This window comes from Phyllostomus hastatus, unplaced genomic scaffold (genome assembly GCF_019186645.2).
Source record: "Phyllostomus hastatus isolate PE091 unplaced genomic scaffold, TTU_PhHast_1.1 phas_scaffold_345, whole genome shotgun sequence".
Lineage (NCBI taxonomy): Eukaryota > Metazoa > Chordata > Mammalia > Chiroptera > Phyllostomidae > Phyllostomus > Phyllostomus hastatus.
Window position 1 is genome coordinate 7,178,307 of NW_025334024.1, and position 288,358 is coordinate 7,466,664.

A 288,358-nucleotide genomic window follows, 5' to 3' on the forward strand; every position below is an offset into this window, starting at 1 on the left:
GGGAATGGTGAAGTTCACAGTGCCTACATGTGAGCAGAAGCCGAGTAGGGCTGCAGGGAAAAAGCCAAACCATCTGCCCCTCCGGGGTATTCATGCACTGTCGTTGGAGATTCCTTCCCGTCCTCTGCCAGGCACCAGGCACCCCCGAGACTGCAAAGCTGAGACTCGGATGTCCATGGGGCTCCCAGTATTCACAGGGGGGCCCTGCGTGGCTTGCTCCTTGTTTCCTCCATCCCCACCGCCACGCTCCCTCCCTTCTGCCCCAAATGCTTGACAGCCCATTCATCTTGGAGAACCTTCTTTCCTGTAGAGACATGGGTGTGGCTCTGCTGCCCTGGTTCTCAGCATCAGGCAAGACCTCCTCGTGTGAGCCGGGCCTGGTATTCAATCCTGCATTCTAGCTGCTCGGCCATGGCCAGTTGAGGCGGTGTCCAGACCCTTAACCCCCTCCTGTAAAAGGTGGATTCCCACCCCCACCTGTCGAACCTTTGGTTGTACAATGAGCCATCTAGCTTGCTAAAACCATCTAGCTCTGTCGCTGTATTTTATTGCCTTAGAAGCACTTCAGAGGAAGGAAGCCATGTAAAAATAAAATAAGGTTGGAACAGACTTTCAAGTTTTTATTATTTTATATCACGTCATGCGTTGCATGGAATGACCACAAAGGGCTGGCCACATAATTCACTAACAGGGCATGGCTGAGAAAGCCAGAGCTCCCAGGTGCACAGTCCAGTCCACTGGGAAGAACGGAGAGAGGGAAGAGAGCGATGAATATGTGACAACGTAAGTTCTGATTCACGATCGTCGTCTTTACAGGAAAAAGTCTTTCCCAGAAGTGCTAGAGCCGATTAATAATACTTGATCAACTTTCCAACAAGAGTTACGGGAGGGATCACACCTGTGTTCTGCGGGAGCCTTGCCGGCGGGGCCGTCCAAGCCTGTCAGGTCTGTGAGGCCACGCGGGGCTCTGAGGCCTGGTCCTGGGCTTCCTGGGGAGGGGCCCATTTGCTCAGGTCCAAGTCTGCGTCTGGGATGAATAACCCGTGGAGATCCAGGTGCATGTCTACATCTACATATGCGCGAGCCAGTTCCGTAAAACTTTTGGCATCCAGAACAAGCAGAAAAGGTGGCTTTTGGGGATCAGAAGAGATGATGGCTGATAAGATAATTCCTTTGGGGAAACAAAAGGAGACACTTTGTAAAAGTGCAGCCTTGAACTTCCTCCAGGTGGAACGATACATTTCTCAGCTGTGTCTCCCTGTGCTCGTTAGACCGTCAGTATCTAATCCAAACAGAAGGGAAGTGAATTTGATATTCTGTGAGAGCAGCAGAGAAAGGCCAGGGAACTGGAAATCAGCAGACCTGCTTCCAGCCCTGGCTGCGCCAGACACTTCACCTCTCTGAACCTCAGTCTCTTCTTTTGTAGAATGGGGATAATGTTCTCTACCCTCTTAGGCTTGCTGAGAGGATCTCTTGCATGGTGAATTACAAAAGCACTTTGTAAATGACTGTGTGCACTGAAGAATGGCTGTTTCCCTACAACTTAGAAACTCTGATGATAGAGGATCAGTTTCGATGATGCATTTAGGCTAATACACATCACTCAACTAAACTCAGACTGGATGAGCATAATTCACCGCATGCACATGCAGCACATAGGCAGCCTCAGCTTTCCCTTCTGTGAAATGGAAACATTCTAAGCACTCACTCTCAAGGAATAGAGTTACAAGAAATAATGCACATAAACTTCCAGCCAACATTCGTGCTTCTTCCCAAGGCCTCCTGGGTGTCAGAGTGGCTGAGTGTAATTGAAGTCAGATCGGCTTGGACTCACGCCCTACCTCTGTGGGCACTGGGCGTGTGACCTTGGGCAAGTTACTTCATTCTTTGAGCCTCTCCTTTGGTGAAACGAACACAGTGCTCCTCCCTGCCCATGGAGAGAATGCACGGGATACGCTCAAGCAGCCCAGTGGGAGGCCAGCCTCAGCAGGTGGGGGTACCAACAACCCCCAGCTTCAGAAATGACCGTGACACGGGGTCCCCTGCCTGGCGCCAAGTCACGAATAATCAGTAGGTAGAAAACCACTCCCTTCTCACCTGAGGGAAGCAGCTGGCAGGCTTGGCAGGGCAGCCCCACCCATGGCTCTTGTTACCCTCCTTAGCACCCTCATGGGTGTAGGCAGGGCATTTCTGGGTCAAAGGCAGAATCAAAGAAGGAAAGGGCCATTTGTCACGTGGAAACCCAGAAAAGCCAGGTGGGCCTCAAATACACATTTCTAGTTGCTCCGAAGAAAGGTACATGCTTAAATAATGAAGAACTCTGACTCAGCCATGAAAATGAATTCTAAAACCAAGACGCCACACTCTGGGAAAGGGCAGTGTTGCTCAGGGGAAAGGAAGTGGGCTTCTGTGGAAGTGAAGGAAACAAGGAAGTAAACAATTTAATCCCCTTCGAGGGAGATCTGACCTTTGCTGCTAGGTGGTGACTTCTACCTGGGGCCAGTCAGACAACCTGTCCTCGCCAAGTGACTTAGATGGGAACTTTAAGCCACACAGTGGTCAGCTTGACCTCCAGAGGGGCTGAAGACTGAAGGTCAACCACGACTACAAGCCCCGACCCAGGCTCCGATGTGTAGGCCGAGGGGAGTTTCCAGGGTTGGCCACACTCCACGGATGCCAGTGTTGGGAGCAGGGAGTGTCCATGACTTCCCCGGGCGCGGGGAGGTTGGGGGGTGCTGGGGACAACTGGGAGCTCCAGCAAGCTTGCAGATAATGTCAGGGGTATGTGTGGTCTTGGGGCCTCCCTAGCCCTGTAGCTTTGAATTCATACAGGCCTGGGTTTCAGAGCATGACTCTACCAGCTGTGGCTGTGGGCAGGGCCACTGCCCCGCAGTGAGGTCTCTGTGTGAGAACGAGATCGCAAGCTGAGTGCAGTGGGTGGGCTCTCCTTCCCGGAGACCTACCGTCATCCTCGTCTTTGGTGCCCGGCGTGGGCACAAACAGGGGTTCCGCCGGCCAGTAGTGCTCCTCTTCCCATTTTAGGAATGACTTTGTGAGAATGTCATATTTGATCATCTGTACATGCAAAGAGGAGAAACATGGGGATGATGTGTTGGAAAGCAGGCTTATTTCCTGTGAGTAGGAAGGCACCAAGGCCCACAGAGAAAGCGGATTAAGCCCCTCAAGTGAAGACTCCGGAATGGCACGCCCTCTGGTAAGGACAGTGACTGAATGAAAGCAGCCAGCTTCCCCCTTCAACTCGGAGCAAAGGTCCTCCTGCCACCTCAGAGCTTACACTACGCACTGAATTCTTTTCAAAACAGAAACCCTGGAATTACCTAGTATTTGGCCCTACAGTGCAACTTGTTGATAGTTAAATAAACTAATATATTCAATGCAGATATTTAAAGTATAATACAATTCCTTTGTTGTTTTAAAAGTATAGATCACTGGACTTCTGTTAATCACCAAGAGTCCTGTTTCCCCTTAGGGTGTGGGAGTGTCTTGTGGTGTGTGAATGTGTGTGGGAAAAACTCAATTTTCTTACTTTCTTACTTCGTACTTTCTGTACTGCACATTAAAAAAAAAAGACTTTCTATTGTATTGTTAAAAATGAAGATATTAAGGGAAAGTAGTGTCTGTACAGCATTTAGCATAGTTCCTGGGGTAAGTATTCCACAAATAGTAGTTTAAAAAACAAAATAAATCTTTCAAGCTTCAGCTGTCCCCTCCCTGCTGGAGAGGGTGAGGCAGGGACTGGAACCCCCTGGACACTTCCTTGTCCTCCCTGCCTGCCGCCTTAGCGCTCCGAAAACACGTGTGGAATAAGGAACTCAACCAAACTCTAGAGTTTGGCTCTAGAGTTCGGCTACCCTCCTGAGCTTCAGCCCAGGAGGCGCAGCTCTCTCTCCAGGCTCATCACTGTTTCGAATGTATTTTGTCCCAAACTGACCTACTCTCTAACCTACCTCCAGTCCCCCAGGGAACCTCCCTCTTGCCCTCCCTTTTCTAATCAAGGTCACCCAGTCGGAGAATCTGAGAAGTCAGCTTTGTAGACAGGACTGTTGTAGGCCACGCACCTAGGGATCAGTACCTTGTTTGGGATGGGACTCCTTTGAATTTCAGCAGCAAAGACATACCGGTATCGCTTCCCGTTGTGAGCATAATTGATCTGAGGCAGTTCTAAGCCTAGAGAGAATGATACAGCTGATGAAGCTTCATCACCAAGGGCTGAGGGCATCCACCCTTTGTGCCTGGCCGGGTACCCTTTCTACAAATGCTGCTCCCAGGCCAGGACCCCTGAACCTGATTCAGGCACTGGACTGGATCAGGGTAGTCATAGGGCAGGGGGGAGGAAACTCTGACAATTATCCTGGCTCTATTAGAAGGTTCAGGAGCAAGGTTTTAAGTATATAAAAATCTTTAATTATCCAAGATAGAAATCAAAAGTAATTGCATGATTAAAATCAGAGGCTATTGCAATTTTTAAAAGCTCTTTTAAAAAAAGTCTCGTGTGCACACACGTGTGTGTGGGAGTGAAGAGAAACTTCTGACTCTGTGGAAGGACTGTCAATGGGAAATAGTTAAAATAAGTCTGGTGAATTCATATATAATAACACTATGTTAAAGTAATATTTACAAAGGATTTTAATAATGTGGGAAAATATCCTTATCATAAGGTCCACATAAAAGGATGACTATAGAATTATCTCCATTCTGTTAAAAATGAAGAGGAAAATTCTGAGAAGCATTGCTGGGGTGATAACCTCTCTATATTCAATGGTTTATATTTTGTATTGTACATCCTAAGTTTTTTATTGTATGAAATTTTCATTATACTTATTACTTTTGTAATCCAAAAAACCTTAACGTTTTGTCCAGGTAAATGCATATATATTTATATGTTCCTGTTGTGTCAAATTGAATGTCTAAGTCTGAGTACCAGAATGAAGGTCCTCCCCGTATGAACTAGGACCGGCAGAGGAGCTGGGTGCCGGGGACGATACAATGTCCGAGCAGAGAGGACGCGGGGACAGGCACATCTGCCACATCAAGGCCTCCGGAGAAGGGCCCGAGGCGTGCACGGTTATCGGGCTCAGCGAGGGGTGAAGGGGAGTGGGTTACTGAGATGGGAAGGTGTATCATCTCACAGGTGAGCAATCATGAACTTCCGAGAGCCAGGGCAGGATGAACAAGAGGAAGAGAGGCCACCCACATACTTCAATCAGAAAAAGATGCCCACGATCGGCCCTAACATAGGCCTGAGACTTCCTATGGTGCTCCTGGGCCCCTCAGACCTGGTTGGGGACCCACTACCCCACACTGTAAATGGCCGACCATAGGCACTTGATTTATAAAGTGTGATTCACCCCAGCAAATTCTGCATGACTATTAAGCCATGTTCTTCAAGAATCTTCAGATGTGGGAAAATTCTCAGACCACATTCATTAGGTGGAAGGAGCCACTTCAGAGTATTCTATGTGGTATGGAACAGATTCATCAAAGTATAAATGCAGAGGTTGAGGGGTTTTGCGTCAGAGAAACCTGGGTGCGGGTCCTGGCTTTGCTGCCTGTCTTTAGCCAAGTCGCCCTATTATTCTCAGCTTTTCTGTCCTCAGTTCTAAAAGAAGAATATTATGTGCCAACCCAGAGTTAGGTTGCCTGTTAGAGCTGCCTGTTAGAGTTGTTCTAATAATAATGGCTCCTTTTGGTGGGACTCTCAGTACGGGCCAGGCCCTGAGCTCAGTACATTGTGTTATGTGAATGATAACACGATGACGGTGCCGGGGTGAGAGGAGAGGATGTCTGAGCAGCTCCCAGCAGTGGGCCTGGCATGTGCCAAGCAACCCGTGCACAATAGAAAAGACTGGATGGATAATTCCAAAGGTTGTCCTGGGTGGAGGGACTATGAGGGATTTATCTCTTGCTATACTTTCCAGTATTGCCCAAGATTGCTGCAATAAACAGGAATTCTCTTCTCAGAAACAAGAAGACTGTAATGTTTTAAGCCTCCATCTGCCCACACTGCATGGCGTGGCGGGTCAGAGGACATGGAAGTTGATGCCTTAAGAATTAGAAACAAGATCTGTATTTACACTTTTAAAACCCCAAGAGTCTGGGTGCCGCACAGAACTGGTTATTGGATCCACGGGACGCTGTTTACAGAAATGGTCCTGGTGGGCAAATCTGAGGTCATCCTAGGAGAGTCCCCAGGATGGCACCCTTCCAGATGCCTGAACCTGGCATGGGGCAGCCAGCGTGGGGAGCAAGCTTTGAGTTTAGAGCCATGCCCTGCCATTCTCTGAGTATCCTGGGCAAGCCGGTTCACTATGAATTGAAGTGTTGAACTCAGGTCTAGCTAAGCTGGACTTTTGTACATGTTGGTGACAACACTGAATGCAAAAACATGGCCCTGTCCCACAGAGTTATTATATTCTAGGGCTGTGGTTCTCAGTCAGGGCGATGGTGCCCCCCGGGACATTGGAAATGTGTGGACATGTTTCTGGTTGTTCCAGTCCAGGGTGGGGGTGCTATTGGCATCTGGTAGGTTGAGGCTCAGGATGCTGCTCAACACCCTGCAATGCCCAGGACGGCCCCACCGCAGAGAATGACCAGCCCCAGGCATCAGTAGTGCCAGGCTGAGAAGCACTGCTCTAGTAGGCGTGACTTCTAGTCAAGGGGGTTTACATTGTGTGTGTAGCTCAAACTTTCTGAGGCCCAGTTACCTCCTCCGTGAAATGGGGCGGACAGCGCCTGCTGTGCAGGAAATTGTGGATGTGGAGAGGTGGAGACCCAAACACTCTGTGCCCACAGGTCGGCAGCGCAGCATTTGCAGAGTGCAGCCGTGCCAGTCCCTGGGGCCAGTGACCATCCCAGTGCCTTCCTGGGAGGTGTTGGAAGATGTACCAGACACAACTGTCTCCAAATGCTCTTCACTGGGATGTCCCAGAGAGCCCTCCTCTTTGTCCCTTGTCCGTGCATAGCATCTCTGAATTGGAAGGAGGTACTACGTGAAGGGGCCTGGGGGTCTTCATGAAGTCCCACCCTTCCCTAGCCACAGGGAGAGAGGATGTATTTACCTTCACAGAGCAACTCCGGCTGGCAGTAGACTTGGTCATCTTTCTCCTTCAGGGCTCTTGCTGTTGTAGATGCCAGTTTGATTAAATCTGAGCCTACTTCTGCATTCTGGAAGAATCAGTTTTGCAAAAAAAATAAAATAAAAATAAAAAGTTGTTATCAAGAGAAAACATTTGCTTTACTGTATACATTTTAAAAAAAATGCTTTTGCGTATGTCATCTTGCTGTGGCCTCTCATTACTCACAGGAAGCAGCTGTTACGTTATTGGCATTATCGGTTAAAAACGAGGGTTGGCGATATGAAGAGGTTCCCCCGAGGTTGTGTAGCTGGTCGGTGGTAGGACGGGGGCCCCTAAAACCATGGCTCTTTTTTTCTACTCTGGGCTGCCTTATCCCTCGCAGGTGAAATTAATGTACTTTTTAAGTACTGGATGATTCACCTGTAAAAGGCTGCATCAGTCATTAAAAGAATGTTTATAAAGAGTTCATAATAACATGGGAAATGCTCATGATAGAATGCTGAGTGAAAAGGCGGCAGAATACATTGCATGTGCAGTCTGAGCTCAGCCAGCTAAAAAGCTTACACTGGAAAGAGCCTGGGAAAAATATACCAAACGGTAACAATATGGTGGGCAGTGGCATTATGGGGACTTTAATTTCTTTTTCTATTCTTATCTGTATTTTCAGTATTTTCTCCTATGAAAATGTATCACTGCTGAAAAGAAAATAAACATGCAATAAAAATTACTTGGGAGAAATATACCTATCAAGGATGTTCCCTGGCCTCAAGTTATAAGCAGACCCTGCTCTGGTCAGTACCTTACGGCCATCATTGTAACCCAAGAGAGGGATTTAACACAATTGGTTAAGTATTTATCGAGTATTTAGTACTCCCTGTTTCTCCACATACTAGTTATAGGACCTTGAGTAAATTACTTTGCATCTCTGAAGTTCAATGTTTTCATCTGTATAATGAGGTACAGTATATGCATTGTATAAATGGTATATGTGTCTCTGAACTATTGTTCAGATTACATAAGACAATCCATGCAAATGATTTAAAGAGGGCCCGGTTAGCAGAAAGTGCTAGATAAATGCTAGCTGCTGTCGATGATACCACTGTAGGGTCACCACTATTACTCCTTCTACTATCACATTGCTGCCACATCACTGGGGGCGAGTTGAAGGCAGGCACTGGAAGAGAATGTGAAACAAGACCACGAGTCCCTGACTTCACAGTTTGCGGAGGAAAATGTTGTTATGGCTGACTTCTTATTCAAACTTTTATCTACCTTCCAGATCTTCCAAACTGGGCTTTTATAATTAAAACAAACCTATTTGACCAATAGCTGCTTTTTATTGGGAAGGGAAGAAAATTTACTGCATCCTACCTATTGAACTGCAGGGCCCCCCCAATGCTTTTTTAGCATTCAATCCCTCAATTTATAGAAGACAAAACTGAGGCCCAGAAAAGGAAAGTGGCTTGTCCAAGGTCACAAAGAGAGAAGAAGCAGAGACTGGGCCCAGACCTTCATGTGGCAATTCTTCTACTCAGCAGCAAGAACACTGCAGGCAGACGACAAAGCAGGTGCAAAGGCCCAGAGGCTCGCCTGCTCCCATCCTGCAGGCCTCAACTTGAACATCCCCTTCCCTAACAACTCAGTACGCAGTGTCTGTGAGGTATCTGTGCCACGCTGCAATTATTTCCTTTATGGAGCTGCTTCCTTCTTTTATGCTGTCTTTCCCTATGAACACAGCAACCAGATTTTATTCAGTGCGTGGCACACAGCTCCCAGGGAGTAATTGCTGAACAAATGAGTAAATGCGTGACTCAGTAAGCTTTTCCTTGATCTGTCCAGGGGCAAAACATGTGCTTTGCAGAGTGGTTATAAGAATTAAATGAGATGAAGTGCATTAAAAAGTCACCTAGTGCCCAGCACACATGTGTTTTCTTATAAACAAAAGCTCTGGATGCCTCCACTTGCGCAGCACACAGACTGGTGGGAGGCCCCTCCAGGTGACTTGCTAGTCACATGACAGCAACAGGCCTCTTGCACACGTCCTGGGCTGGATTCTCAGGGAGTCAGTGGATCTGCAGCCTGAAACTGGTCGGACTGGTTGAGGGATAAACTGAATTTTCCACACACAACAGTAAAGAACATGACTCTGCTGCTCTCAGCAGCCATCATACTCAGCTTTGGGAAGAGACTGCTTTCCAGCCAGAATTCAACAGCACTCTGTGGGCTTACTTTGAAATCCCTAAACTCAAGGGGGAGAAGAAGTAATCTCAGTAATTCCCGGAAACACTCACTGGCTTTGGAGTTCAGTAGCCCTGGGTGTGAAATCTGATTGACAGCTTTCTGTGAGCTTGCTCAGCCCTGCTGAGCCCACTTTCTTGTTTGTAAAATAGCGGGTAAATTCGTAACTTTTGGATGGGTAGTGAGTGTAAGTGAGCTTCCTTTGACCAGTGTTTGAGGATAATGGTTAGGATTAAGTTAATAATAGCTATGAAAACACCTGATCCAGGACCAGACCCATTATAATTAGTAACCTGAAGCCAGGCAGACATGGATTCAAATCCCAACTCAAATCCCACTGATAATTCTGCAATGTGGGTAGGCGACGTTTTCTCTCATTTGTATCCAGGGGATAATAAATCACTCAGAGGACTGCCATAGAGACTAGGTGAGAAGCATGCAAAACATGCTTTAACCATCCCTAAAACTGCAGGGCCCAGGATGAGAGTGAGCCCCATCAACCCTAGGTCTAAACACATCAAATTGCCAAGTAAAAGACCATTCTCTCCCCTACCTAGGCACACAGACCTCCATAATGTGGAATGGTGTTAATGCGGCAACCAGTAGCCACATGTGGCTATTTAAATTTAATTTTTAATTAAAATTAAGTAAAATTTAAAATTCCGTTTCTCAGCTGCAATGGCTACATTTCAACTGCACATGTGGCTAGTGGCTCCTGTATTGGATGGACAGACAGATACTGTTCTTTCATCGCACCAGGTTCTATTGCATAGTGCTGATCTGGAGGGACAAGTGTGAATTGAGAAGTCTAGGACCCCCTCATGTCTGGATCTGGACCAGGATAGCAGGGTGAGGGCCAGCCTCTCGGCCTGAGCTCTCTGTCCCTGCCCCTTTTCTTCCCATGGCAAGGGTGGCCCAGCCAGCACACCCAAGCCAACAGCTAGCTCTGGCAGCCTCATGGGCCCTGAGGAGGACAGAGGCAGGTGCTGCAAGCAGGCCTGCGCTGTTTGAGCAGGAAATTCTGGGATCCTGGGTAGCCAGTTCATGGTTGGGGTGGAGGAGGGTGTCCCTCTGGGTGGGCCTGACCCTGTAGCCCTTTGAACTCCTCACCCTGGGGAGAAGGGACACCGCTGGGGTATGGCCAGATCAGGGCCTCCAAAGTGCCGGAGCAGGGGCCCCTCTAGCTGGGGTCTGAAGCAGAAAAGGCATTTTAACACAGGGACTGGCATACAGACAGCTCTCATGGTGGCTGCTCTTATAACATTGGGTCATTTTTGCATTGGAGAAAAGACAACAACCAAATCTACTGAGCTAGGAGTTGAAGCCACCGCTTCCAAGTCCAAGACGCTTACGCTCCTCCCACCCCTTGCCCATGACGGCCCCTTATGTATGGATGGCTGTCAGGAGGGAAGTCTGTGCTTATGAACCCACCTGCAGGACAAGGGCAGGGTGCCGTCAGGGACTGCCTGCGCACACCCACATCCCTCCCAGCCCTGCTCTGCCTTCAACAACCCCCCTGACACCCTACATGAACAGGCTGAGGGTGCCAAGAGGCCCCTCCTTCCTTTGACCCCAGCGAGCCTGGACAGCAGAGAATCTGGGGCAGCTGGGAGGTCCCAGACTTTTGAATAGACTCCCCCATTGCCCATTCTACACGGAAAACACTTTCCACTTGGGAAATGTCCCACATGCTAAAGACCCTGTGCCCTTTTGGAGACCTTGCCTCATGTTTTCCATTCATTCATTCATTCATTCATTCATTCATCATTTGTTTATTTAAAATACTCCAGAACTTAATGAGAACCTGCGGAGTGCCAGACGCTGCGATGGGTGCAGGGGATAAATGCTGACAAGACAGAGTCAGGCCCTCTCAGAGCTTCATTCCACAGGAAGCGGTGACGGAGCAAGCTCATTATACTTGAGACAAATGTCGAGTAGAGAGCTGCAGGTGCCATTAGAGTGCACAAATTCATTTGAGGGGAGTAAAGACCCTGACACGTTCAGGAGGACCGGGGATTTGCTTCCTGGCTGTAAATTAGAATCCACTGGGGGCCCTGAGACCATGCCCACACCTGGTCCCCACCCCTGGGGGTTCTGCCTTCACTGTCCTGGGCCGAGTCCCAGCAGGAAGCCCCAGGTAAGTCTGACCTGCAGCCAGGACTGGAGTGGAGGTCTGGTGGGAAGAGAGTAGGGTTGCAGGCAGAGAGACAGGGATGTGCAGATGCCCCAGACTGAAGGGCATTTGACAAAGAGTGGAATCTCCTGTGGTTCTCCTCTAATAAGCCTTTTGGATAGAATGAAATTAGAGCTGCCGATCTGGGCATATAGGCCATGTCCTCCTGCCTGACTTTCTGATTTCAATATGCAGGCGGGGCAACTTGAAAGTGAAGCGAGAAGACATTTTTAAGGGACAATAAATAGCAATTAGAAAGCGTGGCCAGAGCTACCCTTCCCAGGGCTCACTCTTCTTTGCTAGTTTCAAAGCAACAGATGGCTCACACGGCGCCTTTTAAAAATATACATGCTACACTTCTTAGCTTGGTTCCAAGGAAGCAAATCATTTTCAAGCGTGATAAAAGGTTATGAAATCCCATGGTGTGTGGGCAGCAGGAGGGAGTCTTTCCTCTCTGTGTATCATCCCTGGGCTGAGAGCGACGTGTGGGGGCTGGGCCCTGGGATTTTGCCGCCTGCGTGCCCTGTGACACCCCCACTGCTTCCTGGAGCCAGGGGAGGTGGTCCGAGGGCCTGCACGGAGGCCCTGCGCAGAGCGCAGAGCGAGGGCCACAGAGGGCGGTGGCTCAGGGGATGATTATGTGGGACAGGGGCCATTCATTCAACAGCCCTGAATCACCTGAGGAGAAAGTTAATTCCTTTTATTCTTCCAAGCTTTCTGACAGGGTCAAAGGGCAAGTCTCAGCTAGGTGCCACTGTGTCTTTAACAGCTATATACATTTTAGAATTTTCTTATTAACAAAGAGATTAAGTCTTGGCAAGCAACAGTATCTGGCGAGACCTTAAGACCTTTGCTTTATTTCCATTTTTCTAATGCTCATGCTTGCCTTTTATTTGCAGCAAGAAAAGCTGGCTTTCCGCTGGGTAGTGATAGGTTTCCTTTCAACAATGAGTTGATTTAAACAAAATGTGATTTTATAAGTGTTAAATAGAAGTGATGGGAAATGTGGTAAAAATCATGGCAGAGATACACAGGTGACCTCGGATGGGGAGATGCTGGAGAGACGGGGACAACAAACAGACCTGGGGTTTAAAGGCAGGCCCTCTCACTGGCCGGGAGGCGCTGGAACCCCAGCACTGAGGAGCCCAGCAGTGACGGTGGGAGAAGGCTTCCTGGACACTGTGGGATGCCCTCTACTCCGCAGGCTAGCAGAGCCCTGAGAGCTCTTTCCAGGAGTTAGGGCACTGGGGAGAACAGCACACTTACACCTCTTAAAGCTCCAAGGATGGGTTTAGAGACAGGCTGGTGCAGATAACAACCTTGGCTCTGCAGTTCTGGGCTGTGTGACCTTGGGCACATTCTCTAACCTCTCTGAGTCTCAGCTTCTTCATCTGTGAAATGAGTCTAATATAGGAACCTCTCCCACAAGTTGCTTGCATTGTTAAGTGAAGTAAGGAAAATAAAACGCTTAGCAAAGTACCTGGCACGTAGAGTGCATTTAGTAAATACGAGCCATCAAAATTGAATTGAATTAAATTTGGTTTCATTTAAATTAATTAAGACATGAAGTCAGTGAGTTCTGGAGCCAGAAGCCGCCGTGGCCTCCAAAACCAAGCCCAGAGCCTTGGCAGCATCACCCTAATTGAGGATAACATCTGACCTAGTGGTCATTTTTAATGCAAGAACAGGACTATTCAACAACAGGGTGTTGGGTAAGCAAGTGGGGCTGAATCTCTGCCACGGGCTGTCAGGAAAATATTGTAGCAAAATGGTGTTGTAGAAGAACATGTAACATCTTGGAAAGATGTGTGGGTATACCAATAGGTGAAAAAAAAAAGCAGTACACAAAAGAGTATGCACACATTCAGCCACGAAAAGGAATGAAGTACTGATGTACCTTGCAGCACAGATGAACCCTGAACTCGTGACGATGACTGAAAGGAGCCAGGCACAAACTGCCGCACATGCACGACCCGTTTGCATGAAATGCCCAGCGAAGGCAAATCCTCAGGGACAGAGCGAAGTGACGGTTGCCTAGGACTGGGGGTCGGGGGTGCGGGTTAAAAGGTGTGAGATTTCTTTTGAGGGTAATGATAATGTTTTAAAATTGATTGTGGAGATAGTTGTACAAGTTTGTGAATATACTAAAAGCCATTGAATTATACAGTTTAAATGAGTGAAAATGGGTAAATTATATGGCATGTGAATTATATCTCAATAAAACAGTTAAAAATTATGCACAGTGTGATCTGGAAAAGCAAATCACATTGTATGTAATTTTAACCACTTTACTGAGATATATATCAATATGTATATTGGAATATATAACATAGTATATACTATATGCACATATCAATTATGTGCATGTATATATATATCAGTGTGTCTATCTTGCTAGCTAGTTATCTATGAAGAGGGAGAGAGAGACTTGGAGGGTAATACAAATACATCTATGATGGGTTTATGGGGGATTTCCTTCCTTTTTACTTAATCTATATTTTCTAAAGTTTCTACTATGACTATCTACTACTTTTGGGGAAATAATGAAAATGTTTTCTCTCTTTTTTTAAGAACAGCTCATTTTGGATTTCAAAGTCAATCAGATCAGGGCCACAGCCATTTTCTACCTGGGCTCACGTGTCCGCAGGAATAAAATGGGCTTTCCTTCGAGCCATTACCTTGTCCACGCAGAGGGGCACAGCGAACCTCTTGAGGGCGGATACACAGATGACCACAGAATTCTCTTCAGAGTTGTTCTTTAAGTGGGCCAAGTAGAAACACTGGTAGAGGCTGCTGTCCTCGTAGGCAATGACATCGAACAGGAGGCAGCCGTCCTCTTCGTAGGCATTGACGTGGTGGAAGACCACCATGGGGTCCGTGTAAAACTTGGTGGACACGGGCTTTCCAGTCCTTCGGTCGACGATGTGAATGTGAGTCTGAAAGAAGATGCGCATCCCGTGGTCAGCTGTCCCTCTGCTGGCCCAGTGCTGCGGCATCAGGTACGGGACAAGACCCACCCCTGCCGTGCACTGGCTCATGGCCTTGCAGCATCCCCTGCCTGTTCCGACCCTCGGTGCCCCTCCTCCAGAGTGCCAGACGCACAGAAGGACTGAGCGGGGGGCTGTCAGTTGTTGTGTGTCCAAGTGCATCTCTCTCTGATGGAGAGGAAGTTTGTGGGCCAGGGCTGCTGTGTCACCAAGAGCGCAGTGTTTGGGGGAGGCCCCGGAGGGTGCGCTGTTTCCCCTCCTTTACCTGATTATGATTCTGGGTGGGCAGCAACATGCCAGCTCCCTGGAAATGGCCAAGCTGGAGAGAACTGGCCAGGTGCCAGAACTCTAGGCCGCCCCAGGCTCCATCCAGCTCCCAGCCAGAGAGTGTGCATAGCTAGAGCCCCTAAACCCAAACACCACACTTGCCCTTTTGGGTCCCCCTCTCCGACCTCCAGCACAGAGCTTGCTACAGGGACGCAGTCGTCACAGCAACACCCCTGCCCTGGAGGGCTGAGTGACCTGGTTCTACTTAAGGAGCCCACATGGGTATCAGCTCCTGAGGCTGCTGCACCACTCTGGGTGTCATGAGGCGGTATCACTCTGGGTGGTAATTAGCCCTATCTGTAGCCCCAGTTGCCTAATCCAAAGGGAGGGAGTTGTTTCTATCTGTTGGTAGCTCTGGCCCAACCACCCTCCTCCCTGCTTGTTTGTTTCTTTCTCACCTTCCCCAGAATCAACCTGTGAATATTAAGCAGGGTGCAGAGGAGGAGAGCTCTGATAGCATGGCGGTGGGAGTCATTCTGGGAGGTGAGCACAGGGGTAATTATTTTAGGCCTTTCCTTCCTCAGGATTCCAATCCCTGGGTCAGCCACAGGGACTTGCAGAGAGTTCCCTCTGAAATGCATTTCCACGCCCCATCCCAGGGCTCACTGCCCTGCCCTCCAGACCCAGGAGCCTCAGATTGGAGGCCAGAGGGCCAGGGAGCTCCTGCCACTGGGATGCTCCTCCGCGTGCGTGGGGAATTCGGCTGTGGGGCAACCCCAACTTCCGCTGACTTCCCAGCTGCTGTCTTGCCCCCACTCATTCATTCCGCAAATATTTGTAGAAGGCCTACGACACATCAGACACTTTTTCAGGAACTAGAGAGACAAAATAAAGCCAAGCCTCTGGATAATGGGCCCTGGAGCTTATATTCCGGAGCGGGTGAGTCCAACAGCCAATGATCAGACATACAATATGTCCAGGATGATGAGCACTACTGAGGAAAATGAAGCGGGACAGGGGTGGAGGAAGCCTGGGGAGGGGTCTGTAATAGATGGGTCCATCAGGGAAGGCCTCAGGGTCCGGGGGCTTGAGCTGAGACCTAGAGTAACTGAGGTAGGAAGCCGTGTGGGGCAGGACATTCCAGGGGACAGAACGTGCAAAGGCCCTGAGGCAGGGATGTGTGGGGCTGGTTGGAGGAGGTACAGGGGGAGGTGGAGTGAGCAGGAAGCCAGTGGTTGGGATGAGGGCACGTGGGGATTTACAGGCTAATGAGTGGGGCCTTTGGATCTTATTCCAAGGAAGATGGGAAACACCTGGAAGGTCTTAGCAGAGGCGGGGCCACACCTAACCTCTTTGTTCCCTCAAACACTTCACTCTCCTCCCTGAGAAGAGAGGATACGCCTTAACGAGGTGGTGGGACACAAATTTGTATATGCACATAAAGAAGTACATGGTGCATAGAAAGAGGAGTAGAAGAACGTCAAGTGGATAGTGGGAGCTCTCCCTGGATGGGGCAGTGGATGAGAAGGAGGGAGGAGAGAGGACGGGACATGGAAGGGGACTTGATATGTCACTTTCTATACTTGTGTATTTGAGACTTACTTGATGTATTTCACAAGTAACAGCAGCAAATACACACACACACATACGCACATGTGAAGACATAGATCCAGATATCGTATGTACCTGGACACACATGTACATACTCTATGCTCCCAGGTGCACCTACACTGAAGGCGTCTCTGTCCTACCAGCTGGTGGAACACTCTGTCATCGTGTCTGAGTAAACTCGGGCCCCGTCCCCGGCGTGACACAGTGGCCGCAGGGGTGCCGAAAGGCCTTGTCGATGGACAGTGGAGGCTGGGGGAGCCCAGACATTGGTTAGGACTGAGGTGAGTGGGGACTGCCTTGGTTGGTGAGGCTACCTTGTCCAAGGTCACACACCCTTTCGGGACAGTCTTCTCCACTGACTTACTGCTGGGGGGCATAAAGGCCCGGCACCCGTGCCCTAACTCGGGACCACTCTGAAGGACCATCCCAACTTCAGAGCCCTCTGGGAGGTTGGCTGACACCTCTGGGGAGACCATATGGTAGTTTACTTCCTCCTTTCCTAAGAAACCTCCTCCAGGCTGACCTCCGTCTCAGTGTCCGCTGCCCGGGACACCTGGCTCTGGCTGTCCACTGTTGTGGTTCCTCAGGCACAGCAGGTCGGAGACCTCAGCCAGAGCTTACCTTCTCCTCCTTGTGGAAAGTTAGGCAGGAAGCCCAGTTCACTCCCCGGATGTACGCAGTTGCCAGCTTGAGAATATCCAACTTGAAGGGCTGCTCAAGAAAAACGACGTAGTTCTCGGTGATCCCGAAGCTGTGGTAGTAGCTCGGGTTGAGAAGGGAGCGGGAGTGGATGGAGCAGAGCACCTCCGTGTGACTCAGGGGGCTCTTCCCCTTCGTCCTGTCTAGAAAAAAGCAAGCCTCAGGCACAGTGCAGGTCCTGGCCACCCCAGGCCGACTGTACCACCACCACCTGCAGCTGAGCCTCTCAAACTGACCTGGTCACTAAGGATAACCTTTGAATAAGAGCTGACACGTAAAGTAGAGAAGGAGTTGCTGCCTAGCTGACTCGGGGGCAGAGGCTCAGAGCCCTCCCTGCTCAGGCTCACCCCCCTGAGACCTGGTTCTGCAATCTGAGAACACTGAACCCCACAGTCAGGTCTCTGGGCCTGGGGTCCACAACCACAGCCCCAGAGCTAACTCAGCCTCCCACTGCTTTTGGGCAAGGGTGTATTTGAAACACAGCTGAGCTCCCGCCTTTTATGCAGGGTCTATATCTGCTTTTGCCTTCGAGCTACAATAGCCCTGTTGAGTAGCTGTGACAGAGACCACATGTCTGCAAAGCCTCAGATATTGACTCTCAGATCCTTTACAGAAAGTCTGTCGACCCCTGCTCTGAAGCAATGCTTCTCAAATTTGACCGTGCATGCGGAGCCTCTGGGCACCATGACAAAACGTGGAGTTGGACTCAGCATGCGGGCTGGGGCCTGAGGTTCTGTCAAGCTGGCCCAAGCTTATGCTTTGACAGGTTGCTTAGGACCATCATCTGATATTGTGAGTTAATAGAAAAAATATCAGTATATATTGGCCTCTGCCTCGGTTCCTGCCACAAAACTCCTAAAACCTATGTGATTTCATAAGTGATAAGAGCCCTAGGAACAACTCTTATTCTAATATTGACCCCATCCCTGACACTGGCTCCTAAAACCTTTGTAAATTCCTAAGTGATAAGAGCTCTAGGAGCATCTTTTGTTCTAACGAGGTGACTCCAGATGGCTCCTGTATGGGGGCTGTCACCAGAAAGACCAAGCCACGATTACGAGCTTGGGATTTTTCAGCCCCACCTGCTGTCCGCCAGATGAGAGAAGGGCTGGAAATGGAGTTAATAATTGATCATGCTTACGTAAGAAAGCCTCCTTAGAATCCCAACAGTATGGGGTTCAGAGAGCTTATCGGTGGCGAACACATCCACACTGGGAGGGTGATGCACCCCAGCTCCATGGGGGCAGAAGCCCCCGGGCGCCAGAACCTCCCAGCCCCTGCCCTCTGCCTCACTTCATCTGGCTGCTCATCTGCATCCTTGATCATGTCCTTTCATAAACTGGTGAGCGTGTTTCCCTGAGTTCTGTGGGCTGCTCTAGCAAATTAATCGAGACTGAGGAAGGGGTGGTGGGAACCCCCGATGCAAAGCCCGGTCTGACCAAAGTGGGGAGTAACCTGGGGACCTACTACTCTTGACTGGCATCTGAAGTGGGGTAGTGGGGGCTGAGCCCTTAACCTGTGGGTTTTGACACTACCCAGTGGACCGACAGCCAAACAACTGAGGTTAGTTTTCGGACACCAGCAGCTGTCACAGAGAATTGCTTGGTGGGGGAAAGCGTCTCCCCATCTAGTGTCAGAAGTGTTGAGAGTGTCAAGGAGACACTCAGGAGGGAAAACTGGAGTTTTTTTAATGTAGACCTGAATTTCAGAGGGTCTCCATGAATTCTCCTGGCATTGCCCCTTCTGGAACACCTGAGAGTGAGACTTATGTACCCGCGATGATGACGGGCTGTTACACAGACTGTGACCATCAAGGCAGGCAGAGTGAAATAATGGAGCAGTCCAACTGCCTCACCCAGTGCCCAAACACGGAAGGTGCTCAGGACGGGTTCGGTTTTCTTAGTCCTCTGCAAGGGTGACTCATCCGCAGGCCACAAGGCTTCCCCTCCCAGGCCTGGGGCTGATGTCTGACCAGTTGTCTGCAAGTATCTCTGCCTTCCTTGTGGCCACCTGTGCACATTGTGAACAGCTGGCCAGTGGGAGGGAGGCTGTGGGTTACTTCTTTTTCATAAAACAAATGCAGCACAAAGCAAACTGAAGTGCAAAGCACCCTAGTCTGGCAGGCAGGAGACGGGCCTAATCCCAGGGGAGCCACCAGCACGGAGCAGGCGCTCAGAGGGTAGGTAGCTGCTTGCATGATGTTGGCAGCTCCTGTAAGCTGTGTGACCTTGGGCATGTCACCTGATGCCCTGGGCCTCCCAGTTCTCTGTAATATGAAGTGGTAAACTAAAATGCCTAGATTATCCCCAGGTCTGACATTCTAGAATCCTAAGCTAGACCCTATGTCCCTTTATTGACTTTAATGAAAATACTCAGTGCACCTTCTGACGTCAGGGGCTTGCTCATATTTGCCAGCAGAGCTGGGTAATTTGCTCAGGAGGTTCTATAGGACGGTGGGGGAGGGGGAGAGGCAGGGATCACAGATGGAAACCAGTTTTCCCAAACTAGGAGGTCAGGTCAAGCACCCCTTATACTGGTGCCCTGTCTCCAGCCACCATCACAGGCCTGGTCTCCTGGGTATGCTTTCAACGAGGGGCCTGGACAAAGGCTAGGAGTCCCACCTTCCTTCCCCACAAATTAGCCTGGGCTTCCCTCCAGGATCTCAGTGCTGAGTGGAGAAGGTCCAGAAGGCCTGGAGAACAGGGTGGGGATCTGGAGTTGATCCCAGCAGGGCTGGGCTCCCGGAACAACCCTGGGAACCTGGCTTCCGGGGGCTGGGATGCAAGTGGGAGGCACAGCCCTGACATGCAAAGGTTTGTCTGGAGACTGGAAGAATGACAAGAAGGAGGGAAGGCAGGAAGGAAGGCAGGAAGGAAGGAAGGGGATGATAAATGAATGGATGGATAGATGATGAACAATGGATAAATAATGAATAAATTAATGAATTAATGAACTGTAAGGTCCAGGAAAGGAGGTTAGAAGAGTAAAAAGGGCTTTGCTGCTTCCAAAAGGAAACCCAGCAACATCTCTTTTCTCGTAAAGAAGAAAAATGGATTCAGGGTCACCTGATTCATCTGGGAGGGAAAGCATCAGATTGAGCCAGTGGCATCAAGGACAGTCAGAACTCTCCAGAGGGAGCCACCCTTGGCGTTTGTGCCTCATTACGTCCGCAGAGTGACCTACCCGGTACTGCGGCAGGGATCTTAAAGATCACGTATTTCGTCTTCCCTTTGTCCACAATGGAGGTGCCCATGTTGAGAACATTTCCAGCTGAATCGTAATGAGGATGCGCTGTTGCCAGATTTATAGCCACATATTTTCGATAATCAATCTGCAAAATATAACAGGCACCTGGTTTTAAAAAGGGGAGAAGTTGAAGTTGAAATCTTGTTCAAAACTGATTGATTCTAGGTTTAGAGAAATGATGGCTATTTTTGCACATTTTCTGATCTGAAAGTGAGACAGACTTCACCTTTAATGAGAATGTTCACTCTTGAGACCTGGTCTAACCTCACGGGGGACCTCCTACTGCAAATAGGTGGCAGGGAGGTTAGTGAGCCGCGTGTGTTTTCTGTGGCAGGTTTTTGGAGCCTGCAGCCTGGCGCTGCCGGGGGCCCTCAGAGTGGAGACAGGACACCTCCCCTCAGAGAGCTCTAAGCAGTGGCCTGTGCAAAGAGGCAGCCATAGTGCTAATCTTGGCCACTGCTCTGTGTCATTCTGCTTCAGTCATTTAAATCTTCCCTTTTTGCATTCCACATAGGCAGAATTCTCCAGGCCTCTCTCATAGGATTATTCTGGGAATGGAGAGGTTACAAAAACATTTGGTCAAAGTAAAATTCAACTAGCAAGCTCAATAATGACCCCACTCTGAACAAGCCACAACTGGAGAATAATGGGGTGGCTTGGGAACCAGCTGTCTGCCCTTCCTCCCCCAGAATAGCACAACCTCCAGCCAAAAGTCGACAGATACTCCATTCCCTCCTAGTGTTTCCTCCCTGCAACTCTGTGGAATGCGTACATCAGTTGGACCTATGCTGCCTAGCTTAAAAGGAGCTGTACATAATTTCACAGCTAAGAGAAGCACTCCTTTTAGCAGATCGTTAAAATGTATTACAAAGACACTGAGACTTGGAACAGCCAGCTGGAGAAAACTGAAAGTGGGTCTACTGATGTTCACAAAAATGTTGACTTAATTCTGCCCAGGAAAGGTATGTGTTTGGGCGTTTATTTCTGTGCTCTTGCTCTCTGCCTCATGCCTCCCTCTTCAGGTCAATACAAGGTAAGGCCACTGGGAGTCCTAGGCGGTCCAGCACAGCCATCCAGACTCTCACTGAGCTGCCACTCAGAGCCGAGGACTGAGGATACTGTTGTGGATTATAGTGTGTCTTCTAAAGAGATATGTTGAAGTCTTAACTCCTGGTACCTGTATGTGGATTTAGGGTCTTTGTAGATGTAATTAAATTAGAATAAAGTCATGCTAGATTAGGGCGGGCCTTAATCCAATGATTTACATCCTTAGAAGAGACTAGAGTGTTGTATCCAAAGAACACCAAGGATTGCTGGCAACCACCAGAAGGTGGAAGAGGCAGGGAATGTTCCTCCACTAGAAATCACTGTCCTCCTTCAGAGAGAGCACGGCCTTCCTGACACCTTGATTTGAGACTTTCAGCCCCCAGAACTGCGAGAATAAACTTCTGTTGTTTTAAGCCACCTAGTTTATGGTTCTTGTTATGGTAGCTAGGAGTGAATATAGACACAAAGATGAAAAGACAGTCCCAGCCCTCAGGGAGCTGAGACGCTAGTGTGAGTGCTATGCTGGGGAAGCACAGAGTCAGTGGCGCTGGGGGGGGGGGCGGCTCCTGCAGGCCTCATGGCCTCACCCAGGGGGGTCCTGTCTTGAGTCAAAAACTGACGCTAGGTGTAGATTTGCTGATACCTTTTCCAGAGTTTCCAGAGTCTGTGGGTCAATTTTCCTGATGTAATTGGTCTCTGTGGTTGCATAGAAGTCTCGTCCACACTTTATGATGTTAATCAGGCAGTTGTCTGTGAAATCTGGGATGGTGTGGGACAGGTAGGAGAAAGCTCTGGGGAAGAAAGCAAACCAATGGCTGTGTCTACGCGACTGGGAAATTCTGTTTAAGGTGCTTTTAATTTTCCTACCACTTAAGATGCTCTCCTTCAACTTAAGGAAGAAAAAGTACTGGGTCCCAATGGGTTACCTGAGGACTCAGATAGCAAGTGTTCAAAGGTGCCACCATATTGAATCAACTAAGGAGTGACAATCAGCTGGGACAACATGACCACCAAAGTCTCTCCTGGCCTCTCAAAAATCCAAAGTCTCCTGCACCAAAGCCAGAAAGAGCTGGGGGATTGTTCTGAAGAATTTTAAGAAGCTCTACAGAAATCACACATCTATCCATTATGGCCCCCCAAAACTAGCAAAACAACAAATCCTTGCTTTTGGCAGGAATGTGAGTCCACACTGGTTACCTCAAATTTGTCCAGGAAATGAGTTTTTTAAAAGAGAAAAGCAAACTAATTTTGAGCTAAGAACCTATAACTAATTTGATGAGAAGGCAAACTCAAATCAGGGGGGAAAAAATCCTGGATCTGTGTATTGGTTGGTGTTCCCCTTACTGGCAAGTGATGTAACAGCAACAATGCCTCAAAGGTTACGGTTTTAAATTCACTCCCTCCCCTTCCCTTTTCCTCCCTGGCTCTTCCTCAATCTGCAAATGTGAGTTCTGAGCAGTTCCTGGAAAAGCAGAAGCAATCTTCCCTCTCTGGGCTCGTCCGCCCCTAACACATTTCATAACTCCTCTATACCTAAAGAGAATCAGAAAGGAGATACTGAAGGCAGGCCCGATTCCATGGCCAGCCATTTAATTTGTCAGATATGTAATAGTCACACGCGTCATAACCCAGACGACTGTAAATGAATACAACTACAAATCTTCCCCGGTCCTTTCTCCCATTTGTCAGTTTCCCACCTCCTTTAGGACCCCTTCCAGAGTTTTTTATGAACATACATGCAAAAATAAATCCAGATTTCCTCCTGCCTTTTTACACCAAATATAGCACATTATTTGCTCTTTTTATACCTTGATTTTTTTAACTTAATATATCTTGGAAATTCTTCCATTTGGTACATAGAAAACATCCTCTTTCCTTTTTACTTCTGCCAGGTATTTTCCCATGTAGTTTCACTGTTACTGATCTAACTGCTCCTCTGTGGATGAACATCGGGTTATTTCCAGTTCCTCATGATAAGAAATCATGCCACCACAAACAACCTTGTACATTCGTCATTTCAGCATAAACAAGTATACCTCTAGGCTGAGGGGAATGAACGTTTGTAATTTTGATAGATAATTCCAAATTATCCATCAAAATTGCTCCCACCAGCCATGTGGGAGAATACCTAACAATCTGTCAGATGTTCTTTGTCTCTCCTGCTACTGGTGATCAAGATATGCATAGGGTATACAGGCAAAGGCCAGTCACACAGACTTTCCATCCACCCTGAAGATGGCTGTCAGAGAAGCACACACTGGTTGTTCTGACCATCGAGGATATCAAAAAGCATGACTGGATTCAAAATAGATCATTACTTGGAAAATATGTTTTTGCAGGGGTCTGGATAGGCCATTGTTCCAAACTCTGACACCACAATCCTGTTTGCCTCGATATTGGCGTTGTAGGTGTCACTCCTCAGGTATTTGCTCCTGTAATAGACTTCACCTGAAAGAGAAGAAGCAGAGTTACCCCAGGCTGACACCTTTACAGGCCTGAGTGTCGATTTCAGCCATTCCAGGGCTAGTACTAGGGGATATCAGGGTGAGCACGACAGGCATGAGCTGTCCTGGTGAGGAGATTCAAGTTTCCATGTGGATATGAATCCTTGCTCCATCATCTACCAGCCATGCACTTGACCTTGTGTCACATGCAGGATCAGTCCCCTCCACTGTGATGTCAGGATCATGATACCTTTCTTACAGAGTTGCTGTGGCATTCAAGGCCTGCAAAACACTTTGTGCATAGTAGATGCTCAATAAAAACTACATCTGCTATTGAGATGCAGGAGAGAGTGGGCAAGGCTTTGGGCCATTGTCACATATTGATAACTGATGGCTGCTGCAATTCTGGATTGTCCAACAAAATCCTGGAGGCAGGAAGGATCATGCAGGTATTGGCGGGGCTAAACACACTGGCCTTCACACACAGAACCTGCTCTAGGAAAACCCTGGTCTCCCCGTGAGCTGGCACGTCCTTTGCAGCCACTCTCTCTGAGAGTCACCACCCACAGGCACTGGCTAAGGTGCTTTCGACCCTGTGATGGTTTACTTAAAATGTTGAATTTGTTCACTTGAAATGTAAACCCCCAGCCAGGCTGGTTGTAGACAGGTGGCCCATTTCCTATAAACAACCCGCCCCAGAGCATGGAGCACTTGGGCCCACAGCAAAATGTGTCTCTGGAATTGCTCAAGGCTGACACTTCACTCTGAAGCTAAGATTAAAGAAGGAGCCACTCTGCATTCCCTGCCACCCTGCTCCTGGGAGAGTCCGATTAGCCACATTCCTTATAAAGGAACACAAGTAAACAGACTCCTGCCTGGAATCTTCCAGAACTGGGTCTGGTTTGGGGGGATGGGGATGGATATACACACACACACACACATACACATATATAGAATATATGTATATATACACACACAAACACACATATACTTATGTATATACAAATATATATGTATATGTGCCACTTACACACATTTTTAAAGCTAACATTCCAAAAGGTCACTTTGGAGCTGTACCAATTGAAAAAGCTTTGGGAGGGCTAAATTCTCAGGAGCTTTTTTTTCTGTAAATCTTGGCAACTCTGGTTCTTGGAATTTACATGTTCAAATCCTCATGGGACAACAACTTGTCCTTTTATTAGAAAATTATTGAATATATTTCTGAGGTTCATGCACTTCTAGGCCTACTTTATAAAAAATGTTTTATTTTGAAATCATGTTTGACTTACAGAAAAGAGCTCTTCTGTATACCCTTCTCCCAGCTTCCCTGGCTACACTCTGCCTCTTTTATTCAAATCTTTGTTAGTTTTTTAAAGCATCAGTTTTCTGGCCCCAGCTGAAGACCACCAGCCTTTTTTCTGTCTTTTTGCTTTCTTGCTCCAAAGTCTTACCGGTTCAGCACTACCTAGGTTCCCTGTGCTGCCCGTATACTCCAGCTGCCTGGTGCTTTTATTACAGAGGCTTGAGCCCCATCTCGCAGCCCTAATATGCTCGGTCTCGGGTGGGACGGGGCAGCCAGGCTGGAGGTCCTCCGTGGGGGTTTTTTCAGACCTCGTGTGCTCAGGGTCAGATTGGAACCATGCTAGAAACTTAGATGCTCTGTCTTTATTTTTCAGGATTATGATTCATTCAAGCCCTGTGTGTGTGTGCATGTGTGCATGGATTTGCAGCTTTAATTAGCATTTCAGGGGATTCCAGTTCAGGAGGCTCACAAACCACCTTTTGGGAAATACTTTGTGTTCTCTGCAAATCCAAGAACCCTGCTTGCCCTGTGCATGCCCCCTTAGTTCATATATAGTCGCACTTAACACGTTTGGTTTCTGTTGTTAGACAATGGGAAGCCACTGAGCCTTCTAGAGAACAGATGGGGCCAGGCTGTGCACACCAACATCAATGACCTGGCGGCCTCCAGAGGACTGGGCTGGGGAGATGCGGGCAGATGGTAGCTGGCAGGATGGGGTAATGGGGGCAGAAGTGCATAATGACTAAGACTTGGGATTCTGGATTTGGAGAGTATTGGGTTTATACACGACCTCCACCACTTCTTAGCTGTGGGCATTTGGACAAATACCTTGGCCTCTCTGGGCCTTAGACTCTCATCTGTAAAATCAAAATAGTGACAGTGGTACCTACTTCAGGAACTATAGTGAGGGCTGAGGTGGGAATGGGCACGGAGCCAATGGCCAGCAAACATTTCCTGTAGTGAGTATTGAAGACATGGGCTGGGAGGGTATTGCTTCCTGCTACCAAAATAATCTTTACTTTGTCCGCGTCATTTCAGGTCCATAAAGAGTTTCAGAGCGCCCCTCTGCGCCAGGCCCCATGCTGATTGATGAAGATACAACACTTTGAACAGGAGCTCTAAACTCTGGGGCCTCCCACCCCATGCTGCAGAATGGCAAACTGATCACTGCAAAGCAGGGTAGGGCTTGCACCCTCAACACATGACCAAAGTCAAGAGTAGGAGAGGGGAAGGGGAGATAATTGGGTGTACTCTCCACATCTTCCCTTTTCCAGCCAGTTCCAGATTATGAGTAGAACTGAGTTTTTCATGCTACTTACTGCATTGTATGTATGTGTATGTGTGTATATTATATATATTATATAATTATATATATTTATATATATGAACTATATATATAAATTTTCTGTGTTTTAGGGAATATTCTTTTGCTTTAACTATCCCAGGGCTAGGTGCCAGGCAACTAAAGACCACCACTATCACCCAAAGACCACTGAAATTATTCACATAAGCCATTCCTAAGCAATTCACCCTGCCCTGTCTTGCTTTCCCTTGAAACCTCAATAAAGGCCATGGCCTAAGCATTTCCCCTGATCCTGACTTCTGCCTCCTGACCGCCCTGGTGTTTTCCCATGCAGCCCTGCATGACGTGCTGAGCCTCCCATCCCTAGGAACCTCTAAGTACAATACCCTTTGTTCTCCTGAGCCTCTCTGTGCCTCCTCTTGTGGTCACACCTGTCTGACCACCTCATAAAAGGATACACAATAGCTATTTATCTTTGACAATGAATTTTTAGTTTGAAAACTTATGAGATGCTTTTGGAAATTCTGAACAGCACATGATAGCTTTGGTCATTTGCCTATCTATCCCATGCTTCCATAAGACAGCCATGGCTCAGTCATTTTCTGCTGGTTCCCTTGTCCCTGAGGTTCTCTATGGAAGGACACCAGAGCCACTGCTTGGTAAGCTGTGGTGACAGGGGGGTCACTTCAGCAACATAGTATTTCTCAGGCAGTGGTGTGTGTGTATGTGTGTATGTATGTATGTATGTATGTATGTGTGTATGTGTGTGCTACAGTGAGGATGGGGGCGACAGCTGCAAACTTACACTCCAGACCACAGATTGAGATCTTAGCCCTACCTTGATGATCTTGGATAAGCCACTCAACCTCTCTAATGTTTCCATTCCTGCCTCTGCAAAGAGGGGACTGGAACACCTCTCCCACAGCATTCGCACGAGCACCAGAAATGGCCGCAAAGAACCCGGCAGCCTGGTGAAGCAGGGCCTCACAGAAAGGAAGCTGCCTCTCATGCACTTCATCCAGAACAACATTTGTTTTCCCCAGAATCGTGGGTAACATCTGCCTAGAAAAGGAGATGATTGAGACTTAGAGCTGTCAGGGAATTATGGAACCACCAACTTAGTAGGTGAGTCTCAGGAAAATCTGTAAGTTTTTAAAATCATGGTATCTCCATTCCTGAAATGTTTGAGCAAGTTGCTAGCATAGAGTCTGCACTCAAAAAATAATTGCTGACTGGCTTGAAAGAAATAATAGTTATGCAAAAAAAAAAAACAGTTAATGCTTACTGAGCACATAATAGTTAATGCCAGACATTATACAAGGCTACTTACACATACTAATTCCCTTAATTTCCACAGCAACTCTATGAGATGTGCTACTAATATATCTCCAATTTGAGGATGGGAGACTGAGACATGGAGAGGGTCAGTAACTTGGCCAAGGTCACATAGCTTAGATTAGCTGGTATTCAAACCTAGCAACAACCATGGTGTTTTTTAATCCACTAGCATCTCCCAGGGGTCAAGCCCTGGCTAGATATCCATTCTTCTAGTCATCACAACAGTTCTCCAGGGAGGATGATTAAGCTCTTTTTACTGATGAGGCCAAGGGAAGTGAAGTGACCACAGATTTCCCATGCTAGAATACGGGAATTAAAGAAAAATTTCACCAAGCTCAAGTTCTTGGTTATGAATTTGCCTGCTTTGTGCCCCTGAGCCCGCTCAAGCCTCATGCAACCCACCCTGGACCTCTTTGAGAATTCAGCTCATGCTGTGTGACATTACCCAGCCCAATGGGCAACAGCAAAGAGTTTACAATCCACTTATTGAGCCACTACCATGCACTCAGAATTTTGCTTTATTTGTGGCACTTCTTACTTTCTGCTCTATATTCAGTGTCCACTCAGGGAGAGCTACTGAACATATTGCATGCGTGACATGGTTCTCCTCTGCCTGGTGAGTAATACATTCAGCTTTGTTCTTTTCAGTTTTGTATTCACTGTTTTGATGTGGTGTGTGTTTGATTCCAAAGCCTGTAACCTTCTGCCTGCTGTTGCCCACCTTATTGAAAATATATAATATTTTGTAAGTTGGACTCTTTGAAAAAGAGTCACCTTGGCCACCTTTCCAGGGAGGTTTGTGCTTATAGTGGGCTGAATGACCAACTCCCCAAGGTGTCCCTGTCCTAATCCCTGGGACCTGTGAATATTACCTGACAGGGCAAAAGAGACTTTATGGGTATGATTAAGATAATGAATCTTGAGAAGGAAGATTATTCTGGATTATCTGGGTGGGCCCAATGTAATCACAAAGGTCCTTATAAAAGGAAGATAGGAAGGTTAGAATCACAGAAAAAGATGTTGTGATTATAGAAGCAGAAGGAGGGGGAGAGAGAGAGAGAGAGAGAGAGAGAGCGAGCGCGAGTGCGAGAGCTGGCTTTGAAGATGGAGATGGGGACACAACCCAAGGAATGCAAGCAGCTTCTAGAAGCCAGCTAAGGCAAGAACGTGGATGATCTCCCAGAGCCCTCAGAGGAAGAGCAGCCCTGCCAACACCTCGACTTCAGTTCAGTGAAACGCATTTTAGACTCCTGATTTCCAGAACTGTAAAAAAAATTAATTTCTACTGTTTTAATTTCACGTGTATCTTTTTATTTTTATGAATGTGGCTGAGTAAATTTAAAATTGCACATGTGGCACACGTTAGATTTCTATTGGCCCTTGGACAGAACAGCAATAGCAAACTAATAGAGTGCTTTTACCATCTCTGATGGTGAAGCTGTGGAGCAAAGCCAGGCCGTCAAACCAATGGTTGTAGCTGGTCTCCCCCACTGTGTGCATCCCAGGCCCGTTGCGCAGCAGGATTCCCTGAAGCCATGTTGGAATCTTGCCTGTTAAGAGAAAGAATGTTCAGTTTCCAGTTTCCGTGTCTAAACAAAAAGCTACAAGAAATGGCCATGGAAAGGAACTGAGGCCATAGCCCCAACACCACTCGCTACAGTCATCCATTTACCTGGCAGTCATTTCCAGAAAGCGTACCGTATACCTGGTATTGGGCTGGCACTGAGGATACCAAGATAAGTAGGCATCGTCTGTGTCTTTCCGTTGCTTACCATCCATGGAGAGACAGAGACAGAAGAATCAACAGACACTCAGAATAATCTGTGGTAAAGGCAGTGCAGTAGACTCAGCCAAAGGGACTGTGTGCAACAACCTCATCCTGAGGTGAGGGGACTACAGGAGGGTAAAGACTGCTTCCTGGAGGAAGTGACTTGGATGAGTCTTGAGGGAGAGTAGGCACTCGCCTCACAAAGGAATAAGGAAAGAACATTCTAGAGCTGTGCTGTCCAATATGGTAGCCACCAGCCCCATATAACAATTAAACGTGGCTAGTCCAAAGTGAGTTGTGTTATAAATATAAAATACACACCAGATTTCAAAGACTATGAAAAAAGTGTAAAGTATTTCATTAGCAATTTAAAAATATTGATTACATGTGTGGACAGGAAGAAGAGCCAGGACGGTAAGAAACTTGGAGGACATAGAACTGCTAAGACTCAGAGTTGGACTACATATGGGGGGAAGAGGAGGGGAGTATTCAAAACAGTAAATTCCATCCAAGTCTCTTGCCTTGGGCAAGTAAGTGAACGGGAGGATTATTCATAGACACCCAAAACACAGGAGAAGGAGCAGGCGAGGCAGGGCAGGGAGAGGTGAACAAGAGCGTAGAGTTGATGCCATAGATACACACTAAGAACATTTATTGAGCACTATGCAACTTCCAAGGCAATTTCGAATCTGAAAAAGCTCCAATCTGACTTTCCTCACAAAGAACGCTCACCGTTGTCCTCTCCTTTTGAAAACATCCAGTCTGTCTCTCCAAAGCTGAACTTGCCTGTGAATCTGAGCTGACCCACTTGCTGTTCTCAGAACACTGAGCAAGTGCCAAGCCGAGGACCCGAGAGTTCAGACCCAGTCATTGCCCTGTAGACTCTAAACAAGATGGTGCCAGAAAGTCAAGTTGCAACTCAGAAGAGGAGAAAGCCAGACAAAGAAATGAGACACAAAGCCCGCTGGAGGAATGTTCCTGCTGAGGCTCCTGCTGTGGGGCTCTTTCACTGGCTCTGCAGATACTCACATGCCCACGTGACCCCCGTGGTACCTGCAAGGAAATCACAGCTGGTTCTTCCTACCCTCCAGTGAGCACTTGCAGGAGTGTGAACTCACCCCCACTTCTCGTGCCATTTTGAAATTAATTCAGTATGCACATATTTGCATAAACACAGCGGGAAGGGGCCACATTTTGCAGAATAACCCCATTGTATATATGCCAAACGCAGAATTCCCAGGACTTTTCTCCTGGAAATAGTGAGAATGACTCTCCCTCCTTGGAAACTGACTTATAATATATGAAAGCACACCTAGATTTTCACAGAGAATGTGTCTGGATTATGAATCATTTTCTCCCAGATAATGTTTTCCAGATTTTCCAAAAACGATTTATAACAAGCAGAAAAAAAGGGCATACATCTAGACATGAAAGAAAAGCCAATTGTTTATGCAAAACGCTCACCTCTCACTTTGGCCCTCACAGGCTCCAGTTGTTCTTTCTTATTTCTGCCAAATATTACGTCCATCACACGGGCGCTGCGAGGGAGTGCTGTGACAGTGAACAGACCGGCTTCTGTCTTCAAGTCTTCAAGGCAACTGCTCCTCAGCTCCTCCTTTCCTCTCCTTCATGCTCTCCCGCTCCCTCCTGGTGCCACTCTGCTTTCCCCCATCTGAGGGCCTGGTATTTCTTCACGTTCCAAGGGGAAGCTGCACCGGGATTAATTATGTTTGGTCAAAGGTCAATTTCCCAGCCGCGTGTTCTTGTTAAACTTTAATCCTCTTATTGTCTCTCCCTTTCCAATGTCACTTTTGGTTTAACCAAGAAAAGCTTCGTAGTCTCCTGCTGGGCTGAGGTTGGGGAGAGATTTAGCGGTGCATTCTGCTTTGGCGGGCTGTCAGGAAAAATCCAACCAGGAGGTGGAAGTGGTTTGTAATCAGAAGACAGACTGTCAGGGCCATCAAAGACACCTGAAGTCAATGAGGAGTGCTCATATTGCCTTGAAGGAAAAAAAAAAAAAGACACTGGAATTAGGGCTGCCAAGAGCACGTTGATGGTGTGAATTCCTGCTGCACATCACGGGGAGTTCTTCTGCAGAGACGGGAAAGTTTTGTTTTGTTTTGCTTTGTTTTAAATAAAGTTCCCTGAGCCTCCTACCACCCCCACCCCCCAAATCATACATACAAAGCAACTTAATTCTTAGTTCTCTTTTGAAGAAGTAAACAAAATATTTCATGTACCCATTTAAACAATGAATGTGGGCTCAACGTCCTGGCCCATCAAGAGGGAGAAACAATGCCTGAATTTGCTTTTAGGATCTCCCTGTATTTGTGCATCTTGATGCGATGCCATTGCCTGAAATCCATATTCAGTTGCTATGAATGTTGAGTGACGCATTCATGAACTCATCTTAACTCATGCTGCTCAAAGAAAGAACCAGTTATTCCCTCTGGGTAGAGCAAGGAAAGTGGGTGGTGCTGCCGCTGGGTGCAGTTATTGTCAGGCCTGGGCCGAGACTGTGTTCCCGTAGCTCAGGGCTCGGTCCCAACAGCAGCTGGCTTGCATCCTGGCTGCACATTCCTTCACCTGGTTGGGCCACACTCCAGACTCACTGATTCAGAATCCCTGAAGGTGGAGCCCAGCCATGTACCGTCCTTAAAGTGTCTCTAGATCATTCTCTGTGTGCAGCAGACACTGACAGAGAAGCGCAGGCCCAGCGGAAGATGTCACACATTTGGGTTGATACCAGAATCACATCCCTCCCCTTTCTGTGTGTCTTATCCTCTTTGAGCCTCTATTTCCTTGTAAAATGGGGCAAAACTTCAACATTATTATAGATCAAGGGTCTAGCAAAAGCACCTGGCCCCGAACAGTTATCAACCAATGTTATTGCCCTATTCTTCCCCATTCTCTCAGAAGGCACTTCTCTCTGAACTCCACTTCCCACTAAGTCCCATAATAACTTGCCAGTTTATTCAGCTATCTGGTCTAAACATGTGTATCCATGTCAGGGTTATGACTTACTCCTAGGTTGTGAAAGCTGTGTCCTTGTGAGGATTAAGTGAGAATGCCTGGCATACGCTGAAGGCTCAGGAAAATATCGCACCACCAGGGGCAGCAGCTCTGATGCAGAAAACCAAGCTCAGGGCTTAGAGATCAGAAAACCTGGGCTGGGATCTCAGCCCTTCGATTTAAAAACTCTGCGACCATTGTCACATGTCACATGATTCCTCTGATAGTCACCTTAATCTGCAAAACAGGATGGCAAGGACTATGTCACAGGGTTTGTTGGGAGGATTATATTGGAATTATAAGTGAAACCATGACCATGTTCTCCCTTCTGGTCCATTTTGGGTAGTATTCAGAAAAGCAACAGCCCCCAACTTTTGAGCTCACTCTCTGAGTCAAGTGCTTTGCAAAGCGCTCTGCATGTACCAGCTTGCTCTGGCCTTATGTAATCCTATGATATGGGTATCCTTAGGATTATTCTAGAGGTGAGAAAACTTGGGGAAGGTAACCTACTTGCCTTAGGATACACAACTAAGAGGTCGAATTAGGGAGCTGAGCCAGGCAGCCCGATTTCAAAGTGTACACTCTGTGACAGTTTCAATGCAGCATGGATCTTGGCTAGATTTTTACTGAATGAAGAATCAGGTGGTTGTACTGATGGGTGGAGGGCCCTCAGAGCCAGTCTGGGGTTGGCGTTGCCTCGTTATATAATACTGAGGAACCAAGCAAGCTTGCTTCATTTAGGTCCCACATGCACCCTGGGGACAATTATATGGTGAGATAAGGATGTTTTGATAATGGTGATAAAATATTAATCACAACGATAGATATCTGTCTCAGTTTTGTAAGGCTTCCATAGCAAAGTACAATAATACAGGCTGGGTGGCTTAAACAACAGAAATTTATTTACTTACCTTTCTAGAGGCTGGAAGTCCAAGTTCAAGGTATTGGCAGGGCTGGTTTCTTCTGAGGTCTTTCTCCTTGATGGGCAGATGGCTGTCTCTTCACTGTACACGGTCTTCCCTCTGGGGGCACGCATCCCTGGTGTAACTGCGTGTGTGTCCAGATTTCCTCTTCTTATTCGGGACACCAGTCAGATTGGATTAGGGCCCACCCTAATGGACTCAAGTTTGACTCAGTCACATCCTTAAGAGTGCTATCCATCACATTCTGAGGGTCTAGGGGTAGGGATTCAACATATGAATTTTGAGGGGACACAATTCAGCCCATAACAATATCATGAAGGCTCAACAAGATAACAGAAGACGCTTTGGCTGGAAGTAACCGAGTATCTGCTGAAACCCTCAAGAGATGCATTTACCTTGGACATTGAGTCATCTGGGGGTCCTGGGTAGCTCAGAAGCTCATCTGAGTCATCTCACCAGGCTCACCAGGCTCACCATCTACTGCATCGCCATCTTCGGAGGGCTGGCTTTCATCCTTGGGCTTGTTCAGTTCTGTTTATGAATGGCTCCCTTCATTCCAGGAATCGTCCCGGTAAAAGTAGGGACATATGATGGGGACAAAGGAGGTGTTTTCTTTTCACGTCTCTCTCCTTTTAAGCTGGAGGAAAATCTTCCCCGGAATCCAATTTTTTCTTAGTTTTCTTGGCTGAACTGTGTCACAGGCACATCCCAGACCAATTCCTGGAAAGTAGGAACAAGAGAACCCTGATTCTTAAATCACGAGACTCTTCCGGGGGCAGCGTGTTGTCCCTTGAATCATATCAGGATTCCATTATCAAGAAAAAAGGAGAGGATGGTTTGGGGTAGGCAACGTAGAGGCAGCACAGCACTCATGCATTCTCACAATGGTTCACTCATCAACATACATTTACTGAGTATCTGTTGCATGCTGGAAATATAGCCGTGAACAATACAAGAAAATAATTCTGTGACTTCTTAGAATTCGTACCGATGACATGCCAAGTTCTGAGGATATAGAGGTGATTAATAAGACTCAGTCTCTGCCTCCTTGGGCCTCCTATGTTCTTTTTGTTTGGGAGCCAAGTCTGCATATCCCAAAGGACATGAATTTCCCAAAGGTGTCGGGGGCCCTGCAGTGGTTCATGGGACCTCCACCCCCCCCTTTTGTAAACAGAGATAACAAGCAGCAGCTGCTCTTCCCCAAGAAGCTCTGGCATTGCTCTGAACCCACAGAAGCCTGACCGCTGCTTTCTAGGTCTTCACTAACACAGGAAGAGTGAGACAAAGGACTTGTCACCAATAGGAGCTATCTCCTGACCCATCCTCTAGCTTCTGATAAATACCATTCGCTGGGCACTTGACCTGTGCCAAGTACCTGCTAAGGGTCTCATGAGCAATCTCTCATTTAATCCCTATACATCCCTCCAAGGGAACCATTAGCAATCTTCTTTTTATAGACTCAGAGACGTACAAGGACTTGACCAAGGTCAACAGCTATTCAGTGCGTACTCTACCTCACTACGCAGTAATGCCTCCCACCTTTTGAAGTTTCTGGTTAAACAGACATGAGAGCAAAAGTGGGCGTTCCGCAGATAATTTCTATAATGCATGTGCTGCCTTAAAATGGACAAAAACCATCCAGTGCATGAGAGAAGCAGGCAATGGGAACGTGAAGGGAAGGCGTCTTATACAGAGTCTCAGTCTGCCTCCGGAGGGTCTGAGGTGCTCGCAGGGTGAGCAGGAAGGCTGCGTCTCCTCCCTTCAGGAGGGAGGAGGAAGGGCGTTCACGGATGGGTGGCTCCTGCTCTGGACTGGCACACACCACATCTCCTGATCCTGGCACAGATCTGATAGGCACTGAATTTGCCCCCTTTTATTGAGGGAGCAACTGGAGTTTTGGTGAGGTCGTGCCCCTGGGCCAGAGGTCCTATAACGAGTGGCAGGGGTGGAAGATTTGATCTGCGGGGTCCTCTTCATAATTTCGGGGGAGGATTCAGGAAGAGGAGGCTACCCTCCCCTGGGGCCGCTTATTCCTTGAAATGTGTTGCATCCTTAAAATAGTCAGGAAGTGAAGAAGTATTATAAAAGAGGAATTCAAAAAGAAACATTCTGTGCTGTAAGAAAAACAGCCTTATTTTGCAACTCTGTATCTTCTATTACAAAGGTATTGAGTAAAGTAAGTTAATATTTCCCTTTCAGAGATATTGTTATCATATCTAAATTATTGTGGAATTTTCCAATTAAGTTAGCTTCTAAATGATACCTTTAATTAGCCAGGGAGATAAGCTGAGCAGATAATGTGGAAATCTTGTATAGCAAGGTCCAAGGTGACAGGTAAAGTCCCAGCAAAGGTGGCAGCTACCTCCCTGACAGGGAAACCTTGGCTAGCGAGCTCCAGAAAACCTGTGCTCTCCACAGGCCTGTTCTGGAAGCAGGATGTGGGCAGGGGTGGGAGAGCCACCCGAGGCCTCCTGGAGTGAGAGCTCCACCACTAAACGAAAGATCATACATTAGGCAATTCACACTTAAGAACATTCATTAATTCTGCAAAGTGCTACTGGACAGCAGAGGCTAGTGTCATGCTGGGAACTGGAGACAAAAAACATGGAAAATCATAGCCCCTGACCTCAATGAGCTCAGAGACTAACAACGGAGAAAGGAATGCAAATAATAACAGTAGTAGTTGCGGTAGTAATAGTAATAGTGGCAGTAGTAGTAATAATGATTAATAATAAGCCACACTTGGGAGGCAGAATGGGTGAGATTGAAATACTATGGGCACTACTGTTAGAAAAGGAAGTGCCTTTGTGGTGAATGAGCTGGAAGACCTCAACCTTCCACCATGTACTCAGGGCCCCATTGGTGAGGCTGGACAAAACCTTCAATTTAAATAATAACTATACTAGGTTATAGCCTGGACGGTAGTCCTCACATTTCTACTTCCTAAATAATCTGTCAGACTCTTCCTCTCTCCTCCAGCCCCCAGCCACTGTCCCCACTACTGAGTACCTCTTGGGAGCAGGCTCATGGGCCCCAATCCCTCCAATCTACCTCCCTGCTGCGACCAGGTGACCCGGCTGAAATTCAAACTTGATCCTGTCACTCTCCTGTTTAAAACACAGTTGAGCACAGTGCCTGGCACATGGCCTCATTGTGCTACATCATCCTGTGAGTTTCCTGCCATGACAAAGAACCCCAAACTCAGTGGGAGCAGAACTGTCTAAGCTTGGGCTCTCCCCAGAAGCAGACCCCAAGACAAGGATTCAAATGCAAGTGGTTTGTTTGGGAAATGAACCCAGGAAAGGCCAGCAGCACAGTGGGGAAGTAAAACAGGGAGGGAAGACATCAGGCATCATCGTCATCACAGGCAGCTGAGGCCAGCCGGCTGGGGGACTCCGGAGACGATGTGGACGTGCAGTGGGGTTATTTTGAGGGAGCTGGGGGACCAGCCCAGCAACGCTGGTCTGGTCGGTCAAGGGTGAGAGTTTCTCCTGAGAGGGGCGTTAACTCCCAGGCAGTCCCAGCCTGTCCCTTGCATGCAGAGGGAGGCAAAGAGCCACAGGCGCTCGCATTTAGAAGCCTTACCTGGCAAGCGTGACAGGTTAAGGTGGGACCTCGATAGAGTCTATGACAACCCTCGGGAGATGACTCAGCCCAGTCTGAAGGGTAAGTGCAAGGAGATATTCAGTGTCGACTAGAATAGCAAAACTGAACACATGACAAACAATTGATGAAAACCACACAAAACATCTGGCGAAGGGGGGTGGTTTAGTAATGTCCATTTATAGAGAGGAGGCACAGCTACCACCATGCCAATTTCAAAGCCCTTGAGCAACACAGAAAAGGTTTACCATTGAATGTTAAGTGGCAAAAGGAAGGATGCAATAGTTGATTATACATATACTCTGGTTGTGCCTGGGTGAACATCTCTCTTCAAGGCAAGAAGCATTCGAAGGAATCACAAAGAAATGGAAATATATTAGGGTGATAGGACCATGAGAATTCTTTTGCTATGTTGTCTTTTCAATCAAATGGGGGGCAAAGATTTACTATGACCTATTAAAAACATTAGTTCATATGAAGCGATGGACTCCCCCTGCCCCCACCACTGTTTCCTGCATCCCTTCCCAAATAAAATGTTGGCTCGGGAGTCACGTCTCAGTTAGCTTTGGGAGAGAAACAGGCTAAAATGGTCTACTCTCAGGACTGGGATGTCTGGGCCACAGGGCGTGTCCATCTTTACGGTTCTTTTCATGGTTCTATTTCAGCCAAACTCCTCTCTTTCTGTTTTCATTTGCTGATCCTGAAAACTGGGATTTGGCGGCTCAGACAGCTGCACTGGATCATTGGAAACACATTCGCATGTGTCCAGCCATCCCCGCTTCCTTCCTTTGTGTACACAGAGGTTAGGGCACTTTGGGAGTTGACATCATCAAGGCAGATTCAGTGCCCAGAGTCTGCAATTTATCAAAATGTAAAGGATGTGAAAATGGAATTTAGCCTGCAGATTTGAGTTCCTTATCAAATGCCTCCAAGCATGTTCCGTGAGTGACATAAATTAAGCCTTTATCCACAAGATACGCTATCTCTGTGTAGGGCCTTCCACATTGTTTTCTGATGGAAGTCATTAGAAGCTTGGGTCCCACAGATAAGAGACCAGTTCTGCCCCATCTATGAGTCAGCAAGGACATCGAAGCCTGCCCCGGGCTCTCTCTGGCGGGACTGTGCCAGAGGGCTTGGGAGGGCTTCTGGGAAAGAAAAAAGGGGCAAGAGTCAGCCCCAGGGACCTGGGCAATGGGGCCATGCTGGCAAATGTTCATTGAGTCCTACTATGTGCCAGCCACGGGATAGAGATTTTGAGACATTATTTCTTCCCCTTAGGAAACTCAGAACAATATAACCCAAATGCCCATCGATGGGTGAATGGAGGAATGAAATGTAGTTTATCCATAGCTTACAATGGGGTATCATCCAGCCATAAAAAGGAATGAAGTGCTGATATGTGTTCCAACACATGTGAACCTTGAAAATATTACACTGAGTGAGAGAAACTAGAAACAAAATCACATAATTGTCTGATTCCATTTGTGTGAGATAATGTATAAAACAGGTAAAACCACTAAGACAGAGAGGAGTGATTGCAGGGACTGCGGGGAGATAAGGGTGGAAGCAAAAAAAAAAAAAAAAGATTTATCTTAGACCTAAGTAACAACTTAAAATCAAATATTAGACAACAGTGTTCTCTAAACCCTGTGGTCACCCTGCCATAAGAAACTGCTTACCTGACACCTTTTTTTGAAGGTTCCAGGGTTCCACCACATTGTAAAGCTCCCGTCTCCAACCTCAAATTATTAATTTCTTATGTAAGAAACATAAGAAATACTTTAAACATAAAACACTTAGATTTTTCATCAAGTGTTGTTTTTGTTTTTATAGTATAAACTATGACCCTGGTGTCTCCCCTGTCCCGACTCCAGCGGCCTGTGTGGGTGTTTCCTAAGGAGAAGGCATCCAGAAGAACAATGGTACTAGTAGTTAAAGCAATGTTCCCACCACTAAAGTAACATGGTAATTTTGGCAACTTTAATTAATTTTGAAAGTCACCATGAACAATGAACATTATTCAGGAAGGCAAACAAAGATGGAGAATTATTAATTCTGGAAATGTCTGCATTTAATTATTACCGTATAAACATTTATTGAGTGCCAAAAAAGAAAAAGGAAAAGGAATGACTCACTCCCTGATATGTGCTATAAGACGGATGAACTTTAAAGACACTATGCTAAAGTGCCCTGGCTAGTATGGCTCAGTGGATTGAGGGCCAGCTGGCAAATAAATTTTTTAAAAACTGTAAAAAAAAATAAAGACACTGTGCTAAAGTGAAAGGGGAGTGTCACAAAAAAGTCATCATCATATTGTATGATTCCGTTTACATGAGGTGTCTGGAACAGGCAAACCCATAGAGACAGAAGGTAGGTCAGTGGCTGTCAGGTGCTGGGGGAGGAGGAAATTGGGTGTGAGTGTAATTGTACACAGATCTGGCTGCCGGCTGCTACAAACACTGAACTCGAGAGACAGGTGCTGATGTAAGGGAAAGTGGTTTATTTTCAGGTGCTGGCCCCCTGGAAGATGGGACTCATGTCTCAAAGCCCATCTTCACATCGCAGTGCAGGCAGAGGTTTTTATAAGGAGGGAGTGGGGAAGCAGAACAAAGAGATCAAGGGAGGGGCTTGAAAAGTTCTCGACATGCAGAGGAGCACAGCCCATTCTGACTGTCCGGTGATGGTCTGGTGGGTGCACCATCCGGGCTCTGTGGTTGGAGGTCAGCAAATTTTCCAAAGCTGGGGTGCCTGAAGGTCGAAATCTGTATCTTTTGAAGTTAGTTCCTAGGATTCTTATACAGTTATGCTGTTTATCTACAAGCTACATATTAGAGTCAGCATTTACAGAAACAATGTCAAAAGAATGATGGGGTGGGTTACAATTTCCCGCTGTTATGTGAATGCTAATGAATTTTCTTTTGGTGTGATGAAAATCCTCTAAAATTGATCATCGTGATGGTTATACAACCTCATGAGTATACTAAAAGGCATTGATTTGTGTACTTTAAATGGGTGAACTGTATGGCATGTGAATTATATCTTAGTAAAGCTCTTATTAAAAAATAAAAACAAAATTCAGAGGGGATAAGCATATTATACGAGGCAAGTTCTACAAAGCTCACAAGAGAAGTGAGATTTGAGCTGAATCTTGAGGGTGGTCAGGGAAGGACTAGGGAGAAAGTGGCCCCTGGCACAGGGGACAACACAGGAGCACAGAGACGAGTAAGGAAAGGTCAGCAGCAATTCGTTAAGAGAGTTAGGAAGAGCAGTGACTTTGAGCTTGACAGGGGAAGGGGATGATAGGCCCACGATACTTTAAAAAAATAATTTATAATTTTTGAACAGGTTATACATTCACGCACATGGCACAAAATAGAAAGGCTTTAGAAACGCGGCCAATAAAACAAAAGTTTATTCCCTTCTCTGTCTCCCACTGACCTCATCCCCACACCCAGGCACTCACTGTTGCCAGTGTCTGTATATCTGTTACAAGATATACACATACAAATAAGTCTCCATGTGTGTTTTCATGTAAAAGCCATTACATCACTAATAATGTCTCATACTTTGCTTGTAATATGAGCAAAAATCTTAGAGATCCTTCCAAATTTGTATACAGAGAATTCGCTCATTTTGTATTGGGAATGTAGGACGTACCACAGTTCGTTAACCAATTTCCTGTCACTGGACATGCAGGTTGTTCCCAATTTTTCCTTCCCACAAAATTCTGCAATAAATAACCTCATACATGTGACCTTTCACATACGTATGAATTTACCTGTAGGTGAAATTCCTAGAAGTGGAATTGCTAATTACAGAGCTTGTGCTTAGAATTTTTTTTCTCAGAATTCAGCTTTTATGGAACGTGTTCAAAAAAAGAGGGTTAGTCCAAAAGACTCAAACCTGTGTCATCACCAGACTCCTTAGACTCTTCTTCCTTGGCTTTCACTTTCTCCTCCCCAGCTGGGGCAGCAGCAGGGAAGCCTACACTGCCGACGAGGCTACCATGTCGACACTGGCCCAGCCTTCGCAGCAGGCCTGGCCGGCAAGATTCAACATTTATACCCTTTAATGAGGGTGCTGATCTCATCCTCCATGACTGTCACCTTGTCGCTGTGCAGGATGAGGCCTGAGAAGATGCAGGCGAGCTCTGAGACAGGCGGAGGCCGTGGTGTGGGTGGGCGCTGGGCCCGTGCTGCCGGGCACAATGCTTGTCAACAGATGAAGTGAGGGCCTCGCACCCCCTGTGGCCCTAGCTTCCTAGTTAGGAATCAGCCCCTTACTAGTAGCTGGGGAGAGGGGCGCACATTTTGACAGATACTGTCATGCTGCCCGCAGTAGAGGTTGTGCCAATTTATTCTATTGGGAAAGAGAGCCCGATTCCCCACATTTTGAGATGAGTGTTTGGAAATGTTGTCTGGGGCCAGTTCACACAGGGAATTGTAGGCAAAGCTAAGAAACTTGAACTTGATCTGTCGTGCACCAACACCCACTGGAGGGTTTAGACACTGGATGAGGATGGTCAGGTTTGAAGTTTTTAGAGCTTATTTCCATCATAATTTCAAATAAATTTTGTAGAAAACATCATTCTCTAACAGGCATGAGTGGTAATGTGATGGACCAGAGAGGGGAAAAAGCCTCCTCTGGGATTCAAGCTGTGCTGGACAGAATGTGATTATCACGTAGGCACAGCAGCCATTCTAGACAATAACATTGGATATGAGTGCAACCTGTTTGGTTTTTTTTTTTTTACAATCCCATAACTCTAACTGTCTTGTCATTTTTCTTTTATCATACTCTTCCCACATGCAGATGGCTTCTAACGAAGCGTTTGGCCTTCAAGGGAAATGATATAAAACTGACAGCCAGGAATTTTTATCAGAAGCTAACAGTTGACCAGATGACAAGAAGATAGGTGATATAGCAGCTTCAGCTTGCTCTGGAAGACCATTCTGCAAATAATTGTATTTGGAACCGGCATTAAACAAAGAGCTGGGGGAAGCAAAACTGCAGACACATTTATCCCGAGTCTTTGTTTCTCAAACAAGAGGTGGTCGCTGTTATTTGATGCAAAGAGAGAGGGAGAGATGGATGGCAGGTGGTTGCGAAGACAACAGCATATGAGGGACTGAGAGCCAGCTCCATCCAGAGTCTCCAGCAGTGGTTCAAGGATGAGCTCAGCAGGCCTGGGCCTCCTGGGGCTTGCTCTCAGGTTTATGGCCGCTATTGCTAAGCCAGAGGAGGGCAGCGTTTGCTCTAAGAGCCAAGTGGCTTTCAGAGACTCTTGCTATGAATTTGTGCCTTTGGGCCGCTCCTTCTGTGATGCCCAGAACTGGTGTGAGAGGTGAGTAGGCCATTTGGTCTTCATCCGTGATGAAGGCACCCAGCGGTTTCTACAAAAGCACATCTCTCAAGACAGGGAATGGTGGATCGGGCTCACAGGGAACTCGGCTCCGAACGGAACCACAGAAGGTAGGTGGTGCTGGGATAACTGTTTCACGGTAGCCTATGGCTGCAGTTCTCACCACTGCACCCTACCCAAAGCTCCATAGAACAAATGAACATGCCCCATTCTCATGGCAAAGAAACCCTCCTCTTCGGTTGTTTGGTGGATCAAATAAAACAATTCATGCCCAGTATTTAGCACAGAACCTGGCACATAGCTGACACCCTAGAAACTTGCACTTCTTTGCACATGCCTAATCATAATATTAGCTATGAAATATTTGTTTCTTGCTAAAATAATGTACAGCACTATCCTGAGTGCTTCATGTCCATTGTCACATGGAATCCTCATGATTACTGGTAATAAAATTATCAGCTGTCTCTATTTTACAGGTGAGAAAACTGAGTCTCAGGAAATAATTACTAAGCTATTTTCAAAGCACTTCCACACCCCCACCCGCACCCCCACCCCTATGAGGCTGAAGCAGGTCGAGTGCTTTGCACGGCCCCATTTATATTAGATAGTCCCATTTTAATGGTTCTGGGAGCTCTCACTTACCTTTTACTCCGGGAGAGCTCCTTGCCCCAACCCCAGCACAGCCAGGGGAGCCCTTCTCTAAGCACCTGCAGGACCTGTCCACACCTCTATAAGCATCCCTTTGTCATGACTTTAGTTATGCAGGTGTCTTCCTCCCAGACAACAAGCTCTTCAAGGGAAGGAACCATATCCTAGCCAAAATCCCCCTGCCCCCCACCCCGTGCATGTACATATCAAAGCGCGGACAAATAAACCTTGGTGTTTAATCCTCACACCTGCCCCATGAGGTAGGCATTGTGACTCTTACGTTGTGGGTGAGGAAGATGAAGCCCAGAAACAGGGACAGCCTTGCCTAAGATGACACATCTGGGCAAGGGAAGCATCCTGCCATCTCATACTGCTCAGTGGAAACTGCAGGGTTTTACAAACAAGAAACTTGGTCTGGGCTAAGCACCTAGAGAACTAACTATACCAGAGTGGATGGAAAGTGCTTTAATAAAGGAGCAGATGGGCAAGCTCATTTTGGGATACTCACAGCCAATAGATGCAAATTTTCTGCAACGTGTCTCCAGGCAATCTCTCTTGAATGGTTTCTTGTTCTGTTGATGCAGCCATATGTGGGTTTCTGCATTTTGAACGTCCATTCATATGCACTTAAAGGACTTGGGTCTATTTAAAATCTACAGGGGACAGATCTGAGCAGGCTGATGTGTAACAACCTTCAACAGGCAATGTTATTTAAGAAGCGAGGGACAGGATGCTGTGTGCAATATGATGGCATTCGAGTAAACAGATCTCAGGCACTCCTGGGTGCCGACATGTGGATAAAATTCAGCCTGGATCAACTCACAAGAAATGTAACAATAATGGGAGCAGTACAGAGGTTGGGAAAGGGAAGATGCTTTCATTTTATGCCCTTTTCACACTTAAAAAAAATTTAACCATTTGTATGAATTTCTTTAAAAAATTAATACATATATCTTGAATCTTTACATTAAATGTTTTACATCTGGCGTTCTCTAGATCTCTAGTGTCCTTGAAATGCCTCTGTATCTTTCTCTCTCTCTCTCTCTCACACACACACACACACACACACACGGCGCTTCTTGGAGGAACATCATTGGATTCAAGGCTCTGAAGGGTCCTCAAGCAAGGAAAACTGCTTCCATGTTAACTCGGCAGTGCCCAGATACATTTGACAAAGGCCCCTTTTCTGTGTGAAATACCCTTTAGCACCAAGGCTGAAAGCATCATTTATTCAGTTAAACCACCTTGTACAGGCTCTCCAACTTGGGGTCCCAGTGTGCAGGTTGAGTTCTTACGTTTGAGTGTTGGGGGATAATGCCTAGGAAATGCCCCCTCACTGGCACGGGAGAGGCCTTCAGCCTGTCAGCACTAATTAAGCACCAACTGCACGAAAGAGTTGAGCTGGGACAAGTCTTCTACATAAAAAGGATCAGGAGAACATTCCTGAGTCCTGGTGCTCATGTTCCCACCCCAGGGCCAGGGATCTGGCTGGACACCTCCCACGTGAACTACAGCCACTGGCACGCAGCGCAGGCCTCCCCTGCTCCCCACACCTGCGGCTACATCGGAAGAGGCCCTTCTTCCCGGTGGGCTGCCTCAGACGACTGCACACAGTCGTTCGCCTTCGTCTGCGAGTTCGGTGAGCTGGCCTCTGTGGTGGAGTCTATGTCCTTCACCCTGTCTCCTTCTGTCTCTGTCTCTTTGTCTCTCTCTGCTTCTATCTCTGCCTCTCTGTCTCTCTACATGCCCACCTGTCCCTGCGTGGTCATCTGAGTCTGTCTCTCTCCATGTGTCTCTGTCTCTCAGTCTCTATGTCTCTTTGCTTCTATTGCTCTCTGTTTCTCTGTGTGTCTCTCCAAAGGCCCACATCTCTCTGTCTGTGTGATACTCTCTGTTTCTCCATCTGTCTCTGTCTGTCTCTCTCTAAATGCCTGTCTATGTAATGATCAGTCTCTCTGTGTCTCACTCCATCTCTTTACTCATATCGTCTCTCCCTGTCTACTTATCTGCCTACTAGTCTTGCTCATCTCTCTGTCTTTCTTCCTCATACACCTATGCCTACGGGGAAATGCTCATTCACCCTTGACTCCTGTTCCCTGGTCAGCCTGGGTCTGAGCCCCCCTGACCACATCTCACCAACTCCCCACTTCTCTTCTCTTGTGCCTTTTCTAGCTGTTGCCCATGCCTGACTCCCAGTGTAGACCCTGGGGACTGTGATAAGAGGCCTGCAGGAGTGGGCTGTGGCCGACTGTGGCAGAACCTGTGACACCAGGTTCTGCCCACCAGGTGGTCACTGCAGTGGGGCCTGGTCTTGGAGCTGAGCCTCCTTCTGATCCTCTGACCCACAAGCCAGGCTTGATAGAAGCTCCTGGGCTTCCTGGGTCCAGCCCCATCCATGGTTCTAAGCTCCTGGGTCCTAGGCCCTGCCCTGGGTTTAGACACTCACAGGCACCCCTGCTCCATCCTTCCCTCCCCCAGCTTTAATTAAGTGCACACAGGCTTAACTCCCTCTGTTGACTAGCTCTGAAAACACGGAAGCGTCTATGAAGCCCTCCCTGGTCACGCAGCTGGGAAGTGACAGAGATGAGATCTGACTAGGTTTGCCTATGGTCAGAGACAGAGAGAGAGACTGGAAGGTGCTACAATGCTGGCTTTGAAGATGGAGGAAGGGGCCACAGTCCAAGGGATGCAGGTGGCCTCTAGAAGCTGGACAAGGCAGGCAACAGATTCTCTCCTGTAGACTCCAGAAGGAATGCCCACACCTTATAGTCCAGTGAGGCCCATTTCTGGACTTTGGACCTCCACAACTGTAAGACGGTAAATTTGTGATGTGTTAAGCCACTAAGTTTGTAGTAATTTGTTATAGCAGCCACAGAAAATGAACACAGATTTTGGTCTCAACTCCTACTCTGGCATTCCCACAGACAGGTCTGAGTTTGAATTCTGGTTGTTCACATCTGAGCCAGGTCATTCTTTTTCAACAAATGTTTACTGAGCATGGGCAGGTGCCAGGAGCAAGGCTGGGGTGGGGTCTTTGCACAGTGACCCCACTGAGCCCCATGTTCCTAATGGGGAGAATAATTGTTCAGCTCATACGATGGGTATGAAGACTCACTGAAATCACTCGTTGATTCAACAAATGCTTGTTTAGTATCTATCATATACTAGGCATTGTTTTCAGATAAGGCTCGAAGAAGGCACTTGAAATAGGTGGAACAACAGTCACTACTTTAATAGCCCATACTCTAAATGTACAAACTCATTTAATTCTCTTAAAGTCCCTGTGGAGTATGGTAGAGACTCCCCCCTACACAGGGGAAGCAGAGAGAAGCTAAATAACTTGCAGAGGGTCACACAGCCCCTGGGTGACTGGGCTGGAGCTGCCCCTGGGCAGTCTGGCTCCAGAGCCACACTCTCACCCATGCTGAGGCAGCTTCCACTGTGTCCTTGCCTCTCACAGTCCTGACCCCTGAGACTCTTCCACTTCCCCCCAACCAGGAGCTTGCCCATCCATGACCATAATCTTCAGGTAAGTGTCACCTTACCTCTTACAGGTGTTGGCGAGAGTCTGGCCTGTGAGGGCCTCAATGCCATCATGCACTGTGGCTCAGGGGAGGTCATCCAGATCCAGGATGCCTTCTACGGGCGCCGGACTCCCCATTATTGCTCCCAGGAGGCTGGGCACCCCTTGGACCTGGAGGAGGAATGCAGCTGGCTCAGCGTCAAGGACGAGGTGGCAGGTAGGGCCCAAGGGCTTCACAGCTCTGGCTGTGAGCTCAGGGCAGTTCCTGGTGTCCTGCGCCCAGCAAAGGGTTTTGGAAGGCTCAAACAATCCTCATATATGACCTTGAGCCTCCAACATTGAAAAAAACTAGCCCGTCTCTGCCCACAGCACCGAGCTGGTAAGTGAGGGAGCCACAACTCATCCTTCCACTGGACGCCCAGTGGGTCAGGTGGGCATTTTGCTCCCCACCCAACTTGGGTGCAAGCAACATCACTTTCTTTTTAATTGAATATTTAAAAATTTTTGAAATACTTGATATATATAGATAAGAATAAAAAATATTTCAATGAACTCCCATAGACCCACTGCACCCAACTTCATCAAATCTTAACATTACACCATATCTGTTTAAGATTCCCTCATTAAAGAAACAAACACAACAGTGGATACACAGCCGATGCTCCTTCGAAGCCCTGGTCTGCTCCTGTCATGAAGTCCATGTGTATTAATCACATGTGCGGTTTGGTCATTGCTGCCTTCTACGTGTGCAGCCCTGAACATTATCTAGTATCACTTTGCAGGTTTTTAACGTTTATAAGAGTGGTATCATATTGTATGTCATTCTGCAACGTGCTTTTTTCTCTTTTCCTTCTTTATCTTATTTTTCTGCTCAAAGTGCTATCCATCTTGATCCATGTCGTGCGAATTTATCCGTTTCGCCTGTTGTGTGACTGTGCCACAGTCGGTCCCTTCCTCTGCTGAGAGCTGTGTGAGCGGGTCTCAATCCTTGCCCTCGTGAATAGTGCTGAACAAATGCTCCTGGTGGCATCTCCTGTTCACGTGGGCGAATTTCCCTAAGACCTGTTTTTCTTAGATTAAATCTGCCTCTGAGCTGCCTTTGCCCCATGGCGATGATTCACTTTCAGGGAATGGGGGGCTCTCTGCATCCTCCTGAGGGCTGCAAAGGCCTCAGAAACTTCTGTCATCTGGGACAGAGGGGAGCCCTCTCCTCTCTGCTGCAGTGACTGCTATCGGGCCTGCAGGGCCCCGTGAGAGCAGGTGGCCTGCTATAAGCCAAGGAGGAAATCAGGGCCATGGTACCTGCCTGTCTCTTTCCCAGGCATCTCCATAAGTATTTAACTCGCCTGCATAAGCAGGAGGGAGAGGTACCAGTGTCGGCAGGACCCTAAAGTTCTGGCCCGGGCTCTCTATAGTCCTCCCTCCTACAGGCACCTGGTGTTCTGGTAACCACAGGTTTCCTAAACCTGTCCACTCTTTGACAGTTCTCAGGGTGTATACTTCAACTTGAGGCCATTTGACTAGATGCCATTGGACCAGTGGTTCTCAAAGTGAGGTCCCTAGGCCAGCAGTGTTAACATGACCCAGGAGCTTGTTAGAAAAGCAAATTCTCAAGTTGCCTCCCACATCTATTGGATCACAAGGCCTCCAGGGAATTCTGGTGCAATCTCAAGTGTGAGAACCACTGGGCTAAGCCCTGAGCTGCTTGAGGACAGGAATCCTACTTCTCTGTCCCCCAGTACCCAGAATAGTGCCTAGTCTTCAGTAGACACCAGTTGATATCCATCAGGCAGATGGTGGGTGGATAAACGAACATGAGGCCATTCATCTCTGTCTGAACCTGTCCCTTTATGTCCTTCACACTGTTCCTGCTTCTGCTGGGATGCGGGTGCTTCCCAGGACAGTGCCAGGGGCTGCAGGCATGCCAAGTGACGGCAAATGGGACCTTCTTTGGAGATCTGTGCCCCACCCAGGGCAGCTACCTGTGGGTGCAGTACGAGTGTCGAGAAGGTGAGTCCCCAGCTGGCCTGGGTGTGGGAATTCCCTCCTCATTTCCATGCTAGGTCCAGCCCCCCTCAGAGCGGACAGAGCATCCACCCATGGGGGCTGGGCTACTGTGTGCTAAGAGACTTCCTAACCTCAAACTGCCATCCTGAGCGTGGCCCAGCTTAGCCTGGGGATAAAGCATTTGAAGGTCCCATTGCAGAAATGAGCTGTTGAGCCAGAAGTTTAAAAATAATTTCTTTTTTAGCCCCAGGACCCTGCAATTTAAATCTCATGGGGTGACCCAATAAACATAACTGACAAATCCAAGCTTACTTGATTGAAAAGAGTCAAAATATCTCTCCCACATGTCATAAACATTCAACCACTGCCCCTCCCATTGGCCGCCTTTTCAGTACACACAGAGACTTTGTAAAAATACAAATCTTGAAAGCCATAAAAATAACTAACCCACATTACCACAATTTAGAAAAGTTTTATAAATCAAGAAGGAAGAATCCCTCCCTTTAGTTCTACAATCCTATTCCCCATAACCAAACCACTGTTAATGGTGTAGAATAAATTCTTTACTGCTTTTAAACATATTTTCATAGACATGGCTGTGTATGAATTTATATACGTATATTTTTATAAAAATGTAATTATGTAAAATATGTTGGCTTACAACTCATTTTCTTTTCACTTAATATATCCCAGACATCTAAGTCACTAGCTTATTTTTTTAATAACTGCATAGTATCATCATAAGATCATGTCAAAATTTATTTAACCAGTTCCCCCTTGATAAATATTTAGGTTGTGTCTGATCTTTTGTTGTGTGGCAGCAGTGCCCTCTCGTACATTCTTGTGCCTATGTCTTGACATGTGCTTGGGACTATTTTTAGAGGAGAGATCCCTAGTAGTGCAAATGCTGGGTCACAGGGTATGTGCTTTTAAATGTTAATAGATGTTGCAAAATTACCCTCCAAAATCACTGTATTGATTTATATTGCTACGGACAGTCTATGGGAGCGCCAGTTTCCCCTATGGCCGTGAAACCACATTATGCCATTTTCCAACACATTAAATCGGTCAGAACTGCAGCTTCTATTGAGGGTGTGGGTAATGGTGCAAGGAGCTCTGAAGGGAAAAGATGAGTCAGGGAACGTTAGGGTCCCCAGGGGCCATCCAGCAGAGCAGAGTATAGGAGAAGGGAGGACCACACACAAGAGAGGGCACAGGAGGGGGAGGGTGGCATGGAGGACAAGCTTTCCCAGGGATATTAATTTGTTGGGCATGCTGGGGTGGAATAAGAGTGAGCAAGGTGGCCCTGGCCGGGTGGCTCAGTTCATTGGAGTGCCATCCAGTACACTAACAGGTTGCGGGTTCAATCCCGGGTCAGGGAACATACCTAGGTTGCAGATTCGATTCCTGGTCGGGGCACATACTGGAGGCAATCAATTGATGTTTCTCTCTCTCTTCCTCTAAAATCAATAAATATATCCTCAGATAAAGATAAAAAAAAAAAGAGTGAGCAAGGTGTCTCAATTCTGTTTTCTGGGAAGAGGAGGCCACGTGTTCCGGCGGCACCTTCCATTTGGTGGTTTTGCTAATGGACAAAGTGCCCCTTGGCTCCCCGCCCGTCCCGGTGCTGCCGTCATAGGACAAACGTATAGCTTAGGGTGGGGGTGAGTCGTGTCTGGCAACTACACGGTCCGGATTCTCTGCCCCAACCTTGTTTCAAACGTTCTGTCAGCTTGTGAATCAGTGTGTTCTGATCACAATCAGGTTCTGATTTGTGAAGGGAGGGACTTTACCCAGAAGTCCCCACCCCCAACTGTGCCCAGAAGGGCCTAATTATACGTGACTTTTCCTAAGGTAGTTGACAAAAGGCCTTTTAATTTGCGTTGAGCTTCTTTTACCTTTTCCCTTCTCATTTGTGCTCAGAAAGGAAAGATCATGCTGCACCAATTAGCCCACGGCTGTGTTAGAACCCAGCAAATTCTACCCTTCACCCCACCTTCCATGCCAAATTTTGAAGCTCAATGATTTGTTAAATTTAATGTGCACTAAATAGCTTACAATGAATCATCAGCTACCTTAGCCAAGTAGATTTTCTTAAAGGTGCTTTCTTTGCCTTTTGTCTTTTTAAACACTATAAAATACATTTGGACAATCAATAAATCCTGGTTAAATAAATTATGGTACATTGTGCAACTATTAAAAAGAACAGGGCAGCTCTAACTGAATTTATATAGAACGATTTCCAAGATATATTAAGTGAAAAAAGAGGAAGGTGTCAAATAATGAATATAGAAAGAACCATGTGTATAAATAGAAAAGTATGTGCTTGTGAATATGTAGACATTTCTGGAAGGTGACCTGGGATATCGGTAACCATGGTTGCCTCTGGAGAGCAGAACTGGGGGCTTGAGTATGGCAGTGGGGGGCAGCTTATACATGTCAAAGTCTGTATTGTGGTCATGTATACCTATGAACAAAAAGTAAAATTCAAAAGACCTTTAAAAAGTAAAACTAAAGATTTAAAAAATTTAAAAGCCCTACCTAAAGATGCAGGACAGGTGGATAAAAGAGTCAGGGTGGTTTAATTAATTAATTAATTAATTTTTATTGATAAAAGAGAGAGGGAGAGACAGACAGAGAGAGAAACATCAACTTGTTTCACTTAGTTATGTATTCACTGGTTGACTCTGGTATGTGCCCTGATGGAGGATCAAACCTGCAACATTGGTGTTTCCGGACGACACTCTAATTGAGCCACCTGGCTACCTGGCCAGGGTGAGAGTTTTTTTAAAGATTTTATTTATTTATTTTTAGAGAGAGGGGAAGGGAAAGAGAAAGAGAGGGAGAGAAACATCAGTGTGTGGTTGCCTTTCTCATGCCCCCTACTGGGACCTGGCCCACAACCCAGGCATGTGCCCTGACTGGGGAATCCAACCAGTGACCTTTTGGTTCCCAGGCCAGCACTCAGTCCCCTGAGCCACACCAGCCAGGGCCAACAGAGTTGGTTCTAAACATGCGGTTTTGCTCTGCAATGGCACACAGCCTTTTGTGTTTTCTTCTGCAGGCCTGCAGCTGACGGTGTCCAATGACAGTTTCACCTTTCACAATGTCACCATCTCCCTGACGTGGCTCCTCTCTCCTTACACCGGAAATCTGTCCTGTATAGTTAGTACCGGGGATGGCCACACATTTGATCCTTACTACCCTCATAGGTAAGGGGACTCTCTGAGCCTTGAGTCAGTATGTTTCAGTCAATTTTTGCTGCATAACAAAACAACCCCAAACTTAAAATAATACTTATTACTTGTCATGTTCTTTATAGTAGCCAGGTTTTCTTGTTTGGACTAACTCAGCTGGGGGAGGATGGCCTAGAAGGGCCTCATCTGCCAGCTGACTGTCAGCTAGGTATCTCTGTTGCTCACACCCAACCAGCTGGCTGAGGCTCACTCCCGTGGCGGCAGAAGAGTTCTTGGTTGGCAGTGAGTGAGAGCAAGGTCCAATGTGCAAACATATTTCAAATCTCTACTTGGGTCACATCTTTTTATCCTCACCCAAGGACATGCTTATTGATTTTAGAGAGTGGGGAAAGGTGGGAGAGAGAGGGAGAGAAACATTGACATGAGAAACATCAATCAGTTGCCTCTAGCATGTGCCCTGACCAGGAACCAAACCCACAATCTAGGCATGTGCCCTGACCAGGGATCGAACCCATGACCCTTCTGTCTATGGGATGGCACTCCAACCAACTGAGCCGCACTGGCCAGGGCTACTTGTGTCACATTTTTTAATGGCCCATTGGCCAAAGCAAGTTTCATTGCCAAGCACAGACTCAACAGGTAGAGAAACAGACTACACTTACTGATGGAAGAAACGGCAGAGCTCAGAATAAAGGCGTATGCACACGGGAATGGGAGAAACTGGTGCTCACCGGTTCCTCATTAGGGAGGCCGCCTGAACAGTCCTGGGGAGCTGGGTCCTTTCGTCTTGGCTCTGTGTAGTCTCCTGGGTCACTGTCCGAGGAGTCGGTAATAGGGTAAAGAAGACGCTCACCTGGGTATGGGAGTGTTTTTTATTAGAAAGGATAATAAAAATCATAGTAGCAACATTAATAACAGCCCAGCCAAGCAGTTTTCACACACAGCCTCAGTGGAGCTGTGTTCATATAACCACTTGCCACGTGAGCCACCGAGCACTTGGTACGGAGCTGTTCTCGGTTGAGATGAGCTGTAAATGTAAAATGCACAAGGGATTGTCAATGCTTAGTTCTCCCTCCCCCCAAAAAGAATGTAAAATACCTCACTAATAACTTTTATATTGATTATACATTGAAATGGTAGTACCTTGAATATATCAAGTTAAAGAAAACAAATTATTAAAATAATTTAATAATTATTATTAATCATTATTAATAATTAATATTTTAACCTGTTTCTTACTTTTCCAGTGTGGCTTTTAGAAAACTTAAAGTTGCACATGTGGCTCATACTATTTGCATAGGATGGTGCTGAACTAAATAATCATTACCTTGTTTTTACAAAGGAACAGTGGTGTTGCCCAAGCTGTGTAGCTAGTGAACGGCAGTGCTGTGCTCTTGTACAAGCAGGACAGTCCGGCCTTGCGCGGAGCTCAAGCTCTGAGGCCCTGCAGGATTATATAGCACACAGCATTGGGGCCTGAGGGCACTGCCTTCCTCCCCCCCACGTCCTCCGGGAGACAGTTTCCTCCTCAACCTGTAGTAGCCAAACCCAATTCCTAACATTTCCAAGTCCTACCTGGCCTGTGTAAGCTCCGGTCAGCCCTGCTGGGGGTGCCCCAGCAGGAGGGGTGCCCCAGACTACTTCAGAAAATCCAGATCCTCTTTGGATTCTGGGACTCCTTCCAGGGACCCCCCAGTTCAATATGGATCCCCTGAGAAGTCGTGGAGACCTATAAGCCTTTCTTCGAACCCCCATGCATCTCCATTTCTACTCTGTGGGACCCAGAGGTTCTAGCTGCATGGGTGCTGGCATTCCCGAAAGCACTAGGTGGGGTGAGGCAAACAGGGGGCCAGCCCTGTCCACAGCCCAAGTCTGCTCCAGTGAGTGTGTCTCAGATTCAGCCACGCTCTGACATCTCTGGCATTGTGCCAAACAAAACGGTATCTAGAAGCTGGGGTTCTAGTCCCAGGCACTGCTAGTATATTGGGCCTGGAAATTACCCCAGGTCTTGGGTTCCTGTCTCCTTCACTGTCACATCTATATTGATGGTTGCCTTGATTGGAGTAAAATGAGAAATTACATGTGAAGGTGCTTTGGGAAGTAAATGTTTAAGTAATACAAATACCTATAGCATCATTCTGCAGGTTTCTTCCCATTTGCCACCATTTCATTAATAAAACAACAAATTCTAAGTTACATAATCCTTAACCCCCGAATTTTATAGAACTAGAATTTGGCATAAAATAAAATTCACTGTCTGTAGCCCTGCTAAGAATTTCAGTTACCCAAGGACTTATTTTTAATTTTTTAAAAATTTACTTATTGCCCTAGCTGGTGTGGCTTACTGGATTGAGTGCCGGCCTACGAACCAGAGGGTCATCAGTTCAATTCCCAGTCAGGGCACATGCCTGGGTTGTGCCAGGTCCCCAGTAGGGAGTGCACAAGATGCAACCACACATTGATGTTTCTCTCACTCTCTTTCTCCCTCTCTTCCCTTCTCCAATAATTAATTAATTAATTAATTAATCTTTTAAAAATTATTAATTGATTTGAGAGAGAGGCATTGATTTGTTGTTCCACTTATTTATGCATTCATTGTATGTGCCCTGACCAAGGACTGAACCCACAGCCTTGATATATTGGGATGACACTCTAACCAACTGAGTTACCTGGCCAGGGATCCACAAGGACTTTATAGTAAATAAACAAACAGTAGTTAAAACCTGGAGCAAACAGAACAAAATGGAAATATTTGTCAACTCTGGGTGGTGAGTCCAAGGGTGTTTGCATATTACTCTCTGGAATTCACTGCATGATTAAACTTTTTCATAATCTAAGACAAACAATAGTAAGCAGTACTTTGCATTTGCAGTCCCTCTGGGCATTAGTTCGAAGTGAAAGTGACTGGCATTGTTTTTCTTTTTCAAAACACATAGATGGCAATACCCTCCACCATCACCCCGCCTACATAGTCCATTTCCCCTCCTTTAAAGACTTGTTAGACCTTGAAACTACCCACCACCTTCTCCTATCATTTTTATTAATATTAGGAAATATATTTCTGACACTTTCTAATCAGCACTAGCAGCCTCTGCACTCAATTTACAGTATGAAAAATGGTATGAGTTTTAAGTATACAGAAGTCCCATAGTTTGTGTGGATGTCACTGGGCCCTTCTTTTATGTGTGTGTACAGACCCCTACTTCTGCTGAACTCCTCCTTAGGCTAAGACTTAAACTGGATGCTCTATGTCCACTGTAGATAAATAACATGAGCTGTTAGGGAGAATCCAATCTCCAATAGAAACGGTGTAATAAAAGTCAAACAATTGCCCCTTTAAAGCTCCTTCTTGCCTTGCATTCCCCATGTCTTGAGTTCATTTGCATGGCAGGTTGTTTTGTTTCTACAGTTCTGAAATTGTATTACGTGCTTTACAGAATACTTTGCATAAGGCGAACTGTGCCCATGTCCAACGTTAGGTAATTCAGCGCCACCTACTGACAGATCCGGGGATTGCCATTATTCTTCAGTCCATTCAGTCACCTCTGCACACAGCCACGTATGACGCGGCGCGGTGGTGGTGGTGGGGGACTTCGTAAAAACCCATCATTCACAAGCCAACATAAGCCTAGAAAAGAACATAGAGTGACTTAGATGTACACAGGCTGTTGGGAGGCGCAGAAGAGAGAACTCTGTGGGAGATGATGATCAGAAAGGACTGCAGAGCTGAAGTCCTTGGGGGACCAGAAGTAGGAGGCAGGAGCAGAGGGTGCAGAGAAAGCAAAGCCACGGATGTGGAGGAGCACGGCCTCCCTGGGTAACTGTGAGCACCTCACCTGTACCCGCAGTTCAGGGGTATGTGGGAAAAATGAAAGATGGTGCTGGAAAACCCAAAACAGTCTGGTGATGGAGCCTTGATACCTGCCGGTTTAAAGAGATTGTTTTTTTAGGAGTGTATGCAGGTCAAGCACCAGCAAACAAGCCCTGATTTGGGGTGCAGGAGGTTTCCTGGGGGTACTAAGATGGGGCAGGGGGAGAAGTGGGACTGAGATGCAGTGGCAGCACAGGCATCACCGACACTGGATGGAGGACAGGCCTGGGGAGGGGCTGTCACCTTGGGAGGGGCTGTCACCTTGAGCTCCCTGTGGCTAAGGAGAATTCCTGGAGATGTTTCAGGTGTGAGCCCTCAGCGTCTGTCACACCAGGGTGCTTGGGATGGGGGTGTTGGGGGGTGCAGTATGTGCAGGCTTTGGTCTTAAAGGGCGGACTCAGGGTGACATGCCACCATATTCACCACAAAAGATATTTAAGAATCTTTAGGCCACAGTTACATGATCTGTGATGATTAGTATTGCCAGTGTTAACTAATACTCACCGAGTAATTTTAAAAAGTGAATAGGACTACAAAGAATAACTGATACAGAGTTAATTCTAGCAAATGGGTAATTGTTACTGTTATATTAATATTACATAAAAGTATATAATACTTTTAATAGGCTAAGTGCATAAATGGCATCCTGTTATATAAAAAGCTACAGTATTTGAGTCTATAACATGCCAGATACCTATCCGGCCATGGCATCGTTTAAATCTTACAGCCTAGCCAGGAATAGCACTCAAGGCATTCTATCAACAAAAGCACTGAGGCTCACTCAGAGAGGGTAATTGAGTTGTTAGGTTATCCAGGCAAACCTAGGAGTCTTGGAGATCTCATTTCCAGTTTCCTACCCTTTCCACTCCATCACACTGCCCAGTTTGGTCAGATGGCTTCATCCACCAAGCTGGCTGGCAATTTGGGAGCAACAAACAAAATGGTGTTCTTAACGATGGACATTATGAGCAAAGACTGTGAGCTTTCATCTCATCTTTCCTTTTAAGTTGCATCCCATTAACATCGAGTATCAAAGCAGGGTATACAAGTCAGTGAGTGACAGAGTCTTGAACCAATTTTTAAACATTTTATTTAAGCATAATACACATACAGGAAAGTACGCAAAAAGATGCAGATTAATGAATTTTTACACAATGAACACACCCAAGTAACCAGCACCTAGATGAAGAAACAAAACATGAGTTGTCTCCCAGAAACCCCCCTGTACACTCCAAGGATTCTAACATCATCACACAGTGTGACCTGTATTTGAAACTTATGGAAATGAAACTGCATAAAGAATATACTCTTCGTGTCTGATTTCAGTCCAATAGTGCGTTTTTTAAATTTTTATTTACTGATTTTAGAGAGAGGAAGAGAGAGAGGAAGAGAGAGAGAAAGGGTGGGGAAGAGAGAGAGAAACATTGATTGTTGCCCCACTTATTTATGCATTCACTGGTTGATTCTTATATGTGTCCCGACTGGGAATCACACCTGCCAGTATTGGCTTATCGGAATGATGCTATAACCGACTGAGTTACCTGGCCAGGGCCAATAGTGTGTTTTTGAGATTTATCCATACTGTTGCATAAAATCGTGATTTATTTTTTCCTCTCCGAGATGTATGACATCTCATTGTGTGAACATACCTGAATTTACCTATCCATTCTAGCATTGGTAGGCATTTGGAATGGTTTACGATTTGAGGTATTATGAATAGTGAATCCATAAATAGTGTAGTGCATGCCTTTTGGTGCACATATGTACACATTTCTGTTGTGTTTCTATCTAGGACTGGGATTGCGCAAATCCGTTGGGTCATAGCACAGATTTTTAAGTTGTTGTCTTCTTCTCTTTGTACTCCGAGCGTATCTTCCCTTTGCTGGCAGCAGTTTCTAAAACCACTCTGTAGTCTTCTCCCTTGGGTGAGCTCACTGGGAGAGAAAGCAGAAAAACAAATCCATTTCTCTGCTCTTTAGTCCTGGGCAATTTCAGCTGGCACCAGAGTTTAAAGAACATAACAAATTGCTTTTCCCAGACATATTACTGAAAAAACAGGCTGGGTTTTGCAATTCAAAACCATCATTCGCAAATCCAGAGAGTTGGCATTTTCTTGTTCTAAAATCTACATAATTTGATATTCATAACGGCCACTCCAGAATTCTTCTATTTAGTGTTGGTTGGTAGATCTTTCTTCTATCCTTTTACTTTTAACCTACCTACACCATTATATTAAGGGGGTTTCTGGCAGACAGTACATGCTTGAGTCTTGTTTTTTCAGTATCCCTATGGCATAATAATTGGTGTGTTTAGAGCATTTACAGTGAATGTAATCATTGATATGGTTAAACTTAGATCTATCATTTTGTTGTTTTCTATTGGCCTTCTCTGTTTATCCCCGGCCCCTGGTTCCTTTCCTTTCTTGACTTTTTTTTCCCCCGATTACTAAATATTTTTAATATTCCATTTTAACTTAGTCACTGGCTTTTTTGTTTTTGGTTTATCTCTTTGTATTACTTTTTAGTAGTTTCTTTGGGAATTTCAATATACATGTCTAATCTTTCACAGTCTACTTAGAGTTACTGTTATACCATTTCAAGTAAATGTTGAAGCCTTACTACCTTGGAGTCCCTTTTGCCTGCCTACCTTTACATTGTAAGTGTCAAATGTGGGACATCTACATACATTGAAACCCCTTTCAACAATCATGTTTTAAAGAACTGAAGAGGAACAAAAGTCTATATAGTCACCAAGATATTTACCATTCCTTGTGCTCTCCCTTCATTCCCAAAGTTCCAAGTTCCTCCCCGTATCATAACTTCCCTTCAAAGGGGAAAACTTCCTTCAGCATTTCTTTTAGAGTCAATTTTCTGGCAATAAATTATCTTACAGAATTTCTTTATTCCTGAGAAAGTCTTTATTTTGCTTTAATTCCTAGTAGATTTTTTTGCTGGATATAGAATTATGTGTTGACAATTATTTTCTTTTAACATTTGAACGGTGCTATTCACTGTCTTCTGACTTCTGTGGTTTCCGAGGAGAAATCTATAGTCATGCAAATCACAATTTTCCCTATATGTAATGTGTCATTTTTTCAGGTTGATTTCAAGATTATTTATCTTTGATTTTTCAGCAGTTTGATTATTATATGTGTGGGTATGGTTTTCTTTAAACTTTTTTCCTCTCCATGGGGGTTCATAACGCTTCTCAAATCTTTATGTGTTTTGCCAAATTTTGGCAGTTTTCAGTTCTTATCTCTTCAAATACATTTTTCTACAGCAACCTCTTTCTTCTCACTGGTGCTCTAATGACACAAATATTTTCCACTTTGATATTATTACACAGATTGCTGATGCTCTGCTCATTTTTAAAAATTTAATATTTTTTCTCTCTGTTCTTCAGATTGGATCATTTCTCTTGCTCTATCTTTAAGTTCATGGACTTTTTTTTCTTTATTCTGCTATTGTACTCATCCAGTGAATTTTTAAATTTCAGATACTGTTTTTCATTTCTAAGATTTGCCTTTGATTCTTTGTTATAGTTTTTGCTTCTCTGCTGAGCACACCCATCTCCCCACTCATTCGAACAGTGTCTACTTTTGCCTCACAGAGCATGGTCACAGCAAATAGCCGGCTGAAAGTCTTTGTGTGATAGTTCCTACATCCGAGTCATCGCAGAACTGACATCTGTCTATTGATCATGTTTGCCCTTGAAATCTGATCTTACGTTCCTGATAAAGATAAAGGATGGGTGATTCTTAAAGTTGGACTTTCCTCCCCAGTCTGCTTTGTTTCCCCACCCCTTCTACGTCCTCAGGTAGTTTCTTTGTAATCAACGGAAGAAATAGGCTATGGTAGGGTTACTCCAATTTGGCTGGCACCAGGAATTGGGTTACTGTTTTCTAAGCTTTTTCACAAATATGTTCATTTGTCAACTATTTCTCAAGCACAAACTATGTGCGAGGCTCTGTGCTAGGTGCCAGGCATAGAAGAGAACTAGACAGACTCTGGGCTAACAGCCCAGCAGGGAAGAACAACAGAGAATAAGCAAGCACGCAAGGGATGAGTGCTGCCTAGGAGAGGCAGCAAAGCTACGGCAGTAAAGGGAACCTAAGGAAGGCTTCCCAGAGAAAGTGGTGTTTAAGCTGAGAACCCAAGGAGGGGCGTGAATATGAGCAAAGACATAGTCAAGAGCCTTCCCAGCAAAGATCAGTGCATCTGCAGGCCTTGAGGTGAACCAGAGGTGGCATGTTCTAGGACCAGAAGAGGAGGTCTCAGTGAACAGACAGTCAGAGGAGTGTGTCAAAGACAGGGAGGAGGTCAGGAGGGAAAGTCATGTGTATTTTTGCAGACGATTGTAGAAATTTTGAATTAGTCCTCTTGGGAAAATGAGAAGTAAAACAAACCCATAATTTTGACATGTTTGGAATCTGATCCATTTTATAGATGGGGAAAATGAGGCTCAGAAAGGCAGGCTGGGCCATAGTATTTTACAGATGAGGTGAGAAAACCCAGAGAAGGGGTTTACATGAGTCAGAGGGAATAAATGGTAGAACATGGACCTGCAGCCAAACATTCAACACCCGGTTGGTCAGTGCTATTGCTTCCACTCTTACCTGCTCCAGGATGTTCCATTATCATCTTTGCAAACAATGAGAGCTCGGTTTGCAGCATCTTTTTCTTCTTTTTTTAATCTCTGAAGAGCAGAAAAGGTGTGAGGTGGGTGACTGCATTTGTGCACACATGTGTAAATACACGTGTCCATGTTCCCAACACTGGTAACATTTCTGTTTCCGGCAGTTTGTCCAGCAACTTGACTTACCAGTTCACAACACCTGGGAAATTCACGATGCTTGCTGAGTGCACAACTAGTGAGTGGCATGTGACGGCTCAGAAGCAAGTGACAATTCGAGACAAGAGGGAGACACTCAGTGTGACTGGGTGTTCTGGCCTGTCCAGGTCAGGAGCCAGCCCTCTCTGCCAGGCTGTCTTTGGGGACCCTATGTGGATTCAGGTGGAGTTTGATGGAAGTGAGTCTGCAGAAAGGTCAAGGTCAAAGCAGCCTTGATCTCCCCCAGATTTATCCATTCAACTGCCAGGCCTTAATAAACACCAGCAGCAATCATGTATTGAGTTATTTTTTTAGCTGTTCATTTGTTTAGCACTTTGCTTGTGCCAAGAAGTGATCTAAGTGCTTTACATACACTAGCCCACCCAGCATGCACTATTAGTATCTCCATTTTACAAAGAAATTGAGGAAGGGTTCAGAGTCAAAGGTTCAAAGTCACAGACTACTAAGCCAGTGAGAGCTACCTGACCTCCAAAGGCCCTTCTTTGCATGCCCATATAGTCACATCTCAAGAACTGAACTTGTAAGACACTCCTCGTTGGGGAAGGGGGATTTGAATAGGATGGGGCATGCTACCAGCTGGGTGCAGCCAGCATGGACCAACTTGGCACAATTGTGTTGCCCCAAGTTAGGGCTGATACTCAGCTGCGCACACTGCTACATCCATAGCAGATATTATGGCTGGTGTCCATTCTCATTGGACTCAGTCTCTTTTCTGATTGGTCACAGAGGCCATTGTAATTGCTCATCATGTCCATTTGATTAGTCAAAGTGTCCATTCTGATTGGTCATAGTAACATTTCTTATTGGTCACAATGTCCATTCTGATTGGTCTCAGTATCCATTCTGACGGGTCACAGCATTCATTCTGATTGGTCACAGTGTCCATTCTGATTGGTCACAGCATCTATTCTGATTTATCAGAACATCCATTCTAATTAGTTGGTGTCCATGCAGTTACAGTTGTTAAATATTTTGAATTCCACCCCTCCTTTCAGTAGAGACCCTCCCAACTAAGACCCGTCGTCACCCAGTGCAGCATCTGTCCTCAAGGCACAGGTTCAGCTTGAGATCTAGAGAGAGGCTTGTTAACGTAAACTGTGTGGCACAGAGCTGCAGAGGTGAGGGCATGACCTCACATGACCTCACACCACCTGAAGCCTCATTCAGAGCAGTGACTTGTAGGAGCTCTAACTGGGCCTTGAATACAGTACTTGGGGCTCCTGTCCGTCTGGTGTGCTTGTGGGCTGACGATGGTGGCTGCACGTTCCTGGAGAAGCTTAATATAATCCTTCATGTATTCAGTTATTCTATAAATGCAATATATCGAGTGCACACTGTTTGCCAGGTGTGGGAAAGGCAGCAGTAAACCTGAAAGTCAGGATTCCTGCTCTCTCTCAGGCTCATGTTATCATCCTCACCATTGTGTTTATCATCCTCATCATCACTCAGACAAGAAACATACTAGCTTAATTTCTATTGGAAAGAATCCTAATTTGTTGGTTTACATCATAGTTTAAGGGTCAACCACAACATTTAGCATTCAGTTAGGGCAACTAACCCCAACCTGTAAGAGCACCATCGTGACGTGAACAGACGGAGTTCTGCTGGGCAGGGTTTCGGGCAGGCAGCTGTGGAAGTAGCAGGAAACAGAGTCGAGTCTTGTTCCTGCTTGAAACAAGACTTGAGGCTCATTCCCATGCATCATGCATAAACATCAGCCATACCCTTAAGAGATGTTCCCTTTTTAGGCTTCCTCCCCACAAAAATATCTCTGTCAATGAAATGTTCTAATATTTTTATTACAAACTTTTAAGTTTATGGGTAACACATGCATAGTATAATTAGCATATTCAAATGAGCAGAGAGGACCCAAAACTCATGAACCCAATACTCAGAGGTAATCACCATTAATATTCAGGGTCAGGGTGTATCCTAACTTAGGTCTTCGTAGCTGTATCTATATCCATGTCTGTATCCAGGATCTCACTTCAGAGCTTGGGTCTGAACTATCTCTGTATAATCAGCTACATGGTTATTATCAACATTCTTAAATGTTTCTTACCCCACCTAGAAACAGGGGTGACTTACACTGTGCTGTCAGATAACACCACCCTGGCTGAGTCCACTGCACAGAGGGGCCTGCTCCCCTACAATCTGACCCTAGACAGAGGAGCCCAGCAACGGATGGGCTCAGGGGTGCACCACCTGGAGATCCAAGCCACCAGCAACACCACCATCTCTGCACCTTCCACACACGTCACAGTCTACTTCCTGGAGCCTCTGTCAGGGCTGAGGGCCTCCTGGGCTTCTGATCGCTTGGAGCTTGGACAGGACCTACTGGTCAACGTCTCAGTGGCTCATGGCATCCCAGAAGAGTTGACCTTTGAGGTAACAGGACTCAATGCGTCCTTTTCCCATAAGGAAGATAGCCTTGGACAGCCATCTGGGATTTACCATGTGACAGTTCCTCTTGAAGGTACTTGGGATTGGTGGCTCCTGTTCCAAACCTTCCTTCTCTTCCCTTCTCAACTTAGACCCCAGGGTCCTGACAGCCAGTTTTCAGGGTGTCCTGGACACAAACAGGGTTAAGAGCATCCAATCCGAGTCACAAAATAAGGCAGAGACAGATACTGTCTGCCTTCGTGGATCTTGTTGTCACTGGGGTTCTCAACTCTGGCAAGTCCAACCTTTGGGACTGGACTATTCTTTGTTGTGGGGCTACACTGTGTATTATGGGATGCTTAGCAGCATCTCTGGCTTCTACCCTTTAGATCCCAGTAGCACTAGCCTCCTAAGTCATGACAACCAAAAATGTCTCCAGACAATGCCAACTGTCCCCTGGGAAGCAGAACCACCCAACTGAGAACCACTGAAGGAGGGTAGGGGTATTCAGACTTCTGCCATCATTTCTAGTTTGGGAAACTGCAGTCTATGCCCTTGGGAGAGACACAGGTAAACACTGAGGAGTGGAAAGAGAAGAGGGTGGGACAAGAGATTCTGTCAGGATCCTGGCTGGAATGGAGATAAGGCAACTGACTGGCTTGGGGACAGACTGGCTGGCGCCAGCCAGGGGAGGAAAACACAGCACACATTTGCATTTAATCTGAAAAGAACAGAGTCCCTGAGGGCAGTGTGGTGAGGTCAGCAGGCAGGAATGTGAAGAGGGTCCAAGTCTCCAGTCCACCCAGGATCCAGCCTCCCGGATCCCATGCCCTGGATCTCAGAGGTGTGCAAGAAAGATGGTAATACTATGCAGGTGTGGGGCTACCATGCCCTCAGCAAGGGATCCAGCAAAAGAGATGGCAGAAAGGATGATAGGTTTATGAAGGAAAACAGTGGAACTTTGCCAGATGCCAAAGGTCCAGTTTGGAACAGGAAGAAGCCAGAATGAAATGAAATGACAGTGGAAAATATACATAATACATATGCTATAGCTCAAATGCAAAATAATTTTTGTCTCCTGCAAAAATGACTCAGTAGGGGAAAATAGATAAAATTTCAGCATACCGTATGACTTTATGGTTTGCTCTTAAAAGGTAAGCAGTCTTTTTGCCCCCACAAGAAAACAGATTTGGATGAGTCCTATGATGAAGGGGGCAAGGAGAAGGCTAAGGAACCAGGTAGGACAGGAAGGCTCTCCCTGGCTGGTGCTGGCCCAGCCATGGCTGACCTAGCTCTCAGGGCCCAGAACATATTTGCAGCTGCCTCTGTGCTTTCAAGGGCCCCTGCTGGGTCCCTGGGCTCCAGGGCTGGGTGTTACCTGTCCTTCAGCTGGTCACACCCTCCCTGCTGCTGCTGCTTCTAGACCACCAACAAGGTCATTCCCTGTTCTCCTCATTCTCACTACCTTCTTCAGTGCCCTCTCTCCCCAAGGGAAACATTTGGTCCATAGAAAATTCTTCCCTATTCCTTGGCCTGCTACCAGCCGATCACGTTATTTCCCAAATGCAGAAATGCAGCCCTTAACTCCCTCCCTCTCTCCCTCTTGTTCTACCCCGTGTCACAGGCCACTCCTGCAAGGGCCTGAGTAAGGAGCAAGCCCTTGGGGGTTCCTAACCTCAAAGAACACATATTCAGTTTTTCAAGGGTCCCCTCTGGTAACCTCTCTGGGCTTGAGAAGAAGGTAGCACCTACCATCCTTCTCCCTAAGGGAGGGTGGTTGGGATATACATGTGTTAGTGCTCTCTACAAATAAATCTTAAAAATCCTCTCTCCCCTCTCCACCCTCTCAATACTTTCTAAAATCCTGTCAGGTCTTTTGCTCAGCTACACTCTTCTCTCCAATCTCATTGATGAGAACTACTCCTCCTTTGAACGCCCCCGCCCCATCCCATATTTCTTTGTGCCCTGAGGTTAAAGTGACCACCCACCCACACTGTGCATACAACACCCACACGCTGATTCCTACCAGGGCTTGGCGCTGTCTTGCGAGTCTATTAATCCATAAGGCCCTGAGGACAAGAACCATGTTTCATTCATTTCTGTGTCCCCAGAGCCTTGCGCCATGCCTGGCATAAAACAGGGGTTCGTTAAATGCTCAGATGATGAAAGATTTGGATGCTACCATCAGGGGAGTGGAGAAGCACAAGCTGGGGGAGCTGTGTCAGTGTGAATTAATCATCTTATTACAATCTTCATAATTTTTCACCTTTTGCATTGCAGGCACCTTTCGGGTCACCATGCTGGTGAGGAATGCCTTCTCAAACTTGAGTTTGGACATTGGAAGCATCACTGTTGCAGGCAAGGGCTTTCTGCAAGAGGGTATAAAACTTGTGACCAGGAGTCCAGGGCATTGTACTTGCTTGGGATCTAGTGAGGAGCTCTTCAAAACAGGACTTGCTCTTCAGACATTAAGAATTCTCTGGGTACTCTAAAGAGGCAACAATGTATGCAGTAAAATATTCAGCCGTTGATACAGAATTCTAAAATATCTGAGTTTATATTAGTTGTGATGCTTTAGGCTGCAAGTAGCAGAAAGCCCAACCTCAGTGGCTTCAAGTTTAAGGCTTTATTATCTAATATACAAAAAAGTTAGGAGGTAAGTTGGGTTAGTTCAGTGTCAGCAGCAAGGACCCAGGATCAGTTTATTGTTCTGCTCTACCATCCTCAGAGATTTTGCTTCATCCTTAGGCTTGCTTCTCCTGCAATCAGGAGGGCTGCTGCTACAGTTTCAGACATCACATGTCAACCCAGCTTTATCCAGCAGCACAGAACCATTACCTCCTGTGCGCCTGTTTTCATCAGTGAAAAATCTTTCCTGCTAGTCCTCAGCAATCTTCTCCTTAGATAACATTGACCAGGGTAGGGTCATGTGCCCCAGCTGTAAGGGATGCTGGGAAGCAGACATTCAGCTTTTTCAGCTCTGTGGGAGAAGGTAGATTCTGGCAGCCAAGAAGCAGGGATGGGTAATGTTTGTGGCGTAGACAGCCAACAGAGCTTGAAGGTCACCCTGAATGTGTGTGCCAGGACTCTTTGAGTAGCAAGGGACTCAACCAGTTCAAATGGGCTCAAGTCAAAAGGAAATTTTTGTCAACTTAGGAAGTGAAAAGTCCAGGGTTTAGATGCAGGTGGATCCAGCCATTCAGAAATCTGCCTCTATCTCTTGGTTCTATGTCACCTCATCCATGATTCCCTCTTCCCAAGCAGTAGCAAGATGGCCCCAGGCTTCAGTCCTTCAGCCCAGAGGAGAGCAAGCACCTCTTAGACATTTCCAGCAGAAGTCCTGAGGCTGTCTCTCACTGGTCCAAGCTTGGTTCATGTTCCCCTGTGGACACACTGATGAGACCGGGGGCAGTGGCACTCAGTTTGGGCAGACAAGGACCACACATCCACCCTGGGACATGATGTAGGGATGGCTTCACCCAAATTAAGGACTGAAAGTAGGAGGGGGAATGGTTCCCCAGAGAAAATATCACCCGTAGGTGCTGTTACCAAAAGAAGGGGGTATGGCTAGGGGAAAAGTCATCAGATATCTTTTTCTACATATGGAACTTGAGGCCTAGAGAAGTGAATTGACTTTGCAAAAGTCACTCAGCTAATTCATGGCAAGATCAGAGATAACAACAGTTTTTCTTGATTTCCTCATTCAGGATTATTGGACCATCTTCTTACTTAAGGTTAAGAAGGTCCTCCGTGTTTCATATCTTAATTTGGTTTGTATAATTTTACAAACCTTTGAAGCTATAGTTGTCTGAATGAGATTTCACTGGGAAAGAATTTTCCAAAGATCAGTAGTACCCAGCTCTTAAAAGATCCAAGTCACTGGAGCCTAGAGAATCACATGGAATAACCCTAAGTTCCTGTCTTAATCTATGCTTTCATTGACATTAATCATATTCACATTTCAGTATCTTCCCAGCATATCAATTAAATGTACCCTTTTCCATTTTTTTAAACTTAACACACTAACACTCTTTGAAGATGTAGAGATTACAAAGCAATAGTATATATAGCACAGCATTCAGTCCTTCCGGAGCCTTGAGAAACAGGGATTGCTTTCAGCGTTTTTTATGGAGGAGGAAGCTAAGACTCAGAAAGAATCACTAACCTGCCCAGGTTCACACAGCCAGTAAGAGGCCAATAAGGGATCTGGAGACACACCACGGGGTGCCGAGGCCAGGTGCTATCAGCTTGCCAGACAGAGCTGGTTATGCCCATCTCTTCTCAGGCTACATTCAGTGATGTCAGCTTGGTAGCTTTTGTGGGAATACAGATGTGGGCAAAAGTAGGTTTACAGTTGTTCGTATGGAAAAAGACGTGGGTTGTGATTATTACAATGGCTTTATTAACTCTGTTTGCATACTCACAATTGTAAACCTACTTTTGCCCAGTCCTGAACACCATAGAAATTAGCAAACACTACAAATACAAATCAGGGCTCCCCACCCCAACCTCCTCGACTGGTAGTTAAACATTCAGAGCACACAGCTGCCTGTCTGACTCTAAATCTTGTGTGTTATCTGCGTTGGCAGCTGCATGCCTCTTTCTTTACTACTGAACAGATGTCTCTAACCCAGTGGTGAACTCAGTGGTTTTGCTTTTGACCATTTCCCTGTGACCTGAATGTTTGCTATGTCCCCCTAAACCATTTCCAAAGACAGGCAGGTCCCCTGGGGCCCTTCAGCATACCTTCCGACCCTGTCCTTTGGCAGCTTGACGAACACCACCAAAGTCTGACATCCATTCCCACTGTGTCCACAGCTCGTTCTGGTCTCCAAGAACCATCCGGAACAAGTGCTGAGGAAAAGAACGTGAGTATTTTATTAAAACACAACCTCATAAGAAAAAGATTTCCAAGCACACTCTTACTTTTTGGGTCTGGTTTTTCAGTGTACTAGGAATCACCAATATTTCTTCTTCTGGAAAAGACACCCAGATGGCTTGAAATTAAACAAAGCATGTTCTCTACATTAAAAATCAACAATAAGATATCTAGGATGTGAACATATCTTTTAGCCATCTTGGAAATTAAACAGCACACTTCTAAAAAATACCAATGGGTAAAAGAAAAAAATCACAAGGGAAATTTAAAAATATTTCTGCTCTGGCCAAGTAGCTCAGTTGGTTGGAGTGTCATCCCATACACCAAAAGGTTGCGGGTTCAATCCCCAGTTGGGACACGTACAGGAGGCAACCAATTGATGTTTCCCTCTCACATCAATGTCTCTGTCTCTCCCCTTCCTCTCCTTCTAAAATCAATAATAAAAAAATAAAAATAAAAATATTTTTAAGTGATAATGACAATACAACCTATCTAAATTTGTGGGATACAGCTAAGGCAGTGCTCAGAGGGAGATTTATTTCTTTTAATACTTATGATAGAAAATAGGCCCAGGTCCTTTAGTTTTTATAGCAAGACTGTCTTCAACTCTTTGCTGTTGACATTGCTCATGCATGCACTTATTCCATCACAAACACTTACTGTGCATTTACAGTGTTCAAGACTTGTATCAGGGGCTGGGGATACAGAGGTGAATAAACAGACATGATCCCTACTTTCAGTGAAATTTACTGGGTGAGATTAACAAACAAATGAGCATATAATTAAGATTTCTGATGTGTCTAACTAGAACCAATAGGGTTCAATGACAGCAACTAACATAGGGTGCTCTAGCAAATGTGATCAAAGAACTCTAAAGAGGAGACATTTAAGTGGGGACCTGAAGATAAAACAATCAGCCATGCTGGAAAGCAACACAACGGCTTTCTTGGTGCATGGCGTAGAGGGCTCTGAGGCCTGTGTGAGGAGAGGGAGGATGTAGGAGATTAAGAGAGATGGACAGAAGACAGACCACATGGGGTCGGGGTCTAACGTGCCAAGGCAAGAGGACTTTTTATTCGCAGGCCATGGGAGACCACTGGGGGTTGAATGCTGCTTCAGCCTCATGTTATTCCAGGTCAAGCCCCCTGGGTATGGGCTGATTGACAGGCCCTACCAGAACTGACTCCAGGAGCACACTGTATGCTGGCTGGTCCCTCTTCCTAGAATCCACATGGTCTTCATTGTTGCCCTGCTCACTGTCACTCCTCCAATTTCACAACAGCTCTGGGGTCCTGTCCTCTGGGGGAGATTGCCCTCATGCCAGCTCTCTGCTTTGTAGATGTTACAACTTGGCGCCCTCCTAGCACTAGACACAAGAGGAAATACATCACTAGTTTCTCTCATTTGATCCACAGCAATCCCAGGAGTCAGATGTTATCAGACCCTCGGAGGAGCAGAGGCTCTGTGAGGCTTAGATACTGGCCAGAGGCCCCAGGGCCAATGGTCCAGTTTGCAATCTGGCTGGCCCCAAGGCCTACATTCTTAACCTGTTGCCCCCTCTCCTACATTCTCATAATCTCCTGGGCCCTCTCTCCTGTAGCAGTTAGCACTCTGTGGTTGGTTTTTTTTTAATTTTTAATTTTAATTTTAATTTGAGATAGAGAGAGAGAAACATCAGTTAGTTATTCCACTTACAACCAAATGCAGATCCAACTGCCTACTGCTTTGAAAGCCAATACTCGAGAGACAAGTACTGATGTAAAAGGGAGGTGGTTTATTTATTCAGATGCTGGCCATCTAGGAGATGGGAGACTCATATCTCAAAGACCATCTCCACCTCTCAGTGCAGGCAGAGATTTCTATAAGGAGGGAGAGGGGAAGCAGAACAAAGAGATCAAGGGAGCGGGTTGGAAAGTTCTCTACGTGTAGACGAGCAGACGAGCACAGTCCGTTCTGATCAGGCCAGTGATGGTCCGGCGTGCGTCATCCTGGTTTAGTCATCCCGGCTCCATGTCATCCTCGCTCCATGGCTGAAGGCCAGTAAATCTTCCAGAGCTGGAATGCCTGCCTGAAGGCTGGAGTTTGTATCTTTTGAAGTTAGTTCCTAGGATTCTTACGTAAACATGCTGCTTATCTACAAGCAGCAAAGTAGTCAAGCCAGCATTTACAGAAACAATGTCAAAAGAATGGTGGGGTGGGTTACAATTCCCCACTGTTACGCATCTATTTATGTATTCATTGGTTGTCTCCTGTATGTTCCCTGACCAGAAATCAAGTCCACAAACTTGGCGCATCAGGAAACACTCTAACCAACTGAGCTCCCCAGCCAGGCAGCACTCTGTGCTTTAATCACTGGTTTTCTTGCCTATCTTACCTCCTGTTGGGCTGGCCAAAAGTCTGTAGGGTATTTTTTCCTTAAAATAAAAGACACGTTTTTCATTTTTATGAATAACTTTATTGATTTGGGTATTTTGAGTATGCCGGCTATCTCCTCTACAGGTATAATGTTGATTGTTCTCAAATTAAAGTCTCAATTTGCTCACTACCAACTTCCACTGGTCTACCCAACTGTGGAGCATCATCCAGAGAGAAATCTCCAGCTTAAAATTTCACAAACCACTTTTTACATTTTTGATCATTCACAGCACCTTCTCTATGCACTGCACAAATCTTTGTGACATTTCAGTTGCATTTTTAACTTTCTTGAAATAATAAATCATAATATGCTGAAAATGTTGTGCATTTTCTTCCATGTTCAATACTAAAATGGCTACACAAAAATTCACCAATTTTGATAAGTTTTTTTTAAATGCACGCTGACATGACAGCTGTCACAATACAATCCAACAAAATTGTTTCAAATGACATTAAAAACAACTAAGTGCTACTAGAACCATCTTATGGAGAAAAACCAAATGAACTTTTTGGCCAAACCAATAACTCTAAGGACAGAGGCCAGGCCTACATTCGTTTGTCTAGGTATCGAGCACAGGGCCTGGCCTACAGCAGGCTTTGATAGCGCAGTTGAACACACAGCGGACCCTTAGCACTGAGCCCACATCCCAACTAACATTACTTACTCAGTGATCTGTCCTGAGGGCAGCTGGGCAGATCGGACAGGGTCTGTCTCCATTCCACACCTTGGCACAGGCAGCTCTGAGGTAGAGGGTGGGGTGCCAACTGTGGGCAGGTGTCTTACAAACCAGCTGCTTTTCCTGCAGAGGGATAGAGGGGATGTGGAGGTATACGTGGAACCTGGTCAGTACGTGGATCCTTTCACGACAGTGACTCTGGCCTGGACGGATGGTGACGAGGATTTACGCTTCCCGTGGTCATGTGGTAGGTGGCCTTCGAGTCCTGGAACTGTCCTATCTCACCACGGAGTGATGGATAGCAGACAGCTTTGCTGTTCTTTTTCCTGCCCTTTCACCGCCGCGTACTCAGCCCGACATTTTGTGTACCTTGTATGTACCAGAGACTGCACATTGCAATGGAAATGGGAGGCAGCTGTGACACATCAAGGTGGGGGTGGCCCTGAAGGCAGGCAACTGGGAAATGACTCGTCTGTAGAGAATTTAAGAACTATAAAAACCCTGAAGTCAGTTTGCTTTTTGTATTATCACTACAAACAAGGTCAGAGAGAAAATACTCCTCCTCTCTTAGGGGGACCCCTCTTTTCACCCCCATGCCTTTGTTTTTCCACTGGGAAGAGCCTAGGATGAGAGAGTGACGAGGCCTTTTCTGACAAACCAAAATCGTAGCATCAGTGCTCATTTTTAAGCAACGGTTGTCCTCCTTTTCAAAAGGGCATATCCTAGCTACACACACATTCTTTTAGAAAGAAAATGAATGTCATTCATACTGTACATATTGCTTTTGCTACCTTTTTTTTATTGAACAATATATCCTGCATTTTTTTAATGCCCTGGTATCTTTTTCTCCATCCTGATATTCCCAGTAACTGCATAATAGACTGTCAGGTTGATGCATGATCATTTACTTCTCATTGGCCTCTTTTTGGACATTTTGGTCATTTCAAATTATTTGCCTTTATAAACATTGTAATGAACACTTTTGTAGTTCAATCTTTATTTGAACCTGTGGTTACTTTCATAAATAAATTCTTAGAAATGGAATAGCTGGGTCAGAATCATACAAAATTTGAAGGCTTTGATATTAATTGCTAAGTGGCCAGAACATCGTTCTGAATATTAGTTCTTGTTATCTGAATTAGTAAAGGAGACAAATACAGAGTTCAGGTGACTGAGCCAATGATCTGACCCCTGGACATGTCCTGGGAATGACTATCATTTTGAGAGCAGTGGATAAACATCAATTGACAGAGTTGAAGGGCAAAGGATATAGAGACTTACCAAGCTGGTTTCATGAAGCTGGAGATGACACTGCAGCCTCCCAGATGAAGGGACAGCTCCCCAGGGCCCCCAGGTACCTCACAGGGACATTCAGTTGAGGACAATCACTTCCACGTGGAGTGAGAATGACACCAGTGACAAGAAGCTCCCCTGGACATTCTCCCAGGCAGGCACCTCTCCTGTTATATGCCTGCCTGCTCATCCGTGCAAGTCACTGGTGCAAAACAAGTTGACGTGTCCTGCAGGTTTGCTCAGAGTCTGGGTGAAGCATGGGTCCTTTTCCCAGAACTCTCCTTTTGCAGCACCATTCCTGCAACCTGCAAGTGAATTGTTTTTGAAGAATCAAAATCTGTTTGAAGCCCATTTTCTTATCCATGACACTTTACTTCTAAGAACTGCAAACCAGATGATAGCCACAGGTGTAAAGTTCAGAATTCCTGGATGGATAGCATTTGCCTGTCTCTTTTTCAGGCTGTTGCTGGGCTCAGTGGAGCGACTGTGTTGAGAGGAAGCTGCTCCACAAAGACCAGAGAGAGTTGGTGGTTCTGCCATCCTGCCTGCCACCGCCTGGTTCTGCAGTCACCCTGTACCTGGCCGTCTGGAGGGGCCAGGAGCTGGAGAACCAGGAAGAGCAGTGCCTCTATGTGTCCGCCCCCCTGGAACTCAGGCCTCAAGTCAAGTGGGGCCTCTCTCCTCTCACCCCCAAACTCCAGCCAATGCTTCCCATTGGGTGATGCAGTCTATAGAGACCAGTCTCCCAGTGCAGAGCAGTAGAAGTTGATGGAGACTGGGCTGTAGGGAAAATGGAGAATGTCTGGCCACATGTACTAGGATAGACATGAAGACAGGAATAGGGAAGATTCAAGAACTATTATCAAGTTAAAACAGAAAGGACCTGGGAATGGGTCAAACATACAGCAAGTGCCAAAGTGATCTCTGATTGGGTCAAGGGAGGGGCATTATAGAGAAGGCCCAGGATTCAGATCAAGTTGTGTTGGTTCATGTTCCATCCCCTTACTTAGGAGTGTATCAATGAGACAAATCATATAAGCTCCCTGACCCTGCCTGGTTCGCTGGTCTGTGATATGAGGATCGTAATATGTCACTCATAGGGTTGTGGTAAGCATTAGATAAGCTAATAACAATGGAAGTCATGTATAAGTGGGCATTCATGCTATAAAACCACAGCATTTGTTCATTATTGTTAGAACTAGGGAGAGTCACAGAAACCTCCTGCTCTGATCCTTTCACAAGGAAACTGAGGCTCAGAAAATTTAGGTGACTCATGTAAGGGGACCATTCATAAGTGGCAGGCACAGAATTTGAGCTCAGGGTCCTGTCTCAGCCTTATGCACTTCCCATGTCCTTACCCTGAGCAGTGAGTGAAATGGGAATTCAGTCAGGCACGAATAACCCCATCTTCATGGTCAAAGCTATTTCCCAGTTTTGGCTGGGGAGGAGGTTGCTTTCATTCCACTTTTCACTTGAAAGAAGGTTGTTTCTCACCTTCTCAAAGGACTTGAGAAGAGCTGGACCAAAGACTGGGCAGGTGAGTGGCGACAATGCCTGAGTGAGCTTCCTCGCTCTGTTCTCTGCCTCCCTTTCAGCTGTGAGAGGAACTGTGGGCCAGTGAATGCCAGCGAAGACGTTATGCTGAGGGTCACCATGGGTGACGAAGCCCCAGTGGCCACGTTCAGCTGGTATTTAGATGTCACCCCTCTAGAGAAGGTGAGGACGCTGGCAACCCTCAAAGATGGAAAAGTCTTCCCACTTTGACTTCTCAATGCCCAGGACTGAGCTGGGAATGGGTCAGCTCCACTCGGAGATGGTAGAGAGGGAGCCAGGGGTTTGGGCACATTCCCCAGAGGAAAACCAGGGCACTGGTCAGAGAAATGGGTGCCTGGGAGCAAAAGCAGTGGGGAACCACCACAGCAGATGCTGTTGGCGCCCAGTCCCAGTCCACAGTGGAGTGGCCCCTGCCAATAGCTATGAAGTCTAACAGCCCAGCCCCTCTGCCTCTGAGGGAGATGTTTTCTGTGCTGCAGCTTATGTGCTCCAGAGTGCCCCGTGGGATCAGGCTGAGTCTGGATGCCGCCTGAGACCATTTCTTTGTCTAGTTTCATTTTCTACCCTATTCAGCTTCCCTCCCTCTCCTCCTGGTGTTGCCCTAAGAGCCCTCCCTTAATAAATGACCTGCACACGGATCCTCATCACAGGCTCTGTTTCTAGGGAACCTGACCTAGTAGGATAATACCCTAATCAGGATGGAAATTGGATATCTGGGATGACCTCAGGGAAGCAAGCAGTGGCTGTCACTCATCTGTCCCAGACAAATCTGAAAGGTGCCCCAGGGGTCAGAAACCAGTGCCCTGATGAGGTCCAGTGGCCTGAATGTAGCCTCTGGGCCTCTGGGCTGTGCTCTCTTTCAGACCCAGCCCCTCCCAGCAGCCTGTAGACTCCGAGGGTTTCGGCCTCGGCCTCGTTCTTTAATCCTCCTTCAGAGCAATGCCTCCACACTGCTGCTGAACAGCTCCCTCCTGCAGGCCTGGGGCCAGGCTTTCCAAATCAGAGTCACAGGTGGGAAGGCCTCCCTTGAGTCTCTTGTCATGGGTTCGGTCTGCTGCAGAAAATGAGCCAAGACAAACCCAGAAGCCCTGAAATACGGGACATCAGCATAAAGTGGGGGCCACACACAGGCTCTGGTGTGAATCCCATCACCCCCGCTTTCTAGCTGGAAGAGTAGAAATTTAATCTCTCTGTGCCTCAGTTTCCAGACAAGTAAACTAGGTGTGATAAAAACACCTGCCTCGAAATTGTATTACGCAGGGTAGATGAGCATTCTGGGGTCTTGCAGCCATGATTCAGCACTTTTTACTTTAACCCATCCCTGAACCCAGAGAAATACAGTCTCAAAAAGATAAATAATGAAGGTGAGAATTCTTTTTCAGATGGATTCCTTTGACTCAGTACTTATCAAAGTGGCTCATAGACCACCCACACTGGGGTAAGGGGAAGTGCTAGTTTAAAATGCACACTCCCGAGTTTGCCCCAAAGCTTCTGAATTAAGTCTAGGCCAAGGAATGAGTTTTAATTAAGATTGTCTTTATGCCCAGCTCTTCCAGGCAGATACTCTTTTTGAAAAACCAGGTGATTATACCAGGTGATGTGTGATGGTGGTGCAGGTCAACTGGGGTTGCGAGGGGAGCTATGCATGGTGCTGTGGGGGCCTGGCAAGAGCATGGATTCCGGTTTCCAGGTCCTGGCTGTGGCCCTACCTAACTCAGTGAGCTTAAGCAAGTCGTTTTTCCCAATATACTCCCTCCTCACCAAAGCTCTATGAAGAAGCTACTCTTATTTACCCCATTTTATAGATGAGGAACTGACTCTCAAAGAGCTTTTGTCCAAGGTCACCTGGCTAGTAAGCAGCAGAACTGGGATTCAAGTTCAGGTTTATCGGAATCTGTTTCTGTCTCTGCCCAATTTCTCAAAGTGAGATCCCAGATGCCCTGTTTCAGGGTAGTTGTTAGATTTGCAGAGTTCTGGGCTTACCCCACAGCCCCCAGTGAGGTCTGTGGCTCAGGGTCCAGAGAGGGGCCTGGGAGTCTACACGTCCAAGTTTCCAGGGGAATCTGGAAGCGAGGTGGAGTTTGTATGAGCCATACAACTCCTAAGCACTTTCTGTCTTCACTCCCCAGCAGTGACCAGGCATGCCTACGGGGAGGACACCTATGTTATCAGCGCTCTGCCTCCCCCCGAGGTGCCCACCTGCACCATTACCCTGGAGGAGGGCACCGTTCTAACAAGCTTCTCCATCTTCTGCAATGCCTCCGCTGCCCTCGGCCCCCTGGAGTACTGCTTCTGTCTGGAATCAGGTACTGGCCCAAGGCTAGGTTCCTCCTTTGGCTCCTGGGCTCCTCCTTTCCCAGAACAGGGCCTGTCTCTCTCTGGAAGCTGTGAAGAATACATTCCATGTGTGAGAGAGGTTTAGAAGATGAAGGCTCCCCTAAGTCTTAACATTCCCACCCCCGGGCACACTGGCCCACCCACACACCTCAGATGAGAGCAGATCCCATCTGTATCTCCTCCGCAACAATAGAGGCCAAAATGACCCCTGTTCTGGCACGAGGGATGTGGAGAAAGTTAAATGGATGAGTATACATAGAAGCATGACCATGTGGGGCCACTACTAGGACATTATTGCTCAGCACTCACTTGGAGTATCCATGACCCCTTGGAAATATGAGCTATTCAGGACAGAGATGGATCTGGCTCATAGAATCGTCAGCAATTTTATTGACCCCATAGCAGGGAATGGGCAATGTTGCAGATCATGCTCAGCTGAAAGGAGACATTTTTGCAAAGGTTTACAGGCATGAAGCATGCAGACCCCATCCCCATTGCACAATGCCCTGCACAGAGTCCTGTCACCACAACCCACACCCCAGGACAGCTGTAGGGCATCAGCAGGAGAGATGGGGCGAGCGGCCCACACTGCATCTGGTCTCCCAGTTTGGGGATAGTTGACCCTTGGAGGGCTCATCTGGGGTCCTCGTCTCCTCCCAGTGAGTTTTGGTATTTTGTGACCCTCACATGAGCTCTGAAAATGTTCCAGTTAGATTGAAACTTTCCTCCAAACCTAGGCATACAGGAGTGTTGCTATGGAGCTCTCCAGCATTCAGCATTGAACACTATAAAAATGTAAAGTGAATGCCTTGACTAGGAGGTGGACATAAGCTATCCTGAGACCCAACCAAGTGTGAATTTCATGGGGTATCCCATCAAATAGATGTGGAATGCAGGGATGTGAAGAGGGCTGTGACTAGGTCTCAGCCAAGAGGGAAACAATTCAAGGAGGGAAATAGATTTTCATTCCAAACCCATGTACCCCTAAATGGAGAGGCCAGGCTGGCTGCTCCAATTCTGACCGATTATTCCTCTGTAGTACCTCCCCCGGAATCTCACAGGTTAGCAAGGAGGAAGGCAAGTATGATCATATAAAAATGAGTTGTCAATTGCAGTTCAATAACTTCATGGTTGAATAGTGATTCCTGTAAGAATACAAAGGATATTCATTCATTTACTCATTCTTGCAATCAATATGTACATTCAGAGTCTGAATGTCAGACTCTGTCCTAGGTGCTAGGTATATGGCAATGGACGAAATAGAAAAGCCCCTGACCTCAAGGCATTTACAATAGTGGTGGAGACAGCTGGTAAACAATGACATCTGACAGGGGGCACTGTTTGAGGCAGGGCAGCCAGGGAAGGCCTTTGTACAGGAAGGAACATCTGAGTGAGCTTGAGTATGTTTGGAGCTAATGTTAAGACCTTTTCCTTTTCCTCCTCTTCCTCCTCCTTTTTGTAGTCTGGTTTGCAATCTTGATTTAAACAACAACAACTTCTAAATAGGGAATTTTTTCCTCAAAATTTTCATGGATTTTAGTAAAATGAATCCAAGGTCCCAGCAGCATGTGATGACTTAGGGAGAACAGTGAATCAGCATAAATGGCTGTCTTCTCCCTGAAAGTACGGAGCCCCGAGTATTTGCCTGCCTTCATGAGCTATGGCTTTTGTGTCCTTGTCATCAGGCTCTACCTTGGTGGGCCTACAGTCTCCCTGGGGCCTGGAGGTGCTCCCCTAATTGTCTAATGTCCATTTGCCAGGTTCCTGTCTACACTGTGGCCCTGAGCCTGCCCTCCCATTAGTTTATCTGCCACTTGGAAAAGAAAACAACGACTTTGTGCTGACAGTGGTCATTTCTGTTTCCAATCATGCAGGGGACAGGCGGCACACCCGTGCAGCAGTTAAGGTGGGTGGCAGCCACTGTTTCTTTACTGAGAAAACTTGACTTGTCAGAACTTCACTGAGAGGATGGCTGGCTATTGAAAGTCAGCCCTTGACACAAGGGTTTGTTAAAAAAAAAAGAAGAAAAAGAAAAAGAAAGAAATTTTAAAAAATAATAAGAGGGTGGCTGGGTTGAAAGGAGCCTAGGGCATGACCAGATGAGTCACTGATTCATTCATTGCTTCAACAAATATTTACAGAGCACCTACCTATGTGCCAGGCCCTGGCGATACAGCTGTGGACAAAACAGATTTGGTCTCTACCTTTGAAGGTCTTATGATTAGTGACCCGAATAAGCGTCAGGTCCTGGGGGCTTAGAGCAGGGGACCTGAGGTGGTTGGAGCAGAAGGACCCATGGATGAGTTAAGCCAGTGTGTTTGTGTTTGAAGTCAAGAGGAAGGAGGACCAAGATCAGCTAACAGGGCTACAAGGCAGAGGCTGGATAAAATCCCAGGTAAATGCTCAGGGTCAGAAGCCAGTGGACTGGGAAGGGATTGAGAGTACCATGCGGAGGGCAGTGAAGGGTAAAGCAGTGACTTGCCCAAGGCTTGTTTTTGTTCACCACAAGTGCCTGGTGCAAGCTGTCCAGCTGCCCTCAAAGCTTGGAAAATGCCCGAAGCCTCCACACCAGGTGCAAAGGTTTCCAGGCCTGCTCTGTACTGTCCCTCATGGAGATCTGTGACATCAGGCTCTTGTTCTTGAACAAGAACCAGCGAGTTGAGGTCTTCCCTGCACAAAGCATGTTTCTGGTTTCCCACAGGTGGGACTTGGAGACACTCGTGTTGAGGATGGGGCATTCCAGGCTGCAGTGTCAGAGAACATTACTGCTGCTCTACAAGGGGAGCAGGGCCCAGAGCGGCTCTTCCAGCTGGCCAGGTCTGTGTCCTCCATGCTGGACCAGGAGTGCCAGGGGCTGGGACCCAGACGGCTACAAAGAACGGGCGCCAGACAGAAGGTACTTGAGATGAGCGCTTTTATGCCTTCTGCTGGGGCCCCTGCAGCCTGTATGTAGCTATTCAGGGTGGGGAGCAGTGTTCAGGGATCTGTGAAGAAGCCTTTGGTGTCTGCTAAGCTGTTGACATTATTACCTTGCCCTTTTTTGGTCCTTTCAGTAAGTGACAGAAAAGAAGGCTGTCTCTGCTCAGCCTCATGGAGTCATGGGCTCCTGGAGTGGGAGGGGACTTGAGTATTGCTCCAGTCCTTCCTATTGAAGACGATGGTACTGAGGCCAGAGGGGAAAAGTGACCTGGCTGCAGTCACAAGGTTAATGGCTTGGAGTTGGACTTAGATGCTGTCCTAACTCTGTCACTTACCATATATATTATCACAAGCTGGTGACTGAATTTCCCTGAGCCTCAGTTTCCCAAGTCTGGAAAATGGAGATAATAGTATTTTCCTAATAAGGTTATAGTGAGAGTTAAATAAGAATTAAATTCACTGTAACTATAGGTTGAACCATATGAAATTGCCCACATCCAATCACTTTTAATCCACCAAATGGCCACTTCATGTGTTATAAACTAATGTTATAAATAACTATTGCAGAACGTATGATTACTTCTGCTCCCAGTGCATGGTACGTGAATATGAATATGTATTCACAGGCACGCAACATGTCTGCACCACACACAGCATCACACATACACGGTGGGCATGGAGAAGGGAAGAAAGATCTCTCTGGTTCCCTGAAAGGTTTTCATGAAAGTACTTGGCAGAGTGCAGGACACACGATAAGAACTTTTAATACAGAGGAGTGGTGGTTGTCAAAGTAATTAAGTACGGAGAAGTAACTATCATTTTTTGAGCACACACTATGTGCTGTCAGGCCCTGAATTGGGGCTTTAAGGGTGTGTAACCCCCATTAAAACCCTCCAAAGTACATGGCTAGGTCCCCATTTACGTTAGAGTAGAAGAGACAGGGTAAGAATTTTAGTAGCTTGCCCAGGTCCCCATTTATAGTAGGGGGCGAAGGTGGTTCGAACCCAGGTTGGCTTTTCCCCCACCCACCTCCAGCCCCCCCAGCCCTCTCACCCAGCCCTTGGCTTCACGTTAGAGCCCCCACATACAGACGTACCCCCGCCTGGTTCTTGGTTGTATTCACTCAGAGCATTAGCTGTGGCACATTTCCCTTCGGATGTCCTTCGGTCCCTGAGCACACTGATCACATAGGACAGCAGCAGCTCCACCTGAAGTGACCAGAACCCAAAGGGAGAGCTCTGTGAGAAGAGGGCTGCCTGGTAGGAGCGGTGGCTTTGGAAGAATGAAGCAGTCAACCCACAGTGACCTGACAGGGAGGACACTGGGACAATAACTTCTAGCTCTTTTTCTTCCTGCCCTCCGTTCTCCCGCCAAGTGAATCCATCGGCCAGAGGATCAGGGGCCAGTGACATCTGCACATAGACTGCCTCCGAGGTGGTGACGAGGGTGGTAGAAGATCTACAGAGGCAAACATGAGATGGACCATTTTCTGAGATTCCCTTCCAGAGCATTCTAACAAGAGTCCCCTTGAATACTGGCCTATTCTTTCCTCTATCCAAGCCACAGCCTGTATACACCCTGAGCTAATGGCAGACACACAAAAATCTGCAGCTGCCGTAAAAACTGTTGGATGGTTGGACTGAGCAAGCTGGGACTAGCAGGCCGTGAGAAGGGTTGTTCATTTGCATCTGTGCGATTCCAAATGGTTTCCACTAGCCATGTCCAGCTACTTACATTTAAGTTAAAATGAAATAGCCCTGGCTGGGCAGCTAAGTTGGTTGGAGCGTCATCCCAATGCGCCAAGGTTGTGCATTCCATCCCTGGTCAGGGCACATACAAGAATCAACAAGTGAATGCATGAATAAGTGGAACAACAAATTGATGGGGGGGGGGGGTTCCTTCTCTCCCCCTTCCTCTCTCTCTCTCAAATCAGTAAATAAAAATCAAAATAAATTAAATTAAAATGAAGCAAAGTTAAAAATTCAGTTCTCCAGTGGTATTGGCCACATTTCAAAGGCTTAACCATCACATTTGGTGAGTGGCTACTTCACTGGACTGTACATTGAAGATATTTCTTTCAATGCAGAAAGTTCTGTGGGGCAGTGCTGAAATGATATTCTTAGTTTGTCTGTGCTGCTGCCAAATCCAGCCCCTGGCCAGCCCCTCATTAGGGCTTTGTGGCTTAGAAAGCACACTCCTCAGAAGCCCCAGAAGGCTTCAGTGGTTGGTGGGAGTCAGTGGATGAGGAGGAGGCATCCTGGTCCCCAATCACTCCAAAGGCACACAGGGACGTAAACCTGCCACAAGGTCTGCCATCCACACTGGGCCAGCAAAGCGATGTGATTCCTGAATACCATGCCATTCTGGTCACAAGTGCCACACTGAGATGTTACTTGTTTTGAAATGATGCCACATTTTACAGACTTAATTTGAAGATTTGGAGAAAGCTGAGAAATTCTGTATTAGTGTCCTATGGCTGCTGTAACAAATTACCAGAAATTTAGTGGCTTAAAACAACACAAATGTATTATCTCACAGTGCTGGAGGCCAGAAGTTTGAGAGGAGTCTCACTGGGCTATGGTCAAGGTGTTGGCAGGGCTCTGTACTGCCTGGAGACCCAGGGAAGAATCCTCCCTTTGCATTTTCCAGCTTCTAGAAGTTGCCTACATTCCTCTCACCATCTTCAAAGCCAGGAGTTTAATGTCTTCAAATCCTTCCCCTGCTCCCTCTCCACCACTCCCTTTCTCCCTCTCCACCACTTCTGCCTCCGTCAACTCTGACTCTCCTCCCTCCCTCTTACAAAGACCCCTGTGATCACACTGGTTTCACCCCATTAATGTGGGACACTCCATCTCAGAATCCTTAACTTAATCAAATCTCCAAAAAAATTTTGCCGGTCCCTTTTGCCATGTGAGATAACATATTCATAGGTCTCAGGGATTAGGATGTGGACATCTTTGGGAAGCCATTATTCTGTCCACCATACATTCTATGAGGCAAACAAAGGTCTGTGGGCTTTGAAAAACCCCAGAGGAGTCTGGTCCCTTGCTCTGACCCTAAATCTTTCTAAAACTGTTTCATCAAACCACTGGAATTACATTTCCTCTCCTTATCTTCCTCCCTCTGTACCAAGATCAGAGAACTTGTGCTAGGGTCACTGTCTGCAGTCACTACCACCCTGGGGGACATGCAGAGGGTGCAGGAGCTGGCCACGGTGCTGAGAGAGGTGACCCATCACAGTGAGGAGCTCACGCCCTTGGCCCAGGTGAGTGGTTTCCGGCTGCTGAGCCAAGCCATGCGACATGTACCTCTATGGTGTCTGACGACTCACCCCAGCACAGGCAGCCAAGACTTCCACCATCTCTTTCCAAAAGCCCTACAAGGCTGGTGCTAGGGCAGGAAAAGTGCTCTGTGTCTCCTTCTGGGTGTGACAGTCTGTGTGCTTACACATCACACACTCTGCCAGTAAACTTAACTAATTATTGGGTGGTTAAGTGTGTGTCCAGACAATGCTACTACTGACCACCCATGTCTCCCACTCCAGTGCACAGCAGCCTGACGCCCAGCCGCCAGCTCTAGCCTTTCTTTCATCTCTGACATCTGTCCCCCCCAACCCCTGCATACTCTGCCTCCCACATGGAGGCTTAAACATGCCAGGGGATTGATGCTGTGGTCAGTGATGAATTGGCTGGGGCACATATACCCCAGCTTCCCCACCCCTCCTGGTGGGTAACTCCCACCCATCCATCTATTCATTCATTCATCTGTCTAGTCAGTGAATGTTTACTGAAAGCCGACTATGTTCTGAGCATTCTGCAAGGCACTCTGGGAAGGATCCCAAGATGGACTAGGCTACTCTACTAAAGGACATTGTAGGGAGGGAACACCAGCCTAAAGTTGGTGATACAGGCAGCTGATGTGATGGGCCTGGTCCATATTTCCCTACTTTGGGTCCCCACCTTGTTCCCCTCCCTTCTAGCCCCCGTCCCGTGAACCCCAGGCAGGGGCTCATGCTCTTTTTCCTTCCCCTTTGGGTGAGCCCAGTGGGAGGCCAGCTGGTCTCTGCAGCATGCCAGTGAGGCCCTGTTGGCAGTGAGTGCCAAGGCCCACCATGAGGACCAGAGGCGCCAGGCAGCCACCAGGGACCTCTTTCAGGCTGTGGGCAGCATGCTAGAAGCTTCCCTGAGGGACAGACTCGAAGAGCCTTCGGAGGCCAATGGCAGCCAGGTAGGTGTCCCAGCCCAGAGGCAGACTTCACACCTCCCATGTGCCCAGCTCACACCAGCATTTCTAGATGGATCTTTCACCACATCTTGCAGATGAGGAAACTGAGGCATAGAAATTAAAGTCCTTTCTAGGGAGCTGAAGGGAGGTTCCAGAGACCATAGCTTCTGGGAGGCAGTGTGGTATAGCAGGCCGGGAGCAAGCTCTGGCAGGAGGCAGGCTGAGTTTGAATCCTGCCTCTATCGCTTACATGTAACTGCCTCACAGAATTCCTTGTCTGAAGATGAAAAGGGTTCATGTAAGTCAAGTGTTAGAAGTTTTACACATGCTTACTCTTCGTTCCCCCACTTAATGGCATCCCATTGTGGTCTCTGCCTCACCCAGTTCCTGCCAAAGGTCCCATACCAGCCTGTGACCAGAGGTAATACATAGAGACAGGGCTCTCTTGTTCTATCTTCTCCCTCTTCCCTCTCTAATCTCTCTTTCCTCTCTCTTATCTTCCTCTTCTCTCTCTGTCTTCCTTCTCCTCCCTCTCTCCTCTCTTTTCTCTCTCCCCTTTCTGTACACCCCTGCTTTCTTTCCCAGGTGGCCACAGTGCCCCAGCTGCTCAGGGTTGTGGAGCATGTACAGTCTGCCCTCCTGCTGGGGACACTGCCCAGGGGCCTTCCAGCCACACTGGCCACACCCTCCATCTCTGTGTACACAAACAGGTAACTGGCTGTACTGTGGGCCCCCAGGAAAGCCTATCCCCTGATCTGGCTTGTTCCATACCCACATCCCAAGACCCTGTGACAGGCAGAGCCCAGGAGACCAGCCTTGGAGGTGGGAGAAGCGATGGGACTTAGAAGTGAGAAGGGCTTTTCACTGAGAGATGTCTCTGCATTGGGTTGTCCTCTTGGGTCATGGAGGTGGTATCCCAAAGCAGCATGCCAATCAGAGCGAGGTTTTGAAACCAGGTCCCCAATGTAACCAGATGGGACAAGGCCAAAGGCTGTAAAAATGGAGCTGGGAGCCTGTGGCATCAGAAGTCAAATAGGCAGGGGAGATAAGCCCAGACAAATGTCCACATCAAAGCTCATTTATTCAACCAACGAAATATGTACTGACCACCAGTATATTCCAGACACTGTTCTAGATATTGGGGGTATAGCAGTAAACAAAGCTGGCTGTAGCCCTGTCCTCATGGGGCCTCCAACCTGGGGTAGGGGTATCGCCTGCCTTGCGTACTGCTACTGACACAAACAGGCGGAACCATATCAGGGGGTCAAAAGGTAGCAGCCTATTCTGATGGTAACACAGTCCTCCCTATAGTGCAATGGAGGGTCAGATATTCCTCTGACACAGACTTTCTCCTTCCTCCTGGCACCTCTGTTCTCACCTCATGGCCAGAATTCAGCCCCAGAGTTTGCAAGGCTCCTCTGTGCACGTTGCTGCTGCCGGCTCTGCGACCTTCACCCTGCCTGCTGCCTCCTCCCTTGGCTCCTTGGAGGATGCTCGGGAGCCTGTGGACATAAGGGTAACAACAGTAATAACCTGCTTGGGAATAGCCCTTCACGATCAATCTACAAAGCCCTTACACAGCATTTGCTCAGTTCTGTTGATTGATAACAGCCCTGTCAATTACATAGTATCATGATGCCCATTGGACAGATGAGGTTCCACGACTTGCTCAAGGCCACAAGCAAAAGTGGGAGAGCTGGGATTCAGACCCAGACCTTCTGACTCCCAACCCGAGTTCATTCCATAACTAGGAAATAGCAAACCCAGGGCTCTTTCCCATTCCCAAATTAGTGCCCATATGACTCTTTGCTCCTTGCACCCCAGTGAAAGCGAACAAACTTCTCTCTCTTAGAGACTTGTTAGCTTTGCCAGAAGAAAGACTCAGACTGTTTTACAGTCTAGTAACTGCTCAGCTGCAGCCAGTCTGATTGGGTTCTCTAGGCCCAGCTCTCAGAAGCTATAGCCCTGACGTGTAGACACACACCAGGGAAACCAGCATTAGCTCAAGGCAGGGTCCCAGTTTACCCCCAAAGGCAAGGCCTACTTGTCCATCCTCCCTTAGGAAACCTCATGACTTCACAGAGGGACCTCTTTACCTTCCAGCCTTGGGGCACCTGGGCCAAAGCTCCCTGTTCTTGGTTTCAGATGACGAGTTTCCCAAAGAGCCCTTTCCCAGCCCGAAGGCACTTTGACGTCAGTGGAACTGTCGGCGGCCTCTCTCTGACCAGCCCTAGTGGACAGCTCATGCCCATGCAGAATCTGTCGGAGAACGTTGAGGTAGATGTTGGGGGTGCTGTCAGAATTCAGGTGGCCCTTCTGTCTTCTTCAGCTGGGTTGGGACTAAAAGTTGGTTGGCTATGAAAGAATACATATTAAGGAGGAGAATTATTAAAAAATGATCCTATCTTAAACATTGTATTTTAACTTAAAACTATAAAAGTACATCATTATAAATTTTGGGTATGCAACTAAAGAGTTTCTTTAAATCTGTTGTTAGAATTTTAATCATCTTCATTACATAACACAGCCTCTGAAAGGTCCAGTTAGATTTTCTTTACAGTTAATGAAAGATGTAAGCACACCACAGTGCCACATGAGTTCAGATTCTTTGCAGAATTTAATGATCTTTTTCTAATCCTTTACGGTTTTTGCATCAATGACTAATTCAATAACAATTTTTAGCAACTCATCTTTATTATCTTCTCAAAACACTCAACTTAAGTTTTTATGTAAATCATTCTTTTCACACTCCTACTTTGTCACTGTGTGAAATACATGATTAAAATTGACCTTTAGAGTCACGAGCACAAGGGACTTGGGCATAAGCAGGTCAGAAGCAACTGCTCAGCAGTGAGCATGTGCCTTGCCTGGTAGGAGAGAGCTGCCAGGATTACTGCAGAGATGTTATGAGTTGGGTTCTTTAGAGGCAGGAGTTGAGAAAGAATTTTCAGTGCAAGATGCTTCCTAGAGATCAAATACCTGAGAAGAGCAAAGAAAGAAAACAGGACTGGGCAGAAGTCAGTAATGACAGAAGCCTCTAATCCAGATCGCACACAGCCTCAGTCAGTCCAGAGGGAACTCTGCAGCAAGTATGAGCCATCCGGGTTCTATTAATTGTGTTTGTCATTTTCTGTATCTTATGTTGTTTTGACATCTTAAAAACCTTGCTGGTGACGAGAGACTGTCCCTCCCAGGGCCGGCCAGTCCTTAGAGATAGCAAAGGGCTCGTGCCTTTCACAGGCACACCAGCTGATCCTGAGTCTCTACCCAGCCATCCCCTTTATCTAACGCTCACATACCAGGCCAGTACTCAACCTTAATCAAAGTCACCCCAGGGCCAGGTACCAGGCAATTAGAGACCCCCTGTGTAGCCTAAGCCAGCCAGAATTATTCAAACTGGTCAATCCTAAATTGTTTACTCTGTCCTGCATTTCTTCTGTTTGGAAACCCCCATAAAGGCCATGGCTTGGGCTCTCCATCTCCATGTCAGCTTCTGCCTCCCGACCTGGCACTTCCCCTGTGGCCCTGTGTGGCATGGCAGGTCCCCTCTCCCAGGAAATGCACGTAACGAATTCTTATTTAAATGGCATTGACCTTTCATGTCATTACTCAGTCACTTCCATAAATGAAAATCCCATTGAGACAAGAGTATCCTGCATCAGGCCAATATGTCTGGACCTTATATCCTCCTCCTTGCTCAGGCACTGAATGCAGGTGGCCCTAGGAAGGGAGGCCCCGAGGACAGGTGAGTCTGCAGCTAGGACAGACCCTGAAAGACCTGGGAGCTGGAGCCTGTCTACTGACTACACTCCTTGGGATTGGGCAGCAGGTCCTTCCTGGAAGGCAGAGACAGGCAGTACATTGCTGCCTCTACCATGGAGGGCTACCAGGAGTAAACAGTGTACAATGGGCATACATCAGTCTGCTTTAAAAAGGGAATGGAGAGTATTCGTTAATCTGCAGAGCTGATTAAATGGGGAGAGGTTATGAGAAGTTCTGATGTAAGAATGATAACAGAGTAATAGCAACTACTGTTGAGTATTATTGTGTATCTGGCACTTGGCTAAACATTTTATGTGCAGTATCATTTTTAATACTCTCAATGAGTCTAGAGTCTATGTGTCCTATGGATGACAAGAAACTGAGGCTCAGAGTGGTTTGTTAATTGGCCAGAGGTCCCAGAACTAATATAGGGTAGAGTCAAGAACCAAACAGAGATCTCTCTGCCTCTACAACCTGTGTTCTAACTTACACATACTTGCTCAACACTTTCATCAACACCACCACTAGTTCACAGGGCACCTTTGTGTGAGTTAGAAAAAGCCTCTGCTCTTTTTGTGCAGACACAGCCCTGAGCTGGGGTGCACAGCTTGATGACCATGGTAAGTTGAATAAAGACCCCAAGATGTCCATGTTCTCATCCCTGAGCCTATGAATATGTCAAAAGGGACTTTGCAGATGTGACTTAAGGACCTGGAGTTATAGAGATGATCCTGGATTATCTAGGTGGGACCAATGTCATTACAAGGTCCTTATAAATAGGAGGCAGAAGGGGAGTTGACTCCAGAAGAGAGGAAGGCAATTTGATTACAAAAGCAAGAGGGCAAGGTGATGGGAAGAAGGAGCTATGAACCAAGGAATGTAGGTGGCCTTCAGAAGTGGGAAAAGGCGAGAAGTAACTTCTCCCAAAGAGCCACTAGAAGGAACCAGCCCTGCTGACTTTAGCCCTGTGAAACTGATTTTGAACTTCTGGCCTCCAGAACTACGAGATAAATTTGTGTTGGTTCAAGCCACCGAGTATGTGGTCACTTGTTACAGGAGCTCTAGGAAACTAATAGAATGAGCAAAGCACAGAGTGGATTCCAGTTCCCCAGGTGCTCACCCTGCCCAGCTCTGAATAGCAGCCCCGATGCTAACTGGCATTCCCATCTGGTACACCCCTGATTTGGTTGTTTCTGATGACAGATCCTGCTGCCCCGGCTTCCAGAAGGATGCAGCAAGCCAACTGTGTTGAATCTGACCAGGCCTGAAGCTCTGTGGGTGAACCTGACTTCAGTGGGTGCAGCTTTGGGGATCCAGCTGCACTGGAGACCTGATATCCCACTCACACTCAGCCTGGGCTATGGCTACCGCCCAAACGAGACCAGCTACGATGCCAAAGCTCACCTTCCACCAATGGCTGCTCCAGGTAGTCACATCATCCGGTCAGCTCCTCAAGCTGCTTCCTGGGAATGTGACCAGCTCAAAACTTGAGAATCAGAAGCCATCGGGGGGCGGGGAACCACCTGCTACATTAAGCACTTATTTTTGTTGTTAGTGTTATTACTATTATTATTAATAGGTGAGCACTAACTGTATGCCCTGAACAGGCAGACAAGCACTTACAGAACTGACCTCATTGTAACCCTCACAACAACTCTCAGGGATAGGGACTATTGACATCTCCACGTTCCAGATAAGAACAGAGAGGTTAAGTAACTGGTCCCAAGTCACACATTCAAGAAGGGACAGAATCAGAATTTGAGCCCTTGTCTGTCTGACTTGACAGCCATGCACTGTACACTAACCAGGGAGAGCCTCTTCCATGTTCTTGGTCTCCAGAGGAGAGGGTACTCCTAAGACACTCAGGAGACCACCAGGGCCAGCTTCCCTGTGAAGTCACCTCAGTCTCCCAAGGCTTCAGGCTGACCCTGAGCCCCCTTCCCTGCAGATGGGCTGTCCACATGGATCCTGAGCCCAGAGGACCTGCATTTCAGAGAAGGTGTCTACTATCTGACTGTGATCCCCGAGTCTGACCTGGAGCTGACCCCTGGCAGAGACCTCACAGTTGGCATCACCACCTTCCTTTCCCACTGTGTGTTTTGGGATGAGGTCCAGAGGACTTGGGACAACTCTGGGTGCCAGGTAAGGAGAGGGAAGCGAAGATGACACAGCAGCTTGCGTGGGTGTGTCCCGCTCCTTTAGGGTCCTGTTTTAGTGCCTCTGGTGCTCCATCTTCAGCCCTCCCTGGGCCTCTGCACGTGTGCCTGGAACCCAACACCCACTTAGTGAAGTTAACCCCCTCCTCAGATCCCACCTGAAGTGTCACCTCTCCCAGAAACTCTCAATGCCCTGGTTTGGCCAGACGTCCTACAGTGAACTCACAGCACACAGGCCCGCCTCCTCTGTACACTAAGCAGGTGGTAGTTCTACACCCACTTAGGAGACCACTGAAAGATGTCTGTTCCCTCAGCGCACTAGGAGTCGCTTGGGACAGGAACAACGTGCTTTGCTCACCATTAGGAACAAATGACCACTGAACGAATAGACAAATGACTGGGAAGCCCTGCTGACTCTGGGTTGCTGAGAGGGCCAGGGAGTCATTTCCAAGGAAATGAACTCCCAGCTGAACCCTTTATTCTATGCCAGGTGCTGTGTCCCATGCTTTCTTTTGTTCTCTCATCAAATCTTCACATTAATCCTCTAATAGAGTTGGTATTCACATTTTACAGGTGGTAAAACAAAGGCTCAGGAAATTCAACTAACTTGCCCCAAATCCCTCACCTAGTAGGTAGAGGACTGGGGACTCAAACACAGGTCTGTTTCCGGAGAATAAGCCTTGGCAATATGGGCACTGATTCTCCGGAGCCCAGCCCAGTCTCACTGGGCCCCTGGATGGTGCATGGCTCTATTAATTGCAATTAAATCCTTGTCTTAGGTCAGCTCAGCTCTTCCCCCAAGGAGGAAGAAACTGTGACAGTGTCCTGGCAGTAGACATCGGCTTTGAGGCTATCAGAAGTCATCTCTGTGTCTTCAGGGTACCCCATTCCCCTTCCCCTTGCCATTGTGCATGCTGTTCTCTCCCTGGAACTTTACCTACAGCAGCTGGTAAATTCCCATTCACCCTTCAATCTCCCACTCCAATGCCTCCTCCCTTGGGGAGCTTCTCAGATGTCTGCAGTCTCCCTCTATTGGATTCCCCAGCACTTCACACCTTCCTCAAGAACAGCAACCTCCATATCCAGGTGAAATTTATCGCACATCTGTCTCTACCTACGGGACTATAAATACCTTCCTTCATTTATTTTACAAATAGTCACCATGTGCCAGACCAACTGGTGGGAATATAGAGGTGAGGAAAGCCAGTGAGCTCTCAGTCTAGCAGAGGACACAGATAAAGAGCAAATGGCACACACATCAAACGATGGCAGCAAAACATAGTACAAAAAGCCAGGTTGCAGCAGAGTCATGCAAGGGGACTCAGAGACAAGCTCCTTCCACTCTTGTTTGTATTGCAGCTGGAGCTTCCGTATCAGCTCCCACCCTGGCTTCTAGCTGCCACACAAAGGGAGTTCCCCAAAGCTCCAGGAAGAGACGAGGGTGCACTGAGATGTCCAAGGCATAGCAGGTTCCCTGCAGTTGCAGCACAGGCCAACAAGACCCTAAGTGTGTTGTGACCTTCTACAGTCCAAGCTCTCAGAAGCTGTCTGATCCCCATGTGGCTGGTGGAGTGCAGGCTGCCCTCAGATGCCCAAGGCTAAGAAAGTGGGGTGGTGTAGGGGTGGGCAGCATGGGCCCTGACATTAGACAGACTTGGGTCCAATCCCACTTCATCAATTCTGGCAAGGTGACCTGGGGCTAGTCGCCCCCCCTCTTGGAGCTTTCCCATCTGAAAATGAGCATAAAGGATACTGATAGTTGGGGTGCGGTGTCTGGCATGCAGTGAGCACTCCATAGGTTAAAGTGATTGCTATTTTAGCCAGTCCAAGCATAGAGAAGACAAAACTGTCTATAAAATGGAAATCAAGGAAACAATGAACATGGAATTCAGCATGGTGGTTGGGTCGGGGGAAACATGGGAACAGGCTGGGGAAGGACCACTTTACTAACTGTAAGTGATCAGAAAGTGCCTAGCTTTTCACTAGAGTCATGGGTTCTCAGGGGCTTATTATGTTAGTAAAAATATACACCTACTAATGCATCCGTAACATACATGAATGTGGAATGTACAAAGGTTATATGTGGACGTGTTCACAGATGGAAAATGATATTAATCCAATAATGTGTACAAAGTATGATATAGATATAATGAGATCACTGAGGACCATAAATAAGTAAATGGGATAATCGAGTTTGCCTGGAAAATCACCCCTGAATTCTCTAAATAGCTAAAGAAAGTTCCAGATCTGTGGACTATAGACTTTGCCATGGGATAAAGGCAGAATTATTGCAAGGGGTCTGAGAACCATATTCTCACTCGCATCTTTTCTCAAAGGATACTAAAGGCACAGCTAGTGTTGCAAGGGATGCACAGAATAATTTCCAATGTTCAAAGAAGGCCTCATGCTGGAAGAGGCTGAGAAGCTGCTGTCCCCTCCCACCTGCCCATCAAGGTCTTGTGAAAACCCAGGAGGGCAAAGATCTTAAGACATAAATCAAATCTGGTCCCAAGGCTCTCGGCACTGAGGTGGTCTTGTTACTGGCACCTGCTTGGGTTTCTTCTCTGAAACTGGCCCCGCCCTTCTGGGTGTGCCAAGTGTTCCCAGAAGCCCCACAGCTGCATGCCAAATGCTGGCCGGGATTGGGAAACAGTGAGAAAAACAACAGAGCAAACACCAGACTAGGACCTATGTGAAATCCATCAATAAACAGTCGGTGCCATGCCTGTGGGGAGGGGTCAGCCTTTGCTAGGTGGCTCATTTAAGGGAAAGGGGGCCCTGGCTGGCTGGCTCAGTGAGTTAGAGGGTTGTCCTGATATGCCAAGGTTGTGAGTTTGAGCCCCAGTCAGGGCACTTACAAGAATCAACCAATAAATGCATAAACAAGTGGAACAACAAATTTGTTGGGAACCGCCCTGACTGGTATCAGAGGCTGAAACCCCCGCCTAGGCTAAAGCTAAGGGAACACCCTTGGAACTGTGAGCCAGCAAGGAGACAAAAGCTTGTCTTCCTGGCAGGAATGCTGCTTCTGCTGTTTTATTCATAACTGAACCCCAAAAAGCTTGGTCGGTTAGCCAAAGACGGGTAAGATTCCCCACGGGGGAACGACCTAAGATAGGCACGATCACTTTGGGAGGCCCCCCCAAAAGAAGGACTTGGGGGGCTGCAGCAAAAGGGGGTGATGGACCCTCGCTCCTCGGCTCTGACATAGCCTGAGTTCTCAGCGTCTGGGAGAAAACTTCCTTGTCTCTCGGTTGCCTTAGTTCCCTTGCTCCACCTAAGCCTGAAACAATGACAGGGTGGTGCAGCTCTGTACTGAGAAGTGCGGATTCCCCAGGGTGATCAGGCCTAAGAAAGAATATGTAAATTACTGTGAAACCTTCTTTGTTTAGAATGCTCTCAGTTGAATGAGAAGGGTCTTAGGAGGAAGTTATTTTGTTCCTCAGTCTTACAGCTCTTTGACCCCCAACTCAATAGACCAGCAGAGTTCTTTGTTTTCTATAGTTCCTTACTTCCCCCTAATGAGTACTGTACTTTACCTGAATTATTATGCAGAATGAGCCCAATAAAAGCAGGTATGGACTGTAAATCGGGGCTCTCCTCACTAGAAGGTGTGGCCATTTCGTCCCTACTTCTCCACAGAAACTAGTTTGTCTCTGTGCATGTTTTTTCTCGCGTGTTTATCGTCGAGCCATCCACAGCGTTGCGTGGTCACTGCTGGCCGGTGACCCACGCGCAACACAAATTGATGTTTCTCTCTCTCTCAAAACTCAAAAAATAAAAACTATTAAGGGAAAGGGGACATGTTTGATATACAACAGGTTCCTCTTTACCAGGCATCGAGCAGATAAGAACTTTCTGTGTGCCAGTGTTTTCTGCTCCCTTTCACCTTATTGCGGGGTTGAATTAAATCTTATTTACCCACAAAATAGCCCTGGGGGCAGATTTCAAGCTGGCCGAGGACTCTAGGGAAGGCCTGTTCCTAAGCGCAGGCTATAAATTAAGAGTGCAACTGGGGTTCCTGCCCTTGCCCTTTCCTGTCTCCCTGCCCCCAGCCTCATTGTCCCACACCTCATGGGCCTGCTTGCCCAAGCTCCATCCACATGCCCTGCCCCCCAGAGCCACATCAGGCCACTCTCGTGTCCAGGAGTGGGCATGCCAGTGGCCAGTCCACTACAATCTGATGATTTTGAGGAATAGGTCTATGCAGGCCCTGGAAACAGGGAGTTCTGAGGTTCTGGGTCCCCAGACCATGATTTAGAAGTGGGAGGCTAGGGTGAGGCAAACAAGGCATCTGGAGTACAAGATTTGGGGAGGGGCTCATTCTCAGGGTTACCCAAGGCCTTGCCCTAGTCCTGGCAGGGTGGTATGTACTGTAGTGGGAGTGTCTCCTCAGCCCCAACTCCTCACCCTGTATAGAGGGACCCAGCCCAAGTACAAGCCCAGGACAAGGGCTCTGGGTGCCTGGGTCTAAGGGGGAATCAAGTTTCTGGAATACGTTCCTGGTGCCAGCTTAGAATTAAACTTTTGCCCTTCCCTTTTCTTTGCATGGTTCTCCCAGTCTCAGTCTTCTTTTGCTCTTCAGTGTGAAATGGGAGCTGATCATCTTATGCTTGCCCAGGTCCAAGGGGGATCCCGGGACTCAGAACTTTCAGTATGAAAAGCAGGAAAGTCCCTGACAAACAGAGATGAACTGGTCACTCTGGATGTCCTCTCAGCACCTAGCCCATTGCCTGGTCCAGAATTAGCATTCAACAAATAGCTGTACAGTAAATGAGCATCAGGTGGGACAACAGGCTGTAATGATGTACACCAAGGTGTGGTGTGGTTGGTTGTGCAGGGTGGGGGACACAAGGGACTTTAGCTTTACCTGCAATACTCACCTAAGAAAGTCAAAGCAGACCGACCAGATGGACACTTGCCCTTTGAGAGTGAAGTGTGCAAAGATAATATTCCCCCCATTTTAAAATTATGTTTTAATTAAATTTAAAAATCCAAATGGAATCCTGAAGCTGGTCACACAACAGGCTCTCCGGTCCTTCCCTAGGACAGTGCCCACTCCTCATCGTTACCCCCAGGCTCGGGCAATTCAGGGGTGTGCTTGTATTTCTACCAGGGCTCCTTTGCGGTTGCAGGTGGGGCCACGGACCACCCTGTCCCAGACACACTGCCTCTGCAACCACCTGACCTTCTTTGGAAGCACATTCTTGGTGATGCCCAATGCCATAGATGTCCGTCAGACCAGGGAGCTCTTTGCCACCTTCGAGGACAACCCCGTGGTCGTGACCACCGTGGGCTGTCTCTGCGTGGCCTCCGTGCTGGTGGTGATCTGGGCAAGGAGGAAGGATGCTCAGGATCAGGCCAAGGTGAGATTGGATGGTCCTGGGGAATGGGAGGGAGGAGCAGGTGTGAGCCCTTGTGGGAGCTCCAGGGAATGGAGCCCAGATGGGGAGCCAAAGGCTAGTTGCAAATCTAGGCCTTGGCCCCCGGAGTCATCTTAGCCAAGATGGCCCTCTAGCCTCTTCATCTGTAAAAATGTCCTTTTTAATCACATTATCACAAAGATTATAATACTATTTATTGAGGACTTACTTTATGCTAGGCTCCAAGACCACCCTCAAGTACAATGACTTGTTAGGAAGACTCACAGAACTCAGAAAAGCTGTTATACTCATGATTATGGCTTACTACAGTGAAAGGATACAAATCAAAATCATCAAAGGGAAGAGGCCACAAGAGATCAGGTGAGAGCTTCCACTTGTCCTTTCCCAGTGGAGTCCTATGAGCAGATTTACCATTATTTCTCATAGCAATGACATGTGACAATATATGCAAAATACCGCCACCAAGAAAAGCTCACCTGAGCTTTGGTGTCTAGAGTTTAATTGGAGGCCAGTGACATAGGTGTGGAGTGGCCACATGACTGACTTTCATTATAGTGTCCAGCAAACCACATCCACTCCCTCAGGAGTCAAACAAGGCCCACAGCCCTCACCGTAAGTCACACTGTCAGCACAGATGACCTGCTGTGGCCCGGGACTCCAGGTAGTCAAAGGCACTCTTATAATGCTGGATTTTCTGAGGACTTACAGGTTATCTTTCAGGAACTGGCCAAGAGCCAGTCCTTTCTTTAAAAGGTGCAGGGTTTGGACAACCTAAGCTTGTTGCGTTCACCCTTTACTGCACAATACCTGAATTATCTTACAGGGGAGGCATCCAACGATCAGAGAGCACAATTAACTGGAGGAAAGCCACCCTCCTGGGAGCCAGAACTCAAACCCAGAGCTGCCTGACAATAAGACAGGTCTGAGGACAGAAACAAGATCAAATGACAAACTACAACAAAGTTCTGATTACTTTTCCAATAATATGCTCCCCATCTGACACATAATGAATCTTCAATAAATATTTGTGAGTATCTGAGTGAGCACATAAATTGATGCAAGTATGCAGTCACAAAGCTCTGAAACATTCTCCATCCTGTCCTCCCAACACACACCACACCTCTCCGATGTTAAGATGATATGAAACTTAAGATAAATAGTTGCAGCATTTATAGTGCTGACTTTGACTCACCCAAGGGATTAAACATTAATACTTTAAGTGCCTCAGCTGTAGGTTGGTTCCCACAAAGCAGACTCTGATGGAGTTGAGCATACAAGGTGTTTTTCAAGGAGTGTCTGGGATCAGCCCACGGGAAGGGAGGGAAGGAGACAGGAAGAACAGAGGGAGAAGCGGAGCTGGAATGCAGCCTGCTGACAGCCCAGCCAGCCCCACGGAGAACTCCGGAGCTCCCAGAGTTGGGTTGAGATGCCCAAGTCTTGATCACACCCAGGCACCACATCAATCTGCCATTGGACGTTGGCCTCCCCAGGAGGGTGCACGACCTCAACAGAGGTGGCTCTTGCCTCCCAGACAACAGCAACTTGGCAACCAGGACAACAAGCCTTCGATCGACAGGAGATCTGGGTGCCTCATCACAGAGCCCCCTGCAGCCTCTGGCCAACTCCAGCTTTTTAAAATATTTTCATTTTTTGCTTAACTACCTTAACATTCATTCATTCTTTTTAAATTCCCTTAGGGGCACAATATGGCTATCAATGCTATGAGAAATTATACAGAAACAGAGTTTGTATCCTTCACCAGATCAAACAGCAAACATTCTCAGCTCAATAGCAAGTTCATTTCCAATTTGACTACTTTGGGTCATATTTAATAACAAATGCATCTTGTATTTTTATTTTATTTTTAAAAGATTTTATTTATTTTTAGAGTGGGGAGAAGGGAGGGAGAAAGAGAGGGAGAGAAACACTGATGTGCGAGAGAAACATCAATCTGTTGCCTTTCACATGCACCTGACCAGGAACCTGGCCCGCAGCTCAGGCATGTGCCCTGCCCAGGAATTGAACCTGCGACTTTTTTTGTGTCTCTGGCTGGTGCTCAATCCACAGAGCCACACCAGCCAGGGCTCTACTTTTATTTTACAAGTTCTAGTTTTTACTTGTTCTCACCCGATGGAATGAATAAACAGCACACATAATTTTTCTTTCATCCTTTGATTGTCATGAATACCCAGCTCACTCTTGGCCACTGGGCAGTGGATAAACCCACTGAGCAGAGCCCTCCTAACTCAATCCTTCTGTCCAGGTGAAAGTCACAGTGCTAGAAGACAATGATCCCTTTGCCCAGTACCACTACCTGGTGACAGTCTACACTGGACACCGCAGAGGGGCAGCTACTTCCTCAAAGGTACCTGACCATGCAAGATCCCCCAGTCAGTCAGCATGTCCAACCCAGCAAAGTGTTTGCCAGTTCATTGTTGTGTTATTTTAGCACAGTGGGTTTGGTGCTGCAGGGTTTTTATAATTTCTTGCTTTTTGGTTTTTTTTTAATAATCTTTTTTTAAGATTTTACTTATTTATTTTAGAGAGAGGAGAAGGGAAGGAGAAAGAGAGGGAGAGAAACATCAATGTGTGGTTGCACTCCCTTCTGGGAACCTGGCCTGCAACCCAGGCATGTGCCCTGACTGGGAATCGAACCGGCAATGCTTTGGTTGGCAGCCTCGTGCTCAGTCCACTGGGTTTGTTTGTTTGTTTGTTTTTAAGAGGAAAGAATCCTTATGTCAAACAGAATATCACCCTAAGCCCCAATATTTTTTTTTAAAAAAGGAGTTAATGGGGAGTTGGGGTCTAGCCTAATGCCACTTGTCATCTCCCTTATTCCCATCAGGAATAACTCAGTTAGTTGGTTACCTGCATGCAAGTTTTGCTCACATGTGAAGAACAGTTAGTAAATTGATCAGTACATAAAGGAAAAGTAGAATTTATGAGAGAGGTGAAAAATGAAAGAGGAAAAAATGCCCACCATTTGAAAACAATGAGTCTTCATTTACATTTTTTAGGTAAACTGGTCAGCTGGCATCTAGCTAAGAGGTTGAACTGAGCCATCTGTCTTTGAACAGGCTGGCTAGAGGCAGTAAAGAAATGATTTCATTTATTTATGTGTTCTCTGAAATCCTTGACCATTTAGCTGTGGGGCGTACAGCAGGTTGTCTCCACAAGGCCTCGGCGTCTTCAGCTAAGTCTGCCCTGCACCACATCCTGCATCGGAACGCATATTCCTTGCAGCAACCTCCATGGTTCCTTTACTGAAACTGAGGGCTCCAAGGAACACAGTTTAAGAACCACTGCCATTTTGTATACTCTTCTGGAAAAACCTCCATTGTTTAAAAAAAAAAGACATTAGGCTTTATTAGAGCAGAGCATTTATTGGTTTACTTTCTTATTTTTTAATCTTGTTATTTTTATTTATGTACATATTTGTGTTATTTTTAGAAGTTGCTTTATTTTTATTTATTGCTGTGTCTTATGTCTTCAACCAGGTGACAAAAACAGAGTAAGTGCCAATAACTACTTGTTAAATAAATGTAGGAATCAATTTCATCCATCTAAGGAAACAGCCATCTCACTTCTGTTTGACACTGAAGAATTACCCTGAAGAGGCCATTTCTCTTCCTGGACAGTTGTCACATTTCAATCTGATATTGTTTTAGTTTGATTTCCCCTAGCATAGTGGTTCTTGGCTAGGGGCGATGCTGCCCTGGGCGGACAGGTGGTAATACTGGAGGCATTTTTGGTTGTCAGCAATTTGGGAGATGCTACTAGTATCTAGTGGGTAGAGGCCATGGATGCTGCTAAGCATCATACAATGCACAGAACAGCACTCGAAGCAAGAAATTATCCAGCCTAGAATGTCTATAGTGGAGAAATGCTCTTGTAGAAGCAGACTCTGAAACAAGGATTCAAGTATAAGTAGCTGGCTTGAGACGGGATCCTAGGATGCCCCAGTAGGGAAATGGGAAGCAGACAGGGAAGGGAAGAAACCAACAAAGAGTGTATTGTTAACCTGTTCCCCTTCCGGGAAACTAGAGCCTAATCCCACTTAGGGACTCTGGAAAACAGTAAGAAATGTGGGCTTCAGCATCATTCCAGTAGAGGGCTGAGAGAGCTGGGGTGCTTATGCACCAATCCCATTGGTCACTGATGGAGGCTGACTTGCAGTGTCATTCATTATCTGGCACTTTCTGGCCTGCTACTCTAACAGCCAACTGAACGACTGGGGAAAGAGACACAGCTGCCAGCAACTGCATGAGAGCTCAGGGAGTGCTGCAGTGATGATGCTGAGTGTTGTCAGCGGAGTAGAGGTAGCATCTACGGCAGCTCTTTTTAGCTCAGAAAGTCATGCCCATTAGCATCACCTGGATAGCTTCAGAAAACACAGACTATTGGGCCCTGTTCCAATATTCTTACCTGGTGGGTGTGGAGCAGGACCTGGGAATATGTATTTTCAACATAGTGGGTCCTCGTTCATTCATGTCTCAGTGCCAGGCCCTCTTGCAGACACTGGGATCATAATTGGTAAGGGGGGAACCAGTTTCTGCTCTACAGCCCTTATAAATAAATATATGGGAAGTTTGAAAAGGCTACCAGGAAGCATTTTATGAGTAAAACTCATCTTGAAGTCATGAATGCAGATAGTGTCACCCCAAATCTTCATACAACTAAAAAATAACCAGGCAGGTCCAAGATGGGAGGGGAGGAGAGGAGAGGGAAAAAGGGCTATGCTTTGTTGATTTTCTTTGTTGTTGTTGTTGTTGTTGTTGTTTTTGACACTTCCAATGAAATACAGCCAGGGGGCTTGGTTACCATGTGGTGTTGGTCACTCCTCATCTCTGGATTTCAGGTGACTATCACCCTATATGGTCTGGATGGAGAGAGTGAGCCCCACCACCTGTCAGACTCTGATATCCCAGTTTTTGAACGTGGAGGAGTGGATGTCTTCTTACTCTCCACCCTGTTCCCTCTGGGAGAACTGAGGAGCCTGCGGCTGTGGCATGACAACTCAAGGGACCAGCCATCCCGGTGAGTCAAGGGTGAACAAACCACGACAATCTACTAAGCCCTAGGCTAAGGGTGGACATTGTGCATATGCTGCCCTGCTGATCCTCACAAGCCTCTGCAAGACACATAGAATGGATCTCTATTTCACAGATAAGGAAACTGAGGGTCAGAGAGAACCACCAGTCACAAGTTGAAATTGTATCTAGGAGAGAAACTAGAAGTTGCAGCCCTGGGTCCAGTGTAGCTCCACCCTTGGTACTTTTGCAGCATTGACCTATCATTTAACCCCTTGTTTCACTATCTGTAAAAGGAGGACAAGTGCCTATCATGAAGAAAAACCCTGCCCCAATAAGAGGAGACTAAAGGAGACACTGAGCTGATTCTCTGGTAGAAGAAGGTGCTGCTGCTGAACAATAAGCTAAGGTCATCTTCACAATGACTCTCAGGGACAAGTGCTGTTATCCTCGTTTAGGTGGGAAAATCTAAGCTCAGAGAAGATGAGTGACTTGTGCAAAGTCACAGAACTGGCGAGCTCAGAGCAAAGACTCCTCCCCATTCTGCTGAGATCAAAGCTAGTGGCCCAGATGAGTGGTTTCCAGCCTAACCACCCATCAGCAGCTGGCAGCTTTAGAAAAATACAGCATTTATATTGATGTCTTTGATTTACCTAAGGGATTAAACATTAATACTTTAAGTGCTTCAGCTGCAGGGTGGTTTGAAGCAGACTGCGTTGGAGTTGAGCGTGCAGGGCATTTATCAAGGAGTTCTGGGGTCAGCCTCTGGGATGGGAGAGAAGGAAGGAAGCAGGATGAGCATAGGGAGAAGAGTTTCAGTGCAACCCAATAATAGCCTAACCCCCAGCCCAGGAAGCTCTGAAGCTGTCCTGAGTTGGGTTGAAATGCCCAGATCTTGGTCACACCCAGGCACTGCACCCACCAGTCAATGGATGTCAGCCTCCCCAGGAGGGTGTGTGACCTTAAAAGATGTGGTTCTGGCATGCCTGACAGGGCTATCCTCCCAGAAATGAGAAAATGCATGTTAAGAGCCTCCTGATATAATCCCCATTATGTAGTAATGCTCAATAAAGAGCAGCTACTGAGATCATCACTATTCTTATTGGCTGTAAGGCAACAGGGGAATTGGCTGCTTCTGGATCTGACATCCAAGCAGAAGCAAGATGATTTCATTTCTTCCCCAGGCTTCAAACACCTAACTTGAAGTCCTGAGTCCCAGATCGATGGTAGGCTCATTCTCTGGGTAGCAGCCTGCAGGAGGATCAAATTTTGTGTACTTAAGTCTGCACCTCCCTGAACACACACATTTAGACAACTTGGCTTTCCTCACTTGTATCAGGATGCTGGCCCTGCACTTGCTGCCCCGTGTCGAGGTTAAAGGTTTCAGAATACACCCTCTTGCAGCATGTCCGTGAAAACATGGCAGCCTTCAACAGCTGAGCTCCCCACATGAGGCCAAATTCACCCACTGATCAGGGCATTTTGACCAAGGCACCAAGAACAGTGCAGAAAATAGTTTCTCTTTATAAGAGCTCTTGTTTTGGGCTCAGGTTTGCAAAGATGTCACCTTTGTGGTGTTCAAAGAAGACTTATCCCCTGACCTTGTCCTCAAAAGTGTGTGTCCTTTCTCCAGGTATGTAAGCTGCGTGCTGGTGCATGACCTAGTAATGGACCAGAAGTGGTATTCCCTCTGCAACTCATGGCTATCCATCGATGTTGGAGACTGTCCTTGACAAAGTATTTCCAGTGGCCACAGAGCAGGACAGGAAACAATTCAGGTACTTTTTTTTCCATTTTAATCAACTACTCTTTACTTTTTCTTTCATTTCTAGGGAAGCTGCATTATAATCCAGTCACAGCCAAATAAAAACACATTTCAGCCCTATCAGGGCTGGGTAGCTTTGAGGGTGTGACAATCAGTTTTTCTTGTTGGGACTGAAAGGCCCTGGAGGGACCTGGACCCTCCAAGACAGAATCTTCAAGGTGGTGAAAATGGTTGAAATGGGTATGCATACTTCCTTATGAATGTCACAGAATAATATTTTTGTATGTGTGAGCAGTCTGATTTGAATGGTGATTCAATACCTGGTCATTTGGGGTTTCTCCTTCATGTTATTTTACACTAGTTGCATTTTTCAGCACTTGTCTAACTTGGCTTTACTTCCTTCCACGTCTGTCTCCAAACACATACATGCAAGCACAAATGTACATACACATATAACACCATAGATTGCTGTTTCTTTTATCTCCTTTAAAATATATTGCCTTGTTTCTTTAATGATATAATATGAACATGAACATCCTTCCAGAAGAGTATGTTTAGATCAAACTTTTCCATATTGGCTGCATAATGTTCCATAGAGTGAATGTACCATAACTTTTTTAACCATTCTCTTATCAATGGACATTAAATCTGTCTTCAATATTTAAAAATCAAGAGACTTCACTGAAAACATGGCAAGTATGGAAATGCTGAGCCAGTATTCCTACATGATACCCAATGCTGAAGCTGACTGACTAGTCTTCCTCTTACAGGGACCATATGCTCTCCAGTTTACCACAGTCCTCACCATTCCCTATTACATGACCTCTAACCCACTTCACTCATTTACTTGATTTATTTACATCTATCTGGGCCTCCTTAAGCATTTGAATTTGTGACCTCTACTTTAAATGACTTCTGAGGTAGGTTTTTTAAAAAAATCTGTTTCCAGTGCATTTACTAAGTCTGACATTTCCTCCCAGCTGCCACTGTGAGCAGCAGTTCAACCTCCAAGGTAGAAAAAGTCTGAATCAGAGAGACTTGGACCCCAAGAGATACAACAAAGACATGAGATGGACTGCAAAGCCCCATATGCCCACTATTGACTTGCTGCATGACCTTGGATAAGTCCCTCACATCTCCAGGTCTCAGCTTCCACATCTGAAAAAGGAGTTGTTCAGTGTGTCTACTCCAAAAGGGACCTGTGCAGGTCCCATGAAATGATGTATAATATGCTTAGTACAGTGAGTGGCTCGGAGTAAAAGCCCAGTTATAGGAGCAGATACTATCCTCCAATTGTATCAAAATGTGTGATGCCTGAAAACTAGACAAGGAGCTCTCCAAAGGTGGGGCAGTGACATTCCTCTGTGAATCCCTGGGGCCCAAGCAGAGCACCTGGCATGCAGCACCAGGATCACAAATACTTGTTAGATGAATAGAACAGTCATGTGGACAATCACTGTTGTTGGCAACTGACCTCCCTCTATAAAGAGTACCTTTACTCTGAGTTCAAGCCACTCACACACCCCAGAGTGACAGTCTAAGTATTGTACAACCTTGGAGAGTGGTGGCACTGGGCCATATGAACAGAGCCAGCTGGGAATATCAGCTCAGCACACTCTCAGGGAGACCAGTCTTCACTCATTCCCATCGCCTGAATGCCCATCCCTCTCTCTGGGCCCTTGAAGAGCTGCTGTGGTCAAACTATACTGTATTCATAGAGATACAATACGGATTAAGGAGAATGTGGTATCATTTTCAGGGCCCTGTCTTGTCAATTTTTATTCTCTCAAACTGAGTCTGAACCCAGAACCTGGAATTTTTCACCACTATCTTTTAATGCTCTAATTATAACAAATTTAATGTCATAGTTATATTATTACATTAAAACTATAACAAAAGTAATAATTGCTAACACTGATGAACACTCACCTATATACTACCTACTTAGCTAAATGCTTTCCAAAAATTGTAACTTGTAATTCTTTCAACAATCTGGTGAGGCAGATTCTGTTATTACCCCATTTTACAGATGAGTAAATTGAGGTGCAAGGAGTAAAGTGACTTGCCTGAGGTCACACAGCTAGTAAGTGGGCAGTCTAGGATTCCAACTCACTCTGTCCAGAGTCCCCATTGTTAACTCTAAGTGATTCTGCCATGAGGCTGTATTATTTTTACAACAGAAAATAGATGATAAATCTTAGAAACAAACCCCACCCTCTCATCCCAAGATTGTTCCAAAGACACCAGTCTTCTCCCACTCCCATCTCCTTACATGCCTGTCCCCCTCTCCCTGCCTGTCCACAGACACCTGTTTTTCATGAAGACCTCCATGGGCTTCCAGGACGGACACATTTGGTATTCTGTCTTCAGCTGCTCGGCCTGGAGCAACTTCACCCGCGTCCAGAGGGTGTCCTGCTGCTTCTCCCTGCTCCTTTGCACCATGCTGACCAGCATCATGTTCTGGGGGGTCCCCAAGGACCCAGCTGAGCAAAAAATGGACTTGGGTAATTCCCACTGTCATGGCAGTTAGGGCTAGTGGCTGGTGGACCTGAGCTGTCACTGTCCCAGAAACGCCACGCAATTCCCGAGCTCCCAAGACCACTCTTGGTTTCAGTAATTCACTAGAAGGGCTCACAGAAGTCAGGAACACCATTATACTCGTACTTATTACGGAGAAAGAAAATACAGACTAAACCAGGAAAGGGAAGCGGTACATGGGGCAGGGTCCAGGAAGGACCAACTGTGGAGCTCCCAGTTTTCTCCTCCCAGTGGAATGGTGGACAGTGCTCACTCCTGATAAGGATGTGCGATAATACACACAGAGTACTGCCATTCAGGATGCTTGCCCAAGCCTTGGTGTCCAGAGTTTTTATCAGGGCTTGCTCACATACACGAGGCTGACCCCCTGTACGGCTGACCAAAGCCTCCAGCCCCAGCAGAGGTTGAGGTGATACCATGTGGCCAAGGTCCCCACCATAAATCACACCATTAGCTTAGACTATACAGTGCGGCCCAACATCCCCTATAAACAAAGCTGTACCTACAAGGCACGACACTCCAAGGGCTTAGAGGCCACTTCTCTCAGGAGCCGCTCAAGGGCTAAACCTCTCCTTGGGCAAGATTAATCCTTACTGCACAGCCACCTCCACTGACCCTTTCCCTCCCTCTGCCCCAGGTAAAATTGAATTCACTTGGCAGGAAGTGGTGATTGGACTGGAGAGCTCTCTCCTCATGTTCCCCATCAACCTCCTGATCGTTCAGGTCTTTTGAAACACCCGTCCTTGGGTCACTAAGAAGCAGAACACTGGGAAATGGGACAGGGGGTCTCTCAGCCCAGCTCCCTCACCACAGCCCATGGAGAATGGCCTTCTGACACCTGAAGCAGTGACCAAAGTATGTCCTCAACCTTGGTGGTATGGGAGGTACTCCAGCCTAGGCAGAAGTGGGGGTGAGGACTAAGACTTGGGGCCTGACAACCCCATGTTGTCTCATAGCAACAGCCATCAAGATTCATCAGCTGCACACACGCACATGCATACATGCATGTGCACCTACACATGTATGCATGCACACACCACAGAAACACACATACCTACAAATATGTACATGCATACAGATACACACATGTACACACACCCACATACCCTCACAAGCATGCACACACATAAATTTACAAATGTTTACACACACACACAAACACCTACTGTACACATGCATACATACACACTTTTGGGTTGCCTACTATGTACAAAATGTTATACCTTTATTATAGACCACAGACTGGAAGCCTGTAGAAGGGACTGCACTGATGCACTCAATAAGCATTTATTGAGCACCTACTATGTGCTATATTCTGAGGAATACAGCCTGGAGTGCATCAGTTCAAATCCTAGGAGAGGGATTTTATAGGTGACAGATGGAAGCTCAGGATGGCCCAGCATCATGTCTCAGTGGGCAGAGCTGGGACTCAAACCCAGATTGTCTAACCCCAAGGTGAATGCTACTGACCACGTGGCTGGCCCCTTACCTGTAGCTTATACCCCCTTACCCTACCTGATTTGATTTGCAGGATATGTGGAGACTTGTCAGATCCCTGTTTAAAGCTCTAAAGGTGCCATCCCCTGCCTTGGGCTGGGACTTGATGGACATCAACCAACTTCTGGCCTTGCTGGAAGATGTCATCTGTCTGCAGAATGTGGCAGGGCAGACATTCTGGGAAGAAGCCAAAGAGAGAGAGGACCCATTAACATTCACTCCGGGGTCAGTAGAAGTGAAAAGTAAGTCCTGATGTTTCTGTGCTGACAGGGGGCATGTTGGAGCCAGATGGAGACAGGACTGAGGGCATGTCTATATCACTAAGGGGTCAAAAAGTCCTACCACAGTCTCTCTCACCAGCCATCGGTCCAACCACTTGCCACTGTCTCTCAGTACCATAGGCACCCTGCTCTCCTCCTTGCAAGGTCACGCTGCCTGCCCACTAAAGGCCTTCACACGTGCTGGTCCTTTAATCTAGAATGTTCTTTCTCCTCTCCTCATTTGGCTAACTCCTACTAAGCCTATGGTCTGGGTTTAAGCATCCCTTCCTCAGAGGAGTACTCCAGGTCCCAGCCCACAACTGGGTTTCCAGCCACATGATCTTTAGCCCCAAAGCTTCTCTTACATTGTTTTCACACTGCCTTTTGCCAAATTACGAATTGTGTGAAGCATTCTTTAACGTCTGCACCATCCTTCCTTGCACATGAGCTATGTGAGGTGGGAGCCATCTGACCATCTTGTTTCTGCTGATTCCCCAGTGGCTGGCTCCACGCCACACATAGAAAGCATGCAACAAACATGTGTGGGATGACCTCACCATAAGAGATCCCTATGGAATGCACTGCAAAGAGGCATGTCCTTTTTCTGTGTTTGGTTAAAATGAGCATCGGCCAGCCTGATAACTTGGGCCACTTGAAAGGACCGTGTCTGGGCACTGGCTCTGCCGTTAATGAGCTGTGTAGCCTCGGACAAATTAATTCAGTTCTCTGTGATTTAGTGTCTTTTTCTATAAAGTACTCGGGTGATGCAAAGTCAAACCAGATCCATTTCCCAATGTGTGGGGCAGGACACAGATGATGCATAGGGCAATAGAATACATTAGAGAACATTGAATCCCTGAATGAAAAAGTTATTCCTTTTCCATTCTCTTCCAGTCCTTCTAATTAAGGCAAGGAAAAGGTCTTGGTTTGGTACTATTGTGTCTTTAGCACTTGCTAATCTCTGTTTGGCAGAGACATAGCAGGCCTCAGCCCCAGAGCCTTATGAGACAATATTCACGTAGCATGTGGTAACATGGTTTCATTTTTATTAAGTTCTTTATACTTAATAAATACATAGCACATTATTCTGCTATATGTATGGCACATTATTCTGGTTTGAATTAGTGTCTGACTCTCCTCTTGCCCCTTTCCTGTCCATCTTCCACCCAGATCAATGCTGCCAGGGTTTACACAGGCTGTCTCATAGAACTACAGACCGCCAACAGTTCTACATCTGTGCTGTCCAAAATGACAGCCATTCACCACAGGTGATTGTTTGAATTAAAATTAATTAAAATAATGGAAATATGGATCCACCTAGCTCATTGGCTTATTGCATGGACTGAATTAGATCATAAGACACACGCAACACTTAGACCGCAGCCTGACACAAAGCAGGTATTTAGTAATTGGTGTTATGACTGGGAGTGATGACATCTTTCAGAGACATTGTCAGAACACTTGCAACAGGAAGGCTCTTGATGCTAGACCCATCAGCTGAAGCTTCAGTGAGGGGATCCCAAGTCAGGAGGGCTTGGGAGGCGGCTTGGGTCAGAAGGAGGAGGAGCCGATGTCCTAGGCCTTTACCAACATCTAGTCTGAGGCAGCCATAGCCTTTTTCACTTTCACTTCTCACTGGTGATTGGATAAGAATCCTGGGGTGTGGGTGCCTCAGGGCCCTTAATGGCCCAGGAGAATGTGCCCCCGAGTGCCAGCCTCCCAGCTCAGGGTCCAGGGACCCAGTCCTGGCCGGTTCTGCCCAGCGAGGTCAGATTTCCTTTGGAATGCACAGGAAATAATAGAAATGTTGAAATTTTTTTTGCAATAAATATGTATTATTCTTTTAAAGAAAAAAAAGAAAAAAGAGATGAAAGAAAAGAAAATCAAACAAAAAACAACTTTAACAAATATTTTTAGGAAGCTGAAATTTGAACAAACCATTTAGAGAGATAATAGGGTGAAACTTGAGCACTGACTAAATATTTGATGTTATTAAGGGAGTATCATGAATCATTTTAAAGATTAATAATGACATCCTGGTTATTGTTTTTAAAGAGACCTTACCTTTACCCTGGCCTGGTGGCTCAGTTGGTTGGAGCATTGTCCCATACATCAAAAGCCTGCGGGTCTGATTGCCAGTTAGGGCACATGCCTAGGTTGCGGGTTAAGTCCCTGGTCGTGCAGGAGGCAACATATCAATGTTTCTCTCTCATATTGCTGTCTGTCTCTCTCTCAAATCAATAGACATATTCTCAGGTGAGGATTAAAAAGAGAGAGGGGGAGACCCTTCTATAGAAGCATATTACAATATTTAGAGATGTGACATGAGGCTTGAAATTTGCTTGTAAATAATCCACACGGAGACAGTCGAAGAAGTACAGGTGAAACAGGAATGGCCACGAACTGGTAATTTTGAGCAGTAGATATGTGCAGTTCATCTCATCATTCTCTCTACTTTTGTAACTTAAAAATTTTTCATATTTAAAAAAAGTTAAAAACAAAGGATTAAGACTGACCATCTTTGGCACTAGGCGAACCTGGGTTCAAATTCAAATCTTGTGAATATTAAAATATTTGCAGATGGGCCCTGGCTGGTGTGGCTCAGAGGATAGAGTGCTGATCTGTAAAGCCAAAGGTCACCGGTTCGATTCCCAGTCAGGGCATAAGCCTGAGTTGTGGGCCAGGTCCCCAGTAGGGGGAATGGGGTACACTCTAAAGGCAACCACACATTGATGTTTCTCTTTCTTCTTCTCTTCCCCTCTCTCTAAAAATAAATAATTTTTTTAAAAAAATAAAATATTTGCAGATGAGATAACACTGTGCCTGACATTTGCTTTAAGGTACTTCAGAAAAAGAAAAAGTTGGGGGTAGAGTGAAACAAGATTGCAAAATATTGGTAACTGCTACAGCAGGGTGATAGCTACATTATTTTCTCCTCTTCTGTTTATGTGTAAGGGAACTTTGAAAATGCCCTTGATAACACCCTAAATGGGGAACACTCAAATCCTAACTGGCCAAATGAGCCTAGTACCTTACCCCATCTTTCTGGACCTCAGTTTTCCTGTGGCTTGGCACATAGTAAGTGCTCAATGTAAAAAAGTCATTACTAACACTATTGTTTTATTTTACATTATTTTTTATTGTAGTTTTCCCTTTACCATTTATCCCTGCCATACCCTCTTCCACATCCACCCACCCAGCACTATTGTTTTTCTTGCAGGGAGTCTGCTCTGTCACCCAGCACCAGGGGATGCTCTTTCTCTCCATTGTCTGCCAGAAAAAACGCAATGCCTGACGCGTGAGGTGGGCCAAAGTGACCCTTGGAAGAACAGTGTGTACAGGCAGTGTCTCTACTTTCAACTGGAGCATGTGGAACAAGAGCTGCGGCTGGTGGGTCCTGGGGGCTTCCCCCATTGCCAGAGCCAGGCCCGGGCCCTCAGGCAGCTGCAGACCCTGAAGCGCTCCCTAAGGGGGCATCTGGACACTCTACCACCTCCAGCATACACCAGGTAACTTATTTCCCTGGATGGTGAGTGGGCACCTGCCCCACCCCAGCCTGGGGCCTGTGGGGAGAGGGCATCCAAGTAACCTTGGAAGGATGCTCACCTTGATCTCCCCAGGCAGAAAAGATTCAGGATTCCTGCACAAAATCTGAAACAAGGGCTTTGAACAAGAAGGCATTTGTAGCTCTTTGTAAAGCATTTTGCAGTTCATAACCATTTTAAGTGGGATGTTTCCTAGCTGTGAGCCCATGGACAAGTCCTTCCACCTCTCTGAGACACAGTTTCCTCATCTGTAAAATGGAATAATAATGCCTGTCTCCTGATTCGAACTTAAAACAAAATATGTTTTTTAAGATAACCAGTGAAATTTGTGTAGGGGAGAAATTTTTTCCTCTACCCTTCAAGGTTCTTCTGGCTGGACAGATAATCAAATTAACATGAGACAGATTAGCAGGGGGGAAACAAATTAAGGTTTTGGGTTTCATTTTTCACATTAAAACTTTTTTTATTTATTGACTTGAGAGAGAGAGGAAAGGAGAGACAGCGAGAAACATTGATTTGTTGTCCCACTTATTTGTGCACTCATCGGTTGCTTCTTGTGTGTGCCCTCACCCAGGATCAAACCTGCAACTTGGTGTATGGAGACAGAGCTCTAGCCAAGCTACCCAGCCAGGGCCAAATGAAGTTTTATTAACATGTATATCACCTGTTTACCTGGGAGAAACCCAGCCAAACTAAGTAACTCACCAAAATGGCAGAAGCATCACTTTAAATCCCACCTTTGGCTTAAGACAAAAGGTGTTATCTTTTGGGGTGTCAGCTATGGGGTCCACCAAGAAAAGCCCAGTGAACAAGAGTCATACTGTTATGCAGATTTAAGTCCTTCCTTCTCCAGTGATAAGTTTCTAGAGACTTACATATCCACCCGTTCCTGGTACAGTGAGGAAAACACCCTTACAAAATGGAGATTTTCCTTAACTTCTACTTGGTTTTGAAAGCTTCTTCCTCATCTGCTCTTTCTTTAAAAATAACCACCTACAATAATCAATATCCCCAAAAGAAGTGTATTTTGGCAAACTCTGGGCAAACTCTGTTGCCCTTTATTTAAATACAGATAGGTTATTGATGGCATTAAAGAATTATTCTTAATTTTGTTAAGTGTGACAACAGCACTGTACTTCAGTAAGAAAATGACCATCATTGAGAAATATTCTGAAGTAATGAAGGATAATTTTATATTATGTCTGGAGTTTAACTTTAAATAGCCCAGTCAAAAAAAAAGGTGGGGACAGAAGAAATAAATATGACAAGATGGTAATGGTTGTTAAAACTAGTTGATGGGAATTCCTTGTACTTGCCATTTTTGTATGAAGGAATTTTCATAATAAAAACTTCAAAAAAATTATATAGTACCAGCCTTCGAGGCTTTCCATGAGGAATAATGGAGCAAATCTGTGTAAAGCACTTCACATGGGGACTGGCTCCTAGTAAGCACTGAATGAATGTGACTTCAACAGAATACATGTAAGCGTTAACCTAAAGTAAAAGGCTAAAGTGAGAGGTAACAAGCTGTTACTTGAGATCCCAAACAATATTTCAGGAAGCACTGATTTAGGCAGAAACCCAAATAGTGTTCCCATTAGGAGGTGAAGGCAAGGGGAATGTGTAAGAAAGGGAAGGGGAATAATTACAGGAATAGCAGAAATATCCATGGGTGTTAATAAGTTAAGAAAGGCATCTTTGTAGATGCAGATAAAATAACACAGTGATGCCAATTCTAAACAATGTCTTTAATTTTCATGCCAGTAGTCTTAATGTCTGCTTTCCTGTTTGTTTGCAAACAGTTGTTTGTAATACAATGCTGCTTTACTTTAGGCCCAGTACAAAGGTTGTTTTGCCCTCTTTTAACATTCTAAAGGCTTGAGGAGTGTGATGTTTGAGGCAGTTCCTCTGGGAGGGCCACTCCCACTCAGTTTGGGAGTGGCTCAGTTTACATACTAAACTGATAAGAACATACTGCACTTGGTCTTAGCCAGAAGGCCAAGAAGTGATGGGTTTATATTATTTTTTACAATATGTATACAGAATAGAACATAGAATAGCCCTTTGAAGTGGGTACAAGATATAGAGGAGGAATCTGAGGATTTGAGAGGTTAAGGAGCTTGACCAAGCTAAGGACCTTAGCTTAGCCAAGGTCCCTCAGCTGATGGGCTGCAGTGGGATTTGAACTGATTCTGGACTATATCCCCTTTCCATTACAGCTCCCTGAGAGCAAGCAAGCCCCCTCGGGGCCTTCCCTGGTGGTGTGTCCTGGTGGGCTGGCTCCTGGTGGCAGCTACCAGCGGTGTGGCAGCCTTCTTCACCATACTATACGGCCTGCACTATGGACGGACCAGCTCTCTCAAGTGGCTCATCTCCATGGCCATCTCCTTTGTGGAGAGTGTGTTTGTCACCCAGCCTCTGAAGGTCAGGATCCTGGATGTGGCTGCCCTTCTCCCCTCTGCCCTTACTTTCTCTCCTGCCAGCTGCCCTGTCCTTACTTTAAGCTGTTCATTCATCTATCCATTCAACACACTTACATGGTACACCACCTCCGTGCAGGTCCCAGGGCAGGGGCAATAATGAAGATAAAGACCATGATGACCCAAGCTCTTGGACGCTCACTCTGGGCCAGGCTTGCTGGTTGGATGAGATGCTGCCATTTCATCATCACAATCACACTCAGGGAGAACCTTGCCTCCATTTTACAGATGAGAAAACCTGAAGTTAAGAAGTTAAGGTCATAAACATCCTGCCCTAGACTACACTTGTAAACAGGAATAATACAAAATTTCCTCAATTCTAAGGCGGTTTTAATTGTAAAACAGACCAGCAATTTATCAGAACTTGACATTTGGATAAAAGCTTCCAGTCACTAAATGTGTGCAACAATTGGAAGATACACTCCTATTTCTGAAATGTAACTACTGTTAGAGTGGAAGAAATACTGAGCCCCAGACTGGAGTTCTGGGTCACAGCTTTCCCTAGGAAAAAAATCAGCTGGCAGGAATACTGTGTCTGGGGTAGGGGGCTGGGGGTGGGGGGTGGGGGATGGGTAAGCTGCATAATGGAGGGATGTTTTCAGTGAATCTTTATGTCAATGAGACTCACCAAATCCCCTACCCTCATCTACCCTTTGGTCCTCTGTCCTGTCCTGAACAGCCCTTTTCAGAAGACTTCAGCAATTCCTGACACCTCCCACAACCTAGTCTGAGAATTTTAGGAACAGAGTCCTGGGCTTTTTTGTTCCCAACCAAGCCATAAAATCCAATTATACTTGCACACTGCAGGCACTGTGGGGGAGGAAGAAAACTCGTGTCTACCCTCAAGGTTCTTTCAGTTGGTCTAACAGTTAAATCTACATGAGATAGATGAACACAGAAAATAACCAGATTTTATACATATATATGCATGGGAACCTGGTATACATGCAGGAGTCAGAGAACCCCCATACACGAGAGGTTCAAAGACAGAAAGGGAAAATGAGGTATACATGACATTCTGAGCTAAGGATCATCTTGGTCCTTCAGCGGAGAGGAAAGTCATTACAGAAAGATGAGCAGATGTTCAGTAATTAGTTTACCCTGCCTTACAAATAGTCCATAAAAAGTTATTTCCAGTAATAACTCTTATTATGAGCAAGGCCCCTAATTTAAATTATTTAAGAAAGAGGTAAAATTTTATCATTGAGTTTGCAGGGTCTTGATTCTCTCAGTTCAAAATAACTCACATGTCAAAGAGAATTATTGGAGGCCTGTTCTGAACCCTTACAGCAGAGGCAGTAAAAGGAAGCTAATCACTTAATACAGGAAGAAAAGGAGGGACTGGAAGAGTAACTTCACCGCACTGGAGGTGCAAGCCAGGTGCACGCAAGCCCAGGCCCTCACCCTCCATACACATGTACCCTCTCTGCGGAGGAGGGCGGGTTCCCACCTGACCTCCCCAGAGTGTGGCTCCTGTGCCTGGGACACAGATGTGGCCTCAATCCAGCCCCATCTCAGACCGGGAGTTGATACAGAGATTTCAGCTTGGGTTTGGGGTTCACAGTGGGTATTTTTCCAGGTGCTGGGGTTTGCTGCTTTCTTTGCACTGGTCTTAAAGAGCATGGAGGATGAAGAGGAGTTTATGGCCCCTCTCCTGGGACATCTGTCCAGCCCAGGTAATGGTGCCCAGATGGAGGCAGGGACAGGGAATCTGATAAAGCTGAGAAAGCCTTGGAGAGCCCAGCCACTGGGGTGGGTGGTCCTGGCCTCAGGCCTTTGCTCCCCATCAAGACTTCTCCCCTGACTGGTGAACCATCCCCAAACCATCCAGAAACAAGTGACTCCTTCATTGTGTCTTGAACTATCTTATTCCTTCTCTACCTGGGCCTTTCTCTCTGATACCTAAGCATGATAGGAGGCACCTCAGGGCCATGCTCTGTGTTCACTGTCCTTCTCTGTATAATCCCAGTCAAGCAACTTTTTTTCTGCAAAGCTCAGATCCTGGGTCTTTAGAATGAAGACCAAAAGGAGGAATGAGCTTGTGGGTGGGCTACAGAGTCACGGTAAGGTAGAGTTCTAGGACAAGAGTCTGCAAACTATATATAACCAGGGGGCCAAATCTAGCCCACCACTTATTTTTGTACATAGTTTTACTGAAATCTAGTCAAGATGAGCCCTGTTGCAGGAGCCCAATGACCACCCCCCTCCCCCGAACCGGATTTCTCACTGCCCAACCAAAACCCCTGAGGGTGCTGACAATAAGAGAATTATAAAAACAAACATGCAAACAGAACAGAATCAACGTTCTAATAGTCTATGCAGAGAACTTGACCTCCAGGGAAAATAAAACAGGAACTAGCAAAAGTCCATGTATCTACATCATTATGCGGTATAGTTATTACCTCCACACGGGCCTGTATTCTTCCACTCTAAATTAGGGTTTTGGTTTTGCAGATCCTAAGGCCCATTAAAATCTTCTTCCCCAAGACAAGAGTAATTTTTCTCCAAGGAGAGGCTGGCCTCCAGACTAATTAAATATTCATTAAGTCATTCCTTTGGCAATTATTCAGGAAGTACTTGCTTTGTGCTAAGCAGTGTGATGGCCTGGGAACATAATTTACATAAATTCGACTCATAATGTATAATTCATAGATTTTAGTAATTTATAGAATTGTGCAGCTATCACCACAGTTCAGATTTGGAATAACTTCATCACCCTGTAAGGTCCCTCGTGCCCATTTGGAGTCAAACCCTGCTCCCACCCCAGCCCCAGGCAACATGGCACTGACTGGCTGGAGCAGGCTGCTGCCCTTGGAATTGACAGCCCATTTGGGGAGACACATTAAATAATTAAATGCATAAATAGACACATATGTGAATTGTGATGAGAACTGGGTGTGGGTGGACGGACAGTGCAGACCTCTCAGCTGAGGTGGTACCTAAACTGGCTCTTTGAGGTTGGGGGCAGGGAGGGACTGCTCACTGGGAATGTGCAAAGGCCCTGAGGTGCAACACAGCTTGTCGTTTCATAACAATAACATGACAGTGTGGCCAAGGCTTGGGGAAATGAGGGGAGAACGGTTCAAGAGGAGGGCAGATAGGTGAATGGGGAGCAGGTCGTGCAGGACCTTGTAGGATCCAGGTCAATGCTGGGGCTTTGAAGTGTTTTAAATAGGAGAGTGGCATGGTCTGTTTGTGATTTTAGAAAGATTACCATGGCTGCTCTTAGAGGTCAGAGGTATTAGGTCAAAAGTGGAAGTGGGGAGACCAGTAGGAAGAATATCACAATGGTCCAGACAAGAGATGACATGTACTGGTGGTGGAGGTGAACAAAGGGCATGGATTCAAAAGATAGTTGGGTTACTACACCCCTAGCAGAATGGCTAACATGAAAAAAAGTGATAAGACCAAATGCTGATGAGGATGTGGAAAAACTGGGGCATTCATACATTGCTGGTGGTAATGTAAAACAATAGAGCCACTCTGGGAAACAGTTTGGCAGTTCTTTTCAAATTTAAAAATGGACTTACCATATGTCCCAGGATTTTCACTCTTGGGCATTTATCCCAGAGAAATGAAGACTTACTTTCATGCAGGAACCTATACACAAATGTTCACAGTAGCTTCATTTGTAATAACCAAAAGATATTTGGCCACTCCTAAGAAGCTACCCAAGAGATATGAAAATGTACATCCACACAAATGCCTGTACTTGGATGTTCATAGCAGCATTATTCATATTAGCCAAAACTAGACACAATCTCAACATCCATCAGTGGGTGAATAGAAAAGCCCTAAGTATATCTATACAATGAAATACTACTCAATGATAAAAAGGAACTGCTCATATATACATACAACAATATGGATGAACTCCAAAACATGCTAACTGAAAGATGCCAGACACAAGAAACTATGTATGTATGACTCCATTTATGTGAAATGGAGAGAAAGGGAAAACCTACAGACACAGAATGCAAACTAATGGGGCTGAGCGTGGAAATAGAGTGAAAGTGGGGACTAACTGCAGTGGGACATGAGGGAACTTTTTGGGGTGATGAAAATGTCCTAAAATTGGGTTGTTCTAAATTCACTATAAATTTACTAAAATCATTGTGTTATAGACTTCCATTGGGTGAATTCATGAACATCATAACTCAAAAATGTGGTCTGAAAAAGAAGATACTGGGATTAAATGTGACAGGACTTTGAAATATTAGTTACCCTCATCCTTCCACCCCTCAAAGTTTTGGAAATGTTGGGATCAGTCTTGGAGTCCAGGAACACAAGGCAGGCAGCACCAGGAGTCAGTGACCCTTCTGGGAGGGGAAGGTATTTGTTTTCAGTACCAGGGGAGTCCCCCACATGCAGAAGGGACTAAATTCTGGGCATGGGAACAGCATGGGCAGAGCCCAGAGGGCAGTGTTGGGAAACGGCCCCCACAGAGGAGGAACTGTGAATCCTGGTTGCACCTGGCTGCAAATGTAGAGCCTGGTTCCACTGCCCATGGGGGTAACTGTCCTTGTGTCCTTGCTTTCACAGACCCCTCTTCCTTGTTCTGAGAACGGAGAGACAGCAAAAAGGATGTCTACCAGCCACCTCTGGCCACCAACATTGAAAAGATGAAAACCACTCACCTCAAGGAACAGAAAGCTTTTGCCCTAATCAGAGAAATCTCGGGTAGGCAGCAAGATTATCCATGCTTCTCCCCTATATTTAAAATCCTTCAAAAAAAAATCCTTCGATGGCCCTAAGGATCAAATTCAAACCCCCTACACCACCCACACCAGGTCACCTCTCTCAGCCACTTGTGCCCTGAACTCCAGTGACACAAGATTCTACAGCTTCTGGGACAAAGTGCCCATTCCTGACCCCTGTCCTTTGCCCGGGCTGTTCCATCTAGTCTGCTGGAATGTGCTTATTCCACTTCTTTACCTTTTCTTCTGGTGAAGTCCTCTGACTTATTTTATTCTCAGCCCAAAGGCTATGTATGTCCTCACAGAGGCTTCCCCTGGCCCTCTGGCCAACAGCTTTCAAGCCTCCATGTGTCTGGGTCTCCGCTCCCCACAACAGATTTGGGTATGGACGGTTGTTTTTGGAGGGGATCTTGGCAAACTTTGGTAGGGAAGGGGAAAATGTAGGGGTAGAGAAGAAAGCCAGTGAAAAGTGGGGTGGTGAGTGGGTTCCATGTGCACAACTGAGGTTCAGTCCTGCTGGGGACCTCCACAGGAGCATGTAGTACACACCCCCACGTTGTCATCCACCAGGTCACTGGTGAAGTCTGCTCCTGAGGAGAGCACTGACCTTGCAGCACTCCTAGCCTGCCTTCCCACTGGCTGAGCATGATCCTGGCCAGAGCTGAAGGACTTGTGCAAGGGGAGCAGCATGTGCACAATGAAGAGTTCCAAGGGGTGTGGGCAGAGTCGTGAGAAGTCACCCCAGGGAGGGATTTCCATAATGCAGATCCCCAGGCCCAGAGCCCAGAGAGTCTGATTCAGTGAGGTTCCAAATTCCCCACATGTTCCTGATGTCCAGCCTGCTGAACTAAATCTTTGTATCTTTTGGGGTCCTTACACCTGTCTTCTACAAAACAGGTGAGCTCCATGAGGGCAGGGAGCACATCTGTCATCTTCATCGCTCTATCCTCAGCATCATAATGTGGCAGATGCCCCATTTTCTAAAAATTCTATTTAAGAAACACTTATATAACATGAACTTGCACATGCACTGCTTTAAGAGCTTTGTAAATACTAATTTATTGACTCCCTCATCATAACCCTGTGTAATGGAATTATTACCCCCATTTCACAGATGACGAGAGTGAGACATAGAGGGGTTAAATCACTTGGGAAGGGCACATGGGTAGGAAGTGACAAAGCCAGGATTTGAATTAGGCAGGAGGTTCACAGTCTGTGAGCTCTATTTCTTTCTGCTGCCTCTACAAAAATCAGTCCCACTGTCACCAGAGGAGCAAATACTTGGTCCATAAAACCTCAATTGTTTTGATCCCATGCACCATTCTGTTTCCTGCCCCGAGCTTGGTGGGAGTTGAGGAATCGCCTGACCAGGGGCTCTGCTTCCTTTCCCAGTGTACCTGGGCTTCCTGTGGATGCTGCTGCTGGTGGCCTATGGGCAGAGGGACCCCAGTGCCTACCACCTCAACAGACACCTCAAGCACAGCTTCACTCAAGGCTTTTCGGCTGTCCTGGGCTTCCAGGAGTTCTTTATGTGGGCCAACACCACACTTGTGAGAAACCTGTACAGTTATCACCCAGGTACTGTCCCCTTGCCACAGGATATGTCAGCCACCTGATGCACCCTTCTTTCTAGGAACAGGTGTGAGTCTCAGTAAACATCAGCCTTATAGAGAACCAATAACCATAGAACCATATGCTTTAAAGGAGAAACATTCAGAAGACTGTGTGTATACAGAGGGGCCCTAACACTCTCTTGATGCAGAGTGGAGAACTTCCTGAATGAGAAATAACTGAGCATGAATTGGCCAGGCAGAAATGGTGTACCAGGCAGAAGAGACAAAATGAGGAAAGACAAGCCTGAAACACCATGGCACTTTCTTGGAACTATGAAGTGTTGAGGGTGGCTACAGGTAGGAGTTGAATATCAGTGAGCATCAAAACAGAAGAGAAAAACAAGGGCCAGATCATAAAAGATCTCAAAGTTTTCTTTGAGTTCTTATTTTATGCTCAAGGAAATGAGGAGTCATTGATGTAATGACTCATACATGAAGGAGTTACACAATCTAACTTGTAGTATAATCAAACTTCCAGAAGGATCATTCTGGAATTGTGGGAGTTGGAGTAGAGTGTTGGTGTGTTAGTAGGCTGGGGAGAAATAATGGGACTGATGCAGAGATGAGGGGCACAAGAGGTGGAGATACAGGGATAGATGTAGACAACAATGAAGAGGTAGAATTGTTGGCCTTATTGACCATTAGGATGAAGGCATTGAGGGAAGGGGTACAGATGTTCTCCAGGTTGATGTCTGGGTGGTGAGGGTGCCATTGCCTAAGAGAAGTGTACAGAAAGTAGACCAGGTCCCCGGTGGGGAGATGGTAATGTAGCTTGTATTGGCCATGAACTTCTCTTGGCTGTTTCTACAATGGGTGCACTGAAATTTATGTTAGCATTCAGGCCAGGGAGCTTTGAATGTGTTAAGATAATTTTGCTTACTTGATTTACCCACCTGTTTTTGATCATCAGGCTTCATCACTGATGGGAACTCCAAACTGGTTGGCAGTGCCCAGATTCGTCAAGTGAGAGTCCGAGAAAACTCTTGCCCTCTTGCCACATGGTTGCAAACTTCTCTCGATGGGTGCCACGCACCGTATTCCCTAGATGTTGAAGACTTGTCAGACTATGGGGAAGGCTGGAATACTAGAGCCAGTGCAGGCATGAGGTGCTCACACTCACACAAAGCTGTCCACTAGGCAAGTGAGAAGTGGTTGTGGCTTAACCTTACCAAGCATCATGCAGGGTCTGAAGCTTTACCCTAACAGCTAATGAGCCTGCTAGTGTTTCAGGGATGGTGGCAGAAGACAGGAGTCTCCTGGGGTAGAGACAAATGGCTTTATTACAACAAAAGCAGTAGCAAAGCTTCATGGTGGTTTGAGTCAGTTCCCTACCAATGACCATGATAGATGCTTGCATGTGCAGTGAGTTGCAGGATGAAGGGGCAACAGTGAGCTTGGAAGTGTTCACAACTTTATAGTGGCAGAAGCCTGCTGTTTGTCCAAAGAAAGATGCCACCTCATCCCTCAAGGTTGCCCACTGCAAACACAGCCCTGATAAATGGCCTGGGTGAAGCCCAGCCAGCTGGAATGCCCAGCACAGAGACACTCAGGGCCCTGAAGACTGCCTCTCCCACACACTCTAGAGTCAGAGAGCTCTAGGTTTGAAACCCTGTCATTGCTCCTATTAGCTGAGTAGCCCCAGGCAAATTAGTGGGTCATGTGAACCCCAGTCTGCCATCGCATTATTACAACACTGAGGTTGTTTATGGTGGCAGGGTCCCTGCCTACAGCACAGGTAACAAACCCCTAAGAGAACTGCAGGGGTCCTCTGAGATTAAGGACAGGCCAAGAAGAGTCTATTTCAGAAAAAGGTCTTTTCCTGCCACTTGGAATAGCTGATACTCTCTCCTTCCTTCAATGTACCAAGCAAGATGCAGACCCACAGCAGTATGGCATATTTTTAAATAGTCTCATTGTTATTGCTCTAAGTAATAAAAGCTATTATTACCATGCACTCATGCACACACCCACTCCATTTTCTCGTCACAATGATCCTGGCGCTCGTGTTAACACCACTGTAGATGAGGAAACTGAGGCCTGGAGAAGTTATTTGCTTACGGTCTTTCTACTGCACCAGCAGGCAGATCTCTAGAAACTGGTCCCAAGAGGGACATCGCGGCTGCAGCTGCTGCCTGCCCAAGCCACCGATATTTTATGTGGCTCCTCTAACACCATGGTCCTCAAACTTTAAAAAGCATCATAACCCCTTAAAGGGCTCATCAAAGCACAGATCCCCAGGCCCCATACCCACTGTTTCTGATGCAAGAGGTCAGGGTGGGGACTGAGAACAATCATTTCTAACAAGTTTCCAAATGATGCCAATGCTGCCAGTCTGGGGACCCCACTTTGGGAACCTCTACTCTGCAGCCAGGAGACCATTGGCACTAACACATTGTGCCATGATAAGTGAAACTGTGTGACCACTCCCGGGAGTGGCCCCAAAGCCCTGGGAGAAGTTTCAACAGGAAGCCCTGGCCTCCTCCCTGGAGCTAGGGCAGAAATGCCCTAAATGCTCTTCTTCCCACAGAATTCTCCAGTATCTCTTTGACAACACCTGGCTGGACCGCCTGACCAGAGCCGTGTTTGTGGAGTTTACTGTCTACAACGCCACCGTCAACCTGTTCTGCATCATCACTCTGACCCTAGAGACCAGTGCCCTGGGTGAGCACCTGCCTGTGAACCCAGCTGCAGAGTTCCAGAAGATAAATCCTCCTCCCCTCCCTCTGGGCTATGGCCTAGCTGTCCCAGTGTGGGAGCTCCAGAGCAAATGGTGGTTTGGGAAATTCAGGGAGGGGGGTGATGGTTATCCCTGGACACCCAAAGGCAAAGCTTCAGGGTTATTCCATGCCCCCACCCCACCCCTTCTCTTGCCATATCTCCCAAGTTGTCCTAAGAGAACCCAGTTGGGGTCTGAAAGCAGTTCACATCCCTGAGCTTCCTACTCTGCTAGTGGTGGGAACTGGCAGTGAGAGGTCTAGGAAGGCGGTGATCTGGTAACAATAGATTGTATGTAAAACAATAGATAGTATCTCAATCTATAGTATGAAGTATATTTTACATCATAATCCAACACACAAATCTATACACCTGGGATAGAAGCTTCAAAAGTATTTCCTTCAGCTACATGATACATGGATATTTTTACATCCTATTCTAGTCCTTTTCCCCCTTCCCCCACCTTTCACTCTCTTTTAATGCTAATCACAGTTTATTGAAAACTCTGATGAAAGGTCTCTTCAGCTAATAATCAATTTGCCTAAAACTCAATCACATCTCCTTTAAAAGTTAAACATTTTCAAAATATGTTTTACTTTTATTAAAAAAAATTGTAATGTTTGTAGTTTTTTAAAAACATCAGAACTATGAAAAGGTCTTCCATTATCATTATTATATCACTTTCCGTTATCATTCCCCATTGTCAAAAGTTCCTTTCTAATTCTTTTCAGGAGCTTATCTGTATCTCTTGTTCTCCTCTTTCTTTTTGTCATCTTTTTGGCTTTTTAAGGACTACTTAAACAATTGTCCCCAAACACACCTGATTCCATTATGTGTTTCTACAAATATAAAGCATGGGATAGGTTTGGGGTCTGGTTGATTTAGCATCCACTGATGTCAGGAAGGACTCAGGTTGTTTGCCGTTCTCCATTCTGCTATTCTTGGGGTTGGCTTTGTTTTTGTAGGAAGGAGCCTTATTAGTCAGATTGGGTTTTTTAATCATTATTAAAAGATCATTTTAATACAAAGTAAGAAAAACACACAAATGGATAAAAGATGATTCCAAAGATGGTTGAAGTTTAGGCATATTTGTCAATAGACGAATAGATCCTCAGTGAACAGTCTCTGGATGAAATGGCTTTACGTGAGCCAGTCTGAAGTAAACTGGTGTTAAGTGGGTGGGTGTGCTTTGGCTGGAGGCCACGAAGTGCACAAATGGCAAGCACCAAATGCAGAGGGTAGGGGGCGGGTTTTCCACCGCAGCTGCCTTTGTCCCTTCTGATCTGTCCATTCCCTTTGACATCCATTAATTGTCCTCATTCAGTCACTTGGGTCTGTGGGTCTGAAGGACCTTTAACTTCTCTTTTGGCCCTGGCCAGCCTCCAAAGGGCTTGAGCTTGAGCCATCCCACCGATGACTTGTGTTCAGAGGCGGTGGGTCTGAATGGGAAATCATGGATCAGGGGAACAGGACAGGGTGGGGGTGGTGGCCAAAGAAATGCACTCTGCTTCCCAGGAACCTTTTTTGCACACTCGGACCTGCAGAGCCTGTGCCTGTATCCCTTCGCTGACAGCTGGCACCCCTTTGTGGTGACGGCAGAGGTCATCTACTTCCTGTTCCTCCTCTACTACATGATTGTGCAGGTGAGGAGTGGACAGTAGCCCCATGGGCAAGGGATAGAGATGGCACTGCACCTATTCTCTCTCCCTCCCCTACACTCTTCCCTGGGGTGGGGTCTGAAGGAAGGGGGAGGAAAATGTTCTGCTTACCTGTTTGTCATGGCAACCTTTGGGGGCCCTTCTGCTGGTCCTGAGGGCTAACCTAGTTCAGGGACCCAACTTTGCCATTTCAGAGAAACTAAGGACTCAGAGGGTGGTCCTTCCTGGGTGGGGAGGAAAGAGGAGTAAAGCTCCCGTTTCCCCTGAACTGTGACCTTCCAAAAATGTTGGAGGTGGAGATTCTCCATAGCTGGGGGTTCACTGAACTTAGATTGGGTGGGGGTTCTTAGTACTTTTGTTCTCGCTGTGGTCCTGAGAATCAGGACACATCTCCCTTGCTACCTTTTCCACTATGTTGCATGATGAAGGTGCAGATGTATATATGATGGTGGTCTGAGGATGCTGCGAACACACCCAAAACATATTAGATATTCTTTTCCAAAAATGGAAACCATATACCCAAAAGGGGCATCTTAGCCACCTGCCCCCATTCCCTGCTCCAACAACCACAGCAATGACTTTAAAGTAAGAAAGATAGTTTGAGGGCTTACTATGAGGCAGGCTACAAACCTTAGGTGGTTTTTCTCCTTTAGCAACACCAGGAGAAAAGTCCTTTTGGATCCATTTCAGAGTAGGAAGCTAAGTCCAGAGATGTGAAGTAATTTACCCAATATCAGAGCTGAACACCGAGAGTCTGACCCCAGATCTTGACACTAAGCCTCGATGCCACAACCTCAGCCTCAGACACCGGCAACATGGTCTCGAGCATCCAATTCAAACTCAACAGCCAACAGTTACCAAATAGCAACTTAAGTACTAGAATTTCTCTAAGAACATCAAAGGAGGCCCATTCACCACCTCTCTGAGGCCCACTCCTCTCCTCTAGATTGCCCTCACACTCTGCCTGCAGCTGTTTCAGGAAGCCTCTCTCCAAAACCCCTACATCTTTCTCAAATCTTTAAACTGCTAAGTGAGCAGTTTAAAAACAATTTCCTCTCGATCTATCCCTTCAGAATGGAGGTAAATTTAGCCTCTTATCAGGCAAATACCAGTCCTTCCTCTGTAGAAGTAGGAAGGGGAGGGAATGGAACAGACAATAGGAGATTCTCTTGAGTAGAAGGGAAAGAAGGAATGGGAGGGAGGTGGAGAACAGGCACAGGAGAATTCTTTTTGACCTGTGACACCTGGGAATATAGTGTCATAAACAAAGTCTCCTGCCAATCCAGGAAACCTCTCCACAAAGGTAGAAAAAAATTACTTAAATTTATTCATTTTGAACTTTTATATGTACAAGTTGTATGTAAAATACAATTTACCATTTTAGCCATTTAAAATGTGCAGTTCAGTGGCATTAAGTACATTCACATCATTGTGTAAGTATCACCCCATCCATCTCCAGAACTTTTCTCCTCTTGCAAAACTGAAATTGTACCCATTCAGTAATAATGCCAACCTTTCCTCTAAGAAAACAACTTTTAATATTGAAAAAAACATTAGACCAGCCTGTGATATGCAGTCCAGGCAATCCTCTAGACAGAAAAAATCTCACCCTTGAATATCATCACGCAGATACAGTCCGTTACATACATACACATCCTTAAAATAACGGTGAAAGGGTCAGGCCAGTTTCCCAACCCCCAGACTGCTCATGACCCAGGCAGGCCAGTTTTTGAAACTGCTGGACTGCCCATGACTCAGTTATCCCAACTCAATTGATAGCCTGAGGCTTAATCAAAGCTCTCTGCCACCTCGCACAGTAGACATCTGACACTAGCCATAATGGTCAGTGGTCAGACTCACCTTCCTGTACCTGAGAACAGCCTGGGCCCTTTACCTAACCCATTGTCCTGGCTCACATCCTGAAACCCTGAGGCAACTGCCCAGAAGAACAAGAGGTTAGCCCCTCCCCTAACCCCCCATAAACCACACGCTTTCTCTTTTAAAAACCCCATTCTTGCCTCCCCCCACCCCCGGGGCTGCAGTCTGTCCAGACTCAGCCCACCTATAAATGCAGCATCAAATAAAGGCACTTGGATCAGATAATCTGGCTCCTCCCACCTCTATCTCTCGTGTATTTCTAACAAAAGGCTGAATAATCCTTAAGAGGCATTATAGCACCATTTGTTCTACTAGTCCATACTGAACTCACCTGGTTATTGAGGTGGCCATCTGAGTTTGCTAACTGCCTTTATGAAAAGGAAAACTAAACTTCACCTTTGTTTGCAATAGGAGGTAGTTTTGCAACTGGGAGCCAGGTACTTGCCCTAAGCTGAGCTCCTATGCTCTCAAGGAAAGCAGGAGATGGCGGTGCTATTTTCTTTGATGATTACATTTCAAAGAGATGGCTTCCAGTCCTTGAGAAAAACAGTCCTGAGTTGTAAAACTGGCAAGAGGCTTGCTTAGCTTTTAAATAGATTTACACATATCTCAAAGAGACAGAGAAAGAATTCACAATTACAAGTTTTCTTTAGTAAATGCCCTATGGTGGAGGGAATGTCTTTTCCCTTCCCCTCTTTTTTTTTGCATCACAGAGAATTAAATGTCTGTCTTATTAGATACTGCAAATCCTTATTAGATACTGCAACTGTCTGTCTTATTAGATAGATACTGCAAAGCTCAGATTATAGGGTCTGGGCATATAGTTAGGGAGAGGCCTCCAGCACTCCGCATGTGGGGCCAAGGCTTTGAGAAACCTCCAAGGATCCAGAAAACCCCTCCCAGAGTGTCATTCTGGGTGGTGCAGGGAGCTACCCTGGGGGTGAAGACAGGGGATGGGCACAGTTCTGGCCACAGCCTTTGCTGGAATCTATGGCTCCTTTCACAGGGCAAGCTCATGAGAAAGCAGAAGTGGCACTATTTCCACAGCAAATGGAACCTTCTGGACCTGGCCATCATCCTGGCCAGCTGGAGTGCCCTGGTGGTGTTTGTGAAGAGGGCCATCCTAGCGGAGTGAGACATACAACGGTACTGGAAGCACGAGGAGTAAGTGGCTCTGCCTCAGCCCCAGGTCACACCACTGGCCCTGCTTCCTCCAGCTGTGTGTGGCTCAGGGGTCAAAGAAGGCTTTTGAAATCTTGTTGATGCTCAGAGAATGAAGGGTCACTTGAAAAAATAACTATAGCTATCATTTAGATTTGGGCTTGTGGTCTGAAGCATATGCAATTGGAGAGCAGTCTAAGACAAAATAAAACCGTACCTTTTGCAAATCTTACCAAAACAAAGGACCAAGTGACACTCTGTTAAGGTCCTTCCCAGACTTTTGGGCAGGGTTTTTGCAAGTATTAGTGTCATCAACCTGCTTCTGCTACCATTTACCAAGTGTCCACTCTGTGCTAGGAAGGATGCGCTAACCAATCAGATCCTCATGAATACCGATGGAGGTAAATGTTATCATTACCCCATTTTACAAATAAAGCACTTGAGGCTCAGAGAGGTAATGTGACTTCCCCAAGGCCACACAGCTAAAAAGTAGCAGAGAAGTAATTTAAACCTAGCTTGTGTGTCTCCAGGATCCCAGTTTTTACTTTGAACCACTGTTTCTTGACTCACTGATTCTATAGATACAGCTAACATTTATTGAGTTATCTCTATGCTGTACATAGTCATACAGACACCGCGTCGGGGTCACTAGATGCCACTTCCTCCCATCTGAGTGAATGTCCCTACTGCCCTTACATTTGAAGGTGATGAAAATGCTACCCAGTTGCTGTGCTAAGTGAGAGCCTAACAAATTTTAACTGCATCGTGTCATTTGACTTTGAAAGCCACTGGGATGAAGAAGTATACTATCTCTATTTTACAGATAAGGACAGAGTGTTGGCACAAGGTCAGAGAGCTAGTGATATAGTGGCACACTGGTGGTGGAAGAATGGCAGTTAGAATCCAGGTTCTTCCCCATCCCACCCTGCCCTTCACTCCCCTGTCATGCCTCTGCACTCTGAATTCATTCCTAACGTTGGTGTGTCATTAAAAATGGTATAGGTCTATATCTAATGACATGGGGTGGGGGGGAGATTATAGAACAAAATTATATGATTGCAAATTTGTAAAAACACTTCATATTCATATATAATTCCCTACTGAAAGCTATTCTTTTACCTAATCTCCTACCTTCAAGAATCTTTCTGCCCCAGCTAGCGTGGTTCAGTTGGTTGGAGCATTGTCCTGTAGACCAGAAGGTCACAGGTTCAATTTCTGGTCAGAGCACATACCCAGGTTGTGGGTTTGATCCTTGGCCAGGGTACATACAAGAAAGCAACTGATAGATGTTTCTCTCTCTCACCCCTCCCTTCCTCTCTCACAAAAAAAGCAATGAAAAAATGTATTTGGGTGAAGATAAAAACAAAAAAAAGTGTTTTTTAAAAGAATCTCCCTTTTTTAGCACACTGAAGCTACTGGTAAAGATGGTTGCTTCCTCCTTTGGCTTCTGCCACACCTTTCCCCTGCCTCTTTTAAAATACCCAACCTTCTTTCATGTCATTTAATTGTTCATATATGTGGAAATAATAACCATGTAAGCCCTCCTTTATGATGGCAATTAGCACAGTCCTCTTGAGCCTGAAAAGATTCCTCCTCTGTCATTCTCCCATATCTCTGCAGCCATTAAACAAGACTGCTAGGGAATGGCCCCAAGAACTTTCCTGCTGAGGCCCCATGACCACCATCACCATCATCATCCTTATCATAACCATCATCCTCACCATCACCATCATCACCTAGCTGGGGGGTTGGGACAACCTCTCTCCCAGACCTGTTGCAGGAAGCGATGACCTCTGAGATAAACTGTCTAATCCTACACACTGGGCTGAACTGAGTCCAAACACAGTATGGCGAAGTTGTTCACACTCTCTGAGACCCAGTCTCCCCTTTTGGTCTCAAAGGGGGATCAGTTTCAGTGAGACAGCAGCCGCCGATGCTGCCCTTGGTTACATCATTGCCTTCTTGGTACTGCTCTCCACGGTGAAACTCTGGCATCTGCTCAGGTTGAACCCCCAGATGAACATGATCACGTCAGCTCTGCGCCGTGCCTGGGGGGACATTTCGGGCTTTGCCATCATCATCCTTATCATGCTCCTGGCTTACTCCATTGCGGTGAGTGGCTCCTTTGGGAATACCTCAGGGTGGTTCTCCTCGGAAGCTAAGGCTTCTCAGTGTTGGGAGGCTGGGGATTAGGGTTACAGGAACCCTGGAAACCTGAGGGAGATGGTGGGTCTTCTGAGTCTGGGTGCTTTCAGCTGGGAGCTCATGAACTCATCACTCCAAATGGAGACCTCAGTTGGGTGAGAGTGAAGAGGTATTGTCTCAAGACTGAAAGGGTCAACTATCTCCAGCAAAGAATTCCTTTCTGTCTCTAGATCCTGCCTGGATATACCAGTTCTCCTGCATTCCCAGCAGCTCAGGCATGCACAGAGCACGCCTTCTGTGCGGGGGGATGTGGAGATTAGGAGATGAGTTGGGCAGCCCCTGTCCTTGGGCTGGGGCAGCAATGGGGAAGTAAGGATGGACATATCTGCAGGCCATGTCGATGCTCGATGCCCTACACATGAGGCACAGCCAACCCCCATTTCATTCAGCTCCTTAACACTGACAGCAGTTTTTAAATCACATCTTTTGTGTCTGAAACAAAAAATTGCACTATTAACATTTTTATATCAAGTAATGTGAGAAACAAAAACCCTTTGACACATCCCAATCTCCATCTAAATATGCCTCCCATCCTCTCCTATATACTCTTTCTGTAACAGTCAAACTTAATATTTGGTTGGAAACTCCGTTCCTACAAAACCCTCTTTGATGCGGCAGAAACGATGATCAGCCTTCAGCTAGGAATCTTCAACTACGAGGAGGTAATGTGGGAAGGTCAGAGGACATGGACCCTGCCACCTACACCAAGCCTTTACAAAAGTTAGAAAAAGTAGTCCCCTCAAATGCATCCCTATTGGATATCACCCCTTTGGTCCATGGCCTGGCAAGTGCAGGGCAACTATGGACAGATAAAAAGGAGCCCCTTTCCTCCAGGCAGACAGCCCCACCCCAGGGCCCACAGCTCACCCTGGGAACCCCGGCTTACAGAGGAACATCAATCAGGTATTGGCTACTCTGGAGAGGACTGTGCTAAGGGGTCCCCAGAAGGGGATGCTCCTGGCCAGAGCCAGAAATGGTGCCCATATTTGGAAATGGCAGCAGTGAGGGGCGGGGGCACTGCCCTCTCCCTCTCCCGGCAGTCTGAGAGCAATGCCTGTACTGTCAGCCCCCAGGCAGAAGAGGACCTTCCTGGCCCCAGGCTCTGCCTAACTCTGAGGATCAGCTTTCCCTCTGAGGGTGCCTCGTGGGGGAAGGTAGCCAACAGGAAAAAGGATCCCCCAAAGATGACTCTGGATTTCTCCCTAACAGGTCCTGGACTATAGCCCAGTGCTCGGCTCCCTTCTAATTGGGTCCTGCATTGTTTTCATGACATTTGTTGTGCTGAATCTATTTATCTCTGTCATCTTGGTGGCCTTTAGTGAAGAGCAAAAATACTATCAGGTGAATCCCTTTGGACTATTTTTCAACAGCCACTGACCTTGAAATAGAAAAAGGCTGGATGAGCAGCGTTAGACATTAGGGAAACTTGAGAGACGATCATAGCCTAAAGCCTTCATTTCATGGGAGGAGAAACTGAGGGCCCAAAGAAGGAAATTATTTCACCAAGATCACAAGCAAATGAAGTTCACACTGGAATTGGGTCTCCTGCATTCCAGTGTGGGACTCTGTTCATTACTCCAGTGATTTTCAGCTCTGACTGCACATTAGAATCAGCTGGGGCATTTGGAAATGACTACTGCTGCACCTGAGACCCACAAACACAGAACCTCTGGGTGAAGGATGCAGGCGTGGGCATTTCTGAAGTCTCCTGTGTGATTTTAATAGGCAGCCGAGGTTGAGACCCATTAAAAATAATCAAAGATGATAATTGAGGTAATAAAAACGTGAATACTTCATGACATGATCATTCTCTATTCAGAGAACTGCAAAATGGGTGGAAGGCAGGAAGTTTTTATAGGATAAAGAATTTAAAAAAACAAGGGAGAGAAAAATACAAAATTTTGGATTGGCTGGGGCTACACAGTCAATCTTGTCTGGGGAAGAAGGAAAAAGAAATAAGTACAGATAGAGCCCTGAGGTGGCTTGGCACCTGGGGACTGGCTGACTGAACGTACTGGTTTCTGGTCAAGGGGAGCATTTGCAGAGACACAAAAGTTATCTAAGTTTCCGTTTCCCGACATGGCACCCTAGGCAGGAGCGGCTCCACTTTGAGCCTAGAAATTTACTTCAACAAGTTACCTGGTGACTTTGGTTTAAATTTTGAGAAACTGCCAAACTGTTTTCCCAGGCAGCTACTCCATTTCACATTCCCAACAGCAATGCATGAGAGGCTGTGTACATAAATTCCTACCCACCTCTGATGGGGTGGTGGAGGAATTGTCATTTTCATCAGAGGGGAAGGAGGAACCCCCCTAGTGATAAAGAGAGGAGCACGCACCCTTGGGTTTCCCCGAAGGAGGTGAAAGCAACTCTGATGAGCAAGGTGACTTGGACAGGGACCGAGTTTCACAATAAGACCGTGGTTTCCCCTTAAAAAGAAATGCCCAAAGAGGATGTACTGGTGTCTATATCTGTTGTATGGTTCTCTCTCCCTCTGCAGCTGTCGGAGGAAGGAGAGATTGTTGATTTGCTGCTGGTGAAAATACTCAGTTTCCTGGGCATTAAATGTAAAAGACAGGAGCCTGGAAGCTGCAGCGAGCAGCCTGAGTTGCTGTTAGAAGCCCAGCCCCCTCTATCTGCACCAGCTGCGCTCCAGGTTTAAGCTGTTCATCATATTTGATCCTCTGTGGAGTCCGCAGACAGCCAGAGCCTCGGGCCTACACTTAACCAGTGATTCTGTACTCGCTCCAAGTCAGCGTTTTCCGTGTCCATCGATGTCAGCAAGGCTGGCAAGTAAAAAGACTAATAAAACTATGTATGTATGTACACGTACAATTGCCACTACTGTGATACTGTTTCAAATGTATTTCCTTCTAGAAATAAAACAAATAGCCTGGAATTCAAGAAAAAATCTTTTCTGCAGACTAATTATTTCACCTTTTTGGTCAGTCAGGGGTTGCCTTTGAATGATTCTCTAACAGTTCAGGGTTTCTCAAACTGTGTCCGAGAGATGCTAATAACCATCATATTAATTTGCTAGGGCAGCCAGAACAAAGTACCACAAACTGGGTAACTTAAAACAACAGAAATTTATTGTCTCACAGTTCTGGAGGATAAAAGATTAAAATTAAGGTGTCAACAGGGCCACGCTCCCTCGGAAGGCTCCACAGAGGAATCTTCTCTCTTAGCTTCTAGCGTTCGCCAGCAACCCTTGTCGTTCCCAGTTCATAGATGCATCACTCGAACGTCCGCCTCTGCTGTCACATGGTCTCCCCTGTGTGTCTTTCTCTGTCTCTCTTTTCCTCTTCTTATAAGGATACTAGTCAGAGTGGACTAAGGGCTCATCCTAGTCCATTACGGCTTCGCCTTCATTAATGGCATGTGCAACAGTTCCTAGTTCCAGTTTGGTCACATTCTGAGGTACTGGGGGTTAGGATTTCAATGTATCTCTGTAGGGGACACAATTCAACCTGTAACAGGTGTCACAGCCCCCAAAATGTTTGTGGATCAAATAAACGTGGGAAACACTGGACTATACAAGGCTGTACAAATTCTTTAGCATCGGAATTGTCAGAGCTTTTAGCATGCTAACTGTGCATTGTGAATCTCCTGGGATGAGATGAGCATGAGCGACAAAGTATGTAATGATTCCCAAACCCCTTTGGCCAGGGCACCCAGTACTGTAGCACCTCAATAGGGCAAAGTATCATCCTTAGATGATACTTTGAGAGCTGTTGATCTATACCAGTGGTTCTCAACATTGGCTGCATGCTAGGATCCCTAGACTTCATCCCTAAATATCAGAGTCTCTGGGCTGGGGCCCTGGTGTCAATACTTTTTTTAAGCCCCCCCCCCGCCCCCCAGGTGATTCCGGAGTGCAGTCAGACTCCATAACCAAGCTCTAAAGTCTGAGAACCACAGGTCTAGATAATGAAAGGCGTCCAGAGGTCTGTGTGGAGTGCACCATTCCCCTCACTCATGCTGGGGAAGCACCTCAGACATCCTCTGCAGTTTACCCTCACACACCCATTGTGGCGGACGCTCTAGGTTGTCTGTCCCAAATCCATTTTCTGCTTTCCTCCTTGCTATGAGAATCCTGACAGTTTCAGGTAACCATCTGCCCTTCCCCTGCATACTCCTGGGAAGGTGACCCTCTAACCACCTCAAGGTAAAATCTGATTTGTCCTAGTAATGGTAATTCATTTATCTTGACGGTGAGTGGTTTAGTGTGAACCTGCCCCAGTCTGGCCAGTGAAAAATGAGAGGTCTGTAGGACACTTTCAGGAAAGGCCTGCTTGCTAATAAAAAGAGACACAGAGAGTGCTCTTATGCTGCTGGACATTGGCTGGTCTGAGCAAGACCCCTGGAACTTTGGCAGCTACCTCGAGACTACAGGGAACAATCTGAAAATGGCAGAGCAGTAAGATGAACGGAACGTGCACGCTTGATGAGGTCTGCAAAAGCTGACTGAATCAAGCCTGGAGCTAAACTACTGCCAGCCTTTATCTGGGTGAGAGCTTAAATGTCTTTTTATGATGGTTGAATCAGAATCCCACCCTGCTACCCTGACAATCAAAACCTAGAGAGCCACGTAACATGCAACATACATAAAACCACATAATATGCAATATAATAAAACCTTCCATTATCTTCTATCCATACAAAAGCCCACAGCCATTGTTCATTATGTCAGGTATGGACATAAGCTCTCTATGCAGAGATGCTCATCAAACAACCCATACAAGGTGTACACATCCCCCGATAAACAGAAATCTACCCAGATACATACAAAACAGTCTGTTTTAAAATGGAAGTTGGGAGCAGTTGTACATTCTTCATTTCTCTTTCTCATCTTTCCCATCTACTCTCCACTTCTGTACTGACTGTGAAGTTAAACTTTCTGAGCCTCCGGTTCCTCATCTATGAAATGAATTTAATACCCACCAGAAAGGGGTTTGGAAAGGATGGAAGAGAGAATGTTTGCAGAGTTCCAGGCACATTGCAAGGGCTCAAAAAAAAATGACTATTATTTGCTCAGGTGAACATGGAGCACATTCTGGGTACAGCCCTGGCACAGTACCGCGCAGATGCGCCAACAACCCCAACTTTATAAATGGGGCAGAAGTTCAGTGTAATTACAGATGGGCCTTCCAAACACACGCTGCAAGGTGCTTGAAGTGTTTTTCACCCCGTGTTTCTTCACTGGTTCATGCCCATCCACAAAATCTGTCTTTCCCAGAACTTAATTATTATCTGTCCGTGTGAATGGGGACATGTCCTCTGCTTTTCTCAGAAGACCCTGGTTCAGACCATGCTAGGTCTGAACTCTCCGCTTTTCCTTTGCTTTTTTTTTTTGAGATGGAGAAAGATGAAGAGAGTTGGTAGAGACAGGAAAAAAGAGGGAGAGGAGGATGGAGAGAAACAAGGAGAAGAAGAGGCAGAGGGATACAGGGAGGGAGGGGGAGAGGGAGAAAGAGTGGGGGGAAAGGCAGAGGGAGAAGGGGGAAGAGAGAAGAAGGGAGAGGGAGAAGAGAGGGGGGAGAAATAAGGAGAGTGAGAGACAGAAGGAGAGAGGAAGAGGGAAAGGGAGATTGAAAGGGAGAGAGTGGAAGAAAAAGTTAGAGGGAGAAGGAAAAGGGGAAAAAAAGGAGATAGGGAGAGAGAAGGAGAAAGGTAGCAAAAAGGAAAGTGAGAGGGAGACAGAGAGGTTGAGAGAGGCAGAGAAGAGAGGGAGAGAGGGCAGGGAGTGAAGGGAGAAAGAGAAAGAAAGGGGGAGACGGAGGGGGAGAGAAGGGAATGGGAGAGAAAGGAACAGGAAGAGGAAAAGGGAGAGGGTGAGAGAGAGGGAGAGTGGAAAAGAGGGAGAAAGAGAGGGAGGAGAGGGAGGTAAAGAGGCAGAGTGAGGGAAGAGTGGGAAGTGAGGGAGAGGGAGAGGGAAATGATGAGGGAGAGAATTAGAGGGAGAGATGAAGAGAGAGGGACAGAGAAAGGGGGAGAGTGAGCAGGGGAGGAGTGGAAAAGGGAGATAGATGGAGAAAGAGACAGACAGGGAGAGGGGGAGAGAGTAAGAAAACAAGAGAGATGGAAAGTAAGGGAGATGGGAAGAGAGAGAGAGGTAGGAGAGGTATGAGAGGGAGAGATGGGGAGAGGGAGAGTGAAGAAGAGAGGTGGAGAGGGAGGGAGGGAGAGAGGGGAGTGGGAGATGGACAAGGAAAGAGGAAGAGAAAAATAGGCAGAGGGAGAGCCAGAAAGGCAGAATGAGCTATAAAGAGAGAAGGAAAGGGAATTAGAGGAAGAAAGGGAGAGGGAGAGAGAGGGAGAGGAAGGAATGGGACAGGGAGGAAGAGGAAGAAAAAGGGAGATGGAGAGAGATGAAGGAAGAAATAGAAAGGGGGAGAGAGGGAGAGGATAAGGGAGGAAGGAAGAAAAGCTGGGAGAAGAGAAAGTGACAGGAACATGTAGAGAAAGGAAAAGAGAGAGAGAGGGAGATGGGGAGAGGGAGAGGCAGAGGGATACAGAAGAGAGAGCAAGAGACAATGGGTGAGACGGGCCAGTAGCCAGAAGTACAATAGGGGAACTGAAACAGACAGGGCCAAGCAGTTTGCAGCCATTAAGTAAATCGAAAAATCCTATCTTCCCTAACCAAGGACACTTAAAGAATAAATAGTCTACACTCTTCCTCCACAACCAGAGTGTAAAGAGCTTCATTCACAAATCCAATTAGTGCCATTAGTGCCAACCACGCCCAAGGACAGATGAAGATAAGGGAATTAATCTCATTTCGGGGAGTCAGCATAAAGCTGATGAATATTCTATTGAGACTCTCCCCTAAACTTCAAAACCCTCAGAAGGATGGTCCCAGGGCATGCTCTCTTTTGGGAGCATGCCCATGCCTTTCTTCTCTCGCAGGTTTGCATCAACCATACTCTAAAGATCCCCCCTCAAGACTTGCAACCAGGGGGCAATGAGTAGCAGCTTGCTCTGGGCTAACCCCCAGAACCTGCTGCTAAGGTCTCTTATCTCTGACTTTCCAATGAGCCAAAACAGTCCCACCTAGGCTCATTTCTTTCCTATAACATTTCTAGAGAACCAAAGCTCTCTCCTTTTGCTTTTTTGACCCTAAGCCCTCCTTTGTTTCACTGTCCCCAGCTTTAACAAATGTACTCTCACAATCTCCTGGACTGATCTTGTGAAATCTTTCCTGCGTAAAGTGAAGAACCCACATACTACAGGCCTCTGGAGACAGGCCAGCTCTGAGCCTGGTTCCTATCCAGTAGTAATGAAGGAATAAAGAGGGAGGGAGACAAAGGAAGAGAGGGAGAGAGGGAGAGAGTGAGTAAGGGAGAGAGAGGGAGAATGGGAGAGGGCGGGGCAGAGGAGAGCAGGAGAGTTATAGGGAGAGGGGTTGAAAGAGGGGGAGAGGTAGAGTGAGGAAAAGAGATGGAAAGAGAGGGTGAGAGAGGCAGGGGGAGAGGGAGAGAAAGGGAGGAAAGGTGAGAAAGTATGGGTGAGGGAGAATTTAAAGAAGGAAGAGAGAGCGAGAAGAATAAGGAGAAAGAAGACAGAGAGGGAGAAGTTAAAGGCGATGCAGAGAAGGAAAAGGAGAGGAGGAGAGGGAGAAAGAGAAAGGGAGAGAGGAGAGGTTGAGAGGGCGATGGAAAAGGGGAGAGGGAAAGGGTGAGGAAGAGAGGGAGGAAAAAAGATCGAGAGAGAGGAGGAGAGGTAGTAGGAGAGCAGAGGGAGGAAGGGAGAGGGGGAAAAGGATAGGAAGGGAGAGGGAAAGGAAGGAAGAGGGAGATGAGATGGATGAGATGGAGAGAAGAAAAGAGAGACAGAAGAGATGGGGGAAGAGAGGGAGAGAGAGGAGGAGAGAGGCGGAGAAGGTAGGGAGAAAGGGAGAGTGGGAGACAGAGGAAGAAGAGGGAGAGAGGAAGGAGAGTGGGCAAGAAAGGTAGACAGAGAGAAAGAGAGGGAGGGGGAGAGAGGGAGAGACAACTCTGCCTTTTGATTGATCTGCATTAACGGGCTCTATCTACTCCTGTTTCCGCCAAGACGCCAATCCTCATCTTTTGGCAAGTCTTGAGTTTCATGATTCTGTCGTTCCCTGTTTGGGGACCCTGACCTTTTTAGGCTCTGTAAAGTAATAGAGGGTTCCTGGATTGTTTCCTATACTTCAAAAAGTCAGAAACTGCATTTGCGCCTTGGCCAATGTCCAAAAACCACCTTCTGCTGGAATGATTCTGTTTGGACCTCACTAGGATCACACTCTGCGCGACCTTAACCCTCCGTAGCAGGGCGAGGCTGCATCCTAACAGGATTGGGAGCACCCAGCATTCCCCGGGACCCCTGGGTCCAAAGGCAAGGGAAGGTACTGGCTCAGCAGAGCCATCCCGCAGCCCCTCTCACCGTCCAGCCCGGTTGCAAACCCCAGAGTTTCAGATCCATCAGTTAACCTCGCCTAGAAACCGCGCCCGGAGGCGTAGTCCCACCCATCTAAGGGTGGCCCAGTCCCTACCACTAGCAGCCCAGCTCCGCCCCGACAAATCCCCACCCCTCATCTGCTGCCCCTTCCGGGCTTTAGGACCTTCCACGCCCCTCTGGAACGTCACCACATCCGAGCTCCGCCCCCTGTCCTTTAGGCCCCGCCCCCAATTTCTGCCACGCTCAGGTCCGGGACCGCCCCTACTCCGCCCCCACCGGCCCGGGTGGCGGAGGAGTTGTGCCGCGACCCTCGGACTCCAATAAAAATGGCGCTCCGAGCGGCGCGGAGCGTGCGGGCCGCGGCCTGCAGTCTGCGAGCTGCGTCGGCTCCCCCTGTGCCTTGCGTGCCGCGGCCCTGGGGCCTAAGGGCCAGCGCCGTCCGGACGCTGCACAGCGGCCCCAGTCTGCTCTCCGGTAAGCTTGGGTGGGCACGTGGAGCAAGCCGGGGTGCCTGGGGGCGGGGGTTGGGGGCTGGGACACTTCCCTCCTCGCTTTCTTACCTTGAGTCCCCGCTGGGGACCGCCGGGATCTAACCTGGCGACCCCTGAACACACTTCTTTTATCACCGGGATCTCTAATTGTGTGACCCCAGCTCCCCTCCGCAAGTGGCGTGGACGCCGCCGCAGCCTTTGTGCTGCGGGTTTGGGAGCCGTGGCAAGAGGCCTGGAGCACGCGCGGTCGCCGCGTCCCGGCTCTTTCTGGCTGGAGCGTCAGCCTCTGGCTACTGGAGAATCCCACAAGTGGCGCTGAGCTTCTTCGTGACCTTAGAGATTATCTCGATTTGTGGGTATCGTGGACCCTGTAAGTGGAGACAAATAATAGGTTTTAGGTTGCTCCACGGACCATCACTGACACCTTCGAAGTAAAATTAAACACTGGGTCTGGATTTTTACTAGGTAAAATGAGAAGAAAACTTTCAGTTTCCCTCAAGAGAAAAGTGGAAATAATTCTACCTCACAGAGTGTCTGGGAGGATGAAATGATACAATGTAACTATTGTACATATAGCCTGACACATAATAAGTACTTGATATTATCAAGTACATAAGTTGATAAATGTTACTTAAGTTTCAGCTCATAGAATCAAGTAAACAGTAAAAAAGTTGACTGATATTAATATTCAGGGTCTGACAGAAGTAACGTCTGTGTGAGTGTAGTTGGTAGGGTAATAATATGGGTGTAATTGTTTATAGTTTTAATTTGAACATTTCACCTAAAATGCCATATGGTGTGCTTGAGTGTGATACTGTCATGTTACAGAATTACATGCTTGTGATTTTGTAAGAAAAGGCTGGGGCGTTACTTGTGCCAGGCCCTGTATTTTTATGTGACCAGTGACTTTGAAGGAAGGAAAATACAAACTTCATAAATTACTCAAAACGCCTAATTTTGAGACCAAAAGCTGTTTTTCAAAGCTCAGTAAGAAAGTAATTATTAACCTAATCTCCTGTCCACTTTTTTTTCTGTTGGGCCAAGGGTTAAAGAATTGTACTAATCATTGTTTTTAGCTTAAATAGCATAGCCTAGAAACAGACTTAAATGGACTTCATGTCAGGTGAACCGAGTGCATTCAGTTTAGTAATGTTGTTGTCTCTTCATCTAAACCAGGGGTGTCAAACTCATTTTCACCAGGGGCCACATCAGCCTCGCAGTTGCCTTCAAAGGGCCGAGGTAATTTTAGGACTCTATAAATGTAACTACTCAACTCCTTTAACTCCTGTTAGAATTGAAATTACATTGGGCCCTTTGAAGGCAACCACAAAACTGATGTGGCCCCCATCGGCCCCCCTGGTGAGTTTGACACTCCTGCTCTAAACTTTGGTTGCTCAGTTGCTAATTTGAATGTGAGAGCAATCTTATTCTTAAGATTATCTTTACAATTAGGTAAAATGGCAAGGCCAAAATCAGGACAATAATCTACCTCAGAGAAAAGTCATGTATTTATAGTTCTCCAGCCCTTTAAAAGGTATATTAGATTTAAACTTCCAGTTCTAGAGTTGTAAGAGAATAATAGGGAGAATTAAGAGTTGTTGCCAATAACTCTGTACTGAATATTTTGCTCAGAGTCCCCTTACTTAAATATCACTTCACTGCAACTTGATAAATGTTTACAATATGTCAAGCACTGTGTTTAGAACTGGGAATACAAATGAAATAAACTCTGATCTTGCTTGTGTTGTACTTACAGTCTACTTGCTGGGGGAGATTGACAAATGGGCTGTATCTGTAGCACAGTAAGTGCTATGAGTGTGTTTAGGGGTCAGAGTGGGAGGAGAGGAGTGCAGAGTGCTATGGGAGCATGCTCAATGGCCCAGGAACCCAGGCCTGAAGGGCGAGACAAGGCTTCTGGCAGGAAAGAGCTTCTAAGAAGCACTATGAAATGGTCAAGGCAAGGCAAAAGGCAGTGACAATGTTGCCATCAGAACACTGAGTACAAACCTTAAACTTTTTTTATATTGATTCTAGAGAGGGAGGGAAGGGGAAAGAATGAATCAAAAATGTGAGAGAATCATTACCACTTGCATGCCGGACCTGGGACCAAACCTGCAAACTCAGGCATGTGCCCTGATCTAGTATCAAACCTGCAACCTTTCGGTTTGCGCAAGACTGTGAAGGATGATGTCCAACCAACTGAGCCACGTGGGCCAGGGCCAAACCTTCAATTTTTAATGGAAAAATCAGATTGATCTGAAGCATTCAGTTATTTGAAGTGGAATGAAGTAAAGCAAATTTCTTTGTGACAAATTTTGCAACTTCTTCCACTGACGAGTGTAAAATGAAAGCTTTTTATTGATTGGGGAAAAACAACATAGTAAGATATGCTGTATTTACATTCTGTTGCGTATCAGAACTGTGTGATCAAAGTAGTTAAGTGCTGTTTTAAGCACAACTGTCTTTGGGTAAGGGGAAAGGGTAAACCAGCAAGGCTGGTTTATATACTTTAAAACCATATTGGAATTAGTGAACCATTTTCCAATTAACTTCTGATACATTATTTTTGGAAAAATAGTTCACTTTGGAAAGATTATATATATACATTTATATATATATATATAAAAGATAGCATATGCTTTTTAGAAAGTACTTATTCCTTAAAGCAAGTACTTTTAACATTAAATCCTAAATAATTTCTTTTCACATCTCTTGAACTTTGGTCAGTCTTCCGTCCAGGAATCCTTGAATAATAGTCTGACCATGTCTTTGAGAGAAGCAGCTCATAAAGCCAAGGGCTAACCTGTCCAATGAGTGTTCAGCAGAGCTTGATGTTCCACCAGTAAATGGCTTAGCTCTGAGGTGACAGTTGAGTTCTGATCTTGTAGCTTGCTTCTTTAAATGGTGGTAGCCTCTTTCTTCCAGGGCAGGCCTGAATTCCATTAAAATGGAATTTTAAGAACTTGTTCAAATTATATTGTACCAGGTCGGTTTCATTCCTGTAAATTCCACTTTTATAACCAAGTTGCAGTGAAGCTCTCATAGGTCAGCTCTGAAGAGGCAAGTTATTATTTTTTAGGTTAAATAATGTATAAGCATCTGTGCTCATCCCAGAAACCTCATCACTCCGTATCTGTCTTCAGAGAGACAGACTTTATCTGCAGGACAGACCAGTTAGTATATAAGTATACATTTGAAATGTCCTCCAGAATTTTTTGTGTGATTTAGGCTAAGTAACGTTAGAGCAGATGATCAAACCTCCAGAAGATGCACATGGTGTTCATGTCAAGCCGTCTTTGAGTAATACCTCTGTTGAGATGTGCCACCTTTTCACATGATCTGTTTTCTCCTGGGCAGTGTACTATTGAAAGGCAGCGTCAGTAGGTCAGACGCAATTACTGGGGAAGTTTTGCCTTTTGACAGCATTGATATGAAAAGTGCTTTTTAAGAAGTGATGCTACTGCTTTTCTGAAATATTGGTCTTCTATTTTAGTGCGTAAATTCACAGAGAAACATGAATGGATAACAACAGAAAATGGTATTGGAACAGTGGGAATCAGCAATTTTGCACAGGTATTGGATTGTCTTGAAATAGTTAAAACAGTCTGCTCTCACCTAAATTGGATTGCCTCTGCCTTTTAAAATTTGTTTATTCTGCCATTAGTCTGGGCTCTTTACAGGCCCTGAGAAAAAAACATCAATCATACTCAAGAAAGAAATGTGTTTGTTTCATTTTGGGGCAATTAAGGAAGGAAGCAGGAAAGGAAGAGTAAGTACAAGGGCAGAGAGTTGTCAGTGTTTTGAGGATACAGTGATATGCACATGACCAGGGGAGCATGAAGAGGGGAAACCTAGACTGGCACAGATTACACAGAGGGGAAACCATTTGTTTGTCCAACTTCTCTGTTAACTCTCCTGTCCCCATTGATCCCATATTTGAAATACTGTGTAAAACAGGGGTGTCAAACTCATTTTCACCGGGGGCCACATCAGCCTCATGGTTGCCTTCAAAGGGCTGAATGTAGAACTCCTTGCCCCTAGTTAAGTAGTAATTACATTTATACAGTCCTAAAATTACATTCGGCCCTTTGAAGGCAACTGTGAAGCTGATGTGACCCCTGGTGAAAATGTGTTTGACACCCCTGGTGTAAAAGAAAGCAAGCCAAGTAGCAGAACAGGTCAGTGATTTTTCAACTGGATCTCTGGGAAGTGGGGCACTAGAGGGAAAGAGGATTTAACTGATGGAAATATGATATTCTTTAGAAATGTTGGAATATCAGGTATTAAGAGTCAGTGACAACTGCATCTTCATTGGCAAATCTGTGTACCTACTGAAGCCCAGTATAAGGTGCTTTGTGAGGTATTGTGTGTGTTGTCCTCACCTCCTGGAGCTTATCTATGTGTGTAATCACTTACATGGAAAATGACATGCAAAGCATTACATGATGGATAATAATGTGAGTGGTACAGGGTGTGGTAACCCTCACCTGATAGATCATTTCCTATTGGAGTCAAGATCTTCAAGGAGGACAAAGGCATGAAGACTATGATTTTCAGAGTCAATGGGTAGGATTTCAGCAAAGGCAGTAGGAAAAAGGCCTAAGGAAAACTGCAGAGGTGAAAAAGCACAAAGTGTATTTGTTTTTACGGGAGATAGTCTTTTCGGGGACATATGGTTTGTAATGGGGGTCACTACTGCTTGTGGGAAATCTAGCTACATGGCCTGTTTTCTTGCAAGTCCTGAGGTAAGAATAGTTTTGTGTTTTAAGAGTTATAAGAAAAAAAATTGGCCCATCAAGTGTAAAATGTGTACTACTATCTGAAATTATAAGGGATTTGGTGTTTGGCTTATTCCTATTTACTTAGAGGTTTAATTTGATTTCTTAGAGGTTTTTTGTTTTGTTTTGTTTTTAGGAAGCTTTGGGAGATGTCGTTTACTGTAGTCTGCCTGAAATTGGGACAAAATTGAACAAACAAGGTGAGTGTTTTTCTCATCTTGGATGTTATGATTCATGCCATGATCATCTTTACCTAATAACTTTCATGCACCCAAGATCAATTACAGTGCTTTTTCTCAAGTGAAGGAAAACTTAAAAGTAGATTAGTCAATAGGGATTTATACCTTATACAAGCAGTATGGACATAGGTGAATACAGGATTGGCCAAGTGGCTCAGTGGCTCAGTGAAGGTCATCAAGGACAGCACCTCATTTGGTACTTTTCTGCCTCAGTGTGTCATACACAGGTCACAAAATGGCAGCAAAATCTTACGAGCATCACCTTCTCAAACGAGTGTCGAAAAGAAGGACAGGAGGTCTTTTTTTGTTCTCTTGTATCTCATTAGCCAGATCTGGGTTACATTGGCCATCCCTAACTGTAAGGGATGATGGCAAAGGGAGTAATGAACATGTGTAGATATACAATGGAGGGTAAAAAGTAGAGAGAAATGGCTCTTAGCACCATCACTCCCCACTCCACACACTCATATTGTTGCAGTGTAATATAATTGAGGTCTATTCAGTTTATAAAGTAAAATCTACTTTTCTTTGGAGGCAGTAAGAATATGGGCTTTGAAGGGTCAGAACCTGGTTTTTAAGCCTGGTCCACAACATATCAGCTGTGATTTTGGGAAAAATGCTTAATCTAGGTATCATCTATAAATTAGGATGATAATAATATTACCTACATTGTAGTTGTCAGTATTAAATGAAATTTAGCATAATGTCTGACATAGATTAGTGCTTGATAAATGTTAGCCAGTAGTACCACCTATATTTATTCACGGATTCCTTGACATATGGAAGACAGCCCTACAGAATTTAATTATTTTCTAAGTATCTTTGACAGTATTGGCCATGTCTTCTTACATTTAAACTTTTCCAGCATTTATTTTACTTGAACTTTTTCTGCTTTCTGTCTCTCAATTTCCTGGCTGGTCAAATCCCTCTTTATGAAGGTCTTCCTAGAGATCATTTCTGATGTAAAAAACCTTGTGATTAATGAGCTTTTTTTCCTGTACATCAAAACACCATTCTTGTTTTCTTTTTTAAAATTATATTTTATTGATTATGCTATTACAGTTGTCCTGATTTTTTCTCCTTTGCCTCCTTCCACCCAACAACCCTTACTCCCACAGGCAATCCCACCACCATTGTTCATGTCCATGGGTCATTTGTATGTAAGTTCTTTGTCTACTCCATTTCCTATACTCCACATCCCCATGGCTGTTCTGTAACTACCTATTTGTACTTCTTAATCCCCTCACCTCTTCTCCCATTCTCCCCTTCCCTTCTTCCAACTGGCAATCATGTTGTAACTAACTTCTTTTCTCTTGCTGCTTTTAAGAGTCTGTCTGTCTTTAACCTTTGGCCTTTTAATTATGATGTGCCTTGGAGTGGGCCTCCTTGCATCCATCATAATTGGGACCCTGTGCTTCCCTGGACTTTTATGTCTACTTCCTTCAATTTGGGAAGTTTTCTTTCACTGTTTTTTCAGATAGATTTCCAGTTTCATGCTCTTTCTCTTCTCTTTTTCTTCTGGCACCCCTGTGATGCAAATGTTGGACTTCTTGAAGTCCCAGAGGCTGTTTATACCATCCTCATTTTTTTAAATTATTTTTTCTTCTTGGTATTCTGAGTGGTGGTTTTTTGCTTCCTTGTGTCCCAGATCATTGATTTGTCAGCTTCATCCCCTCCACTGTTGGTTCCCTGTAAATTGTTCTTATTTCAATTAGTGCATCCTTCATTTCTGACTGGGTCTTTTTTATGCTGCTGAGGTCATCACTAAGTTCCTTGAGCATTCTTATAACCAGTGTTTTGAACTCTGCATCTGATAGATTGCTTATCTCCACTTTAGCTCTTTTTCTGAAGTTTTTATGTGTTCTTTCATTTGGGCTGTTTATCTCTTCCTTTTGGCAGCCTCCCTGTGTTTGTTTCTATGTATTGGGTAGAGCTGCTTTGACTCTGTGTCTTGGTAGTGTGGCCTAATGTAGTAGGTGTCCTGTAGGGTCCAGTGGCACAGCATCCCCTATCATCCAAGCTGGGTACTTGAGGAGCACCCTTCGTGTGGGCTCAGTACCTTCTCCTCTTGTAGTTGAGCCTTGGTTGCTGTTGGAAGATCAATGGGAGGGATTTATTCAGGCCAGTCAGCTGCAAGGACTGGCTGGGACCACTGACCACAAGCCTCTACCCTCTGTGGTGAATCAACTGTGCAGGGGCAGGGAGGTGGTGCTCCAGCATGGTCTGTAGCTGTCCACTGGGTGTGTTGGCCCTGGGGTTTCCTGGGTGGTGCAGGCCAAGGTCAGCCCCCACCTGTGTTTTGCCAGGGGCTACCCTGCCTGAGCTGTAAAGCAACCTGAGATGGTTGCTACTTGTGCTAAGCTTGGAGATTCCCAGCTGGAGCCAAACTGTGAATCTACTATGGCTGCTGCTAGGGCTCACTGAAGCCAGCTGTTGTTTGATAGGATGTAGGAGCCAACACCAGCCATTCTTATGAAAAGCAGCTTAGATGCGCCCATAAGTTCGGTGGGGTGGAGCCTCTGTGGATATCCAAGGTCAGTCAAACAGCGAAAGCCCGGTTGAGGGAGTCTCAGATATGGAACCAGCTTGCTGGCTCTGTGGGGGGAGGGTTTAGAAAAGGGATACAGTGACCCCTGCAATAGGTGAAAATCCATGAAGTAGCGGCGTTATATCTATTTTATTATTTATATATATTTTAAGGCTTTATAAACCCTTCTCACACTCCTATAAACCTTTCCCACACTCCTATAAACACTTCATATGCTCTTAAACACTTTCTACACTCTTAAACCTACATAGTTTTAACAACATATAAAATTCTATATGGGTATTTACCAGTGAAGTATACAGTTGTCCCTCACTATATCGCGGTTCACTTATTGCAGCTTCACTGTATCGCGGGTTTTAGAAAACCATGACTTATTGACAAGTCTTGGATATAGCGAAGGATGACTGTAATTGGCCTCTGCTTGCCTTGATGCCAGTGACTTCAGTTTCTCCCTGTGTACTACTGGTGCCTTTAAAACTGCTACCCCGGTGCTGGTGCTCAGAGAGTGTGAGTCTGAGTAGGTGTCTGTGTGTGGGTTCTTTAAGAGGAAATGCTTGGGGCACCAGAAATTTTTTCCACTGACTCAATCCCCACTGGTTTTTGCAGGTAGTTGTGGGGACTTTCTTCCTGGCACTGGAACCCTGGGCTGGGGGACCTGGTGTGGGGCTGGGACTCCTTGCTCCTGAGATATCCCTCCCAAATATTTACCCACATGGGTGTGGGACCAGTCCATTCTGTGTCTGCGCCCCTCCTACCAGTCTGGGTAGATGAGATTTAATTCCATAGTTGTCAGACTTCCCATTCAGCTCAATTTCTGTCATTCCTGAGTGATGGTTGTTTTATATTTTAGTTGTAATATTTGATGTGGCTGTGCGAAGAGGCTAGCCATGTCTGCCTACACTGCCATCTTGTTTGGAAGTCTTGTTTTCTTTCCTCATGTCCTTTTATATACTGTGTACCCACTCTGCTACTCTCAAGCAGGAGATTATAAGTTTCTGAACATCTCTCTTTTTTACTATCTTTATTAAGACCTTTTTTATTTTTTTTTAAGATTTTATTTATTTAGAGAGAAGGGGAAGGAGAAAGAGGGAGAGGAACTTCAATATTTGGTTACTTCTCATGCACTCTGTACTGGGGACCTGGCCCACAACCCAGGCATGTGCCCTGACTGGGAATTGAACCTGTGACCCTTTGGTTTGCAGGCTGGCACTTGATCCACTGAGCCACAACACCCAGAGCTTAAGATGTTCTTTTTAAACAAAAGCTAAAGATAATAATCTCCTTCTAAGCATTATTTTAGCTATATCTCAAATAATTTGGTGTGTTGTATTCTCATCATTCACTTTAGATCACTTGATATTATCCTATAGGTGACTAAAACTGTTAATTTTTGCAGCCTTCAAAAAAAAAATTCTGTTCTTTAGCCCTGGCTGGTGTGGCTTAGTTGGTTGGAGCTTCATCCCATAAGCGAAAAGGTTGTGGGTTTGATCCCCAGTCAGGGCGCACACCTAGGTTGAGAGTTCAGTCTGTGGTCAGGGTGCATACAAGAGGCAACCAATCAATGTTTCTCTCTCCCGTTTCCTCTTTCTCTAAAATCAATAAGCAATCTTTGGGTAAAGATTAAAAAAAAAAAACCCACTGTTTTTTAGATTGGTTAATATCAGATGATCTTTCTTCATGTTCACTGACCCTTTCTTCTACTGTATCCAGTTTGTTGTTAATGCTATCCAGTGAATGTTTTATTTCAGATATTATAGTTTCCAGTTCTAAATGTACATTTTAAAATTTCCATTTATTTTTTAATCTTTATTGTGTTTTTCCTCATTACTATTTTGTCCTCTCATAACCCCCAGCTATCACCACCACTGATGGAATTACCAGAAAACCTTTAGGTAGCTATTATAAATATATTGAAAGACTTTTGCAAAGAAATGGAAATAGATGATAGCTGGGAAGGGAGAGATTAGGGGGTGGGAGGGATTGAGCAAAAAGGAAAAAGGACTCATGGACATAGACAACCCTCATTTTCCAGCCACCGTGGCAGCCCCATACTCCACCCTCTGACCCCTCAAACAAATAAGACTGGTTTTCTATTTGTGTTGTAGTTATACTGTGCTATTTGGGTACAGTGGTGTTATCAGGGTACAAATTGTATGAATGAGCTTGCTCAGTTCGAGTCCCTCTTTTCAAGCATTGACTCCCTGTTAGATCACTCTACAGAGCCTTTTGCATGTGCTCCATCTGGGGTTTATAACTGTTATCTGTAGGAGGTTTGGTCTGAGGTACTTTACTGTTACTGTATCTTCATTTTTCTGAGCCATAGCAAATTGAAAGACGGTTGAATTTCACTGAACTCGAGCACATCTGGTATTGGGATACATCACCATTTGTTCACTCTGTCTAGAAGAGATAGGTCTGCTTTATTGAGGATATTTATATTCTTCTCATGCTAGCTGATAGTAGCATGACAAAACCTACAATTTTATTTGTAATTGAAGATGTTTAGAATTTTATCATGATTGTATTAGAAGTCACTACTTTTCCATATTTTGTATTTTTAAGTCATTAATTTGACATTGAATATTTTCTTTTATTTTCTCAATTTAGATGAGTTTGGTGCTTTGGAAAGTGTGAAAGCTGCTAGTGAACTCTATTCTCCTCTAACAGGAGAAGTAACTGAAATTAATGAAGCTCTTGCAGAAAATCCAGGACTTGTCAACAAATCTTGTTATGAAGATGGTGAGTTGTTAAGAATTTTTAAAAGGATTATTGCTGCAGTTAACATTTAATCTAGAGTTTAAAGCAAGATCTAAGTGTCGCAGGTTCGATTCCCAGTCAGGGTACATGCCTGGGTTGCAGGCCATGACCCCCAGCAACTGCACATTGATGTGTCTGTCTCTCTCTCTCCTTCCCTTCCCTCTCTAAAAATAAATACATAAAATCTTAAAAAAAAAAAAAAAGCAAGATCTAGCTGTTAGTGACTTTGCCTTTTTGAGCTTCTTAGTAGTAGAGATGTTCTGCTTTTTTTTTTTTTTAAGATTGATTGATTGATTTCTTTTTAGAGAGAGGGGGAGAAGCATCAATGTGTGAGAGATACATCGATTGGTTGCCTCTCACACTCCCCCAACTTGCAAACTGGCCTGCTACCCAGGCGTGTGCCCTGAGTAGGAATCTAGCCAGTGACCTTTCAATTTACAGAGAGGTGCTCAATCCACTGAGCCACATCAGCCAGGATGAGCTGTTCTGCTTTTAAAAAGAAAAACACAGACTAGCTGAATATCTAAGGTTATGTTTAAAATCTTTGTTGATAAAAGCATTGCCTATTTTACAGGGTTCTTAGTGTCAAACACTTGTCAAGTATTTATCTTTTCAAACAAAGTATTTATATTATGTGATTCAGGTGGTAATAGAATAATACTTCATTAATTTTCAGTTTTTTCACTTAATTTTTCCAGTAACCCATTGAGGTAGGCTACTAATAATTCTCTCCATTTTGTGGATGAAATGAGGCCCCAGAGGGTTTATCTGTTATGGTCATATATCCAACAAATAGCAAAATTAGGATTAGGTTGTAGTTCTCTGTTGCCTGTCACCTAGCCCTTCTAATTCTAATGTCCGCCACATCAGTAGTTAACAGTGTTGGTGTTCCTCTTGTTAATGAAAGCTATACCTGGTCTTGTACGCTTGGATCCCTGTGTAAAGTCTTCAGTGTCCTCTGTCGATACTTACTACGACCTAAGAGTTGTTAATCTATTATAGCAGAATCTATCTAGTTGTAATGTTTTTAATTGTGATATGCAAGAATATTAATTCGAAGGCTAAAATGTGAAGCTCTTTTAACAAGTAAAGAGTTATATACCATTAGGTAAAGAATACTATATCAATTTTGAGGCAGTAGAAAATTTATTTTAAAACAAGTGTTGGCAAGGATGTGGAGAAAAGGGAATCCTGGTGTACTGTTGGTAGGAAGGCAGATGTGGTATAGCCACCATACAAAACAGTATGGAGGCCCCTCAAAAAGTTAATAGTGAAACTACCTTATGACCCAGCAGTTCTACCTCTGGGTATACATCACTAATTCAAAAGAATATATGCACCCCTACATTCATTATGCATTATTTACAACAGTGAAGATATGGAAGCAACTCAAATGCTTATCCACAGACAAGTAGATTAAAAAAATGGTGGTACATATATACAATGGAATATCACTCAGCCATAAAAATGAATGAAATCTTAATTTGTGACAGCATGGATGACCTAGAGGATATTATGTTAAGTGAAATAAGTCATACAGAGAGAGACAAGTATATCATTTTATTTACATATGGGATCTAAAGAACAAAATAAATGAACAAAAAATAGAAACCAACTGATAGATACAGAAAATAGACTGGTGACTTCCAGAGAGGGTGGTGGTGGTTGGAGAGCTGGGTAAGAAGTGAAGAGAACAAGACGTACTAATTGGTAGTTACAAAATGGTCACAGGTATATAAAGTACAACGTAGGTAATACAGTCAATAATATTGTAATAACTATGTATGGTGCCAGGTGGGTACTTGAAATATTGGGGGAATCACTGTATAAAGTATATGATTGTCTAACCACTATGCTGTACATCTGAAACTAATACAAAATAATATTGAATGTAAACTGTAATTTAAAGTTTTTAAAGTATTTTACATTTTGAGTGAATTTGACTTTCACTCTTTAAAAGGTAATTTGTGATACAAGATTTTTTTACTTTGGTTGCAGGTTGGCTGATCAAGATGACATTGAGTAACCCTTCAGAACTAGATGAACTAATGAGTGAAGAAGCATATGAGAAATACATAAAATCTATTGAGGAGTGAAAAATGGAACTCCCCCTAAATAAAGTAGTATGAAACAACTTAATCTAGCATAGTTGTCTTAAATTAATGGTGAATACAATTTTTAAAATAACAATTTGTATTCATACCATGGAAAAACAAACTACAACAATGCTATTGGAAGAAAATGCCCCTTAACTTTCCAATGATCGAAGATAAACACAATTTGCATCTTTTTTTTACAACACCCTGTGATTTTTAAGATAGGCTACAATTATAATATTCAGAACTCCTAAGATCATCTGTGGTGAAATCTAGTTGTCAAAATTATGTATTTCGAAGATAACATTGTTATCTTAAACCTTATATAATATTGTAACTTTCTTAGATCAGTTTCTGGATTTCGGTCAAAATACTTAATGAGCCTTCCATTGGAAATCATTGGCAGTGGAGATAAGTTTTTGTTAGCGTCAGATGACGAACAAAACTATCTTAGTTTAGCAATATAATAAGTTTGCTGGTGCTATTTTTATACAATGAAGCAGCAGCTTTGTGGGAAAACAAAGTTTAATAAAAAAACATTCAACTTAATTAATCTTGATTTTTTTGTTTTGCTGTTAATATTTAGTGACTCTGCTAGTATTTGTGAAAATGCTAATTTTAACTTATGGAAAGTTTTTTTTTTGTTTTGTTTTTTTTTAATGAAATTAAAGCCATAACATGAAAGTCCAAGTAATGTTTCCTTTTAGTTATAAATGTGGTATTTCTTAAGCAAATATAATTGCTTGGTAGTATTAAGTAATTTTTTTAAAAAGATTTTATTTTTAGAGAGGGCAAGGGAGGGAGACATCAATGTGTGGTTGCCTCTCATGCGCCCTTTACTGGGGACTTGGCCCACAACTCAGACATGTGCCCAGACTGGGAATTGAACCTGTGATCATGCCTTTGGTTTGTAGGCTTGCCTCAATCCAGTGAGCCACACCAGCCAGGGCTGGTCATCTTTAATATCATGAAAAAGAAACCAATGACATTGTTTTTCTATCATGCTAAGTTAGAAAAGAGAAAAACAAGGAAAGGTGAAAGTTTGATCACATGGATGGCATCCTTAAGAAAGTTAAACCACATTCAGGTTTCCACTTAAGTAATGGGAATAGAAGTTAAACTTCATGAGTTCACTCACTTAGGGAATGTGCTTTGTAGTTTAAGTGCTTTGTAGCACTTAAGTGAATGTGCTTTGTAGCATATTTAGAGTGCCAAATGGTATTTTAAGCCAACTGTAGTATGCTAACACTTTGAGGGGAGGTATATATACACAGATTTAAATATATGCACACAGCAAGAGCAGACAAACACCTCCATCATTTTCCTTGTTACTAAAGGAAAAGGAAAATATTCAGATTACTCCCTTCTAATGGTGAATAAGCAGGAAATATGAGAACCTAGAGGTGGTAGATAAATAATATATAAATCTTTCCTGCTCCTCAGCAGAAACCATTCTTTATAAGACTGTGCCAATGGGCGTATCACTGGTGAGCTGTATCTTTGCACCCTTATCAAGAAGGTATCCAACAGCCCTGGCTGATGTGGCTCAGTGGATTGAGCACCAGCTTGCAAACCAATGGGTTACTGGTTCGATTCCTAGCCAGGGCACATGCCTCGGTTGCAGGCCAGGTCCCTGAGAGGGGGTGTGTGAGAGACAACCAGTTGATGTCTCTCTCACACATCAATGTTTCTCCCTCCCCATCTCTCTAAAAATAAGTCTTTAAAAAAAAAGTATCTAAGATATCTGGGATAATTATCTGCTTGTTCTTGTAATTATTATTCAAATTAACTAATTTGACTACCTGCTTTAGAAATAAAGAGGGATTAGTAATGACATAGTCATTATTACATAATAATAATTACATAGATTTACTCTTTTGTTTTAAAGGTACTCTCATATATTACCTTTTCTGATGTTCACAATAACCAGAGCTAGACAGGACATATCCAAGGCTACCACCATTTCACAGATAAGGTGGTAGAGGATAAGAGGTTGTTAAAAAGCCTGGCAGTCACAGAATTTTCACATTTTTAAAAAAATCTCATTTCAATCATTGTTCAAATGCAGTTTTCTCCCTTTTAAAATTTTCACATTTTTAAAAAAGATTTTATTTATTTATTTTTAGAGAGGGAAGGGAGGGAGATAGAAACATCAATGTATGGTTGACTGAGAATCAAACCTGCGACACTTTGGTTCGCAGCCTGTGCTCAATCCACTGAGTTACGCCAGCCAGGGCTAGAATTTTCACATTTCCTGGTGCACTCTTCATCAGTTATTTAGCAAATGTTACTGAAAAAAAATTTAAATGGGAATTAGAGCGGGAAAGGATGAGTGTTCTAAAGATGGGAAGCAGAAATGGCCTTTCTAAAGTGAAAGTCCATCAGTGATTGAGTCTAAAACAGATGGGCAGTTTTTCTATCATTCTTCCTCGGAGACAGACTTGCTTGGTCTGTTGCACCCACTCTGGGGTTTTTCAAAGAGCAGAATATTGTGAATGAACTTGCTCTTTCACAATTTAGAATACAGAGCCAATTCAACCCTCATTTCTATTATACTGCTGCCAAAAAAATAGGTGTTGAATGGGGACTAAACTGACAGTTCAATTTCTTACGAGTTCATATTCCTTGTGAATGGTTTTGGTCTTAATAGAGTAGCTTAATAAAGGTTTTGAATATGATTTCAACTTCAAAAAATGGAACAGGTTACTCTGGAAGTGTTAAAAGGATTTCTTAATACCACCTCAAAAAATTTTTTTATCATTCCCCAGATAGCTGACTGTTGACAGTATGTTCCATGAGCACAAACCACTAGAGGGCTCTCTGCATAGGCATGTCAGTGTGAAAAGGAGGCTAGTCAACGCATCTAGTAAGAATTTTTGAATGTTTCTGAATTTCCCCTGTTTTTCTGGGGCTGCTAAAATGTACCACCTACCTTCAGTTTAAAAAATCATGCTAACTATAACTGTGCCCTCATTATTGCTTCACAATCTTACTTCAGACCTAATCACATATTTGCCTTTCTCAGAGAGGGCTCCCACTTTACATCAAGATAAAATCTCTGCTGCAAGGTTTTACTACTGACCACCTACCCGTTATCAGTCTTTTTGCTTTTTCTGTACACCTCCTGATCCCATCTTTCTGTTTTGGAAACATCCCTTTGCCAACTCTGAGATATTGTATCAGAACTACCAATAATCTTGCTTCAAACACACTTGTTCCTTAATGTTTCTGCTCAAGCTATCAGGGCGTTTACCTGCTAGACTTCAGCAGTGATTACTAGTGCACTTAAAACATGCAGGCCCAGTTAGTGTGAAGGAAATTAGTTACCAGATTTTCCAACTGCCACATGCACAATATTTAAGAGAATGTACTTTCCGTCAAGAAGTTTAATACTTAGTAAATCTTAGTTAAGACTGTGGTATGCTTCCCAGAAAGCTACAAAGCTACAACGAAGTAGCTCTAATGACTGGATAACAAATTCTGCTAGTCACATGGTTCCAGATTTTCTGTTTTCAACAGAACTGAAGGAGGATGGAAGCAAACTGTCAACTGCTCATTAATTTTTTTGTTGATCATTACGGGATTTCTGGTGTGGACAGTGGTTTAAAAGAAGAGACTGCTTTTAACAAAATCCCTCTCATGTGCATCTTCATATGGACAAGGTATCTCAGCTTCCATCTATGAAAAAACTGGACTCAAACTAGGGTTGAATTTTTCTCATTCTAATAATAGTATTTACCCACAGATAGATGGAGCATATTCTTAATGTTCACCGACTGAGTGGGAATAAAGGTAATTCTCAATCTGGAAAGATGAACTGTTTTAGCCTTACAGTCTTAAGATAATTTTTAAATTTAACTTTCAAGTTAAACATTTTTGTTGCACAGAGAAATGACAGAGTATTTAATAAAAGTCCCTGACCATAAATATGTTAGAATAAAATTCTGTGGAAGAAGCAGAGTAAGAGTACAATTATCAATTTAAGGAGAAAAAGCAAAAGAAAAACTTCCATTTTTTAGTTTATTCATGTATTTTATTTTTTAAAGATTTTATTTATTTATTTTTAGAGAGAGGGGAAGGGAAGGAGAAAGAGGGAGAGAAAGATCAGTGTGTGGTTGCCTCTCACATACCCCCAACTGAGGACCTGGCCTGCAACCCAGGCATGTGCTGAGACTGGGAATGGAACCAGCGACCCTTTGGTTCTCAGGCCAGCACTCAATCTGCTGAGCCACACCAGCCAGGGCTTATTCATGTATTTTTAAATATATATCGATGAGTGTCAAATTGCCACTAAATTTAGGTTTTTTTCAATACTTTTAAGAATAACTTTAACATTTTAAATGCCAACATTTATGCTACTCTGGATATTACATCCTTGGCTATTATGTAGATTTAGGATTAAAAGTTTAAGTTTCAATAGCAAAAAATGCAATGGGGTATGCAGTTTTGTGTACAATTCTTTTTAGTACCATTCCTTTCAGGCTGTGAAAGCCAAATCATCCAAATATATATATTTTAGGTAAAGAAATATACCTAAAAAAGTAGTCATGTTTTACAAAAGTACTCTGTTCTAAAAGTATTAGAATGTAATATTCTAAGACATTATATAAAATAATCTTTGCATGGACTTTAAAGCCTTTCTAATTATGTTCTGTAAGAAGGCAGTAATACCTATCTTTCCAAATGCCTTTTAGTCAGTGATATAAAGGACTTATATTCTAATATTTTTCTACAACAGAAAATATTCATACTTCTAAAACCAAAAAGCAGAAAGGCTTTGGAATCAGACCTGAGTTGGGTCCAGGCTCTACCATCTAATGCCTAGGCATAGGTTCCCACCCCTGGCTGCACCTCTGGGTGCTCAATAGTTCCTCAGTTCATTTAAGGTCACAAGGCTACTTTTCTTCATTAAAAATGAAACAAAACTCCAGCGCCCACTTCACAGAGTTAAACTGTTAGTTGGCATTGCCAGTGGATTCAAAGCAGTACTGTCCAGTCACATGAGCCAGGCACCGGGAAGTTGAAGACCAATGGATACTACTAAGTTTTTGGCATGCATCCCCTTACAAGTCGTTCTCATGGGGAGGGGAAATTCAGTCAGCTGGCAAAGCTGGGGACATTTTGGTTTGTCACCTCGTGGATGGAGGCCAGGGATGCTGCTAACCATCCTGCAGTGCACACGGCGGCCCCACTTCAGAAAAATTCGGCCCTAGAACGAGAGTCGCTGTGGAGAGGCCCCGGGTGTCTGAGGGGAAGCCAGTCCACAGGGCCATCGCTTTCTAACTCGAGGACCCCGCGGGCATCCAGCCCCCGGTCAACTCCCGTAATTGGTGCTTAAACCTACGCGTTACCTCACAACACCGCCGCACGCGCTCGCAGCCGGCCGGAGCATCCCCACGCACGGCGGAAGGTCTACGCCCGCATAAAGGACCAGGGCAGCGAGTGCCCATTTCGTCAACCAGCGCCGCCTCCCGCGCTCAGGTTTGTGGCGCAAGGCGGGACTACCTCACTTCCGCTGTAAACACCTGCGGGCCCACCCACCGTCCCCGCCTCCAGTGCGTCGTAACCCAGGGCAACTGTCGCCCTCGTCCGGCGCCGGCGAAGACTAAATTGCCTTGGCTTTCCACCTGGAGACTCCAAGTGAGGGTGTGAGTCGTGGCGGCCGCTTCCCAGTCCCCGGAACGAGGCCCAACGCCACTCCACGGGCGGCAGAGGCGGAGGACCTGCCCAACGAGAGGAAGGTGCCCTCCTAGGCGGGGAGGCAAAAGGGACAGGAGGTAGGAAGACAAGCGGGATTGAGGGCGGGGCCTGGAGAGTAGCAGCACGGAGTGGGTGGGGTAGTGGGAGGGGCTGTTGAAAGGGCGGAACCCTGCGGGGGAGAGGCCAATCATGGAACCGGTGGGGCTTGGTGAGGCAAGTAGGGATATTTTGCTGGAGGGGTTAGCTCTTGAAGGTAGAGAAGGCATCTTTTGTGCCTAGGTAAGAACTGCTGGAGGAAGGGGAGGAGGTAGATGAGGAAGAAGGAAGGATCACCGAAGAAGGAGAAGAACCTGTAGGGCAGGGAGGAACTATTAAACTTTAATACTTTAATAGTTGAATGTGTTAAAGGAAAGGGAAGAGACAAGTATGAAGTGCCTAAGTTCCTAGGCCCTAGGAAAGGCAGGTTGGGGTGTGTGTTTGATGACTTGTATTTTCACGTAGACTGTAAACTGTATGAGAGCTGGAAGACAGGCGTTGCTTCACTGTTTTATTCCCAGTGCTAGGCAGCCAAAAGAATGAGTGAATGCAAGTAAGTGGAAAAAGTGGAAGAGTTAGAGTGCCTGGAATAGAAATGGTCTGATTGGAGGAGGAATGGCTGTAGGAGCCACACTCCTAGGAGTCACTCAATGAACAGTCAAAGCTGCTGTGTTCTGTGGGCACATAATAAGGATAAGGCACAGATAATAAACATGGGGAGATAAGATTTATACTTTTGAAAATGTGAACAGTTTGCTCAAGTTGGATGGCACATGTGCTTAACTTGGAGGCAAAGTTTCAACTCCCTGTTGACTTGTGTTCCAAACCTGTGAATTAGATTGAAGTCCTAATGTCATTTTCCTTTAGAAACTATGTTACTAGTGATCAGCTTGCCCAGGCCAATCTTTAAGACCTATTTAACCAGTTTATAGGTGTGAAGCTTAGCTCTGTATTACAAAACGTAGCTCCCACCATGGCTGTTTTTGTTCACTGATATCTTCAACACATAATGATAAGGGTCCCTAGGAACATGCATTCAGAATTCCAAGTGAGGCTGCCAGAAACCCGTCTTTCCCTGGCTGAAATTCTTTAAACGTGAAACTTCCAGGTAGATGGGGGTAGGTGTGGTGATATGGTGTAGAGTCAAGGAAGCGGTAAGGCATTTTGAGGTATTATAACCTGCTTTTGACTTAAACATCATGGGCTTTTTGTTTCTCTTGGCCATCAATATTACCCCCGCTGGTGATTAATTAGGAATGTGTTAACCAGGTGTAGGAATCTAGGGTAAGACATCTGTAGATAGGCAATGACAAATATGTGAAAAATGTGCTACCAACTTCATTATTTGTTCCCTGACAGACATCATTAATCCAATCACAGAACTCTTTCCTGTTGTAGCCAAGTCTTAAGATCCTTTTCAACACAACACACTAGGTAGCAACTACTTGTTTGCAACTGACAATTTGGAACATATTTTTCATCCCTAATGTAGATAATAAATGTAAAAAAAATATTAGACAACAATGTAAATGTAAATTTCTTAACTCTGGGTAATATTCCTTTTTGTTTTCAGTGGGATTATCTAAATAGATGGATCAGGAATCCCATAGATGAAATTTAGAAATGTAGGCCAGATAATTGTATAGTAAGGTTGTATAATTAGTAAACACCCAAGTATCAGGGATACCCACAGGACATTTGTCGTTTATCCTCCCCTCGCCAGCATTTATATTAGAGATTTAGATTAAATTACAGAAGGAATGTCCATTGCATTAATAGAGTCTTAAATTGAGAATGGGAAGAAATGATTAAAAATTATCTAAGAAGGTTGGGATGATGGTCCAAAACCATGAAAAGGATGTTTTAAAAGAATCTATATACATTCGGATGTCTACATTTAGCTGAAGAAAAGAAGAAAAAAATTAAAAGGAAAACAACAGCATGGGTATGGAATTGAGAAGACAGGAATTATTAACATTTCATGTGAAAGAAATCTGGAAGTTCCAGTTGACCTCAAGCTCAGTGTTAATCAAGATTGAGATATAGGGTTAAAAAAATAGCAATCTTTGTTGAATGAATAGTGTAGATTTCAGATCAGAGGGAGTCAGATTTCAAAATAAGCACATTTAACCAGATCAAATTTGAAGTATTGACCTAATTTTCGGGTACTACATTTTAAAGACATTGAGAAGTAACTGTACATTCTTAAGATGAGGGAATTTGAGATTCTTGTCTGAAGAAATGATAGCTGTCTTCAGATATTTTGAGGGCTGTCATGTGTTGCTTTGGGAGGAACACCAGGAGAACTGAGAAGAAACATTTGAAGGCTTGCAGATGTCTTGATTTGAGAACATTCCAATTTTAAAGTTGCCACTGGAATGGAAAAATAGTTTGTAAAATAATGAGCTCTGTTATTAAAATTAAGCATGTCTAAGAACAGTGCCTAACCTCAGGTCATGAAGATTTTCTATGTTTTCCTTTAAAAGTTATATAGCTTTATGACTTTTATTTAGATCTGTGATCCATTTTGAATTAAAAAAATTTTTTGGACTTCCGGCCAAAGTGGAGGTGTAGGTAGACACACTTTGCCTCCTTGCATAACCAAAAGAAGGACAACGACAATTTAAAATAAAAAAAAAACAACCAGAACTGACAGAAAATCAAACTGCATGGAAGTCCAACAACCAAGGAGTTAAAGAAGAAACATTCACCCAGACCAGTAGGAAGGGTGGAGGTGAGCACCTGGGAAGAGAGGACTCGAGGCAAGGTGGTGGCTGGCAGACCTAGCAAGCTGGCGGATTGTGGTGCAGGGTGAGCAAGCCTGGCTGGCAAGGTGGTGGATTGCGGACCGGGTGGTCCCACATTTGCACACAGATAAACCAGGAGAAACAACTGGGGAACGGGATGGACTGTGCAACCCAGGGTTCCAGCACGGGGGAAATAAAGACTCAAACCACTGATTGAAAACACTTGTGGGGGTTGAGGCGGCAGCAGGAGAAACTCCCGGCCTCATAGGACAGTTTGTTGGAGAGACTACAGGGTATTAGAACGTACACAAACCCACCCACCCGGGAATCAGCACCAGAAAGGCCCACTTTGCTTGTGGGAAGCAGGGGAAGTGACTGAAATCCTGCAGACAGCAGAGCAAGCACCATTATTCCCTCTCGGACCCCGCCCCCACATACAGCGTCACAACCCAGTGATGTGATTACCCCGCCCTGGTAAACACCTAAGGCTCCGCCCCTCACTACATAACTGGAGTATCAAGAAAAAAAAAACCCAAACGAAAGAACAGATCAAAGCTCCAGAAGAAACACAAAAGCGACAAAGAGATACTGACCTATCAGATGCACAGTTCAAAACACTGATAATCAGGATGCTCACAAAATTTTTAGATAAAAAAATTGAAGGCTATGCTAAGTTAAAGGAAAATGTATAGGGAACCAATAGTGATGGGAAGGAAACTGGGACTCAAATCAATGGTGTGGACCAGAAGGAAGAAAGAAACATTCAACCAGAAAAAAAATGAAGAAACAAGAATTCAAAAAAATGAGGAGAGGCTTAGGAACCTCCAGGACATCTTTAAACTTTCCAACATCTGAATTATAGGGGTACCAGAAGGAGAAGAAGAGCAACGAGTGGAAAAGTTATTTGAACAAATAATAATGGAGAACTTCCCCTATCTGGCACAGGAAATAGACTTCCAGGAAGTCCAGGAAGCTCAGAGAGTCCCAAAGAAGTTGGATCCAAGGAGGAACACACCAAGGCACATCATAGTTACATTACCCAAGATTAAAATGAAGGAGAGAATCCTAGAAGCAGCAAGAGATAAGGAGACAGTTACCTACAAAGGAGTTCCCATAAGACTGTCAGCTGATTTCTCAAAAGAGACCTTCCAGGCAAGAAGGGGCTGGAAAGAAGTATTCCAAGTCATGAAATGCAAGGACCTACATCCCAGATGACTCTATCTAGCAAAGCTTTCATTTAGAATGGAAGGGAAGATTAAGTGCTTCTCAGATAAGGTCAAGTTAAAGGAGTTCATCATCACCAAGCCCTTATTATATGAAACATTAAAGGGATTTATCTAAGAAAAAGAATATAAAAAATATGAACAGTAAAATGACAGCAAACTCACAATTATCAACAACCACACCTAAAACAAAAGCAAAGTAAGCAAACAACTAGAACAGGAACAGAACCACAGAAATGGAGATCACATGGAGGGTTAGCAACAGGGGAGTGGGAGGAGGAGAGAGGGGGAAAAGGTACAGAGAATAAGTATCATAGATAGTAGATAGAAAATTGACAGGGGGAGGGTAAGAATAGTATGGGAAATGTAGAAGCCAAAGAACTTATATGTACAAGCCAGGGACATGAACTAAAGGGGGGGAATATGGATGGGAGAGGGTGTGCAGGGCAGAGGGGAATGAAGGGGGGGGAAATGGGACAACTGTAATAGAATAATCAAATATATTTAAACAATTTTTTTTTTGCATATGCGTGGCCACTGGTTACCACACTATAGTTGAAAAGACTATCCTTTATTCATTTAATTAATTTTGCATTTTGTCAGAAATCAATTGGCCATGTTCGTGTGGGTATACTTCTGGACTCCCTGTTCTGGCTCATTGATCTATGTGTCTTTTCTATTCACTATTGTCATACTGATAGCTTTCCCTATGGCTTCATGGTGACTTTTAAAATTGGGTAGTGTGATTCCTCCACCTTATACTTAGTTTTAATCATTCTTATAGTCATTATAGTTCCTTTGTATTTCCTAATAAATTTTAAAGTCAGCCGGGCAAGATTGATAAGAAATCCTGCACTAGATTCATATCTTGATATTCAATAGTTACACCTCCAACTTCTTTAAGATTATCTGTTCTTAGGCCTTTATATTTTCATACACATTTTAGAATCCAAAGAAAGGAATAAGTTGTAAGAAAAGAATTTTCTTGTTATAAGCACATAGTCTTATGTTCTGAAGAGCTAGGACTTCCCGTTTCCAGAGGCCCTGGACTCTTTTCAAGAACTGAACATGCCCTCATTTTAGGTAGTGACATTCTTAGCACATAAAGACCCTCTGCTTTGTATGTCACATCAGATAATACCACGCTAGTGCGATACCAAGATATTACTACTGGTCACCAAAATCTGGCTTCCTTTTCCTTCTGGAGATTTAGGAGGAAGTATAATCCCCACTTCTCCTTAAAGTTAGGCAATACCTTGTGACTTGTTCCGGCGATTGACATGGGGACTGAAGTCATATGTTACTTCCAGGCAGAAGCATCTAAGAGTCAGTGTGTGATTCCCCATGTTGGTTATTACAGTTTGCCATGGTTTTCCATTATGGTGTCTCCATTAGTTCAATTCCAGAGTGAGGATAATGTGGAGCAGGGTCTGTAGTATCGCTCAATAGACATGTAGCATGTGTTAGAAATAAACTTTTGTTGTTTTTTATCACTGGGGGGAAAATTAGGAGTGCGTATTATTGCAGCATTGCCTTGCCTATCTACACCAATAGTAGGTAGCTCAGGTTCAGACAGTGACCATGCCAAACTGAAGTGTACTCTGGGAAGGCTGTCGGGGCAACCTTTTCCAAAAAGAACCTGACAGATTGAGCCTTATCTGGGACACACTCAAAACAAAACAAGCCAAAAAAAATCCCAACATTCAGTGTTTTATGGAGATTTAAAAAATCAATTTCTAACTTTACTTTCATTAAAATGATAAAATAACCACTTATCACCTTCTTGATCAAAGAAATTTAAAAAAATACAAAGTCCCTTTCTGTACTAATATGACATCCTTCTGTCTGTCTCTTTTTGTGTCTTCTGCTGTCCTTAGTTTCTCTTCAGCTACTAGCCTTTTGGAAATTTATGTTCTTGGCCAGGTGGTCTCTATTTCACATAGCTTTTTCTTTGGTCAACATGATTTATTTGCAAATAGTAAATATGGTCATTGTTTTCAGTTTACATTGATTTCAGCCCCTCCCACCTCATTTTAACTTTTATTGGACCTCAGTCAACATTTTCTTCTTTGGTTTGAGTCACGTTAATAGCATATGTCACAGAGTTTAAGACCTTCTGGACTACATGTATGTGCCTTCCTGCCTTGTACTCCAAATCCGATTTTCTAGTTACATCTGCAAATGCATTTTCCCATGGTAGCATTTTCACTATGATACTTGTGTTTTCTTAATGTTATTTTCTTGGAAAACATTTGTAAGGATTTTGATTTATGCTTTATACCAGTGATTCTCAAACAGAATCAGGTCGTAAAGCTTGCTGGGCTTCAAGAAGTGGAATAGCATGAGCTCTTGATTTACTGCAAATCTGTAAAGTAGGCATAATTTTACCATCAGAAAGTACAAGTATTATATCAGTGCAGATTTCTGCATTCCAACAGAAAAGTAAAACTATAATTTGTAAGTCACATATCTACTCTTTTAGTTCATCTTTGATTGCTTCTTGTACATTTCTGTTTGTCATCTCTTAAAAGAGATAGAAGACAAGAAAAGCTAGAAGGCAATAAATCTTGAAATCACATTTATAGGAGGAAAACTTAAAATTAAGACTATGCTTCCCACTAACTGATTTTTTTTTTCTCATTAGGAAAAGACCACCAATATTCTGTCTTAGTCGTGGAGCATCTTGATCAGTCTGGTGTGAAGAACACCAGGGTCCTGGAGGAGCACCTAGCAGTCCGGTATGCAGGAATCCAGCCATTTGACTAAGAATAATATGCTTACTGATGCAGAAGTGATTCTTAGTTTTTAGTCATAAGGAGTCGATATAGTTCCCATGACACCCCATTAAATGAGTCAAGTACTTATAAAATGTGTTTATAACTAATATGTAAAGCTCTTCTAATAATGTTTGGCAAATAGTGGGAGCTATGTAACAGTAAGTTTTATTATGAAGTTATTATTGTAACCTTGACTTCTTTTGGCACTTTGTAATATAATGTGACTGGAACCTCTTCTGGTGCCCTCACTGGGTGCAATTCTACTGACTCCAAAATAGGGCTTACTCAATATTGTGTCCTTGGCCTCTGCTCTTGCTCTCTCTAGATATACAGAGATATACAGCTCCAGTCATCCACTAAGATTTCACATATTCTCATGGCATATAAGAAACAGCTGAAGGAAGGCACTGGAGATGGTCAGTCTAAAAGGGAGAAGAGTATATGGAACTTTTTCATAGGGCTGTTGGGAGGCTGAGGCACTGGGCCATCTCTGAGTCAATGATTCTTCAGCCTTTTGTAGTGACAGACTGCGCTGTGACTCTGATGTAGGCCCTTCCCTGAAAAATCATTGACCATCTTCAGAGGCATCATAGACTTTCTTAAGCCCACTCCAGTATGGGAAGGCTTCTCATCACACAGCCTTGCTCTGGAGGGCAAAACGAGGCTCAGGAAGTGGACGATGTTGATGGGGCAGGAAAAGCAGTCTTGGTTCAGTAAAAGGAAGAACTTTCCAACAGAGCAGTAGTTCTCCAACTTTGCTGGATTTTAGAATCATCTGGGTGATTTTAAAAATCCTTATGGCCGGGATGTGCCCCTACCAATTATAATCAGAATCTCTGTGGGTGGGGTCTGGATATTTTCATTTTTTTATAAAGCTCCTCGGATGATTCCAAAGTGCAGCCAAGTTTGAGAACCAGGTAATTAGAGCATTAAATTACTTTGCCATTTGAGCAGCCTCTCTAAGCAGTCTTGTCAATGGAGATACTTTAAGCAAAAAAGCTTTTCTTATTGATTCAAACATTCTAGAGCCACTTAGCCTTTCCTGAACATTATCTATTTCTTTGTTATAATAACCTCAAGTTTAAGGTTATTTATTATTTAATAAGTGGCTTCACTTTTGATTCTCTGCTTTTCCCCTTTCGACCTGTATGTTTATTAGGTCTGTGGAGTTCTGTGGTATAAATGTATTTGTAATTCAGAAAAGAACAAGGTCAGAGTGTATTTATAGGAGCTTTTTTTTGGCCTGGAGAGTGACTTTTCACACACATTTGCTGCAGTTCTTTTGGCCCGGAAGTGAAATTTCATAATATGAGAGGCCAGGCTGATTTGCATAATCTGCCACATCCTTGATCATCTGTTTGTAAATAAAATAACACTCTCAGTTTTTAGTCACTTATGATGTAAGTTTTTCTTTTCAGACCTCATTAATTTCCTCTGATGTCATATTGGAAAAGATCAGGATATCCAAAGATATTTAACCTTCCATAGGTAAATGGAACTTTATTACGATCAAAATATCACTTTAAACCTAAATGAAAAAGCTGAATTGGTAATTGATCAGATACCATTATAAGAAGTTACTTATCTCTGCCTCAGCAGAAAATCACAAGTGTGAGTGTCCAGCAGGGGCCGTGTCGGGGTGTGAGAAAGCAAGCTGTGTGGTCACCAGTGAACCTCTGTCTCATTACAAGTAAGGACTTCCTCAAGGAGGCACTGACTGTTCATCAGCACTCAGCTGGGTCACTGGTGGTCACTGCTTAGGCATTAGAGTCATCTGTGCAGCTCCTGGGGTCCCCAGGAGGACCATCTGTCTGTGGGAAGGTATTATAATCATGCCCTTTTATGTATGAGCGCACGAGAAAGGTCACTCATCTAAGCCTCACACAACTAATAAATAGGATTGGAACCCTGGCTGTTTGGTACTTGAGGTTGTGCTCATAATCAGGATTATAAATTTTCTAACTTTTTGGCTGGATTATAAATGCCAAGTCCCATGTTTTGACTTGGAAAAGCATCAGTTAAGGATAGATATAAAAGTTTCTGTCATCGTCACCGTCACCACCACCACTACTGTCACCATCCCCTACTGTGTTAGTTTCCTAGGGCTACAAAGGACCACAGACTGGGTGGCTTAAACAACAGAAATCTATTATCTCACAGTTCCAGAGGCTCAGTGTCCAAAATCGAGATGTCAGCAGGGCTGATTCCTTCTGAAGACAGTGAGGGAAGGGTCTGTTCCAGGCTTCTTGCCTTTGCTTATATATGGGCATCTTTTTTCTGTGTCTCTTCATATCATATTCCCTCTATGCATGCTTGTGTCCAAATTTCCCCTTTTAAGAAGGACACCAATCATATATGGTGGATTGGGGTGAACCGATTGACTGAGCTTAGACCACATGGTCTACCAGTTTCCTCAGAAGTCTAAGGGTCGCCAAGCTGATATCCAGAGTTGGGAAAGAAAAGAAGAGGCTGGGGTGCCTAAATCACACATGCCCACTGCAGTTCCTTTGTTATTAGCACAATATCATTTGGACATTTTTGGAGTGGAGGGTAGGGATGCTTCAACCTACATTGCTTACTGCTGTCTGTACTCCATCATGGGAATAGAGTCTGAATTAATATCTTCCTCTCCTCTTTTCATCACTTCCAACTTTGGTCTTTAATCATATCCATTAGTCTTTAATTAAAATTAGATTTATCTTTTATAATGACAATAGTTGGCAGTGGATGGTTTTGCAGTATTTCTTCTGAGTCAATTCCTGAATGTGTTAAAGATACTTCACCCAAGTTATTCTTTTTTTTTAAGTCAGTATTAAAAAAACTGAGTTCAGTTTTTCAAACTACAGGAAGAAGATGTTAAAAACTTTAAACAACCATCAGAATAATAACAATAATGGATCTCTGTCAGAAAAATGAGACTGAGATAGAAAATAGTGAAAATAATGAAATTCAAAACATAGAAGAAACAGAATTAACCTATACTTGTCCAGATGGAAGAAGGGAAAAGAATCATGTTTGTTGTCTTCTCAATATCAGTGACATTACGTTTGAACAAGATGAAAAAGCCCGCAAGTTTGTTATCGGAACTGGATGGGAGGAGGCAGTGAGTATCTTCTTGAGTTGGGTCTCTTGCACATCAGTGTTTTGATACAAGCCTTTTTACTTTTTTCAAAAATAGTTACTATTACCAAAAAGCATGTAAACAATGAAATATAGAAACCTTTGGAACACAAGTAAAATATTAATGATGAGGATAGCAGTACCTCTTAGTGAGTATTTATGGCCGCTTGGTATCAGCAAGCACAGTACTAAATGCTTTGTGTGCAACACTTCATTCAACCTCACAATAGTCCTATGCGGCAGGTGTTATGAACAGCCACACTTTTTGGACAGGGATACTGAGGCACCCAGAGGGTAAAATAGTGCAGTGAAGATCACCCTGCCAAGGGCCAAGGTCTTCTGGACTCCAGAACTTAACACCTTAACTACTGTATTAAACTGCCCAAGAAACCTGAGATTTCTGTCCTGTGGTTCTATTCAGAATCCTGTTTAATCTTAAATTGTCCTTAGAATCAAGAATGCAATCCTAAATTTAGAACTATAAGGAAATTTAATCTAAAGTTTCTCAGGTGACACTTGGCAATGTCACAACAGGGGATGCGAGGGAGGAAGTGCTACCGGCATCCAATGGGTTGAGGCCAGGAATGCTGTTCCACATCGTACAATGTCCAGGACAGTGCCCATCACTAGGAATACTCCCTATCAGAGTTCAGGAATACCATACACAGGGTGGTTTAAGCAACAGACAGTTATTTCTCACAGTTCTAGAGGGTGGAAGTCCAAGATGAGGGTGCCAGCACCAGCATGGTTGGGTTCTTGGTGAGGGCCCTCTTCCTGATTATGCCCTTATATGGCCTTCTTTGTGGTGTACAAGCAGAGAGACAGAGAGAGAGATTGAGGTCCCATGACTCTGACTCCTTCTTTTCTTATGACATTGATCCCATCCTGAGGGCCCTGCCCTCTTGACCTCCTCTAATCTCAACTACCTCAAATGCCCCATCTCCAGATACCATATCACACTGGGGATTAGGGCTTCAGCCTAGGAATTTTGGAGGGACACAAACACAGTCCATAACAAGTCCCAAATATTGGTAGTGCCAAAGTTGAGAAACCTCCGTCTACTTGGTTTATTTTATAAATGTGGAAACTGAGGCCAAGACAAGGCCCAGTGGTTCGCCCAGTGGTTCATCCAGGTGCACTTGACAGTTGAAAGAATCACGTCTTCAAGAGCCCTTCTCGAGTACTCTCTGTCCTGTATCACCCCACTGCCACCCTAAGCATTTATGACCTTCCAAACACATACTCCCATGCGTGATAAGTCAGGGCTATAGGCTGTCCTATTTAAGATTTTAAAACTTTCTAAATTGAGAAGGTTCCGTTTACTACTGAAAGTAACTACTTTGAAATATACATCTAAGGGCTGTTGGCATAGACCTACCTTTGCTTATCTTCTCTCCCTCTAGCCCCTCCATGCGGCAGTCTCCCTGCTAGTGGTAAACCAAGCCTGGTACAGCAAAGCCTGGTGCAGGGGACAAGGACAAATAGTTTTGAATTTATTTTTATTTAATAATTCCAAATTTATTTTAATGTACATCTGAAAAACATAGCATGTCAAGATGGCCATTTACAGATACAATTGCTTAGTATTTTACAAATCCTATTGCTAGTATTTCAGATTTTAAAATACTATTGCTTAATATGAGGCCAAAATAGGTATTTAAAATATCAATTCAAATAGGATAGCCAAAATGGGGATGTGGCCAAAATTGGGGTGGCTAGAATGTGGGCAGCTCAGCTGAGATTAACACACTGCTTTTTGCAGGTTCAAGGCTGGGGAAGGATTTCTCCAACTGCCTGCATCTGGCCCAGGAAGAAGCTTAAAAAGGCGAAGGTGGGAGCAAGTGCCAACAGCTGCTTAGTCTGTGTCAGTCTCTCCCAAGGGATCCCTGAGACCAAGCCTCAGTCCGAGGCTGGGAAGTTGGAGTCCAGGGCTCCAGCTGAGGCAGACCCAGAGAGGGATCAAGGCTGCCCCTCCCAGACTCAGAGCCAGGAGCACAAAGACCCCACCACCACCTCCAGGGAGAGTGGCAAGATGTGTTTTCCCTCCTGCAATCAGGGAGAGAAAAAAAATCTGCAAATAAAAGAGTTTATTTGGTGCATGGAAAAGTGGGCCACGCCAGAGACTGTTAGGGCCAAAGGCCCCAGCGGACGTGCCGACAGGGGTCATTCTATCTCAGACTCATGGACTTCCAAGGGCCTTTTAATTCTGCCTCCTCTGAAGGCTTCAGCCCCAACTGGCTTGGGTGTTCTGGGTAAGAAGAGTAAGAACTTTCTCTTGCAACCAGAAGAGAAGGTGCTGCGTGTAGACAAGGATGAGTGTGTGGCTTGTGCATGTGAATTGAAAACAGTTGGCAGGAAAAATGGAAAGAGACCCATTGAGCTGGCCAAGCCCCTTAAGGTCAACTGCAGGCAGCCTTTTCCTCCCGCAGTGGTTGGGACACCCCTAGTGGCCAATCTGGAGAGGGGCTGCCTGCACTGGTCCATCCTGCCTGAGAAAAACCTGCTGTGCCCTCCCCATTGCAACAATGTTTGCTGTCTCACTACCAGGCAGCTTTTGCAGAGAGAGGGAGCGCAAAACTACAAAGCCAAATTCAAAACTAGGGAGCCGAGACCTCCCGTGAACACTCAAAAGTGCGTTCCCAAGGAGGCCAAGCAGGAAAACAGGCACCAAACTTTGGAGACCAATGTGTTCCCAAGACCTCTCTTGCCATCTCTCACAGTGAGCAGAGTTGTTATTCCTGTATCCACTCACAGATTCCTCTGAATTGCCACAATATAATTCCCTGGGCATAAGTACCTTTGAAGCCCGTTCATCCTCTTTCTCTTCTGCCCCTACCCCCTTCTCTTTTCTTCCTTTCCCACATCTCCCCTCCCCTTCTCTTTTCTCATTCCTTTTCCCCTCTTCTTCCTCCCCATCTTTGTCCTTTTTTTTGTAGTAGAACCAGAGGAAATAAACTCATTGTATGGGTTTTTGATTTATTCTCAAAACACCCATATTTATGTGTTACCTGCTTCAGTAGCTCAGGTATTTACAAAATGCAAACTGGTAATGCCGGTCTCAGCCTCTGCCCGCCTTACAGCTCCTCTTCCACCGAAAGCCAAGTGGATGGTGGGGAATCTGAAAAGGGCGTCTATTGGTGATGCCCCCGTGCATCCTTGAGTCCACTGGAAAGGGCTCTTTCTGCCCCACCCCAGTGCCTTCAGCTAAGTGTACTGGGCCTGTTTGGATGAAGTTATTTCCTGATAAACCAGGCAGCTATCTGCCTGTTGCTTCATTTTCTCTTGCAACAAAGATCTGAAATGTTGGTTTAGTAGAAAACGCCAGTCTGTGTCTAAGTGGATGTCCTTGCGTTCCAGATGACATATCCTTATATTATACCCATGGGTACGCCATATCCATTGGTGCTACATGTCCAAAGTGACATAAATCCATGGGTTTACCATACTTATTGTATCCTATGTGTCCAAAGTGACATGTCCTTATATTGTAGCCTCATGCTAATCTCTGTGTCTGAGAAGTCTTAGCCACAGTTCCACAAAATCCGTGTTGGAAAATAGCTTAAGAATAGTTATTTGAAAAAAGATCACTGTGATTATTGTCGCCCCACATACTTCCTCCACCCTTACTTTGTATCTAATATTTTGGAACTCAACAACCCCAGATAGATACTTAGAATGTGGTGGTTAATTTCTCCCTTCTCCCCCTTCATTTTACTCCAATGCATGTTTCCTGGAGTTGTATATAAATTAAACATTGCTTGTAAATGAGTTATATTTTAAATGCCAAGTGAGCAGAGAAATGCTCTGAAAAAAACTTTGCAATATGAATAACCATCTAACTGCTCTGTAATTACTGTTTGAATTTGCTTAAAGTAGGTTGTACTTGAACTCTGGACTTTCCATCCCATAAATGATGAATATTTATAAACATCTGCTTTCTGTAATTGCTCTTTAGTTGAGGTTGTTTGCTTTGCTGGTTTGTTTTTCTGAAACACGGGGAATGCAGGGATGATTATAGTACAGCAGTCATTAAAAGGTATATTTTTGCCTACTTTGGTTACACACTCCTTTACAGTCTAGAAGCAATTTTTAGGTTCTTGTCATCCCTTCTTCCCTGAATGAACTATCTGGTTTCCATCCCCAAGAAAATGCCCTGATTTCCCATGGTTTCTGGACAATGGGGATGTTGGACCTGGTATGTTTGAGGACACTCCAGCAATGGCAGCCTGCCCACCTAAGTCCATGGGTTTTTAAGCCCCCTTTTACAAACAGCAGGATAATAAGCCCAATATGTGAAGCAATCAAAAGCATTTGATTGGGAAGGAAGAATATGGACCAGCATGAGTGAGGGCTGGAGCCCCACCTAGTCAACCCAGAAGTGCTTTTGAGATCTTGAGGCAGTTTGAAAACACTGATGTAAGTTACAACCAAATATTTCTTATGAAAAACTCTCTTGTTGAGATGCAGTTGTAAATTCTATAATTTTGGGGGTAAATGTAGCAATAATGTAGAATTAAGAGGAAGGTGAGTCTGAACCAAAAAAATGGCCAAATTTACTAAAGATTCATGGTATCATTCTTTTTGAGCAAATAATTTGGCCAACAAAATATTGAGTAGAACATTCCTCTGTGAATGCATAAGAATGTTCTGTTGGTATCTGTCTGTTAGGTAATCACCCAGGTACCTGATGAAGTCCCTTTGGGATCCTGTTTACATTAGCCCATGTTTAGTTTCTCTGTGGACAAAGTCATTTTAAGCCTTGTCCCAATTTCCATTCAGATTAAATCAGGTGCCCAAACTGGTCTTTGATGTCCAAGTCTAGATAAAGGCTAAATGTTTGCTAGAATGCAGTCCCCACTAGGGATCTAGGTCACTAAGGAAACTTGCAGGGTAAGTCTTGCTGTTTTAAGGCATCAGGCATGTTCTAACACAGGTGAGCAGGCTTTTTCCTTTCTCAAGGTGATGACTGATGAGGTTTGACTCCTCTACTCCTTTCCAAACCAGGCATGGAGAGCTCTGTGTTTTCATCCTTTGTTCTATTATATTTGGATGTTATCTTGAAAATTTAAAAATCACAAAGTGGAATTGTGGGAGCATCCGACACAGGGCCGGAGGTCACCTACTGGGTGAGGCTGGGTGAAGCCTGGGGATGCTGCTGAGGGTGTAGGTGAGGCAAGGGAGAGGCCAGAGGGGCAGGAGACCTTGGGCAGATGGAACGTCAACCTGAGAGTTGAGGGGGTGGCATGTGTGAAGGGCAAGGGGGAGACTTTAAATCTATTCCAATTCTAGACCTGGCTATATACATTTGGACAAATACACAAGACTTTGGCTACTCAGGGAGACTTTCCCTAATTTTTAGTTTTATTCGTTTTTATTCTGGACTTTGCCTCTACTGTGAAATTTACCTGTACTTCAAAGATCATTCTATAAAGTAATTTGAACCCACAATTAAATTTGTTTTTAGTCTCCCCTTCTAAGTGCAGGAGCCTCAGGACCCAGAGTGACCACAGCTGGCCAAGCAGGCCAGAGTGCACTGCTGGAAGCCTCTATCTGGGGTTTTGGGGGTGCCTGGACTTGTGTCCACTTGGTGCTGTAGTTTAGGGGCTCCTGAGAAGCGAGGTGGAGAGGAAAGCAACAGAGGGGTTCCTGGGGCTGTGAGAGAGGGCAGACCAGGGCGATTGCTGGAACCACGGAGAATACATTTCTGCTGTCGCTCTGCTCTGCTAACAGGAGCCACGAGAGACTCAATGTCAGGCTCTCGCTGCCAGGGCTAACCTCTGCCCTGAGTTCCACTAGCCGGTCACAGGATACAATGATTCCACTGGTTTTCAGTTGGGCTTTCTAGGAGTTCAAACCTCCTTTTGGGCATTTTCTCTTTTTATCCTGAGCATATGCATGCATGTCAGGGATCAGTTTCTTCTGTAACCCAAGGAGCATCCAGTCAACAGCGAGGTTGAGTTTAGTCAGGCCAGGGTAAGGTATGGAGCCTGGCGTCTGAGGCTCGATGTGTCCCCCAGGAGGAGCACAGTTGGAGCACTGGGTGGAAAATACCACATGCGGCAGGAAGGAGGGCTGGAGAATGTCATTCCTTCCTGTAAGGTGGGAACAGCCTCAGACACAAGATGTGGTGGGGATGATGAGGTAATGTATGTAAAATGCCAGCAGAAGTTTATGGTTTTCCTGAATGTATTGATCAGATCAAATGTAAATAACTGGATCATTTATTTCCCCTTAATGAATAAACTGATTTCAAAATTGTATAGAAATCCTATCACTATGGTGAGTTTGTTATTTGGAGCTTGATGGGTCTTTACATTTTTTTTTTTTAGATTTTACTTTATTTTTTTTATTTTTAGAGAGAAGAAGGGAGGGAGAGAGGGAGAGAAACCATCGACTGGTTGCCTCTCGCACGCCCCCAACTGGGGTCCTGGCCTGGGACCCAGGAATGTGCCCTGATCAGGTATCAAAACTGGGACTTCTGGGTTTGCAGGCTGGCGCTCAGTCCATTGAACCACACAAGCCAGGGCGGTCTTCATTCTTGAACAGTCCTCCAAACTCGGCTTTGTAACTTGTTGAGTAAGGCTCTTTGCTTGGGACCCTGTTAACCAATCTGTGGACCATCTTCATTCCCTGGTCCTTTTCCTCATATGGTTTTGCCTGAATTTTCACTGCACCAGTCTAAACACCACCACTCTGTTGAGTAATAATGTGTTTCTTGTATTGATTTTTGTGTTATCTGCTGAGGTATTACAGAAAAAATTTACTTTTCAAGTTCAATCTCCAAGATCAAAGCTGTTGTATGTCTTCTTGTCTTAGGATAATTCCAGTGTCCAGACAATAAGTAAAAATAGACCCATCTTCCTTTTTTCCTAGGAGCTGAGAATGAGGCATTAGGAGACTTTTTTTTTTTTTAATACCCCAGCTTTGCCACCAGGCGTTGCTGTCTTTGCCCCATAAATGAAGGGATTGGTACCTAAGGTCCTTTCTATTTCTGTCACTTTAGCATAGTTAACTTGCCTGCAAACATCTCTAGAGACTCAGAGTGGTGAACAGGTCTTTCTGTCACAGACTGGTGATCATATTTGCTCTGGATCCTGATCTTTGTAATGTGAAATTTAAAAAAAAATCTAAGTGAATTTCAATTTGTACATTTCAACAGTTGCTGATAGTAAAAATCCTAGAGATTAAAACATTTTTTTATGTAAGACTATGAGGATTCAACCTTTTCTACTAACATATATTAAGTTAGCCAAAAAGTCTGTGTAGTTTTTTTGTAAAATAAAAAACACATTTTTCATTTTCACCAATAATGTTATTGATTGGATGTTTTGAGTATGTCGGCTATCCCCTGCATGGCATAACAGTGATTGTTCTCAATTAATGGCTTGATTTGACTTTTGACTGCTGTCAACTTCAACTGGTCTACCCGACCGTGGAGCATCATCCAGCGAGAAATCTCCAGCACGAAACTTTGCAAACCACTTTTGACACATTCAATCAGTTATAGCACCTTCTCCATACACTGCACAAATACTTTTTTGCATTTCAGGCTTTCTTGAAATAAAGCATAGTATGCTAAAAATGTTGTATATTTTCTCCCATCTTCAATATTAAAACGGCTATACAAAAATTCACCAATTTTGATAAATTCTTTAAATGCACACTGATATGACAGCTGTCACAATACAATCTGACAAAATTGTTCTGAATGAAGTTAAAGACAACTAAGGTCTACTAAAGCCATCTTACAGAAAAAAACAAATTAAGTTTTTGATTAACCCAATACTTAAATAAGAACATACTTAAAGAACCCAACAGCCCAGCTTGATATTGCACCTACCACATGCCTAAAGTTCTGCTTCAGCAACTGGCTTACCACTAGGGTAGGGCTTTTCAACCTTGGAACTGTTGGCATTCCTTGTGGTGGGGGCTGTTTTGTGCATGATGGGATGGTTAGCAATATTCCTGGTCTCTACACACTAGATGCTAATACTTACCCCACCAGGGCAAAATTGACCCAGTTGAGAACCACTGCTGGGAATTAGTAATTCTAGAAACCAGTGCCTTTGTCTGCAGCTTCTCTGACAGCTTTGCTTACAGAGCAAGCAGATACCTTGCCACGGAGGTGAGGGAAATGTGGGAGATCTGCGTCTTTCATCCTGGAAAGCACAGTACTCTGGATGTAAAGCCCTACGTGCTCTCAGTTTTGACCTGGTCCTCCAGGGTCTTCTGGTGTCACCTGCCTAGGTCCTCTCCAGAAGTGACAACCAGCCTGCTCTTTGAAAGAATCTCTCATAGCAGCAGCAGTAGGGCATGTTTAGCTAGCACTAGGAAGAGCTGTTGGCATTCACTTATCCCTCGAAGAATGTACATTACTGTTTTGGCAAGGTGTTCAAGAACATTCTAACATGTGAATGTATTTACGTTTAATGCCATTATTAGGAAATCTACTGTTTAAGCAATACTCTCTTCACATACACTGTGCTAAATCATTGTAAATATTAAGAGGCAGCCAACACTATATATGACATCCCTTATTAACAATTGGCAAATTGATACTTCACAAATACATATGAAAATGACTTTTTCTTCCTTTTACTTCAAACTACAGACATTTCTTTTGACAAATCAATACTTCACACATACTAAAATGACTTTTTCTACCATTTAGTTCAAACTACAGGGCTTTCTTCCCTGTGTACCTGTTAAAATGAAACAATTTGCTTATTAAAACTTAAAACAGTGAACTTGAAAATATACTATAAACTAGTCTTATTTTCAGCACCACAGGAGGATTATGACTATTAACCAAGGCTTTAAATGTGAAAGAACTGTTAGTAATTTCATTTGTTTTAATCTTCAGGTTGCTCTGAAGAAAACTAGTAATTTCTGAATAAAACATTTAATTTGGGATAAATACCACTGGTCCTTGTGAAGGCTTAGTTTCTGTGGCTAGTCACCCAAACCCTCTTGATTGATTTTTCTAATGTAATTTCAGGAGAATAGAATGTCAGAAAGACACATTATATGAAAGCTATTTAGAGAACTTTTTTTACAAAAAGACTTTGCTTATTTACTTTTGGAGAAAGGGGAAGAGAGGGAGAAAGAGAAGGGAGAGAAACATCAGTCAGTTGCCTCTTGCACATGCCTAACTGGGGACCTGGCCTGAGACCCAGGCATGTGCCTTAACTGGGAATTGAACTGGCGATCGCTCAGTTCGCAGGCTGGCATTCAATCCAGTGAGCTACACCAGCCAGGGCTATTTAGAGAATTTTATGTTTATTTGTTTAATTTTATTTTTAATGTTTATTTTTTGTTAAAGACTTTACTTATTTTCAGAGAGAGGAGAAGGGAGGGAAAAAGAGAGGGAGATAAACATCAATTAGTTGCCTCTTGTTTGCCCCCAAGTGGGGACCTGGCCCACAACCCAGGCACACGCCCTGACAAGAAATCAAACCAGCAGCATTTTGGTTAGTAGGCCAGCTGAGCCACATCAGCCAGGGCTATATTATTTTTGAAAAAGACTTTATTTATTTTTAGGAAAAAGGGAAGGCAGGGAGAAACAGATCAATCAGTTGCCTCTTGCATGTCACTGAGGCATGTGCCCTGACTGGGAATCAAACTGGTGACCTTTTGGTTCATAGGCTGGCACCCAATCCACTGAGCCATGTCAGCCAGGGTTATTTAGAGAACTATAAATCTGAAGATTTACTACTTAGGCACATATCTCATTAGAAAATAGTGATTTAAGTGGTTTTAAAAGTATATCACATCTTACCAAAAAAAGGTGAAAAAAATTGATACAAGTTTACAATTCATTGATAGTACTAGACTCAAATATAGTTAAATAAATATTATTATCATGAGCTGGAATAAGATAATATCAAATAAATAATTCCTAAAGCATGGTTTGCCAAAGTTTGGTTGCTTTCTCAAAAGTGTAATATAAAATCTTAATTTTTGAAGGCTCGCTTTTTCACTCAGGAAAAGTTATTGAGGAGCCTTAAAAAAGTTATTTTAAGGTTAAAGTTTCATTTTTTGATGTTAGTTCAGATGCATAGACTTCTGCCAGATTTTTACTGTGGTGTGAACTCTACATTTTCTGAAGTCGCTAAATTTCTCATTACAGCACAGGAAAAAGAAGATAAAGTAGGAGAGGGATCAGTTTTGAATTCAGACTTAAGCAGCAACATGTTTAAGATGCAATCACAAAACCAAATATTTCACCCAGGACGTGAAAAAAAGCAGTGGGTCACCAGAAAGCAAAGAGTAAAAAGCCGCAAGCAGAAGCAGTAAGAAGATGCCAGGCTTGGAACAGGTCTTTTTGATACATACCATGCCACCAAGCTCACCCCTTTAGGAAAAAGAAAAAAGTCTCTGTTCACACTGAGGTAACTTACATACTTTTGAGAATGACAAAGTTATCATGGAGCTACATTTTTTCAAAAATTTTTCATTTTCTGAAACAATCTTACTGATAAATTAAAAAAAGTATCACTTGTGTTAATTTTGTTTATTTTTCTAGTCTTATGTCCTGTAATATTAACTTGCTTGAGAGTAAATTACCAAAAATTAATGGAAGGGCCTTGGCCCTTGGTTAGCATAGGAAGGGTCTTTCCTATGCTAGCTAAACTTCACTATTTTTAAATTTGTGGATTTAGAATAAAATTACAAATGTGCTTCTTAGTAATAAGGCAAAACAATACTTGCAGTTTTTTCTTTAGTTTGTTCAAAGAGCTGAATGAATATTGGTACTCTTGCAGTTCAAGTATTATAGAAAATGCTTTTGTTTCTTCACATCACTTGGGCACTTGCTCTTTTCAAACATGCATATTTTGTAATTTAAATTTGTATTTATTGTTAGAGAGATTGATTTTATGTTCTACTTATTTATGCATTCATTAGTTGATTCTTATATGTGTCCTGACCAAGGATTGAACCCACAACCTTGGCGTATTGGGATGATGCTGTAACCAACTGAGCACCCAGCCAGGGCCAAATATACATATTTTTTTAAAAAAGACTTTATTTTTAGAGAGAGGGGATGGAAGGGAGAGAGGGAGAGAAACATCCATGTGTGAAACATCGATTGGTTGCCTCTCTCATGTCCCCAACCGGGGGCCTGGCCTGCAGCCCAGGCATGTGCCCTGACCAGGAATTGAACTGGCAACTTTTTGGTTTGTGGGACCACACCAAACCCACTGAGAAACACCAGTCAGGGCCAAACATGCATATTTTTAAATGTTGTGCTGATATTTGTTAATGTTTGAGAACTCTGACAAGCTGAGAATCCTCACCATTTGCTCTTCAGCCTGCCTCTTAAACAATCATCAGTGTATCTACTAATAAATATAGTTCATATGACTGAGAGCATCCTTTGGATGTAAACATTACAAAACAATAGTATGCAGCAGACTGTCTTCTTGGAGCCATAAGGACATACTACTAGCCAACACTTGCTGAAGAAACTGGATCAGTATTCACTTACCAAACTGTTTTAGATTTTGGGAGTATATGTAAGAGATTGATGTGTCCTCTCCTAGTGTCAAATCTAATCAGTGGTACTTTAACACACTTCAGATGAGAACACACACACATATCTCATGAAATATAAGGAAAATACAACCACATAATACTTGAGACTTCAAAGGCTTCATACCTAAATGCCCCCAAATTACATGAGCCTTCTGAGGACAAGTTTGAGAAGCACTGATTTAAATATGCTAGAAAGTAAGCACTCTTTGGAGTATTAGATGCCAGGTTTTTTTTTTTTTAAACACACCCGAAGATATATTTATTCATTTTGGAGAGAGAGAAATTGGGAAGAGGGAGGGAGGGAGGGAGGGAGGGAGAGAAATTGGAGAGAGGGAGGCATCAGTTGCCTCCCATACAAGCCCTGACCAGGACTGAACCTGCAACCTGTTGGTGGTGCATGGGGTAACACTCCAACTAACTGAGCAACCTGGCCAGGGTTAGATGGCAGGTTTTGCTGAGCAGTTTTGTACTGGAATTAAAATAGACATTCTAAAATTAAGGCCATAAAAGATTACATGTCAAGGATTACTGTCATTTGCCATTATAAATAAAACACAACTGCACAACTAGATTGACACTGGTACACTTTCTTCCCATCAAAAGTAGCTTCAAACCTTACATGGCATCTTTTAGGTAAATCTATAAAAATTTTCCACCTTTATTTTTTCCTTTATGGCAAGGGAATCAGAAGCAGTGATTAGGTTTTCCTGCAAATTAGTGACTGAGCAAAGAGCTACTTATGTTCTTTTTTTTTTTTTAAGCCAGAACCACAGTATTTACAAAAAGTAACCCCATTATAAAGTGTCACATTTGACAAATGCATGGATTGGAGTAATTTTCTTTGAATAAATTTTCTAAAAACTTAAATACTAAGGTGTTTAGTTACCATCAAAATAAAAACTTTACATCAAAAATAGAGACTTTGGAGTGTCTTTTCATTTTCCATTAGGAAAACTGTTAAAATGTTTTTATGACCAAAGGTAAAATAATGAAAATAACTAGGCACAATCATTTTATCATCTGACTTAAAAGATGAAGAATTTGTGAAAAATCAAGGCAACAACATAAGTCACATTATGAGTAGTTGAAGAACTCACAAATAAAGAGAAAATTCTTACTTCTCTTTAATCGACCATTTTGTTTTTACAAATAATCTTAGAACAATTCAGGTAACTAAGGTTTTGGGAGACACAGTTCTTACATGTACATAAAGAACTATTACATGCTCCATTTTCTGTAAATAACTCTATTGGCTGGATTAACAAACACTGTCACAGAAACAAAAAAAATTAAAGCCATAGACCACTGCGTTTATATGTACAAGAAGCCATAAAACAAACATGCATTTCTCCTTTACTAGGAGGACTTAAATAAATGTGTGAACATTAAGGCAGTGATGATTCTAAAACATAATGAAATTCTAAGTTAAGGCTTTATGTTTGTTTTGAAATCCATATTCATAGGCAACTTGACCAAAGCAAACTTTTATCTACCAGGTCAAATTCATCTGCTCAGGATATGCTATTTACCCATTATGAACAATAACTCTATGAAATAGGAATTAACAACACAATTTAATGAATTATTACTAGTCCCTTCCTTAGGTTTTGAGGATGTATCCTTTAGCAGCACAACCATGTGCCACAGAAGGTAGAACTTTTTTTCTTTTGGTAAAGTTAGAAACCTACAGGCTGCAAATTTTTACTTGCCTGAAAGTTGGCCAACAATCAAGAATTCAGGATTTCCTAAATATCCCCAAAGCATCCTTGACCATGCTCCCATCTCGAAACGGATGTTCTTGATTATTGAAGCAATAGGTCTTCACCTCAGTTTTCTTTGAAGACTGGCTGGTATTACCCTTTCTAAACAAATAAAGCAACAAAATGCAGAAGCTGGATCTATTCTATAATTGCTATCCTCAAGGCACAAATAATATCTTTGCTAGACCAATGTCTTTCCTTATTTAAGGAAACAAGAGGTGGATGAAAAGAAGATTCACTTTAAAATAATTGATTGCACTCTTCCCTTTCAAGCTAATGCAATGTATTGAAATTTAGTGGGAAATGTCCTTTTTCCATTTCTCTAAAAATTTAGAGTGACAAACTCAGATCAGCCCATGCAGTTAGACAAACAGCTCAGGTGGTGATGTTTGTAGGGCACACTCTGGAATAAGCTAATAGGCATGATTCCACAACCCATTGGAATGACCGTTACTTAGACTAGAAGGACCACTATTTACACTAAGTGCTTGCTGCTACTACTTTAAGCAGTAATTTTACAACACAAGTCTTGTGAGGAAAGTACTGTACACTTACATTGATATCAATAGTTCATGTAGAGAAAGGATGGCAAAGACTACATGAAAACTGCCTGAAAAGCTAAAGGAAGATGTTTTCTTTTGATTCTGCAAGTCAGAAAAGAGATGTCAAAGCAGATGAAGCTGCAGGGAGCATGAGTCTCAAACCATCTAAACACTGGCATTTACATCTGATGGCACGGCATTAGATTTCTTTAAGTATTACTCTCAGGAAGCAGGAATTTCTAACAAGCACTGTCAAAAATATTTTAGGTGCAACTGAAGTAACACTTAAACTAAAATATTGTGGAGATTTGAAGTCTGTACCCTAGTAACTGGTAAGCGTGGCTTCAGCGACATGACTAGATGGGTTTTGAAGGTGTGAAATTCCTTTTTTTTTTCTTTATAAGTATGGAAAGACTAGCTAGCAATGAAAGGGCAAATGTAGGCAACGCAATGCAATCCTTTTTAGATCAATGTCTTCAATTTATAATACACTCACATTTATACAAATTTCGTGTTTACAAGTACAAAAGGCAAATAACCTAAAAAAATCAAAGCAACTGCCTATCAACTACATTCAACAGAGTTAATACTGTTTCTCCACTCTTCATTTTCTAAATCCAGAAGGAAATTGTAAACGCAGCCCACACGTGGACTCCATTTTTAGAAGTCGGAGACTGTGTGGGGTTCTGCACACGTCTGAGTTTCTACAGAGCTGAACTGAGATTCCATAGTGTTCCAGGCCAAATCAGCAAGAAGGAAGTCATCCATTGCTGTTTGAGTTTCATTGCTGGTGAAGAACAAGCTTCCCAGGGTTTCAAAGCCAGAATGCATGGTCTGTGTTTCTGTACTGTTCAACTGAACCTTGCTTTCTAGAGTAGGTATGTTTTTAGCAGTGGAGATTCCTTCAGTCTGGGTCTCTGTGTCAGATGAATCAGTACTCATGGAAAAGCTGGAGTGCTTCAGAATACTTCCCAGAGGCAGATGAGGGCTACTATCTAAAAAGAAGTTCAAGTCTGTCTGTGTCTGCGTGTCAAACATTTCAAGGCCTAAGAAATTAGAGTTTCCCCTACAACTGTAGGGCTGGGCAGAAGTGTCTGCAAGTAAGAAGTCAGTTTGAGTTTCTATGTCCAGTGATTCTAAGACTGGCTCTGTGGTCATGGTGCTAAGCTCACTCTCTTCAGTTTGAGTCTGGATATTTGAGGCCGAAAAGAACTCTTCGATATCAAAATCAATCGCAGAATTCTGGCCTGGGCCAGATGGGAGCTGGGTGTCAGGTCCAGTATTTGTGTCAGACAGAAGACTACGATTGTCCAGTGTCTGACCAGGCAGATTACTTGACAAAATGTTTTCTAAATCACTTAATAAATCCATAGTTTGGGTCTGATTATCTGTCATGTTCTGTGAAGGAAGCATACTGTTCTGTGCACTGAAGTTTATAATTGGTGCAGGTTTCCCAATATCTTGATTTAAAGTCTTAGGGTGGTTCTGAGGTAACAGACCATGAGTTACAGTCTCTCCTACTAAGCTACTGCTTATAATATTGTCTGTAGGAATACTGTATGATGAATGGACACTCTCAAAAATGTCTCCACACATTACAGCTTGGTCCATTTGTACCCGGTCATCTGTTGGACTTTGCATTCCACTGGTTTGAGTTTCTCTGGAGATCCCACCTGACTGGAAACAGGCATCTGAAAACATATCAGTTTGAGCAGCTATAGAAGAAGTTACCTTAGAACTGGGCAAAAACGTTTGTGTATGAACACTAATGGGTAGGGAAACTTGAGACCCAAACGTCAAATCAGTTTGAGAACAAGATGATACAGAGGAATCAGGGCTCACCCACTGTGCAGAAGGTATAAAGTGTTGTGTGGCATAAGACAGATCTGTCTGAACATTGATTGAAGAAATGCTGTTCTTTTGACATGTGTTCCCTAGTTCATGTAAAGGATCAGACAAACTTTTACCCAAGTTCACTTGAACACCTGTACTTATTGGCTCAACAGCAACAGGATTCACAATTTTTGAAAGAGGGAGGCTCTCCTTAAGAGAGCAGGCCTCTGAATCAAGGCCGAGGATCAGGGTTCCTACTGACAAGGGCAGTAAGTGCACAGCACCTGGGGTGGAGCCCTGATGATCGACACCTAACACCACAGGCTGGGCCGAGGAGTCAGCTGTAGGCACAAAGACAGGCACAGAAGAAAACTGCATGACGGGTAGTTTAACCAAAGCTACTCTGGGCTTTGGTAAAAGCAACTTCTGAGAATATCTTGGAGCTGTTGTAAGAGTCTGCTTTCTGGCATTAGAGCCACAAGAATCTTCAAAAGAAGTGACTAGCTTTATTTCTGAAGTTTCTAATTCTTGAGTGTCTGTTCTTGGGGTTGGTTGGTTGCTCAGTGATTCAGTGGTCTTATTGGACAACTTCTGGTTGTGCAGGCAGTTTTCCATTTTCCTTTTCTTACCAGGTGGATCCCTGAAAACAATGACAGAGTAAAAAAAGGTCAGATTCAACTCAGTGAAGAGAAATTCCTTCCTTTGCAGCTCTCTGAGAACTGGGTCTGCTCTATAGCAGGCAGAAGTTCAGAAACTGCAAACAGGGAAGGAGGAAGCATACTTTTCTTTTGGGTGTTAAAGCTCTAAGTACTAGAACTCAATCTAGATATATGAGCAGAAGCAAGCTAACAGATTATATAATGCAACATTTATTATTTCTAAAGTACAAAGCTAGTACTCCAAATATAAATCTGGCTTTTAAAATGAAGTACAGTTTCATGATAAGGGGCCCTCAAAAGAAGTTGACAGAAAGAATAAGGAAGATGACCTGGGTCAGGTAGGCACAGATCCTTTGCTAGTACTGCTGCCATTTCCAGAAGTTCTTCCATGTCACATCTCTTCTCCATTATTCCTCCTTTCTTCCTACACTAACAGCTTTCCAGGAAGTTTCATTAGAAACTCTTCCCACAGCTACTGACTTTTGGATCACCATTTCTTCCCCTTTACCTGTGCTCTGCAGGGATCTCATGGCCAGTTCGGTAGATGTGGGACTGCAATGCAGTTCTACTGGCATAGGGACAGCCACATGTGCACTGGAAGGTCTTGCCACAGTCTTCTGCGTGTCTTTTTAAGTCCCATTCAGTGCCATACGAATTGCTGCACTTACTACATTTATGCTTCTTTTCGGCATGCATTTTCATAAAGTGCTAGGAAGAACACAAAGGGATCAAAATGAAAAACTGCAAATGCTCAAAACATTTCAAAAGCTATCAACATAGAATGATTTTACATGATAAAACATAGCAGTCCAAATCAAAAGAATATAAAAGCAGGTAAGTTGCAGTTTCTCATATGCCTCTTCTCCCCATCACTTTTGCTTTGTGAAAAGTGCGGAGACAGTTGTAGAAACAATCCATGGTGCCCAGCATGTAGGTTCTGATCTACAAATAAGTGCTGCAGGCAGAATAAAAAGTGTCTGCAATATTTTTCATACGACCTCCCTCCAACAAACTGTCAGAGAAGTATTTCAGTTGCCAATCTCTTCTGGTCCCGAATCACCTCTTTCCCCAGTTGCTGTGCCCCTTCCTCCTTTTAAGATAGTTGCTTCTAAAATTCTTCTTTTGTGGCATTCTGCAACTTCTTACTCTTTTGGGACAACATTTCCTTTGTGCCTTACTTGTCTGACCTTGGAAGCATACAGATTCACACAAGCGAGATGACGTACACATTTTCTCATTCTTTGAAGTAGATTCTCTCTGAATCTACTTCTGGACATCTTCCTCTCTAGAACAAGCCACATCTCTTTTGCCTGCAGTACATCTTATGCGTCTTTTCCAATTGGGAGACCCTTGAGTGACTGTTCTTACAAGCAACTTTCTGCTCAATCCTCTAGTTTTATTTGCCAGGTAATTAGAATGCACACTAGGTTTATATTACTTGCATTTCATCCTCAGAGAAGTATTCTTAAGATAAGCAAAATACCTGTTTTACGAGAGAAAATTGAGAGAATGGCCTGTCAGGCCCTCTAGGGCATCCTTCAATTGGACAACAGTAGAATTTGGGTACGGTTTTCAAATCCTTTCTTATTGTTGGATTTACTATGCCATCCTGAAAAAGAAAAAAATCACTTTAAGTAATTATTTTCAAAAAATCAATACAATAGGCTGGGGGTGAAAACAAGGAATGACAAAAGATAGGAACAAAGGATCTTTTTGGGGAGATGAAAATATTCTAAAATTGAATGATGACTTGGTTGCACAATACTAAAGTAATTGAATTATCTACTTAAAATGGGTAAATTTTATAGTGTATGAACTATAGCTCAAATTATGTTAAAATTCTATGCATTCCTTTACCTGTTCTAAACCTACAATCTCTGCCATTTGTGGATGAAAAAGGGGCTCTATGATAAATCTAACTGAAAGAAACCTCACAGGGTGGTCTGATCATAAATTCCTAATTGGGCAGGTCATGGTGGGCAGTCACACCTCAGGTCTATAACTTTCCCAATAAAAGTTGACCTTTGCTTTGAGCAAGCAAGCCCTGTTCATTGTTTTTGTGCATCTAGATTTGCACAAAATGCCTCTTTGCATGAAATGCCTCTTCTTCATCCCTCAGATGTGTAATCACCCTTAAGAGACATAATCTTAACTCTCCTGTAGTCCAATCACAAAGATTTCTGTGCCTGCTTTCCCCCACTTTTCTATAATCTTTTTAACTTTCCTCCTTTAATTCCAACTGTGCAAAAGAAATTGCAAACTGTCATTCTGGGAAGCATTTTTCTCAGTCTGTTGAGATTTTTCTTCCAGGTATGTCTTCTGTTCAGGGCACACAAACTCTTAATTTTCTATAGGTTCTTAGTCAACACCTTAAGGCTACCTTCTATATTTGCAAATGGTATATTTACAGTTTATCAGGCTCAAGGTTTCTACATCATCCTTATGTCTTCCCTCCCTTTTTACCTCATCCCCAGTGTCTCAGTGTGAACTGAGAAAAACCTCCTCTGACTATAATGTATGGCCTTCCTAATACATAGCATTGTGACTTTCTCTGATTGTCACACTGCCCCCAAAGTACCTAAGGCTAGCTGACACAACTTTTATATAGCATATTATGTCTGAGATTTAATCATTATTATAATGGGCAGTACTACCATAGCTGTTACTACTGTGTCAGGCACTGTTCTAAGCACTTTATACTTATTAACTCATAATCTTAATAACCCTTTATTATTAAGTACGTGAATGACTTTTTGGCTAGTTTTCAAGTAATTGGTAAGTTAATTTAGCTTGAAGTGCTCTATCCTGTTGGCCTTGATGACATACTTTGTTGATATATCTCTGGTGTGATGACCTCCAGTATAATTAAAAAAAAAATCCTCATCTAAGGACATTTTTTTTTTTTCATTGCTTTTAGACAGAGAGGAAGGGGAGGGGGGAGAGAGAGAGAAAAAAAAACACAACACTGTTTGGTTCCCTCTCATAGGCTCTCTGACTAAGGATTGAACCCACAGCCTAAGTATGTGCCCTGACCGGGAATCGAACCTGTAACCTTTCAGTATATAGAGTGACACTCCAACTGACTGAGCCACACCAGCCAGGGCCAGTATAATTCTTGTCTAATTCCCTTCCAAGTAGCCCCAAAGAAGGTGGGAAGTGGTGGGACTCTAGGGGTCAATGGAAACAACAGGACATGTGCTCAGGCCTCAGCTGTTTCTACAGAACCTAGATATTCTGGTCCTCTAGTATTCTGATGAGAAAGGATTCATTACTTTTGGAACATACCAACCACCTTCTTTCCCATCAGTGTGTGTCCAAAGAAGGGAGAAATTAATAACTGCCTGGCTAAGACTCTTTCCCTTTGCTTTCCCACAGGATCTCAAGAGGAACATGCTGATCTTGTTGAGTCTGTGTCCATTCATTTAGAGGGAAGAAGTAATTCTTGTTTTATTTTTAAAAAACAGAATTTATCTTTCAGTGATATCATATCCAGTCAGTTATTCCTCCATGTCTTCCACAATGGTCCATCCTTTTATAATCCTACTGCACTACACTGTCTAGATATTCATATTTATTTGGATTATTTATTGAATAAGTGGTCTCATAAATAATTGTCCTTCCTAGTCTAATGTTGTAACAAATTTGACATACCAAAAAGTATTTGTATATATCACCTAATACTCTTTAAAAAAAAAAGGTATGTAAAATAAAATCCCAACTCACTGTGCCTCCAATCTACCATTATAACCATATATTTTTCTATTACCTTTTTAAATACTCCCCTACTCAGTCTAACATTCTTCCCACTTCCAATTCCATCTTCTATATCCATTCTTGGATGGCTATCCTTCTTTGAAGGCCTAGTTTGTCCCACAGCCTCCTGTCCCTCTTCAGACAGAATGCAGCAGTGGAAAGAACACTGTGGCTATAAGCCATTTCTACCACTGATTTGTGGTGTGGATGTGGACAGGGTCTTTAACCTCTCTGAGCTGATTTACTCATTTCTAAAACAGAATAGTTAACTCTCAGAATTATTTTGTATTGAATTAGCATAGAGCCTAGCCCAGATCACATTCTCACTAAATAGCACTCCCTTGTTCTGCTCACCACCCAGATATAAAGATACAATCCTTGAATGAAATCCAAGATAGTACCTAACTTAAGCTATCTTAAATGCTATCATTTCCTTTTAGATTCTAGTCTCCCCAACTACATTCCTTAGGAAGAAAAACTATTCTATACACCTCTTGGTACTGCTTCAAGAAGAGAGCAATTGCATGCTAAATGCAGAACATTTTGAGAAAGGCAGTCCTGTGTAGGGCAGTGGTTCTCAACTCTGGTGGCCTGTGAAAAGTTAATCACCTATGACTGGCCCCAACCTCAGGTATTCTGAGTATTTAGATTTGGATGGGGATTAGGGATCTATATTTGGTCTTAAAATCTCCCCAGATGATCCTAATGTGTAGCCTTGGCTTAAGAACCACTGGTATAGTGGTTAAACCCATGGGTTTGGAATATGAACCAACAGAATCTGAATTCTCCAGGTTGCCATTTTCCTGCAACCTTGAAAAAATGAACTGTTTTGTTTATTTGCAAAGTAGGTAAAATAACAGGACCTACTTCAGGGTTGCTGTTAGGATTTAATTAATAGTGTATAGGGATTAGAACCATGTTTATTACATATCACTTAATTAATTATGATAGCTATTAGATATTTGCTTACCGACTTAATGCCAATAAGCTAATCTAAACTAGTGCTTTGTATTAAGTAATGTCTTTGTAAAAGCCTACTGACATGTTGTTTGTTAAAACACTGGCATGTGCTAGCCTTAATAATAATTGACATTGTCTTTCATCACCAAACTCATCCCATTTCACCAATTCACCTAGTTTTTTTTAAAAAATAAAATAACTTTAATTAACATATATTTTCTATCTACTGTTATCAGTGAAAGAAACTGCAATGTGGGGAGAATATTAAAACCCTTCACTGACTTCACATGATCAAATTCTTCTTAGTTTATGCCAGGGAGATGGCCCCCTTCTATGTCCTAGTCTGTCAGCATGCCCTGAAACACTTCCTACTGGAGAACTATGAAATGCATGCTCACTTCTAATACATCCTCAATGCTGCTTAGCAATTTTTTATTATCCCTTTTCAAACACCCTCATTTGCCTGTTCACTTTTTAAAACATTAATAAACTTTTTTTTTGGAAAAGTTTTAGGTTCACAGCAAAATTGGGTGGAAAGCACAGAGTTCCCACATACCCCTATCCCCAAACACATACAGCCTAATTCACTATTAACATCTCCTGCTACGGTGGTACATTTATTACAATTGATGAACCTTCACTGACACATTACTATCACCCAAACTCCATACTTTATAATTTACTCTTGGTGTTGTACATTCTATATGATTTGACAATTGTGTGATGACATATATCCACAATATAGTATCATACAGAATATTTTTCACTGCCCTAAAAATTCTGTGCTCTGCTTATTCATAATACCCTTGTCCTAATCTGTGGTAAACATTAATTTTTATACTGTCTCCATAGTTTTTCCTTTTCTATTTTTTAAAACGATTTTATTTATTTATTTTTAGAGAGAAGGGAAGGGAGGGAGAAAGAGGGAGAGAAACATCAATGTTTGGTTGCCTCCCATGCACCCCCTACTGGGAACCAGGCCTGCAACCATGGCATGAGCCCCGACTGGGAATCAAACCGGCGACCCTTTGGTTCACAGGCCAGTGCTCAGCCCACTGAGCTACACCAGCTGAGACTAGGCTTTCCTTTGTGAAAATGTGTCATATAGTTGGAATCAAACAGTATGTAGCCTTTCTTAATTATCTTTTTTTTACTCAGTGACATGCATCTAAACTTCTTCCATGTCTTTTCATGGCTTGATAGCTCACTTCTTTTTTAGTGCTGAATGCAATTCCACTGTCTGGATGTACCATAATTTACCCATTCACCTACTGAAGGACATCTTGGTTGCTTCCAAGTTTTGGCAGTTATTCACTCCTCTTTTTAGATGTCTTCTATTACCTCCTCACCTTTCCTTTCAAGTTCTCCTGACTCTGTTTGAACTGTGTCATTAACCTCTTAATTTCTAGAACTTCAATCTCTTTTTCATTTATATTTGTCAGATTCATCTTTCTAAAGTATAGTGCTGATCACTACCTCACTCAAACATTTTCTACAGCTCCCCAATACTATCCAAGTCCAAATTTCTTTAGCTTGGGACATTCAAGTCCCTTACCACATACCTTCAAGCTACCATGCTCTTCTGTCAATTCTCTGTTACATCTAATGGAACTACTTAAAATTCTCTAAACCTTTTAAAGGATAGGAATATATTTGTATTTTCTGTTGCATTTGGGAATGTTCTAAATAGAGTAAACATAAAAACTTGTGGCATTATACTGCTTATGTTTACATGGCCATTGAAGCCACAACTGTATCACACATCAGGATGAGACACTAAAGACAGGCCTATTGGTCAACAGCAATCTTCTTGATGCTGTTATAACAGGCATGACAACAACCTGACACTCCTGTTCACTTTCCAGCTTTCTGAAGGCCAACTCCTCACCTTTTGACATCATCACCCCTCCACCTAGTCTCTGGGCCTCCTTCCCACTCTTGTCCGGAGACAGTAGTACAGAGGGTAAGCTGGCTGAGATGAGAAGAGGGGAGACAAGAAAAGGTGATGGCATAATAAAACATGAAGTGAGAAAGTGATGTTTTTGTTCTTTATCTTTTGTGTACCTAAATTGAAAACAAAGTACAAAAATTACTTCGTGTTTTTATATTTTGGGGGGGTATCTGTTTATGAAACATTTTAAAATAAAAATAAACATTTCATAAAATGTTTATGAAACATTTTAATTAAAAGAATTTTAAAAAGAACCCATGAGAAAAGAACAATAAAAAAAGTAAAGATAGAGAAAAGTAAAAGGAAAGACACAAATGAAGATGAGAGGGTAAAAGGAAGGATTGTAATAATCATGACAATACTTGGGGAAAAAGGCATGATAGCTACTCCAGCACTTGACTGTCTTCACAGAAAACATCCAAGAAGAAAACCAGTTTGCTTTGTTGTCTTCTTATTGTAAATTTAAAATGAGAAGACTGTGTACAATATGGTCTACAGAGCAACTTGGAACTGTTCCTTTCTTCTGCTTTTAAAAAACTTTCCAGGTAAATCATTAAAAGCAAACCCCTGTGCTGAACACAATACAAGATCATCTGTGCCATGTTTTAAAAATATAAATGTTGCTGGATGAGAGGTTCTTTAAGAGCTCTCCTGTGCTTTTGACTGTTTTCAAACACAATGAATAAAAGAATTTCTCACAATCAAGAAATGCTCATTTACCCCTACTCTTCCTCTCGCTGAATCACCAGCTTTTATTTCTCCATGTATTCCCCCCAAGGCAAAGCGGAACTAGGATATTTCCAGACTTCCTTATAGGACACGGAATATAGACATATCTTAAGAACCCACATAAAACCAAAAGGCAGCAGGTACCCTTTATCTTATAATCCCGCTCTTATCCACAATCCTTCAGAAGAGTTTGTTAATCATTTCTGTTAAGCAATATTCGGTTAGGGACAAGGAATCTTGTGAAGAAAGATTAGAATAGAATAAGAATCACACAGCAACTAATGGGAAGGGGAAAAAAAAACAGGAAAGAAACTAGAATGATGCAAGCAGCTGTAACCCAGAATGAAAGGGAAAATTTCCACGGAATATTATGCACATGTGCCACCCAGATATACTCAGACTAGCATCAGGGCAGAAAGGAGGTGCGCACTTCACTGGTAGTGGAGTCTCTGGCCTAAACACAGACTGCTTTCAACACCACAGTAACTCCCAGTCAGCCCTTGTTCCCAGGCCTCCTCCTCCCCAAACTTTGAGAACATCAAGTGTAAAGAGTAATGTCTGAATTCAAGAGCTTCTCTTCAGAAGCTGGAGGGAGGGTAGAAATTTGCCACGCTAGGGCACTGCCATACAGATATGGCTATTTTGTCACATACGCTGCCTTCATTAAAGAAAATGAACCCCCTCCTTTTCCACCAAGACAGCAGATGCTCAGAGACTGTTGTGTGCCATAGTGAGAAAGGCAGAATAAATCAGGAAAGTGAGCCTGTTTGACAGGAAAAAAACCAATGATAGTTCTTGGAGAGGTTTCTTTAATCCCTGCTGAAACAGGTCTCCCTGGTGGCTTAGGAAGGGAACTCAGAAAAGTCCTTTTTTCCCCCATTGATCAGATCCTGAGTACACGGTGCTGTCTTCACACAAGAGAAATCTGAAAAATGAATCTAACTAGAACTGGAAGAATGACTTTACACAGGTTCTTAGCATGGGAGGATACTGATACTATAAAAGGCTAAAGTAAAGACTGTCAAAGTTTGTATTTTCCTTAAACATATTCCTCCTTCTTAGGCCTATTATATTTTCTGTATTGGTACCTTCAGAACTCCTGAACTTCAAATATTTTAAAAACATAATTAGAAATATAATTAGATTGTACACATACTGTCAAAGTCCTGAAGGGTAAGTGCTATCTTTATGCTTAACAGGTGCTTCACAAAGTCTTGAGAGATGTGGAGCTACAGATAGCAATTCCAGAGACAAGAATAATATAAACCGTTAAGAAGTGCTTCCTGGACTGGTGTTCGGCCGATACAAGGAAGGTCCTCGTTAGAAGACGGGCAGCTGCATCTGTGCCCAGATGTAATCGTGTGCCCTAGCTGTGTGTCAGCGAGGGCATGACACTGAAGGTAGGGAATGCCTACTGTTTAGGAGCTAAAGAGAACCAAAGGATTAGGCTGTAGGATCCCTACAAACATATACTCAACAACTCAAGTTAAAATATGGTTAAGAAAAGGATTTTGTTAAAATTCAGTATGAAAGCAAAGCCCATTCCCAGAGTTACTTCACTGGTGTCCTGGAGGAAACCCCAAACTACCCTGAGGAACTGCAGCCCCACCTGCAGAGTTTTCCTCACCATACCTCCATGTACATTTTCTGTTTGGGGTCCCTAATCTCCACAGGAGAACGCCACTGCACCTCTGTTGAGCTGGTGCCTTCCAAAAGGAGATTACCCTATTAAACTTGGTGGTGCTAAATTCTTATCAGAAGCCTGATTCTAAGGAAGTTTCCAAGAAGGATTTTACCTGTGGATAGACAGAACGTGCAATTTAAACTTTCTCCTTGGTCAATTCTGACTGTCAAAAGCTACATATTCACAAAGCTGCTTTCAGTGACTTGGGGTTTTGAATCATGTCACTGTTGGCAAAGAAAGACTCTAAGTGGTGGAAGGAAACTCCCTATTGTAATGACTGAGAATTATGACTTGATAGGTCTGGGTGGGACTAACATCTGGATTTTTAATAAGCTTTCTTGCAATAAGGTGTGCATTAAAGGTTGAAAATCACTGCCCTATTTTACACCAGGTGGAAGGGATATCCAGACTATTATTATAGGCGTTCTCTCTTGAGGCAGATCCATTGGGGAAATTTCCCTCAGGTCTCATTCCTGAGCTGATTTTATCGACACTGAAACTTGTGACTGCCGGTGCGCCGCCACATCTGCAGCTAGCTCCCTTTTAACAGCAGGGCGGGACCTAAAGGCCTGAAGGAGGTGTGGTGGAAAGAACACGGCTTTAGAACCACAGGCCAGGTTTAAACCCCTGCACTAGTGAGGTTTAACAACCTGTTTCTCGTCAGTAAAATGAGGACAATATGTCCGTACTTCACGAAGTTGCTGTGAGACCTAGCTAAATGCCCGGGCCGCGAAGTAAGACGCCGATCGTCCCTGCGGGTCCGAGCCTGACAGCCGAGTGGCATGACACAGTATTTTCCAATTATTGCGCGTTCCCGCTTCCTAGCTCCCACCTTGTCCTGCCGGGACTCCCTCATCGGTTTGGCCCGTATTACGTACTTGGAAGACCCCTCCGAAGCGGGTCGGCGGAGGCTGGACTCAGACAACGCATTCCGGACCCCGGGCCGCGCAGCCCTGGAAACCGGACCCGCACCCACGCCCCCAAGCCAGGCGCTTTGTCGGCGCCAGGCCTGGGGAGGCGCCGTCCAGCGGCGGGCTCACCTGCAGGCGGTGGCTCTTGACCAGGTGCATGTTGAGCGCCGGGCTGTTGGGCAAGATCTTGCCGCAGCCGCGCACAGTGCACAGGATGTTGGTCCGCACGGCCCGAGACAGCTCGCTCACCGACGGCTGGATCAGCTCCCCGGCGGGCACCCCCGGTGTCGGACCCCCGGGCTGCTGCCTCGCCGCCCCAGGCCGTGGCCGGCTACCCCTCAGCCGTCCAGGTGGCCCCCACAGGCCCGAGGCGGCGGCGGCTCCCTTCGCGGCCGCCGGGCCGGCTGGGGTGCCCGAGGCCAGAGCCCCGGGTCCCGCCGCCGCCGCCTCAGAAGCCGCCATAGCTCCCGCACTGCAGCCTGGACGAACTCAAGCCCCGCCTTCCGCCACTACTTCCGGCAGAGGGCGGGGCCTCTCGGCTCATTAGCATCCGGCCGGGACTGGCCAGCGGCGGCCCCCTTGCCGGCCAGTGAGTGCACGTCCGCGAGGAAACGCTCCCAGGTGGGCGGGTTGTAAAACTTCACTGGGATTCTTATGCACAGGTAGAAGTTCCGCTGATCCGTTCTTTGCCTTCCTAGAAGGTGGACTTCAGACAATAATTGGATAGAAGAAAAGGCAAATGCGTTCATAAACTTCCCAAAGATTGGAAACAACCCAAATGTTCAACAGAACGGCAGGCAACAGTACGTTAGTTACAGCTATCTTTTATTTAGGGTTTACCGTGTGCCAGACTCTGGGGAATGCACTTTTCATTTGGTGTCTCATTTTGTCCTCAGAACACCCATTAGAAGGTGTGTACTATAAGTTTTCCCCCATTTTGCAGAGAAGTAACTAATTAGTCCTAGGTCACATTATACAAACAAAAGGATTGTTATAATTGACAATTATTTTAGGGAGGCTGGATCCACTTGCCTGTATTTTAACTGATGAAATCCGATTACTGTTTGGGGGTCAGTGTAGCTCAGGCCAGGGTTCTAAAACCTAAGTACCTAGAGGGACTGGGTAGGTCATGTAAATGAGAATAGTAGGTTAGGTGTATACAGAAGGGAGGGGTGAGGGCAACAGTGAAATGAGAAATACATCCTTTGTTTAAAGGGGGACAGCCAGTATCTTTGATACCACTGGACCTAGGTAGGCCTAGGAGGAATGGAAAATCAACAGGCGGGAAACTACACCGTGGGAAACTAGCCTGGGAAACTGCCTGCCGACCCTACCCAGGACAAACAGATGCCCAGCTAAGATTGGGGTCTGGGGTTGGCCTATCTGGCATAACAGGATGCAGTTTTAATTTGAGCCAGTCAGACTCTGACACCCCAAGCAGTTAACTGTCATGGGTTTTTGCGCTTAAAAAGCCTGCCCTAAGAACAACAGAGCGAGTCTTAACCTCCCTTGGTTGGCTCCCCAATCTAGGTTAGCCCCGCTTTCCCCCTCTTATTTATTCCCCGCTAATAAACCCTGCTCCTTGGCTCACTGCATCATCTGGTTTGCTGAGCAACTCTGCCCTAACAATTACTAGATTTGTTCCCCCCCACCCAAGATTTTATTTTTAAAGGAGAAACATCAGTGTGTGGTTGCCTCTCATGTGCCCCCAGCTGGGGACCTGGCCTGCAACCCAAGCATGTGCCCTGACCGGGAATCGAACCGGTGACCCTTTGGTTCACAGGTTGGCACTCAATCCACTGAGCCATACCAGCCAGGGCTCACTAGATTTGTTTTAAAGACTTTTATGTGAAAACATCCAACTTTTATATATTAGTGTCTATATTAGTTTTCTATTGCTGCAATAACAAATTACCACAAACCAGTGGCTTAAAACACAGATTGGTTGTTGTTGAAGGAACTCAAAAAAAGCCTGGAGGGTTTGGCTAGAAATAAATGATGAAGAGTTACGCAAGTGTCTGGGAGTTTGCAAACTGGGAACAGAGGAAAGCAAAAAAGCATTCCAAAGAAGAAAAAATGAAAAGTTCTTATAGTAAAAAGCATCTTCTTGAGAGTTACCAGTTCTGCATTCTTAACCCTAGGATTGGTCCGGGATGATTATCGGTCAGATGTTGGGCAGTCAGGATGATGGATTCCAGGTGGTTCAGAAGATGGGCACCAACAGGTCTGGTCATGTTTTATGGTCTGGATAATGGATGCCAGGGGGATGTATTTATGAGTCCTTCAGTGGGTAATCAGTATTCTGGGTACCCAAGTCCTTCAGGGGATAATCAGAGGGTTGTGTGCATGTCCATTTGTAAATCCAGGCATTGACACAGAACTGGAAAGTTCAAAAGTGTTTTAAGTTCCCAGGCTAGTTAGAACAAGAATGGAATCTTTCATGCCTCGACCTTCATGTTAATAATTTTAACAGCTTGGTTAAAATGACTCCATTTTATATGTTCCCTATCTTCACGCTTTCCCAATTATCTCACAGTTCTGGAGATCAGAAGTCTCAAATGAGTCTACTAGGCTAAGACCGAGGTGTTGGCAGGGCAACATTTCTTCTGGAGCCTCTAGGGAAGAATGTGTTTAGTTGCCTCTTCCAGCTTCTCAAAGTCAGTAACGGTGAGCTGAGTCGTCCTATCACTGATTTCTTCAGTAGTTATATCTCCTTTTGCTCTCTTCTCTTCCACTTTTGAATACCCTAATGATTACACTGGGTCCATTTCATTTACACTGAGTTCCATTTAGGAACTCTCCCCATCTGCGAAGTCCCTTTGCTTGTGAAGTAATATATTTAGATTCCAGGGATTAGGATGTGGGCATCTCTGAGCAGGGCAGGTATTATTCTGCCCACCCTAGGAACTAATTTGGATTTAAAAAGTACTGTGGGCCCAAACCAAACCAAAAACCAACAACAAAAGCCAACAACAAAAACTCCACATCTATGTGTGGGGTAGGAACCATGGGCTGTTTTCTTTTTGGTATGCTGTTTAAGAGTGCAGGCTCTCAGGTCCAACAACCTGTGGTTAATGTGGGCTTAGCCACTGACTAGCCTAAGCTTTTGGTAGTCATTTAAAGTAGCGTAAGACTAGTAATGCTGCCTGCCTTACAGGAGAGTTATGAAAATAAGATAATACTCAGAAGCATAAAAAATACTTAGTGCCTGCCATATAATAAGTGCTCAATAAATGTTAGCCATTATTTGCTTTTGGAGACTCTATCTAATGTAAAATTAGGTAAATTCCTAATTAGAAAATTTCAAAAATCCCACTAAATTATTCTGAAGCAATTCCTTTATCTAATTTTACATTAGGAAGTAAATTCCTTGGGTTATGAAGGTTCTTGGATGTATATTTACAGCTCCATCTGTTCCCAAGACTGCATTTGAATACAGTATGTGTCTCTGGACCATTAAGCACATAATGGCTAATAGTTCCATGTATTCTCATTTCCTTAAGCAGGTGCTTCTGTCTTGGAGGGCCTCAGGGTGCAGCCTCAAGTGATCCCACTAAACGCTGGATAATACGATTAGCATCTCATTCAGGTTGCGGTTGCCCATCCTTGCCAAGCACCAGGGAGGGCTGTTGGCTGTGAGAAGCCAACCCAGGAACTTGTAGCGCCTCTGGGCAGACCTAATGCAGGCATGCAGGCACTGAGCAGAAGTGCCTGCCCCTCGGGCACAGATGCTCTAAACCACAACTATGAGCCATAAGGAAATCAGCATTATTAAGCCTCTGCAGACTCAGTCCTTCAATCTGAGATAACTGGAGTGTCTTTGCCATAGTTAATGAAATCTAAAAACCTATCTTTCACATAGGATACCCACATTAGTAAAAAATACCACTGCATTATAAAGCACAGCTTAACACTTTTCTGATTGTATTTATATATCTGTACATTAATCCTCATAGATATTCATCAAAAGTAACTTATATATCAGTTTTTAAATACCTTTATTCACAAATCAGTATAAAATTGGTCAGTTTGAATATCACATGTATGAGAAAATAGATAATAAAAAGCATATTTACAATGAAACCATTATTTTATATAACTGAATCATCTGATTGCTATCTCCTGCAATAATAATTTAATGGACCCAAGTCTCATTATCCTAGAAAGTTTTGAGTTTGGTAGTTTCTTGGTGCTTCTTTATGTAATCCAAGGGTTAAGGGAAAATTCCTGAAAACCAGCAATTGGAACCAGGCCTCACTATGAGTGAGGAGAGACAGATGTGAAAGAACACCTTGTCACTTATTCTAGGCCCACAACTGCTGCACTTTGCAGAATATGGGGGAGAGGGGAGCATACAGTGGAAAAGGAATGAGTCATTCCCAACCATTATACTGAACATTTCTAAATTAAGGGTTCATGTCTAAAGCACAGGTTTTTGACAGAAGCTATTCAGCTATCTATGAAGTGAAATGTGTATGTGATATAGTCAGGGAGATGTGATGTTTACAAAACCATATACATCTTATTTATCTTTAATTTTAAAATAATTCATTCTCTTTTTGGGTATGCAAGTGAGCAATGGAGAAAGTGGTGCATCTGCAATACCTGAAATTAAAAAAAGAAAAAGAAGAGAAAATGAAATAATCATGGTGCAAAGATTTGAATCAGTTTTAAAAATGGGCGAGATTAGAGTGTGGATCATGGAACCCCATTAAATGCAGAAGCAGAATATGCAATAATAGAACATGATGGGATAGCAGACTGGCCATGAGAAAGCTCCCAGGTAATTAGTCAGCAAAGAGAGATTTGAATGTACTATGTTATTCATTCTTCTAGCTTGCAAAATAAACTACTTGCCTGCTGGTGCCAAGGACTTCAATGCTTCCAGAAGATTTGGGCTAGAGAACTTGACTAGGCACCGGAGGGGTTCATTTCTTTCAGCCAAGATGCCCCTATTTAAGTCACTTTTGAATTTTGTTTCAAGCTGTCAACAAAATATATTTATAAATGACTATTAAAACATATCAGTTGGAATGGCAAAATAAAACAGAATCAGATTGTGCATTTCATTAATTTTTATCATCAAAAAATATAGGGATTACCTGGCTGGCGTAGCTCAGTGGACTGAGCGCAGGCTGGGAATCAAAGTGTCACAGGTTCGATTCCCAGCTAGGGTACATTCCTGGGTTGCAGGCCAGAACCCCCAGCAACTGCACATTGATGTTTCTCTCTCTCTCTCTCTCTCCCTCCCTTCCCTCTCTAAAAATAAATAAATAAAATCTTTAAAAAAATATATAGGGATTAATGGGGGGAGACACTAATTTGAGAGAGGGAGGGAGACATGGCGGGGGAGAGAGAGAGACAGACACACACACACACACACACACACACACACACTCTAGTTTGTTGTTCAAATAAGCATTAGGCCTAAGTGAGCAGATTAACAGTAGATTTCAAGTGTGGCCTGTAGCTGTAGGGACACTAGGCAGAAAGAATTTTATGGAGGGCTTAGGGGGAGGAGAGTGCTGTGATTATGAACATGGGCATTAGATTAGGATGATCATGATTTGAATTCTTTTATGGTGGCAATTGGCTTGTCCTCCACCCTGGCCTTCCTGGTAGCTAGTGGCACACTTCTAGAATGAGCTAGGTTTACAGTACTAACTAGGCTACTGGTTTTTTCTCCATATGATACCAACTGGGCTATATAATGGCTTATTTATCCACTCTTTTATTCAACAAGCTTTTTTTTATTTTATCCAAATTGGCTTTTTATTAATAGTAAAGACTGTTGGCCCTGCCCAGTGTTCAGTTGGTTGAGCTTTGTTCTGTAAACTGAAAGGTAGCAGGTTCAATTCCCTGTCCGGGTCCATGCCTAGGTTGCAGGTTCATCTCCATTTGGGATGCGTGTGAGAGGCAACTGATTGATGTTTCTCTCTCACATCGACATTTCTCTCCATCTCTTTCCCTCCTTTCCTCTCTCTTTAAAATCAATAAGCATGTTCTTGGGTGAGGATTAAAAAAAAATAGTAAAGACTATTGACACATACTACTTGCAAATAGTACAGGCACAAAAATTATAAAAATAAACTAGCAGATATTTAAGAGCAAATGTAAAGTTTGTATATTAGGTCATTAAAGATTTTGTATACTTTTTTATACTGTTATTATAAACTAGATATATGAAGTAAAAAAAAAAAGAGCAAGGTGCAAATCAGCAACTATCATATGCTACCATCTCTGCTTTTAAAAGGAAAAGGATATGGACAAACAGTCCACATGTGCATAGACTACCTCTGGAAGATTACTCAGCCATTAATTGTTGCCTAAGGGACTGCATCAAGGAGTGAGAAAGAAACTGCCTTTTATTGAATAGCGTTTGGTACAATTTAAAAATTTTTAGTCAATCATGTACAAATTCTTAAATATTTTGATTAGTAATTTAAAAAATCCCAATGCTTTATTTACTGACTTGAAAGACAAAGAAACATTGATTTGTTGAAACACTTATTTATGCATTCATTGGTTGCTTCTTGGGTATGCTTTGACTGGGGATTGAACCGGCAACTTTGATGTGTGGGGACAGTGCTCTAACCAGCTAAGCTACTTGAGCAGGGCTGATTCACAAGTCTTTATAGGCAACCCACTATGGTGTATGTATTGTTCTAGTGTAGATGGGCTAAAAAGATGTAGACTACAATTTTCCCCCTCAAAAATACAGATCATAGCCAGTTTTACATAACTGAATTAATATGAAAGATGACATGAAAAGACAAATTAAAAATTTCCAAGGGTCTTCTTTACTGGTAGGGGAGCTTACTAACTGTGATAGAGAAGTCATAAATTTATTATACGAAATTGAGGCAACAAATGAATAAGAAACAGTTTCTCAGAACCATTTTCCACTTGGAGTTTTTGTTCTTTTGAAAAAAACTGATAACTGTAGATAATTTATAGTAACATCCTACCTTATATTGTGCAAATTCTAGTCTTGGTTGAGGGTAGTCTCCAAAAACTTCTTGAGTAATTCTTTGGACTCTGTCTTTTTCTATTCTGTTTTCATGAATGATCCTTGAATCCACTATAGATGGAAGATTTCAAATAAAACATGTTAGAATCTATTTCATCCTTAAAGTATCCTCCTTTCATTCCTAGGCTTTTAACTTGCTTGTCTAATTTAGAGATAATGTTTAACCATTACTGTTTCTTCTCTTGATTGTAATAACTTCTTATTGTAGAAAAATTGGAAAGTACAGGCTGATAAAAAAGAAAAGAAAAAACCACCCACAATTCTACCACACAGAAATAAGTACTGTTAACATTTTAATATATTTCTATCTAGCCCTTTTTTAATATTTTTCTATCTAGCCTCAGTGACTACAAATATGTATATTTTTAAAACTGGAATTATAATACACACAATTTTCTATCCTTTACTTAACATGAATGAAATCAATAGCAGTTTCTACATCATTGGAGAGTCATAAAAATGTTCAGTTCATAATGGCTGTACCATTTCATTTTACTATCATTTTAAAAGTGTACTTCCAAATTTCAGTTTTTACTTTAAAACACACATACTATTTATATCTAGCCCAAGGCTTCTTTCTTGTGGAGGTGTAGTAGCGTTGTGAGTTTCAAAGGTCTAGGGGAAAAAAAAAAAGAAAAAAGTGAATGTTTTCCTAATTTTAACACCTTGAGGTACAGCTATTAATTGATTTTAGTACACAAAAGTATGTCAAATTTTATCTTTATCTTTCTCAAAAAGAAGAGATTTGAGGTCACATCTGGCTGAGCTGAGCATTTCTCCTAGAGCAGGGTACTGCTGAGACTGCTGGGGCCAGCAACATGGCTGTTTTGCCTGAGGGGCCCTGTCTGTACCCTTTATCGTAAAAATGGATCTGGAAGAAACAGGTGGTGAGGGCAAAAGCTACAAAAATCAAGGCCATATTTGCAATGTTTATAGCTATGTCTTCATAACCCTAAACAACTCGCTGAGATTCCTTTTGGAAAAATAACTTTCCCACTGAAAGTCTGAATTTCTCAAATCCCTTCTGTGACCTTCCTTCCGCCATCAAAACCACTGTGCCTAGAACAGGTGAAATACGTAAGTACAGGGTGGGACCCAAGTAGGTTTATAATTGTGAGTATATGAAACACAGAGTACATTCTTGTGTTATTAATTACTGTATCATTTTCCATACAAACAACTGTAAACCTACTTTTGCTCCACCCTGTATAATACACGTAAGGGCTCAGATTTACACACAGAGCATTAGTGAGTCACCCACTGAGTCTGAACACATGAGCACACAGGTGCCATGCAAAGGAGCAAACAACCCTGGGCCTGTGAGGCCAGATCTGTTCTTATCATTAAAGGGAAACAGTGCATTTAAATAATTTTAACAGACAAATAAATTGTGGAACTTAATAAACCAACGCTTTTTCCTTCACTTCTAACCCCTGTATCACCTGATTGACTGATGGGAGAAAAACTTTGCTTCTTTCTTGCACAATAGAACAATGTAATTAGCTTGAAAAGGCAGTGTTAAGTTATTCTAAAAAGAAAAGAAATTCTAATTAGAGTAGCTGATCTGGAAACTGGGATCTATGCCATCATTTTGTTTCTCTTCATGTTAACCAACTGAAAGCTTTCTCTACTTCAATAATACCCGAAGGGATCTCCTTTTACTGGAGGTGGACTTTCCCACCTGCCCGGTGGCCTCTAACTCATGTGTAAAGAGAAAAAGGAGACTTAACCTGAAAGAATGTCACTGATAGCTCACCTGATTATACTGCTCAAAAACAATAGCCTTAAGAGAGTCCAGATATCGGCTTCTGAAGTCCATTTTCACAATCCGATGGTGTTTGCTAGCAATTGTCAATGCCTTGAAGTGAAAGTTGTAAGACTATTAAGATTACTGTGTCTATACTTGTATTTATAATATTTGTGGAAGTAAAATTAGGAATTGCAGTAAATGAATAGTTTCTATTTAAGAGTGAAAAGAAATGCAGAAAAATGAGAAAAATGTAATCTCATGTCCTGTTACTCAAAAAAAAAAAAAAGCCTAATGGCATAAAATAATCAGAAATACAAAGTCTTTTGTACCATTTTTAGACATATTTAAAGTTAGGAATTATAGTAAGTTCAGACCTAGAAGTAAACAATGAATACTCAAATGTTACCGTTTTAGACTACCAGTCATCTAATACTACAACAATACTGCCACACAAAAAGGCAAATATATATGCTTTAGAACAATACTGAAGAATAAATACATATTAAGTGCAATTTATAAAAGCTTCCCATTATCTGGAGAAACAAGTGGGAAGGCTGAAACAGAATTAGTAAGGTAAGATATTTACCTGGAACTGGAGGGTAGAGATAAGTTTGCCTTAAGATACACAAAGAAAACAAACAGCTTTTGGTGTAATGTTTAAGCCAGTTGTTGCAGGGTGGACTCACCTGGCTGTAGGTGGATGAATGACTACTCTAAATTATGGATGAAGAGACCCCAAACATAAAGCAGCAGAGGTAAGTGTTAAAGGGAAGTAGAAGCAAGCTGCAGTAGATATCTTCCTGCCATTCCAGTAAATAGCCCAGGAATTTAAATGACCAGCAAGTCTGTCTGCTGGGATCCCATAGCTCTCGAATCCAGAATCCTGGAGTGCACGGTCCACTTAGCACTAGAGATAATGCAGCCAGGATGGTGGAGCTGCTCACCTACAACCGGCTGAAATGAAAGCTCTGGAACCAGCTGAGGTGCCATTGTAATTGTGAATGTTAATAGAGAATAGAAGTAGCAGCAGTCACCAGGCCTACACAGCGGTGGCTTATTCTGGGGAAAGATGCTAGGAAGCCAGAGCCATAACAAGAAGCAGGCTCTGAATAGAGGCCCCTTTTTATGTTAAAGCAGTCTTCTTGTGTACAGAATGTGGGGAGAATGATTACAAATGAAAATAATGTTCATTATTAATAGGCAAATTATGCAATCACAAAAAATGATGTGTATCATATGGAACCACATGGAAATGTTTAAAAAACAAGCGACAGATGCTAAGTACAACTCTGGTTTTGTAATAAAACATCTGAAAGGAAATAACAAACTGTTAACAGTAGTTATCCTGAGTAAATGGGATTGGGAAGAAGGGTATGAAGTTTTAAAAGACTTAACTGTTGGTCTTTAGAGACTTCTGTGTTGGTTAAAGTTTTACATTAAACTTGCATTACTTCTAGATTTAAAGACGATAATGAAGAGCTCCAAACCAATGCTCAAATTGCTTTCCCATTTGCAGAAGAACCACACTTGCTTACCTTAGGAAGTCAAGAACTACATGTGACACTTTTATATATAATGCTTAAACCTACACAGACCTCTGAGATAGGATAATAAAAGTTTATAGCTGTAGTGATTGGTTCCATACCTGGCCCAGAAGGGGAATACTGCTCCTCAACTGCGAGGAAGAAATGAAAGCGTATGGAGTCTGGGGATAATACACCACGTAAGTAGGTTTGTACTGGTTTGGCTTCCTATACTGTGTTCCCCAGGCAATTCGAATCCATACTGCATTCTCCTCAGCATCTCTGAAGGTGACCGATACCTTATTTAAAAAAAAAAAATTAAGTTTCCTAGTTAAAATCTCGTGGCACCAAGAAAGAACACATGTTTTCTAAGGGGGAAGGATGTCATTATAATCTTCCACATAGCCCTTTCTCCTACTTTTCATTACAGTGCTTTAGGAATCTTTGAGAAAATATTTTGTGGTTGTTTTGTAGACATATACACCTTGCAAAGTCTTTTGGAAGAAAATAATTTTTTAAAAGATTTTATTTATTTTTAGAGAGGGAAGGGAGGGAGAAAGAGAGAAACATCAATGTGCGGTTGCTGGGGGTCATGGCCTGCAACCCAGGCATGTACCCTGCCTGGGAATCGAACCTACGACACTTTGGTTTGCAGCCCGTGCTCAATCCACTGAGCTACGCTAGCCAGGGCTAGAAAAAGAATTTTTAAATCTACAACAGGGTATGATGCCAAAATTTTTCAATAGTTTCTTGGGCTTGTCTTGAAAAACTGTGTTCCTCTACCTGTAAGAGTTTATGAGTAAGGCAGCCTTACAAATGACGTACTTGTTTTAAAATGGAGCCTTTCTAGAGTTGAAAGACTTAAGAAAAAAAAAAACAAAAACTCATAGGCACAGACAACAGCATGGTGATTAGCAGAGGAAAAGTGGGTGGGGAGAGGTAGAAAAGGGTAAAGGGATAAATGGTGATGGAAGGAGACTGGACTTGGTGAACACACAATGTACAGATGATGTGTCATAGAACTGTACACCTGAAACCTATATACTTGTATTAAATGTCACTCCAAGAAACTCAATAAAAATGGAGCCTTTTTAGCAGAGTGTGCCCTATAAAATTTAATAGTAACACTTCTATGTAGTAATAAGAATATACTAACTTAAAAATATACGAATCCTAATGCTTTTATAAATGTAGCTGAGATGCTAAAAATTACTTTAAAGGAAAGTTATGTGGTCAGAATATAGGAAATTCTACTTGGTTTCCATTTCATGGATAAAATGTAAACCTTTCTAAAGTTGTAAGGATGATTACCAGTTCATCTGGAATTCAGCAGCCTACTCTTAGATTAGTAGCTCCCCCTTAGAGTTCAGGCCCTGCAAAAGGAGGCACCTGAGACAGGTGTACTTGGCCGGCCCATGTCTCTTTATTTCCTCCCTCTTATATCATACTCCAGTAAAGCAGGTTGCAATGTGGCTGCTGGAATTAAGAAGGCAGTTTCTTTGACTCTGCCCACTCTTTATTTGGCTGCTTTTCCACATTCCCTTGTGGAAGGGATGTGGAAAAGCATCCCTTGGTGCATCATATAAGGAACCCTCCCCAGTCCTAGGTGGGGACGGTGCAGAGCTGCCTGGCTTTCCCTGAGTGAACAGTACGGAGATTGGCCCCCAACAGAGGGACCACTACTGCCCTGAATGGAAGATTAAGTCTCGCTCTGATTAGCATCTTTGTGTTGTGTTACTAAAGCAAAAACACCTGTAAGATCAAAACTGAATACAGTATACTGAGGGCACACTTTAATTAGAGGGAGAAAACTGGTAGCACGCAACACATTCAGGTAGTCTCTCTAGCCCAGAATGAGAATCTTTTAAGTGAGGGTTCATGGATGGGCTTAACGAGGCCTGTGACCTCCCTGACCTGGATGCAGAGTCAGGTGTACAGGTCTAAGTGTACGCTTTTCTGGAGAGAGGTTCTGGATCACTTGCCAAAATTCTCATTAGGGTCTATGATCTAAAAAAGGTTAAAAACATCAGTGGGCTAGGAGAAAAGGCTGTCCCCAGCGTCAGTGTAGTCCCGGCCCAGCTCGCATCCAGGTGTTCCAGCTCACTTTCTTAGAGTAAAATAGACGCCTGAAGAGGTGGGGCCCGGATACAAACTTTTATTATTATCCAAAGAAAATATTTCAATAGATATCATCCCACAATAGCTGGGATAAAGCATTTTTCACTAACAATAGATTAATAATGCTCGAGCTTAACTGGGTGACTAATCCCACCAAGGTTCCTAAGTCGTTTGGCTAACCTGGGACCATACCCTCCAGGGGAGTCCAACCCACAGCCCAGGACGGCTGTGAATGCGGCTCAACACAGAATTGTAGATTTACTTAAAACATTATGAGATTTTTTTTGTTTGTTTTTGTTAGTGTGTGGCCAAGACACCTCTTCTTCTTCCAGTGTGTCCCAGAGACACCAAAAGTTGGACACCCCTGGTGCTCTCAGTTACTACCACCCGCAAGCTACATGAAGATATAAAAAAAGGTTAGCGTGAGAATCAAATGAACCTTATAACACATAGAACTGCCACATACTTAACAGACTATTCATGATAGTCTGATACATGGTATACAGGCATAAAAAAGAGTCAATGTGGTTTTTATAATTGAAACATTTTTTTCACCTGTCCCTTCTTTGTAAGTTTTCCAAGAACTTTGTATTCTGAATGGTTTTACCAACCTGCCCACCCCATGCCCTCCCTCTCTCAAAGGCTCTGTACTGGATCCCTGAACTTCAGGCTCTATCCATCACTCCCCAGTTAGGTCCCCTGTGCCTTCTCACACCAGCTTCTCTATCCAATTGATTCAAGGGTAGGAGTTCTTAACAGGAAGTCCATAGTTAGAATTCAGGGTACCTATGAACTTGGTAGGGGAAAAAATTGTATCTTTATTTGCCCTAATTTCTAACTGAAATTTATCATCTCCTTCAATTGTGATGGTAGGCAACAAAACAGTAGAATTTTAGGACCAATTACATTGTTGTTTACAGAAACCCTAAATTTTTAAAAATCACATCACAGTTGTTGCAGATGCCTCAAAACTTTACACCCATTACTGCTTAGAAACTAGTTGTTTATTGACCCACCAAGAGATTATTGTATAAAGAAGCACATGCATAACTACATAACAATTTAGCATTTTAATAAGTGTATGTTAATATAGTTGGTTTCCCTTGTAATTCTATGTGTTTTATTTTATAGCCTTTAAAACCACTTTTCTGAGAAGTGGTCCATGAGCTTCATTAATGGCCAAAGGGGCTCCTTGGCACAGAAAAGGTTAAGATGCCTGTCCTAGAGCAGCAGGCGAATCTCTTCAATCCCGAGCACCAGGAGATGCTACTTGGTATGACATCACCACCACCAGCCTTCAGGAAAGTGGGGTTATCCATCACTGGTCATGTCATGAGGAGGAACATGAAGATGAGCTGGGAGTCCTGTCATTTGAGAAAAGGGGTTAGGACATGCTGACCAGTTCAGACCAGGGGACTCACGGATAGAGAAGACACAGGAGCTTTACTTGTACGTCTCTATCTTCTAAAATGTACAGTGCACACAGCACCTCGGTCTCTACTGGCCTTTCAAACAGGACAGATATGTCCCATAATGAAGCTGCTTTGTCCCCCTGGCCTCTCCTGCTAGTCTGCCTGAAATTCACTCGGGGGCAAAAGCTTTTGGAATACAGCAGTGATGAAAAGAGAAGAAGGCTAACAACTGAATACATGGGCACTAGAGTAGGAGGAAATGTGTTTCGGACTCTTCTCCTTGAATGGTGGGGGCAGGAGGCACAGGGCTCAGAGAACACGAGTTCCTGGTGTCTGGGAGAGGCATCGAGGGAGGAGAGGGCACTGAGAAGGAAGGAAGCAGATACACTCTGAACTGGAGCCGAGCGAAGCTCTCTAGGAGGTTTCTTATTTGGGGTAAAGCAGTGTGGGAACGCTGCCCAGAGTGGTTTTCAAAATGTGTTAGCCAGTCCTGTCCAGCTTTATAAAAAAGCTGGTTCCACAAGGGTCCAGGCCATAAATCCACAACATTCACAGAGAGTTGGCCAGGGACTCTGTGTCAATGAGGCTTTGTTTGGGGGGAAAAAAAAAATCAAAAGCAGCTGTGTGTGCCACACCCAAATGGGACTCTCCTTTGATCTCCGAAAAAATTTTAATTTCACGGTAAGACTATTTTTCAAATATAATCAAAGATGACTTTGGAGCAAGGTATAAAAAGTATTCATAAAAGAGAGAAGAAAAGGGAGAGACATATCTTCCCTTTGGCTCACAATTCTCCTTGAATTAATTTATAAATTAAATGAAGCCCCACTGCTGAAGATTTTGTTTTATAAATCTGATAAAATGATTCTAAGATTCATCTTAAAGAATGGTCAGGGTGTTTTTGATAAAGAAGAGTAATCGGGGATAGAGGCAGGGTGGACTTGCCTCAATGGTTATTAATAACCATTAAAAAACTGCAGTGATGAAGGGAATGGGGGAGTTTGCAAAGAATGTGCCCAGTTCATTTATTGCCCAGCATTTGCTGAGCCCTTGCCTGGGTCAGTGGGGAGCAGGATGGTCAGGGTTCTACTCTCAGGGAGCCTGCAGGCTGGGAGGGAAACTGACAGTTCAACCAGAAAATGGGAAGAGTTGGTGATGAGCACAGGACAGGGGGCAACCAGTCTAGTCAGGGAAGCACTCCGAGGGAGCACCATTTAAGTGGGGGTAAGAGGGACGGGGAGGAATGAAGCTATTCCAGGTGGTGGAGGCTATTCCAGCCAGAGGGAAGAGCCTATGGTAAGTTCAAGGACTCAAAGAAGATTAATTCAGTTTAGCTGGAGTGTAGAGTACAGCTGATGTCACCTGAGAGGCAGGCACTGGATCCAGGGGGACGTGAGGAGGAACACACCAAGGAGTAGAACAACAGAGACTCTAGAAGTATGAATGAATCTGAAGAGTCCAGTGAGGATAACACCCATAGAAAAAGCTGAATTAGTAAACAAATAGTGTTGGGCTAAGTCATTAGCTTCTGAAAGAGAAATCGTTAGTGAGTCTATTCATCTCTCCCTCCATCTTCCACCAAAGAAAATTCCTGCAGCTTAGCTTCATTGGTGGAGGGCTGAGTGCAGTACCAGTGGGATGCTCTGGTGAAGGGAAAACATATAGGAAAGGAGTTAGTCATGGAGACAGTACAGGACCAGTTTAGGATGTGTGGAAGACAACCAGAAGACAGATGTACAAGAACAAAGGGTTTGACTGCCAGTTGTCTGAGAGTGTGACCTTGAGCACAAAAATGGATGTTGCGCATCTTAAAAAAAAATTTTTTTTAATTTATTTTTAGAGAAGGGGAAGGGACAGAGAAAGAAACACTGACCAGGAATTGAACCAGTGACACTTTGCTGCATGGGAAGACGCCCAATCAACTAACCACACCTGTCAGAGTTGTTGTGCATCTTTCTAGCCCCAGCATCTGGCACATGGCAGAAAGGAAGCCGAGAGAACCTGCCCAGTGTAGATGTGAAGAGCATGGCCTGGAAGCCACCTGCCTAGGTTTAAACTCTGGTTCTGCTGTTTTCAGCTGTGTGACCCAACTTACTTCACCAGCAGGATGCAATGAGTTAATAATTGGAAAGGGGTTAGAATAGGGCGCAGCTCACATGGTGTTTGCAATCAGCACGACTGTTGAAAGAGAAAGGGCCACGGGATTGTGATAAGTATCACTGGCACACTGCAACAGGGAGGTTCTCAAACTTGATTGGGCATCAGCATCACCTGGAGGGCTTGGGCTCACCCCCAGTGTCTGATTCAGTAGGTCTAGGATGCGGCCCAGGTATCTGCATGTGTAACAAGTTCCCAGGTGATGCTGATTCTATTGATCCTGAGATCACACTGTGAGAGCCACAGCCCATTAAAAACTCAGTTTCAACCTGGCAGTGAGGGTGCTAGCCAGACTGCAAGGGACTTCTGCATAAAGCCAGCCATGTTGGAGCACCCTTTCAAAAAGTCTTTTCAGGAGGGCTTTGAAGGGGAGCAGTAAATAACACCCCTCTTTTCTACCCTTCTGAACAACTAAGAAGTGAGGCAAAAGAGTTGGCAGGTGGAGGTCAACATATAACTCATATTACCAAGAAATTGGTGACCGGCTCATATTTGCAGGCAAATGGCCCTCTGGACAATATAACCCAGAGTCGGGCAGAGTTGCCCAGGTGGCTGCTGGCAGAATCACTCTGGGTGGCCTCCCTTGCAGGGGCAGAGCCAGGCCCTGGAGCAACAGACTAGAGCAGGTGGCCCCTGCAGGCAGCTGCTCTCACTCAGGTTAGGTCAGTGCTCCTGCTGGAGAAAGGGGGAGGGGAGGTGGTGAAGGGACACCTCTACATGAGGGACATCACAGGAGCAAGAAATATTTGCCTCTAAGTGTTTTATGCTTAATGATGAACATGGAGAGTGGGTGTACTTTTACTGAGACTTGGGCATGTGTATAAGTGGTAGAGTAGGAATCAGATGAGATTGAGAATGTGAAAGACTCGAGAAAAACCAAGCACACAAACCCTAAGAGGATGTAGGAGATGGATGCAAAGCACACAAGAAGGGTCATTATAAGAAAGGAGAAGCATATGTTCAGTGACAAATGGATGCACAGAAAGAATGAGAGAAGTTATGACGCATGAAGTAAGGAGAGGCAAAGACAGGTCAAGGAATCTGTACATGAAAGAAGAGGGAACGCTACCATTCTAGGGAGGATGGACACAGCGTGGTGAATGAGACAGATTTGTTGGCATGTCTTCATATGTAAGGAGGACTAAGGCAGACTAAAGTGGAAGGACAAGACAATGAAGTAGGAGAGGTTGTTAGAAAGAAGGATCACAAGATAATAAGGTGGTGCTTGTGGAAATGGAGTGGCAGTAAGATTCTTCGGGTGCTCTCGAGACGCACTGACCACCACAGGAGCCACTAGGTATCCACGGCCAGGGGACTAAAATCTGTTGCAGTTAAATTAAACCAACATTTTAGTTCCTCAGTCACACTAGCCACATTTCAAGTGCTCAGTAGCCACATGTGGCTATTAGCTAGGGTGCTGGACAGTGCAATATAGAACATTTCCATCCTTGCAGAGATCTGTTGGATGGGGTTGCTCTCGAAAAAGAAGCGTTTGCCCTTGAATTGAGAAGTGTGGGGAGAGGAAAGTTTTCATAATAAAAACTTTGTCTTTGTTATGGACTAGAATAGTACAGAATATTACTAATTGAAATCCTTACAAATTAAAAAAATAGTGGCAAATTTTAAATGCACAGATGCCATGAAATTGGATTTCATGGAAATTCAGAAAGATTTTGTTCTTACATTTTTTAATGCTCTCTGAAGAATTTTCTTAAATGAACTTTTGAATTGTTTCATATCAAAAAGGTCAATGTCTCCACCTGTCAAAGTGAAAAGAAAAATTAAGGGAGCTACACTGTCTTCAATAAGTGCATTTACAAAGACCCTGAGGTGAGCATTTGTGTAACCTCAACGATCAAATCACACAAGTGCTGCCGGCATTCTGACACAGCATTGCTAAATATACTGTTCATTATCCCATAAATGAGTAACAATTACCTTGTTTTGAAAGAAAAGATACTTAAGAGGAACATACTGTTATTCATTTTCAAATAGCCAAAATATCCAGTACAAATGTTAAATTAAAGAACAAAATGAAAATAAAAGGGAAAACGTTACCTGGTTCTTTAGTCATCTGAAAAACATCCCAAACTTTCTGGTGCCGATGAAATTGAGTATCTGAGAAAGGGAGGAAGAGCTTATTGCTATTCTATCAAAGAACTTTTAAGTAATGTGTTTATGAATATATATATATATTTAGTAACATGAAGGTGGAGAAACTAATGGTAATTTACAAATTAGGTTATATATTTTTATTCAAAACATAAATTTTACATGGATTAAATTTACTCCAGACAAACAAAACACATCATAAAAAACTACTCAATCTAGTAGAGCTCTAGCATTTACTCTTAAGTCAGATCACTTATTCTCTTTCTACATAGAATGCGGCATTTACTGAGCAGGCCCGGAATAATGCGCTCCCCGTGACCGGTGTGTGCGCTGGCTGGATGTTCCTTTGTCTGGAGCAATCTTCTCCCAGCTTGTTGCAGACTTCATTCCTGCACCTCATCTAGGCTCTGCGAAAATGCCATCTATGCCATGGCCTATCCTGATCATCCTACCCCAACTGACTCCCATCCCACCCTGCTTTAGTTTCCTTCACTACCTGACATTATATCATATGTTTAAAGGGTCATTTATACAGTCCTTGTCTTCCCAGCCAGAACCTGTGACATGCAGGACTTTGTCTTGTTCCCTGCTATATTCCCAGTGTCTAGACACTGGCTGGCATGAAATGAGTGCTCTGTATATAGTTGATGAATAAATGAATGAACATATGAATCTATGACACAGGAGACACCCTTCAGGAGTTATAAACTTAAGGGTGTCTTGGAGTAAAAATGGACCTAGGAAGTTATTAAGTTTAATCCCACCACATTATCATCCTGGATAGACTCTGTTCCTGCACTGACCTCTGTCTGCATCCCTGTATCTTTGCACCTAGGACCAAAGTGCTCTGCACTCCATAAAAAGGGGCTGTTGGCCCCAACACTCAAGGGCACCAACTTGCTATGCTTTATGTACTTTCTTGTCCTTCCTACAATTTAGTGTCTTTTTTTTCTTTATTTGGTGCCTTGGTGTCCCCACCTCCCCTCTCACTCCACTTAAGGCAATGGTCTGACAATTCTTGATTACCTAAATTTTGTCTGAAATGGGTATAACCTGGCACAATGTGACGCCTGCCCAAGAGACAGCATCCAAAGCATTTTTGTTCCTTTCTGGTATTTTCCTCTTGGTTCTGTGTTTCAGAGTTAAGATGGCTTGCTAATTGATCTCTGAATAAGGTTGTTGTAATAATAATAGAAACTAAAATATTTTGTTGTTAATGATTCCATTAAACATCATGCAAAAGTTCATGACAATTGGCAAGGACTTAAATACACATGAAGGCATTTCCTCAAACAGAATATGTCCTAGACTAATCTGTGGTCTTTGAGAACACCATGGTCTGCCTCTAGTGTCCCCTATCTCAGCAAGGAACTCTGTCTTCCTTTCAGTTGCTCCTACAGACCCTAAGGCCATGTGGGCTCCTCCTACTCACTCCCCCAGGCCATACCGCCTTCGAAGTCCACTTTTTATCCTTACATTCCTTACAAGATGCACCATCGTAAGCCCAAATTTTCAGAAATATATTTTCAATTCTGTTAATAATACAAATCTTAACAGATATTTACTATGTGCTTATTATATGCCAGTTACTGTGCTAAGAGCTTTTCAAGCAGTTCATTTAACCCTCACAATGATCCTGTGCTATATTATATTAACGGTGCTAGTATTACTTCCATTTTACTTAATAGAAGTCTGAGGCCTAGAAAGGCAATGTGACTTGGCAATGGACACAAGACTAGTAAGTGACAGAGCTGGGATTTTACACACCAGGTCAACTTGACTGTAGAACCAGAGGCCTTACATACAAAACTGCCTCTCTGATGAAACTGGATTGGTTAAATGTAAATACAAATCACCAAAACTTACAGATGATGTCTAAAAGGGCAGCGTCACTGACACGTGCACGCTTCTCCTGAAAGAGAAAGTAAAATATCCAGTAAATATAGCTGCAGGTTTGGTTCTACCCCACTTATAGCACACTTTTGAACTGCTTACAGACCAGGAGCACCCTCTCAACACCTTACTGACAACCTGTCTCTGACCTATGCTCTCCTGTTAAGTAACAAATACACCTTTTGATTCCTGTTTCAGTACAGGCACTCACAACTGTTCTCCCACAATCTACTCCTCATTTATCACTTTTAACTTTTTTTTTTTTTTAATCAAACTTCTGGACTTCCCCTACAACAGGGTTTCTTAACTAGGCACTACTGACATTGTGAGTCAGATAATTCTGTATTTGGAGAGCTGTCACAGAAGGCTAAGGGGCTTCCTGGCCTCTGTCCACTGGAAGCCAGCAGCACCCCCCCTCCCCACAGTTCTGACAACGAAAAATGTCTCCAGACATTGTGTCCTCTGGAAGACAAAATCATCCCAGCTGAGAACCACTGTTCTATACGTACACATTTATATGTATGCATGGCATATAGTTTCTTTCAGTGTACACAAAGATATAGTTTATTCTTTTTAATGGCTGAAGAGTATTTTGTTACGTGGATATATTATTGATTGGCTAATCTTCTATGTATAGTTGCAATTTTTTGGTTTTTTAAACAATGCTAGTTAATGTCTTTATATATGTCTTCACATGTTTATAACTACATATATAAATGTTTGTCAATTTTTATTTATATCTTTATTTTTAATAATTTTATCCACATGAATTTTCAGAAGTGGAATGGCTGGGTCATAAAGTATATTTACTTAAATGTAAATGTGGGAATATGGGAATTCTTTGTAACAGCAACTTTTCTGAAAGTCTGAAGTCATTTTAAAACAAAAGCAAATGATTAAATAAATACATGTGAGAGAGTGTCTCTTTCTGCACAACCTGACCAACGCATCTGAGTATTATTATCTTTTCATCTTTGACAATCTGATAGGTTAAAAAAGAATACTGCTCATTCTTTAACTTGTATTGATTGTGTTTTTCTCTCCCATGGTATTCACATTTTTCTTAATGATTTGTAAGCAGTTTTGATAAGCAGAAAAGCCAACTAAAAAATAGTGTCTTCCCCACTACAGTAGTGCATAGTTTCATCACTTCACAGTTTAGCAGCTGCTTTAAATCTCGTTTGAACCAAGGAAAGGAAAGAAAAACACCAAAGAGGGTAGCATGATGTTCAAGGTTAATCATTTTGAACATTGTTACCTCACAAAGCAGGACCAAGTCATGAACAAGAGATTCCTTTCTCTTCCGGAAGTTGATGTCCTGCAGTTGATTTTCAGATAAAAAACCCCAGGCTTGTAGGATTGTCATCATTTCAGCCATTGGGATTTTCAAGATGGTCCTCTTGATAAACTCGGCAATGGTTTCATCCATTTCTTTAGCACTTTAATAAAACAAAAACAGCACAATAATAACCAGCACAAAAATTTAACTTACCAGTGAATTATTTTTAGCATATTTCTAGCTGGGATTAGCTTTGATTTGTAGGTCAAATACCCAAATGTTTATTTTACCTTTTCTCAGGCAATCTGCAAAGTATTTCAACAAGAGGATTTAATATTTTCTCCTTAAGCTGTATATTTAAATATGTTTTAGAGTTTTAAAAAATTAGGATTCTCTCTCCTTTCTTGGTTAGAGTATTTTGATCTTTTGATGGCAATGACATGGAAATCATGAATTCATTTACTGATTCATGTAACAAGTTCCTGGGCACTTATTCATGCCAGACACTTTTCTAGGCATTGAAGTTAAATGTATCTTTAACCAAAAAGACAAAAATCCCTGCCAGTATGGAGCATCCTTTCTACTTGGGAGTGACAGGCAACAGAAAAGTCACAAAATGTATTAAAAGTGGTAAGTGCTGCAGAGAAAATGGAGTAAGTCGTGTTAGGAAACTAGTGCTAGTGAACATGGAGCAGGCTGGGAGTGAGGTGGAAGTAGGGGTGGAGAGAGTAGGCCCCACAGAGAAGTCGATATCTGAGCCAATCCTTGTAGGAGTATGCCATGTGTCTAGCTATTGGATGAATTTTCCAGGCAGAGGGAACAGCAAGTACAAAAGCCTTGGGGTCTTCAAGAAAGAAGAAGCCCTCCAGGGAGACCAGAGGGAGAAGCACAGAGGAGGTGAGGTCAGAGATCATGAAGGGCCCTGAGGGCCACTGCAAGGATCTTGGCCTTGACTCTGACAGAAACCAGCGCATGGAAGTCTTTGAGAAGAGACAGGATATGCTCTCACTTAGGTTTTCCACCAGGATTAATCTGGCTACTATACTGAGAATGTAGACTAGGAAGAAGGGAGAAACAGGATGCCAGCTAGGAGGCTACCTCGATGTAGGTTAGAGGTGATGGTAGACCAAAGTGGAGATGGTGGGAACAGATAAGATTCTGGATCCACTTTTAAGAGAAAGTCCACAGAGTTTCCCAATGGATTACATGCAGGTGTTAAGAGACAGGAATCACAGAAGATACCAAAGTAACTGAAAGAATGGAGTGGCTATTACCTGAGATGGGGAAGACTACTGGGGATGGAGGAAAGCTCAAGAATTCGGTCTGTTCTGAACATGTCAATTTTAAGGTTAAGTTTTAGACTCTAAGTGGAGAAACTAAACCACTGGAGTTATGAGCTTACAAGACACAATGGGAGCTGGAGGTGGAGAGGATTACAGTTTCTTCTTTAATGCATTGCCAATTAATATAAAGCTACTACATCACTTTTCTGGCCCCATACCTGATTCTTTAATTGTCCAAAAGGTCTTGCCACAAATCTGGTGTAGCTCCCTCAGCAACAGACAGGGTAATGATCTTCTGGAGCATAACTAAGGTTCTCTTAAAGCTGTGGCATAGGGTCGGGGGATTCTGAGCCCTTCTATTACTTTCTTTAGGGAAGAAGCTATAGGCCAAGGATGACAGTTGATCTCAACTCTACTACCTCATCTGAGGACACTGATGGACATCTCCCATTCTCCCTCAAAATACAGAACATAACCAGGCAAGCAAGTATGATTTCTAAACAAAGATTAAGTAGGATATCCTCAGACATTAAATACCCTTAACAGCCTATCTTCTAGGAAAAAGCCCACAGACCTTGCTTGATGTCTGTGTTTAAGACAAGAGGCAATAGTCAGTCTGTTGATCTCAACTGCTGCCACCACAACTACAGGATTTCTAAAGACTGAGGAATATCCTCCTACCCTACAGAAATCCCGACTGTGATTTATGTCTACTATTTAAGTGTTTGTTGAATACTGCATGTAATTTATTACCACTGACGACTTCCAAAAGGAAATGGATATTGACTGTATCTTAAAAAGACACTGCCCTGGCTGGTGTGGCTCAGTGGATTGAACACTGGCCTGCCAACCAAAGGGTTACTGGTTCAGTTCCCAGTCATAGCACATGCCCGAGTTTCAGGCCAAGTCTCTAGTAGGGGGTGTGTGAGAGGCAATCACACATTGATGTTTCTCTCCCTCTATTTCTCCCTCCCTTTCTCTCTGTTTAAAAATAAATAAAATCTTTACAACAGTTAAAACAAAAATAAAGAAGAACTATGGAGTCATTTAGAAATGCAGTGGCAGCAGAAAGAGAAAAATAACTGAGTAAAGAACATGAGAACAGAATCAGTCTCATGAAAATGACCCCAAAGTCAAGACTGAAATCCTCATGAGGCCCTGCACTGTTTCGTTTCTGCCTCTGTCCCCATCATCTACCATGATCTTCCTGGCTTTCTGAGCTACTTTAGCCTTTTAGTTCCTCTAATACAAAATGATCCCTCCAAGGTCCATCTATCTACAATTGTCCCTGACTAGAATATTCTTCCTGCACATACTCCATGGGAAACTCTTGCTGTAAATCAGGTCTCAGTTCGGATGGCTTCTCAGGGAGACTTATTTTGATCACCCAATCTGAAGTTATTTCCCGACCTTCATTGCTTGTCTCTACAGAACTATCTGAATTTATCTTGCTTATTAATTACTTCATTGCTTAACAATATTTTACCGAGCTCCACTAGGGCAGGAACTATGTTTGTCTCATCCATGGCTCTATCCCTACATGACAAATACCTGTGGAATGAAGTGTTACTTCCCTTAAGCAGTGAACCTGAGGAGATAACCTGGGAAGCATTAGGGTCCAACAGCCCGTGAAGCATCAAAAACAACAGAGGTCGGGGTGGGCTTGTTAAAATGCAGATTTCTGGGCCATATCAATTTAAACTGGGACGGGGGGGGTGGTCACTGAGTAGGGCTTGGGATTCTGTATTTTAGAGTGCCTGAGATTCTAAATTTTGGGTAGTTCGCAGAATGCCATTCTAAACAATTTGGTAGAAAGAGTTCACTCAATGTCATCAACCAAGTTGGAAAACTCTTTTGAGTAAACTCTTGATTCCCTGTGATTACCTAATTTCTTATTTCCTAGTACATAGCAGCTCAGTGCCTGGACTATAGAAGCTGGTCAAGATATATTTGTTGAATGAATTCATGACAGAAAAAAAAGAGCCCTTTTAAGCAAGTTTCCTGTAGACCTATACCGCTGAAGAGCTGCAATAAGGAGCGTAAGAACTGAACGCGAGAGGCTGCATGGACGAAAAGGGACGGAACCCATGGTTAACTGAAAAATCAAAACACCCAACACGCGGCAAAACAGCAATCTAAAACTGAGAAAGTTGCGCATCCCATCACGTGACAATTGGAGAAGGCTGGGCACAGACGCACGCTTACGCAAGTCCCCGCCCCAACCCGGGCGGACGTGAGGTCACGACCAAGCTTCATTGCCCCCTGGGACCTAAGTCTCAACCATAGTCCTTGCCTCTCCTCCTCCAACCGTGACCAAGCGCCAATCCCGTGTCTTAGGACGTGCGGCAGTCGCGGAAAAGTCGCCCAAGAGGCTTGGGATGTCGGTTCCTGAGGGCTCCCGCCCCTCCAGAGCACGATTCCTTGTCGCTAGGGCCTCTCTTACCGTTCACATCGCCAGCCGTCTCACTCCACAGCAGCTGTTCCCGCCCGCAGCGTCTTCAAAGCTGCCAATTGCAGTTCCCGCCGCCCTCGAGCCCCGCCCACTGGGGGAGGGCAAACTTTGGACTGTATCCCTAGCGTAGGGGGTCGCGTGGGAAGAGCGGCAGAGAAGTGAAACTCATTGAGCCCCCACGTCACCTTCTTAGCAGAGAATATTGTTTAAATCAGTTATTTTCACCAGTGACACCTGACTTGTTGGCTCAGCTTGCTCTTTAGGCTTTGCCGCGTTTCTGTAGGCTCGTTCCCCCCCCCCACCCCGCGTAAAATGGGTCCGTTCAGGCCGGTGGCGCCTGCGCCTCCGAGGCCGCTAGCGGCGTGGGCCGGCCTAGCGGGTCAGCTGTGGAGTGTGTAGGAGCTTTCCCTACTTCGAGCTCCCTTGACCCTGGCGCCCAGATAACTTTGTTTTTGGGTGAGGAGCCTTCTCTGGTGAATACCGCCTCAGCCATCCTGGTGTGGCCGCGAGTCGGGTGAGTCTGGGGAGTCTGGGGTTCAGAGGAGCGCTCTGCTTCTGACTGCGGCGTCCGGGGAGCCCGCGGGACACCCACCTGTCTCTTCCCTCGTCCCCTGCTCTCGTGCGCCCCCTAGGGCAGCGTCCTGTCGGGACTTTCTGTCGTCCTTGGAGGTTGGTATCGGGAAGGCGGGGTTCTCGGGGCTGCAGTTGCCTCCTCGCTGGGGATTTTGTCACGGAGGCTATAGGTGCTGCCTGAGCTCTCCACCCTCAGGCTTTTGCTGAGGACCTGCTAGTAGTTGAGGGCAGGTCTTGTCCTAGATGTTTCACTCTTCTGCAGGCTGTCCCGCCACTCTCGAGCCTTGTGACTTTTGTCGGGCTTCTCCGCTCCCTGAGCCTGCCGCCCTGAGCTGCCCCTCCTGTAAAATGGTATAAACCCATGGCATCGATTGTGAGAAGCGAAGGCCTTGGGGCAGTGTTTGACACGGTGAACATTGTGTGGTTATTGTTACTGATTATGCAGTTTAGAATTTGCAGGCAGAAGAGAGGAGCCCGTTGGGGCGCATCTCAGCTGCAGTGAAAGTTGCCACCAATCCGTCCTGCGAAGGGAGAATCTCATAAAATCCCTGTTAGTACACTTTTCGGGGAGTGTTAGACGTTCATATCTCTTTTATTCGGTTTAAAGATTACCATGCCTATCGTTTCCCAATAGGTGCTTTAAGTAAATCCGAGTTCTGGAAACCTTCATTTAAAATTTTAAATGCATAAAAGAAGTTTGCGTTGGCAAAGGCTTTTGTTGTGACACCCTTTGTATCGCCTTTCTATATATACAAGTTTTTGCACTTGTTTAGCTGATTTAAAATGAGCCTCATCTCACCCTTTTAAAAAAAGCCTTATGTTGAGGTCTGAACCAGTTTTTATTTCTATGATAATCCTAAACTCAACATTCCGTGAGCATTTACTATATGTATTTACAAGAATATTCTCTCATTAGCCTGTGCGTTCCTTGAGGTGTATGGACTAATTACCCCCCTGAAATTCATGTGATTTTGAAGCACCTAGCAAATGCTGATTAAATGTTCAGGGAAAGCTTCAGTTTGGCCCATTCCTTAAGAAACTGTGTGATGGAAGTTACGAGTCCTATACAGCCCTCCCCCGTGAAGCCCAAGGGTTGCTCTCAGTAGCGGTGGGCATGGACTGTGCTTTGGGCCCATCTGTTACTTAACAGCACTTGTTTAGACTTGGTCACCTTGCAGCTGTGATTAGTAAGTAGAAGTGGGTAGGGTTTGGTCGTCCCTTGTTATCTGCTATGTTTGCTATCTCTGCTGAATATGGCACATAGTTTAAGGTAGTTGGAGAAATACTAATTTACTAGTTCCAGTGCTTTCTGAAATGTAGGCTTTAAAAGATTATTTTAGAAAGCTTTAACTATTAATTTACAGGTTTTTCTGGAGAACAGATTTTTCAGATTTTTCAGACTTTTCCGGCCTTGTCTTCTGCTTTTTTTATAATGACATTGGGATTTGCAACTGTAGCATAAATTTATTTCTGGTGCAGCCACACAATAGCAGACTCTTTCTAAAGAAAACAAGAGTGGCATTAAAATATGGGGTTTCCCCCATGTAATTATAGGTCTGCTGAAGTGCTTACACCCTTTACTAAAGTTGCTTGTTGCTTGCTTTTGGTTTATTTATTTTCTGAGATGGTGCCACCTGGTGGTTGAAATCTTCTACCATCTAATACTCATTAGGAATATTTTACCTCGGAGTCTTGGTAAGATAAAGTAAAAGTGAATAAAATAAGACTAATTTTTATATTGTCAGTGAGAGTACCCTACTGCTTCTACCCTCTCAGCTTATTCCCGGTAAAAGTTAAAATAGTTCTTTAGGGGCCTATTGGCCACTTATCAAAACATCATATTGTCACTCTGAACATTTTTAAGAGTTTCAGCTGACTGTTTCGGTATCAATTTGTGCATACTTGAGGAAGTAGGTGGAGTTGGCATATCGAGGGAAGTGTTATAATTGTGACAAGTTAACCCTTCTGATGTTTTCTAAATGCCGGTGGGACTGAGCTTTTGTTTTTTAACTGAATAATAGTGGACTTCATCCCTCTCTTTCTCACTGCAAACACACATGCATGACAGCTTATCACAGATGAATATTCCCTTCACCTTGGTTTCAGCCGCGCAGCCTCTGTTCACAATACCTTGGCACTGTCCTTTGGAAATTGTGTTCTGTATTCCTATTAGTAGCAGGTGTTTATCATATGAATGTGACTTTTGATTTTGGAAATAGCTTAAAGTCATTTAATTGTGAGCTTAGATTTGAGAAGAAACTTAAGAATGCAGTGGTACAGTAATACTCTGTGGCATCCTTAATTGACGTAGCCAGTCTCTGTGGGGCACATTTGGACAGATAAGCGAGAGCTTCACGTAGCAGCCTGTTTCCTTGTTGGACTGGTCCATGAAGATGACAGCTGCCTCCCTGGCTGGCGTAGCTCAGTGGATTGAGCGTAGGCTGCGAACCAAAGTGTGGCAGGTTCGATTCCCAGTCAGGGCACATGCCTGGGTTGCAGGCCATGGCCCCCAGCAACCGCACATTGATGTTTCTCTCTCTCTCTCTCTCTCTCTCTTTCTCTCTCCCTCCCTTCCCTCTCTAAAAATAAATAAATAAAATCTTCAAAAAAATTTAAAAAAAAAGATGACAGCTGCCTCTGTGACTTCCACCCTTTGGTTTCCAGTCCTGTTCCCAGAAACACCTCAGAGTAAATTCAGTTGAACTCTTTCTGTTATGTGACAGGGCATTTCAGATAGACAAATAATACTTTACGTGTCACACACACTGTTGACTGTTTCAGAGACTCTCCCATGTTATTTTAAACCTCATGATATCACGGAGATAATAGGTTAAGAGCTAATTCCATTTTTAGAAAGAAGAGACTCAGGTCTCAGATCAAGTAAACAAAGTGGTACAGCTTGTGAATAGCTGAATCCACAATTTTTGCCTTCAAAGCGTCTTCTCCCTACAAATCCATGGTTTGTCCAACTTAACCAAGTTGTTCCTTTTATCTCTCTCCTCTGTTGAGGGCTTGCCTAAACTGGCAGATATTACCAGTTTTATTAATGGTTCCTTGTTTAAATCTAGTGACAGAGCCACCACTTCCTGAGCACTCTTCCCAGGAATATTCAAATGGTGAATATTCTGGACATGGCTGATCAGGATGAGTAGAGTCCTGTTTTTTTTCTTAGTGTAAACAGACACTCTATTTCTAATAATATAGGATGATATCATTATTACATTGGCTTCTTTGGAAACTAGGTCTAGAATTAGTGCCTGCTGAACTTGTAGCCAGCCAGAGGCTCTTTGATAAATAGTAGTTTTTTGCTATCTGACTTTATTTCATTCACAAATCACTGGGAAGGTATGTTTTTCCTATTATGAACATGGGAAAAAAATCTGTAGTGGTAAAAGATTACCTTATATTGTAACTCTGCCACTTACTGTGTGGCTGGGCTTAGTTTTGCCATGAAAATGTGGGTAATGCATATTTTGATGTACAAAAAGGCAGTTTCTTAGGATTCAACTGAAATGTAAAAGATACCTACTTCCTATAGTTATTGGGACAGTTATTAGACTTGTGCCTAGCACATAGTATTTAACAAATTATTTTGTACATTAATAATGTAGATATATCCTTATGGCTTTGAAGAAATTAAAAAATAAAGAATTGGAATATATACTTAGCTTTTCTTCAGTTCATAATAATTACTTTGAATTAATAGTGTTATTAGAATAGGCTTTTAAAGATGACTAGTGAAAGATATCAGCACTCATTTATGTGTGTTCTAAGGACATTGCCATTGTTTTATAGTCATGTATATCATAATACACATTTATGCTTATATACAACATGTATGTATATTTTTATCTTCTCAGATGTTTACTTTGCCAATTAAGTCATTTCAGTACATCATAAGCTTGTTTCTGAACTGTAAAAGCATAAGTTTGAGGGCTGGTTGACAGAAATATGCAAAAAATGTTTTGTCAAATATGTTACAAAATAAAATTTTAAAGTCATTTGCTGGGTGACTCAACCAGTGTACATTTTCCTTCAGAAGATTAAGTGAGGCAGAAACCAGATAACTGATACTGTATATTGGTATAGTATTAGATGATGTAAATTGTTGTACTATATGAGACCTCATTTTCCTGAGGCAAAAATTTGTATCATTAAAAAACTTTGTAGTCAGTGGCAGGCAAAAAAGACTTGAACTAGGCTGCATTTTCAATTTCCATTCCAAATACTCTCAGCTGGGCAAAACGCCCTGATTTTCTTTCTTTTTTGAAGACTTTATTTATTTTTAGAGAGAGGGGAAGGGAAGGAGGAAGAGAGGGAGAGAAATGTCTATGTGTGGTTGCCTCTTGCACATCTCCACAGTGGGGACCTGGCCCTCAACCCAGGGATGTGCCCTAGACTGGGAATTGAACCGGTAACCCTTTGGTTTGCAGGCTGGAGCTCAATCCACTGAGCCACACCAGCCAGGAAAAATTTTCAGTCTTTGGCTGTGGTATATTTTGTGTGTGGGGGTGTGGGGGTGTTAGTTATTCAATGAAATAGTGATGTACTGGTATTTTTTGTAAGTTGAAATCTGAAATAGTAGGTACATTATGATTCTTTGGAATTAGTGGTTTAGACGTTTTTAAGGATTTTATTTGTTGGGATTGAAAGGTGGATGGGCAGTTTGAATTTCCCTCAACTTGTTTTTAACAGCTTTGTTAAGGTATAATTTACATTTTATACAATACACCCAGTGTAAGTGAATTCAGTGATTTTAGTAAACTTATACAATTGCACAAGCATTACTCCAGTCTTATTTTAAAACATTTTCATTACCCCCCAAAATTTCTTGGTGTCCATTTGCAAGTTAATTCTCCACTTTTACTGTCAGGTCTAGGCAGCCAATGATCAGCTTTTTGTCTACAAATTTGCCTTTTTTAGACAGTGCATATAAATGGAATCATGCAATGTAGTGTTTTGAATCTGGCTTCTTTCATTTAGCTTAGTGCTTTCGAGGTTCATGTTGGCACATTTATCAGTTAATTTCATTTAATTGAAAAATAGTAATCCATTGTGTAAATACACTACATTTTTATCCAATTACATGGTTATTGGACATTTGGATTGTTTCCAGTCTTGGCTATTGTGAATAATGCTATGAACATTGACATACATATCTTTGTGTGGATACACTACAGGGTGAAGCAAAAGTAGGTTTACAGTTCATATGGAAAATAATACAATACTTATAAATAATACAAGAGTAAACCGTGTTTCATGTGCTCACAACTGTAATTTTGCTTCTGCCTCATGCTGTATTTTTTCATTTCTCTTGAGAAGATTCTTAGGAGTGCAATTCCAGGTCATATGGTAAGTTTGTGTTCAACTTCTTAAGAAACTGCCAGTTGTCTTCCCAAGTGTCTGTGCTGTTTTACATTCCCTATAGCGATGCATGAAGTTCATTTCCTCCACAGTCTAAACAGTGCCTGGCATTGTCTGGCTTTTTGATAGTAGACATTCTGGCGGATGTGGAGTAGCACCTCATTGTGGCTTTAATTTGCATTTCCTTGAGGACTCGTGGTGTTCAGCATCTTTTCAGGTGCTTAATTAACCTGTATCATCTTCAGTGAAATATCCATTCAAATCTTTTGTCCATTTTTAAGGGGTCCATTTTAAACATTGGATTGTTTGTAAGCATTCTTTATTATTACAGATACAAGTCCTTTATCATCTATGATTTGCAAATATTTTCTTGTAGTCTATGGCTTGTAGTAGATTTAATTTTTTTAGAGCAATTTTAGGTTTGCAGCCAAATTGAGCAAAAAGTGGAGTGATCTCCCGCACTCTCTGCCCCCACACACTCACAACTTCCCTCATTATCAGCGTCCCCCACCAGAACGGTACATTTATCACAGTCGATGAACCTACATTCACACGTCACCGAAGTATGGCCTGGCTTTCCCATTTTCTTATTGGTGTTTTTTTAAATCAGTAAAATTTGTAATTTTGATGAGCTTTTACCATTTTTTTTCTTTTATGGATTGTGTTTTTTATGTGTCTAAGAACGTTCTACCCAAACTAAGGTTGTAATTTTTTCCAATATTCTTTCTTAGAACTTTTAAAAGATTACAGCGATTAATTGGGTGTGGTTTTTTTTTTCTTTTGGTACTTTTTCTGAGTTAAAAAGAATAGGTTATAAAACACAGTAGGTATATAGTGCTATGTAACTATAGCACACACTTCAAAATAATGCTTTTCCTTTGACCTTAGCTGGTAATTTCCTATATGAGTGAACTAATTAAACCAATTTCAGGGATTTCAGCTTCTTGTTGTCATTGTAATAATCACATTTTTATGGATATATCTGCCAAATATGAAAAATTTATTTTCCATCTGCATCTTGTTTGTTTTCATTGTTTAGTTAGATTTTCCTAGGCAGAAGTTAGGAAGAAAGCAGTCTATATTAATTCACACTAGTGTGAGATGACCAATTTTCTCTTTAACTTTCTCAGAGGAATACACATTTTTAAAGGAGCAATAAACCAGTTCTCTTAATCGGTAGAATTTCATCTGAACAAAAATGAGTTGTAATCAGTTTCAGGAATGTGGGGCTTACTAATATAGGTAAACTGTCTCTGCTTGAGCACTTATTTCCAGGATCAGGTCTGTGGAGGAGTCCTGCTTTTTTCTGAACCTGTGTGTTCTCTCAACACTCCTGATAAATTTCTGAATCTGCTCAATCCTTGGATAAGGAACCTGAGGCTCTAGTTGAATAATTTGCCTAAGGTCAACATTCTGTTCTGATAAAGGTCACCGGGGGTTCTTACTGAAAATATGAAAATAGTTTAGGTTGCACTAACAAATACAGTCACGCATATTCAAGACACTCTTGTATCCACAGGTTGCTCTGCTGTGCTCCATCACCTCCTAAAGATGCATCCTGACTTATCTCCACACTTGCACACTGAAGAATGCAACGTCTTGATTAATTTACTTAAGGATTGTCACAAAAATGTAAGAGTTCAGAAAAATTACCATAAAGTAAAAGTGAAACTTAATGTATAACACACTGATGTAATTTAAATGTTACCTCCATTAATGGAAGGGAATGATAATGTCTTAGCTTAGTAAAGATTAGCAGCTGAAGCTTGTGATTTTTGAGAAACCACTTTTATGATTAAAAATTCAAGGATGAAAGTCTGCTAGGGATCTTTTGAAATGATTTAATATTTAGAATGCATGTTCTTAAAATACTTTTCCTGATTACGGAGCACTAAAACAATTATGTTCAGCTCTGACTCTTCTGATCATAATTGAATTAGTCTAAGATTTTCTGTTCCTTGATGTCTCCCATTCTGTGTTTAAAGGAAATTGAAACATGTTTATAATTAGATGTTGATAAATTTAAGTTATGATAGACCTAATTTGACAGGTTTACTTGTTAGTGAAATGGAAGTAAAATTCCATGGTTAAAACCAAAATAACAAAGAAGCCCATTTTTGGAATGCATTAAATTGAGCTGATATTTTTACAGATGTCAAATATTTAGCTTTTTTCATATACCTGATGCATGAGACAGTGATATAGAGCATTTGTGCTACTCTTTAACTTTGCCTGATGCATTAGTTTCTTCTTGAGGTTCATGAACAGTAGATATGTCAAACTTTAATAGTAATAAGTATGATTTATTTATTTTTAAAGTAAATTTTATTGATTATATTATTAGAGTTGTCCCGGTTTTTTTCTCCCTTTTATGCCCCTCTACCTGGTACCCACATTCCCTCCAGCATTCTTCCCGTTCCCTTAGTTCATGTCCATGGGTCATGCATATGAGTTCTTGGCTTCTCCATTTCCTATACTATTCTCGGCATCCTCCTGCCTATTTTGTACCTAACAATTATGCTTCTTATTCCCTGTACCTTTTCAGTATGATTTAAATGAGCAAAATTTTAAGACTGAAGGTAACGTAAGTAAAACCCCTAACCTGTGAAGTCAATTTTTTATGGTTCAGAAAATGTTGTAGATGAATAATATACTCCAGGCAAACAATTTTCACCATCCATTTAAATCAAGAATTGCTATTGTAAGTCTTTAACTTTAGTCATTCATTGGGTATATGGTAGTATCTTGTTTGTTTTTAAATTGTATTTCCTTGATGGTCGGTGATTTTAAGTATCTTTTTATGTGCTTATTGGCCATTCATATAAAGTCTTTTGCCAATATTTAAAAATTGAGTTGTCTGTCTTACTATTGAGTTGTCAGAATTAGTTTTGTCATTGGGCATACAGGTCCTTTGTCTGATAAGTATAATGTGAATATTTTCTCTCAGCCTTTTCTGTGACATCCTTTTTTCATTTTCTTAAGGATGTGTTTTGAAGAGCAATTACAAATTTGATGAAGTCTGATTTACCAGTTCTTTTCTTTTGTTTGTATTTTTTATGTTTTAAGGATCTTATATATTTGCCGATCACAAAGATTTTCTATTTTTTCTTTTGCAAATTTTATAGTTTTAGCTTTTACATTTAGGTCTGTGATTCACTTCAAGTTTTGATTTTTGTGTATGGTGTGAGGTATGAGTCAAGGTTTCTTTCTTTACCTATGGATACCTAATTATTCCAGCATCATTTATTGAAGAGACTATTCTTTCTCCACTAAACTACCTTGGTGCCTTTGCCAAAAATCAATTACTGTAGGTTGGTGGGTCTATTTCTGGGCTTTCTGGTCTGTTCCACTAATATGTAGATATATCTGTGTATCTGTATATCTTTTAACACTACTTAATTTCCAAGTTAGGTCCCCTGACTGTTTTGTCCTCTTCTGTCATAATTCAGTTTCCATAGTGCATCTAGAGCAGGGGTGTGAAACTCATTTTCACCGGGGGCCACATCAACCTCTTGGGTTGCCTTCAAAGGGCAGAGTTGTAATTTCAACTCCTTAACAGTTAAGGAGTAGTTACACTTATACAGTCCTAAAATTATCTCAGCTCTTTAAAGGCAACCTCGAGGCTGATATGGCCCCTGGTGAAAATGAGTTTGACACCCCTGATCTAGAGTGACCTCTGAAACGTAAGTTTAATCATTGTTCCCCTTTAATGGCTTCCTTTGTCTATAAGATCTTCATTTCTACTTGGTGTTGCAAGACCTTTTTGAAACTGGTACCTCCTTACCTCTTGGGCCTCACCGCTGTCCTGTACATCTGGTTGTCCCCTCATTCCTGTGTGCTTTTCTGCGGTTGCACTGGAGCATGTTTCTCTTATGAGCCTTTGTACTTGCTTTTTCCTTTGCTTAACTTAGAGCCTTTTTCACTGTCCTCACTTCCCATTTGCTAGACCATTTATGATCTCCTAGGTTTTATTCAGCTTAATTTGTCATTTCCTCTTTCTTCTTTCGTGGTCTTGCTTCTCTTGTGATAGTCACTCTACTCCAAAATACCATACATAACATACTTCCTACTTTGTGACAGTTGTTCTCACACCTTTTGGTCTCAGGATTCCTTTACACTCTTAAAAATTATTGAGGACCACAGAGAACTTTGTTTATGTGAGTTGTATATATCAGTATTTACTGAATTTAGAAATTGAAACTGAGAAATTAAAAAATAATTTATTTAAAATAATAAACTCAAATGTTGTTATTTTTTTTTATAAAAAGCTCTTAGGTTCCAAAACAAAAAAAAGTGACATTGCTTGTACATTTTTGCAATTCTCTTTAATGTCTGACTTAATAGAATACAGCTGGTTTCTCATAGCTGACTCTCCATTTAATCTGCAATTACATTACACTCACGTGGCCTCTGGAAAATTCCACTGTACCCTTGTTAGAGAATGAAAGTGAACAAAACAAGTAAGATCTTTAGTTACTAGGAAAACAGTTTTTACCTTGCGCATCTCCTGGAAGGGTCTTGAGAACTCTTGGATGCCCCTAAACTACACGAAACATTGCTTTAGAGCACTCCAGTCATTATTCGTCTCTTCCCTTTGACAGTGTGCTGAGTGAGGACATACCCAGGTCCTCCTTGCTCACTGCTGTATCCTAGTGCCTGGGACATTGTCTTCCAGACATTAATTCATTGATTCACTCATTAAATCAGTGACTAGGCCAGTTTGGTTCTCTAGAAATAGACATCAGGCACGAGAAGCTTATGCTGTGTACGAGAGAATTGCAGTACATGGGCATGTCCTTGACCACTTTCACTGGGCATGTTGGGTTTTACACATAATGTCACAAGAGTATACTTATTTGGGCTTAATATTGAGATAAAAGTAAAAATATTAATCAGTTTTTTTCTTGAATTTTTAATATAAGCTGTATGTTTATGGGATGATAGAAATAAATGTAGTTAAAACTATAAAATATTGCCTTGCATTCTAAGTCTAATCCTTTCTTTATTTCTGTTTGACCAGAAGGTGTGTGAAACTGCATTGTCTCTGCATTTGTTTTCAAGGAAGTAATTTAGGAAAAGCACACAGGAAATAGTTATTTTGAGGAGGTCATTAGGTAACCAGGAGGAGCTCTTAGTCTATTTTAAATGCTTGCCAGAAAAATGCTGACCATTTATCCAATATGCACCAGAAAAGTGCATTTAAAGTGGTAATCAATCAGGAAAAAAAGAAATAGCATGATGTATAGCTTACTAATTATGTGTTGCCTGGTTTCCACGAAAGCCTTATTTAGAAAGAAAAGGAAAAGATCTGCTTATTACTACAATTACAAGTTCAGCATTTATGGCATCATTCCAGATCAGCCTGCTCTCCAGTCCACCCTTAAAAATTGTGTCGTGCAAACATACCAAATATGGCCCTACTAAGTTCAGGTTCTTGACTTCATTCGTCTTAATTAATCTGCTTTGGAGCATATTTATTGCCGTGATGATAGTCATAGGACTTGAACCACTAGGGGATTTTTATTTTTGTTTTTCAAATAAAGCAGACTGAACCTCAGACATAGATTTTTCTTTATTGTGAATTAGTGGCTTATTTATGTGGCCCATATAGGCCATCTAATAACAATGTTATGTGTTTCTGATTTATTTTGATAACATTTTGAATGGGGGCAAATGAGAAAATGGCTTTGGCATCAGGCATTTGTTAAGTAGCTCTTCTATTGGACGGTGTTTGCTGGTGAAGGACGTTCTCGTGTGAGTATGGCCACACTGCTCTTTGACATCACTCCCTGGGACGGAGGATGGATTGCGCTGTGACTTTAACATGCCCTCAGGGAAGACGGTATTGGGCAATAAAAGTGTTTACACTCTGTCATTATGAGGTTTTGGCAGGTTAATAGGCTTCACATTTATCAAGGAAAGTCTTATTTTTTATTTCTACCTATAGAGCATTTATCCCTCTTTTTTAGGGAAGCCAGGATAAGCATGTTAATTTGGATATTTTATACTTGTGATTTAACTATTTGCTTATTAACAAGGTGACACATTAAAGAAGTTTTTTAATTCTCTGTACCGTAGCATATTATGGGTTGAAATATTTTACCCTTTTCTTCTTTTAGCACAGCATTCTGAAATTTTTTGGTTATTGCAATGATCTTGATCGAGAGATGAGAAAATGCTTGAAGAAGGAGGTAAGAAAAGTGTTAAAAGGATGGAAATAGTTCAACAATGGAACAGAACATTTTTGAACAATATCGTATATTACTGCCATTGTTAAATTCCTTTCCCAAATGTTAGTGTAGCATAGAAAAATTGACTTTATATGTGTGTACCCCCTAAAACCTAGGGGAGAAATGAAAGCCTCTTCTGGCGGCAATTTTAGAGTACCGCTGCTGTTTGGCACGCACATAAATGAAAACAACTTCCTTTTTATAATCAGTGCAATTTCTCTGGATGAATTTTAAAGTTTAGGAAATTGACTTTGTATAGCATATGATTGTTTAACCACTATACAAGTGTGCCTGAAACTAATACAAAATAATACTGAATGTAACTGTAATTGAAAAATAAAATTAAAGATTAAGAAAAAGATGCCATGGGAAAAGAGGATTCTCTTCATAGGAGTTTGATCTGTAATTGTCTTTGTTCAATTAAAATGTTTGGTAAATTGAATCTCTTCAGCAGAAAAGACCTATCAATCAGCTGTTAGCTGTAGCAGGTAACTAAAACTCTCTGGGCCTAAATTTCCTTATATAACATGGTGAGGGTAGACTTAGGTTCTTTACAGCTTTAGAATTTTGAATTTCTTTATAGTCATGGTATGTATAAACCATAAGGATCTAGTTGGACTTACTTGGAAAGACTCCTGAACCCAATTTTAGGCTGAGACTTGGACTTGGGCAAATAGTCAAATACCTAACTCATTGTCTTTTTACAGGTACTGCTAATCAAGCAGAATGCATTCAAATCTTTGAAAAGAAATCTAATTCCATTTGTTTTGTACATCGGATGTTTTATGTCCAGAATATTTAAAAATCTATACTAAAAATCTGCCTTCCAGTTTTCTTTCATTTTCTGTACTTTGAGCTTTTCCCCTCCATTAGCCTTATATTGAAAAGTATTAGATATAATATTTGAAGCTTCCCAGCATCTATCTTTCTTCATTTTTGTATTTTCCACTTTGGGTTTTTCTTTTGCTTTTTTCTTTCCTGGAAAAAAAGTGTCTTTACTGTTTGAGGGACTTTCCAGAGTTCTGAGATAAGGGTGATAATTTTCTTTGTGTGACCAACATGTATATGTATAAATGTTTTAAACTGATTTTTGAAAAGAGGTTTTTTGTGTGTGTGTGTGTGTGTGTGTTTTTAATATGTAAAGGCTCATTTAGATGGAAACTAAACTTAGGGCTCTGTTTCTTTGTAAATAAGATTATGGAAAAATAAAGACTATACTGTTTTATTGGGTATAGCTGTTTATTTCTCACTTTCAGTTGTATAACATAGCTTTTTCCCTAAGTTTAGATTTTTTTATTACAGTTTAATGATTTTGCCATCATTGACTTGGTGATTGATCATATGAAATTTTCTTCCCAGGTAGTCCTGAGGTGTTAGTGAATATTTGGTAGACTATTATAGATACTCTTATTTTGTCTGGGTTTTTCATATAAATTTCAGATATTTTCCTTGATTTATTTATTAATTTTTAAAGGTTTATTTATTTATCTTTAGAGAGAGGGAAAGGGAGGGAGAAAAAGGGAGAGAAACATCAATGTGTGGTTGCTTCTCACGTGACCCTCACCAGTGACCTGGCCCACAACCCAGGCATGTGCCCTGACTAGGAATCAAACCAGTGACCCTTTGGTTCCCAGCCTACGCTTAATCCACTGAGCTATACCAGCCAGGGCTTCCTTGATTTATTTTTTTTAAGTCCTCTGTGTGGTTTTTATGTTGCTTAATGACCTGATTTATAGGCATTTTTCTGTCCTTTCATCCTTTAATCCTCTGAACTGGCCCTCATTTATTTCCTCTCTGCTTTTGATGCCTTTTTGTTTACCACATCGCTTCCAGCACTCTCTTCCTGTCATTCCCTTGATGTGTCACTTGAGTGCTTCGTTCCTTGAAGCTTATGACTAGAAATAGGGTCTGTCCAGTTCTCTTGAGCCTCTCTTTGCTGTTGTGTTGTTGCTTTTGTTCATTTATTGAAATAATCACTAATACTACTACTTTGTACCATCTGTTTTGTCCCTCTTGGTTTTTTGGTTAATTGACCTTCCATTCTATCTGTGTTTTCAGTGGAGTTTTGTGAATAACATTGTATTCGTCCTTTTTTTTCTTCTTTTATTCAGGGACCATTTTGACTGCCTTTGGAAATAATCTTAATATATATTTTAATATAGACTGTATTTTCATTTACACTATGACTTATTTTATTGGCATGCTACAAAGGATTATCTTCAGAAGATTTACTGTTCAGATCTTCCTCACAGCCTAATTGCTGGTGGTAACATGTGATTAAAGATAGATCTAAAATATTTGTCTCAGAGCAGGTATCTATGTTCTATTTATTTATTTTTAGAGAGCAAGAGGAGGGGGGAGAGAGAGAAAGAGAGAAAGAGAAACATTGATTTGTTTTCCCACTTATTTATGCAATTACTGGTTTCTTCTTGTATGTGCCCTGACTGGAGATTGAACCCGCAACCTTGGTGTATCAGGATGACCTTCTAACCAACTGAGCTACCCTGCCAGGGCGAGTAGTGGCTTTTTTATCCCTGATTTTTTTAAAGCAATGAAACACACCTTTTCCTTTACAATCTCAAGAGGAAAATTAATGTGTGACATGAAAGGAGTTATTTTGGTTAAAGGGACCTAATGCTTCATGTATAATTTGAAGTGGCCATTTGATGAGGAAGAAAAAAGTTTGTAAACTATCATTCTGGTAGATATGTTAGAAACCTTCAATCAAAACTTTAGATGTAAAGCACTTCTTAAAGATTATCTGGCCCAACTCCTTAATATTTGAGGTTACTGGACCAGAAGATGAAGTAACTCAAAAGCTGGGAGTCTCCACACCATTGTCTCAGGAGGTGGGGGTGGGGAGCTGGTCAAGTCCCTGGTTGGCGCTCTGTCGTGAATTTTTTGTTTTCTGTGGCCTCTTTCCATATCTGTCTTCTAAAAGATTTTGATGTTCAGCTGTTCATGTACACTCAGTTTTTTCAACTTGGATTTGCTTTTCCGTTTTTCAACCTGGATTTCCTTTTACTTTTTTCCCTCTTTGTCCAGGGACTCTTCATTCACCTTTAAAATATGTCTGTATTGGTATGTATATTATAAGCCTATATATATGAACCTATAAGAACACTTATGTTCAAGTTTCTCTGCTTTAAACAAGTGCTTTTTCCTAAATGCCAGGCTCTGTCTGTATTTCCTGTTATTTATCATCTACTAGCCAGATCAGAATACTAAGTTGAAAACCTCTAAGGTGAAAACTGCATTTAGATCCAACTGATTACAGACACACAGGATTTGGGGAGACTCTGATTCAATGACCATTCGTGATAAAACAAACAAACAAACAAAACCCTGGGAAGTTCAGCTGCCTATAAGTTCCTGTGTGAACCAACAGGATAATGTGGTTGCTAAGAGCCAGTCTCTCTTGATAATGTTGGTATTCATAGAAAGGTAATGTGTCTAGGTCCTAAGAACTAGGAGGCCCACTGTAGTCCACGTCTGCCAGACTGCTTCTGGAGCACTGTGTGTAATTCCAGCTGTGTTATTTTTCGTAAGGAATATTGATACTAAAGCACTGTATAAAAGGTGCTTTATAGATATTAGAAGGCAGAAGCCCTATTCTGTGAATAGTGGAGGAAGGAGTGATGTTCAGCCTGAGAAAGAGATTATGAGTGGGTTATCTGTAACCAGATAGTTGAAAGAATATAGCAGGCAAGAAGAAATAGAGGGTGGTAGGAGAATTTACTGGGAAGCCCTTACTGATTCAACATAAACAACTTTGCAACAATTACTGGAACAATAATTAAATGGGTAGTGAGCTCTTCATAACTAGAAGTGTTCAATCAGAGGCTGGATAATTCTATAGATTGTGAGCTATGGAGAGCAGGAACAAAACTCATTCATCTTATTTACTGAGTTCGTATTTTGAAAGGAAATTAATTCAGTGAAGGCTTGAGTATCTGTTAGGATGTAGATGCTAGATTGAATGAAATTATACTAGATACCTCTAAGGTCAGTTTCCAATCTCAGATTTAGTGAAATAAAAGACAAATAAGAGTTTTGTCAGCAAAAACATTATTTTTTTCCCAAATATTTTAAAATACTTAACTTACTTGATATAAATGGTGATATAATCTGCTCTTTTCTCCCCCTTCCTTTTATTTTCCAGTACGTGGAAAAGAGGATCAAGAGCAGGGAGCACGGTGATGCAATGCGAAAGAAACTTTTTAATTCTCCAGATGAATCTGAAACATAAATTACATTTTCACTGGATGCCTTGGCTGAGTGAAGACCTAAAGACTCTTGGTTGATAACCAAAAGAATCCTGTTTCATTTGGTCTCCAGAATCTTTTGACTAGCAAGTGACCCACGAGAGATCGAGCCGTGGAGAAACACGGAAACCCTGGACTCAGACCGTCCGCCGGGCAGAGCCTTTAGTACCCCGATCCCTTTCCCAACGCCCCGACTTTTAACAGGCCGCTTTCCTTTGCCTGCAGCCACTTAACATTTGAGCAACTTATTCCTCCCTCAATAAAATCATTGACTTTAATCATGTTTTCTCTGTTCTCTTAGACTCCTGAAATTAGGGCAAAATGGTCCCATTAGATTTTCCTTTTGAACAGCGTGCCAATTCTGGAGCTTAAACATTGAAGGTATGAGCTAGGGCAAAAAGAGTGAGGAAATCCCCAGCTGTGTGAACTATATGAAAATGTTCCAACTTTATTTTTCTTAAAGGGTTAGATGTTTAACGTGGATAAAATTACATGTAGTTAGAATTTAAGTCTCGATGGATTTAGTTCCTGTTTGGTTGGGTGTGCCCACCCTGGGTGCCACTTAACTCCTGGACATTAACCTTAGGCTCGCATGCCTCCTCTCGCTGGGTGCAGGGCTCTCTCTTCTTCCCATACTCATTTTTAGCAGCATTCTTTCTGCCTGGTGTTTCCGAGACCTGTGAGAATCAAAGTCAGCAACTTCCAGCCACATGACAGCACAGACTGCGCACTGCGAACTCCTCCTCCTGAATTCTGATGTTTATGTTCAGGATGAGGCCTTGTTGGTCTCAGTGTTTAATAAGTGATTTCCCCATCACAAGAGGTATTCAAGAGGATGGATCTTGATATTCAGTTGGCAAGGTGGTTACAAAGGATAACAGACATTTGATGAAGGGTTAGAGGAAGAAGCAGAATTAATTCTGAGGTCCCTTTCAAGACTGAGATTTGTGAATATTCAGTTGTGCTCCCCCAGTCTCCTTACCCCCCTGCCCCCGCCCACTGCCCCCGGTCAGGCAGTACAGGTATGGAAATGAGACATTTTGTCTTTAAAAGCTCATCATAAACCAACAAGTTGACTATTAGTGCAGTAAGTGCCATGATTAGGTAGGTGTCATAGAAAACAGCATTCATGCCCAGCCTTCAGAAAGAAGGAGCCATTCCAAGAAAGCTGCTTAGCACAGGAGACTTGACAAGTGGAGTGAAAATGGAATTCATTCTGGGGAATGCAAGTCATTGAGCATGGCTGGAATATGAGAACACTTGGTGGAGGAAGATCAGAATATCTTTTAATTTTGTTGGAATTATTTCTTCAATGCTGTGGTGACCAGTTACATATTTTAATATGGTGATTTGGGATTTATGGAGGGGACTTAGGTTGATGTGTTTCAATTTGTGTTTTTAGTAAGATTTTTCTGGTTGTAGTTTGTGATGTAAACTGGAGGAGAAGAGAGATTACACTCAGGGGGACCAATTAGGTTATGCCCTAATTGAGGTGAAAAGTGAGGGTCTGAATTAAGTGGCTTGGGGATCAAGAGGAATGACTAGATTTGAGGGGAATCTGAACACAGAATCAGCATGACTGACATGGGGCAAGGTTTAAGACAAGTCTAGGAGGCCTCGGGCACTGGATTTGTGCCTGCCTGCTGTAGGTGCCCTGCCCGGAGGGGAGGGAGGGTGGGAGAGGTGTGCTGTGAAGTGCTGAGTCTGAGGTGTGTGGACGATCTGGGTGCAGATGGCTTTTAGGCTTCTGAGCAATCAGATCTAGAGCTTACTAGAGCTGCCTGGACTGGAACAGACTTGGGTGACAGCAGCACACAGATTAGAGCGAATGACCTGGGGCCGATGTTCATAGTGGACCACGAGAATTTCTTAGAGCAGAATGGGATTTTTGGGGGGGGGGGTCACTTAATTTTTAAATTATATAAGTACTACATTTTTAGGAACATTCAAACAACTTACAAGTTTTACAGAGTAAAAATTATCCTTTATTCCCCAATATCACATCTTGCCAGAATTATCTGTAACTGACAGGTGGGGCTTCTAGGCATTTATATTAGCATTTCAGGACAGGAGAGAGCCCCATATTTGGAGAAGGAGCAGGCATAGAGGTAGAAGGCAAACGGTGTGAAGGGTGTTTGCAGAGGAAGGAGTGTCACTGTGTTAGAGTAAGGGCTGAGATGGCTGTTGGTTGGATCCCTCTTGCATCTGTGACCTTAGAGCCATTTGGTGTGGTGAGGACTGGGCGGAAGCTGAAGTGGAGCTAGAGGACACAAGGACCTTTGAGAAGGCTTGGCTCTGAAGGGAAGGACAGTGTAGGATCGAGAGGTCTTCTTACAAAATCAAAAGAAAGTTGAGTGACAGTTGGGAATGGGTATATGTTGAAAGAACACCATAGAAGAGAGGGATTAACTTACAGAATGAAATCTTTGAGGATGCAGAGATGGATGAGATTCAGCACCCGTGGTGACAGTGGTGATGGTTTTTTTTCTAGAAAGCAAATTAGACATGGAAAACTTGAAGCACTGAAGGACATGCAAAGTGTTCTTTTCAGAGAGCAGTAAATGTCCATTTGTGCAGGACGTAATGGTGTTTCTTCTATGAAGAATTAAGAGCAAGCCTCTGTTTTTGCTCCCTAAGCACTAAAACCTCAGATACCCTAATGTCACCAGGAACCAGTGATGCCGGTAAACTTTTAATGGCTGGCTCTGCAAGACAAAGGCACCGGTTTGTAGCATTTGCCGTTTTCTATGTTGTAAATATTTCTGCTATGGCAGATTTCAAGCTACCAAGCGGATGTTGCCAAAGGTGATGTTGGGAAGAGGTGCACTTAGTAGGTTCTTCTGAGCTGGTACCAGCTGACACCAGCCCCCCAATGGCACACCACTGCTGTGCTGGAAGAACTGCAAAGAATTATCAAGTCAGTTGGTTGCCCACTGATCATCACCTTCCCCACCTCTAACGTTTTGTCAGTTGAAAGCCCCTGTAATGTCAGATGTACACTAAAGCGATACTGCTGGGACTCCTGTGCCAGAGCAGCTGTAGTTGGGGACTGCTGGAGTTCAGAGAGTCTCCGGGGGCACATCACTTGTAGAACAGCAGATAACCGTATGCCAGGAGGATTGGGAAGGAAATGAGACCTGCCTCCGTATACCATTATGGGTGGTTGGATTTGTGCCCTGGCAGCAGAGTTCAAGAGCTCAAACACCCTCTACCCTCTTTATATATATATAATCACATTACCTTAATAGCCATCTCAAGAACTGTTGGGGCCTGCAAAAATGGGCGTGGCTGTCTGTAAGTTGGTACCTAGCTACGTGACTTCTGACAGAGTTCTCAGTCTGGGTTTCCACTCTTAGTTTTAAAATGAGGTGGTTGGACTCATTTACTGTTTTGTTAACCACGGAATCCTTAGTATCTCAGGCCCAGGCACTAAATAATCAGTAGGAGGTAACTTTGTTTTGCAATAAAAGATGCTACAACTGTACAGGCAGTTTGTCTTGGGTCTTTGTTGTTGTTATTTTCCCTTTAAATTTCCATCCCATGTTGATGTCTGCTTCCTATCCTCACCTCTCATACCGCTGGAGGGTGCCACCTTTACTAACAGGAGTGTATCATATCCCTTGAGTATTGAGGCTAAATCGAGGGTCACAGAGTCCTGCTCAGAACTTCTCTCCTCGCTCCTGTCCGGCCTCCCTCCAGACGACCCTCCCAGAGCTGCCAGGGAAACACAGCACACCGCTTTTAAGGCCCTACTCTGAATATTCCAGGTGTTCTAATGCCTGTGCAGCAAGGTGCACACTCAAGGCCCTGGCAATACAAGGCTCCTCTGCCTCTTCAGCTCCCTCTAGGAGGGGCGTTGGGGAAAGAAAATGCTGTGGAGCTGGAACGGTGGGACCAAGGGAGAGAGTGGAATGAGATGAGTGGAGAACAAGGGCAGGGGCCTTGGGAGCCACAGCAAGAAACTTGGGTTTTATAAGGATCTCTCTGGCTGCTGGGTGAAGAATAGTTATGGTTAAACTAATTCAACCCAAATTTAGTTACTTAAATTTTTTTAAGCCTCAGGTTCCACATCTGTAAACGATAGATGTTATCAGTACTTATTACATAGAATCACTGTGAAGATTAGTTGAGATAATGTATATAAAGCTGTTGGAAGATTAATTGGCACGGAATAAAGACCCACCAATACTGTTATTCTTTATGAGTGCATCCAAACTGGAGTGTTGGTAACACTTCCCTGCATTTTTGTAGAATGCAGCAAATCATTTGGGGTGGTCTCATTTGGGGTGGTCCCATTTGGGCAGGGCCCCAGCAGTGGAGGAATCAAAAGGTGAGGGGCTTGGTATGAGGCAGAGGGAAGGGCCAGGCTGCTACAGCCTCTAGAAACTCACCCCTCCCTGGATCCCTGTACATCTACCTTTCACAGAATAAGTAAGTCCCATTGCCTTGCTGTCTGCATTTCATCCCATAGTCACATCAGGACTTTCTGGTTTAGGTAATGTCCCCAATCTTGCCTACTTTTTCCCAGCCCTCTGTGGATCAGAGTGAAATGTGTCTAGATTAGAGTTTTCTTCTCTCTAGAGCAAGCTCACTATCCTCCTGGGGATTTGTGTGGTTTGTTCATTTGTTTATTTAGTACTAGGAGCCTAAGAGGCTGGAGTCAGATAGGGGTGGGGAGGAACAGAGATTCTATCTCTTCTCGCTTTTACCAAGCATCCAGCACTGTGCTGGGCACCAGTGATTGATGAACAAGCTGGTTAGTCCAGGTCAGGGCTCTTGTCATGAAGGACCATGTGAGCCCTGATAAGGAGTTGGGCTTTCCTTTTGAGAGCACTGGAGATACATTGTAGGGTCTGTGCAGAATACAGAGTGATAGATTTATTTAACTTAGTGTCGATTTTCAGTGGTTTTGGGTCATGATCATCTCTTGAAGTTGAGGATCTCAGGCCCAGGTTTTTCTGAGAAATCTAATTTGTGGAACACTGTGAGCCTTGATGCTCCCGTCACGGCAACTTTAGTAATACTTTATTGTAGGAGTACTACACAATTTTACTTTAGAGTGAGGATAGAAAGTTGAGCTTTTTCTGACCCTTCATAAATGGAGGTTAATCTCCATGGAGTTTTTAGCTCAAAGCACAGCTAGTTTCCCGAGAAAGAGTGTGGGCCAAACTAGGTAATGTCGTTGGCCTGCCAGGTGGACATACCGAGATCATTCTATGTTTAGCAAAAGGACAAGTCACCAAGCCTCAAATGAGCTGCCTTTTCTACCACACTCTGAGATGGAAACTGCTGCCCTTTAAATGACATTAGATCCAGGGGTTCACATGTGCCAAATCCTGCCTTAATCATTAGTCATGCCGGCCTCCCCCGGTGAGGCCACGGAAGAAGATGTATCCAGAGCAGAGACTGCGAGGGACAGCAAAGGGATGCTTTACAGATGGAGCAGGTGGCCTAGGCTGGAGGCCTGTGGGGCAGTTTCCTTCCTCTAAGCTCCAGTCTGATCTCAGTGGCAGCTGGTCACATAGGAAGACAGGGGGCCCCAAATGAGACTGATGGTAGAGAGAAAGAGCGGGAGGGAATTGGCTGAGCGGCTCTCACAGACGCTGGCTCGGTGTGCGCCGCCTTCATGTGGACGACTGTTGTTACGCTGATATTGAGGACTATACCATTCTTTCTGTAAAGGAAATATTTCAGATTTACGGCAGAGTATACAGAATAGATGAACACCCACATACCCACTATCCAGCTTTATTAATTTCAATATTTTGCCATATTTATTGTAGGGTTTTTTTAAAGAAATAATACATTGTGAATGCGTGTGGAGCCTCCCGTGTATCTCACCCCAGTCCCACGCCCCTTCCTTTCTCAGAGGTAACTCTACTCTGGTTTGACATATTTTACTCCCATGTATGATTTTATGCTTCTAATATATAAGTATCCATAAACTATATTATGTGGCATGTGTAAACATTTTATTTAGAATTCATCATGATGCATACACAGCCTTCTGTAGTTTTTTTTCAAAGGATATTGATAATTGAAGCTCTTTTAAAATTTATTTTAACTGCTATATAATATTCCATTATGTGATTGTACCTATTCATTTATGCATTTTCCTGTTGCTGGTCATTTAGATAATTGATTTTTGCTACTGTAAATAATACTTTAATTAGCAGTCTTACATATTTTGTGCAGTTTGGGACAGTTTATACCCAGTGTCTCTTGGGTATAAACCTGGGGTTTTAATTGTTGAGCTGTAAGGTATGCATCTTCAATTTTACTAGAAGCTTCTAAATTACACCTCAAATGGTTGTAGACATAATATATCTTAATCATAGTAAGTTTTTCTACATACATGACATATCTCTCAATTTAGTCCGGTCTTTTATGTTTTTGAATATATTTTTATGATTTCTAAATAGGAATCTTATGTATCTTTTGCTAGATTTCATCCTAAATTGTACTTTTAAAATTACATATTTTTTTATTATTTGTATATAGAAATGCAGTTGATTTCTTTATATTGATCCTATATCCAGAAAGCTTGCTGAATTTTACTTATTAGTTCTAATAATTTACAGATTATCTTAGATATTTCTATATGGACAACCACATCACTTGTGAATGTTAATAGTATTGCTTCTTCCTTTCAAATGCTTATACTTCCTCTTTTAAAAAAATTGGACTTAGGGCATGTAGTGCAATGTTTAATAGAAGCATCAGACTTCTCTTGGTGCTGATATTAAATCCTAACATTTCACTGATAAGTAATACGCTTGCAGTAGGCTTTTGGAAGACACCTATGTCTGCTTAAGGAAGTTCCTTTCTATGGTTGCTACTGTGCTTAGCCCTGCTCACCGCAGTTCCATGAGCCTCCCCACTGCTGAACTGGAAAGCCAAAACACTGCATTTTCCCAGATTCCCTTACAGTTAGGCTTTCTGATATGAATTAGTATCCATTAATCAGTGAGATTTGAATTTGAAATTGACTCAAGTTAGGGGCCAGGCAGGATGTATTGTATCTGTTTTAGTGGTGCGGATTATAGCAGACATGGTGGGCCAGCAAGGGTATCTGCAGTTTTTCCTTTTTTTTTTTTTTTTGCCTGGCAGCTTCCTAGTTGTGTCAGGATTGTATACTCAGCCCTGCAATGTGGTTTTGGGGATTGTTCCTGGGGTTTCTTTATCTCTCCCAATAGTTAGGTAAGTTATTTAACACCTTGTAGTACTTTTCTGCCATTATATACTGCATTCTTTCTCTTTATTTAAATTATAAGTACATACTTAATGCTCACCACTAGTCTTACAGCTCTCCAGTCATTCTGGTTGTCTGAAGCTCATTCTCTAGTGCATTCCTCAGGATTGTCTCATGGGAACAACATTCCCTGGGTTTTGATAACAGTTTGTGCCCTTTAGTTTCTGAACTTGCGTGACTCTTGACTCAGATCATTTTTCTGACTTTACAGAGCTCTCTCTTCTATTGCTTCTGCATATTAAAAATTAGAGTGATTTGCTTTCTGAGATTGTTTTCCTCATCCATCTTTATCTGAACCTTTACTTCTCCTCACCTCTGTTGTTCCTGTTCTGCTCAACTTTTGTTCTGTTTCCTCCGCAGGGTGGGATCTTGTCCTGGAGAGGAAGCTTAGAAGGGTGGGTCTTGAAAGTTCATAGAAATTGAACTGCTCCAGCCCTTTTCACCCCTTCTCGGGTCCCTTTTACTCGTCCACTACTGAAGTGGGCAAAACCCCTCCCAGTTTGAGCTGCTAGACTCAGATTGGCCCGTCAGGCTTTGCAGTGAGTATCTGTTGACTACTCTGGGCTTCCCCGGTCTGTCCTCGGCGCTTCAGATGCCCCACTGCTTCTCTGTGCTTCTCCGCATGTAGATGCTCATACCGCACAGGTCTTGTGGCTCTCGAGGATTTGTCCTCACTTCTACTTGCGGTTTGTTGCTAACCTTTTAACCTAGTTTTATTGTAAGTATGATCCATGATTTTTTTGTTAGTTTTGATTTATTACTAAGTTTCTGGTTTTATTTGGGGATTTGGAAAGATCCAGAAGTTTGCTTCTATAACCACAGCCATCTTTTTAGATTTTCCCATCATTAACTTTTTGACATGTGCACTTGATTTAACAAAGGCTAGAATCAGTATCTCTACTCCTCCACCTGAGCAGAATGTAATTTAACTCACTTCTTACATCTTTATTGTTATTTTCTATTTCAGAGAATTCTTGATTTTTTTTATCCCTCAGAGCAGTGGTGGTTTTCACTCTGTCTCCTTTTCCCTCCCTTCTCCTCTGTCTATAAAAATAAATAAAATCTTTTTAAAAAGTTCTATTTGGTTCATTTTCATGTTGACCCATTCTATTTTTAAAAGATACTTTCTTATATTTTTAATTCTCACTTTTATGTTTTTTTTTTCTATTTTTTAATCCTCATCTCAGGACATGATTATTGATTTTAGAGAGAGGGGAAAAGAGGGAGAGAGGGAGCGAAACATTGATTCGAGAGAGAAACATTGATCAGTTGCTTCTTATATGGGGTGGGGAGGACCTTCCAAAAAAACAGAATTTATTTATTAAAAAATATGTATTTTTACATGTTTACACTTGAATCACCTCCCATGTACTCTCCATTTGACATAATACACCTACTGAGATGTTTTTTCCACTGCTCAAAATGGTTTTTGAACTCATCAATTTTGATGACTTTTAGAGCTTCTGCTGTTTTTTGTTTCACCTTTTCAACATCGGCAAAACATTCCCTTTTGAGGACTTTTTTTATCTGGGGAAACAAAAAGTTGCTTTGGGCAAGATCTGGTGAATTGGGAGGGTGGGGCACAGGGGTCGTGCTGTTTTTGGTCAAAAACTGCTGAACATTCAGCATGGTGTAGGCAGGTGCACTTACAAATCACCCATCATAAAATGGGCAAATGTGTTGGAAAAGTCTTAAAAAAAATTCACTAGAGCCAAACACAACCTGGTAATAACACAGCTGGTACACTGATACAGAAGGGTTCCGAGAACACTCACCTAGTGGGGGAAACCTGTACCACAAGGGACCTTCCCTCCAGAAGATAATTCCTATTTGGGGGGTCCCCCCTTGTAAGCACCCCAACTTGGGCCAAACCCGCAGCCTGGGCATGTGCCCTGAACGGGAATGGAACTGGTGACTTTCTGGTTTACAGGACGATGTTCTAACCAAATGAGCCACACTGGCCTGGGCTCTGTTTTATTTTTAAACAGTTTTTTCTGTTAATAATTTTTATCCAGTAGTTCTACTTGAATTTTTTGATGTCTAATACTTTTGTTTGTTTGCTGTCTCTCCCTCACGGTACGTTGTTCCCTTGTGTGTTTTTAATTTTTTTTATTCTTAGCGTACCTTTAATAGGGTTTATTTAACTGAAATCTGTGAGTGGAACTTGGGGGCGTGTGTGTGCTGTGACAGGCCTGGTATTATCCTCTGCAAGGTGCCGCAGAGGTGTCACAGACTTGGAGCCACCTTTTATACTGCTGTTGCTGTTTAGAAATTCCTGGACCACTCTAGTAATACACATTAATAAAAATTACTTGAGTTTGGGTGAAGGAAGAAGACTCATGGTTATGAATTTTAGGTGAAAAATTTTTTTCCTGTCCAGATCCCAGGATGAGTCCGGCTTTGCTCTTCTTTTCCTGTCCTGCTGAGGGGAGTTCTTTAGTTACCTTTTCTCAGAAGGGGGTGCCCTTTGGTGGTCCTGGCACTATGTGATGTTCTTATTTCTCATGCAACTCCTCATTCGCACTTAGATCTTTCATCTTTTTTCCATTGTGTGGATGAAATCCTCAGTTTCTAGGTTCCTGGGTCTGGTCCAGAAGGCATAGCATCTGCTGATGCTCTTACCTTTCTGGTGCAGAGTTTTTTGTTTTCAACCCCTAAGGGTTTTCTTTACCTTCTTGTGAGCTCTACTATACCTTTAAAAAATTCATCTGAAATATATTCTGTAATATTTTAAAATAGCTTTTTCACAGGAAGATTTTCAGGTGACCTAATCAGCCAAACTACCGAAAACAGATGTCCTGTGCATAAAGTTGTAACTTGCAGGGATTCTGCTTACTAGGAATGGTTGTCTTTTGAACAGAGAGAGGACTGACTCCTCCTTTCTAGAGGGTGAGTGGAGAGTAAAGGGGCTGGGAAAACGGGAGATGGGAAGAACCTGGTGAAAAGAGGAGTTGTGAGGAGACATTCTTTCCCCAGTTGCCTTCATCTACATTTGGACTCTTTCTACCTACCCTGTGGTTCAAGGACCAGTGGTTTCAGCATCACTAGAGAGCTGGTTAGAAATGTAGTCTCAGGCCCCACCCCAGACCTACCCATGGGCAACTGCATTTTAACAACATTCCCAGGTGTTACTATGCACATAAAAATTTGACTTACACTATTTCTGGTGTAACTACCTTCCATAAAATGACTACTACCTTCAGATTAAAGACCTCCCTGCACTCTTGTCACAACTTCTGGCTTATTCCTTTAGATCCAGTTAATTTTTAAGCACTTCCCTGAGATGGTTTTTGTACTGGAGTTTTTGAGAACAGTTCCTATGGGTGATATATTATACTGAGGAGGTACTGATAGCACATATTGTCCTATGGAATACGACAGCACAATCTTAACTCTAGAGCAAAGTCCTTATGAAATTCTTGGGGCATTTGCTTTCTACTTAACTGTAGAGTAGGGAACTCAGAAAGTGAGGCCTGCCCTGGCTGGGCATAGCTCAGTGGATTGAGTGTGGGCTGCGAACCAAAGCATTGCAGGTTTGATTCCCAGTCAGGGTACATGCCTGGGTTGCAGGCCATGGCCCCCAGCAATTGCACATTGATGTTTCTCTCTTTCTCCCTTCCTTCCCTCTCTAAAAATAAATAAATAAAATCTTTAAAAAAAAGAAAGAAAGTGAGGCCTTTTGCATTCACAGCTTTAGACCTGGCTGTTTTTCACTGGAGTGTTTGCTCTGCACAGAGAGTCCTCTCTCCCAATATTCTGACAGTGCACAAAGGTTCCCTTTTCTCCACATCCTCGCCAGGGGCTGGGAAAACTTATTCTCTCTCATCTTTTGATGGTGGCCATTCTGACAGGAGGGAGGCGTTATCTCATTGTGGTTTTGATTTGCTTGTCCCTGGTGATTAGTGATGTTGAGCATTTTTCTTCATGTTCCTGTCGGCTCTCTGTATGTCCTCTTTGGAGAAATGTTTACTCAGTTCTGCCCATTTAAAAAATTTGGTGGTTAACCTTTTTGTTCTTTGTTCTTGGGCTGGAGGAGTTCCTTATATATTTTGGATATTAACCTCTTGTCAGATACTTGGTTTGCTAGTGTTTTCCCCGTTCTGTAGAGTGCCTTTCATTGTGGTGTTTCTTTTCCTCCACAGAAGCTGTTCGGTTCAGGGTGGTCCCGCTTGTTCCTGCTTTCGTCGCCTGTGCTTTCGGTGTCACCTGCAAGAAGTCATTGCCAAGACCAATGTCACGGAACTTTTTCCAAACCTTGTTTTTTTCTAGGAGTTTTACAGTTTGGGGTCTTTAAGTTTTAATTCATTTCATGTTCATTTTTGTGAATGGTGTTAGAATAAGAGACTTTAGACACTTAAGAACCACATGCAATGTATGAATCTTGTTTGGATTCTGATGGGAACGAACCATCTGAAAAAAAGACCTTTGGGACAATTGGAGAGATTTGACTGTGACTGGGTTTCAGATGATGTTAAGAGATTATTGTAATTTTGTTAAGTGCGATATGGCATTGCCATTATGGTTAAATGGTGTCTCTATCGTTTAAAGATGCACTATTGAAGTAGTCATAGAGGAAGTGATAGATGTGTGGGATTTACGTTAAATACCGACTGATGATGTGAGTGTAGAAGGATTAGATGAAACAAGATTGACCATGAGCTGGTAATACCTGTTGGAACTGCATTTCAACAGATTCAACAGATTATGGTAGATGCGTAAGGATTTATGATACTTTTCTCTCTTCTTTAAGAAATGCTTGGAAGTGTCCATAATAAAAAATTGTAAAAGAGTCCTAGATTCTTGGAGTCAAGAAGCAATTTCTTTTAGAAATATGACTTATCATGAATATGGACTCTTCTGAGAAGAGAACTCAGAACTATTGGCTCCTTTTCCCCCATATGCTTAACATTTATTTTGACCTTTTTGACTCTAAACAGCTCTGGGTTTTTCTGCTAAAGACAAAGGGCAGGCAGCCTTTTAAAAAAGCGCAATGTTGACAATGGAAATGCTAGGAGCAGAATAGGAATATGTTCAAAATATGATATATAAACCAACCTAGAAACCTACTCATAACTATTCTGAAGTCTCTTTTTTCTACCTAGGGCCTTATTTTCCATAACAAATTCCCATAAATCAAAACTGTTTATTTAAGACTTTGGTGAGAGTCAGAATGTTAGCGTGGTTGGGAGTTTGGAATCAGACAGACCTATATTCAAATATCTCAATACTGTGAGCTGTGGTGATGGAGGACAAATTTATGTAAACTCCCAGCACCTAGGTTTCTTCAACTGCGAGGGGCTAATTATAGTACCCACTTCATAGAGTTATGGTTAGGATTAAATGATTACATTTTACAGGTGGTGAGACTTAAATCATGTTCTTGGAAAACCGAGAGTATCCATAGAATCCTAGCTTGTGTGTTTGTGTGCGTGTGGTTTAGCAAACCGCTGGGAGCTCACGAACACGGCCATATAAGGACAAATATCACTTGGCTGCCTTTAAAACCCCTTCTTCACTGTGACATATAACCCCTTGTATAAGAATAAGGAATTCCCTCCTCTAAAGTGAATTCTACAAAATTCCTCTTTCTGGAGTTGACTGCTCAGAAGTACAATTGCAAGTATTTTTCTCATTTCCCTTTGGACTTGATTTATCTTCTCAACTTCCTCACTAGAGAAGGGAGTGAGATGTGGGAACCATTTGACTGGTTGAGGGAGGTACTGCTGAATATCACCTGGGCTACACAGATGAGCAAGACGCAGCGTGTGTCCTCAGGAAGGCCTGGGATATATGTGTATATCTTCAGGGAAGAAGGAAGAAGAGGTATTGTTATTTATTGATTTTAGAGAGAGAGAGAGAGGAAGAGAGACAGAGAGAAACATTGATTTGTTATTCCACTTATTTGTGCATTCATTGGCTGATTCTTGTATGTGCCCTGACTGGGGATCCAACTTGCAACTGAGCTTCCTGGCCAGGACTGAAGGGCAATGTTTCAAGTCAGATGTGTCCATTGGAATCTTGACTTCCCTGCATATCTTTGGCAAACCTTACTTCTTTGAACCTCAATTTTCTCAGTTGTAAAATAGGGACCTTTGCTTGAACAGTTGTTGTGTGGATCAAAGGAGACCCCATGGTATTACTTTTGAACTATAAAGGGCCATGGATAGTAGTTGATATTTTCTAGACAGGGTGTGTCAGACTTCTCTTGGAATTCCAAGAGGCAACAGAACAAATCAGGAGTAGTCCCTGAATACCCTATAGACTCTTCCGGAGGTGTAGCTGGGCCAAGGGAGGGTCTGAAAGGGGGAGCTAGCCGCCTTTGTTTTGTTCTTGCCCCCTCCTGTGCTGCTCCTGGCCCCAGACAAGGGAGCTTCCCAGGATGTGGTCCTTGGCCCATACTGCAGCATCCTCAGAGAACACAGGGAAGCCCTACTCAGCAAAGAGAAGGTGTGAGGGGTCACAGACCCTGGTGTCATCCTGCATCTTCAGACAAGTCCTTATGGGTTCCCAGGGCATGCTGGCCAGTGTACTAGGGGTTGGGAAGCACAGTTTTAACAAACACGGAGTTTGTAGGTCCAGTGTAAAGTCTGTCGGGCCTTCCGTGTGTCTGGTCCAGTACTGTCTAGTAGAATTTCCTATGATGGAAATGTTCAAGTATCTGTGCTGTGTGATTCAGTAGCCAGTAGCCACAGTTTGGGCTCTTGAAATGTGCCTGTGTGACTGAGGAACTGAATTTTAAATTTTATTTTAATTAATTTAAATTAAAAATAGCCATACATGGCTAGTGGCTACAATATTAGACAGCTGTGGAAACATTCTGAGAAGGTTAGGAGGGCACCCAAGCAGGCTGAAGATGTGGCTTCCCTCCTGGAGGAAGAGCTGTGAGACTTGGAAGGTCCGGTCCTAGCTCTGCCCCACACTCGATGTGTGGGTTCCCAGCCCTCGGCCTCCCCTCTGTTTAGCTTCCTGACCTGTGAGATGGGAACAGAAGGAGGATTGGATTGAGTTCTTTCCAGTGCTACATTCTTGGCTCTATTGTGATATGCCTTTTATTTGTATAAATATTACTGTACCTGCTAGTATTTGATAATAGTAAGTGTGGGTTAAATTGCATACCGTGGCTGAGTGATTGGGTGAGTGAAAGTTGCTGCCAGCCTACATGCTCTCCCGGGGGAAACCTCCTCAGCTTTCTGAATGGGGACTTGAGTTTGATAAAAAAAATTCTTCCCTGTCGCTCATTGGATTTATTTATGCCAGACTATCTTTACTAAACAGCTGATTAACTCATGAATGTGCCCCTATTTATGTACTACCAATATTGAAATATTCTCCACCTCACTCCCAGTCTCTGAAACGTGGGCAAGGGGGTTGGGACTGGGATTTGAGTCAGGAAAACCCAAACTGGACTGCATGGGAGTGAGAGGAGAGAGCATTTGTTGGATGTGCTGGGTAAGTGATGTTTCTCGAGTAGTGCACTCGTAAATTTGAGCACACAAAGGATTGGCCCGGACACAGCCCAAGAACAGCTTGTAGCTCCGATTTGGAATGTCATATTTTACTGTTACTTAATTAAATCTGAGAGCAGGGGTTGAGGAAGTGGGTTTTGTAAATATTGCTCCGAAGCTTTCACATTTTGACGGAAAACAGAATGCCAAGTGTTTTCATTATTATCAATGTTCAAAGTTATTGGAGTAAAACACAAATCTAATCCTTGGTGCAGCAAATGCCAGCAGCGGCCTGGGGTGGGGGTGCAGGGGAAGAAAAATGAATTTGTCACATTTGAATGAGGAATAAATTGGATGGAAGACCTTCTTCTTCTTCTTCTTCTTCTTCTTCTTCTTCTTCTTCTTGTTTTTTCTCCAAATGTGGCCTAAAAATGAAGTATTTATCAGCAGAGGGATATGGAAACACAGTTATAATTTAATGTGAGTCATAACACTGTGTTGTTCAACAAGGGAACAAAACACCTTAGAGGCAGAATAAAATCACTTCATTTGTGTCTCTGAAGAACACGATGTTCTGTTCGTCTGCTCATGCCGTTGGGTTAAATGGCCGAGCGTCTATTCTTGTTCCCCAAGGGGTCAGTGGCTTTATTTCTGGCCACTTGTATGGGGTTGCTTTTCACATGATGCATAATGACGATAAAAATTGTTTATTAAGTGTCAGGCACTGTGCTTTGTGCTTTACTTGTGTCATCTCATTTAATCTTCACGTTACTGTATAGGGTAAGTATCATCATCCCCATTTTATAAATGGAGAAACTGAGGCACAGAGAAGTTTGGCAACTGACCCAGAGTGTAGGTATCAAGTGCACTAGGTGTCACAGCTGGGGTTTAAACCCATGATTTCTGACCTAGAGCTCAGCTCTCAGGCACTTGCCTTCTCTTCTCCCAGTAAGATGGGTGTGACCTCCCTTCACTTTCTCTCAGAAGCCCATGCAACTGGTCTGGCAGATTTTGCCCGGCCATGGTCATTCATGGTCACTGTCATCAGTGGGGATTAAAGTGTGTAAGGCTTTGGCTGCTTGGTAATTTCTGAGTGTTTCTGCATCAAAAAAAAAATTTTATTGTGGCTCTATTCTTCAACCCCCCTCAGATTTCTAAATGGGAGAGGAGACAGGAATCAATAGCTTTTTGGGGATAGAGTACAAAATCTTTTTCCCACATCTAAGGAAAATTTTCCTTGTGGGCAGGGAGGATATTTTTTCTTCAGATTTTTAGTCTGTTTCTGACTGATGAATGAACACCCCGCTTTTCAAAGTGTGCTTGTAGCAGGCACTTAAGTTCTGTGAGCTGGTGCCACAGAATACTGTGTTCATGCATGCATTCTTTTTCACTCCAGGAATTAGTGGGCTCCCACTTTGTGCCAGGCTCTGCGCTAGGTGTTGGGGCCATGTTTGTGAACACGGGAGGCCTCGCCGTCTGTCTCCCAGCGCCTGCAGTGTTTTCAGTGAAGGCACTATTGGCATTTTAAGCCAGACAGTTCCTCACTGTCAGGGTCTGTCCTGCTCCTTGCAGGCTGTTCCTGGCCTGGACCCACTAAATTCCCAAGCAGCGGGAGAAAAATACCACCACACATTTCCAGGTGCCTCCAGAGGGCGCTATCCCCCTTGTTGAGAACCACTGCAGGGAAAGACAGATTTGAAATAAGCAGAAAAAGTTGGGATGCAGTCCCCACTGTCTTGGGTGTGGTGCACACTTGTCTTTTTCTTCTAGAAATTTGGTTCATACTCAGGACAGTAGAGGAAGGTGTGTGCAGAAGCAGAGGGAAAACCAAATCTATTTCTCAGCGTCCTGCACCGAGAAGTTGTTGGTGTGTTTATATGCTCCCCACTGAGGTGGGCCCGGAAGGCTGCGTTCCTTCTCTTTTTCATCCCCTCCTCCCTGCTTACCCTCCCTGCCTACTCCACTACCCGCACCCCCTTCCCAGCTCTGCCAAAGGGTAAACCAGATGGGCCTGAGAGAGCCTGAGCCAGGGGTTGAGGAAGACCCTGGCCAGGAGGCATATGGGTTAAGTGACGGGGGGAGGAGAGGAGAGGAGAGGAGAGGAGGACTCCTTGGTAAGCCTGGCAGGCAGGTTGAGGGCGAAGGTGAAGACAGCTCCCCCATCCTCTAGACCCCGTGCTGTGTGCTAGCACAGCAAACAGCGAGATTTCCCTGCTCCCCACCTCCCCTTCTTACTGTTAACAACCTATGTTTGATGAAGTCAAATTTATCCATTTTTTTCTTTCATTGTTTATGTTTTTGTGTGTGTCTTCTGAGGATCTTTGTATATTTCCTGGTCACAGAGGTTTTCTCCTATTTTTTTCTTCTAGAAGTTTCATAGTTTTAGTTTTTACCTTTAGATCTGTGAGTCATTTCAAGTTAATTTTTGTGTATGAGTGAAGTATGAGTCACGGTTTCTTTCTTTCGCCATGGATGCCCAGTTTTTCCAACATCATTTGTTGAAGAGACTGCTCTTTCCCCACTAAACTACCTATGTGCCTTTGTCAGAAATCAATCGTTAGGCTCAGTAGTCTGTTTTAGTGGTTTAGATGCCTATTCTTAACACCAGTTAATTCCAAGGTTATCTTACTGGGGCCACCTGGTCCCCTGACCCTTCTTGCTGTTAACAACGTAGCAAAGGATTGACGCAGAGAAGAGTGAGGCTGGGACCCTGCTGCCCCTGGTGAAATGGACCAAGTGCTGAGCTTTGTGTGGGGGCTGGGAATGAGTAAACACACCTTTGCCCACACGGAGTTCGGAGACTAGCAAGAGTGACACACTATTGGAGGAAGGTAAAAGCCTAACAAATTTTAAAGCTGGACCCAGCTTATGTTGGCAAGGGTGTGGAGAGGCAGAACTCTCACAATGATGGAGGTACATATGTATAACTGCGTTCAATAGCCTCTATCGAGAAGGACAAAAGTTAAAGACGTAACATACCTTATAACTTAATAATGCTACTCCTATTTATATACCCCAAAGAAACTCTCCCAGAAATACTATAGTCATGTATTGAGAATAGTCACAGCAGCTTTTTTTGGTTGTATTTTATAGGAAAAAAAAACATTAACCTAAAAAAACCCACAAAACATTAACCTAAATGTTTCATGCACAGGACAATGAATGAATACATTCATACCTTGGGAGGCATCCATGAAAATGTGTGAACTGGAACTTCACGTATTCCTGTTGGACGTGTCTCACAAATCTGATGATGAACAATGAAAGCGAGTTGCGTAGTATTGCATGCACAGTATGATCCCATTTATACTGAATTCAAACACGTAGAAAAGAATGCAACCTTCTGTGTGGGCATACAAATATATAGTAAAAATAGAATCAAATACATGGGACTGGTAAGCCCTGAATTTAAATTAGCAGATGACTCTAAGGAGGAGGAAGGGAATGTAACTGAGCAGGGGAATGCACGTATCTTCGTATCTTCGCCCATGGCTGTATTTTACATTTGAAGGTAAATGGGAGGGTGGGGACATTGCTATTGTTGCATTATCACGTACATACAATACCCACCTATCATCTAATCCCCTCCTTGTCCTTCCTAACAGAGCCTTCATTTAATTTACTTATCTGCCTCCCATTTATGCATCCTATGGGGGCCTCAAGAAAGCTGACCCACCCACATTAGTTTGAAAGAGGCCCATCATTATTACTGACAATTGGTTCCATTTGGGCCAAGTAACTTGGAAAGGATTACTGACGTCTTCTGGGAAGCACCTTCTTGAAGGCGAGAGCTACAGGCAGCCTCTGCCCCTGCCCCTGTCCCTCATTCTCTGACTCTCTTCCTGGACGTTAAAGAGGAAAGCATGCAACCCTGCTTGCCTGCGGCAGCCTTCCTCCACAGCCTTAAAAAGTTAGCAGCACTGTAAGTGGCAGAGTGGAGAGAGGATTCAGTCTGTGAACTGTATCATCCTGGCTCTGAAGTCCAGCCCGCCTTCGCTCTTCCAGAATGTGAGCCAGTAAACGTTCCTGAGGTTCACACTGCTTTGGATTGGATTTTCTATCATCTTGCAGCACTCTAAATGTACCCCCTAGGTTGCTATGGAAATGCGCAGCAATCATTTGCTAATCAGCAGGAGATTTGTTTCTTAATTTACTCAATTTTAACGTTTTCTCCTGTTTGTACTTAAACATTTGGAGCCCGCCCTAATGGTTGGCTATCAGTACCAGCAAGGAAACCCACGAACAAGAAGGAAACCAAATATTAATGGGGAAGATCTTAAAAGAGTCCAGTGTGGTTAGTGTCAGATTATCTTGTTCGGAGAACATGTGTATTAGTTTCCTGTGTCTGCTCTAACAAATTAATACAAACCAGGGGTCTCAAAACAGCAGACACTTACTTTCCCACAGCTCTGGGGGCCAGAAGTCTGAAGTCGAGGTGCCAGCAGGGCTGTGCTCTCTCTAAAGGCTCTGGTGGGGATCCCTTTCCTCGACTCTTCCGGCTTCCAGTGGCCGCTGGTATCACTCAAATCTCTCTACATAGTCTCCTTCTTATGGCTCTGTGTCTCCACCCATGTCTCTTACAAGGACACTTGTCATTGGATTTAGGGCCACCTGGATATTCAGGATGGACTTATCTCAAGATCCTCAATTTAATTGTATCTGCAAAGATTGGTTTCCCAAAGAAGTTCATATTCACAGGTCCTGAGGGTTAGGACATAGACATATCTTTTTGGGGGTGCCAACATTCAACTCACTACAACATCGTTGCTCTTTGTCGTGATTTTACAGTGCAAACAGATAATGTGGTTCTGTTTTCAACCTAAAAAGTGGTTTTGAATTCATAAAAATCGGAATACACGAGTCAGTCAGTATTCACTGGTGTTCCACAGAAAGCACGGTCTTATCCAAGTTGGGGAAACGCTTAGTTAACACTCCAGAGGGGATTTTTTAAAAAAGATTTTAACAAAGCAAATGAAGGTTCGTGATGTGGATGTTGGACAACATGTTTTCAACAGTGTAAGCTCCTGGCTCCCTGGGAGACGGGCGATGTTCAGGCTCAGAAATGTCCCAGGACAAATGTGGACAAAGAGGCCCAGCAGCAGATACAGGTTTTTCCAGAAAAGAAAACCATGAATAAAGTCAGCAGAGAGCAGATGGGTGTGAGAAGGGAAAAGCTAGTCACGTTCTGCAGCCATTTAATCTCCTCTGAGAGGTGGTAGATAGCTCCCAGAAAGACAGCTGTGGATGTCAGAGAGGAACGAAAGGATATTGGACTTGGAATCAGAGAGACCTATTCATGTTCGCGACATATTTCCATATGATCCCTGGATCTGTTTTTATCCCCCTAAACTTTAGGAAAATTGCACTTCCTGACACAAGTTTATTTCATTAAAGAATGGGGATGATGATGGATACCTCTCAGGGTTGTTACGAGGAAAAACCGATTTGTCTCCAGTGACAGAACCTTGCTAATGCTGGGGGCACAGGGCATGCCTGTTGACAATCTGAACTAGAAATGTCTTCAGGGAGTGACAGGTTGGGAACACGGACAGTATAAACAGTTATCATAATTCTTCAGAGTCACCGAATTCTACAGGGCTCCAGCTATAAATAGAAAGGCTGGGGTAAACACATTGGACTTGAGTTTCTAGCCATGATGGAATAACTGGCACAGATTAACCCTTCCACCACAAACAACCATGAACTTGACAAAATATATGGGGGAACTTATATCAGCCATAAGTTAAGAAAAAGGCAGGTAATAAAAACTAAACCCAAGGTGGCCCGGATATTGGACTTAGAAAATGAAAGCTTTAAAACAGTGATAACAAATATGTTCAGACACTGAAATAGAGAACAGGCTGACAGTGACCAGAGAGGAAAGGGGAGGGAATTTCAGGGGAAAAGGGGAAGGGTTTACAGGAACAAGTAAAAAGGACACCTGGACAAACACTGTGGGGGTGGGAGTTGGAAATGGGAGGGAGGTGGGGAGGGCTGGGAGGGTGGGCTGGGCTGGGAGTAAAAGGCAGAAAACTGTCCTTGAACAACAATTAAAATAAAAACAAAACAAAACAAAAAAATATGTTCAGAGAATTAAAGGAGTAAGCAAATCCCTAATCTTGGCAAAAAAAAAAAAAAATAGAGACCACAAAAAAGAACAAATGGAACTTCCAGAAGTGAAAGTAAAAACAAATGAATAATACCTGAAGGTATTTAGCAGCAGATTTCAGATAACCGAGGACCAGGGTCAGAGAACTTGAGGGCAGATGACTAATAATGATCCAATCTGAAGAACAGGGGGAAAAGATTAAAAAAAAAAATGAACTGAGCCTCAGGGACTTTTGAGACAATATCAAATAGTTTTATGCTTGTGTCGTTAGGGTCTCAGACAGAGAAGGAGGTTAGCAGAATTTACTGCCAACAAAACTGGATTGCAAGAAATGCTAAAGGATATCATCCAGGCATAAAGGAAATGATGCTAAAATATATAGACTAATCTAGGGATCATGTCATCATATTAAAGCAACAACAAAAACTGTGTGGTCAAAGCAAAAATAATCCCAAGCCTCACCTGCAGTCCCCCGATAATATTCAAGGGATTCAAAATCACAACCCACCGGAATACTCTCTTAAGTCCTGTCCGTGGTTTTAAAATATGTCCACAATTCTTTGACACCACCCCCTTCCAAAGACGGAGCCTCATTCTCCTCCTTTAGTGTGGGCTGAACTTCGTGACTCACTATCGAATAGAGTGGAAGTGACGGTGAGGGATTTCCATGGCTGGTTCACAAAAGGCCTTGCAGCTTCTTCTTTGCCGTCTCTCCTGGATCCCTCCCTCTGGGGAAGTCAGCTGTCACGTCGTGAAGACGCCTGGGCAGCCCTCTGGAGAGCCCTGTGGTGAGAACCGGCCTCCCGAGTGAGCCGCGTTGACAGCAGGTCTTCTAGTCTACCAGGCTTCTGATGCCCGCAGCCCTGGCTGATGTCTTAGCTGCGACCTCATGAGAGACCCTGGGCCAGAACCACCCAGCTAAGTTTCTCCCAAATTCCTGAAACACAGAAACGGATAATACACCTTTATTGTTTTGAGCTGCTAAATTTTGGGATAATTTATTATGCAGTGAGATAGAATGAATTTAATCCCTTTCCTTGGTATATATCTCAAGTACCACCTCTCACACTCTTCACCAGCTCTAAAATATTCATCCTGTTTTTCATTTTCCACTTTTTTTCAAAACTTTTACAAACTCCCCCACCATTCAGTCCCATTTCCCGCCCTCCTTCTGCCGCTCCCTCTCTCTCTTATTGTTTGCTTTCTGTTGTTGTTCTGTTTAGCCCTTTCTGTTGCAAATCACCTGTTTCTCTGGTCTTCTCCCATTGATTAGCTGGATTTCTCCAATAATGTTACAGGGTGCAGCCAAGAGGGGGAACCCCAAATGGGAATTTAAAATGGGGTCCAGAACTCAAGGTGTCCAGGAGATTTTAAGATGTCTTCACCCCTTCCCCCACAGGTGTGAGTTGGGGGAAGGGGCACACAGAGCAAGAACATGCAGGGCTGTTTTGTACAGCAACAGCTTTGCAGCTAATCCATGGCATGGTCATTTAACACACCTATAGCCTTTGGCTGGTCACTTAGATATGCTAAACAGCTATGGCCATGCCCTGGGCCGGGGGGATGGAAAGGGACCCCCCGCAAGACATGACTAGGGGGCAGGTCCCCCCAATTACAGTGCCTGCGTGGGAGCTTGGAGCAGATTGGTTCCATGACAGGGGGTCACACGTGCCCAGACCCACGATGGCAGCCAGAAAAGCTGGAAAGGACGGGAGATTGAGGGCAAGTGTGGCTTACTGTGGGAGGAGTCGGAAATGGGCTGCAGAGGAAAATTGGCGCGGGGATTTAAAACCCAGACATGGCAGCCATTGGGAGAGAGAACCACATGGTTTTGGCTGAGTGGGGACTTCTGTGGCCCTGGGGGAGAGAGGGCCACGCAGCTGTAGTGGTGAAGAGAGGACCATGTGCCTTTGCCAGAGTGGGGAACCCTTGCAGCTTTAGTAGGGGGAACCACCACCCGGCTTTAGCAGAGATCCCAGCAACACAGCTGAGGGTGCTGGGAACCCAGGGAGGTCTCCCAGCCAAGATGGATTACTGGGAAGAACTGGGGGCTGCCTGAGCCAAGGACTTCTATTTCCTTTCCTGAGATACGGTGCCCCAGACTGGGCAAAGGGGGAAGGAAGGACTGTGTATGTTTATGGGTGTTTTAAGGGACTTTAGGGTTTTGATGAAGACATTAGGTCACTACTTTAAGTTTGTAGAGCATTAAATAAACATTTCCTTTCCTTTTCATGAATCTCTGGGATTGAGAGATATCTTTCCTATAGACGGCGGACATAACGGACCTGGGGTTTTCTTTCGGGTAATAGCATATTGCCCTTGGCCCCAGCCTTGTTGTTCTGTAACAATAAGACCCAAGCGTGGAGGAGGGCATGGGAGAAGGGGCAGAAGAGGAAATGCTGACCAAGAAACGCTAGCTTTTCTTCAATAGAAAAAGAAGGGCAAAAGCTACAAACACACATGTATCAATTTTTGTTCCGATAGCATTAGTGTTTATAATCAAAATTTGTCATTAGCTTATTATAGTCAATACTGTGTTAGGAGCTGTAGATGTGTGTATTCAAGCCTAAAAACATCCCAATGAGGTAGATGCTATTATTATGTCATTTTTCAAGGAGAAATTTGAGGACCGAGAAATTAAATGGCTTGCCCACAGTCCCAGAGCTCTCAAGTGACAGGACCAGCGTTGACAGGTCTGTACAACTCCAAGGCCATGGCTTAGGCCTTTATGCATATCAGTTGCATCAAATTGGGCTCAGATGGGCTCAGTTGGGCTCAAATTCATTTTTAACTTTTGCAAAAGCACAGGGCTGACTTCTCATAGATGCAGTTCCAGCTAAGACATTTTCAAGCCCACGTTGCCTAATCTCCCTTCTTGGGCCAGAAAGAAATCCAGGCCCCAATTCTGCTGAACTCACAGTAGCCTTTTTCTGTCTTCAATCTCGGATGGAATCTGTGGGTGGAAAATTTCTAGTACGTCTCAGTTTTCGAAGTGAAGTCCAATTTGTTCACACACACACACACACACACACACACACACACACAGCTCGAGGAAAGACACCATTCTGATCACCACCTTCCCATTTGTCAGTCACTGCAGCAGGTGGCAGGACCATGCGGCCCCCCCAGACCTGAAATCACACACCTCTGGTGCATCATCGACATATAAACCTTCATCATGAGCTTGGGCATTGAAAAGCAGTTGTCTCTGCTGCCCATGCTGTTGCAGCTTCAGGAAGGGCGCATGTCTTTTTTATTTTTTAAATGCTTATTTTTTTTATAATTAAGAAAGCACAGTAACACAATCAAAAACAGAAGGGGAAATTATTCACAACCCAATGCTCTGAGAAAATGATTATTCGCATGACACACTCATCAGGCATCCCCTCGGGCCATTGTATTCTGGCCTTTTGTTAGGTCCCTGTTTGGGCTCCAGATGTGAAAGGCTTTAGCTCTGAAGACTTTCTGTTTTGTCATTGAAACCTGGCCTGTCTGCAGCTGAGACTCTGCCTTTGCCCAGTTCCGGAACTCTGAGAGCTTTGTGTCCTCCCATCAGCCCTGCTGGAGGGCTGCGGGTGACGAAAGGTGGATTTGTCACGTGTCCTGTTGTTTTAGCTCAGGCTTGTTTGTTGGTATAATTGATTGCGTTATTGTTTGCAACCATCTTCTTCCTTATGCATCTGCACCCTGCGCCACTTGACTTCCAGGAGTCCAGCCAGAGGAATCTGTTTCCTTCAGGAGTTAACCCAGTAGGTGGAAATATTGTCAGACTTAGATATGTGACTTGCTTTGGCCAGTGGAATATAAGCAGACATGATTTACGCTATGTCCAAGCAGAAGCTTTCAATGACATTGCAGAGTCTGGCTTTCCTGCCTCCTGGCGTGAGCTCTGTGTGTCCCACCTGGGTGGTGGCTGCCCCTTCAGCCAGAGTCATGAAGTGAGAAGTGGAGCAGGGCTGAGCAGAGACGCAGCCGAGCTGCAAACCTGAGTGCAAGAAATGAATCTTGTTTTCATAAGTTGCTGAGATTTTGGGAATTGTTAGCAAAACACTAATATGAGGTCTGTCCAGAAGGTATCTAGCCATGTCATATGAAAAATAGAGACATTTGCTAAAGAAGATACAAGATACAAGAAACAATGTACACAGGACAATGACACCTCAGTCCCCTTCACAGTAGGGACCTCACACAGTTCTCCCAATCACCATCAGCTGTCCCATTGTATTCTCCTGAGTCTCACCGACGGTCTGAAATCTCTTCCCTTTCAAAGGTGATTTTAGTTTTGAGAAAAGCCAGAAGTTGCAGGGTACCAAATTTGTGTCACAGGGGGGCTGAGTCATCTGGGTGATGTGATGTTTTGCCAAAAAACTTTGTATAATGGATGCATGATCATGATGAAGCTACCAGCCACCAGTTGCCCATAGCTGCAGCCTTCTGAATCATCCCAATAGTTTCTGTGGAGGAACGTTCAAGCTTAGTGCAAAATTTGATGAATATTTGTGGCTCTACTCACTCAGTCATTTTGAATGCAATGACCACACAGTACACATGCTCACTCAGTGACATCTACCCCCCCCCCCCAACTAGTACAGTGAGGTTTTTGTTGTTCACTCCTGGGCATTCCAGTCCATTCTCCTTGGCTGGCAGGTTACATCAATGTTGCACAAACCATTCTTGTTATACTAACAATGGCTGCACTTTTTCTGGACATACCTCATACTTTGGTTCTCTAGATAAGCTAGGGATCAGTGATTTTCTGGGGCAAACTTTCCTTATTAGAGGTATTTAAACTACTTCCAGGTCCATCCCCAAACTGAGGCATAGCATCTCTCTGCTTTTACTGACAGGACTGAAAATTGGTATGCACTTTCATCGTGTTGATGAGAAACAGTACAACACAGTGATTGAGTTGGAGCCCTGCATCCCAACTTCTGCTCTGCCTCTCACCTGTGTGTGTGCTTAACCACCTTGTTTCTTATTTCTCTCACTTGGGTAAAAAGACTAAAACCTTAGGGTTTTGATGTAAAGAATAAACACACTGAAAGGGAGCTGTGGAGTTTTGCACTTCTACCCGTTGACTGACTGTCTGTCTAGGCTGTTAGGAGAGAGGTTCACAGAAGGCAAAGAACTTCTGGAACTGGGACTGGAAGCCCAGCTCTCACCTCTTCTGGTTTCTGATGGACTCTATCCTCTCCTCTTAAAGATGAGCTTTCTCCAAGATCCAAGAGGCCAAGGACCTCCTCACTGTCTCTGTTTACACAATTCAGGGAAGACCTCTGAAGGCCCTGACTTGGGTCATGTTTCCATCCTTACATCAATCTCTCTGTCCAGGAGGTATCCCAGGGAGCTGTCCCTGGATTCACATACTCTTGTCCAGGGGTGGGTGGAGGCAGGGTGCACTGCTAGAGCCATGTGGAAGGGGTGCCAGGTCAATAGCACCATAATCACTGTTACCACTGAGACCAACCTGTGACAATCACTTGGATGTGGTTTGTGGTAGTTGTGGGAAGCATGAAAAATGCAAAGTCTTGGCAGCTGTGTGACCTTGAGGAAATTTCTTAACCTCTGTAAATCTTGATTTCCTCCTATAAAAACAGAGATAATAATTTCTCTCTTCAAAGTTTCTCATGATTAAATGACATAACATGAAAGCATCTGGAACATGCTCAAAAAAACACTAATTATTATGCCCCAAGTCCTGTTCTACTTGCACTGGGGCCGCCTGGGACAATGCATCCCTCCTTTCACCAACATCTCTACTTCTCACTTCGCAACAAGAATCACAGCTCTCAGTGGAACCAATCACCCCTCTCAGGTGCTCTCTGCATTTTCTCTCCGAAGGCAAGCCACGTGGGGAAGCTGATGATCAGAGGGCAGTGTCCTGAGCATGAGACTGGAATAGATAAAAGAATTTGGGTGGTTTTAAAAAAAGAGTTTCTTTGCTGCAATGCCTGAAACACTTTCACTTACTGCATTAGCGAATCTTCACCTATGTAGCGTAATGAACTCCTCTGAGAATCTGATTGAAACTGTGGACACTCTTCTGTGAAAGTTGCACCATTCCACATACAATCCTAGGAGGTTCACAGAACTCCAGGGAGCTCAGCCAGGGAACCTCAGGTTCAGAGCCCCCACACCAGATGGAGAATCTTGCCAAGGAAACTCTGATACCTGCACAGTGCTTGGATGAGCACAGCCCACTTTTTCTCCATGACCTGCCTTTGTCTGGGCACCCATGTCTGACTACCCCTCCTAATGATGGGCACTTTCTCTGTCAGCTCTCAGAGTCCAGGCACGATGTGTGCTCTCAACAAGACTTTGTTCCATTAGGTTGTAGTCAAGTCCTGCCAGCCTCAGGGCCATTCTGTCTCTTCAAGTTGATCCTATACTTTTATTTTGAGGCATGGCATGTGGGTTTTTAAAGATTTTTTTCTCTTCAGGGGTATTCTTACTTCAGTGTTCTTTAAGGATAGCAGGATTTTTTTTGTGTGTGCTTGAAATAGATGGGAAAATCCATTTTCAAAATAGCTTGGCAAAAAAAAGGAAATGGTTTACATAACCGTAAATTTTGAAGTCAGTCATGTCTGACTTCAGGCACAGCTGCATCTAGGGGCTCACATGTCACCATGGGAACTTGGTCTCACTCCATGCGCAAACTGTGTCTTCCTCTGTGTAAGGTCCATTCCAGGCAGTGTTTTCCTCACAGTGGCAGCGTGGCTACGTGCATTTCCAGGCTCACATCTCACTCGCTCTCAGAAATGTAAACAAGCCCACATCAAACTAGCTTCCCATGGGAAGAAAAGCAAACCTAAGACTATCTCCTTTTCCAACCTCCAACCAGAATGTACTCATTCACTCATCCTGTTTGAGGAGGAGTGATGGGTAGAGAGAGCAGATCAAGACATGGCTTGTGGGATAAATTCAAAATAGTAAAATATGCACTTAGTAGAGTTGGGGAATAGGTAAAATGGGAGCTCAGAAGAAGGAACGCTAAACTTCTGCCTGGGAGGGTCAGGAAAGGCCTCCCAGAATAGAGGATGTATGAGCTTGGTCTTAAAGCATGAGAACAAGTGTTTTAGGTAGAGAAAGGGTAAAGGACATTCTAAGTGAAGTAAATAGCACATGCAAAGGCTTGGAGGCTCAAAAAAGCAAAGACTGTCCAGGAATCAGTGAAGAATTTCGTGTAGTTAGAGGAAGGTGCTTGCGTAAGAGTATTGAGAGATAAAAAGAAATGGGTGTGGCTCAGTGGGTTGTGATGTGGACCCTGGCCCAAGCAGTCCACATGTTGTGGATGCAATGAACAAATTCACACGGACTGCAGAAGTGCTGTGGAGAAAAAGGGACGACGACATGGCCACTCTTTGAGTGAGAGAGAGGGCCCTGACCCCTGCCTAGACAGGCTTTTATTGCTTTTCTGGGCACATTACATGACGGTCCTCATTTACAATGCACAGATTCACTTTAGGTGGTTACCTTTTACAGAAAACAAAGGAGAGGATGTTGCTAATTGCATCAAAGAAGAAGGATATTTGCAAATACAAAGGGAAAAGTGGTTGAACTGGTTGGGAGGTTTAGCATAGATTTTAGGAAGTTACTTTAGAGATATGCAGTAAACACTTGCTGCCTCAATTCAGGGTGAAGGAGTTTTAGCAAAAGCAAGACTCAAAGCAGGCTAGGTACAATGCAGGCCTGATTCCCCATAGGAGAACCTATCCATGCGCGTGGGTCCTGTGTGACGACTTCATTCCCTGCCAGTTTTCCGAGTCAGGGGCTGGGCTACATTCCCCATGCCCCTGCAGAATGGTCCCCTATAGGGTTGGGCTTTGTCCTACACAGGGAAAGAAAGGTTGCTGGTTCAAATCCCGATCAGGGCACATGCCTGGGTTGTAGGCCAGGTCCCTGGTTGGGGGCCTGTGAGAGGCAATTGATATGTCTCTGCCTCCTTTCCCCTCTCTAAAAGTAAATAAATAAAATCTTGGAAAAAAGAAGAAATGGACAGAGTCACATGGAATACAAGATCTTGTGTATCATGATAAGGAGTCAGTTCTTTAAAAAAAGAATAAAAATCCACATCCAAGGACATGCTTAAAGGAGAAGGGAGGGAAAGAGAGGGAGGGAAACATCAATGTGATGGAGAAGCATTGATCAGTTGCCTCTCCTATGTGCTCTGACCAGGGATCAAATCTGCTACTCAAGCATGAGCCCTGACCTGGAGTCAAATCCACAACCTTTCTGTTCACAGGACAACGCTCCAAACAAGCGAGCCACACCAGCCAGGGCATGGGGTCTGGGTTTTACTGATGGGCAACGGGAAGGGTATTGAAGAGATCCAAGCTCCTGGCATGACAGCTGTAAGATTTGAGTAAGGTCACCCTGACTACAGCATGGAAGACACAGCAGGTTGGAGGAGAAAGGCTAGAGGCAGGAGGCATTTTCCTGGAAGTAACATCCCAGGAGAAATCAAGCTGATATTAACCATAAAAAGGGGGAATGGATGCCATGTGACCCTCGCATGACAAATGTCCACTTACAACTCCGCTGCTTGTTTCAGTCTCCATTTTTCTCCTGAGACTCAGTTTGCTGCTGTGGGGCTAAGAGTTATTTCATCTAAAGCTCTGGAACCCTCCATCTGCACCATAGCAATTGGTTTTTAAGTGTTTATTGTTATTTTTATATCAATACTCCAAAAATAGTTCTTTAGGTAGGGGGTATGGGGCCAAAGTATTTCATAGGAAATACAATATTTCAGAAAGGAGGTATTTCCCCAAGCACTTGGTTATTTCGTGTCTGGGGCAGAGTAACTATGATGACATAAATCATTCTGGCCAGGTGTGGAGCTGGCCAGCACCTGGAGCCATCAGCTTGTGCCCCCATAAAGCAGCTTCCTCATGACTGGAGAAACTAACACTTACATGGAGCACCCACCCCGTGCCAGGAGCATACAGCATGCGCCCGCTGCCACCTGAGGCACTTCCACACAACGCTATTTTATTTAATCCTCACCCTCACCAGGAGATGTAGATGGCATTTTCTCCACCTTAAAAACAAGAAATATGGGGGGCTTGTCCAAGAACATACACAGGGTGGGGAGTGGCAGAGCTGTGCTGACAATGAGCGGGGGAGGGGGGAGGAGGGAGAGAAAGTCAAAGCTTGAGAGACAGACCGACACCATGTAGGCCTCTCTGCGGCCCAGAGAGACCTGGAGGGACCTGGAGGGACCTGGAGGGGAAGTCGTTGGAGGGGCGAGGCTCCCAGGGCATGGGGGTTTAGTTCTCTCCCAGGTTGAAGGGCGCCTGCTCTCTGGCCGTAGATCCCAAGGGGTGCCTGGGGATTAACAGAGGGAAGCCGCGGATCTCGTGGAGAAGCCTGAGCCCCGCCAAGGGAGTCTGCCTTCCCCAGCGGGGCGCAAGTGGAGGAAACCGACAGCTGGAGCGCGCCTGGAGGAGGACGCTTTGGCGGAGTCCGGGTTGGTTCCCTCCCAAGTCCGTGCGTCTAACCGAGGCAGCGGGCTGTCTCAACAGTAGCTTTGGCAGCAAACAGATCGACCCAAGAAAAGTAGGTCAGCATGAGGCCAGGCTTTTTCCGCAGCCAGGCAGCGGGGCTGGCGTCTCCGGGTGCTCTGAGGCCCTCCCCTTCTCATCGGGTCCTCCCTCCACTCCCTTCCCCCCTTTCCCTGGGACTCTTCCTCTCTGCTCTTCCTCCGCCCAGGCTGCCTCATCGGTCTCTCTGTGCCTCCCCTTTTCATCCCTCCTTCCCGTCCTCTCCTCTGGTCCACCCCCCCCCCCCCTTCGCTGTTCTTTCTGTCCACCTGACACCCCCACCCCTCCTCTGTTTTCCTCTCTCCCGTAACATCTTGGCACAGTCATTTGGCTATCAGCACTTAATCATGCAGCCCATCTATGGTCCTTTTAAAGGGACAACGTGCTTGCTTTAGAAGAGATCAAAAGGTGGAGAGAAGTTCACACGCAAAAAAGGAAAAATCCCACCACTGAGAAGCAACCATGGTTAACACTGGCTGAACACTGCCCCCGACATATTTTTATTATCTATTATTGTATTATGTATATGTATACAGTGAGAGGATAGCTATGCATATGAGCTATAAAAATAAAATGCTATTTTTATTAAAAAGTATTCAAGTTAATAATTTACTTTTATTTGAATCCAATACAAGATACTAGGGTGAAATGGAAAAAGTTGTTGAATTTTAAATAAATGTGCCTATACTGCTTGGTATAATAAAATATTCCTTTAAGAAGAGAGGAAAGAAAGGGGAGGGGTGGAGGAAGAAAGGGAGAGAGAAAAACTGCATGCTTGGAGATTTTAAAAAGCTGCATGTTTCATTTTTTTAGCTAGTACAATTAATTTTGTTTTTTTCTTCCCTCATAATTAATTACTGGGAAGAAAGATGAGAGCATTAACATTTATGCATTTTCTCCTATCACTTATTTTGTTCCTTGATTTTTAAAAGTTACACAATGATTTTTCATTTTCTAGATATATAACATTCACATTTAGTTATAGAAATGTATTTCCCATAGTTCTTTACTGTTGATTCTATATTTAAATAAACTCAGTGTTCGTCACCAACCGTTTTTCTATTTTATTAACATTACTGAGTCATTTACTTAGGGTCATCTCTCAATTGTCCAGATTTCATTGTGAAGTCATTGTTTCGAAAATGACTCACAGTGCCTATATTGCTTGAACAACATTATGGGCTGGGTATGATATTTTTTTAAGAAAAGATTTTATTTATTTATTTTTAGACAGAGAGGAAGGGAGGGAGGGAGAGAAACATCAATGCATGCTTGCCTCTCATGCGCCCCATACTGGGGACATGGTCTGCAACCCAGGCATGTGCCCTGACTGGGAATCCAGACTGAGACCCTTTGGTTCTCAGGCTGGTGCTGTATCCACTGAGCCACACCAGCCAGGGATGAGTATAATATTTTTAGGATAAACTTTATTTTATTTAGAACTTTGTGGACATTATGCCATTGTCTTCTGGCATTGAGTGCCACTGTGGAATTGTTTGAGGATAGCTAAAAATTTTTTTTTTCCTTGTAGGTAATTTGTTTTGTCCTAGATATTTGAAGAATTCTGTATCTTGATCTGTATCATTCCAGGTTAATTGGGATATATTTGGTATTGAGCATTCTGAATAAAATTTTCCCACAATGGACTGTGACCTCTAAGAGTTGAAAAGCCATTCTGATTTTTATTTAAGGAAAGTTATTTGTATTATATTTTTAAGTACATCTTTTTATTTAATCTTCACCTGACATTTTTTCATTGCTTTGAGAGAAACAGACAGACATTGATTGGCTGCCTTCTTGTATGTGCCCTGATGAGGGCTGAACCTGTGACCTGGGTATGTGCCCTAACCAGGAATCCATCCCGAGACCTTTCTGTCTACGGGACGATGCTCCAACAAACTGAGCCACACTGGCCAGGGCTTAAGTACATCTTAAATCTTTGTTGGATTATCAATTTAAGGAATCAAATATCCATATGTTCAGTAATTTTGTCTTCCATATCTATTAGCTCCTGTCCAACAGTTTTAAGATGTTTGTCATTTTAATTGTAGTGCAAGCCTTTTATTCCAGTAACTCAATTTTCAGCACAAGATCTAGTCATTCTTTGCTGTCCTGAATTATGTATTAGTTCCATAACACTGTTGTTTTGGTCCTCAATTTGTTTTGTTAATTCTTCACAGTCTCCATTTAGAAAATCTCACTGTGTTGTTTTATATCTGGTTCAGAGCTCTTGTTTTATTGAGATTTATGTTCTTATTTATTGCTGTACAGTATGAAGTAGTTACAAGGGATCTCCTCTTTTTTGAGTCACACTTTCTTCTTGGTTGAGTTCTTTGTGTTACATTTTTTTCTTCTTTCCTCTCTTCCTGTATTCCTTTTCCTCCTTCTATCCTTTGGGCCCTTCCCGTGTCCCCTCCCTTCTCCTCCCTCCCTTCTCCCCTCCCTTTCTTCTTCCCTCTTCCCTCCCTTCCTTTCTTCTGGTTGTTTGTTTGTTTGTTTTTCAGTAAGTCTGCATAGTTTCTATGACATTTCTTTTCATCCTGCTTTGGCTGGGGCAGCTCTGACCAGACATTCTATTTGCAATTACATAGTATGAGTTACTTTTTGACTCTCTCCCTACCTGTCTGAAACCAGATTGCTTCCTCTCCAAGCTATGTACTGAGGGCTAGGTATTTTGTGTTCCATCCACTAATCTGTGGCCGGGGAGAATGATGGAGGGAGGGAGAGAGATCAGCTAGCAAAAACACTTTCTGTTAGAATTACCTGGGCTCCATTCTCTCTTCTAAATGATGCCAAACATCCTGGATCACAGTTCACTCCACTCAGTTGGGAGTTCTATACCCCCTTCCCTCAGGGATGGGGTGTCCTCGTGTGCCGTTTCCCAGTTCAGCATATAGGTTCAGAGCCTGTCTCTCTATCGGATCACTTTTCTCTGTTGTTTCCTGCGCTGTCCCTATTTCTCCCCAGCAGCCCTTTCCCCTTTTTCTTTATCAGAAATGGAAAAGGGAAGTATTGGGGGGATTTAGTAAAACTTCTCTGGATTTTGTTGATTTATAGGTTGATTTATAGCAGTAGTAGTTGATTATAACTATTGGGGGGTGAGGGCAGCTTAACAGTCACACCTTGAGGTTATACCTCTTGCTTTGCTCCAAAATTTTTTTCTTTCTTTAAGTAAGCTCCCAGATTAGTTTACCCTTTTGATCTTCTTTTATTGCTGTTGATGACTTTTTTCTTTTCTTCTTTTTTTTCTGGTTTAACTGTTTTGCTCATTGTGTTAGATGTTAGGGCTGGGAAATTTTGAGATGCAGTTTCAATCACCATCTTAGCCTGTTAACCCGGAATTTCTGAAGTCATGTTCTGTCCATGACACCCAGTTGGCCAAAGGCCCACCACTTGGATTGAAAAAAAAAAAACCATCTCCCTGCCCTTTCTCCATATTTATTTATTTGATCTTTCATTCAATAGTTCAACAAACATTTATGTTCAAGACACTGTCATAATTATACCATTTCTTCACTTTTGTTTCCAAATTGCACCATATGTTCCCATATCAAATTTATCCAAACAATTTAACTTAATTGAGAGGGTTGTCACATCATGTAAGAACTATCCCAAAAATAGAAATTGAAGAAACTATTTTCAAGTTGTTACAAGGTACCTTGGGGAATAAAATTATAAACATATTCTTTCAATTGAAAAAACATTTCCAGCAAAGTTCAGTTTAACGCACACGCACACTAAACCTCCACCCCTGAAATTGTTTAAAACCTTGTCATCAGCCCCGCTATTTATTAATCTCCCAACTTCCTGTTGAAACATTACCTTAAGTCTTTGCTATTTCCTGGTAATTGCACATTTTGTTTATAGGGTGCCTTATAGTTTAGAAGTGATTTTCCTTATCTTGTTTTTAACTTTACATTTTGTTATTTACCTCAATATACAAATGAAGGAAACACAGCTTAGAAAGCGCGACTTTCCTCTGAAGCTGGAAAGGGGGCAGAAGCAGAAGAGAAGTGGAAATTCGGCACAACCCCTAACGTGTGTTTTGCAAATGTTATTTGCTCCTGCTGTCTTGAAATATATGGGATGTTTTGTTCCTAGTGAATACAATTTAGTTCTTGCTTATGGTGAAAAACTATTATACATATAGTTTTGTACCTTCATTTTTTTTTACCCACGACTGCATCATGAGCCTTTTTAATTCTCCTCCAGATGCCATTTTAGCCTTCCAGATGCCATTTTAGTGGATATGCCACAATTCACGATGCGCTTCTCGAGTGCTGGACATTAGTTTCTGGTGGTTATTTTCCTGTAAGAGCTGAGAAAGTAATAAACATATTTGTAACATACAGCTCTTTGCTTTTGTTGATTTTTTTTCCTTAGGATAAGTTTCCAAGTGTGAAATTATTGGGAATGTTTTATAATATGTATTGATTTTCAAAGAGGTCATCTTAATTTACAAAGGGTACCTGTAATGAATGAGTTTCTAGTTTCCCTCCAAGTTGGAGTGAATATTACCTATTGTTTATACTGTGAAATGTCGCCCAGTTGGGTAGGTTTAAAATGAGATGTCAAGGTTGCTTTGGCTTCCATTAAAGCTCAATAGCATGGGTTTTTCCTTATGCTCCTTTACACTTTGTACTGGCCCATAGAAACATCTCATTTCTATCTTTCACCGACCAACCTGTTGTGTCTTCAAGTATCCAGATAAATCTGAATTACCTCAGGGCTTAGTACATTTAATCTAAATATTTTCCTCTTTATTTTCACACTTAAATTTTTAAACATCAAGGTAAAATTTACATATAGCAAATCGCCTACCCTTTTAGAGGTTGTGACAGATGCATACCGTTGGTTACCACCACTACACTCGAGCACAATTCCATTCCCCCCTCCACCCCCCGAATTCCCTCACGGTCCCCTTCTCTCAGTTCCAGACCCAGGCAACCACCAATCTGTTTTTCTGCCTCTTAGTCTTGCCTTTTCCAGAATGTCCTGTAAGTGGATCGTGGGCCTCCTGCAGCCTCTGAGTCTGGCTGCCTTCCCTTGGCGCAGCCCTCGCGCTGTGCTCTTTCTCATCGCTGAGTCGTGTTCCTTTGTGTGGCTGTGGCACAGTTTATTTACCCCCCTTTCTGCTTTAACCTTTCTAAAATGTCTGGCTCTTAAATAGTTAAGTTTATCAGCCAATTCTTTTTCTTTGCAGCTTATGCAGTTCCTCTAGCGAATAAGAGACTCTCTAAGAAGTGTGATGCATATGTTTGTCCATTGTCCTTTCCTAGAGTGACTGACATTTGTCAATACACCTCCCACCTGTGTGGGCCACATTTTGCATCTTGGAGGAAGTGGCGCCATCCCGAGAGTTCTCTTGCTGTGAGCTCTCAACTGTAATGGAATTTTAATTGTTAGTGGCAGCAGCGAAAATGCTGAAAATTAAACATGTTTTCCTGACGACAAGGATGAATGCCTAGTAGGGGAGGGTGAAGAAATGAGGTGTCATCTCACTGGCTGGTATACCTTGACAAATAGAGGGTAAACATTAGTATTTTAAGATTTTATTTATTTATTTTGAGAGAGGGGGGAAGGGAAGGAGAAAGAGAGGGAGAGAGACTTCATTGTGTGAGAGAAACATCAGTTGGTTGCCTCTTGCATATGCCCAACTGGGGACCTGGCAATCGAGGCATTTGCCCTGACAGGGTATCGAACCAGTGACCTTTCAGTTTGCAGGCCTGTGCGCATCCACTGAGCCACACCAGCCAGGGACAAACATTCGAGGAAGTGGTTTGTCTTTATATTAGTTGAATACCGAAGTAATCACACATTCCTCTTGACAACTTTTTTTCTTTCAATTTTATTTTGTATTAGTCTCAGGTGTACAGCGTAGTGGTGAGACCATCATATACTTTACATAGTGTTCCCCTCCATATTTTCAGCAACCTGACTGGCACCATGCATAGTTGTCACAATATTATTGACTATATTTCCTAGGCTTTACTTACTTTCCCATGACTATTTTGTAACTGCCAATTTGTGCTTCTTAGTTCCTTCACCTCCCTCACCCACTCTCCCAACCCCCAGAGCAGCTGGTAGCTTATTTCCAGTTCTTTGTCCAGGCCATTATTAGGATTGAGCTATGTGGGGGAAGTAGAATGCTCATGGGACCTAATTTGTGTAAGAACTCTTGTACCTATAGAAGGGGAGCATGTGGCAAGGAATCTGGGGTTTTTCCAGGTATCTGGTCATTGCCAGAGATGCATGAGACAGCCCTTTCTCTTTCCCTTGGCCCGATGCCTTCCTGAGCAGGAACAGCTTCCTCGAGCCCCAGGCTTAGTGCGCGTTGCCACCACGGGAGTATAACCTCCTTGAGGGTAAGGACCATGTGTGTCTTTGTTACTCTTGTATCCTCAGAACACTGTGCTGGATAAATATTTTATTAAATGGCTCTATGACCAGGTGAGTGGATGACATGAACTGAAAACTTTTCGGTTTGTTTCCTGAAGCTACAAAGGCATGCAATGCATGAATCCCTTCAGGAAGCTGACCAGGTTCCCCTCCTGGTGTAGAGGGAAATGAGCAAGGAAGGCAGACCTTGATATGGGGGCCAACCAGCCACCAAACAGATGTTTGGGTGTAGCATCCAAGAGATGCCGAAGATCTGGATGATACGTGACCCTGATCTATGCTGTGCGGTGTTCAGAAATGTCCAGAATCTCCAATGAGGATTTAACCACACAAGTCATGGAGTGTCTGCTTGTGGTTCTCTTTGAAGGTCAAGGCTAGACAGATGGGCTTGATGTGATGGGGAATCTCTCCCAGATTCAGAGGAAGGAGAGATTCAGAAGAGCAGACATACAGAGTTACTTGGCACGAGAAGGTGGCACTACTGGGCTCTTATTTGACTAAAACACTGTCAGATCTTTTGAGCCTTTCTTCTGAGCCATGATGGCCTCTTTTCACATCCTCAGTCTTCCTTTTTATTTTATACAATGTCTTGTAGCCACCACCAGGAGCCAAGTCTTCCCCCAGCTGTGGAATATTGGGAGGGGGTTTGTCTTCATGGGTTGTTATTTTCAGCCTAAGCAGAGTCACACTAACTCAGCAGGGTGACCTGCTGAGTCCCAACAGAATGCAGACCTGTTGACATGTGTCCTCTGGTCCCCTGGTCCCTTTGATAAGGAGGAGGACAAATGCTTCTTGGGTTTAACAGATGCTGTGGGTGGAGAATAGAAAAGCTCAAACACCTATGTGAATCTACTGCTTAGTTTTTGTTTGTTTTGAATATTGATGCTGGGTAGACAAAATAATGAGGTGTCTAACTTTTTCTCTTTGTAACCATTCACTTCAGAATTAAGTAAGGACCGGAGTCCAAAACCCAATATCCAAGCAAACAGCTAATGAGGAAGAAGTTTGACAGGGACAGATGTTAGGCAAGGAAGCTGAAAGCCAGCCACGAGTGACAGAAACACAAACCACATTCCCCTCGCCCTGCTCCACCCCAGCTGGAGGTCCACAGAAACCTGGAGCTCCATGCATCACACCCCAAACTCACCCTCTTCCTGGTGTCCTCTCTGAGCGACTAATACCGTGAATATGTGTCTTTTTTATGCGGAAACCCACGAGGCATGTTCAGCTTCTCTTCTCTTTACACCCATATTCAGTCACTCACCAAGCCTTGATGATTCTACCACCCACGTGTTTCTCCCACAGGTCCTGTCTTCTCTTTTTGCTCTCCACTCTCCTCTAGCATCGCTAGCCAGGGCTGGGGAGTAAAGGATCCTTCTAACTGCTCTCCCTGCCTTCATTGTCGCCCCTCCCCAAGTCCAGTCACACATAGGCTGCAGGCCTTCTCCATGCTCTTGTCCTCCGTGATCTCACCCTGGTGAGTTATCCCGGCTTCTGTCCTGGCTTTCCCTTCCTTGCAATCTAGGCTCCAGCCGTGAGAATCTTCCAGTTCCTCCAAAGTGTGTGCTGCTCTCTGCACATCCATCCAACCTGGACCCCACACCTTATTCCCATTGCGTGGCTAATTGCTACCCATTCGTTAAGTCTAGTTAGACATCTCTCCTTGGCCCCACACCCTGGCAGGGTTGGAGGCCTCCCCACGTGTCCCTGTAGTGCCCTCTGTACTTCCCATCACGGCAGTATCACACTGTATCATCATTGCCTGTTGATTGTTTTAGCCTCATTGCCTAGTGAAGAGCTTGGCACATAGTAGGTGCTTAATAAATGTTTGTACAATGAATGAGTGAACGAACAAAAACGAGAGAGATTGGCTTGGTAGGTCACCAGGATGTACTGATTAGAAATTATGATGTTCTGGGTTATGATTATGGTCATTTTTAATACCCACCCCCCTCCTTGGCCATCCTTCCCCTTCCTGTTTTGTCTTCTGGCTTACGTGTTTTCTAAAATTTCTACAATCAATGTGCATTTATTTTGTATTAATACAATAGAATAGATGCATTCATTGTATTGCCACAAAGAACAAATTTTGCATTCTGGATTTTGAATTTCGAGTCACAGAGATAAGACTGTAAACTCTGGGTCTGGCTCCTTGGGGGCTGGCGGCAGCCCTCTGTTTCGGATGAATTTTTCTGGTTTCACTACATTTCAGCAATGCATGGATTTTCAGCCAATTGAGATAGATATACTCAGATGAAATGGCTAAAAAAAGTTTTTAAAATGCTAAAAGTAGGCAAAATAGCAAATGACATTTAAAAGGAAGCAGAAACACTCTGAAGGGACAGCATGCAACATATCATGGAAAAAGGAATTGGTTTTGACCAACGCTTGTTGCGCTTATGAAATGAAGGTGGACGTGTCCTTGGATGAATAAATTGGAAGTGCTCAAGAGTGGAAGTAGGGGAATGGCTCCCTGGCATGTGCGCTGTGCACGGCCACGTGGTGATTGTGCTGCTGTGTGCTCTTTATTCCACATGGCCCTTAAACATGAGCCTTAAACATGAGTTCCTGCCCATCCAGCTGTGGGTGGGTGACTCCTGCCTGAGGAAAAGCATTCTTCCCCAGTTCATGCCCCCTGGGCATGAGGGGGTTCTTCAGACAGGAAAAAGGGGGCTGGAAGTTTTATCCCGGATGGGGAGAAAGAACACCCTGTTTGATCCTGGGGGCTTGTTCTTTGCATCTAGACTGCAAGGAACTGAAATGCCCGGGAAAGCACTTCCACGCTGCTTCCTCCCCCCGGCCACTTCATTCTCTGCACAGGCGCTCGTTCCAGTTTCCTACTGCTGCATAACACATTCTCCACAGCTCGGTGGTGTCAGACAAGCATTTTTAAAATTTATGGATTCTGTGGGGAGAGGAATTCAAACAGGACACAATGGGGGTGGCTTGTCTCTTCCTTCCAGTGTTGGGGCCCCAGTTGGGGCAGCTCCAGAAGGCTGGAGGCTGGAGTCATCTGAAGGCCTCTTGACTCATCTGTCTGGCAGCTGATTATCGGGTGTTCACTGGGGGCCTCAGTTCCCCTCTGTGTGGTTCTCTACCAGGGCTGCTTTGGCCTTCCCCACAGCACGATGCTGGTGCCTCCAGAATAAGCATCCCGAAAGGGACTAGCCAGGCAGAGCTGTATCTTTTGGATGACCTGTCTTCCAGAATCACGTAGGAACCCCTCTGCTGGGGAGAGCATTCCCAGCCTCTGCCCTGCTCAGGGGGCGGAAGCATGGGCCTCACCTCTCAGTGGGAGCCTGTCCAAGTCACACTGGAAGAGCATGGGTGGAGGGAGATCTTGTTACCATCGTTTAGAAACTCGACTGTGTCAAGACCTTCAGCAGCACTCCGTTAGAGGCTTGGGATGGAGCCCGCACTCCAAGTCATTAGGCCGGGGCCCCACTCCCTTGTTCAAGAGCAGCCCCTGGACTCCGCTTCCTGGTTCTCTGACACATCTGAGTCCTGGTCCTCTCAGGGCTTCACACAGGCTCTGCTCCTGCCTGGTAGCATCTTCGTTCCATGTGTGCAAGGCTGGCTGCCCCTCTTCAAGTCTCAGGTTCAAGATTAGCCTTCAGCGAGGTCCTCCCTGGCCACCCTAAATTGTCTCATCTTTATCACCTCACCCTCTTCCTTTCCTTTGCAGGCCCATTCCATTATGAGTTTGTGTATTGATTTCTTGGTTAAGTATAAGATTTATGCCTATTTCATTCACAATATATTCCCATTGCCTACCAGTGTTCCTGGCACATGGTATTCACCCAACAGAGAGGTATGGAATGCACAGATAAATGCTGCAAGGTGCCTACCCTCAGAGAGGCTGGCTGAGAGCTGGCTTCTAGAGCTGGCCTAGAGCCCCAGAGGATCACATTTCCCATGGGTACCTATGTTTAAAGTTACCCTCTGCTCTCCCTAGTGTTTGCAAACCCTGACTGCATGCTTCTGCCTTGACCCCTCTGTACTAAGGGGTGTTTAAAGAAGTGCCCTGGTTCCTCATGAAAGAGGGTGTTAAATGGAAAGCAACGCCCCCTAGTGGCCAGCATGCCGGTGGCTGCCGCAGATCCCAAAAGGGAGACAGGTCTCTGGGAGCAATAGAGATCCAGCTGCCTCTTCCCACGTGGAATTCACTGATAATGTCATTCATTCATTCGTTCATTTATTCATTCATTTTCCAATTCCACTCTTAAAGAATCTGGGTTTTACTGATATTAGTGAAAGTCACTTTTGATTACAACTGCAATATAGGGAAAGACCCCATCACACAAATGTGCTTATAAAAGGGTGTCGCATCATGTTTCAGTCATTAAAAATGTGATTTTTAGCCCTGGCTGGGTTACTCAGTTGGTTGGAGCATCCTCTAGTACACTAAAAGGTTGTGGGTTTGATTCCCGGTTGGGGCACATACCTAGGTTGCGGTATGATCCCCCGTGCTGTAAGATCTAGAGTCAGATCTAGGTATATGCAAGGGTAGTTAATTTCTCTGAGCCTCACTTTTCTTATCTGTAAGATGGGGATAAAGAATGCTTGCTTCATAAAGCATTATGGGTTATTATATAAAGTTAAAATTAATTGAGACCATGTGTACGAAGTTCCTGGAACATTTAATACCTTCCTTCGCCCCCTGCCTCCCAACTCCATTAGTCTGAACTTCTTTTTTTCCTTTTTTCATCCTGAGCAACAGAAGCAATTCACAGTAGCTTAAGGAAAAATAAGAACTCAGTGGGTTCACCCACTTTGAGTTCCTCAAAGACAAGTCCGTACTTGCTGCCTCCAGATTTCTCTCGTCCCACTCATTCTTGAAACCCCCCTAAACAGGTTTTTGTATTTCAGCCTCCACGAAACCGTACCACTCCAGGTGCAGTTTCCAGCGACCTCCTTGAGGCTGACACAATGGTCCTTTCTCAGCTCTTGTCTGACCGGCTTTATCAGTAATTGATGCAGTTGATTACATTCTGTCTGACAGACTCTCTTCTCTCAGGTTCTGCGACAGCCTCCTCTCCCGATCCTCCTCCTGTTTCTGGATGGCCTGTCTTTGTTGAGTGCTGATAATTCTTTTGCTCTCTATGAAGTCCCTCAGAGCTCATACCCATCTCTGTTGTTCTAATCCCCAGCCTGGACTGCTCCCCTGAACTCCCCCCTAGAATACCCACCTCCCTTTGAAGTGTCTCCACTTAGCTGTCTAGCAGGTTCCTCAAGTGTAGTTCAAACAGAGCTCTTGGTATCCCCCACGCATCCCAAATCCTGCCCTGCCACAGTTTTGTCTGTCTTGATGAATGGCAGTACCATCATTCATTAACTCAGGCCCAGACCCCTGGCTTTATGTGATATCTATCTTTCTCATGTATCCCACATTCAATCAGCAGTAAGTCTTGCTGGTGCTGCCTTCTGGGTCTATCCAGAATCCAATTCTCACCAATCCTTGGAGGTCACCATTATCTGTAGCCTGGATTTTGCAATGACCTCCTAAATGCGTATGCTCTTGTTCCCCCTACAGCAATCAAAGAAATTCTTTAACACATACATCAGGTCATATAACTCCCATGTCCCAAGTCCTCCAATACACATGCTTTCCATTGCCTCTCTGTGTCAGTGTTCTAGTGTTGCAGTGATGAAGTGCTACAGACTGGGTAGCTTAAAACAGAATTTTACCATCTCATAGTTCTGGAGGCCAGAAGTCCAAAGTCAAGGTGTCAGCAGGACCAAGCTGCCTCAGAAGGCTCTTAAGGAGAAACTGTCCCACTCATCTATCTTAGCGCCTGGAGATTCTGAAAATCCTTGGTGTCCCTTTGCTTGTGGCTACCTTATTTCAATCTCTGTCTCCATCCTCACACAGTCTTCTCCTCTGGGTGTCTCTCTGTGTGTCCCTTCTCTTCTTACAATGACCCCAGCCGTGGATTTAGGGTCCACCCTAAGCCAGTATGGCCTCATCTTAACTAATTACATTTGCAAAAGCACTATTTCTAAATGTGGTCATGTTCTGCAGTTCTGGGTGGACATGCAAATTTAGGGGGCACTGTTCACCCCAGTATACTCCTGAGCCTCATGTCCTGCTACTCTGCCCTCCTTTTGGTTTTATCTACAATATCCTTCTCACAGTTCCTTGAACCTGCCATGCTTAGTCTCCCCTCAAGGACTGCATCTTCTTTTTCCCTTGCCTAGACTGCTGACTCACTCAAGTTCTTTCTACGATGTTACCTTCTCCGTCAGAGCCTCTCTGGTGACCCTATCTAAAATCCTAGCCCCTCCCATCAAATTTTACATCCCTTTTTCCCAGCTTTATATTTTTCTTTTTCACATTTATCACTTTCCAACATACTATATGTTTTACTTATTTTCTTTGTTTATGTTTTGTTTCTTTGTTCACTGTTCTATACTCAGCACCTAAAACAGTGTCTGGTACATAATAGGTGCTGAATAAAACTTTACTGGAAATTTTTTGAATGAAGTAACTGAATAGTCTGGGGTTGGGACAAATTCAGCTATTGACATTATCATTTACATTTAAATATAAACACTGTGCATTTCTACCTTTTGGCTCTGACTTTCTTTCTGTTGGCTTCATTGTCAGGTAGGTTCTTCTCTTATTTTGGGGCAATGGCCACCCACAATTCTACGTTTACATCTTACCAGTTTGACAAGAATCTTAGTCAACTATTGTTATAATAATGCTGCATAACAAAACACCCTCAAGCTCGGTGGCTTAGCACAACAAACATTTATTTTTCTGGCTCACAGGTCTACTGGTTGGGGATTGCCTGGGTTTGGGTCTAGGCTGCTGTTTGGATTTGGGTCCATTCCATATACTTCATTAGTTCCTGTAACTGGGAAACCTGGGTGTTTCAGATCCAGATGCTCAAGAGATATTGCAGAGCACCATCTCTCTATCAGTTTGGCTTCTCTTCAAATATTGGCTTAATTAGGCAGTCAGGGAAACCACTGAGAGCCTATGGCTCCACATTCCAGCCTAACAATCTCAGCAGAAAAGGGAATTCTCTCTCCAATGACCAGATACTAATTCAGGAAAGATTCCTAATTAGTCCGTGGGTCTCACTCCCATTCCTGGACCAATCACTGTTCCTAGGAGATAGGGGAATGTATTAGTTTCCTATTGCTGCTATGACAAACTACCCCATACTTTGTGGGTTACAACAACACAAATTTATTGTCTTATGATGCTGTAGTTGAAAATATGACACAGGTGCCACTGGGCTACCATCAAGGTGTTAGCTGGCCTATATCCCTTCTGGAGGCTGCAGTGGAGAATCTGCTTCCTGGCTTTGTCCAGCTTCGAGAGGCTGTGCCCACGCCTTGTCTCATGGCCCCCTTTCATCTTGAACCCAGCAATGAAGCATCTCTCTGACCCTGTTTCCATCCTCACATCTCTTTCTTTTCTTTTTAAAAAATATTTCACTTATTTATTTTTAGATGGAGGGGAAAGGAGAGAGAGAGAAATATCAATGTTTGGTTGCCTCTCACACTCCCCACACCGGGGACCTAGGCTGCAGCCTAGGCATGTGCCCTGATTGGGAATTGAACTGGTGACCCTTTGGTTCACAAGTCAGCACTCAATGCGCTGAGCTACACTCGCTAGGGCGTAGCTTTTTCTCTAACTGCCTGTCTCTTCCACCTTAAGAATACTTGTAAGTACATTGAACCCACCTGGATAATTCAGGATTCTCTCTTTATCTTGTGGTCTGCTGATCAGCAACCCTAATGCCAACTGCAACCTTAATTCCTCCTTACCAGGTAAGGTAACATAGTCACAGGTTCTGGGGATTAGGATGTGGATGGTTTTGGAAGGCCAATATTCTGCCCGACACGGCTCATATGGTACCTTCAGTAGGTAAGTCAGCAGGGCTCCGTGACTGACAAACCCGCAGCCCCCATGGGATGGGTGTGGAATGGTTTCCCAGAGATACAGGGAGTGGGGTGGCAAGAAGAGCATGTGTCATCTTCATGTTCCTTCTGAGAGTCCAGGCACACTCCAGTATGCACCTGTTGACGCTGAACAAGACTCTCCTATGCCCTGTTGAAGCTGCTTTCAAGTGACAGACTTTGATTCCAAAGTGGAAGTTCCTCATTGTGATGGTTAATTTTATGTGTATCTCTTTCTCTGGAGAGCCCTGACTGATATGCTCATGGAAAGAGCATTGCACTAAGAGTCAGGAGTCCTAGTCCTGCCTCTGTCCCTTGTTAGAAATGCTTTTGAAGAGTCTATCCAGCATAGGCATTCTAGAATCTTTTGGTCTCATTTGACTGGCATTGGAAAGAAATAATCCCAGAGGGTGGAGTCAGCCTGAGAAACTTCATACTGGCTTTTCATTTGGGGGCAGTGGATTCTTCTGCACTGGAGGCAATTCTCACCTGTAACAAAAGGGAGTGATGGGTCAGAATCCGTCACAGCAGTGCCTTTTATCCATTGCGTACAAGAAGCAGATACGTTGACATGGGGATGGCTGGGGTAGGGGGGAATAGTGGGGGTAAAATGGAGACAACTGTACTTGAACCACAGTTAAATAAAAATAAAAGATGACATGGACGTTGGCTGGGAGCCCAGTGCTGCCTAGGGCTTTGCAGAAGAGGCAGGCACTGCGGCTCACCCAGAATTATTCTTTGGCCTGATCTGCACTGGAAGGGGAGTGACAGGCTCTGGGATCCAGGCAGATCAGTGTCCCCAGCCTCATTTTGCCCAGGCAGGGGCCTGAGAACTTAACCTTAGGCTCATGATACTGCTTAGATGTGGAGATAGAGCTTGGCATTCGATTCCAGACTATGGGGCCCGCAGATCACAGGTAGAAAGACACTGCCTACAATGGACTGAATGTTTGTGTCGCCTCAAAACTCTTGTGCTAAAACCCTAATCTCAATGCGATGGTGTTTGGAGGTGGGGCCTTTGGGAGGTGGTTAGGTCAGGAGGGTGGAGCCCTCATGAATGGGATTAGTGTTCTTAGGAGAGGAGACCAGGAAGCTAGCTAGCTCTTTTTCCATTATGTGAGTACAGAAGGAGAAGACAGCTGTGGAGCTGTCTGTGGACCAGGAAGCCAGCCCTCACCAGAGACTGGACCTGCCAGCACCTTGATCTTGGACATCCTGGCTGCCAGAACTGTGAGGAACAAACTGTTGTTTAGACCATCCAGGCTGTGGTATATTTGTTATAGCAACCTAAGACCACTAGTGCCCGTGACAGTTTTCCAGAGCCTGGCAGCAGCAGCAGCACATCTGACTTATGTACTAACCAGCCCAGGGCAACCTCAGCTCCACACTGCTGAGGTTTGGAGTTGGTTAGAGTCCAAATATTAGAGGTTATATATAGCTGTGTTAGGATTTCCTCCCCCTCTTTTGTCTAAATCCTGGAGGGAGAATACGCATGGAAATTAGAAGTAAGCATGGAATCTTTTTGTTTTTCTGAGATGCTGAAAACAGGTACAAAGTCCACTTGAATTCTTTATAGAGGAAAGTTTGGGTAGAGCTCTTACAAAAGTGGCGGGTGAAATATTACTTTCAAGACGAAGAACAAGATGTGTGCAAGCCTGAGAACATTCTCTAACTTTCGGGAAGGGAAACTGTATCTGATCCATTTTGGGAAACCAAACATAGGCTAACAAGGCTGGACGACCAACGAACAGCTAGTTAGAAAGGCTCTGGCCAACTCGGACACAGAACTTGGATATCTTGAAATCTTGTCCTGGGTTCTGTTTATCTTAGTAAGGACTTTCGTTTTGTTTTGTTTTGATAAAAATTAAGAGCTTATCACTATCTGTTTGAAACCTTTCTATTTCTTCATTTCTCCGCCCTTCCCCCCTAACAATCACCTTTCTCTGCTTGCTGGGCCTGTGAACATGCTGTTGTTGCCAAGTGGGTCAGCGGAGAAGGTCACGGTACTTAGTTTAAATACATGTGTGTCCACTTAATGGACATCAAGGAAATGCCACCTCAAAGGAGGGCAGTGGATATAATCTACAAGATTAGAAATGTTTTCACTTGGTTGCTTGGCATTTATTTAATGGAAGAGAAATTTAGTGTAAAATTGTGCCGAAACTATCTCTGTAGGTTGTTTAAACCAGGATTTCCCAAGTGCCATATATGAACCACCTAGGTAATTCGGTCAGGTACAGATTACTGGATTTTACCCCTAGAGATTCTAATTTAGTGGGTCATGGGTGAGACCTGGGGACCTGTGCTTTCAAGACCTATCTTTAGGTGAATTGGCTGTGCGGCTGCTTGGCTTGGGAACTGGAGGCTTACACGGTCACCACCATCCAGGCAGCACGTCTGTGTGACGGTAGCAGCACCTCATGAAGAGGAGCCAGGAGGGAAGCCACAGAGTCCTGGGCTTTAGCTCCATGGAGCCTCATCCCTGCAATGTCAGGAATGTCCCAGATGCAAATCAGCAACGTGGGAAAGGGAACAGTGGATGAAAGAGGACTCCATCGGGGAAGTGATGAGGGACCTGTGCCTTGTGCAGGTGGACATGACCATTGGGCAGGTATGGAGAGGACTCTGAGCTTCCAGAGCCTTGAGCTCACAGATGAGGATGTGGGATGAAGTGGGAGGCAGGAGCCCACCAGGGGCCTGAGTATATAAGGGACTGACAGAAGTCAAGGCAAGATCCAAGTGAAGTTCCACATCTCAGACTCAAAAAGTAGAGGGGTCGCCAGGGGAGACAGAGACTCGGGGACTGAGAAGTAGCGTGTCCTGAGTGGCCTTCAAAGGGGAAGCTGCAGAAGCTTTCAGGGAGAAGAAATCAGAGTCAGAGCTATCGCAAGTACAGGTCACTTGTTTAAGAGGGTTAGTGGAGTAGGAAGGAAGAAATACAATGATATTTTTAGGAGGTTGAAAGATTGGTTTAGGTTTGGGCTCAATGTATGCGCAAGAGTCCTTGTCAGTTAAAGAGGAAGGCAGGAGAGGAGTAGTCAGAGAAGAGGATGTGATGACGGGAAGTAGCCAAGACCCAGGGAATGCCACGGCCTCTAGAATTTGGAAGAAGCTTTCCCCTACAACCAGGAGTGTCCAGAAGGAGCCAGACCTGCTAACACTTTGATTCTAGCTCCATAAGACTCAGTTTGGACTTCGGACTTCTAGAACTGTAAAAGAATAAGCCAGTGTTGTTTTAAGCTCAGTTTGTGGTCACTTGTTACAAGGGCAACAGGAAGTGAGTTCAGAAAGAACCTCTGGCGATGCAGCCTGTAGAAGTCAGCCTCTAGGGGCATGTAACAGGACAGGGAGGGTGAAGAATGGGGTGGAGGGAGCAAATGGAGTAAGAACAGATGTCGATGTCTAGATATTAGATTTTTCTGGGAAGCTATAGACCCTCTGCTCTTGGTTAGTGTGAAGAGCAGAGGGACTAGTGGATGAGAAAGATATTTTGAAGTGTAAAGAGGATACTTGTGCAAGGTATGAAGTGGATAGCCATGATTTTGAGTATAGCCAGATGAGGTGGAGCCAAGGTTGGGGTGAAGATGGAATGAGAAGCCAAGGTGAGTCCTGGTGAGGGGACCTCCCTGTGCCTGTTTAGAGAGAATTCTCATCATCATTTCTCCACAGTAGTCCCCGATTTTTTTGATGGGGGGATGGGGGGAGATTCATCTCTTCCTGCATCTCACTTTAGGGGCTCCATATTTCTTCTTCCAGTAATGGGGATATCTAGTCCTACACCAAGTTGCCTACCTCTGTCCTTCTGGCCAAACGATTGGTTGAAGGATGAGTATGTAACCCAAGTTAGTCCAATTAGAGTGAAGCCCAGAACTTGCCCAGGAGCTCCCTGGAATGGAATGTCTCTCTTTTCTACTGGACTTGTACCTGGGAGGACATGAGGGCAAAGCCTGTCTGAGTTGTGGCCAACATAGCAGAAGTAAAAGATGGAGAAAATTTGGTGACATTGTTCAAGTTCCAGAATCCAGCCATGGCCTCGGTCTGCCATAGACTCCGTCCTTTCTGTTTCATGTCAATGAATTTCCCTTTTTTGCTTACCAAGTTGAGTTGTCTGTAATCGCAATGCTGCCCTCCTGCCACCAGGCTTATGCTCTGGATCAACCCTGACCCTCCCTTGGCCTCTTTTGATCCCACTGTGCATTGAACATTTGCTCCCCTGTGGCTTCCACACCTGTTTAATTTATCAAAGAGGACTGCAGACAAGGCGACAGCTCAATGACGACAGGTATTCTGCATGGAGAAAACTGTCCCTAAAATAGGATACTTTTGTGTTCTTTCATTTGAAATGGTTTCACTGTCAAGTCACACAGGGAGGTTTTGTCCCCTACATTTGTAGGTAACATTGCCACAAAGACCCAAGAAGCAATTCCCCTTGGAGGGGAGGGGATGAGTAAATATAGAACTAGCCACTGCCAGAAACCAGTGTGCTAGATAAATGTATTCTCATAAGGGAATGATTTTCCTTATAATTGTACCAAATTAACATGCATTTTATAACCCAGTACCCTTTGCATTGTCACTTATATCATCTTAATCAGACTAGGTTAAAACCACCACAGGAGGTGGGTATTATAATCCCCATTTTATGGATCTGGAAAGTGAGGCTCAATAAGGTTAAAACAGGCCACCCAAGTTCTCTAGCTAATGAGGACCAGGTATTGGAATCAGAACTCAGGTCTCTGTGATTTCAAAATCGCATGTAGTTCACACCACACTGTGCTGGCAAATGAGAAAGTCTGCAGCAGTGTTAGGTGGATTTCAGCTTGGAGTCCACTTTATGCTCTTTGCCACCAAGGCAATTTCTATGACTTCCTTGGACCACTGCCTAAGGATCGTAGAAAAATCAGAATGTCCTTAATGGAAAGCACTGTCAAGAGTTAAGAGGTGCCCAACTGGTCTTCCTCTCTCATTGTTCACCAAGTCCTGTTGATTTAGCTTCTTAAACAGCCCTCAGATCTATCTATCTGTTCACTTCATCTCCAAGCATCACCTTTGTTTCCCTGGATCATGGCTATTGCCTCCTCACAGGTCTCTTTGTTTCCACTCTTTTCAACTTTAACCCCTTCTTCGAACTGTATGGGAGTGAAAGGAACACAAGACAAATTACCATGTTCTTTCTCTCCTAAGATCTTTCAATGATTCCACCTTTTCCTGGGATAAAAATCAAACACCTTATAATGACTTTGGGGCACATGCTTGGTCTGGCCTCTCTGACCCCTTCCCCTCCGTAATTTACATCTTCCCCCACGTCTCTGAGCTCCAGCCACACTGGACTTCTCCCATCTCCCTGCAGTGTCATGATCCTTTCAACCCCATAGCCTGTTCCTCACCTGGGATGCTCCAACAAAGCCTCTCTTCTGTCTTCTACATACAACCCCCTTTCTCCTAGTTTATCTTGTCCACCCTTTCATCTCAGCCTTCTCTGTTCGTGCAGAGGAGTCCTCCAATGATCTGTCCCAATAGCACCCTCTTCATTTCTCTTCTTTGTAGCACTTACCACAATTTGTAGTGATATGTTTGCATAATTATTAATTGCTCTCACCTCCACTAAAATGTAAGCTCCCCGAAGTCAGGGAGTGTGTTTGTTGGCTGCTTCTAGGGGATCTGGTTGCTTGCTTTCCCCACTTCCCTTATCCTCTTCCCCTCCCTGAGAGCATGCCTGCTTTCTTTTGTGGAATCGACTCTACCCTGTTGTATAACAAATATGGCAAAACAAAGATTTGAGGGGGAGCTGGCAATGTAATTTCATTCTTGTTATAATGGTTGGTACTTGGAGAAGGATAATGCAGGCCTAAGCTAGTCCAGTCCACACATATCATTTTCTTGGCCACATTTGGTCTGGCTTTTCATTGGGCAACTCTGGACCATTGTAGGATGATTGGGGGAGTGTCTTCTGGTCTGCCTGCAGCCATCTTGTGATCTTGAAGGTGACTTTGAGGACAAATACACAGCTGACATTCAGAAGAAAGGAGAGCTGTGAGTATTGCAAAGAAACCAAGGCAGAGGGGATTCTTACCCCTTAATGAAGTTACATTGAAGATAATGCCCCCAATCCAAAGACATCTCTAGTTAGTTCAGGCCATTTCTGGGTGCAAATGTTCCTTCTAGGTGCCACACCAAATCACTCTTGTCCTTTCTCTTTGGTTGCCTTGTCCTCATGTGACCCTTGTCTCCATTTATTGTTAACGTCCCGGTGGAAGAGTCTCCACTCCTCCCTGCACCCATGCCTTTGCAGTGGCCTCATCATGGGTGCAGGCTATTTTCCCAACCCTGGGCCATGTGACTTACATTGGCCAGTGACCCACTTATGGGAGTGTATTAGGGGTCTCACACTTTCCCACTGGCTTTCTTGCTCTTCTGCCACTGCCATGGGAGAAACACACCCTGGCCAACCAAGTAGTCTGAGGAGGATGAGAAATACACAATGCAGGGGTGCCTCAGTGGAGTCCAGCCTGAAACAGCCAGACCCTACCTGACTTGTTGACACATGAGTGACAAAAACATTGTTTATGATAATAAATAATGTTTTGGGGGGTATTGAGGTTATTTGTTATATAGCAATAGCTAACACAATTTTCTATGAAAACATTGTCCCACTGGGCATGGCCATTTCTGCTGGCCTTGGTCTGTGACCAGCTGTGTGTGTGACCACCCTTTTTCCCACCTCTCTACCACATTTATCCATGTGGACCCCATAGCAGTGCTTGTGCTCAGCTTCCCAGTTTTCCTTGAATGCAGCTCCTTCAACTTCTGGCCATTTCCCCTTCTTCTATGCAGGCTCAAAACTAGCTCCTCAGGCTGGGTAAAGAGATGGTACTCATGCCATCCCATCCATGAGCCTGTTCTCCCCAGCTCCCAACCCAAGATCCATTATCCTCTTTCATAAAAATAAATTTAAAAAGCAACAAAAGCATCCTTGCGGTGACAGGCATGTACACCCAAGCAAGCACCTGCTTATAGGCATCAGTACCCTGCTCAGTTTTACACACTGCCAGTCTGTGTGATGGGTTGGGTCTCCAAGAAACAGACATTAAGATGAGATTAGGCAAGCAAAAGATTTATTGGGGGACTGGCATGTGAAAGACACAGCAAGGGGGAGGAGATGCTGGACGAGCCTCCAGATTACACCCAAACCTGACACCTGTGAAAGGAGAGTGGGAAGGAAGGAGGACTGGGCAGGGAGAGCCTCAGACCGCAGCACAGGTTTACACTTTGGCCAGGCTGATATGGGAGTCCTCCAGCTAAAGTCATCCCTAGACAACTCTGATATCCCGTGGGAAGGGACTGGCACTGTTCTGTGCCCTGCTCAGTCACTGTGTGGAGTAGCCTGTGAGAAGCATAACCTCATTGTGAACATAGTGCATCCAGATGGGCCACAGCTGGAGCCGTCAGTCAACTTTATTCCTTTAGCAGGAGATCTGAGCAATGCATTTCCATGGCTGCCATATTCTTAATCTCAGACTGGTCCTCACCTGCTATGTCCTGGATAGAGAAATGCGTGTAACTGAAGTGTGAGAGAATGGGTGGTTGAAGAAGGGAAGAAATCAGATCTCTCTGAGGAGAAATTCCGGCCTTTCTAGAAGATATTCTTATGGAGCAGATATATGGAATGCCTGACTCAGAGACAGGTACCCAAGACCAGGTGTCTGTATTTGTCTAAATGTGGAACACTAACCAGATGGCTTTGGAGCAGGTGGCAGGTCTTGTGGTTGTCCACCAAAACGGTGTTGGTTGCCAATGGGCACATGGTAGTGAGACCAGAATATGGGAGTCACTCCTGCACTTTCCCTTTCAAAACCCTTGAGACCCACCACTACAACCAGAGTCCAGGTGCAGGAGAGAAGGTTCAAGGTCAGAATGATCATTCATTCAACAAATATTGATTTCACACTTGAGCACAGAACAGCATTTGATGCCAGAGGAACACTCCAGACAGCCTCCCTTTGCCCTTTCAGGCCTACTCTCTACCCTTCCCCACCTTGCTCAGGCCCCAGAAAGCTGACTTCTATGGGCAGCATCGGACTCTAGTGCCCTCCGGCTGGGCTGGGCCAACAGGGAGTCCCGGCAGGAGATCTGGAGGAGGAGGGAGAGTGGAGTCAGATGCTTCTTCCTCTGGCTCCCTCCCTGTGTGGTCACCTCGCATCCCCATGACTGGAAGTCACTATTGCTCTCAAGGGGGTCAACTCGACCCAGATATCTCCTTTGTGGCTTCCATAATGACCCCTCCCTTTCTCCCTTCAAGCCCATGGTAGTAAGTTCTGAGTCACTGCCCCTACACCCACCCCTTTGTGCAAATAAACCGCCCTCTCCTTATCCAATTCAGGTGTGTCCTGGTGAGGTCTAGCAATGAGAAAGGATCAGTAACAGAATAGACTTGGTCTTTGTGGGGCAAGATATTGTCTTTATCAGCTCAGGCTGCCATAAAAAAATGCCAGACTGGTGACTTAAACAACAGACATTAGGTTCTCATAGTTCTGGAGTCTAGAAATCCAAGATCAAGATTCAGTTTTTGGTGAGAGCTCTCTTCCTGGTCTACAGACAGCCGCATTCTCACTGTGTCCTCATGAGAGAGAGGTAGACAGACCAGACAGGCAGGGAGAAAATGCTCTGGTCTCTCTTCCTTGTCTTACAAGGACACTAATCCCATCACGGGGCCCTTACCTTCACGACCTCATCTAAACCTTCCCAAAACCCCATCTCTAAATACCATCACACTGGGAGTAGGGCTTCAGCATATGAGCATATGAATTGGGCACAGTTTAGCCCATGGCAGGCACCAAACAAATACTTCCACAAGCATTTATAATTATAATACAATAAAATCCACAGTGGAAAAGTATTGTACTAGGTACCCCTTTTCTGGGGTCAGTTAGGGGTCAGAAAGGGCTCTCCTGAGGAGGTGACATGTTTCATGTGTCCTGTGCTGGGCACGGAAGGAACATGAAAACCTGAGGTGGGGAGGAGCCGGGGCTGTTCAGGAACTGAGGGAAGGCTCGGGGGCGGCAGGTGGCAGCCTAGCGATGGCAATGGGGACAGTGGCAGAGAGGAGGTTCTGGAGGTGGGCGGGGGCCATGGGGGGCCTTCTCCCAGGAGGCATCTGCATGGGGAGAGAAGCTCAGCCCTGCAAATCCCTTTGTCCTGGCCCCTCAATGGGATGTGCCATCTCCATCCGGCTATTCCCTGTCCCACCTCCTTGAGTCCTGGGATTTCAGGGTCTATTGAAGTTATTTTTCAGTTTATGTTTGATCAGTTCATACAAGTCTCTCTCTCTCTCTCTCTCTCTCTCTCTCTCTAAAGAAATCAGCTTCAAAGAGGTCTCCAGCCCAAGGTCATCTGCTGATCTTGAGAAGGACATGCAGTCAGGGACCCCTGACTGGGCCAAGGGAAAAGTCCCCAGGTTCAAAATGCTGAGTGAGGGCTGGACTGTTGCCTTCTGCTTGTCTCATCTTCTTCTGGATTGTGGGGTGGGGGCAGGATTAACTCCTTGTGATCCGAGTGGCGAGAGGTCCAAATGGCCCAGAGGCAGAACCGGCCTAATGTGTAGAGTGCTGGTTATCAAACACTCTCAGATGCCAGGGCACGCAAGACAGAGTGCTTGGCAGCATGCAGTGGAATCTCATTTATTAGGTCCATTATCTGAATTAGGAACAATTTGAAATTACGACCACAAGACAGAAATAAAAGATGAGTGCTTGCAGTCATCCTCACCTCTGCTTGTCTGCGTTGTGGGCGTTGTGGGGGCCTCCCCTACCTTTCCTCCTGTTCCAAATCGCTTAATTAAATTTAATTAGTCCTTCTGGATCCCAGAAAAGGAAAGGAGGCAGCATTTACTATGTTCTGAGCACTGCATTAAGCATTTTGATCCTGGAAACCACACGCAGCAGTTCAGTTTCTCATTCTGTCTTCCCAGCAGCCCTACATAGAAGGTATTTTCTATCCACATTCTATGAGTGGGGTTATGCTGAAGCTTAGAAAGTTTGGATAAACTAATTATGGTCCCTTAGAGTTATCCATCTGTCCATCAATCTACCTATTCATCAGGCCATTTGTCAGTCTATCCTTCCATCCATCCATCCATCCATCTTCCTTCCATCCATCTATCCATTCATCACTTGATCAGCAATACTTACTGATAATGTTTTATATGCTCTCTGCTGGGCACTGGGGCATCATTGGGGAAGGAGACACTTGTCCTTCTGCCTTCATGGAACTCAAAGTCTAGTGGTGTGGGTGCTCAGGCCTCCTCAGGTACCTTGGGTGGGATGTCTGAAACACCTTCTTATTTATAACCTTATTCCAAAGTCCCCTATACAGTCTAGGTCTGGACCTGGGTGTCTGGAAAAACTTAGGGCTTTCCAGTGGCCCATGATTCACCCTCAGCCCTCAAGGAGAACGTATTTTGGGTGGGCAATTGACTGAGGGATGTCCCAGGATGTGGGACTTTCAGTACTAAAACCAGCAGTCCTGGGCAAACTTGGATGATGGGTCACAGTAGCTCAGTGCTTCTTAATAGGGAGATGGTTTTGTCCCCTCCAACACACCTTTTCCCCAGCCCCAGAAACTTTGCAATATCTAAAGACACGTTTGGTCAAAACAGCTGGGGTGGGAGCTGCTCCTGGCATCTAGTGGGCGAGGCCAAGAATGCTGCTCAACACCCTACAGTGCCCAGGGCAGCTCCCTTCACAAAGACCATCTCGTCTAAAATGTCGATAGTGCCCCCGGCACAGGGGACAGGCTGGAAGTGCAGAGGAGTTAGCTGCTGATGCCAGGAGCAGCAGTGAGCCAATGGCGGGTGGGATTTGGAGGGTAAACACCCTAGTTTCTGTGTCTGTTATGTGGAAAAACTCTGATGCATGTTCTATGTGGTCTCCCCAGCTTTCCCAGTGGAATCAAGCCCCTGTGTTGCCCACAGTGGTTTGTATGCTTAGTAACACCCTGTCAGTGGCTGCCTCACATTCTCTGGTTACGTCCCCCGCTCCCTGAGTGACACCCTTAAAACTACTTGCACTCAAATTCCTAACTTAAGGTCTGCTTCCGGTAGAACCCAATTATTTTTATTAATAGAAAATCAAACCAGCCCAATCTTATTTAAAAATTGCAGGCCCTTGGCCACTTGGAAACCCTGCCTCTCCCATTTCTGGCCTTCAAATTCGGTTCCAGGGTCTGGCTGTGTACCCAAATGCAGATGTGGGGCAGCAGAAGGCCACGTGATGCTGAACAGGCTGTTTATGTAGACGCTGCTGTTACATGGCCCCCTGTGGGCACACTCGTGAGCACACAGATTTACCCAAAGGGACAAGAGAAGGGGGTGGCGTTGCTGAAGTGAGCCGTGGAAAGGAGAGTAGAGCCGTCAGACAGGCAGAAGGCCCTTGTGTCTGTTGGCCTTATGATTGTCCACTGAGACTTTTGT

General features: G+C 44.0%; 7 protein-coding genes and 1 long non-coding RNA gene across 11 annotated transcripts; 4 read left to right on the forward strand and 4 right to left on the reverse strand.

Annotated features, from left to right (window-relative positions):
• Positions 1 to 594: 594 nt before the first annotated feature.
• Positions 595 to 31,233, reverse strand: BCO1 (beta-carotene oxygenase 1). 3 transcript variants are annotated; one of them, XM_045818809.1, is made up of 11 exons: positions 30,986 to 31,233; positions 29,175 to 29,303; positions 23,684 to 23,813; positions 22,009 to 22,156; positions 20,256 to 20,403; positions 16,995 to 17,215; positions 14,187 to 14,444; positions 7,080 to 7,185; positions 4,094 to 4,188; positions 2,964 to 3,075; positions 595 to 1,171 (listed from the first exon to the last, which is right to left on the reverse strand). In XM_045818809.1, exons 1-11 carry the CDS (start codon positions 31,047 to 31,049, stop codon positions 942 to 944), a joined length of 1,641 nt encoding a protein of 546 aa, XP_045674765.1. In that variant the 5' UTR covers positions 31,050 to 31,233; the 3' UTR covers positions 595 to 941. The 3 variants fall into 3 exon arrangements, with proteins under 3 accessions (XP_045674765.1, XP_045674767.1, XP_045674766.1); XM_045818811.1 differs by lacking the exon at positions 595 to 1,171 and adding an exon at positions 1,230 to 1,282; XM_045818810.1 differs by lacking the exon at positions 595 to 1,171 and adding an exon at positions 1,384 to 1,927.
• A 10,997-nt stretch (positions 31,234 to 42,230) lies between these two features.
• PKD1L2 (polycystin 1 like 2) lies at positions 42,231 to 130,204 on the forward strand. Its single transcript, XM_045819129.1, is given in 45 exon segments — positions 42,231 to 42,531; positions 44,544 to 44,708; positions 46,624 to 46,809; positions 48,492 to 48,602; positions 51,664 to 51,811; positions 60,467 to 60,696; positions 62,590 to 62,994; positions 65,181 to 65,258; positions 67,719 to 67,768; positions 71,001 to 71,118; positions 72,624 to 72,831; positions 73,760 to 73,880; positions 74,582 to 74,729; positions 75,848 to 76,024; positions 77,816 to 77,961; positions 78,757 to 78,951; positions 82,108 to 82,239; positions 83,019 to 83,201; positions 83,784 to 83,908; positions 84,588 to 84,714; positions 85,344 to 85,475; positions 88,164 to 88,386; positions 88,909 to 89,102; positions 94,252 to 94,482; positions 96,764 to 96,865; positions 99,359 to 99,537; positions 101,164 to 101,256; positions 101,258 to 101,308; positions 103,600 to 103,799; positions 104,471 to 104,688; positions 105,365 to 105,572; positions 108,868 to 109,063; positions 109,710 to 109,728; positions 111,338 to 111,559; positions 113,195 to 113,291; positions 116,158 to 116,295; positions 117,705 to 117,890; positions 118,836 to 119,024; positions 120,359 to 120,586; positions 122,156 to 122,283; positions 125,183 to 125,340; positions 127,239 to 127,449; positions 128,103 to 128,204; positions 128,752 to 128,883; positions 130,043 to 130,204. Coding segments are annotated over 45 exon segments (7,353 nt in total).
• Positions 130,205 to 130,747: 543 nt separating this feature from the next.
• Positions 130,748 to 154,340, reverse strand: LOC123805905. Its single transcript, XR_006783393.1, has 3 exons — positions 154,224 to 154,340; positions 136,524 to 136,822; positions 130,748 to 130,991 (listed from the first exon to the last, which is right to left on the reverse strand). It is a non-coding gene; the product is annotated as an uncharacterized LOC123805905 (long non-coding RNA).
• Positions 136,215 to 149,421, forward strand: GCSH (glycine cleavage system protein H). The gene is made up of 5 exons (XM_045818756.1): positions 136,215 to 136,437; positions 139,948 to 140,027; positions 141,369 to 141,432; positions 146,627 to 146,758; positions 148,775 to 149,421. The coding sequence occupies exons 1-5, from the start codon at positions 136,290 to 136,292 to the stop codon at positions 148,870 to 148,872; spliced, it is 522 nt and encodes a 173-aa protein (XP_045674712.1). The 5' UTR covers positions 136,215 to 136,289; the 3' UTR covers positions 148,873 to 149,421.
• Positions 154,341 to 154,449: 109 nt separating the features above from the next.
• CUNH16orf46 (chromosome unknown C16orf46 homolog) lies at positions 154,450 to 170,713 on the forward strand. Of its 2 annotated transcripts, XM_045818505.1 has the most exons (5): positions 154,450 to 154,649; positions 161,223 to 161,316; positions 162,774 to 162,843; positions 164,202 to 164,458; positions 166,238 to 170,713. In XM_045818505.1, the coding sequence occupies exons 4-5, from the start codon at positions 164,249 to 164,251 to the stop codon at positions 167,237 to 167,239; spliced, it is 1,212 nt and encodes a 403-aa protein (XP_045674461.1). In that variant the 5' UTR covers positions 154,450 to 154,649; positions 161,223 to 161,316; positions 162,774 to 162,843; positions 164,202 to 164,248; the 3' UTR covers positions 167,240 to 170,713. The 2 variants fall into 2 exon arrangements, with proteins under 2 accessions (XP_045674461.1, XP_045674462.1); XM_045818506.1 differs by lacking the exon at positions 162,774 to 162,843.
• Positions 170,714 to 177,110: 6,397 nt separating this feature from the next.
• Positions 177,111 to 191,281, reverse strand: ATMIN (ATM interactor). Its single transcript, XM_045818504.1, has 4 exons — positions 190,922 to 191,281; positions 182,288 to 182,413; positions 181,313 to 181,512; positions 177,111 to 180,785 (listed from the first exon to the last, which is right to left on the reverse strand). The coding sequence occupies exons 1-4, from the start codon at positions 191,252 to 191,254 to the stop codon at positions 178,973 to 178,975; spliced, it is 2,472 nt and encodes an 823-aa protein (XP_045674460.1). The 5' UTR covers positions 191,255 to 191,281; the 3' UTR covers positions 177,111 to 178,972.
• A 3,492-nt stretch (positions 191,282 to 194,773) lies between these two features.
• Positions 194,774 to 215,876, reverse strand: CENPN (centromere protein N). The gene is made up of 11 exons (XM_045818507.1): positions 215,793 to 215,876; positions 212,046 to 212,226; positions 210,761 to 210,806; positions 208,841 to 208,900; positions 208,466 to 208,542; positions 201,218 to 201,394; positions 199,579 to 199,680; positions 198,374 to 198,437; positions 197,761 to 197,873; positions 195,650 to 195,776; positions 194,774 to 195,397 (listed from the first exon to the last, which is right to left on the reverse strand). The coding sequence occupies exons 2-11, from the start codon at positions 212,214 to 212,216 to the stop codon at positions 195,315 to 195,317; spliced, it is 1,020 nt and encodes a 339-aa protein (XP_045674463.1). The 5' UTR covers positions 212,217 to 212,226; positions 215,793 to 215,876; the 3' UTR covers positions 194,774 to 195,314.
• Positions 215,877 to 216,148: 272 nt separating this feature from the next.
• On the forward strand, positions 216,149 to 232,511 carry CMC2 (C-X9-C motif containing 2). The gene is made up of 4 exons (XM_045818974.1): positions 216,149 to 216,315; positions 223,258 to 223,370; positions 227,858 to 227,929; positions 232,131 to 232,511. The coding sequence occupies exons 2-4, from the start codon at positions 223,290 to 223,292 to the stop codon at positions 232,215 to 232,217; spliced, it is 240 nt and encodes a 79-aa protein (XP_045674930.1). The 5' UTR covers positions 216,149 to 216,315; positions 223,258 to 223,289; the 3' UTR covers positions 232,218 to 232,511.
• The last annotated feature ends 55,847 nt before the right edge of the window (positions 232,512 to 288,358 follow it).

Coding starts and splice junctions, on each gene's coding strand:
- CUNH16orf46 (XM_045818505.1), top strand. CDS start 164,249: ATGGATCTCTGTCAGAAAAATGAGACTGAGATAGAAAATAGTGAAAAT. Junction 164,459..166,237: donor GAACTGGATGGGAGGAGGCA/GTGAGTATCTTC, acceptor TGCTTTTTGCAG/GTTCAAGGCTGGGGAAGGAT.
- GCSH (XM_045818756.1), top strand. CDS start 136,290: ATGGCGCTCCGAGCGGCGCGGAGCGTGCGGGCCGCGGCCTGCAGTCTG. Junction 136,438..139,947: donor CGGCCCCAGTCTGCTCTCCG/GTAAGCTTGGGT, acceptor CTTCTATTTTAG/TGCGTAAATTCACAGAGAAA. Junction 140,028..141,368: donor GAATCAGCAATTTTGCACAG/GTATTGGATTGT, acceptor TTTTGTTTTTAG/GAAGCTTTGGGAGATGTCGT.
- BCO1 (XM_045818809.1), bottom strand. CDS start 31,049: ATGGACGTAATATTTGGCAGAAATAAGAAAGAACAACTGGAGCCTGTG. Junction 17,216..20,255: donor GATCCCTGCCGCAGTACCGG/GTAGGTCACTCT, acceptor GCTTTTTTCTAG/ACAGGACGAAGGGGAAGAGC. Junction 7,186..14,186: donor TGCCCCTCTGCGTGGACAAG/GTAATGGCTCGA, acceptor TGATTCTTCCAG/AATGCAGAAGTAGGCTCAGA.
- ATMIN (XM_045818504.1), bottom strand. CDS start 191,254: ATGGCGGCTTCTGAGGCGGCGGCGGCGGGACCCGGGGCTCTGGCCTCG. Junction 182,414..190,921: donor TCAAGAGCCACCGCCTGCAG/GTGAGCCCGCCG, acceptor TTTCTTTTTCAG/GATGGCATAGTAAATCCAAC. Junction 181,513..182,287: donor AATTTTCTCTCGTAAAACAG/GTATTTTGCTTA, acceptor TGTTCTTCCTAG/CACTTTATGAAAATGCATGC.
- CMC2 (XM_045818974.1), top strand. CDS start 223,290: ATGCATCCTGACTTATCTCCACACTTGCACACTGAAGAATGCAACGTC. Junction 223,371..227,857: donor TTAAGGATTGTCACAAAAAT/GTAAGAGTTCAG, acceptor TTCTTCTTTTAG/CACAGCATTCTGAAATTTTT. Junction 227,930..232,130: donor GAAAATGCTTGAAGAAGGAG/GTAAGAAAAGTG, acceptor TTTATTTTCCAG/TACGTGGAAAAGAGGATCAA.
- CENPN (XM_045818507.1), bottom strand. CDS start 212,216: ATGGATGAAACCATTGCCGAGTTTATCAAGAGGACCATCTTGAAAATC. Junction 201,395..208,465: donor TTCAGAGAGCATTAAAAAAT/GTAAGAACAAAA, acceptor TTTTTAAATAAG/GTATCGGTCACCTTCAGAGA. Junction 197,874..198,373: donor CCTTGGGCTAGATATAAATA/GTATGTGTGTTT, acceptor TTCCATCTATAG/TGGATTCAAGGATCATTCAT.